The sequence below is a fragment of the Ursus americanus genome, chromosome 28 (assembly GCF_024610735.1).
Source record: "Ursus americanus isolate L20-20 chromosome 28, mUrsAme1.1.p, whole genome shotgun sequence".
Classification (NCBI taxonomy): Eukaryota; Metazoa; Chordata; class Mammalia; order Carnivora; family Ursidae; genus Ursus; species Ursus americanus.
Genome location: NC_142154.1, coordinates 3,631,853 through 3,884,096, shown reverse-complemented (window position 1 = coordinate 3,884,096; position 252,244 = coordinate 3,631,853). Strand labels below are relative to the sequence as shown.

The following is a 252,244-nucleotide window of genomic DNA, read 5'->3' as shown; positions in this document are numbered from 1 at the left end:
GCAGGGCCTCCGGGAGGGCATCCCGCCTGCTGGATCGAGAGTCGCACTCGCAGCTGAAGGGACTTTGGGGCCATCCTACGATTGCAGATGAGGGAACTGAGGACCCGGCGGGGGAAGTGAGTGGCCCAAGGTCACATTTTCAGACCCGAGCTCAGGTTCCCAGAACCTGAGATGGGCACGGTCATGCCCCTCCGTGAAGCCCACCTTCATTTCTCTGTCCATTGCTAGGCTCGATGGCTCAGGGTACCCGCCGCCATGAAATTTCGGGAAGCCAACGTGGCAGGAAGAATACTGCACCTGCAGCAGGTGTTCTGGGCTCTTCCCGGGGTAATGATGGGACTGGGCTCCCAATTAGAGCGTAATAGCTTTTAAGGAGGCTTAATTAAGCTTGGTTTTATTCTTAGAGCAAGGGAAATTGAGATGGCAAGAAGAAGAACTTAAAGAAGCGCAGTCCCTGAATCCCCTGTCCACACAGCATGTTCTGATTCCCTACCAGAGGCTGGCACTGGGACTAAGCTAACCTTCCGCCCCTGAGGGCCTCACCAGATGATCTTCTGCTGAGAACACACTGCCCACATAGACCTGCCATTTCAGGAGAGTTAAAAAAAAAAAAAAAAAAAAAAGTAAAGAAACAAGCATATGAAGTAGGGCCACCATCTCAAACCTACCCTCATCTCTTTTGGGACCACAAGTTTACCTGCTAACCACCAAGGCCTCCTCAGGGGAGGAGGGGGGAGGCACCCACCCCCTGTACTTCACACTGTGGTAATTTTCTCAATTACAAATCTGATGTCACAGTGGCTTCCTTCCCACTGTCCTTAGGATACAGACCAAGATACTAAACATGCCTCAAGACCCTGCCCCATGGTGTCTCCACTGTCCTCTCCAGCCTTTTCTCTCTTCTTCTCCTCTGCCTGCCCTTAGCCAACTGACCATCCCTCTTTCAGCCCCAGGAACTTTGCACATGCTATTCTCTCCCTCTGGGAAGATTTTCTCCTCTCCTGTCTGTGTCACCCCTAGTCAATTCCTACTCACTCTTCAGATCTCAGTTAAACTGTCACTTCCTTGTGGAAACTTTACTTAATGCCCTAGACTGTGAACTCCTATACTCCCATTCTGCACTTATTATTTGCAATAGATATTTGTGAAATTACTAGTTTAATATCTATCTCCCAGGCACATTTGCAGACTCTGTGAAGCCGTATCTTTTTGTTCATCATTGTATCTCCAGTGCCTAAAGTTGTGCCTGAACGTCCTCCATAAACACCTGTTGAATGAATGAATTAGCATCAGCCAGGCCACAGACACACAGAACTGGCCAGGGTCTGTAAGCACAAGGGAGTCTGTTCAGAGCCAGGACAGGTATCTGGTCCCGGAGGAGACGGATCTATCACCAGCTGCATTCCAAAGACCAGGGGTGGGGGTGAGGGCTGTCCTCAGCAGTGTCGAAGGCAGAAGTCAGCACAGGGAATAGTGGCAGAGGCAGTGGCTGGCAGAGGCCAGCTTGGCTGGAGTGGGGTATCAGATTCACTGTGCGGTGGGGCCAAGCAGTCTCCCAAATGCCAAACAAGAATTTCTTTTTGTTCCACTGATGGGAAGGGCACACCCACTTACCTTGGGAGGATGCAGTGAGGCAAAACAGGTGGAGCTGGTGAATCACCTGGGCTGCTTCCCAGTCAGTGGGAAGCAGGGCGATGCTGCAGGTGTGAGCCCACAGAAGGCTCGACATTCCAAGAACAAAGTGGCTGTTCCTCTGGACAAAGGCCCTCCCTACAAGGTGAGGGTAAAAAGGAAAAGCATTGACCAGACAAGATTTGGAAACAGAAACCCCTCGTTTGCAGCAACTTTGGAAGACCTATGGGGAGTGGCTTCCCACCTCTCCTTCAACCCCAACTCCAGGCCTGGATTGGGTGCTGCCTCTCGGGAGCCTTCCCAGACAAGCCAGAGCCTGGGGTGGCCCCTACCAGCAGCACTTAGTCAACATGGGATCTGCCTGAGAGTGGGGCCACTCAAGGTCCCTGTCAGTGCCTCCTGTTCCATCAAAACCAATTGTCACCGCTTTTCTGTGAAAAATCTCCCAGCGACAGGCTCTGTGTGGCCCAGTTGTCAAGAAAAAGGATGGGCCAAGTCTCTTTGTTCAACTGCTAACTGTGGTGAAGGGGAGAGAGGTTCTGTGCTGACTGGAGGCTGAGGCAGGGCCAGGAGACTTGAATATCCTTTTGAGACTTGAGTATCCTTTTAGGCTGAGCAAGAGGTGCCAGTGGGGGGCACCAGACTAAAGATGGGGGTGGGGAGAGGGAGGTCCTGCAGACAGCGGGAGAGCACAGGGTCCAGTCCTAGGCAGAGGCCTGAGCCTTGGAGGGGAGAGGAGGGTCTAGAGGAGAAACCTGACAGAGGGGGTGGGGTTACACTCTTCTCCAGGAAGCAAGGATGCCTACTGAACCTGCACGAGCAAGGGCAGGTGGAGTGAAAGACAACTTTGAAACATCAGCCTCAGGAAGGTCAAAGGGGATGTTTGGATAGACCCAGAGTTGGGAGTGGGCGGGGCAGAGACACCCCCACGAGTCTGGGAAGCCAGAACTTGACTGGCACAAACTCAGAATTCCTGCTATTCTGTGTGGGCAGCAGAGGCTTCCAGAATCGGATCTCCGGGAATGGACAGTCAGCCTGAGGAACGTTTTGCACTCTGACCAGGGCAGATCAGACGACTGTGGGGGCCCACCAGAGAGCTGCAGGTGCAGGGAGCTGAGGAACCAAGGAAACAGGGAGCAGCTTCACACGCGCCCCCTCCTCTGTACGGCCTGCGAACTCCCCGGAGCTGCCTCGGCAGAGAAGCACTGTGCGCTCTGTGCCTGAGACAGCAGCACTCCGCCACTCTGACTTCCCGCCTCCTGGAGAAATGGCCGAGTTCAGTCCAGGGCAGGGTAGGTACAAGACGAGCTAGAGCAGACTGCTGTACCAGAAAGTAAGGAAGGGCGGCGACACAAAGAGCCACTGAAAGAGCTCCCAATGGCCAAAGCGGATACTTGGAGCATGAAGAGAAATGACACTGATTAGGATTGTGATGCGAAATAAGAAACAAAGATACATCAGTCCATACTTAAATTATTAAGGGGGCGCCTGGGTGGCTCAGTCGGGTAAGCGTCTGCCTTCAGCTCAGGTCATGATCCCAGGGTCCTGGGACCGAGTCCCCATTAGGCTCCCTGCTCAGTGGGGAGTCTGCTTCTCCCTCTCCCTCTGTGCTCTCTCTCTCTTTCTCAAATAAATAAATAAAATTTTTTAAAAAGTCAACTAAGTAAGTGGAGAAGAGGCAAATCTTCCCTACAGAAGACTTCCAAAAGAGAGGTGTAGCTACTCCCCCTCCAGGAGGTAGAGTGTGAGACGCTCCACTCCCCCACTCCCTTCAGAGTAGGTCTTTGTGTCTTCGTGATTTGCCTTGAAAGCACAGTGTACGGACAGGGAAAAATGGTAACTTCACAGTGGAGGAACCCAGCAGACCATTCCTTGACCAAGTGATCAAGGTTAACATCATCAGTGATGAGCCACGTTGGTGTCCCGCCTCCTCTGATAGGGTGGGACGAGACGTGTACTTCGCCTGCATGGTGTCTTTTTTCCCCTAAACCCATAACCTCAGTCAAATCATGAGAAACACACCAGACAAATCCACATTCAGGAACATCCTACAAAATACCTGATCAGTACTCCTCCGTCGAGGTCATGAAAAAGAAGGAAAGACCAAGAAACTCTCACAGACCAGAGGAGAACCAGCAGACGTGATGACTGAATGCATCCGAGATCCTGAACTCGGTCCTGGAAGAGAAAGAAGGAAACCCGGTGAGATCCGAAGAAAGTCTGGAGTTCAGTGACTAGCAACGGGCTATGCCGGCTCCTTGTGCTACACGTCCCCGTGGTAACGTAAGACGCTGACAGTGGGGGTGCTCAGTGAGGGGTGTGCAAGAGCTCTAGGCATTATCTTTACCACTTCTCTGTAAATCGAAAATTGGTATGAAATAAAAAGTTTATAGAAAAAGAAAGTAGCCCTGGGAGTCTCCTGTATACCAAATCCTGCATGCTGTCTCGTCATTGGCCACAGCGGGAAGGTGAGCGTGCAGAGCTCTGAGCAAGTACCCCATCTGGTGATAGCGGGGGCTTGACGTGGTATGCAAGACTCCCAAAGCCAGCCGCCAGTATCCGTGCTTTTCCATGCAACTCGCAGTGAGAAGTACATCTGACCCCACAACCCAGGCCCGGCTTCAACGTTCTCCACAGATACCTATCTATATAAAATGGAAACAAAAGTTTTATATATATTTCATATATATCAAAGTTATACAGAACAATTCTTATCCTCTCAACCGCAAAGCATTCAACGTTGTCCCTTCTGTTCTATTTTTAAAAGCAGTGCTGCCCACAACCCACTCCATTGATTTCGAAACCTGTAATCTCTATATATTTTTTCTCTCAACAGCACAATTAGGCTTACCATGTACATGGATGATGTTATTATTAGTGTTCAGATTTCTGATACTGCAGATCCAGGGACTTCGAATATTTTTTCCTTCTGACCCTACAAGGTCATTTCTCGACATAGGAAACAAATGTCTCAGGAAAGCCCTTAATTAAATGGAGAACTATCAGGGGTTATCAGCTACTAGATGATATCTGTGAAGACCATATAGTAACATAGAAAAATACTTATTCTTTTGGCAAATATCGATCACCTACTGTGTGTCTGATGTGTGCTAGGCATAGAGGGATAGAGTGCTCAGCAAGAGAGACACAATCCTTCCATCACAGAATTATAAATTTGGGTGGAAAATATGAGTCATATAATCACACAATATATAAACTGTGATCTGTGTGAATAGAAGAGTTCTAATTTAGGTTGAGAAGGGTGGGCAGGAACGGCCTCTGAAGAGGCACTGGCAGGGATGGCATGGAGCCCGAGGTCCCAGGCGGAGGGGACATCAGAGGCTCTGAGCTGGGCAAGAAGCGGGAAGTTGGGAGGAACTGGAAGGTCAGGGTGGTTCGAACATGGTGAGTTTCAAGAGTCACAAGACAAGGTGGGAGAAGGATACGGGGGCCCGAGTCCTGGCTCAGGCTCTGGATTTGTCCAAGTGCACTGGCAGGCGGGGAATGCTAGGATCTCGTTTACCCTTTTCAAAGATCAGCCTGGTTGCTGGGAGGAGAGGTAAGAAGGGGGCAGGAGTAAAGACATGGAGACCGGTTAAGAGGCTCAGCAGAAGCTCAGGCAAAAAATAAGGCAGAGCTGAAGGAAGGTGGATTACAGATCAGGCACGTATTTGGGGGTTGATTCCACAGGACTTGGTGAGGAACCAGGTGTGTGTTTTGCTATGAAGTTCAGTTTGGACAGTAATCCAGGTTACCATTCTCATTGTGTCGGGACTCTGGTTAGGCAAAAACTATCAGTGCGTGTGGCCAAGGCCTGGACGTAAAGAACACGAAAAGTCTGGTTCAGGAACAGCAGACGGAGTATGGGGGGAAGCACCAACACCAGAGTCAGACAGAGCTGGGCCTCGCGCCGGCTGTGCCGCGGACCATCTCGGGACGGTGGGCAAGCTTTCCGGCCTCTGTGCACTCACCTGCAAGGCGAGGAGACCTCACTGGACTGTTAGCTTGGTCACTGGACCACCCCGTGGTCCTCCCAATCAAGTCTTCCAAAAGCTTAAATGAGATAATACACGGAAAGTGCTCAGCTCAGTCCCTGGAGCAGTACCTTCTTAATACGTTATAGGTGCCATTATCATTACTGGCTTTCATGGTGGGACCAGCGTGATATTTTCATGGTTTATTGTAACTGAATGAATAGTGTTGCTATGCTATTTATGTAGTCCACATACTACAATTTAGTAGAGTCGGCCGAGGATTCTGAGAATGTCTGAAACAGCTCACACACTTCCCACCTGGGAATGCTTTGCAAACCTATGTCCCAAACTCTCCATAGTGTCAGGATTCCTCTGCAAGGCACCCGAGGGTTCAAGAAGACGAGGGGCCAGCTCCTTAAGATGACACCAGGGTGATATGGGACCACCAGCGCCAGGCCCTTCTGTTCCCAATCTAGCCGAGGACCTGCCCTAGGAAGGTGAGCTATCACCAGTTTCCAGCAGTTTCCACAGTTTCCTATGACCCTCTACTCTCCCATCCAGGGCTCTCCTAAGTCCGTCTGTCCTAGCTGCTGCTGGCGATTCTGAAAGCATTCATTCATTCATTTTACCTTCACTGAGCACCCATTCCAAACAACCTAACATGCAAAGTGTAACTGAGGTACAAAGTTCCATGAGATACTGACCTTGCCTGGCTTAGGCTCCAAAAGTGGAACATCCCAGCTGGATCGTAAAGGATGTTTGGGGGAGAAAGCCAATTCCTGCAAACAGACCAGCACCAGGGCGTGACTCACACCCGGAACGATAGCCATGTCCACATGGTCGGCTCAATAGTGTATGCAGTGGCCAGGCAGGAGAGGTAAGGCGGGCCCGCACCGAACGATCTTGGGGACACATGACTCTCAGGGCCACAGGGAGTAAGTACAAGTTTTGAAGCATGATCAGATTAGCATCTTAGATCCTCTGGCAGCAGCAGGGAGAATGGCCTAGAGAGGCAGAAACTGTGGGCAGGATTTTGTTAGGACAGGTTTCAGCCAAGGCTGGGAAGGGAGAGGAGGTACCTTGGTTAGCCTCCAGAAAGGGGCGGGAGCCTGAAATAAGAGGGGGACTACGGAGTTCTTGTGGCACTGGAAAGCTACAGCTTCTGGGCGGAGGGGTCAGTCATCCAACAGTCCAAGAAACTTGAGGAGAGGACGGACCTCCCTGGCTGTTTCCCAGCAGAGTTCAGCTACGAGGGGCAAAACTGGAAATGAGCAGACGGGCAGCCCAGCCAACCGCAGGCACCCCAGGGCTGTCTGGGTTCTGCTGCTGCGCTGCCCTGGCTAGCACCCCATCACCTTTACTGTGCCTTTGGGATGATTTGGCGGGTGAGTCTCCCTGTAAGACAGTGATCTTTGAGGGCCGGGTCCCTCCCTTGGTCTTCCTTGCTGCGTTCTGTTCCTAGGTCGGCTCTCTTCCCAGGGCTGGTCCCGCAGTCATATGTAGCAAGAAATGAGTAAATTTCCCAATGATTCAAACTGCACTCCTAGAATTGAGCTGCACCGTGTCTGACCGGCCTGCCTGGGGCCTCGGGCCTGTCCCTGAGCCCGTCCCTGTGGCCAGGGGGATGACATGCCCCGGTGGGCTTAGTCAGGGTCAGATGCAGCCCTGAGTGAGGTGTGGAGGCAGCTTTTCACAGAGGACCGTGGACTGGGGTCAGGACTGGAGGAGACAGCCAGAGGAAAATCAAGGGTTGGGACAAAGTAAACAGATGTAGGGGACTGGCCAACAATAACAGATGCCCACCATGAACACACGATTATTTGTTTTCCAGAGCTGGACACAAAGTAGAGGGATAAACTGCTAGATAAAAGTGAAAGATATGATAGAATCATTCCAAGTTAAGCTATTCCTGGGGAAGAACTTGAAAGACCCAGTCTGGGGAGCTGGAGAATGCACAATTCTGAGACACCCTCCCCCACCCAAGACAGAAAGAGTGGAAAGACGTGCTGTAAACCTGTCATTGTCAACCTGGGCTAGAGAGTGAAATCACCCAGAGAGCATTGACGAAATGCCAACGCCAGCACCCCACCTCCAGAGAGGATGATTTAATTGGCCCGGCTGGTGCCCAGGCCTCCGTAATCTCGTAAACTCCCCAAGCAATCCCCGTGCGCAACCAGGGTTTTGAACCACTGCTCTAAGCCTCATGACGCTCAAAGAGCGCTACATGCGAGGCACGGAGCCCCAGGAGTCCAGGTGCGGGAGGGACAAAAAAGAACATATCCAAGCTCATTGGCTGGGCTTTCTTGAGACTTGGGGCTCTGGAGGGGAACTAAGAAACCCAAGGAAATTGTGGGGCCAAGGAGGTGCGGGGCCCCATCTGAGTACAGGGCAGAAGCAATTAATCCTAAAGCCTGCTCACTCTCTCTGAAGGGAGCTGGGCTCACATGGCAGTTGCCTCTGACTGGCGGCAGCCCGGAACAGAGAGGTGCCTGTCTGCACACTAGAACAGCTTGGGTGGGGCAGGCTCAGACAGGTGAGGCGAGACTCCAGAGCCATGTCTGAGGCGGACTCCACAGGACCAAGGATGAGTTAAGAAGGGTCCTAGCTGGAGACATCGTGTAGAGGGTGATGCCTCTCTGGGGTACAAGGAAGCCCAGAGGGAGAGGGGGCAGCCACAGAGCAGAGAGGAGAGATGGTCGGTGCGATTTGGGACCTCCTGAGATGCAGGATACGGAGGGACAAGCAAGAGGAGATGTTCAGTGGGTAGTCAGAGATGGCAGGAATGGAGTGTGGAAGGGGGACTCAGGGCCGTCCCCAAGGCAGGACTCCAGGCGGAGCACACCGACGCTGATGGAGCAGAGGTGGGGCTGGGAAGGCATAGGCTGAATCACCAGGGGAGGGAGGGGAGCCTGGATGATGAATGAGTGGCCCTTGGCACCCAGGGGGCCACCTCTTCTAGATGTGGCTCAACCCTCTTCAGCTTGATTTAGCTGAATCAAATATCTTAAATTTTTAAAAAAAGAAACAACTCTTTACTAGAAAACAAAATCAAACAAACAAAAAAGCAAATCCTACAAAATAGACACGAGTGGGTTCTCAATTCATTTCAGTGTAGCCAATAGTCAGCGAACACCTACTACGAGCCAGACTCGCCCAGATGGCCCAGCTGGCCTGGGGAGCGCATCAGACACACAGCCCCACTCCCCATCCCTTCCCCAGCCCCATCTGGGAGGCCACGGTGGCTCTGGTTCCTAGCATCTCCACCTCCAATAAAGCTCAGCTCACCCACCAGTTGTTCTAAGTGAGGCCCCCCCTGCAAATCTGGGGTCCTTGTGGTAAGTTACACCTTTCCTGAAAGCCTCCTGCTTCCCGTCACTGCTTGGTGGGTTTTGGCTATGTGAGTTCCACAAAGCCCTCGCCTGTGCTGGACTCCCTGCAAGAGCTGGTTTCTGCCCCAAGACCCACCTCCAGCTCTTTCCCATGCTGCTCAGCACAGACATGGGTGAGCTGGCGGTGGGTCCAAAAAGAAGTACACCTCTTCTGGCCATTTCTAACCATTTCTCCAACAGCCCGCCCCTGGGGGTGGGTCTCCAGAGTTTCCTTCCCCTAATGTCAGCGTTATAATACCAGATAGCAGAAAATCCTTTGGAATCTAGATAATACTTCTCTACTCTTTCGAGGCAAGAGGCCACCCAGCCAAGAAGATGTCCCCATCATTTCTTTTCATTCCCCAGCAAACACTTCCAGACCCAGGCTGGTGAGTAGTATGAGGGCTGCCTCTGCGCCAGAGCCTCCCCTTTAGAAATTCGCTTTCTGTTCTGTGTAAACTTTCACTTGCAACACTCCCCAGTCTTGGGATCCCTAACCTTCTTCAAAACCAACACAAAAGCTGCCTGAGTGGTTTTCTTTACTCAAGTATCCCCTTTCAATTCACCTGCTTCTTTACATTTGCTGGTTTATCACTTTCCAAAATCCTCTCCAGTTGTTTCTTGGGTATATCATCTCCTGGGCAAGTTGGTTTTTTTGTTTTTGTTTTTGTTTTTTTTTTTCTAATTGTGGCAAAATATATGTCACATAAAATTTACCATTTTAATCATTTTTAAGTGTACAGTTTCAGTGAAATTAAGCACATTCACAGTGTCATGCAACCGTCACCACTATCCATCTCCAGAACTTTTCCACTATCCCAAATCCAAACAACTTTTTCAATGCCCAGAGGGTAGGGACATGTTTAATTCAGTTTTTATTCCTTGTTCTACTCATTATATGTGCTCTATAAATACTCTTGGCTAACTAGCGCAGACAAGAAGTTTAATATAAAAGACACCAAACAGGCACCAAGAGCTCATCAAACCACATCTTCCAAAATTACTTCTTACTAAAGCAAGAGGGGCAAGACTGACCCCCACAGAGGGAGAAAACCTAGAAACTTTTCCAGATGGGGCCTGACATCAGGCTGTGTGCTGGCCCTGGCCAGAGGGGCTGGGTGTCTAAGACCCCTGAAGATGAAAATGAGGAGGACGAGGCCCTTGTCTTCTCTTCTGAGAGAACGTGAGACCCTTGTGGGGTTCCACCTCGGGCCAAAAGATGAACTGACAGCAAACAAAATCACTTGGAGGCATGGACCGTGCCCATTACTCCTGAGTAAGATCCCTTGAACAACCAGAAGACTATTTTCCCATCACACAGATCTCTCAGAACATTCATTAAACAGATCAAATCAGTACTTTCTGGGGGTGGGGTATGGGAATCTGCATATTTAATAAGTACCTGGGGTGATTCTTATGAAAGACAAATTTGGGAAAGAATGAACTAGAATGTTCCATCAGCAAGACGGGGCCAACCTGGCCGCCTGGGGCTGTGAAGATAAAGGCTCCCAGCCAGACTTACTTTATGCTCCCAAGAGCTAGTCAGACCAGTGCGCTGCTTTCCCAAGCCCTCCCGGCCTCCTGGGCCCCAAGACTCCCTTGGGCCTGCTGCCTCTGCACGCTTGGCCCTTCCTCTCCCAACATCCTGAATGCAGGGCCCATATATTGCCTCTCATTTCTTCTTCTGTGCCGAAGGCCTTGGATGATCCTAAATTCTGGCAGCCCCATCCCCTGGCTTGGTTCCCCACAGTTGAGGGATGACAATGAGATATAGTCCCAATTTAGAACAAAAGAGCCAGGTAGTCATGGCCAGGTATTAATTAGGGAATGACTACAGACAGCTGGTGACATCATACTCTACCTTTAGACCCAGCTGGGTCATTACATGGAAATAAGTCTGGAAGCTTCTATCTACCAAATCTGAGGTCAGCGTTGACAGAGGGAGACACTGGACACCAACCATATCATCACAGCTGAAATTTCACCTCAGGGCCCTTCTGATGCAAGCCAGCCGAAGGAACCCTGAAGCCCAGAGGCTGACTCACGTTCAGGCTGTTCTAGTGGGGGCCCCCAGGCCTATGAGTGCCACAGAAACACGACCCCCCTCTCCCACAACCACTCCAGGGTAGAATGGGTCAGAGCGGGTTATGGCAAAACAGGCTAGAAATTCAGAAGTGTCTTCCTTTTAATAAAGCCAGGAAAGGCTTTGTTTTCATTAAAACAAATTAGAGAAATGACAACAAAGTTTCCGAAAGAGCCCCATGTTGATCTTCACTCCAGAGAGTTTACAGAAAGCAGTGTTTCCGTGGGATATCAACAGGAAGAGTTTCCATCCTGCATAGGTTTGAACGAAACTGAAATGGATTTCTTTACTGGTCTCTCTCTCTCTTTCTCTCTCTCTTTCTAGAACCTGTACTGTGTCCGTATAGACAGGAAACTCCAAGAAGTGAATGCAATATGCTATCTTTTCTAAATTAAATGAATTTACTAACAACGAAACCTTAAATTCTCCAGAGGAGACGTTTTGGGAAATGCTGAAACAAAGGATACTCTCACCCGGAATCAACTTGACTTATAAGAAAGCAGCAGCTGCTCCTGTGTCAGCTCTTGGGTGAACAGCAACCCCCTCTGATGTGTTCTCCTCTGTAACCATAAAAATCACTTCTTAGGGTTAAGCAACAGGCACGGTAGTTAGATGAGCAGGCTGTCTGGACCCTTACCTGGGCTTCCCCCCACCCCCTTATTAGGCTCAGGCGTGTGATCTCACCTCCTTAGGCCTCAAGTTTGTCATCTGTAAAATGGGCAGTATGGGCACCCTCTCACGAAGGTGGTGGCAAGGAGGAGACAAAGCCTCGCCCTGAGCTAGTACTGTCCAGCCACAGAGGCATGGCATCCTGAAGGAGGGGGGTCCTCTCGCCCACTTTTGGGGTTGATGGCCCTGCAGATAAGCTAGTGGTCACTTTGGAAGGCACAGCACATTGGGAGGAGAGCGGAAGTGAAGGGCGAAGGAAGGGGATGAGATTTAACTAAAGACGGTCGTTGTACTAAAACTCAGAGCACCTGGGTGGTAATGTGGAGGTGCAGGCCAGGGCTATGGGCGGCGGATAAAGGGGAACAGTCACGAAAATGTGCAAAAAGAGGAACTGAATCAAGTCAACCTTGAGATGGGTCACCCAGAAATATGTGCTTACGTGGGTCCACATTATAAATACAAAAAAGGGGGGAGAAAGTAGAGGAGAAAAAGGGGAAAGAGTCAAACCTCAAAATTCCTTTAGACAGCCTCAGCTGTAACTTGCAATGGCTCAAGTGCCCGTCACCCCTCTCTGAGGCGGCTGATGACCGGCGAGGGCAGTCTGGGCAACGTGGGGAGGTGCGTGCTGCTGAGGAGTCCTCAGAGGGAGAAAGACGGTCATCCGGAGCTGCATTAAGCAAAGACGGGGAGAAGTTAAGATACAGTAGCTTCCCCCCATCTGCCCACTGTTCACTTTCTGGGGTTTCGATTACCTGCAGTCAGCCCGAGGTCTAGAAGCAGACGACCGTCCTCCTGACACAGCCCCAGGTCCCCAGCAGCCTGACGCTGCGTCACGGACACATGCCTGCATCGCCCACCTCCTGTCCTCTCCTCCCGTAGGCGCTTTATCATCTCACATCCTCAGGGGAAGAAGAAGAAATATCACAGTAAGGTATTTTGACAGAGAGGCCACATTGACATAACTTTTGTTACAATGTATTGTTATAATTGTTCTATTTTAGGTGAGTTATTGTTTTCATCTCCTGCTGTGTCTGACACATAGGTGTGCATAAGCGTAGGTACGCATGTGCAGGAAATCACCGTCTGCATGGGGTGGGTGCTCCGTGTGGTTCCAGGCATCCGCTGGGGGGCTTGGAACACGACCCCTCAGACCAGGAGGCATGGCTACTATACTAATAACCAGGAGAGAGAATGGAGACACTCTTGCTGGAGAGTTCCAGCACAAAACTGGGGTCTCTCAAATTAGGATTTCAATCATCTGTCATTTCAGGACTGACATCCATCGCCACATAGCGACGAGGGTCACAGCTGGCAAAGGGGTTCCTCAGAAACCCTCCAGAAAACATTTGAGCAGGAATGGAACTCTAAGCACATCCTGCCCAACTTCAGTCAATCTCAGATAAGAAACTTACCTTCTTTAAGATCGCATTCTGGCTGAGAATGAGCTTACCAGGTCAGTTCTGGGAAAAGCAGTTTAGTCTCTTTAAAACCACAAAGCAATGAATCAACTCTAAGAAGGATATCTGTGAGGCAATCTGGGAAATTTAAACACCTCTACAAAGCAGGGGTGCCTGGCTGGCTCAGTTGGTAGAGCTTAAGACCCTTGATCTTGAGGTCACGAGTTTGTGCCCTACGTTGGGTGTAGAGATTACTCAAAAAAAAAAAAACTACAAAGCAGGGACATCTCATTACACAAAAAGGCCATCTAATGTAAGTCTGTAAATATAATAGGCATTTTATTCATTCATTCATTTGCTCATTCAAAAATATAATTACGTATAATATGTAAAATTATATATGTATATACTTATGGCAAAAATCACATAAAATTCGCCACTTTAACCATTGTCAAGTGTGCATTATGTCAATTACACCTCAATAAAAAACTAAGTGTCCAACTCAGTGGCATTTTGTACATTCACAATGTTGTGCAACCATCACCACCATCCAGTTTCAGGACATTTCTATCACCCCAAAAGGAAGCCCAGACCCCATCAAGCAATCACTCCCCATTCCCTCTTACTCTCAGCCCCTGACTACCACTGATCTGCTTTCTGTTTCTACAGATTTACCTATTCTGCATATTTTAAGGAAATTCAACACATATTTTTTAAATTTAAATTTCATTTTTTCTTATCACTAAAACATTCAACGGGGTTTAAAATTGAAAAAGTACAAAAGGGTTTGCAGTGAAAAGCTTCCCTCTGACCTCTCTGCCCCCAGCACACAGTTCCCTGTCCAGAGGTTTCTTACACACACTCCCAGAGATTAAAACTTCCCTTCCCCCTGCTTTATGCAAATGGTACCATTCTATACACACCGCTTTGCAATTGGCCTTTCCCGTCTTAAGTTACCTTGGGGTTCGTTCTATGACAGAACAAAAAGAACTCCTCTTTTTCCCACCTGCATAGTATTCCGTGATGCCAGGCTGGATTTCACACCCTGTGCTAAGTGCTTTGGGGTTATGGAAATGAATAAAATAAGATCTTTTCCCAGGCAGCTCCGAGTCTAAAAAGTACTTTCAGAAGAGGAAAACAGAGAAAAACTAGAGGCTTCTGCTTCAAGGCCGGTCATCATCTCATTTATCTTCACAACTGGGCACTTGGAAGGGAGAAGACAGCTAATCTGGAGGGTTCTGGGGGACTCTCCAGGGATCTGCCAGGTGTTGCTGGCGAAGGTGGCAGTGAATGGCTGCCTCTCTTCCACCTTCTTCTCTACGACATCACTGATTAGGAAAGAAAGGAATTCTCCTTGGGGAAATTTAGAAGTGCATTGAGAGGCACGATGTACCCATGGTTGTTTGTAAGCACTTTCAATAGCTGCTTAAAACTGCATTGCATCGAGGGGCGCCTGGGGGGTGCAGTCGGTTAAGTGGTCGACTCTTGATTTCGGCTCAGGTCATGATCTCAGGGTCGTGGGATCGAGCCCCTTCTTGGGCATGGAGTCTGCTTGAGATTCTCCCTCTCCCTGCCCACCCCCACTTCTGCCAGCTCTCATGTGCGCGCTCTCTCTTTCTCTCAAATAATAAATGAATTAAGTCTTGTTAAAAAACTGCATTGCACTGATACACCATAACTTACTAAATTATCTCTGTATTCAATTCTGCATTTGAGAGATTCAGGAACCGAAGCCACAATAGATGTTTAAGGAGACAGAGAAACATCTAAGTTCATATACCAAATGAGACAGGTAAGACAGCTGGAACCAGATATGTATATTTGAAAATTATCTCTGTGAAAGAGAAACTATAGTAACGAATAATCTCCGGGAGGATGCAGGGGTAGGAAGAATAAAAGAGGTGCTGACAGCTAGACTTCAGAGATTCCAACAGTTACTGGATAGTAAAATAAAATGAAAAATCCTGCAAATTAAACAGGGGAGCATTTATTTCAGTAGACTAGAACCCTGTGGTACAGGTTTGGTGGGCTAGACCGAGCAGGCCAGAACGGCACCTGGGAGGACAGAAGAGCATTCGTGAAGAGCACCTGTGTCGGCGGGACCCTGGGGCTCAGCGGCAGAGGCTCCAGCATGTGGGGGTGGCGGAAGCCACAGGAACAGACACAATTCCCATGAAGAGCGTGGAGGATGAGAAGAGGTCAGGGGCAGAGCCCTGCACACACTGACGGCAGAGAGAGTAAGGGTCGCAGCAGCTGAGAGCTCTGAGCAAGACCTCCTCAGGAACCCCACCCCAGAAGCTCCTCCTGCCTGACCCAGGGGAGGGGGGAGGCGGACAGAGCTGTCAGGAAGGTTTGGGGACCTTTACGGGTGTCCAGATCAGCAGGGGATTGCAGAGGGGAGAGGAGGGCAGAAGGGGAGAACTGTTGGAGGGCCTGAAAAAGCGCTCCCTACCACCAAGGACTTCATTGCCAGGGCTCTGACAAAGGGACAGGACTCTTCCTTCCCTAACAATAGTTTTCTCCCTGAAAATGGACCTAATAATAGGCCTCACACTACTACCCAGGCTAAATTGGACTCCAGTGACTCATAAGTCTTTTTATGTCTTCAGTTCCGATCTCTGCTTCGCATACAACTCAGTAAATGACAACACTGTTGTTCTTTTACTGAAGAATCTATTTCAGGGATGGGCAGCAGACGGGCCAGAGCTGTGTGTGCTGTTATTACCTGTATCTTTCACAGCATTCATTTCAAACATAAAGGGAAAGAGAGAACACACAGTGAAGTAGACTGCTATCTTGGTAGGTAAATCCTCTGAAAGGAATTTGCTTTATAATGAAATCAGCCGTGGGCCGGGGGGTGTCAGGAAATCCAGACAAATGGCCACTTGGTAAATCTTGCCATACACTGTTTGCATGGATCCTTGTGGGTTAGCAACAGCATTTGACTCAGAAAATATGTTGAGTAAAAAACATCTCTAGCTCCTGTTTGACCAAAAATGGCAAAAGATAAACAATTCTTATCCCTGGCAAAATTTCAGCTCTGTTTGGCAAATATTTATCGAGCACCAGCTGTGTTCCAGGGATGCAGAGGTAGAAAGCCATAGTCCATGGGCCCTAGCAGCACCCAGAGGCTCGGACAGCAGGAAAGGGGCCCTCTAGGTCATCGACGGGAAGGAAGTTAGTCCATCAGAAAGAAGGTGTATTTCTCATTGTAAATTAATAAACAGGCATCTGGGTTGCTGAGACACCGGTATGCCAGCGTGGTTACACTAGCTTGGCTGGCATAAGCCAACAGCAAGCAACTCTGATCTCTAGATGTTTTCAGCAGAGGCCTGGGCTCTGCATCATGCCTCAGGTGTGGGGAATCAAAACTATCCAGGGGGTAGAGGGGCTCATGTGCCCCTTCCTGCCGCCCCGGCTCCCCGTCGTGTGCTAGCCCACAGCGCTGCTTCCTAACCCTGGTGACCCTGGTTCTCCACTCGGATCTGCACCAGGTGGGGGAACAGGTGGTGGTCAAAGGCAGGGGATGGAGGGATGGGTGGAGGCAGAGAGAGACAGACAGACAGACACACACACACACACACGCGCGCGTGCGCAGAGGGTGAGGGACAGATGCTGTTGGAGAGGCACAGCCAGTAAGGGTTTTTTTTTTTTTTCTTTGACACCCTTTTCAAATTTTAGTGATTGTGGCACTGAGAATGTCTCACCCTGACATTTCTCTTCAGAAGCAACAACTCTTATCATGGAGAATTTATTTAAAAACTCAAATGGATTTTAAAGGATTCCTGGAAGCAAGAAACCAGGGCTCTGGCTATTCATCTCTGACTCTGCTAAGGTCAGTTCACTTCTGGACCAGGAAGGAGAGAGCTGATAGGAGGGGAGGGGAGGGAACCGGCCTTTTCTGCCAGGAGCATGATTAGTATGATGATTGTACCTGGGTGGCTCAGTCAGTTAAGCATCCAACTCTTGACTTTGGCTCAGGTCATGATGTCAGGGTCCTGGGACTAAGCCCCGCGTGGGGCTCTGTGCTCAGCAGGGAGTCTGCTTGAGACTCTCTGTCTGCCCCTCCCCTGCCAGCACTCTCTCCCCATCTCTTTCTCTAAAATAAATAAATCTTTAAGAAAATATATTACAACTGTCATCTTTCCAGGGAGGCACACCAGGAGGCAGACTACTCAAGGCTGGATGTTTGACACTAAGATTCTAACGATTTGCTCCTGCTCTTAACACTTTGTAGGCCAGAATCTTCTCTTCTATGGTCTGTTCTGTTACACTGCGGTTTCACCGAAGTGCTTGCCATCTATTCAAGCAGACCCAGAGCTGTTGTTCTCAATCTCTCTCTCTCTCTCTCTCTCTCTCTCGTATAATTTACACAGCATAAAATGCACCCGTCGTTACTGACTCATGCAGCCATCACCACCACTATCTGGCTTTAGGACATTTCCGTGGCCCCTGGCCCCCAAAAGCTCCTTCACTGTCATTTGTAGTCTGTCCCTCTCTCCCACCCAAACCCCGGAAATCACCAATTAGTTCTCTGTCTCTGTCTCTGTCAGAGCCTCTTTTTGGAACACAATTTTGGGTGTAGCCACCCATAAGTTCTCGCACCTCTGCCTCAGGATGGGGCGGCCTCTGGGTAAGGGTACACGCGGCATCCTGCAGCTTCTATACAGAACGTGACTCTGTGCTTGTGCGTCCGCAGCGGGCGTGGCCAGGCCTGCCCTCGGAAGGCACCCCAGTGGACACAAGTGGAAAACAGGCCTTACAGCGTACATGCAGGGAAAGGGAGCTTCCTGGACATTCCAGGACACACAACAGGCAGTTCAAGGCCTAGGATGTGGCCATCAGGCCTGAGTGATGTGGCCTTCTGAGCAGCAGACTGCTGGCTTCGTGGAGGTCCACACTGTTACCGGGCGACAAGCAGCACACACAGTCCCATATGCTTCGGACCTGGTGGGCACCTCACTTTGCGTGGGCTCGCTAGACACACTAGAGTGTGCAAACGCCTCCCTGAGATTCAGAAGCTGAAGGCAACAGAGAGCCCCCCGGACTCCCTGCCTCATTCCTGTCCCTGGCATTGCTTATCCCCTGCTTCGGAGATAAACCAAAGTAAAAGAAACTATGAACGGAGTCTCGGCTGCCACTTGAAGCCTGACGGACTCCACGTCCTGGCGTGAGCAGTGTTTCCTATGAAAGCCAACGGTGCCTGCTTCACTGATGCCACGAACATCCGGGTTCTCATTTCTCAACCACAGAGGGCAATCTCGACTAGCCTGTCATACAGCGCCTATTTCTCAAAACTCCAGCTCGGATGAGTTGTTCTTTACGTTGTCTCGTGTCCCTTCTCTGGGGAGGAGAGAGTGGGTTCAAATCACACTTCTGCTTGCCTGTGTAAACCTGGGCAAGTTACCCCTCATCTGCAAGCCTTGTTTGTCCAAGAGAGACCTGTCCCGCAGTGGGTTATTATGAGCATAAAGAGTGTAACGTAGATCTAAACTACTGCCCGGTGCCTGCAGTGTAGTCAGCGCTCAGCAGACAGCAGCGGTAGTAGTGTTCTGACGGGACTGTTTTCACAGGGCCATTGCAAAAGGTTTGCACCAGAACCTCTCCCTGCTCAAAGCAGCCAAGTCAGAGTGTTTCGCTTTGGTTTGGACAAACGGTGAGAAAGGAGAGAGGGGACTAACCAACATTTCTTAAGTCTTATAATCATCATCCCGGCAGTGGAAAATAATCATTATCATCTCATTTTAGAAACAAGGAAACTGAGCCTCATTCTTGGCTGAAGTCACTCAGGCTGGCCTGCACAGAAAGCCAATGCTCTTTCCACCTAAAAATGCTACAGATCCCCGTAGAGCAAAAGCTCTCCACCCACCTGTGGCGGGGGGCAGGCTCTCACCTGCCAGGAGGGACAACGGAGTCAGCCTTCAACAACGTCTAACTAGAATATTCTTAAGTCAAGGAGAGACGCGCATTGCCCCACGTCAGCACAGGTCACAACTCACATTCCAAATAGGACGGGGTGACGTTCTGCAGCAGGTCTCAGGGGCCTCCGGAGAGAGAGCAGTAGAAAGCTCTGTGAGTCGGCCTGAAGCCAGGTGGAGCAGCCTTGGAGCCTTTCTCTGAAGAGTATTCCACAAAGAGTGGCTGGGGTCCATCCTCCACACCCCAAACCCAGGTCCCTCACAGGGGCTTACTTCTGGCAATCTGTACTTGGGGTCTGTGCACGCGCATGTCTGCACGTGCGCACGTGCCACCTTCCCTAAATTTCTTCTGGTTAAGTTCACTTTGCTCTGAGTTTTCCTCAGCCTCGAGTCTGTCTGTCTACACTCAGGCACCTAGCTGCAATTACCCGTCCCCGCACTCAGTGGGATTAGCTCGTGCTGTTCTATACAACACACGCTACTTCGTGAGGACCACCTGCTTGACTCTTCACTTAGATCCTAACATTTCTGTTCCACATTTTTTCACTTACGTCCATTCCCCCCAACATTTAGCTTAGAAATATGCTGGATATGGATAAATGCTTATGGAGGGGAAAAGTAAGCAATGTCACAAGCCCCAAGAAAGTCTTTGGATTACGGTTTTCTCTAGAGTTCTATCTGAACAGAAATAAAATGTACAAAAAATGAGCAAATTAAAGTGAAATACTAAAAGGAAAGAAAAAGTAATTTTTGCCACAGAGAAATAATGTGCTTTCCAGCTCATTTCTAGCTAGTGGGGTTTAGTCAGAGGGAAGTTGTCAAACACCTTTCTGAGAAGCCCTCGAGGCCCACGGATCACCAGAGGGAACATATGGAACCCACCACTGGGTGCAAAGGGCCGCCTGTGACCACGCGGAGACGTTTTGCCAATGTTCCCCTCCTGCTGGAGGATTCACCTTCGTTCTGACTCACTGTCTTAAATGTTTACCTTTGTATCTGCCAACTGTTAGAATTGGTGTTTCAACTGTTCTGACCATCTGCTGGGAGAAAACTTGCAGATTATGTCACAGTTTTCGGAACCTCGAATCATACAGTTTTGGAGTTGGAGGACTTAGAAATCAGCAAGCCTAACTCCTTCATTTTTGGCTCACAAACGATTCTTCCCTGCCTTGAGCGTTGGCCCCGGTGCTTGGGTGCCCGGGAGGCAGAGACCGCACACGGGGTCCTGGGGCTCCCTACGCTCCAGCAGGGACAATAGAGAGGTTTCACAAGGTGACATGGGTGCCCAGGTAAAGGGGTGTCCAGGGGACACATGCTGTGCACAGGAGGGGGGCAGAGTCTTCATACATGGTGGAGTGCTCACTGAGCAGAAAGTAAGTGGGAAAAGATTACTGAAATATGAAACTGGAGAGGAAGGGAGGGGCCGGGTCAGTAAACATTCCTGAGCACCAACTAGTATCAGGTCACCAGACTCTATGCTAATTGCCAAAGATGGGAAAGATACAGCCTTGCCCTCAAGGAATTTGTAATTTAGGCAGACGTGGCTATAGATGTTAAAGATACACGGGAAGGAATCATCAGCTCTCCTCGGAGGTATGGATAGAGAGGGGGTGTATCACTGCAGGCCACCTGAAGTTGACCTAATAGGCTAAGGTGTACCCAGTAGACCAGAGCGGGGAGGGACAGCATGTATTCAACACAACATGAAGTCTTTCAGGAACCTGAAATAGTTTGCGACGGCTGTACATTTAGCTCACTTAGGGAGAGGGGCAGATGAGGCTGGATGGGACAGAAAGAAATCTTCCCGGCCTGGAATGCCGCACTCAGCAGGCTCGAGTGTGTGCTAGAAGTAATTAGGAACCCCTGAAAGGTGGCTCCATCAAGGGATAGACGTCATCAGGTTTGCGGTTTAGAAAGAATCTACTCTGAGCTGGCTGGTACGCAAGAACTGGTTATATTATTACCAATTCTGTCCTGTGTGTTTCATAAGAATTAAAGAAGAACATCTACTGGCAGGGTGGAGAAGTGTCTGGAGGGGCGCTAAGCCGGGTACAGGGACCAGTTAGAGGCTGTCACCTCGTCTGCACGAGAAGGGATGAGGGTCAGAACTGTGGCAGCAGGAAAAGAGTAGGCTCTCTGTTTGAAGAGACAGTCAGGAGCTGAGGTCCACAGGACACGGGGAGGGACTGGCTGTGTAGCATAAGAGAGGGGGAGAGGTCCGGGATAAGCGCCAGCTTCTGGTGTGGGCAAGTGGGAGGACACACTGTCTGAAAACGAAGACAGAGTGCATGAACAGGTCCAGAAAGGAAGATGAACTCACCTGTGGACATGTGCTGGAGATGTCTGCCAGACCTGCAGAGAGAAATTTCTCACAGGCAGGAGTATTTATGAGTCTCGAGCTCAGATGTGAAAGCTGGCTGGAGATGCCCACCGCTGAGTCGTCAGCACAGAGCTGGGAGCTGGAGCCATAGGAGAAACTCAGAGCACACGGGTGACATTAGGAGAGTATGGATGGGGCCATGGGACACTGACATTTAGGGACGAGCAGGGGACTGAGGAGTCGGCTGAGGAGATCAAGGTAGAGAAGTGACAGTGACTTGGGGCCAAGGAGGATCATGAGAAACTTGGAACAAGGGGAGAGCAAGGTGTAAGGGAGCAAGGAGAGGACAGTGACAAATGCTGCACAGATACAAAACACACTGAAGGACTTAGACACCCCATCATTGCATTTGAACCCAGGTCGACCTCATCCAGGGGAAGTCTGCCAGAGTGGTTCTGGCGGCCTGTCTGGGGGCAGTACTGCAGGTGTGGAGGGCTCCATGCGAGGGGCTCATTGTGTGGGGAAAGCAGGTCCGAGGTGTTCAGAGGACACAGGACTGAGGGCAGGGTATCGGTTTTGTTTTGAGACTGAGAAACTTGAGCACGTTTGTGTGGTGAGGGTGGGGATGGGGGTGGGAGGAGCCGGTAAAGGTTTGGGGGGTGTTGAAAACAGAGGAGACAGAAGGAAGGACTGCAGAAGCATGGACCAGAAGAGCAGGGTATGCACTGACCCAAGACACAGCGGCTCCAAGGCCCTGGAAGGCAAATGGGGGGAAAGGGGTGGGGCGTGGGCACACTATAGGTCTGGGACTGGGAAGTCGAGGGAATTGAGGCTGAGGCCTCCACTCCACCTGTAGAACAGGGAACAAGGTGAGGAAGGTAAGGCCCAGGGACATGGTGACTTGCAGGATGACTGCTGGTTTGCAAACTGTCCCCGCCCCCCACCCCACACTGAGGGCAGGGAGAGACCAAAGAGGCAGGCCACTCCAGATCGGTGGGTGGTGGCTTTAACAAACAAGGGAACTCACATTTGAGGCTTGTCTTGGGCAGCCACAAGACACGCAGACTTCCACACTGCCTGCCAGGCTCTTCGACGTTTACTAGAGGCCTCCACTGGGTTCGGCCTCAACACCTTCCTCTCTCAAGGCTGCACCCTTGCAAACAGGTCCGGCTGTGGGAATGGTGGGCAGGACGAACACTACAAGGTTGAGGGAGAGGTGAGGAGCCTCCGATTGCTCTGGTCCAGCTCAAGGGTCAACTGGTGGTCACACCTTCTCTATGACCTCCTCCAACAGTAAGCCACAGAGAGCAAGATTTTAACTCCAGCGTCTTGAGTCCTCGCCTGGTGCTCTATTCCCTATGTTACACTCACTTATGCTGCAAAGACTTGTGTCCCACAAAGCTGCCCTGTTAAAGAGGGGGCTTTTTGTACCTTCCTTTTGAAAGATCACTAGATAAGGCTGGCTTCACACAAGGGCAGGACAGGCCACCTTGTCATCAAAGACAAGAAGCTTGCCAAGATCCTGGATTGAGACCTTCTTAAAATGGGGCAGTTAGCGGAAGCCCACCCTCAGATAAGGATCCTGACTTACTCATGCCACTTCCAGGTGCTTAGAAAATGCTTGTAACACTTCAACTGTGATGATCACCTCCGTGAAAGAGATTCTGGAAAATCACCTGGAGGACAGAATATGGTGGCATGGGGGAAGGAGTGGTTGAGAGTGAATTCTGGACAAGTCTCTTGGCCTCTCTGCACGTTTCCAAGGTCCCTTGCAAGAGTAACGGGCATATCTGAGGAAGAGGTGGATGGGAGCAAGACACTGAAGTCAGTTTCGAGAGCTGGCCACTGCAGCATGCAGCGGAAGCAGCCACGAAAAGCGAAGGAAGGGCATTAAAGACGAGAGCCATCCCAGGCCTTGCGCGGGCCCTGCCAAATGGAGCCGAATCAGGCAGATATGGCACAAATTGAATTCAAACCACCTCCACTTAGAAAACACAGTCTGTCTATTATTTACATAACAAACACTAGGAAAAGGAGAGAAAAACCCTTCTTATCACCATCATGGGTTTTAGATTGGGAAGAGACTTTAGCTGCTATCTACTAAGCCCAATTCATAGATTTTTCTTCCCCAAGATTGCTGGTCTTTCCTTCTGTGATTTCTTCAATGACACCAACTGGCTTCTACAGTAAAGAGTAAAGCTCGGGTAGCAAACGAGCTAACTAGCACTGGCTTGCTTCCTGCCCTCTCCTGGAAAAAGCCCCCTACACAAAGGACTCCTCACATGAGAGGATGACACCGAGCGGCAGAACTGGATTAGGATCTTGTAATCTCTGATTAAAACAATTCTTTGTAATTAAAAGTCATAGGAGTACAGATGTGAATCTAAACCGATGCCTCCGGGCACCTGGGGAGCTCAGCTGGTTGAGCCTCCGATTTTGGCTCAGGTCATGATCTCAGGGTCTTGAAAGATCAAGCCCGGCACTGGGCTCCCTGCTGAGCAGGGAGTCTGCTTGAGAGCCTCTCTCCCTCAGCCCCTCCCCTCAGTGGTGCATGCACACACAAGCTCGCTCTCTCTCCAAAATAAATACATAAATAAATCTTAACAAAAGAAAATTCTCTAAACCGATGCCTCATATAACGTGAAATGTTTTCATGCCACTTAAATATTTATGTAACATATAATAACTAATTACCATTAGCATCTGTATAATATCTTTCTTCACTTGAGCCTAAAGCACTTTATTATGCAATAATTCTCACAATAACCTTATGAGGCAGATGAGTAGCGAAGATGATTATTCCCATTCTGCAGAAGATAAAATCAGGGCAGGGAAACATGCTGACCTTTGCCCAGGTCAGAAAAAGTGAGTAGAAGCCTGCTGTATTTTAATTCTTGTTTAGGAACTTACTTATTGAGTTCCATCCATGCGCTTGGCTCTGTGGAAGATGGTCAGTATGTATGGATGCGGTGGGGAGGCAGGGTGGGGAACGTGGCTTAAATAACACAATATAAAGACAGAAAGACAATTTGTGAGTAAGTCCAACTCAAGCTATAGGCACAGAAGTTCAATCTTGCCGAGGGGCACAGTCCAAGAATTACAAAGTAAGCCACATCTGCCTTGTCCCAGAAAGGAGAGAGCGAGTCCTCTACTCACTATGAAGGGAACAGACATTAAATTTAACACAGTATTCCATTTTTATATTCCTGATCGGGGAAAGTGTGAGGAACTCTACCTCACAAGGAAATGGGCTGATAGGAAAACCATGAGCTCACACATTCCCTGAGGCCCCACTCCGAAGGGGCAGCACATTAGCCTCCGCGCTCTTGCCCTGCGGAATCACTCCTCACATTCACTGTTTCAACAACCCATCTTCCCTGCTGGAATGGAAGCTCCTTGAGGGCAGGGCTCTTATCCTTACTCATTGATGTTTTTGGGGCTCAGAACAGTACCTGGCACCGAACAGGTATTCAAAAGACGTGTTAAATCGTGAAGTATGGCTGACCTGCCACTGACCAATTCTGTGACCTTGGAGAAGTCATTTCATCTCCTACAGCATTAGTTTAAAAAAAAACAGTAGGGGAGCCTGGGGGACTCAGTTGATTAAGTGGCTGCGTTCGGCTCAGGTCCTGATCCTGGGGTCCTGGAATCAAGCCCCACATCGTGCTCCCTGCTCAGCAGGGAGTCTGCTTCTCCCTCGCCCCTCCCCCTGCTGATGCTCTCTCGCTCTCAAATCAATAAATAACATCTTTAAAAAATAAGAATAAATAAAAAATAAAAAAGTTTTCAACCAGATAATCTTTTGCAGTGCTTCGATATTGTGATTTTATGTATGTTAGGAACCGTAACACGAGGCAAAATGGGGTAAGTCATAAACCAGAGCACAGTGGATAACTGTCACATTTCCTGTCTGCCAGCATCTTTTGAATATCCTTCTTCTGTTTAGAGGATTACAAGTCCTGCTCCTCCCAAGAGGAAACTAAAAGCTCACTTTTGCCCAGCCTTCCTTTCAGCTGGGGATCAGCCCTCTGACTTGCGTCCTGCCTGTAAGATACACCTTCAAGAAGTTCGTTCAAAGTCGGGGAATGTGAGGCAACTGGTAGGTTGTCCTGCGGCACTTTTTGGTGGGAGGCTGCAGGGGTGGAGTTCCTGCCTTCTGGGGCTCCATACCAGCCCTGGATAGGGGGAGTCCGGGCTGTGTGGCAGCAGCAAGGCGCCTCAGTGTGGCTCAAGATGTGTGGAGTATGAAGGAGGAAACAGTGTTTCAATGTGGAAAGAGCAAGGCTTCGTGAAGTATCACTGACTTGATCCAAATCCTGCTGCCACCTACCAGCTGGGCCCTTGAAACAACTGCATAACCTCTTGAACCCCAGTTTCACCATCTTTAAAGTGGTCATTGTCGAAGGTCACTCACGGCCTCTGAAAGTAGGAGTCTTTAGCTGCCATGATTCCCCAGGGACGTCTGCTGGTGTGTTTTGCCTCCAGATCACTGGGTCGACGTGAGGCTTGAAATTATGGGTAAAATTAGGTTAATTTACAGAGTTGCTCGAAGATAAAACACTGAGAAGTAATATTAGTAACAGGGACAAAAAAGTTAACTAATATAAGGCAAACTTTTTCAGATGTATCCACAGGCCTAAGGACATTACTATCCAGCCGACTCTTGGTTTCAGCTCAGGTCATGATGTCCTGGTGGTGGGATCCCCTCAGTGGGGAGTCTGCTTGAGATTCTCTCTCTCTGCCCCTCCCTCCCCAACCCCCTCACCACCACCCCCACCTTCTCTCTGTCTCTAGGGTGGGTAAATAAATCTTTTTTTTATTTTTTTCAAGATTGTATTTATTTATTTGAGAGAGAAATAGCAAGAGAAAGCATGAGTTGGGGGTGGGTAGTGAGAGGGAGAAGCAGGCTCCCTGTTGAGCAGAGAGCCCAACATGGGGCTAGATTCCAGGACCCTGAGATCATGACCTGAGCCAAAGGCAGATGCTTAAGGACTGAGCCACCCAGGCGTTCCAATAATTTTTAAAGGAAAAGAATATTTAAAAAATGAATGGGGAAAATGTTTCATTTGAAAATTGGATTGAATACCTAAAGTTATTCACAGAAACTCTCAGAAGCCTAGAATCACCTAAGTACTTATGAAATTAAAGAGATACACTCTTTCCTGTGCAAGTCCTCATCACCTGGAAACAATGACATAATAAAGTCACAAGGAAGCCAGCAAACTGTTCTTCAACCACCCTCCTTTTTCCAACTATCCTCCCTGACTCCTGATACCAGGTGGGGAAGCATTTTTCTGAGTTTTTCAACTGTTACACTGCTACCATGTATTTATTCTAATCTCCTCTTTGAGTTTATATTTCCTATTCCTGCCTCCTAAATATGGGTATTTCCTGAGGTGTAGGCCTTGGCCTTCTGCTCTTCTCTATAAATACTTTCTCCTTTAGAAAGATCATATACACTGTTGATTTCAACTGTTGTTTCTTCACAGATGACTAACACATTTACATATTTAGGCATAACCTCTCCTCCTTCAGCCTTAGTCCTATACTCCTAACATGCCATTCTCAAATTCTACAAATCTTTTTGAGCACTGAGCTCATTTCTGCTTTAAATTAACTCACCCTAAGGGGTGCCTGGGTGGCTCAGTTAAGCCAACTCTTGGTTTCAACTCAGGTTGTGATCTCAGGGTTGTGGGACCAAGCCCTGTGTCAGGCTCTGCACTTGCATGGAGTTGGCTTGGGTTGGGATTCCCAACTTCCCAGGCTTACAGGGGTGGAATCTTCCCTGACTCCTCCTAATCCTTTTCCCCTACCGTCCAATCTGTTACCAAGGAGAGTGTTACTCAAGTTATTCTAACCTTGCTCTTTCCCCTCTCACCTCTACTATCCAACACAGGAGACTACCAGAGCTCCTCATCCATACTGTTCTATTCCCTTTTGCTGGCTCAGTGTTTCTAAAACATGGCTTGGAATGTTCACAGTTCCACATTCATTCTGCATTGAGTGCTTGCTTTGTGCAAAGCACATTACACATTCCAGGATGCAGAAATGAAAAAGGCCTGTTTACAGTCTAGTAGGGGGAAGAGTTGTACACAATTTTAGTTCAAAATTAGAAAGTGGTACTACCTGAATGAATGGTCCAGAAAGTAGGATGGACATTCGGTAGGAACAAAAATTTATTTCTAGATGGAGAGGTCACTTTATCTGGCTTTAAAGAATGGACAGAATTTCAACATACTAAGAAGATGGGGAGGGAAGGGTATTCCATGGAGAAAGAGACGGGAGCAGTCTTTAGAAAGGTAATGGGGTAATTCATACAGTCTGGTTTGCCAGGGACAAGGGAGGATGAAAGGGGAACAACAGAAAATAAAGTTAGAGTTTTGAATCTAAGTTAATAAATTTGGCCTTTAACCGACAGGCAACAGGGAGCCAGTGAAGATTTTTGATCGCAGCTGCGCTTGAAGAGGACTATAGCAGCTCCGTCAGCTGGGCGGGCAGGCGAGTGGTGCTTAAAGGAAGGTATCTAGAGAAAGGCTGTACATTCACCCTGTTCAGGGGATGGTAATGAGAATTTGGAGTAGGTGGACGCAGTGGGTAAGGAGAGTGGATGGATGCCGGAATTTCTGCAAAGGTAGAATCGACAGAAATTGTCGGGAGTCAGTAAAGGAAAAAAAAAAATGGTATCAATCCTGGACATCCAAGTTTCCAAGTGGAAACTGGCGGTTATGCTAACAAAAGGGGGTGCACCGCCTAGAAAGTCGTCCGGGAGAGCGAGGGGCGAGTTACGTTTGGGAAACCTCGCGCTGGTACAACCGCAGAACACCCGAGAAGGAACGGCCAAGGCACTTGGAGGTAGCTGGGCGCTGACGACTTCAGCGGGTGCAGAGGGGGGGTGCTTCAGCAAAAACGAGTAAGGACCAGACTACCGACACCCTCCTACCGCGGCCCGCCCGGGCAGGGGTGAGAGCTGTGGGACCGCTGAGGCCCTCCACTCGTGCCCACAGTCCACCGCAGCCCTCGCCTCGCGTCGCCGGAAGTGGCCTCCCATTCGCCTCTCCGCATATTTCCTGAACTCCCATCCCCACCCGTCACCGGCGCCCAGCCAGGGGGACACTTCACACACACAGCAACGTTGTGTCCTGCCCAGGGCGCGCGGGCGGAGAGCGCACGCAGGGAATCGCCCCTCCGACGAGCCGCCGGGGGCTGTCCGCGAGTCGCACCGTCGATGCAGCGACTGGGAAGACCCCGCACGCCGAGCCCGTGATATCGCGAGACCTGATAGCCCCGCCCCCGCGCTGGCCCGCCGGAAGCGGAAGTCAGGCGAATGTCGGCTTGTTGCCCCAGTGGCTCCGTTACCTTGGAGAGCTGAAGTAGCGGGAGATCCTTTGGCAGCGGTGTGGGCCGGAGGTGGGTGTTCCTGCGTGTGCGGCTGGGGGGTGCGGCCGGAGCGGGATGGATGCAGCCCTCGGCGAGCCGGTCGCCCGTTGTGGGGGCCGCAGGGAGCTGGGCAGGCCGAGCCAAGGGGCCGCACGGAGCGGGGATCCCTCTCGGCCTCCACAGGCCGTCGCGTCTGGGGCGCTGAGGTGCTCCGGGAGGGAGCAGACCTGTCAGAGCCTTGGTGGGCAAGCCCTGCCGGGCCCTGGTGGAGGTCTGGGTCCGTCTCCTGGGCAGCGAAGGCCCAGTGCGAGCAGTCTTGTCCGGCGTCAGTCGCCTGCAGCCAGAGTTGCCTGTGGTGTTACTTATAAAGAAACTAGTGGTAATAAGTAAATAAATACTTAAAAAAGGGGGAGGGGCGCCTGGGTGGCTCAGATGGTTAAGCATCTGCCTTCGGCTCAGGTCACGATCTCCAGGTCCTGGGATCGAGCCCCACGTCAGGCTCCCAGCTCAGCAAGGGGGTCTGCTTCTCCCTCTGCTTGTGCTCGCTGTTTCTCACTCTCAAATAAATAAATCTTAAAAAAAGAGAGAGAGAGAGAGAAAGAAAAACTAGTGGTGTTGGAGGACGGGTCTGAAGGGCTGACGCCTTCCTTTCGAGGAAGAGAAGGAAGAGAACGCAGCGTGCTCTCCTTCTTGCTCGGACTAGCCTACTGATTTAGAAGGCCCAGAGGAGCGTTTGTGACCAGCCCCTTCTCCCCTGCCCCCACCCCACACACCTTTTGAGGGTTTCTTTCGAGGGATTCAAGCGTTTTTTTTTCCCTCCCACAGATCGAAACAACATAAACATTAAACATTGCAGCTGGCTCAGATTGCTGGGGTAAGTAAAGCTCAGATCTATAAGAATTCTATTTAAGTCCCATTCTCATGAGTGCTGGTAAAAAAACTTGTTCACTTGTGGCAGGGGGGATCGTGGGAGTAGTATTTTTACCTTGCCTTATAATTTTTTACTCCCTGTCTGGTGGGATATGGGTCATCCTTCTGGAGATTTCTGTGATTCCTCTAAAAATCCGGGCACGATTTTCCTTAGCTGAACTTACTACAAATCATCCCTTGGATTTGAGAATTTGACATCAGTTTGCCAATCCCAGACACACTGAAAGTCTATGAGAGCAGTAGCCTGAAAGAGAAAACTTCTGGGTATTGCTTCTTGCATCCACACAATAGCCTGGGTTTAATTTTGTTGGGTTAAGGGCAGTAGTATCAATATTGGCATATGTCTTGAGGGATTTGGCAGAAAAACTAATGAAGAAGCTGCCTTTCACCATCACATGTCTTTGTCAAAGGCTTTCATTTTAAGTTGAAGTAATACAGGAAGAAAAAATAATTTTAGGTTGTCAGGCAAGAGGGGGAGATTCAGTTTTAAAGTTTTAGCATGATGTCACATACGTCCCAAATCATAAAACTGGCTTTAGGAGTCTTGAGGCAAAGAGTAGAAAGATGAAGTTTGGGTTAGGAAAGGCAGGGGACAGGAGTACTGACCACTGTTTGGCCAAGGAAGACTGGTAAGAGGGCTGCCTACCCAGTACTGATCGGGCTGGCTTCCAGATCTTGGATAAAGATTAAAAGAAGTGAACTTTTGGTCCCCTGGTTTCTCAAGGATGAGGCCTCTTGTAGCCTAAGCCAAATCCTTTCTCAGAGAACTGATGTCAGCTCTCTGAGAACGTGGCTGCAGAAATACTACTTGAATGAACCCATACTTGGCCTGGGGAACCCAGCCAATAAAAGATTTCACGGTTTTTTTAGCTGTTAGACAGTATCGTAGTTATTTTTCATTTTGTCATAGAATAAGAGTACATTGGATGCCTTTATAAAGTATCCTACACTTGAGTAGCTATTCATTTAAATGCTTATTTGCCTTTCCATTTTCATGTCTCTCCTGTATTTTCAGTTTCTCTTTTTTACTGGTTTTCTTTTCTTATAAACAACCTCAGGTACACTGTCCTGGGAAAAACGAGGTAATCTTCCAGTAACTGCTTTGCTACTGCCTTTTTTTCTCTTGTGTTCAGTGAAGCTTCTTGAAAGCTTAGTCTGTAATCCGTGTAGATTTCTAGTTCCTTAGCTTCCAATTACTTCTCAATAAACTGCAGTCCTGCTTCAATCCCTAGTACTCTAACATAATCGCCTCCTGATGGCTAAATCCAATTAATTTTCTCTTCTTGGTTCTATCATTATGCCATTCAGCACTGAGGACCATTCACTCTATTCTCTTGCCTTCTGTGGGAAGCTCTTCTGGTTCTTATCTGTGTGTGTGTGTGTGTGTGTGTGTGTGTGTGTGTGTGTTCTCCTCTTCTTCTTTATTTCCAACTTCCTTATAGGTCATTGTTCTCCAGGATTCTGCTCCTTGATACTCTTATTCCACAGTCTTCCTGAGAAATCTCATCCACTCTCATAGCATTAAGCACCAACAGAATTGCTGATGTCTCCCATAGTTATCATCACCCTAGTTCTCAGTTCCATATAGGTAACTGGGAGCTCACTCTCCATGTGGACGTACATACCATAATGAACTTCAAACTCTGTATCCTCACCTACCCTTTTTCCTGTAGTTACGGCATCACAGCCCATCCAGTCATTTGGCTAGAAGCCTGGAAGTTATCCTTTTACTCCCCCCTCTTCTTCCAGCATCTAGTTAGTGGTTAATTTCTCCTGGAATTCTTAAAAAACTGTGCTCAGATTTTCTGCCTCAGATCGAGCCCTCGAGTCCTGCAGTAATCTGCCTTTGGTGTGTCCCTCACTAATCTCTTCTCTCCCTTAGCAAAGTGGTCCTTCTAAATAGTTTGCCCTTGAGGCTTCCCTGCTTAAACCACTTAGGTTTAAGGCTCCCCCTTTCCTACCAGAGTAAGTGCGAAGTTGCTTGCATTGAACACAGTTTTTCAGTTTGGTCCCTGACCATTTATTTGTTCAGCTTTGTTTCTTGACATTCACTGTTCCTCCCTTTGTATTTACACTACGTCTGTCTCTTACAGTAGACTGAGAGCTCTTTGGGGGGTAGAGACCATGATATATTGTTCATCTTTGTATCCCAGGCGTCAGCACAATGCCTGTGGTACAGAAATCAAGAAATACCAGACTGAATGTCTAAAACCATCTTAAATTTAAAACTATACAAAGACTTTTACGAGTACCTTACCTAAAATTGTTCATTTCTTGGTTTTTTACACTACCTGGTGAGACAGTATTTTTTTTTTTTAATTCTCATAGAAACCTATTAAAAACTGTACAGAATTTCAGGATGACAGACACTTCTGAAGCTGTTCCCAATTTTGAAGAGATGTTTGCCAGTAGATTCACAGAAGATGACAAAGAGTACCAGGAATACCTGAAACGCCCTCCTGAGTCCCCTCCAATCGTTGAGGAATGGAATAGCAGAGCTGGTGGGAACCAGAGAAATAGAGGCAATCGGTATGTATTACTTCAGGAGACATGCAGGTGGCTGATGTGGGAGAGGACGGCTTTACTCCATGAGCCCATAAGGCCAGTGAGGGCAGGAACCAGTGTTTCTGTTCAGTACGGTGCACTTCATGCCTGGTAACTGCCTGCACACAGTGAGTGGCTGGTAAATATTTGCTTTAATATTTTGTCAGCATCATGTATTTTTTTCTTTGCCATTCAATTGTGTATGTGTTTTAGTGTTCTCTTTTAAAATGTTCTTTCTGCAGACTGACATTTTATTTTCTCTGCAAATATGCTTTACAAACCTAGAGTCTTCTACAAAACTTTGTGCTGGATTCCATAAGGAAGGCATTGTCTTTGGTTTTACTTTAGAAAGTTATACAATGGAAATTTCATCTATTTAATAATTCAAAATAGATAAAAGGAATAAATGACCTTACTGCCCTTGTACAATTGAATAGACTTCAGTTTGATTCAGAACTATCCTATTGTTGTGGGTTTTGTGTTGTGGTCTGCCTATTTCTCTGCAAAGTGTATCCAGTATAATACTGGAAGAATGACTTAAATCTTAGGAAAGTTTTGAATAACTGGTGCTCTATGTAACATTCTGCAGAGAAAAATTTTTTTACTGTCTTGTTTATGGAGTATTAGATTGAGAAATAAAATGCACTGGGATAGATTTGTCATTCGTGTTTTTTAAAAGGGAAGTATAAAAACCTTTTTGTTTTGTTGTTGTAGGTTGCAAGATAACAGACAGTTTAGAGGTAGGGATAGCAGACGGGGGTGGCCAAGTGACAATCGATCCAATCAGTGGCATGGACGATCCTGGGGTAACAATTACCCGCAGCACAGACAAGAACCTTACTACCCCCACCAGTACGGACACTATGGTTACAACCAACGGCCTCCCTATGGTTACTACTGATGGAAATGTCAGCAGCTTTTAGTAAAACCATTTCCTCTGTTAACATGACAAAAGTTTGTGTGTATCTTCTGTTGGTCATAATCTTACATCTGATTTCAGAGAGTGGATTATTAACTTTTTGGAACTTGTGACTTTTTTTTAAAAAATGAGATCTTACTAGAGATGTGATGGTTCAGTAAGCCCCTAAAAAGGTTGTGGATTATATTGCCTGACTTCTACCTCAGATTCTATTTTGTTTTATGACTTAATAGTGCTTTGAACTTGGTGTCTGTTTTCCTTGTTTGACCGCCAGGAGTTCTGTCTTTGTTTTACACAGAAATAAAAATTTTAAAGTAGAAAATGCTTGATTTGACTTTGTAAGATACGGAAGTATCCATATACTCAGATGTGCTCATTCCTAAATTTTTACAGAAGTTAGTGCAGTCAACTCATGAACGCACAACTATGCTTACTTGTACTGTACGTGACATCAGCAGTTAAAGGTAAAGCAATTGTAGATGTTTCTTTGGCTTTTGTTGTCGTGACCGTGGTACTTTGTCACTACTCCCGGTATGAGTCAGTTCCACAATCGCTTTGGTCTCTTTTTAGAGGGATGTCAAGAATAAAGCCATAAACTGGGGAAGGGACCCTTCTCACTTTCAGTGTCTTGATCTAGTGGTGGTGAGATTGGGGCACACAGTCATTTCATTACAAACTATAAGGCTTTTTGCTAAGTTAAAGCACATCAAAATTCACGTGTTATACAAAAGTTTAACTCTGTAAATGTTCCCTTTTCCTTTTCAATAGTACGTATATAATGCTGCATTCCAACTACTTTTATGATATTTAATGTGAATTGATTGTACAATGTTATATTCACTTCCAAATGTGCACCTTTGCTGCTTCCTCTTGTATAAATACAGTGATGCTGTAACTTCCTTTTAGACTGATCAGTTTATTCCAGATCATTTTAATGGCCACACAATGGTTTTATTCAAATAAAATACAAGATTAAGCAATTTCTCTCTCAAGTTTTGGCAGTTAGACTGTTCATTAACGTGATGAACCTTTTGGTTTTTTGTTGCTCTTCCCTTTGTAGCTGTTGAAAAGGCTTATTTGGCTTAAGAGTAATATTAAGAGTAGAAGTTTCATCGTAGGGAAAAGGAATATAAAGGCAACTCCCTAAATCTGCCTTCTGCTGACTTCTCTCTTAGCACTCCACTCTTGAGTGGCCCTTGAGGTTGACTTCTCCAGGCACTACTTCTCCATGCTCTGGATCCAACTCTCCCCTCCACTCCCCTTCCTGAAGAGCCATCCTTTCAGGTAACTGTTTGATTGGAAAGGATCTAATAAATCAGGTCTTCACACTCAGATGTAAATAAAATTTCAACAATAAGATAAGGGTTTTCCCTATACCCCTCTAATTACATCAGTAGGCACAGTGCTGTTCCATCTTTATCTTTATACTACAGATAAGTAGCCTAGAGAGTTAAGAATGGCTTCACTGCATGCCAAGATCCTCTCTGAAGGCAGATGGGTTGTGAAAAATATCTGTCAATTGATAAAGCACAGACACTGACTCCCTGAGATAGTAGCTGGCCACAGCTTTAGAATGGGATCCTGACAGCCCTCCGCTGTGCTGGCTGCTGGCACTAATTAAGGAGACCTGTGGATGCGTGGGGCAGGGTTGGAGTGAGGGATGGGTCTCAGGAAGCTAAAAGGAAAGTTTATTTTCAAACAGTATTTAAAGATTCACAGATGGCCTGAGTATCAGCCCTGCTTGAAAATATGATAAGTGTCCTTTAACATGAATTATTTCTGCGTTCTGCATGAGTAGCCTACGTGGTGGTGGTTTTTCACCATTAGACTCTCCCCTGTCTGCTTAAAACTGAGAGGAATAGGGGCGCCTCGGTGGCGCAGTCGTTAAGCATCTGCCTTCGGCTCAGGGTGTGATCCCGGCGTTCTGGGATCGAGCCCCACATCAGGCTCCTCCGCTGGGAGCCTGCTTCTTCCTTTCCCACTCCCCCTGCTTGTGTTCCCTCTCTCGCTGGCTGGCTCTGTCAAATAAAATCTTAAAAAAAAAAACAAAAAACTGAGAGGAATAAGTCATGGCTTCTGCTTCATGTGGGAGAGACTGAAAATAACATTAAAAAAATTTAAGGATAATTCCGAGAATTATCTGAAGAAGAAAGAATTAAAATAGTGTCACACGGAATTAATCTCAGATCGTCAGTTGTAATAGCCTATAGCATTTCTTGTAAGGAATCCTCGTGTCCAGTCCCGTCCTTACATGGAGAAAAATCAGTTAAACATGGAGCTTATGGGCTCACCTGTGAAAATGAGGATAATACCCTGCCACTCTTCACAGGGTCATTATAAAAATAAGTGACCAAATATACAAGAGCTTAAGATAGGGGCGCCTGGGTGGCTCAGTCGTTAAGCATCTGCCTTCGGCCCAGGGCGTGATCCCAGGGTCCTGAGATCGAGCCCCGCATCCGGCTCCCTGCTCTGCTCCGCTGGGAGCCTGCTTCTTCCTCTCCCACTCCCCCTGCTTGTGTTCCCTCTCTCGCTGGCTGTCTCTCTCTCTGTCAAATAAATAAATTCTTAAAAAAAAAAAAAAGAGCTTAAGATAGAAACTAGGGCATATGACCATTAAACTCCAATGGCACATAATTGGTGCTGTATAAACATTTGTTGAATCAATGGGAGGGAAGTATTTGTTAAATTGTAAAGCACAGTGTTGGTCTAAAGGATATAGAGCGACTGATAGACGATAAGGTAGAGGAGACTGATTATTCAGAGTAAAGATTTGTAATTCTTATGCGAATTAATATATGAATTAGCAAAAGAAGGAGAAATTATATCCTTCAGAATATAACAAATTTCAAATATCAAAGAAAATTTATGTAAACACTGAGCTAAAATTAGTAGCATTTGCTGTTTGAAATTGACACTGATTTTAAAATGTCAAATGCTGATTATGGAAACATACCAGATTAATATCCTTTTGAGACCAGCTTGCTGGAGACTTGAGATAGAGGGTTTTTTTTTTTCCTTTCTTGAATGCTAGAAGGATTTGAGATTATCCAGAGTATTCATAACCATGGGTCACAGCTCTGAGGATAGTTTGAACTCTTAAAACCAGATAGGAAAAAGATATCTGGTGAGATATCTAGCATAGTTTTGGTTTTCAAAGCTGCAATCCTTATAGTATAATGCTAAACAGGATGTAATTTTCCCTTTGCAACTTAATCGCCTAAAGGAAAATCTAGAACTTTATGATAAAGAGTAATGAGATATCAGTTTTAAGGTTAGAATACTAAAATGGAAGGAAGTGATCTCTTGCCCTGAAGATTACTGCTAACACTAATTCTGAACTCTAATAAAAGCACCACACCTTATTTCTAAAGACAGTTATTTTAACACGTAAAATTTTTTCTCAGACCTATTCCCTTTGATTCATTCAACCCAAACACAGATTTGGCTGTATATGGAAACCTATGCCCTTGACCTTTAACTTCTTTTATTTAGTACTATTGCTTATAGTGAAAGGCTTTTTTTTTTTTTCATTAGAAAATGTAGGAGATATATTCCCAGCTCATAGCAACTTGTAATACCATTTAATAACTTCAGTTAGCTGGAAAGATGACTTGTGAAAGTGCTTACTTTGGTAATGTTAGACAAACTGAGATATTATAAACCATTCACTGAAAAGCTTATTTGGGATTTGTTTTTCAGTATCTTGTATTTTGACCACAGAAGCATATTTGAGATATAAATGAGGATTCTGAAGTACTAAATACTTTGGCTAATTCTGTGTGAAAAACCCAATTATATAGGTCACTCAGTGTCCTTCCTCTATTTATAAATTTAGAAATCTGTGCTTTTACAATCTTCTGTGTTTTAATTTAGAATGAATTAAGGCCAACAGGAGTAAATACTCTTGAAGTTGGTAGGAGTTACAATGTTAATTTTTAGATTTCTACTTCAGAATTCAGATACACTCTTTGTCCTGTGTTCTGTGTTATCTAAAAGATTTCTCTTGGCTCCTGATAAATTATTATGGAGCCAAATCAACAACTAGATTCAAATAGATTATACCACTGGACTCAAAGGAAGCCTTGAGCAGGTATCTCCTCCTTTCCAGAAGGCTAGACCTCTGCTAGGGCCAGCTTCTGAGGAAAGTAGTGGCGGCGGCAGAGAACCCTTAACCTGTGGACATTCTGGAACAGGATGGCCTGGGTCCAGCTGGCTGCGTGGGGCTTGTCAGTAGGGCCACACGCTGTCAGGACGTGCCAGAGTTGAAGAGGAAGTAGCTGCAGCCCCTGTACCCTGCGGAGGCTGCTAGGTGCCCAAGAAACATTCTTATCTGAGGAGTTGGTTACCAGTGCTCACAGACTGGGAAAGCGGAGATAAGCTGTGGATAATGCCCCCCAGATTTTCAGATTTACAGGGCGGTATGGGAGAAGCAGGTTAAGAGGGCAGGTCTTCCATCAAAACTGCTAACGTGTAATCTGACTGCCCCCTTGTAGGATTAAGTGAAAGCATTTACAGCAAGTATGCATCATGGGGCTGGGCCCACAGTCGGTTGCAGGTCCGTGTGCATTCACAAGTAGAGTGAGATGTGGGGGACCTCTGGGCTGACCTGGGTGCAAGAAATGCAGCTCACAAGTCTTCACCAGTGTCTCTGTGGGCTGATGGGCTAATTCAGTTGGTGTTTTCATTCCGGTCCCTAAGGGACACACAGAGCACCATGTATTAATTACCAGTTAGATTTCCTCTGGGTTTCAGTGACTTCTCCTGGGACAGCTTCAGGGGATGATGTGATGATGACCTCATGGTTTTTTTCCACTGCCAGTGCCTTTAACTCCCTAAAGGATCCCCAGCCTTTGTTTGAATTACATAAATAAAGCTGCTGTAATTGCTAAAGGCCAGAGCTTTTTCATTTGAGTGTTTTCTCATTTTAAAATTTCCTTCACTATATATGTTTGGTATGTATACAAAATAATAAACGTTATAAAAAAGTGAGCCACCACCAATCGCTGTACTCATCCAGTGATATGGCCTGTTGTGTACGCTTCTTCAACCATGCCCACACACATATGTATAAACTTGATATGTTTTCCCTTTACTAAAGTGAGATTGTATGTATAAATATATACACACATGTATATTATTCTGTTTATGTAACATAATAGACATGACTTCAGTTCAGTAACTATAGATTAAAAATTAACAGCCTAATATTCTACAGTATGGATTTTCTGTTGATTATGTGATTATTCTCCTACAGGCAGACACTTAGATTGTTTCCCCTTTTATGCCAATATATTCTTCGGCATTTTTATGTGTTCTATGAGGTATTCTCCAAAGTAGGATTATTAGATTAAAACACCTGTATTTTTAGTAAGTGCCACATTTTCTAAAACACTATAGCAATTCACATTCCCATTAGCAACACATGAATGTACATATACCTGTCTCCCCCTCCCTTCCTAGGACTTCAGCTTTTTGTCTAGAGGCCACGGGCTTTTTTGTTTTTGAAATCAGAAAACTTTACTAGGGTTTATCTCCTTGTCAACCATTCTTTGTCAGTGTTTCCCCTGGGATGCTGCACCTTTTATTCCTTAAAATAATTCTTTTCAATATTTTCTTGATCATATCTTAGTTCTTGTTCTCTTCCACTTTTTGGGTTCTTTTTCAGGACCCCAGTTGTGTCTGTGTTGACTTCCCTTTGCCTGACTTCTAGATCTGTCATTTTACTTTCTTTGCTCACCTTTTCTCTATCCTGCCCTCCAAATTCTGTGCCCTATTTTCAGCCTCTTTATTGTTTCCAACATAGTCTTTATTTCCATGATGCTTTTATTTTTTAAAAAATTTGATTAGCCTCATTTCAAGTGCTCAGTAACCACATGTGCCTAGCAGCTACCATACTGACAGCATAGTTTTTGAAGAGGACTAAAGGCTTGGAGTTCTGCTGACTTGACTCACTCCCCTATTCTCCAGTTCTCCAAGCCCCAAGGTATCTCTAGGGAACGTAAGGCTCTGAAAGTTTGAAAGCCAGTGTGATAGTAAAATCATATCATGGAGGAGTTTCATATAGAAATGACCACTGAGTCTGTAAACCGTGCTGCCAAGTTTGGGGGTTCCCTGCTGCCCAGACTCTAGTTCAAGGGGACTAGATGGACCCTGTGGCACACAGCCAGAAAATGATTACAAAATGCTGACAACCTCATCAACTGACTTATAAGGATCATCAGAGGAAAGCCTATATGGGCAGAAGTAGGTGGTCTTGGAGCCTAGAAAAGGGGAGCTCCTGTGCCAGGAAGTGTCAGTGTCCAGTGTTGTCCCAGGAAAGGGGCTAAGAATATAATGGGTCTATCTCAGATGGTCAGAGCTCCCCTGCCCCATCCCCTAATTTGCTTGGTTCTGATCCCAAGCCCTCCAAGCAGTCTTCAAATGATGACTGGTTTAAAGAGATTTCCCAAAGTAACAATGTATTCACTAGAAAACCCCACCATATAGTCTGTTTGGCGGGTGTGTTCTTCACTCAAATTAAGAAACTGGCATCATGTTTAGAAATGAGTTCCTTGCCAATTTTCCAGCCCAATTCCATTTTCAAAAACACCAACTAAACTGGGATTTCTGAAAGCTGCAGAATGAAGGGAGACGCTCGGGGCCATGCTGACTCCACGGAGGTACTGAGCTGGGACTTCTGAGTACCCAGCCAAGGAAGTTAACTCCACACTCTGGCCCAAACTGAACTCAAGGAATCTGGGGATAAGCCTAAGAAATGTCTCCAAGACCAGACAAGAAGGGTCAGAGTGCGACACCGGTGGTCAGGTGCTACAAAAGACATTTCCAGTGGTACTGCTCACTTTGAAAGGAACTGTCTGCCCCTTCAAATTCTGCGTGGCTTTCTGCTCTTGCATTATGGTGCCACCTCTTGGATGTAAACTGAAAATCTAGCTTCTTAAAATTTTTAGTCTCTAGTCACATGCATTTTAAAAATGTGTAGTAGGGGTCACAGTGGGTTTTTAAATTTATATCCTGCATTACAGTTAATGAACTACTTACCCAAATCCCTTACTACAAATCCCTGGGCGGGGGCTATGCTGGTAGCCCAGAGCCCAGAGCGAAACTGCCTCCTGAAGTCTGAGTTTTTAGTTGTTTGTAACTTTAGACATTGCAAAGGTGCCACCTACATCCTCCAATTCTCTCTCCCCATCTAGACACAAAGGAGTGGGGAGAGGCTAACAGAGCTTTTAGAAAATACCAGAGCTCTTCTGAGTGGCCTCTATTCCTGCTGGAGGGGGTGATTCGTGGACAGGAAGCCTAGAGCTATTGCCTTTTTGCCTCCGTGAAAGAAGTGGGCCTAAGGACGAAGCGGGCACTACTAGCTTGAGTGAGTCAGGAATGAAAGGTGGGTCCTTTATGACATCACTGAGCGGCTCCATCAGACTCACCCCTAAGTCATCCCGACCTCTGGACTTTCCAGGCACTGGGCTAATAAATCCCTTTACTGTGTAAGCCAGATAGAGTTGAGTTGGGTTTCTGTTACTTGTCAAGGAAAGCATCCTAACAGTAATCCACATAAAAAAACTGTAAGTAAAATGCCTTTAGAGCACACACTGGAACATATGGAAAAGAGTAGGAGAAGTTCTGAAGCCAAGACCAGGTACAGTAGGAGCACTTTTGGAGGCAGTATGGCATAATGGCTTCGAGAAGAAGGCAGCTGAGCATAATTCATGTTCTGCCATCAGTACTGGCTGTGGTCTAGGGAGTCCAAGTGACGACTCTTGTCTTGGTTCCTATCAACAGAGTAAGAGTTGTATTAGATGGCTGTGTCCCAGCTCTGTCACCATAAATAGTTTGTATTATTGGTCCTTCTTGGGGATTTTGTATTTTTAAACATTTTGTCTACCAATATATTTTGTCAAGTACTTAGACAAAAGCATACAACTGCTTTGATTCTGATCAGCAAAGGTAATGAACTTGTTATTTACCTGACCAAATCACTATAATTTGTATTAGATATTTAAAAACAAAGTATTTATCATTAGCTTTTGAAGCTTTAATGTAGATATGATTTCTGATAGGCTTTTACAAATACTGAAAGTAGCTTCCAGGCCCTCTTCTTTTAAGGATCTTTGGAGATTCATAAGAATTACCAGATTTGAAGACTGCACCATCCAACGAGGACAAAAATTCAGTGACTTCCCCAAAATAATTAACAGTAAATTACAAGTCCTGATGATTATTACTTTCTCACAAAATGCTCCATAGAGTTTTCAAGAGACAGAAAAAGCATCTTTGTATTTCGATAAGCCTTTTAAAATATAAAGTAAGACCACAAAGCAGTGTGACAGGTTTTCTTCTGTCACTTGTAAACTCTTGAGAAGGCGATCCTCAGAACCCTGGAGGTGCTGTGGAAACGTCTTCATTAGTATCAGGACAAACTGCATCCAACCAGGAGTCCAGGGGTCTGGGTTCCAGGCACCCTCCTGCACGGTGTGATCCTGGATACAGAAGCCCCGTCACGGGATGAACGGGGCTGACGGAGGTCATCTTGAAGATCTTCCAGCTCTGTTATTCTGTAATGCGATGCAATCAGACTAACATGTTCCAAACTGTTTGGATGTCAGAACCTACACTGAACATACAGTACTTTTCAAATTCCTACTTCTTTTTTGAGTCCTGTTCTTAACTTTTTTTTTCATGTTCTTCAGTGCACTGAAATATATTTTCCTACTTGACAGGCTCTTCGTGAATAGCAATTAAAAAGCTTCTCAAGGATGTACTTCTCATAACTTGCTTTTATTTTTTTTCAACTTGCTGCTTTAATTTCTCCAAGATCTCTTCTGCGGTCGTAGATGCTAATAGCTTCACCACCTTTTCACGGGATTTACCACCCTGGACCAAAAGGAAAAAACGGTGTCAGGATGACTCGGCGAACATTCTAGTGCTGTTACAGACAGCAGGGCTCAGCTGCAGCCGTCGCAGCCGTGTCCTTGGGGCTGCCGCAGGTGGGCTGCGGCTTTCCCGACAGCTGAGCTGGCACCTTCTCCGCTCATGTCTGGATTTCTGGTCTAACCAATGACTGTGTCTTAGGTTCCACCTTACCGCAAATGTTTACAACTCTCCAGGGTTCTTACCTTCATACACCAATTTTTGTAATAATAACAACTGGCATTGGAATTTCAAAGTGAATCGTGTCCAGACGTAGAATGTTGTGTTTTTAAGTAACTTCTTTGCTTAAATTAAAAGTGAAAATTATTTTTTAAATTACCAAATATTGCAATTTTACATAAACTTTGTATAAAAGTAATTCCAAATACAGAACAAAGTGCTCGTTCTGTTATACATTTCTGAAAATTAAAAAAAAAAAAAAAGAAAGAAAGAAAGAAATGCTCTAATTCCACAACCAACTAAGCCAAGGGTTTCATTTTGAAGCATCCTTTAAAGAAGGTAGAGCAGGGAATATCGATCGGGGTAGAAGTGTGGGAAGTGCCTTTCAGGCCAACGTCAGAGCATGTGCACTGACAGAATCAGAAGTGATCGACCACACGTGGAGCTGTATCAAGGGACGCGGCCTGATGGGAGAGACTTTTAGATGCAGCCTATTAACCAAAGACACTGAATGCCCGCTAGAACCTGGATCTAGACAGTGTCTCACTAGAAGCATGGCAGGGTCTCATCCTGCACATTCTATTTCAGTAAGTCTTGAGTGATGCCCAAGAACGTGTTTTAGACATCATTCCCAGGTGATTTTGATACCCACCCCCAGAGCAAACCCTGGGGGGGGGGGGGTTGAAGTAAAAAATGACTTCACCTGGCCCTCTCTCTCCTTAATGAGTTTCTCCAGGGAGCCAGGATAACGTGGGGGACCAGAAACATGTTGATGGACTCACTAAAGGACCCCTTTCAGATTTGTTAGTATGGTGATGACTTGAGGAAGAGACAGACAAGATCAATCTGACAGCAGGTACAGGAATACATGTAGAAAGGAGAAAATGCTCGAAATGATGGCAACTAAGGAATACATGTACAGAGCATGGTCAGTCTGAATAAGGATCAAGGCAGTAGGAATGAAGGAGACTGCACAGAATTCACACATTTTAGTGATTAAATGGATGAGAGTTTTTTTTAAAAAACCTAGCTTTTCAATTACTTGGAAAAGAAAGAACCCTTATTTATAAAATAATGACGTGTGTAATCATCCAAGCTGTTTCCAAAGAGACCTACCTTATCCAAAACCACGTCACTCTTCCTGAGCTCCAAGACCTTGGAAAGGTACCGACAGAGCTCGGCATTAGCCTCTCCTTCCGACGGGGGGGCTGCTATGGCCACGCTCACAGCTTCCGCAGTCACGTCTGGAACGAAATCAGTGCGGACTGTATCCTTAAGGAGCGAGGATATTTTGTACAAGGGTTTGCATTTCCCTGCCAAGGGCGGGTTTTCCATCAATAACTACTGCACGAAGAAATGAGCGAGTCAACTGCTCACACTGGAGGGAACATGAACATGGTAACTATGCCTCCGCCACTTCAGGAAAGAAATCCAGAGAAAACCGACATTTCTCCCGTCCTGCAGACCAAGATGGGCAGTGTCCGGCCTCAGGCAACTGGAAACTGCCCGAGTGATACGAAGAGCCCAAGGCAGGATCCGGAGCTGGGTGTGAACGAGCCAGCTCACGGTTCTGTCACCTCACCGGGAAAATGAGAGCACCGGGCTAGATTCAGCTCATGTGAAATGCCTCTTTAAGGTTTGTAAAATGCAGCATTTAAACAAACAGCACTGTGTACACACTAATTCAATAGCACACAAACATGTTTTAGGGACTTCAAAATATTAGCTTGTTTAATCCTCATAACAGCTTTATGAAGAAGATGTTAATGCCATTATGATCTCCACTTTACAAATGAGGAAACAAATCCAGATGTGTCCAAGGGCACATGGCTATATAGCGATGTTGTAAGTCAAAGTTAAGTTTGAGTGCGTGCTTTGACATCCTGGGACAAAGAACATTGCTTTTGAAGAGTGCTCCTGCCTCCCTGACCAATACAGCCTTCATACAGTGCACTGGCCCCTAGCCCTCCACGGTTATTCCGGAGAGCGAGAAATATTTACTCAAAGGAGTTTGCAAGTGAGCTTAAGCTGGTCCCCACCTGGGGTTACGTTGGCATTTTCACACCCTCACACCTTGCTGCGTGCACGGTGTGGCCACAGAATCCACAAGGACAGAGTGGTGCAACAACCCGCCTCCTGTCCTGTCACAGATTCCAATTCTAAGGTGTGCCCTTTTCCTCATTTTAGTAGCTTTCAAATCCAGATGTCTCACAGTAGATGGCAAAGAAAGTGTTCACATGGATTTTGTCTTGCTGGTTTACAGAACACTGGGTACCTTCCAGTGGATGGCATCTCAGATTTGATGACACACAGTGTGCTGACAGGGGACTGTCCACAGCGACTACTGAGAACATGCTGGCCATGGTGGGGGCAGCCCACACACAGCCAAGTGAACACAGCCACTAGCACAAACCACGCCTAGCACCCCAATTCGGAGGTCTTGTTTTCAAGGTGTAAAAAAAAGAAAAGGAATAAAGAGTTTGGAGATGAAAAAGACCTTCACAATAATTCAGATCAATGGTTCTCAAACTTTTTTCCCCACTCAGAATACCCCCCCCCGCCCCTACACAAGTTCCCCTGGACTCCCAACATTGATAATAAATGAAACACAGCTACTCAGGAGCCCTGCCTGCTGGCCTCCCCGTGTCCACCTAAGAGATCCCTGAGGCACCGTTTGGGGGCCAGGGAATAGCCTGAAAGCCTCGTAGTCCAATATCCCATCCCACAGAGAGCAAGAACTGGGCCCAAAAAAGTTTTGTATTATTTTAACTTAAAACAAGTTCACACAGGAGCTGATGACCAGGGCTCTCAGAAACCAGGTTTTCTCTTCCTCCTCAGGCCAGTGGTCATTAAACTCAACCAAAATGTCTCTTCTTTCTTTCTCTGGCCAATGTCTCCAGTTCTGAAATAGGACAAACTAATAATTCTAGGCATCTTTCTACATGTGTCCTTTCTAATATAACATATTTTTAAGAGGGAAAATATACAATGGTTTTTCATCAAACTTGGTATGTTTTAAATATCGTATATCACTTTTGACACTGGATTTACACCTTTATATTAGAATCTAGAATTTTAAAACGGGGAAGCCTCTAATGGGAGATGTGAGAAATACACCGACTGTACAGGATCAACTTTCAGCTAACCAAGGCAAAGGGAGGATGGAGGGGGATCCCCCACCCCCGCTTCGTGACTCCCACCCCAGTGTCCACATATACCTGTTACAGCGTTTTGTTTGGACCCGGGTTTGGCATGGATGGCTATGGTGACACAACCTTTAGGATCAACCGCCACAGGCCCTAAGGGAGGAAGTGGTCTCTCTGGTTCCTTGCTCTGGCTCTTACCCTAAAACGACAACAACCACCACACTACAACTTTACAGGCTATAAGACACTTTCCCACACGTCTGAGCCTTCCACTACTCCCTTTCACCTTTAACCACGACAAGCTAGTCGCTCCCAGGAATTTCTGGCCACCCGGAAAGGTTTTCCAAGCATTCCAAATCAATTCTTGCACGAAGCCCTCCAATCAACCCAACCGAGTGTGTTTCTCCTGCGCTGGGAAGACTCTGGCTCCCACACCTTAGTGATGGTCCCTAGCCCGGGCGCAGGGACCACTTCTTACTCATCCCTGCACCTCCGGCAGCACGAGCTGACACACGCCTGTGCGCAACGAAGCTGGAAGGGTGTGTATTTGGGGGAGAGGAAGGGACGGCGGTGGTCCTGAAGACCCACTCATGTGACGGAAGCTGTTGCCCACCTCCCTGTGCAAGGAACGGGGCAGCGGGGCGGCAGGTGCGCAGAGGGTGAGCACACCGGGGCGAGGACGCACTCCACGCGCTGGGGAAGCGGGGGATCGCTGGCCCTGCGCGGACCCTGCCGCCCGGAGAGAAGGGGGCGGGAGAAGGCCGCAGGAGCCCCGGGTCTCTGGGGTGCGAGCCGCCGGCGGTGCTCCCCCGCCCGCGTGCCCCGCCTCTCTCCCGCGCGCCGCCCACCCTCCCCCTGCCACGGGGCTTGCCACTGGCCTTGTTCGTCGCACCAGCTTTCTTGGGCATCTCGGCGCCGAAGGGGAGCCGGGCAGAGGTTCGGGCCCCGCGTCCGGACACAAGCTGCCTCAGCCCGCGGCCCAGCCGCAGCATCCCCTCGGGGGAGCCGGGCGGAGGCGAAGCAGCGCCGGAAGAGCCCTCCGCGCCTGCGCCTGAGCACGCGGGCGGGAGCGGCCCCGCAGACCCGCATCTTCGCTCCGGCCCCAGGGCGACCCCTCCCGGCCGGGGGGAGCATGATCCCTCGTCCTGGAAAGTGGCCCAGTAGACCGGAATGGAGAGCTGAGCTTGAATCCTGTAGTGGCGGCCCGCCCCCCCACACCCACACCCACACCCGCACCCCTCAGGGAGGAAGGCTGCGTTACCGCTGGTCTTCTCTTCCGTCCTGGGAACAAAGGATTGCAATGGGCGGCAAGGCCGGCACAGGGCCAGGTGTCGGCGGGCTCCTGCGGCCCACCAGCAGGTGCGGACGCAGCTCCCCATGGCCCACAGGTGGACGTGGAGCCTCGTGCAGCCTCAGCCCTTGGGCACATTCCACATACTGATGGAGCGTCTGCCTTGTGCCAGGCGCTGAGGATTCCACAATGTAAAAGGAGAGGAAATAATCTTTTGTGTGGTGTGGCAAGAGATGAAACTGGAGGTGGGCAGAAGCAAGGCGCTGGTGCAGTCCCACGTGTTGAGAAAGATCACTGGCTGCAGCGTGGCCAGCAGAGTAGATAGAGGTGGGGAGACCTGCCGCTCGGATGGAAGATGGTGGCCTGAACCACAATAATGAGGGGGATCATCTCCGGGATATTCACGAGATGCAGCTTGGGAGGGAGACCTGGGTTTACATTCGGTCTCCCCGACGGACCTTTTGAAACATGAAACCCCTTCCTGTGAAGTGGGTTTTATAACAGTACGTACCTCTTACTGATGCGAGGCACGGAGGAGAAAGTGTGTCAGCTACTTAGTGCAAAGCCTGGCACGCAGCTCTCACTCTGAGCTATTACTAACACCAAACAACCCTAACAGAGGAAATAACTCTTCATTCTCCCACCTCCTGAGATCAGAACAAGGGAGAAAAACCGGAGGCCACAGAGGAAGGATCAAACAGCAGACATGGCAGTGACGACTGCTGCCGTTCAGCGAATCGCTCTAAGGCTGCAGCGAAGCGCTCGTATTGTGTGTTGCGTTACTTCCATAAATTACAAGTAAGGTTAAACCTCAATCAACTAGAACTCTTGTTCCAAAACGGTATCTTACACTCAACTTTCAGAAGAAAAAGACAGAGGACAAAAGAAATAAAAGGATAATAGATATTTATTTTTTAAAAAATTTCAGGGGATGTCCCGACTCAGTAAACAGTTCCGTTTCTTATCCCTTCTATAGCTACCTTCAGTTACAGTCATCGTTCAGAGCAACATGCTTGAAAAGCATTGGAAATGACTCAAATGTAAAAAAAACAATAACTTACTTACCTAGGGCATACCATACTTTGAAAGGTAGACGTACTTTCCAAAACGGTGACTATAGGGTGTTTGCTGGTTAATCTTTCGTTAACCAGAACCACACATTTCATAGATATTCCAGTTAACTGAGGTTTATATCCATAAGATGTTACCAGACAGAAAAATGTCCCTTCAGCAATTTTGAGACCTCTGCCACCAACACACCTCACTCCCTTCTTGAAAATATAAAATCAAGTACTATTTTAGATGAAAAATTTTTGTCCTAATTACTATTTAGAAAACCTGAATTCTTTTAAGTTGTTACTTATAAGAATTGTGATTTGAAACCATCTTCCAAAACTATCTGATGTATCTTAATTACACATAAGCATTTTTTAACAAGATAATCACTTCTGAGGGGAAAAGAATGTTATTTATATAAAAATTCTGCTTTATAAAAAAGTATACAAATGTTATTCTACCAGGTATACTTCCTACCCCCTCCTAACACAGCTGTACCTGTGAGTGAGGTCATAACTATGAAACACAGCTTACTTCTTGGGTAGAAAGTATACTTTTCAGCAGGAGTGATTCTGTTGGTTATCTTTAAAATTCAAAGTAGTTGTTAGGTCAGTATTTTATTCAGTTTCTGGTCATGTAAGATTATCGCCACAACGTTGAGCTGATCTGGTTAGCCGGGCACCCGCGGCAGCACCACCTCAATCTCGGGCACTCTCAGGAGCATCCCCCAGACAGACACACGAGCACAGCAGTGCGGTTTAGTGACAAAGAATCCAGTCTCAGACTCTGCCTTTAGATCCTCTGTTTATGTCACATTATTGTGAATCTGTACAAACTCCATTTATAGTTTAAAACTGTACTATGTAACACGACTATATACTATAATAAAATATCCTTTTGTGTAAATACATGGAGAATGTTCGTGGGCATTTATTAGGCCTACTTCTAGCAATATTCCAAATGCTAACAACCAGATACTTCAAAACTCCAAATATGAGGTCAGTTTTCTTAATTTTCTGAAATTAGTTATGTGAGTTAATAGGAATTCTGTAAGAATACTGACCCGTCTCATCTCATGTAACCTTCAGAACAGATAAGCCTGTAAGTCCAATTCATCTAACAGTTAAAACAACAACAAAACCAGCTGTCTGAAACAAGAATCTTTCTATAAAACTGTAAAGTCCATGAGTCAATTGATCTACGAAATTATACAAGATATAGCTGAAAGAGCTGCGTTGTTTTTTTTTTTTAAGTTACGCCCAGTTCTCTTTTCCTCTAAGGTTATAAGAAAATGGAACATCTGCTTTTAAACCATGCAGAGATTTAAATCAACATTCTTCATCTAAGAAACTAAAATTTTAGTTTCTTATCTTGAAATTATAAATATTCATGACACTCAAACTATGTTTTGTGGCCAGTTTTTTATGCCTTTGAGACTAGATGGTATGGTACTATTTAGCCAAGGTCTATCAGAATGCTGAATTATGTATAAAATATTATTTCAGGTATTTGTCCATCTTCTATTGAAGTGCCGTTATTATTGCCAGGGGAACTGAAAAAGAAAAAAACAGTCTTGCTAGCAGTAGGCGTCTCGTGCATGACTTTCTTCAATCCTTTTGTGCCATAGTGGGAATCGGGACCCTAAATGAGAACGAAATGTTCATTAGTAATTCTCATTTAATAAGCATTCAATTTAATGTAGTGTTTTAATTAGATTAACGATTAGATTTCATTATAGTTCTTATAGGCAACTTTATGCTAAGCCATTTCATGAAAAATGAAGTTCTTGCTACAAAGCCAGTTAATGATTAAAAATACTGAATGTAGAAGTCAGCTTTTAGACAACAGTGAAACGGTTTTAAGTAAATAATTACTTTATCTTCTGTCAAACATTCAAATTCCTACTCAAGCAAAGGGCTACTTGTTGTGAAGAACATTTCAGAGCAGAGCTGTGCTGAGAAGCACTTCTTTGTCAAAGCAGTGGAGAGTACTTTAACTCCCAGCTTCCTCCTTCCAGCTCTTCCTGAAGGCTTTATTGCCAGGGACTCTCAGCTTCTACGGAAAACCGCTCTGTTCACCAGTTCACCCTCTGGAACATTCTGGAAGACTTACTTTGAGCGTCGCGCATGCTGTGTAGCACACGTTGGGCAGGATCTCTATGGGCTCTTTGAACATGACCCTGAATGTGTTAGCAGTCCCATCACAACTGAATCCGGTATCGTTTTGTCCCAGGGTTTGTTTTTTTTCATATTCAATGATCTGTAGTTTTTTAAAGAGAAGTCACATTTCAGTTACATCAACTGATGCCAGGTTTCACAGAAAGGAATATGGAACCCTGAGGAATAGCGGCTACGTCTCTGTCGTGTAATTCTTCTGTGTTTACTTCTAACCCCCAGCGATGGCTCTGACAGGCTGTCAAGGGCGGGGAGGATGCCAGCCAACTGGGGCTCGGCAGCAGGACAGAGGGGCGTCCACAAAAGACGCACGGCTCAGGGAACTGGTTTTTAGAGGGCCTGGATTTTAGATACTGAGGAAAATGGGCCTTTACTCCTTGCTAGCCTGCCTTGCCGCTAGAAAATTCCCACAGCATTTCCTATGTCTAAATGTTATTTACTGAAATTAAAATGACCTGAAATGCAGTATTCAGGTACACAGATACTGGAAATGTGAAAATCCTGTTTTCTATTTAGTTCCATAATCTGTGCCAGGCAGGGAAGGACACAGCCTCAAGGAGCTTCCAGTCACTAGACGTGCGTACAGCGACAATTCAGTACGGCAGGTGCAGGAAGAGCTATGTGTAAGGTGGAGCGGCCAAACGGAGGAGAATTTTATTTGTCAGGAAGGGGTGAGGCTGCACAGAGGAGAGCGTTAAAGCTCCAGTCGGAGCTCACTGGGTTACAGAGGTCCGTGCGCAGGAAGAGCACGTGCAGAGGCTGAGGCTCACAGACGCGCCTTTTCGCAAATGTCAGATAAAAACAGGAACAGCCCAATAGGCCAAACCAGTCGATGCTGTGTGAGGTCAGGACAGTGGTCATCTCTGCAGGGATAGTGACTGGAAAGATCACAAGGGCGCTCGAATGTCCTGTTCCTTGATCTGGCTGCTGGCTGCGCAAGCGTGTTCAGTCTCTGAAAAGTGAGCTACATGTACCGCTTAGAAATACGTGTACTTTTCTAAACGTATATCACAGTTCCATAGAAAACTTAAAACCAGGGCACCTGGGTGGCTCAGTGGGTTAAGCATCTGCTTTTGGCTCAAGTCATGATCCCAGGGTCCTGGGATCGAGACCCACTTCGGGATCCCTGCTCAACAGGGAGTCTGCTTCTCCCTCTGCCCCTCCCCCTGCTCATGTTCTCTCTCTCAAATAAATAAAATCTAAAAAAAAAAAGTCACTTTCTAATTGGTTTGTAAGAGTAACAAATTGACTTGAGTGACATAAATTTATCAGCTGATTTTTTAAAATATAAATTTATCAACTGATTTTTTTAAGTATTTATTCATTGATTTGATCTCTACACCCAAGGAGGGGCTCAAACCCATAACCCCGAGATCAAGAGTTGCATACTCTTCTGACTGAGCCAGCCAGGGGCCCATCGGCTGAATTTTTAAAAAAATATTTTTTGGGGGCACCTGGGTGGCTCAGCTGTTAAGCGTCTGACTTCGGCTCAGGTCATGATCCCAGGGTCCTGGGACTGAGCCCCGCATCAGGCTTGCTGCTCAGCGGGAAGCCTGCTTCTCCCTCTCATACTCCCTTTGCTTGTGTTCCCTCTTTCACTGTCTCTATCAAATAAATAAATAAAATCTTTAAAAATATATATTTTTTTTATTTGAGAAAGAGAGAAAGAGCATGAGCAGGAAGGGCAGAGAGAGGGGAGAATCCCAAGCAGACTCCACACTGAGTACCGAGCCCCACAAGGGGCTCCATCTCACGACCTGAGCTAAAACCAAGAGTCGGGGCCTGACTGCACCCAGCAGTCAGCTGAATTTCAATAAAACTTTAGCAGACAAGATGAGACAATGAGCACGATGTCACGAGCAGAGCCAATAATGCAATTCTTCCATCTGAAGCAAGGTATCTTTGTGAGGTAGTGAGGAATTTTTTTCAACTGTTATCAAATCAGAGCTTTGAATTGTTCCATATTTTGAAAACTAATGATGTATTTTGAACACAAAGTACACCAAGGTTTTTACTATTAAAACTAATATATTAATAACATTTTAGAGAACGCAGTTATTTCCTACTGATAAAAGTTTTCAAACACTGTTTACTTCCTTTTCTCATTTCTATTTTTTGTGTTTTAACTTATGCAAAATATCAAAGTACAGTATTACATGTGCATAGTTTGTAAATACAAGTCCAGTGCAGGTGTGTTTCAAAAATAATTCTAACTGGGGTGTGTAATCACAACAGTGGGAGAACACTGGGTTACTGGAAGGGAATGAGAGAGGTATTTAACTTTCTTCCGGATTAAGAACTGAGATGGAGCAGATCTAAAGAATGAGGCAGGGTCTAGTCAGACAATCAGAAATCAGAAGGTGTTCTTAGTAGTTTTGAGAAATTACACAGTTTCAAGCCCTAGAGTTCAAAGGGCCATGAAAAAAGCCGATGGGTGTCTTAAGACAGCCAACACACAGCAGGAACGACTGACAGTGTTTCCTGGAGAAAGGAGGGCTCCTCCCGTGTTAACGCTTCTGTGAAGGAGCCCGGGACCCCAATTCTTGGAAACCATTCCTTTGATCGGTTGTAAAACAGAACTCTCTAGGTGCTCTCGTGCCTTTGATAATTATATTGATATATTTGATTTTATCAAAATGAGATCTTATTGTAAAATTACATTTGTTATATTTCAAGACGATAGATTGTGAGGAAGAAAGTGTACCTGTATATTCACTTGATAATCCGTGGGACCATGAATAGATCCATATAAACCAAATCCGACTATAGAGATTCTTCTATTAACTGTGAACCTGAGAATGAAGTCAAATATAAAACAACACATGAATTCAATAAGTATTCATACTCTGAAGGCTTATAAAACTTTTAAGTGTTACCTGGAATATCTAATTTTGCTCATAAAAAGGAAAACTGTCATCAATTTGATATCCTTGGAGGTGTTATCTGTTTACCAAAAAACTCTTTCTAGAGTAAATTTTAACTTAATGCAAACTTAAGTAGAATTTGTTTTCTGTACTGCACATTTCTGAGAGTCAAAGGAAATTATTTAACCTAAATACCCACTTCTGTTGTAGTGATCACTGAAATGATATATTAGTCCAAATACGTTTGCCCATCTCCTTCATGAACACATATGTGTCAGCCACTAGGCCTGAAATCCAGCAGCCCAAACTAGAACAATTTCTCAGCTCGATGAATACTTACTCAGGGCCTGTCAGACTTAGGTACTGGGCCTGGCACCAGGGAAATAATGGTCAACAAGCCAGTCAACCCACGCTGCACCTGTAGCCTAATGGAGGACGCCGGGAACAGGCAAGCAAGCAAAGGAATCAACAGTAACTCCAGGTTGTCATCAGAGCTTGGAGGAAGCAGCTGCCGTAAGAGAACACGGTGGTGCAGCGTGGGGCCAGGACCTGATCTACGCAGGTCGATCAGAATGAGATCTCCTACTACAACAATCAGCAAGTCCAGTTTGGTCACAACAGTTAAGAAACACACCCACCTTACTCCATTTTATGAATGTATAAAAGCTGACAAAAAGTACAAAGAGCACTGAAAGACTGTATGATCAGCGATCATCACGACATAAAGCAGGGACCCTCAGCCTCTTTGGCAGCAACGTCAGTGCTCACGACTCTTACTACTGTACCAGCACACTGAGCCCTTCCTGGGCCGGGTGCTGGGCTTCGAGACTTTACACCAATTATTTCCTTTAATCATCGTAACAGCTCCATAAACTCAGTAACACAGTATTGTTTTTATTCTCCTCCGTGTTTATAGTTGAAGAAACTAAGGTTTAGAGAAATTCACTTGCCTGGGTCACAAAGTGTGGCATAGCAGGGACATGACCGCAGGCCTGCCCGGGTCCAAACGCCCATGCTTATCCCCACTATGCGAACACTCTCAGTCCAGTGCGAGGACCGCCTTAAGAGTTTTAAATATATCGTTTTTAATATAGGTCTTTTCTTATTTTAAAAAAGTAATATATTCGCTGTAAAAAAACCAAAACGCTAGAAAATGCAGCTAAACAAACAAGGACAATTTTAAAGCATCTCTAAATCTATTATCCAGAGATACCCTCCATCTATCCTTTGGTGCATTCTCTTTTCAGACTTTTAGTTCTATTTTTTAACAATGGGAAAATAAGACACACAAAATAAGACTTATTTTCTATGAACACTTACCTTAAAAATCATCTAGATAGATATAATTATATATATATATATATATACACTTCTCTCATTTAAAAAGGTAAACAATTACTACTGGTCCACTATATTTAACTAGTTCCTCATTGCTGGATAATCTAGGTTACTTGCAGTTTTGCTCTTCTATGACAGTGCCATGATGAGTAATCTTGTAGGGCCTTAATTATGTCCTTAGAATAAATTCCTAGAAGTAGAACTGCTGAGGAAAATAACAGGCATGTTCTTAAGGCTTTAGATAAACATTATCCAATTGCTTCCAGGGAAAACTAGCACACTTTCCACCCCACAGGGAACAAAGATTGATTCTATCTCACACTGAGCAATCCTGAGTATTTTTATGTCTTTGTGCCGCTGAGAAGCTGATGACTGACAAATCCTATTTATATTTCTTTGATTACTAATGAGTTAAAACACTTGTTCATATGCTTACCATCTACTGGATTTTCTCTTTAATGAAATACTCATGTTCTTTTCCCATTTTTCTCTGCTGATGAAATGTCTTTTTCATGTGGATTTGAAAGGCCATGTTATATAGCCGTGCTTTGTCAGTAAATATCCATTACGGAAAGTATCCTGTTTGTCATTTATTGATTAACTTTATGGTGGCTTTGGAAGTAAAAATGTTGAATTATCTGTAGTCAAATTATGATCTCTGCCAACTTTAATGAGGCTGATCTCACCCCATCATAACATTTACCTCCACTAGCACTCTCAAGATTTCATTTTTTTAATGTTGAAATTTAACTTTATACAAATAGTGGTAGATGGGATCAGAAAGGATCTAACTTTATTTTCCCAGTGGTTAATCCTTTTTCACCTTCTAAATTTCCTCCCTTACATTCTAAATGCTCGCCTATGTTAGGTTGATTTTGGAACTCTATAGTGTGTCCCATGCAACACTTAAAGTTTATAATACTTATCACATTCGATCCATACTGCTCCTTTAAAAAGAGAAACATTTGGGCTTCCAGAGTAACTTTAGAATAATTTTGCCAAGCCACTCCTCTGCACCGAACACATGTGACTTCTGAAAGGAACTGTGTAACATACGGGGTTAGTCTGGAAAGACACTGACTCCAGTCGAAGTTCTCCAGTTCTTCATAAAGGTGCTAGTCGGTGTGCTTCTCATTGGATTTATTCCTGCTCCTTTATGTTGTCACTATGGTACATGGAGTATTTTTTATTTAATATTTTGACTGAAAAACCAAACATTTTTAAATTTTAGCCTTTTATTGTGGCAAAATATACAACAAAATGAACCATCTTAGCCATTTTCAAGTGTGTAGTTCAGTGGCACTGAGGACATCAACCCCTGCCACCGTCCATCTCTGTCACTGAATTCTGACGACACAGGAACATCAGTGGTTTTTACATATACATTTCACAAGTGGCCACTATTCTCTTCCATTGGTTCTAACAGATTTTTACTGATCCTGAGGTTATTCAGATGGATCCGTTGTTCTCAAAAGGAGTTCTTTCCTCAAGAAGGCCAAGCTCTGTTTTCACAAAGGTTTAGGGGCACTGCTGGCAGGGAGCCAGGGGCACCAGGTTAACTGCAATGATTAGGACAGTCTCCCCACAAAGAATCCCAATCAACTTTCAAGTGTCCCATCAGAATTCATGTAGGTGAAAAACTCATTTATAACTACAAGAGTTCAACCTAATTCTACTTTATTTACAAACCAAAGATTTTGTTGTTGTTGTTGTTATAATGCAAAATTATTCTGCAGAGAGGATGTGTCTTATGTCTGTACACAGGAAGGAATTAGAGGATTATATCCAACCCTCTGTTCTCCTTGCAGAGCAGGGTCCCCAAGTCCCCAGCATCACATACGTTTCAGCATAAACCAAAGCTTTTGACAACTTTAATATTCACTGACCTTTACAAGAGGTGATTATCATATAGCGGAAATATTATATAGTCAATTCTTATTTGTAGTAACCATATTCTATAAAGTTGCCACAAATACTAAACCATTGCTCCTGGGGGGAACATGTGTATACACACACACACACACACACACATACACATACACACACAGAAACATACACAGACACACTTCACATGGGTTATAATCCTAAAAACAGCTCATCCTAGTAGATTCCAATTTCTTTATTTTACAGAAGAGAAAACAAAGGTTCAGAAGTGTTAAGTGACTTGCCTGAGGCCACCCAGCAGCAGGTGCAGAGTCAGGATTCGTACTGCCCACATGGCCCCAGAGCCTGTCCTGCACTACACCGTACTGCCCTCTACTGTCTCCATTCCCAGGAGAGCAGAGATAAGAAGGCAGAGGGCATCTCCTTGTGTGACCCTCAAATAGGAACATACTTCCTGGGCAAGGAAAATCTTTCCTGTGATTTAAGAAAGCACTGCAAGCATTGATTTTGGGAGTACAAATAAATTTTAGTGAGTAAGAGGGTCGCCAATCTAGAAACTAAATAAACAGGACTAACTGTACTTTGTTTTATTTGAAACCTTTAAAAAAATGACATTATTGGCAGCAACACTGCTCCTGGTTTTTGACATGTGGTATGCTACACCTGTCCCTGCAAGCGTAGCTGTCTTGGCACGCTGGTGTGCACACGGACTGACCGCTTCCTTCTGTCTTCTAGTGTGGTCCTGCTCCAGTGCCTACACATTATTTTATTTGATCTCAGTTATATTTATTGCTCCACTGCAACTAGGTCGTTATGGTAATTAAAAACAACGTGTGCAGTATACAGTCTATGAAATTCATCAGGTTAGTAAAGAGGGAATATAAAACATTTTATTATAAAATTATAAAGAGGGAATATAAAACATTTTATTATAAAAAAGGGAGAAATGGTACTATTGTAGATAATGTCATCTGCAAATAATGAAAAAGATTTCTTCCTTCTCAGTATTCAATCTCCTAATCCTTTATGACAATCATAAATAAATCACATCACCCAGAATTGTAAGAATACTGCCGAAACACAGCAAGACCGGCCAGCGTCACTACCTTGAGGTTTTGATAGTCTATCACATGAAAGAATTTTTCTAGTCTATTAACAGACTAGAATGAAGGTGAAATTTTATAAAGTCTTTGACACCTATTGAAACAATCAAATTCCTTTTCTTCCTTGGTCTGCTACTGTGGTGAATGGATATTTAATATATTTCCTAATATTGAGCCATTTTTTCAATCTTCAAATAAACCCTGTTTGCTCGTACAGTAATGTTTTCTCAGGTATTGCCAGATTCAAGACACTGACGTCTTACGTAGAAGTTCTTCTGTATCTATGAGACTGATCTAGAAATGTTTTCGTCTCATCAGATTCCTGCATTAAGTGTTACGCTTCTTTCAATAATTAACCAAGAAGTATTTTCTTCTTTTAATGCTCAAGGAAATGACCTGTTCCTTGAAGGTTTGATAAAACTCACCTGTAAAAACCACCTTGTGAAGGGACAGTTCTTTGATAACTTTTAATTCCTTCCATTGGTAATTGGGTCTATTCAGGCTTTCTTCTTCAGTCAATTTTGATAATTTATATTTGCCTATAAAATGATCCATTCCATCAAGATGTTCAATTTATTAGCACAGAGTAAACTCAGAATTAAAATAAAAATTGCCTTAGTATATGATTATATCCCCATTATTACTTCTAAATGTACGCTTTCTTCCTTTACTGGTTTTGAGGTTTATTTATTTTGCTGATTTTTTTAAGGAACCGGCTTACGGATTTAATTCTACTGTTTTAAATTCATTCATTCCTACATTTATCTATTTCCCTTCTCTTTTCTATTTTCTTTTGCTATTCATTTTCTAAATACTTGAGTTGAATGCTTAAATCATTTATTTCTACTCTAATTTATTTATTAAAAGTAGACATTATTACTGTCCTTTTGTGTGACACTTGGCCTCATCTCATAGGTTTTCATATATAACGTTCTCATTGTGAATGATTATTAAGTAGTCCACAAATGCATTTATTTCCCCCTCAGAATTTTATTTTTTAACAAACTTATTATTAATCCCTAGTTTGATACTGAAGTGCTATTAAGTAAGTAAAGATCCAAAAGGTCTTTTTTATGAAAACTGGTACTTATTCTATTTTGATATTTAACCTAAAGAAAACACAATAAAGATAAATTCCTCAACAGGATTTTATCCATGTGTCTTTCAAGATTCTTGATTTTTTTCCCATTCAAGCGTTTGTAACTGGATACGGAGCTATCTCCCATGCGAAGAGAAAGCTCCTGTTAAACGCTGTTAGAGCAGTGTCTGATAATTATGGTAGAGAGCCCGCTGGCCAGCGATGGCAGTCCAAACAGAACCCAGGCCGCAGAAACCCTCCCCAAGCCTTTCTACCTTCACTTGTTTCCTGAGAGGTCCTCTCACTCACGGTCCAGCGAGGAGGTGCTGCACCTCCCCGACTCTTGACTGTTGTCGTTAACTCAGAAATGTATTAAACAAAGTTGAAAATAAAACACGGTCAATGATCTCCTGCAACACGAGGAGAAGAGGCCACGCTTGCGGTGAGGCAGCTACCTGATGCGGTCGCTGGTGCCGCTGTAGCCCCAGCGGCTCTCCACCTGCTGGAACCTGTTGATGCAGCACTCCTTCCCCCGCAGGCAGCAACGGGGCCGGTCGATGTATTCCACTCGGGGTTTAGGATTGACAGTAAAATGAAGAAAGAGATTGACCACTTCACGGTCGGACAAAATTCCAGACTGAGCGGGACCTGCAGAAATAAAAATATAACCTCAGGAAAAGCATCTGGATTTCAATTCCTAACTCTGCAATACTCCACATAATAATGTGAATTCAGAGGCGCCTGGGTGGCACAGTCGTTAAGCGTCTTGCCTTCGGCTCCGGGCGTGATCCCAGCGTTCTGGGATCGAGCCCCACATCAGGCTTCTCCACTAGGAGCCCGCTTCTTCCTCTCCCACTCCCCCTGCTTGTGTTCCCTCTCTTGCTGGCTCGCTCTCTCTGTCAAATAAATAAATAAAATCTTTAAAAAAAAATAATGTGAATTCAAATCCAGAAGATGTAAAATAACAGTGAGGTAGAAAAATTTTAGTATGTATTTAATTTTAAAGATTTCTAATCCGTTTGAGGTTAATCTAATAGAACATAAGTGTTAGCAGCGCTCTCTCAAATAATCTTTAAAACAACAATGAACAAACAAAATCTTCCACAAAGAAAACTCTGGATCCGGATAACCTCACTGGTGAACTTTCCTAAACATTTAAGGAAAAAACACCACCAATCCTACACCAACTCTTAAACAGTTAAAAAAGAAACATTCATTAACTTCTATATGTGACCAGCATAAACGTGCTAATTAAAATCTCCCAATTTCATTCCAAGAAAGGAAAATTACAGACTAATTTCTCTCATGAAGTAGTCATAAAAATATTTTTAAAAGTTTAGCAAACTGGATTTGGTAACATAGGATAAAGAATGACAACTAAGTCTGGCTTATATAAGGAATCCAATTAGGTTTAATTTGGAAAGTCAGTGTAGTTCACCATATTAAGAAAATACAGCAAAGAGCATCTCTCTACTTGCTAGATGGGATGCTACCCAATTCATGCATTGCTTAATAAAGTCAATTACATATTTGAAAAAATATAAAGAAAATAAAGGGGAAAACTACTGTACCACTATCTGAAAAGAAGAGAAGCAGTTGATAAAGTTAATGACAAAACTCTCATCAGACTGGGGCACCTGGGTGGCTCAGTCGTTAAGCATCTGCCTTCAGCTCAGGTCATGATCCCAGGGTCCTGGGATCGAGCCCCGAGTCAGGCTCCCTGCTCAGTGGGAAGCCTGCTTCTCCCTCTCCCATTTCCCGTGCTTATGCTCCCTCTCTCGCTGTGTCTCTCTCTGTCAAATAAATAAATAAAATCTTAAAAAACAAAACAGTAGTAATATTATAAAAACATTACAAATATTAGTGACTAGTAGTAGTATAAAAATGTCAGTTATCACCACACCAATCTACAGATTCAATGCAATTCCAATCAAAATCCCATGATTTTGGGGGGGAGGAAATTGACAAGCTGAGTAAAAAAATTCATACAAAAATGCAAAAAGACCAAAATAGCCAATATAATCTTGAAGAAGAACAAAGCTGGAGAATTTTCACTACCAGATTTCAAGATCTGGTGTAAAACTATGCAGAACTGGTGCAAGAATAAATAAATATAACAGTGGAACAGAACACACACTCCAGAAACAGGTTACTTCAAACAAAATCACCTGATTTACAACAAAGTTGGCCCTGAAATGTATGGGACAAGGATAGTTTTTTAATATGCTGCTACATGGGGAAAAAAATGAAGCTTAACTTCTACCTCATACCATATACATGTGTGAGAAAACAATACAAAAAAACAAAAATCCAAATGGTTTATAGATCTAAATGTTAAATGTAAAACATTAAAACTCCTTGAAGAGAACTTAAGAGAATATCTTAATAATCTTGAGGCTGGCAAATTTCTTAAAGTAGACACAGAAAGCCTTCACCTGACTGAAGAAAAAGGTTGATAAATTAACTTCATTACAATTAAAATTTTCTATTTATCAAAAGCCAAGGTATAGAAGCAACCCAAGTGTCCATCCATAGACAAATGGATAAAGAAGATGTGGTGTATATTACAATGGAATATTACTCAGCCGTAAAAAAAAAAAAGTATGAGATCTTGCCATTTGCAACAACACGGATGGACCCAGATGGTATTGTACTAAGTGAAATAAGTCAAAGACAAATACCATATGATTTCACTTATGTGTGGACTCTAAAAAACTAATGAACAAACAAACATAAAAGTAAAGAGGCTCTTTTTTTTTTCCCCAAAGATTTTATTTATTTATTTGAGAGAGAAAGAGAGTGAGCAAGACAGAGAGCACAAGCCATGGGGAGAGGCAGAGGGAGAAGCAGACTCCCCACTGAGTAGGGAACTCAACTTGGGGCTCGATCTCAGGACGCTGGGATCCTGACCTGAGCCAAAGGCAAATCCTTAACTGACCGAGCCACCCAGGCACCCCTAAAAAGGCTCTTAAATACAGAAAACAAACTGGTTGTTGCCAGAAGGGAGGTGGTTGGGGGGATTAGCAAAATAGGTGTAGATTAAGATGTACAAACGTCCAGTTATAAAATAAGTAAGTCAGGGCGATGAGAAGAAGAGCATAGAGAATATAGCCAGTATCGTAACACTGCATGCTGACACATGGTGACTCTACTTATCGTGATGAGCACGGAGTAAATGTACAGAATTGCTGAATCACTATGCTGTATGCCTGAACCTAATACAGCACCGTATGTCTACTACACTTCAAATAATAAATTTTTTTAAAAGACAGCATTAATAAAAAGGCAATCCACATTAGCAATACATATACCTGACAGAAGACTTGTATTCAGAACATATAAAACTCTTAAAAATCAACAAAGAAACCAAGGACCTGAATAAGCATATCCGGTTATTGGCACATTCAACATCATTAACTGTCAGAGGCACAAAATTAAAACCATAATAAAGTATGTTCTCAACCCACCAAATGACTAAACTACAAAAACGGACAAGAACCAAGTTCTGGAGAGGATGTGGGGCAACTAGAATGTGCTTGTAACTCTCTTCACTTGGCAGTTGAGCATGAACGTTACAATCACTCTGGGCAACTCTCTGGCCGGATCTACTGATGGTGAACATACCCACACTCCATGACATAACAATTCCACTTGTATAATACTCAACAGAAATGTCTACATGTGTCCCCTCAGTGACATGTACAAGAAGGTTCTTAATGGCCCCCAAAAAGAAACAACCCAGATGTTCAACAATAGTAAAATGCATAATAAATCATGGCACATTCCTACGACAGATTATATAGCAATGAAAAAGAATGAGCTACTGCCACACACAACCACAGGGATGAATCTACATAGTAAGAGAGAAAGCCATACACCAAAGAACACATATGTAAGCATCATTTCCTTTATATTAAGTTCAAAAACAGAAGACATGAACAGACATTTCTTTAAAGACAACATATAGATGCCCAACAGACACATGAAAAGATGCTCAACATCACTCTTCATCGGGGAAATGCACATCAAACCTACAATGAGATCCCACCTCATACCTGTCAGAATGGCTAAAATCAACAACACAAGAAAAAACAGGTGTTTGTGAGTATGTGGAGAAATTGTTGGTGGGAATGCAAACTGGTGCAGCCATTGTGGAAAACAGTATGGAGGTTCCTCGAAAAGGTAAAAATAGAACTACCCTATGATCCAGCAAATCACGCCACTGAGTATTTATCCAAAGAATACTAAAACACGAATTCAAAGGGACAGATGCACCCCTCTGTGTATAGGGGCATTATCTACAATAGCCAAGACGTGGAAGCAGCCCAACTGTTCATAAATTGATAAATGGATAAAGACAATGTGGGGTGTGTGTGTGTGTATCTATATCTACAATGGAATATTACTTAGCCATGAAAAAGAATGAAATCTTACCTTTTGCAGTGACCTCACTGGAGCTAGAGGAATGATGCTAAGAGAAGTTACTCAGAGAAAGACAAGTACCATATGACTTCACTCATATGTGGAATTTAAGAAACAAAACAAATGATCATAGGGGGTAAAAAAAAAGAGAGAAGCAAACCAAGAAACAGACTCTTAACTATAGAGAATGGATGGTCACCAGAGGGGAGGTGAGTAGGGGTGTGGGTGAAATAGGTGATGGGGATTAAGGAGTGCATGTGTAGTGATAAGCACCAGGTGATTCAAATAAAAACTTTTAAAAAAAGTTCAAAAACAGACACAACTGATTTATAGAGGCCAGAAAGTAGTCACCTTTGGGAGGGAGATCAGGGACTTGGAGGAGCATGATGAAGGCTTCTGGGATACTGGTCATATACCATAAACTGATACCAAGTATGATTCTATAGGTGTGTTCACTTTATTATATGGCTGTTACACCTCAATAAAAAAGTTTGCAGAGGGGCGCCTGGGTGGCTCAGTCGTTAAGCGTCTGCCTTCGGCTCAGGGCATGATCCCGGCGTTCTGGGATCGAGCCCCACATCAGGCTTCTTCGCTGGGAGCCTGCTTCTTCCTCTCCCACTCCCCCTGCTTGTGTTCCCCCTCTCTGACTGTCTCTCTCTCTGTCAAATAAATAAATAAAATCTTTAAAAAAAAAAAAAGTTTGCAGAAAGAAAAAACACTGATTCCACCAAAAACATATTGGGAGAAAATTATTTATGATAAATCTAATAAGAAAAATTTGAATATCCAACAGAAAAAACAAAAGTCATAAATATTAAGAAAAAATACAAATAGGCAGTAAATATAAATATAATTTTAAACAATAATGAGATTTCCTTTTTCCTCCAGATCAACCTGGCCATGACTTAAAAGCAGATAATACTCAGTGTCAATATGGATAAGGAGAATGGGTCATAGAAAAAAGATTCAAAACCAGGTATGTCTAATTTCATTTTTATTTTATTTATTTATTTTTTTTAAGGTTTTTATGTATTTGAGAGAGAGAGAGAACAAGCAGTGGGAGGGGCAGAGGAAGAGAGAGAGAGAGAAGCAGACTCCCTGCTGAGAAGGAAGCCCTACTCAGGGCTTGATCTCAGGACCCGGAGATCATGACCCTAGCCAAAGGCAGACACTTAACCAACCGAGCCATCTAGGTGCCCCTGGATGTCTCTGATTTTACATCGGAAGCGTCGATCAGGGGCACCTGGGTGGCTATGTTGGTTAAGTGTCTGCCTTCAGCTCAGGTCATGATCCTGGGGTCCTGGGATTGAGTCCTGAGTGGGGGCTCCCTGCTCAGTGGGGAGCCTGCTTCTCCCTGTCCCTCTGCCCTTCCTGCCCCCCACCCCTCCCCCGTTCGTGCTTGCTCGTTTTCTCTCTCTCGTGCTCTTTCTCTAATAAATACATAAAATCTTAAAAAAAAAAAGCATCAATCTTAAGAATCAGAAAGGTCTATCATTATAACCTTGAGCAAGACACTTAACACCTCTCAGGTTCAGTTCTCTAATCTATAAAAATCTGATTTTTATATACATAGTATTTTAAAAATATAACCCTATATTCAGTCATATGTGTGGAATCTAAAAAAACAAAATAAAAGCAAATGAATAAACAAAAAAAGCAGATCAGACCCATAAATACAGAGAACAAACTGGTGGTTGCCAGAGGACAGGGTGGGGAGAGGGGATGGGCAAATGCTTAAAGGGGAGTCACGGGGATGAAAGGCTCAGCACAGGGAATACAGTCAATGACGCTGTAACAGTGCCGCGTGGTGACAGACGGTGGCTACACTGGTGGGGAGCACGTAACCTTATAGAACAGAATCGCCGTGTTGTACACCGGAAACTAATGTAACCTGTGTGCACTACACTAAAAAAAAAAAAAACCAAAAAACCCTAATGCACATATCAAAATAAATCACCTATAATGTTATCCTGAAGAGCTCTCAGGAGAAGTAAATGAAATTACACACACACACTCCCATTCATATATCATGTGACTAGAATTCAGTAAGTACCAGGTTCTCCTCTCGCACAGGGAGGCTGGCTGACTGCCTGTTAATTTCACACAGATATTGGTCAAGTGATAGCCCTACCTGCTGCAAACTCCTCAATGGTCATCAGTGGGAACCGGATCAAGGACAGTGCTTTTCCTAGAACTTTCTGTTTGTTTCCAAAAGTCACAGGCAATTGTTGTCTTTGACATTCCGCTTCTGCCCATCGCACAACAGCTCCAAAAAGTCGACTTTCTCTAATACTAAGTGTGTCTCTTTCTAGAACTGCACAGAGTGTGTCTACAAGTAAAATACAAAAATCAAATTAGGGATATTTTGCTCTTTAACAAAGCAATACCAACAAACACGCTTAAGTTTTCAAATTTCAATAAAAAACAGGTTAGATACTTAAAACTATAGACTCTACACTTAAAAATATTAAAGAATGAGAGGAATTAAACAGCAATGTTTTCTTTAAAAAACTGCTATAGGGTTAACATTCAACTTATGCCTAATCATACACGGAAGCTTAGGTATAGTATCTCCTTGTATATCCACCCCATTTGCCAAGCAAACTCAAATATTCAGAGTAAGATTAACAGTAAGTCAGTCAGAGAAAATGGCTTCACATTAGTAACATACAGAAACTCATAACGTCTACAGATAACCACGGACCCACTCCCCAAGTACCCCTTATTAGGCACTCTTTATGTGTCAGGAACTGTTCTAGATGTTGAGGATACATCACTGAACAAGAAGTTAAAAACCTGCCTTCATGGAGCTTATATTCTAATGGGGGTAAACGTTATGTTAGATGCCAAGTGTAAGACAAAGAGCAGAGTAAGGGGAATCCTACGTCCAGTTTAAAACAGGATAGCTTAGGCGGCTCACCTGAGCTAAGACTTGATTGGGGGCGGGGCGGGGGGGGGGGTCAGCCAAACAGGGGCCTAACCGGAAGGACTGTTCCAGGACTGCCAGTGGGAAGGCCCTCACATCAAAGTGTGCCTGGCAAGTCTGAGGACCACCCAGGAGCCAGTGTGGCTAGACTGCAGTGAGCAAGAGGGAAAAGTGGCAGGCGATGAGGCCAGAAACAGGGGGAAATGGGGGTAATCCTATAGTACCCTGTAGATCACCTGGCTTTTACTTGGATGGGAAGGGGAACAAACCCCTGGAGGATCTGGGGCTGTGACATTTGACGCTGTAAAAGGATCACACTGGCAGCCGTGCTGAGAAGCGCCTCTAGAGGAGTACAGTGGAAATGAGATCAGTGAGCAGGTTCCGGCTCTGATCCAGGTCAGAGGTGATGATGGCCAGGACCAGAAGGAAGAGGCGAAAAACGATGAGCTTCAAGACACATTCTGAAGGATGACTCAATGCAATGTCCTCACAGAGGGAATATAGAGGGCGACCGAGGGGCATCAAGGATGATGCTCAGGTTTATAGTCTAAGCAAAGGACAGATGACAGGGCAACGACTGAGACGGGAAAGCCTATGAAGGAGGTTTTGGGGGATGGTGAAAGGTGAGATCTGAAATTTAATTTGGGACATCTGAAGTTTGAACTCCCTGACGTCCAAGTATAAATGTCATGCCTGGAACTCAGGCCCTCACTTGGAATCCTTCTCCTTTTATCAGAAGCAAAATTTTAAAAAAATCAACTTGGCTCCCCTACAGTAGACCAGAAGCAGAAGTCCAGAGAGGGGGCCTTAGAGGCCAACAGACTAGAATAAAATGATAGGTGGCACACAAGCAGGGGCAGAGAAGAGAGGAAATCTGAAAAGTAGATGTAGGTGCCTGAACAGCACTACAGTCAAGAGTCTTCTACACAAAGAGTCTTGTTTATACAAAAACAAACACACAGGGGCACCTGGGTGGCTCAGGGTGGCTCAGTCGGTTGCGTTGAGCGTCCAACCGTCAGTTTCAGCTCAGGTCATAATAGAGAGCCCTGAGTCAGGCTCCATGCTGGGGGCGGGGCGGAGCCTGCTTGAGGATTGTCTCGTCTCCCTCTGCCCCTCCCCTCTGCACTCGCCATCCTCCCCCCCACCAAAATACATAAATAAATCTTTAAAAACAAAACAAAAGCACACAAACAAAAAACGCTTCAGAGGCCTGAGGGCTTCACTATACAATAACTGATATTCGTAATAATGAGCACTAATAATCGCAAGATTCAAATAAAAATGAGAACGCCATATACAGCAGAAATCAATGAAGACATTAAATATGCTTAAATTACCCAGTATTACACATCTAAGAAAATTTTATTTTAAAAAATTGCATTCTATAACAGTCTACACATTCATACTACATCCAAATATTTGGTCAATATCAAACCACAGCTATCATTCCAGCAAAGATGTCTCAGTCCCCAAAACACAGGAGGGGCTCAATGATACATTAAAAATGAAAAGGTTATAATTTTTTTAAAAAAATCATGTTTTTCCTTCTCTTGTAGCTGAGCAGATGAATATAAACTAAGGCTCCATACAACTTTTTCACAGGTAAATGAATATAAACTAATATGTCTCAAGACTTACAGGATTAGGGATATACACCGACCATACCTGATCACTCAGTGGGAACAGACAAACTCGGATCTACAATCTCTACTCTGTGTGCTCACAAACTTCAGTAAGACAAACACAGAAACTGAAAATGCCAGTAGGAAAAAACGCACATTATACTGCCTTCAGTGTAATGTAAATTTGCTTTTTTCCTATTAGCGTGACATATTATCGACTTCCCTTAGCAAAAAGCTTAGGAGAGAAACGGTATCTCTCTACCTGGAAAACAGTAAGCCATCCCTCCGGAACATATATTCAAATCCCAGGGAGAAAATGCTTCCCCCGTATCTAAAACCATCAACTGTACGAAGACCTCCTGAAGCCTGGCCCAGCTTTCTCTCAGCAGCTAGACTTCTCTTCCAATCACAGTTTTTAACAAGTGCATTCGAGGCAAACTCGACTGTGGTGTGGAAACACACAGGTCTTCTATCGGCAGCCGAGAGCCTAACAGAGATCATAAAACATCTAAGATTATGTTTTGTAAACATAACACAGGGCTAGAATTTAATAAAAGCAGCTGTGAGTCAATTCAAATCAACAAATATTTAGAGAGTATGCACCCTGTACAAGGCACCTCCTTCAAAAATTCCAGGTTCCAATGGCACACCTGACATGGGGGCTATTTACAAAACGACTTCCAGGAGGAAGTCATCCAGATGCAAACAGTATTATTTCAGATAGAGACTGAAGTACAAATGGAGGACTAGACAACCCCTTAAGGGAAGAAAATTAGGATGAAGCAGTGTTTTCTTAGCAATGTGGGCAGGGCTTGGGGCTCTCAAACATCCAGTCAATGGCCTATTATGTATACTGGGGGGGAATCTAGCCCCTGCCCTTCAGGATAAGTAATGCAAAATGAGCATAAATCCTTCCCAAGGTACTGTGCCATAGACAGGCACACTATCAATGGGACGTTGTTATAACAGAATACACTCAATGTCATGGAAGAGGGTGGGATGTCAGCTCTCTAGAAAGGAGTCACTGCAGAAGTAGAATGTGAGGCAAGACATTAAGACTGAGTGAGAATAGCCAAGGTGGAAAGGAAAGGCAACATTCTAAAAGAGCAGTTGATGAGCAAACAGTAACTGAACAGGTACTATGTTCTACGGTCTTCAGTGCTAGAAATACAGTGGTAAACAGACAGTGATAAACAAGACAAAATCCCTCCCTTCAAAGAGTTTACAATCAGGAGCGCCTGGCTGGCTCAGTCAGTAAGCACATGACTCTTGATCTCGGGGTTGTAAGTTCAAGTCCCATGTTGGTTATAGAGATTATTGAGAAATAAAGTCTTAAACAAAAAAAAAAGTTTATGATCTAGGTGGGGCAGCTAGACAATCATCATAAACATACACAGACAAATACCTACTTAAGAATTTCAAATAGTAAAATGTATCATGAGGAAAATCAATCAGAGTAACAGCACAGGGATTGTTCAGGGGAACGTGGTATCTACTTTGACTAAGGTCTGAGGTGGTCTGTCTCAGGTCTCATTTAACTTGGTATCAGAATAATATAAAGGAGAAAGACACATACAGATTCAGGGGGGAAAGGATTCCAATCAATGGAATAGTAAATACAAAGGTTTAAAAGAGAAATAACCCTGGCTAGTGTATATGAAAGACAGGGAATGATGGGGAGATCGGCAGAAGACTAGGCCGGGGCAGACAGAGGAGGCAGTGAGTGCTTTTCTCTTCTTCCGGACCTTCCTCCGAAGTTACGTGGGATCACGAGACTGAATTCAAGACAATGAAGACTGAGAACACGGGTGCCACTTCAAGGCCAAAGCTTTCAAGATGGGGGCGTTCTCTCTGTCCATATTTTTTCCTGCCTGCCAGCAACATAGATAGTAACAGACAATCATAGATACCTAACATACATTTTGTGTTCATCACGATGAAGATAATATTTCAGGTCACAGGCCTGGGTCAGCTCTCTCTGCTCTCCTACAATGACAAAAGTCAAACTCCTTGGCCCGTCCTTAGCCAGCCCTGCGCAGCCAGACTCTAACCTGCCGTGCGCCCCGCCCTCCTCCATCCACTTCTTCCTGTGGTTCCACCTGCCTCGAATGTCCTCCCCTCTGCATTATCCAAATACTACTCATTCTTTACAGCCCAGATCAGAATCTCCCCTGTCAAAACTCTCCTAATGCTGCTCAAGTTGAGGTAATCTTTCCATGTTATTTTCTATGTATCTAGGTCAGAAGAGGCAAAATCACATCTTGCTGTATACTATCTAGAATTTTCTGTTAGTGTCTTAACTCTTAATTTTCACATTTGTTCTCTGATTCTCCAATTAGATAATAGTTTCCTTAAGAAAAATCACATCTTACTCTTTATATTTCTTCCATGACCCTACTACAATGCCACGCACATGGTGTGCATTCAATCAATTTGATTTGACATTTTTTTAAAAGGTGATAAAGTAATTACGACTTTTAGGAATACATCACCAAAATAAAGCAAAACTCTTAAGAGGTAGACTCACCGAATTTGGAAAAACCACTACTTTATAATAAGGCTGACTAGTCAGGCGTTACTGTACTTAGGCGGCACGTCTCGCACGCGGGTGGACTCACCTATATCGATGTCGGTAAAGCCCTCTGCGCTTATTGCATCCATCGTGCTTTTGTCTATCGTGTCTAGACAAAGACTAGCGAGCTGAGGCTCATCAAACAATCGAGCCTAAACATACAAAAAGATGGTTATTTTATTTTCATAGTTATTTTACTTTCAGACTGTACATATTCAAAGTTAACACTGTAAACACTTATAACTGCTAATCACGTAAAAACACCTACTTTAAATACCATTACGATGTGCATATATTCTTAAAACTTTCCATTCCGCAACCAGAAATGAAAAGCTAAAAGCACAAATGCCTTCCTTAGATAACAAACTCACATTACCACTGACAACCCTGTTATTTTTCTTTTCGTACGCTCATATAATACACTGCCTGGTTTCTTACACTTACTTTGATCCTTAACAAACACTCTAGGTTAGATGAGGCAGACATTATCATCCCATTTTCCAGATGTAGAAACAAACACGCTCAGAAAGGTGTACTGACTTGCCTAATATGATCTAACTAGTTATGTTGTAAAGCCATTACTTAAATCCATGTGTTAGGATATTTTCACTAAACTGGTATCACTAAATTCACTGAATCATTGATTTCACTAAACTGACATCAACTGTCAAGCATACCAGTAAAACAGATCTTTTTTTGTTGCCCCCATTTTCTGTCTTGACTGTGGGCAGAGAATGAAGTACAAGAATTTTAGAGCATGAAAGCTCTGGGTACCTGAGCAAAAACTAGGCCCAACAACAGAAAAGCAAATAGTCACAGGACCAAACATGATAGAGAGTGATCTACAACTACACTTAACAATATGAATGAGTCCCACAAACACAATGATAAGCAAAAGAAGCCACAGCATAAATTGAGCAAAAGTATACTGTAGGATTCCAATAAAGCTAATCTAGGGTTTAAGAAGTCAGAAGTCAAGCTTATAATATGTGGTTAATCAGGATGCATATTATAAATTAAAAAAAAAAGTTTAGGGGCACCTGGGTGGCTCAGTCAGTTAAGTGTTTGACTCTTGATTTCGGCTCAGGTCATGATCTCAGGGTTGTGAGATTGAGTCCTGCACTGGGCTCTGTGCTGAGCTTGGAGCCTGCTTAAGAGTCTCTCTCTTCCCCTCTCCCCCAGTCCCCCTCTCCTGGGTCACTCTCTCTTTAAAAAATGAGATAAAATAAAAATAAAAATAAACACAAAAAAACCACAAAAACTAAAACAAGTTTAAAAGCCAGTCGTGGAGGAAAGGGGTCGAAAATCCAAACTCAAATGAGATTTAAAAAACCATAACACTGGGGCACCTGGGTGGCTCAGTCGGTTAAGCGTCTGCCTTCGGCTCAGGTCAGGATCTCGGGGCCCTGGGATCAAGCCCCACATCAGGCTTCCTGCTCAGCAGGGAGTCTGCTTCTCCCTCTGCCCCTCACCCTGCTTGTGCTTTCTCTCTCTCTCTCATATAAATAAATCTTAAAAAAAAACAAAAAACCATAATGCTAAAAAAAGATGTGATGATAGGTATGCCAATGACTGAGCTTTCACCCTGGCCTTGGGTCATGTCTATTTACATATAACAGTATGGACAAATACAAACACACGGAAGTATTCACGCTGGGTCATGCAGAAACCTGAGAATACTGCCAATTAATTATTTAGCATGGGTGATAACTCTTCATTTATTTGTAAAATGAAATTCATTTTCAAGGGATTCAATAACTCAGATGCTATTGAACAAATAATAAACATCCCTAAACTAAACAGTTACCTTGTGTTTTATGGGGGAGAAGAGAGCAATAAACACACTGGATTAAATTTAAAATAGACATATAGAGGGGCACCCAGGTGGCTCAGTCGACGAAGAGCCTGACTCTTAATTTTAGCTCAGGTCACAATCTCAGGGTCATGAGACTGAGCCCCCACATCAGGCTCCACACTTGCTGGGGAGTCTACCTGAGATTCTCTCTCTCCATCTCCCTTTGCCACCTCCTCCTGCTCTCTTGCTTGCTCGCTCTCTCTAAATAAAATCTTTATTAAAAAAATAAAAGATATGTAATATATGATATATATTTACATATATAAAATATGTATTTTAAGTCAGTAGACTATTTCTTAAAATTATTGTATACTCAAACATGTTTGAAAATGCTCTTCTTAGATTATATATTGGCCTTATATTATTTGCTTAGTCAAATTTTTCCACAAAAAATATAAAACCTGATTTAGTAGAATAAAATTACCTCTATTCCTTGTAATCTTCTTTTAAATTTTTTAAATTTAGAAATACTTTCAAAAAAAGAAACAAAGAATTTCAAAAAAGAGCACCCATATACCCTTTACCCAGATTTACGCATCTGAATATTACTTATCTAACATTTCACCCCTGTTTTATCATTTGCACTCTCTCTATAAACACACACAGGCACACAGATACGTTTTATACAGATAGATGATAGACAGATAGATAGATATGGGAGATATATATATATAAATGGGATAATAATGTATAAGAAAATAGGCAGTGTATAGTGTCTGCCTGTGTATCTGAGGTGAACTATTCAGGAACAGATTACACACATCGTTGCCCTTAACCTTAAATACTTCAGTATGTATTTCCTAAGAATAAGAATATTCTCTTATATAACCCATAGTGATTAACTTTGGTAAATAACCATATAATATTTTTATCTAATCTACTGTATTTCAGTTTTGCCAACCGACCCAATTTTTTTTTTTTTTTTTTTTTTTAGAGAAAGCGAGCGAGCGTGTACTTGCATGGGAACAGAACAGGTGGACAGAGAGAGAGGGAGAAAGAAACTTAAGCAGATTTTGCACTGAGCGTGGAGCTGGCCCAGGGCTCAATCTCATGACCCTGAGATCATGACCTGAGCCGAAACCAGGAGTCGGTCTCTTAACCAACTGCACCACCCAGGCACCCCTGAACCTGTGTTTTTTATAACACTTTTCCTCTGGAACAGGATCCAGTCTAGGATCATAGTTCATGCATTTTTAAAATATGAAAAGTAGTATATTTTTATCAAGTGAAATTCTAATATCAGTAAGTATTTCCATGAGCCAACTCAACTATATTTTTAGTGTTTACACAAAAATGTATGTTTCAATTCTTTGTAAAGATTGTTTCTGTCAGAAAAGCAGTATTTCAGTTACTCCTCAGGTTACACAGGCAATATCAAGTTTCCCATGGAATCTATTGTTGCTGCTTAGAGTAAAATATATTTTCTCAAAATTTAGTTTGAGTCTGGCATTATCTCTGGAAAAATATCACTAGGATTGTACACCTCATAAAAAGTGTTTTTCCCCGTATAACTCATGCTGGTACAGCATACTGGCCTTCTGTGTTGGCGTGAAGCTGCTGAAGTTCCTTTCAAGTACGTGAACATGTTCAGTTCACATGACTCACTTGGCAGGAATGAGACGTTCACAAGACAATCTGTGGGCTAATTCACATGACCCCACCAATGAAAAATGTGGTATAATATTGGGTTCTCAGACCAACAAGGCACTGAAAAGTTCCTTTTTGTTCTCATACTGACATATGTTAACCCTTACTACTCAAAGTGTGGTCCAGAATCCCTGGGATCATCTGACAGCCTGTGAGAAAGGCAGACTCTCAGGTCCCACCTTGGACCTGCCGAACGAGAAACTGTACTTTGTCACAGTTTAATTTATTGGTTTCTGAATTTTTCAATAAACTTTTAAAATCAAAGTAATTAAGTGATCCTCTCCACATACCTTAAAACCCTTGGATAATAAAGAATCTTATGAATATCAATTCCCGTATTAGATTTTCATCACAAATTCCAAAGAGGAAAAAATGCAGGGAGACACTGCCTAATAGTTCTATGACCTTGGTCAAGTTATTTCACGTCTCTCTGCCTCCACCTCCTTAACTATAAAATGGGGACAGTAAGGAAACTTTCACCTAGAACGCCCACGCCTCCCCAAGCTACTGTGGAAGACCGCCACGAAGTGCTGGCACACAGGCATCACGCGGTACGTTCTGCTATTACCACGCCGTCACCACCACCACACCTTAACATCAACTGGTCAAAGGCTGGGATCTTACCTTTACCACCTGCTGTCTAATGTTAAATAAGATACTTCCCTGAGCTTTCATTTCTTCATCTTTAAGAAGGGAATAAAACAGGAAAAGCATCACAGAGTTGTAATGCAGCGTAAATGTGATGATACGGGCAAAGTGACTTTCTGTCGGGCACACTACACAGACATGGGTTCTGTGATTATGTCCATACGTCAGCATGTTCCTTCTTCCACAACTACAAATATTTGATGATAGAAGATGGAAAAAAAACCCAACAACACAAGATGCCATCAGACTTTCTCCATACAACAGAATGGAGGCAAGGCTGGAAAACCTGAGCCCAGCGCGCCGGCGCCAGCTAGCCTGTTCTGAGCCTTTGGGCAGGTAGTTAGTTCATCAGCGCAGGTTTTAGTTTTTCCATTTGTAAAATGAAAGGGTGGAGCTGGGGGGCATCCGTGACTGGGTCCAGTACTAATACTCAATAGAATTATGTATTATCAGCTTAGAATTTTCTTTTTGGTCCTCATTTGAACTTGCTTACCTCTGTAAAGACCCTATCTCCAAATAAGATCACATCCTGAGGTACTAGGAATTAGGATTTCAACACATACATTGTGGAGACATAATACAATCTTTAACACATGGCTACAGGCTAGCATAGAATTTTTAAAACAATTCATATAAGGGTATTGTAACTTTGTCTAAAAAGAAAAACAGTGATTTATTTATGTCTGAAGTACAAAGCTCAGATTACAGGCATCTAATAAATGCCAAATAATATGGTAAAGACTGGTTAATGGTTCCACAGATGTGTTCAGTTTGTAAAAATCCATCAGACTGTGTACTTACAATAATGAGTACTTTTCTGTATGTATACTGTATTTAGTGAAAACATTTAAATATCAGAGAAAGAACATTTCACATAAGCCTTAAATTCTAACTCCTCTAAGCTTTCAGTTTAAGTCCAAAGATAGTAAATCTTAGAACTTATCTAAACTTGAAACCTCAATCTTTATTCCAGATCCAACAAAAATTGAGACCAAAGATGTCCAGAAAACCTCATGCTATCATACTCTCAAATCATACCAGGAACAACAATGGATCCTAATTCCAACTCCAACCATAAAGAACTGTATCTTTGAGTCATAACAGCTTACTTATATAAGGCTTCAGTTTCTTCACCCATATGATATTGTATGAACTCTAATTTGCTTTTCTATTCTAAAAGCATATCAATCTGATAGATTTCCCTCAATGGCACTATAAAAATAATTACATATACTTTAATGATCTGGAACTAATTCTCCAGGACATATGTAATACTCATATGTAGTTATACTCAATTTTTAAAATTACGATGATACACACCTTAGCTACATTTACTTACCTGAGTAAGTAACATAAAGGCATTATCTGCCCGAAGATGTTTGGTGAGAAATTCCACACAATGTGCTTCCAGGGCTGGGACTGCATATTTCTTAGCAGTATAAAGAGTGGTCATAACTGTCTCTGGGCCAATCTGAACTTCATCTGAATACAGAAATCTGGAAAGCAATTGGGAAATTACAGAGACGGCTGTTAATAGTTTAGGTAAGCAAACCATCAGAGTGAAATCGCCGAGGAATATTTTAAAAGATAATGAGCAAACTGAAAACAACCTGAAATTGATATCAGACTTTGCAGGGCAACGGGGCATTTGCACATACATCATCTCATTTATTCTTACTCAATCCTGAGAGGCGGGTAGTGTCTCCATTTTACCGATGAAACCGAAGTTACGTGAAGATCACAAGACAGACCCCTCTCTCTTAAGCCAAATTTTCAGAGGTCTTTAAGCACCCCACCGCAGCTCAGGACAGCAGTGGTTCACTTATGTCTCCTTCATCAAAGGAAGTTCATTTAAATAAATCTACAGGTAGCTGAAGTTCATGTCTCTAGATGTCAAAACACTCACTTATTTGCTGATAATGATGTCTTGTTATTCTGGGCATCTTTTAATCTTTCATTGTTATTCCCAAACTAGCATACTGGGTCTTTGGAGGAATAAAACAATTTAGTAATAATATCTCAAATGACCCAGGTCGTTTTGTGCTTTTGGATATTTAGGTCTAATTTTCTGTCAAAGTACTGTCAGTCCAATACTGCCTCCTCCCAGTTCGCGGCTTCTAACTGCTAGACTGCTAGACAGACCAGCTTCATAGCACTGCACATAAGGCCTAAGATTCTCACGAAAAGCCTGGGCAGTTCTTACTGAACTATCCTGGAGTTTCTGCGTATCAACTTTAGGCCTCTTTTGTGGATCCTCAGAGATCGTGTGTACTGCCCAGTTCTCAACTATATACAGGAAAGCCAAGGGGGGTGGAGAAGGATGGCAAGCAGAACAAGAACTGCATTTTCGTGGGGCACCTGGGCGGCTCAGTCAGCTGAGCATCGGACTCTTGATTCCGGCTCAGGTCATAATCTGAGTCATGGGATGGAGTCCCGAATTGGGCTCTGTACTCAGCAGGGAGTCTGCTTAAGACTCTCTCTCTCTAAAATAAATAAATCTTTTTTGTTTGTTTGTTTTTAAAGATTTTATTTATTTATTTGACAGAGAGACAGACATCCAGCGAGAGAGGGAACACAAGCAGGGGGAGTGGGAGAGGAAGAAGCAGGCTTCTAGCGGAGGAGCCTGATGCAGGGCTCGCTCCCAGGACCCTGGGATCACGCCCTGAGCCAAAGGCAGCCGCTTAACGACTGAGCCACCCAGGCACCCCTAAAATAAATAAATCTTTAAAAAATTGCATTTCAGTGATATTAAAGACGTTAGAATAATTGTATGTATATTCCTAGGACCCGAGTCATAAAATAAGAAAAGCCCATTAACATCTCTCAGAACCCTCTATTACACTGAAGTGAAGGAAGAAGTGAAATTCTATTTCATGTCCCTACCCTCTACCTTCCACTTCCTCTTCTTTCCTTCCTGTGTCCATTACCACCACCCAAGATGAAACCCCGGCCCATGACATCCCCCAGCCTGTCGCCCTAACGAAATGCCTGTGCTCCTCTAATAACATCACTGCGCTTACAGCTCTCTCTAGTGCAGACTGCTCGTTCTCATTCTCCTCTACAGCTCAGCCTTCCAAGGGAGGGCTGCTGATTTTCAGGATCGCACCATTTTAAAATATTTTTTTTCCAAAACCTCTTTTTAGAGAGTCAAGTCAACAACCATCTATATTACCTTCATAATGTTTACCTTAAAGTTATGTGCCACACTTTGTGATGAGTAAAGGGAATTAAAGGCACCATCACTTATAGTCAGGGGAAGAGAGATGAACAAAAAGGAGAGAGAGAAAAATCAACATTTGTTGAGTACATACCATGTGACTGATGCCAATTCACTGAATCCTCCCACAAGGAAGGCAGGTGCTATTACCCTGCATGGAGAAGGTACAAAAAGCTGTCTACCATAGAACACACCATTTCTGGGCCTGGACCTGCTTCCAGGACTAGACTGGCAGGCCAACCAGGGGAGGGCTGTTTTCATGTGTGTGGTCTCAGGAAGAGAGGGCTTGGGATTGAGCTGTTCCATCATTGCCCGCTCTGGGACTTTAAACAAGCTATCATTGTTGTATTCCTTTCTGAAAACAGAGTAACAGCATCTCCTTCATCATGCTCTCATGAGGATCAGTATAAACTGAAATACACGAACTTTTAAATAGTGCCTGACAAGTACTTAGCCTAGGCAAATGCTGGCTGTTTATATCTTTATATTGCTTCATTTCTTTCTCTCTGCTGCTTTCCTCTATGTTTTAGAAGATATCTGTGCCACTGTCTTCTGGCCTTCTATTTTTCTCCCCAGCAACGCACGCTCACATTTCTAACAATTCTTGCTTCTTTCTTGGTCATTCCTTTTTTCCTCCACAGCATGATGTCTCAGTTTTATGGGTGCAAAAATGTTCTCAAGTCTCCAGGATGATATTAACTGAAGTTTTTAAGGTTCCTTTCTGTTCCTTGAGTTATCGACTTCCTTGAGGATCAGCTGCTCTTGGTCTTCGTCATTCACATTCTCACTCCCCCCATATGTTAAATGATCTATGGTTGTCTCCGGTTTGGTATTCTGGTAGCTGGTATAGGTTTTCTTTGCTGTTGTGTAGATGGGCCTGTTCTCCAGCTAAAACTATCCTCAAAATGGACAGGCTGGCTGAGAGCTCTGTGTCCGTGGGAGGCTTGTTGACTGGCACCTCACCTGAGCGTGAGAAACCACCCTCCAGGTCAGGGACCCCCTAATGCCATGACTTTAGAGTCCCTAAGCTCTCCCAGTCACTTTGTTCCATTTATTTAAAGAGGAGCCTGTCAGAAGGTTGTCACTAGGGATTAGTCTGCAAGAACTGATTGAGGATGCCATCTATAAGCAAGCTTTAAATTAACTCCCACGTGGGGCACCTGGGTGGCTCAGTCAGGTAAGAGTCCTGGGATAGCCCCCAGGTCGGGCTCCCTGCTCAGCGGGGAGCCTGATTTTCCCTCTGCCTCCCCCCAACGTTGTCTCTTGCTTTCTCTCCCTCAAATAAATAAAATGTTTAAAAATAAATTAATTAACTAACTCCCATGTTTTAGCTCCACCTTATCATTTCGCCCACCTCCCTACCAACCCCGGCCTAGAACCTCTGGTGTGGGGGGGGGGCATTCTGCCAGGGAAGACCGCTCCCGCCTCCACTGCAGTTCCCCGAGCTCTGGATTCTGGGCTCCTGTCATCCCCTCCCTTTTATTATCAGCACACTCTCAACTACTCTGTCCCTTTTCCACGCTGTCGGCTTCTACCCCATCTCCCTTTTCCCCTTCACTCTATCGGATTTATTTTCTTTTGTATTTTCTTACAGTCACTTTAATTGGGAGAGAGACAAGGCTTACTGCATGCTCAGTTCCCTTCTTGAATTAGAAACCTGTGACATTTTAATTTAAAGGGCAAGGTAGGAAGAATCTTTACATCTGCCTTAATTTTTTTTTTTCAGGCAAAAACTACTAGAGTTCTAAAATAAAGAGCAGAAATGTGGGGCCTTTATCACCATTTGCCTTTGTACGTGAGGAGACAAGTGCTACAGAGGTTAAGGACATGGTCCTACAAGCATCTATTTTTTTTTTTAAGATTATTTATTTATTTATTTATGTGACAGAGAGACAGCCAGTGAGCGAGGGAACACAGCAGCGGAGTGGGAGAGGAAGAAGCAGGCTTCCAGCGGAGGAGCCGGATGTGGGGTTTGATCCCAGAACGCCGGGATCACGCCCTGAGCCGAAGGCAGACAACTGCGCTACCCAGGCGCCCCCCTAAAAGCATCTATTAACAGGCGGCTTTGTCAGGGAGATCTGCAAAAACCAGCTGGAGAAATATCTACTTAAGACTAAAAGATGACAAGAAGGTGGGAAGAACACACCAGGAACAAGAAGAATTGTGTTTTTAGACTATTCTATTTGAGACACATACACCCATTCAAACCAATTTTATTAAATTACACTTTGGTAATATACCTTTGGCTTATATCAAGGAACATTTTAAAGAAATATTTACAGATGTATTAAAGACGTAGATTGAGGACACTGTTCGTTTCAATAATGCCTTCTTTATGAGGAAACCTCATCAGGAATTTTTCATTGGTTTGATTATTAGATAGAGCTATACATCCAGTAAGCAGGGGGTTTGTTTTTAATCTGACAGACACTAGGAACTGTAACTGACTAGCTAGGTTTCTCTTTCTGCATTAGCTGCTAAAATACGACTAAAATTAAATTTGTAGGGATGCCTGCCTGGGTGGCTCAGTCAGTTAGGAATCTGCCTTCGGCTCGGGTCATGATCCTGGAGTCCTAGGATCGAGCCCCACATCGGGCTCCCTGCTTGATGGGGAGCCTGCTTCTCCCTCTGCTGCTCCCTGTGCTTGTGTTTGCTCTTCCTCTCTCTCAAATAAATAAATAAAATCTTGAAAAAAAAATGTGTAGCTTACCTATAGCATGCATTTTTGTATTAGCTTCATCTTGGCTTTATTTCTTACCCTTGTGTTTTTTGTACGACATCTTAAGTTCTTTTTGGAGCAATGCAACCTATAAATAGATACTGTTCTATGAACAGTAAGAAAAGGAACACTGTGTCTTCTATATTTTTTGTGCGCATCTTTTCTACAATACCAGGCACGGTGTGGGCACATGGCTAACATTAATCAATGCATGTTAACTGACTAGACACTTCAGTACAAGTTTCTATGTAACACGTTTGAGAAACCATATTCACTTCTAATGAGAAAACAGACTACTTAAAAATCCAGAAACCATCGTGGTTCATATTTTACTTATATGTTTTCTTACATTCTGTTTGATTATTAAAATTGCTATAATAAAAAAACAAGCCAAGGTTTACAAAATATAATTAAAAATTAATCAATGGAAAAAAGAGTCTCTTCAACAAACAGTGTTGGGAAATTGGGACAGCCACAGGCAGAAGAATGAAACAACCACTTCCTTACACCATACACAAAAATAGATTCAAAATGGATGAAAGACCTAAATGTGAGACAGGAATCCATCAAAATCCTAGGGGAGAACCCAGGCAGCAACCTCTTCGACCTCAGCTGCAGCAACTTCTTTCCAGACACGTCTCCAAAGGCAAAGGAAACAAAGGCAAAAATGAACTATTGGAACGTTATCAAGATAAAAAGCTTTTGCACAGCAAAGGAAACAGTCGACAAAACCAAAAGACAAGGGACAGAATGGGAAAAGATATTTACAAATGCCATATCAGATAAAGGGCTAGTATCCAAAATCTGTAAAGAACTTTAAAGAACTTACCAAACTCAACACCCAAAGAGCTAATAATCCAATCAAGAAATGGGCAGAAGACATGAACAGACATTTCTCCAAAGAAGATACCCAAATGGCCAACAGACACATGAAAAAATGCTCAACATCACTCGGCATCAGGGAAATACAAATCCATTCCACAATGAGGTACCATCTCACACCAGTCAGAATGGCTAAAGTTAACAAGTCAGGAAACAACAGATGTTGACAAGGGTGCAAAGAAAGGGGAACCCTCCTACACTGTTGGTGGGAATGAAAGCTGGTGCAGACACTCTGGAAAACAGTATGGAGGTTCCTCAAAAAGTTGAAAATAGAGCTACCCTATGACCCAGCAATTGCACTACTGGGTATATACCCCAAAGATACAAATGTAGTGATATGAAGGGGCACCTGCACCCCAATATTTATAGCAGCAATGTTCTCAATAGTCAAACTATGGAAAGAGACCAGATGTCCATCGGCAGATGAATGGATAAAGATGTAATACACACACACACACACACACACACACACACACACGCCGGAATATAATGCAGCCATCAAAAAATGAAATCTTGCCATTTGCAATGACATGGATGGAACTAGAGGGTATTATGCTAAGCAAAATAAATCAGGGAAAAGACAATTATCATATGATCTTACTGATATGTGGAATTTAAGAAACAAGACAGAGGATCATAGGGGAAGAGAGGAAAAAATGAAACAAGATGAAACCAGAGAGGGAGACAAACCATAAGGGACTCTTGATCATAGGAAACAAACTTAGGGTTGCTGGAGGGGAAGGGGTGTAGGGATGGGGTAACTGGGTGATGGACACTGGGGAGGGTATGTGTTGTAACAGCTGATGAATCACAGACCTGTACCCCTGAAACAAATAATACATCAGATGTTAATTAATTGAATTTAAATTTTAAAAAATCAAATATAAAAAATTAATCATATTACCATAATTCTTTGTATTTTTTTTAAAAGATTTATCTATTCATTTGAGAGAGAGAGAGAAAGAGTGGTGGGGAGGGGCAGAGGGAGATGGCGAGAGAGCACTCCAAGCAGACCCCCATGGAGCACAGAGCCCAATGCCTGGGCTGATCCCAACACCCTGAGATCACAACCTGAGCTGAAATCAAGAGTCAGATGCTGAACCAACTGAGTCACCCAGGTGCCCCAATTCTTTGTGTTTAAAATGAACCTTTCAGCTCTCATTTACTACCTTTAAGGACAAAAGCACAAGAGAAATGATATGTCATTACACTATTCCTATTCCCCTCACTCCAAAGACTGATGGTTTTCCAAAAAGATAAAACTTAGGTCATATTTAAGTAAAAAATTTAAAAAGCTGTGGTGAAAATGTGATTTTGAATTAGAGAAACCACAAGATCACGCATAAGAATCTTTGTATCACTACTGACTCGTTCATTTTACTCAAAAACATGTATTCAGGGACTGACTATATATACCGGGCACTGTGACAGGTCTGAGAAGTACAAACATGGATAAGACAGCTCTGCCCATAGAAAGCTTATGGTTTGGTAACGAAATGATTAAAAAAGTCATGTCACAGTTATGACAGAATTATATGTCAGGCACAGTGTGATAAGTAATCTCTAAAGATGGCCCCAACAAATCATGCCTTCTATTATCTATGGCCTTATATAGATTGTCCCATAATAAGTCTGGGCTGGCCCTGTGTGACTCCCTTTAACCAAGAGAATGTGGCAGAAGTCAGACCATGCCAGTCTGGGCCCTCATCTTTGAGGATGCCTGGCAGCTCCTGCTTTTGTGCTCTCAGAAGCTGTGAGCTGCTATCAAAGAAGTCAAGCTACCCGGCTGGTAAGATCAACTGGAGAAGCCACACAAAGAGGGGGGAAAGGCTCGGTCACCTCGGAATCTGATTCGAACCTGCAGATGCCCCAGCCCAACTACTGACCACAACTGCAGGGGAGACCTAAAGGAAATGCCATAGAGCCACACAGCTGACCTCAGTCAGCCCACACAACTGTGGAAGGTAATAAAACTATGTTTAAGCAGCTACGTGTTGTGGTGTTTTGTTCTACAGCAGTAGATATAAAACTTGCTACGAGAGACTGGATGAGGCAGCGCACAGTTCTGCCTGCCGGTGGAATTAAGTGATGTTTTACAGAAAAGGTAAAGCCTGAGCTGTACCTGAAAAGCAGGAATTAAGGGTGGAGCTGTTCTGGCAGAAAGAAGTACAAAGGCAAGGAGGCCTTAGAAGGCAGACACTTAAAACAAGAAAAAGGCCCTGAGTGATTAGAGTTGGGGCACTGAGCAGAAAGAGAGGAACGGGAAGATACAGAGAGAGCTCCTGTGTGCCTGCTAAGGTATTCAGACTCCATCCCATAGGCAAAAAGAAGCCACTAAAAGATTCAGGGCAATCATATGATAATATATATTAGAGAGATAACTGTGCTAACAATGTGGAAAGTGAGGACAGCTAAGACTAAAGGCGCCTCTGGTTGAAGCCACGCAGGAAAACAAATTAAGATAAGGAAGTAGAACCCCTAGGAATGGTCCAAAAAGGATGTGGAACAGCCTGGAACGACACTATAGCTTGGAGCCAAGCCCACTTGAGTCAACTCCCAACGGGTACACAGAGCAAGAACAGTCATGTGCAAAAATAAATGATTGTTCTTTAAGTCCCCAAATTTTGGGGTGCTTTATAGCATTTCTGTGGCAAAAGCTGACTGATAAAGAGTGTAGTAAGAGTGGCTGCTCAGGGCGCCGGGCTGGCTCAGTCAGTGGAGCATGTGACTCTTGATGTTGGGGTTGTGAGTTTGAGCCCCACTTTGGGTATAGAGATTACTTAAAAATAAAATCTAAACAAGTAAATAAATAAGAGTGCCTGCTCAAAGACTGCAGGAATTTAAGTGCACGTAAGGCACCTAAGAACAGTTAAGTAGCAGTAAACACTTGTTAAATGTCACAATATTTTTCTTATTTACATGTTCACCTGCATGGATACTAGACTTTCATTTGTGAATGTCCAATTGGAAGTTGGGTTCTAAAACCAAGTGGCGGGGTGCCTGGGTGGCTCAGTCAGTTAAGTGACTGCCTTAGGCTCAGGTCATGATCCTTGGGTCCTGGGATCAAGTCCTGAGTGAGGTTCCCCGCTCAGTGGGGAGCCTGCTTCTCTCTCTCCCTGCCCTCCCCCACCCCACTCGTGCTTGCTCTCTCTCTCAAATAAATAAATAATCTTAAAAAAAATAAAATAAGATAAAACCAAGTGGAAGTCTGGCAATATAGCTAGGGGAGTATGTAAGGCCATGAGTTAACAGGAGAAAGGACTGAAGACAGAATCCTGAGGAATAGTTCATCATGTCTCCTTCCAGCCACCACTCCATCTCTGTTCCTTCCTGCAACACAACTGCTGCAGAGAGAACTGTTTATACTAGCTGTCTCCCTTTCCTCACCTCCTTTTTTGGCCCCAAGCTACTCCAGTCCATTTGCTAAAATCACCCTTGCCAGGGTTATCAATAGCCTCATTTTACCCAACTCTCAGCAGCATTTAACACAGCTGACAACTCCCTCTTGGCTGAAACGATTTCTTCAACTTGACTTTCAGATCCCAGGCTCCTTGCTTTCCAGTCTAATTCTACCAGCAGCTATGTCTCAGTCTCATTTTATTCTGCTCGGTGGAGCCCCAGGGCTCATCCTGGTACCTCTGTACCTCTTTTCACAATCCGCATTCCCTCCCTAGGTAATAACATTTGGTCTCATGGTTTAAAGACCATTCACTTGGGGCGCCTGGGTGGCTCAGTCATTGAGCGTCTGCCTTCAGCTCAGGGCGTGATCCCTGGGTCCTGGAATCGAGCCCCGCATCAGGCTCCACCGCTGGAAGCCTGCTTCTTCCTCTCCCACTCCCCCTGCTTGTGTTCCCTCTCTCGCTGGCTGTCTCTCTGTCAAATAAATAAACAAAATCTTAAAAAAATAAAAAAAAAAAATAAAGCCTATTCACTCTTAGTTTTCAAATTTATGTTCAGCAAGAAGCTCTTCCCTAAACTCCAGGTTCATATTTCTGGCTGTACTCTATAGCCCTCTCTGAACGTCTTAGAAATCTTCTTGGTTCTACCTTTACAAAATACAGTTGACCCTTGAACAACGCAGGAGTTAGGGGCATGGCCTCCACACCCCTTCCACCACCCTCCACACAGCTGAAAACCTGCATATAACTTTTGACTCCCCAAAAACTTTACTAATAGCCTACTGTTGACCAGAAGACATACTGATAACAGTAAGAAATTATTTTGTATGTTGTATTATTAATATACTGTATTCTTACAACTGAGTGAGCTAGAGAAAAGAAAATGTTATCAAGAAAACCATAAGGGGGGCACCTGGGTGTCTCAGTCGTTAAGCATCTGCCTTCAGCTCGGGTCATGATCCCAGGGTCCTGGGATCGAGCCCTGCATCAGGCTCCCTGCTCAGTGGGAACCCTGCTTCTCCCTCTCCCACTCCCCCTGCTTGTGTTTCCTCTCTCACGGTCTCTCTCTCTCTGTCAAATAAGTAAATAAAATCTTTAAAAAAAAAGTCATAAGGAAGAAGGAGCGCCTGGGAGGCTCAGTTGGTTAAGCATCTGCCTTTGGCTCAGGTCATGATCCCAGGGGTCCTGGGATGGAGCCCCGCATCAGGCTCCCTGCTCAGTAGGGAGTCTGCTTCTCCCTCTCCCTCTATCCCCACTTCTGCTCTTGCTCTCTCTCTCTTCTCTCGCCCTCTCTCAATTAAGTAAATAAAATCTTAAAAAGTAAAAATAAAAATAAATGCACTGGGGCGCTTGGGGGACTGAGTCAGTTCAGTGTTCCACTCTTGGTTTCGGCTCAGGTCATGATCTCAGTGGCTGTGGTATCGAGCCCCACATCGGGCTCTGTGCTCATTGTGGAGTCTGCTTCAGATTCTCTCTCCATCTCCCTCAAATAAATAAATAAAATCTTAAAAAAAAAAAAAGAAAGAAAATCATAAGGAAAATACATTTACAGTACTACACTGTATTTGTTGAAAAAAATCCGCATATATGTGCGCCCGCATAGTAGAAACTCATGCTGTTCAAAGGTGAATCATACATCCAACAGTCTGACCACTTTTTATCCCGTCTATCACTCCCACGCTGGTATATATAACCCACTATCATATCTCTTGCCTGGACTATTGTAAAGACCTCTTGATTCAACGCCCTGCTGCCCATTTTACTTCCTTCCCAGTCCAATCTCCAAACAACTTCCAGAATGAGTTTTTAAAAATGTAAATCAGATCGTATCATGTCCCCACTGAAAAGCCTCCAAATGTTTCCCACCACACACCAAAGTCCTTCCACAGGCTATCCAGCCCTGCACAACCTCGTCCAGTCTGTCCTTTTGACCTCATTTTCTACCACTTTCTTCCTTATTCATTCTGCTCAAATCACACTGGTTTACTCTTGCAGTTCCTCCAAACAGGAGAAATTTAGGATCTCAGACATGCTTTGCCTTGCTTAGAATGCTCCTTACCTCACAGCTTGATCATTTTTCTTTAAAATACTTACCAGTATTGACATTATATCTTTGTTTCTCCTTACTAGATTATAAACTATATGAGGGCAGGGAATTTTTCTTGTTCACTGCTGTATCCAACATCTACAACAGGGACTGGCACAAGGGACGCACCCAGTGTTTCTCAAAGAAACAACCGAAGAACACCACTTCAAGGTCAGGCAGATCAAAACAAGCAGTTTTTTATAATGTTAACTAATTCAGTCTGTAAACATAATAAAAATAGGCCCAGGCTAAGCTGTTTTCCCCACTCAGCAAGTACTGACTATGACACATCTGTTTGTCACACAGTAATAAGTAAGGACAGCATCTATGCTTCATGGCCAGCCAATACCTTTCAGTCCAGATATCATGTAACAATCAGTCCAGATAGCATTTCAGAATAGAACAATGACTGGAATCTGAAGAAGGACAAATACCATGACCACAATGAACATAGAAAAACTTTAAAGACTAAAATTAATTCACTTATTTTCCACTGATAGGAAAGGATTGACTGATTAACAGCTTAAGTGAAAGTATCAACTAAGCATTTTGCCCTCTACATTTTTATTCTACCAATCTCTAATTTTAAAGGAAAAAACTCGACAATATTTTAAGATCAGTGGCTCTAGATTTAGCTGGTATTAGTATTTACGGAGAATATTAAAAATGCTCTCAAGGTCCCACCTCCAAACATTGTAATATTTCAAAGAGGGAGGAAGGGATCTACAAATTTAACAAGCACTCCAGGAGATTACAATGCAGGTAGACCAACAAATCACTTTAAAATACTTGTAGCCTAGAAAATCTAAATAAGCTACAATCAATCCTCCCGTCAATCTCAAACCAAAACCAAAATGACCTAGATCCTAGCTTTTGAGCTGGTTTTTCTTCTCTCTTTATATATATAATTTAACTAAATTGCAGAAAATACGAGAAACAAAGAGAAAAGAAGGGGAAGAAAAGGCAATTACTACTCCAATACAACTCTGGTTAGCATTTTGGTATGCTTCTTTCTACCCATATCTCTGGGTACATGTTTGTTCTGTTACTTTTCATAGTTTTATTCACAGCACACACAGTTCCAAGTGCCATTTATTATACACATTTCCCATGTTAATATTGCTAGTCTTAGTATCATGCTTGGTAGCATTACACTGCATCTAATGTACCTATCATTGTTTATCTAACCATTCCCCCCAGCTGACTACTTCCTCACTACTATAAATAATCCAGCTGTAATATTTTTATACACAACATTTTTTTCTGTACTTGAATATTTCCAGGGGGGAGAGGGGGACCTATAGTGCCAAACTGTTTTACCACCACCTTTATCAGAGAGGGCTTTTACAATATTGTCTTTAAAATACTGGGAGAAAAAGTGCTTTGTTTTTAATTTCCACTTCTTTACTTAGGTTAAACATTCTTTGTTTAATTAGCTGTATTTTTTCTTTACCTAAGTTATCTATCCTGCCCTTTATCCATTTATTTATGGGATCTTGGTATTTTTTTTTCTATTTGTTTTAACTTTGTATTCAATCTCCCACTGATCTTCCTGATTGAGCTGTGAGCTTTTGTGGACTATATCTGTTCACTAACCTGGTTTTTGCCTCTGTACCAACCAAGACTCTGCTACTTTGGTAACAAACTGTCGTCAGGCAGCTAAAGCCCTCTGGATGTAATGAAGCACGCATGGTCTTCCTTAAGAGGTTGCTGTTACCTTGGCCAGTCACTTGACTTCTCTGGGCCCCAATCCCATTTGTAAAAGTGTGGAAAACAATACCTCTAGCTCCCCAACCGGACTTTTGTGAATACAAGCTAATAATGCCAAACGATTAGCTCCCTTCCATTAACTAAAATTAGTGAGAAGTCAATGCATTATCCTCAAATAAGCCAAACGCAAACTGTTAACACCGGCGGCTGGATTCGCTTTTAAGCAAATGTGACCTTGTCTGCAGAAACGCGGAGGCAGGTAAAGCCACACCTACTTGTTTTGGTACTCCCTTCCCTGGGTCCTGACAATTAAGACTTACGCTAACGAAAAAGGACTCAGAATTTAAAACACACACACACACACACGCACACAAAGGCCCTCGGTCCTACGAGACTTTCCGCTCTCCCCCTCTCCCCGGCGAAATCATAAATAAAACTCTGTAAACAGGCCCTCGAGACAAGCTGGTCCACACCGTAGTCCCACCACTGTCCAATCCCGAAGGCCGGGCGACAATCCCGGACTGGACCGGGAAAGCGCTCGCTGAGCGGACGCAGCCAAGGGACGGTGCCCCCCCCGACCGCCAGGGGCCCGAGAGGAAACTGAGGCCGGGGACGCGCGGGAGAGGCTCGCGGCAAGGTCAGCGGGGAGCCGCTCACCTCAGCAGCGCCAGGAAGGCTGCGGGCTCCACGTCGGGCAGCTCGATCTCGGCCGACGTGGTGGCCATGCCGCCGTTGAACATGGCGTCGAAGACGGCGCTGCCGGCCGCCAGCACGAAGCGGTGAGCGGGGATGCGCTGCGGGCCCCCGGCGGCCGCGGCGCCGCGGCCCTTGCCCAGCACGAAGCGCACATCGCTCAGCAGCTCCGAGTTGAAGAGGAAGGCGAAGCGCTCCTTCAGCGACGCCTTGGTGGCCTGCCAGTTGTACAGCGGCTCCCGCTGCAGGGGGAGCAGGGGCCCCAGAGAGGACGACGGCAGCGGTGGCGGCGGCGGAGGCCCCGCGGCGCCCAGTTCCGCCTCGGCCCCCGGGACATGCTCGCCCGCAGCGGCCGGCCCAAGCGAAGCCATCCTCCAGCGGCGCGGTTCCTCGGGCTAGGCAGAGAGCTCCCGCAGCCTAGCCGCCATCGCCGAGGCCGCCCCCGGAGGCCGGCGCCGCCTCGGTGCCTTCCGGGAAAGGCGCTTCCGGCGGCGGCTCTCCTCCCTGGCCCCGCCCTCGGCCCCGCCCCGCCCCGCCCGCAGCTGCCTGGCGCGCGCGCCCGCCACGCGAGGATGGCGGGGGGGGTGGGGGGGCGCCACCGTTCGAGCGGGGCTGGCGCAGCTCAGTGTCCTTCGCGGCGGGCGGGGGGTCGACTCTGGTGCCCTGTGCACCCCTCCCCGGGAGGGCCGAGGTGCAAGCCCCTGCGCCTCCTCCGACCGGCGGCCAGTCCTTGCCTCGGGCCCCTCCTCCTCTGCTGCAGCTCGTCCCACGTGTCCCAAGGGCAGGTTCCTAGGCTGTTCCTCCAGGAGCTTCCCCGCCTGGAAATGCGGGGCACCGAGGACATGGCCAAGGGAGCACATGGAAGGGGACAACAGGATTCCCTACGGCCCCTCTTCCCCAGTAATATCCAAGTCACCGCTCCAGAGAGGAGCGGAGCTTGGACCCCTCTACCTCCAGCAGCTTTGTTGTCTCTGTATCACTGTGGACTCGTGGAGTTATTTTGTAATGTCTTATAATCCATTGCTAAACATTAAAAAGATTTTAGGGCAACACTTTCGGGTCCCCTCCCTCCTCGGGAGCTTTGTACTATCACTTTGCTATGGCTCAATAAACCTTGCTTCGCTGCTCACCAAACCCCCAAAAAACAAAAAAACACAATATTTTAAATCTCAAAAAAACAAAAACAAACAAACAAAACCCACAACCGCTCAAGTGTACCAGAGCAAAAATAGTAGAGGTCGCATTATCTAGTATCCAGCAAGAATCGTAATTTAATAGGGAAAATATGAGGACACTGCATAGGAAAACTTGTGGAATGCAATCAAAGCTGAGTTCAAGCTAAAGTCTAGCCGAAAACACTCTTTAAGTGAAACTGGAAATAATAAAATTAAATGAAGTAGAGGATCCTGGGAAGGTGGCAGAGGAGGAAGCCCCAGGAATCTGTCTCCCCTCCTAGACAGCAGCTGCTGGCAGGATCTGTCTGTTGTGGCTATTTTGGAGTTCTGGAGCCTATTGAAAGCAGTAACGTCTAGGGGAAGACTTGGACTACACACTGCTGTTAATTTCTGTCAATTTCAGCTCTGTGCACGGAAGCAGCTACCCATCCCTCATCCCAGCCACATGGAAGGAAGGCAGCTGTACATAGCCTGCGGGAGCCACGGCGGGCAAAAGGAGCCTGTCCTCCAAAATATCTGGGCTCTGTGCGCTGGTTCCTGCTTCTGATCCCAAGTCCAGAGAGGCAGGCAACATGTTGTTAAACTTCCCCCTCTTGTTGTAAGCATTTCCTTCCTCCTGCTGAAGGCTTCAACCGTATTTAAAGGCCCAGCACACAATTCACCTTCCTTCATTTTCTTACAATTTCCCCTTTGGGGAGCTAGACATTAAAGACTAGTCCAATAAAATAACAACTGCATACTGGGGCAAGTTAGAAAATGAGTATTCACACCCAAGGAAAGGCTGAGAGGAGACGTAGCAAGAGTTTATACCCCAGGCGGATCCTTGGCATGGAGACAATAATCCTACAGCAATCAAAAAACAAAACAATAAAAAATAGCAAAGGACTTTGGGGGAAATCCTGGGGAATCTCCTGGGGAAGCAGGAGAATATGATTTCCAGAGTTACCACATTACTAGATTCAAATATCCCAAGTTGAACAAAAAGTCACAACACATACAAAGAAATAGGAAATTGTGGTCTGCTCAAAGGGAATAAATAAACAGAAACAGTCCTTGAAAAAGACCTAATCGCAGATATACTAAGCAATCTTTAAAATAACTGTCTTAAAGTTGTTCAGAGAACTTAAGGCAGATGTGGAGAAGACCAAGAAAACAATGTGTGAACAAAACGGAAATGTCAATAAAAGATAGAAAACCTAAAACGAAACAACAACAACAAAAAAACAATTCCGGAGTTGAAAAAGTACAATAACTAAGCGAAAATATGCACGAGGGGGCTTCAAAGGCAAATTTGAGCAGACAGAAGAAAGAATCTGCAAACTTGAAGATAAGACAATAGAAATTATAGAGGCAGCGAACAGAATGAAGAAACAGAGGAAAAGCAAACAGAGCTTAAGGGAGCTACTGGACACCATAAAACAGACCAACCTACACATTGTGGGGGTCCTGGAAGATGAGAGAGAGAAAGGGGCACAGAGAATATTTGAAGAAATAATAGTTGAAAACTTACAAAGCAAAAACTGATGGAATTGAAGGGAGAAATAGTTTTACAATAATGGTTGAAGATTTCAATCCCACACAAAATAATGGATAAAACAACCAGACAGAAAATAAATAAGGAACTAAAGGATTTACTACAACAAACCATCAAGGTCCTACAAACATAACAGCACACTCTATGCAACAACAGCGTACACATTCTTGCCAAGGGCACATGGGACATTTTCTAGGATAGACCATATGTTAGAACACAGATTAAGTCCCAGTAGATTTAAACAGGTGTTATAGAAAACATCATCTGGGGCCACAATGGGTTGAAGTTAGAAATAACAAAAAGAGAACTGGAAAACACAAAATTATGGAAATTAAACAACGTACTTTAAAACAACCAATGGGTCAAAGAAAAAATCACTAGGGAAATTAGAAAATACTTAGAAACAAATGAAAATGAAAACACAACATACCAAAACTTATGGGACACAGTGAAAGCAGTGCTCAGGGAGAAATTTATAGCCATAAATATTTATGTTAAAAAAACATGCGAGATCAACAACCTAATTTTATAATCAAGGAATTAGAAGAAGAAGAAACTAATCCTAAAGCTAGCAGAAGGAAGGAAATACTAAATGTTAGCGCACTGATAAACAAAATAGAGAATAGGAAAACAGTATGGAAAATCAGTAAAACCAAAGGTTGTTCTTTGAAAAGATCAACAAAATTGATTAACCTTTAGCTAGAGAGACTGAAAAAGAGAGAGAAGACTTAAATTACTAAAATCAGAAATGAAAGCAGGGATGTTACTACCCATGTTACAGAAGTAAAAAAGGGTTAAAGAGAGTACTGTGGACAGACCATAAGAGACTCTTCACTCTAGGAAACAGACTGAGGGTTGCTGGAAAGGAGATGGGTGGGAGGATGGGGTACCTGGGGGACGGGCATTAAGGAGGGCACGTGATGTAATGAGCACTGGGTGTTATATGCAACTGATGAATCACTGACCTCTACCTCTGAAACAAATAATACATTGTATGTTAATTAATTGAATTTAAATTTTAAAAAGTAAAAAAAAATTGTATTATATCTTTTAAAAAGAGAGAGAGTACTATGAACAATCATATGCCCCCAAAATTGGATTACCTAGATGAAATGGACAAATTCCTAGAACAAAACCCTTTTTTAAAAAACTTGTTAAATTGGTAAAATTTCATTCAAGTCTGTTGTGATAGGGGACAGTCATCAGACTCCCCTCTGAGGGCGCCAGTAACAGCTGGAGATTTGCAGCCAACCAGCAAAGTGCAGGGGGGCTGGGGGAGAGGGCAGTGGGTGGAAAATGGCCAAAGGAGACATTAAAGCAGGGGCATTCTTGGTCAACGAACTCAGGATTCTTGCTGAAGGCAAGCCAAGATGCTCAGATACCAAGGGTGGGCGATAAGGAACTTGATCGGATATGGAGAGTAGCCAGATAAAGGGTGAGGGTATTTTCACTAAACTAAATTTAGCAGGATTCTTGTTGAGACTGAGTTAGGCAGACCAAAGATAGTCCTGGAGCCAAGGTTGAGGCCCAGTTGAGAAGAACACTCAGAAGAAAGCTCTGACTAAAGTTTGGTCACGTGCAGTCTTTGTCCGCACTAAAGAATAAATAATACAGGCAAGACTTGAGGGACTAGGGTCCTTAAGGGAAGCAAGGGAAACACCTGAGATTGACTCCTGCTTTTTCTCTGAGGACATTTTCTGATTCGTCACTCATTTCTCAGTCAGAAACAACTCAGGTGACGGTACGGAACTGCCAAAGTAGCTAGGCAAAGTCCTGGAAAGAAGGGAACTACAGAGAAGTGAACCGCCAAATCTTTCTCCAAATTAGCTTCATGCTACTGGATAGCTTCTAATGAGCACATGAGCAAACAGAAACACCAGCATTAGGAGGCTAGGAGACACTTAGGGGCTTTACCCATGCTGCACATCTCTGGGGACACTGAGCTTGTAGTTCGGGTCCCACCAAGAGGGAGAAGCCTGAGAAAACACAATGGACTTTTGGTTGAGATCCCAAAGGGCCATCCCTAGAAGTAAGGGTTACACATCAGTAGTAAGAGAAAAATTAATTAGCTACAACCAATCTTTGATGGGTTCAAGGTGCTCTGCACAAGCTGCCCGAAGGAGACGAAATCATATCAATCAAGATATATCCTCCAGAGACTCAACATTTTTTTTCTACAATGTTGTCAGGGAACAAATAAAAATTATGAGGCATGCTAAAAAGGCAGGAGAGACAGTGAAAGACCAAGAAGAAGCAAGAGATCAGATCTGTGGATGGTTCAGATATTGGGTTTATCAGACAAGGACTTTAAAACAACCATGTTTGATACGATGAGGAAAATAGAAGAAAGATGGAGAATTTCACCAGAGACTCAGAATCCATGAAAAAGGGACAAATGGAGGCTCTTAACTTGAAAAAAAATACTACAAACAAATTGATACCTAAATAATTTGTGTTTAATAGCAAATTAGAGCAGAGCAGATGATTACTATAACTAGAACACAAGTCAGTAGATGTCCAAATTGAAACACAGTTAGGAAAAAGGGCAGAAAATACAGAAAAGAATATGTCTGTTAATCATATGAGGAAGGGCTAACAGATGTATAATGCAGGACTAGAAGGGGAACAGAGAATGAGGTGGAACAGCATGTGAATAAACACCAGCTGGACATTTCCCAGAGCAAGCGTCCCAAGAAAACCAGGTAGAGCTACGTAACGTTTTGGGATGTAGCCTGGAAGTCATGCAAGGTCATATCCACTGCATTCCATTAGTTACAAGTGAGTCACTAAGACCCATCCAGATTCCAAGGGAGGGGGAACTCTACCCTACCTCTTGATACAGGGGTATCAAAGAACTTGTGGACATGTTTTAAAACCATCACACTACGAAAGCTCCAGCTATTGAACTCCTGGGTATATGCCCAACAAAAACAAAGACTCTTGCCCACCCAAAGAAAGTATGGGAGTGTGCATAGCAGCTTTACTCATAATAAATGCCCAAGTGATTCTCAAGAGTAGAATGGATAAATGTGGTATATTCATACAATGAATGAAAAAGAACAAACCGTAATCATGAAACAATATGGATTGATTTCATAACCTATTGAGCCAAAGATGTCAGACACAAAAATATATCACGATTCCATTTACATGAAACTTCACAATAGGCAAAACTAAGACATGGTGCTAGAGGTCAGAATAGCAAGTACCTTTCACTGGGTGGTTTACTGGGAGGGTGAATGAGGGAAACTTCTGGGGTAACAAACTTTCTTTACCTAGAACTGGTGGTAGTTCCTGTATTACTGTGTAAGAAACCAGTCCCAAGCCCAGAAGTTTAAAACAACTACTTGTTTTGGATTTTTTTGAAGATTTATTTATTTATTTGGGAGGGGGGAGAGAGACGGAAAATGCCGGGGGGGGGGGGGGCAGAGGGAGAGAGAATCTTAAACAGGCTCCATGCCCAGCGCAGAGCCCCACATGGGGCTTGATCTCACGACCCTGAAATCATGACCTGAGCTAAAACCTAGAGTCTAATGCTCAACCAACTGAGCCACCCAGTCGCCCCCAATTACTTGTTTTTCTCATGAATCTGCAGTGTCGGCAGGGCTTGGCAGGGAATGCTTCCCCCAGAATCATCTGGGATGGCTTGACTGAGGGCTAGAAGATGCCTTTCCAAGGCTCATGCCCATGGCTGGCAAGCTGGTGCTGGCTGTTGGCTGGGAACTCAGTTGGAGTTGAGGACCCAGAACTTTGGTTTCTCTCCACATGAGCCTCTCCATGTGACTGGGCTTCCTCACAGCCTGGTGGCTCCAAGGGCACATGGTGGCCTGAGAGAGAGAGCACAAGGAAGAGGTTCTATCTCCTGTGAGCTAGCCTTGACAGTCACACAGCATATCACCTCTACAATGAGGGGGTCACAAAGCCCTGCCCAGGTTCAAAAGGAGGGGACACAGATTCTACTCTTGATGGGGGAGTGGCCAGCCACATTGTGAGAAAGCCACATGGGACTGGAGACCTTGCTAAGTCATCTTTAGCAAATACAGTGGGCTATAAGTACTCACATATGCAAGCTTATTGTAGCTTTCTACTTGGGACTTGTGTCCTTTACTATATGCAAGTTTTACCTCCATTGAAAAGTAAAATGTGAAAACCTTGTAAAGGAATATATAGAGATCAAGGTAAAGGTAGAGACTGACAATTCCTGCCTTTCCTGGGCAGCCACTCGGCAGGGGTCACGGCCACTGTCTGTTTGATATGTACACTTTTAAACTTTACCTTGTATACTTAAGAACATTGTCTGTCTAGCATCTCTCTATCTAAAACATAGACCCCTAAATACAATTTTTAAAAAATAAAAAAACAGTATCATACTATACATATTGTTTCTGAAACTTGATTTTTTTTTTCGCTTAATACATTGTGAAATCCTCCTGGGCCAAGCAGTTTGGGAGCAGAATGCCTTCAAATGTTCAAAGAATCGATGCTAAATGAACTATCGAGAGCTTAGATGATGGATTCCAAATTCACATTACGAGTTAACTCTGACACTAAAACCTAAGAGAGCTCACAGAAAGGAAACCATAGGTAGACAAATAGACATCAACCAAACACATATATGAATATAAGATGGAAATCTCAAATACAGTAACAGGAAATCACATTTGGCACTAATGAAGAGCATGAGTAACCACAACTAAGTAAAATTTATTCAAATAATTCAAAGGTAGTTCAATATAAAGAAATGGTATTGGTAATTATTACCTCCAATATGGACATCTTGACCCAAGTATCAAAAAGACGCCTCCATATATTCTTTGACACAATAGTTTCCCTCTTGGATATTTATCTGATTTCTTGGTGAAATGACTTAAGTACATGGATATCATGACAGTTTTATTTGTAATAAAGAAGATTGGAATTCCCATCTTTTTGGGTGGCTCAGTCAGTTGAGTGTCCAACTCTTCATTTCAGCTCAGGTCATGATCCCAGGGTCCTGGGATAGAGCCCCGTGTCATGCTCCCTGCTCAGCGGGGAGCCTGCTTCTCCCTCTCCCCCTGCTCCTCCCCCCGCTCATACTCTCTCTCTCAAATAAATAAAATCTTTAAAACAAATAAAGTAAAATAAAATAAAATGAGCTATACAGCTGATATAATGCAAAATTTAATAGGGCATTATAGTGTGGTAATACTCCTACATGACAATGTATTACTCAACTGTTGACCTTGACCTCTCTCTGCCCCAGTTTCCTTGTCTGTAAATTTATTATTACTTTATAATAAAAGTTCTATCATAATATCACAGACACAGGTTTTATGGGTCTGAAGTTTATACAAGAAAAATAATGCAAAATCAAATAGAAATTTGGAGTATATGGGTCTTCATTGCACCAAGTCTTTCAAATTTTTGCTTGAACTTACTAGAAAAATTAGAAGAATCTATAATGAGGAACCAATCATAACAAAGCACACATTTTAAAAAAGCTGAAAAATATCACAAATAGCACAAACCCAGAAAATAACATTATCTTTTTTTTATCAGGTAACTGCCTGAAACATTTCTATAATACTTCCCCACCCCCGCAGTTTTGGCTTCATGCTCTTTGATTGTCTCTTCACATGAAAATGATTTTGGTATGTCATTTTCTAGAGAAAAAAACAGAAGAATTATTTGTGTTTTTCCTCCAGCAGGATCCAAAAAATCCATTACAGTCTGTTAAGCAAAGTTTCTTGAGTTCCAGAACTTGTTGATGATAATATGCACGTTTTCAGGTTTATTGTGAAGTCTGGGACACCCTCTTAACCCTCTGTGATGTTTCTTTTCTGTACAAGCTGTAAACCGACCCTTAAACAGGACTGCAACAGAGTTGCACCTCACAAACGCAGGCATTCCAATAAATGTTATTTTGTGTGATTCCTGTTTCAAAGGAATATGATTATCTTTAAATGTAATCAATTAATTATCAAGACTATTCCTGACAAGAGAGGACTTCATTTTTGACCAGGTGTTCATAACCAGATTTTACACTTTGATGGACTAGAAAATAATCCACACACTAGCTTCTGTTGCCACATACTTTTAACCTTGTTTTCCTCCCCTACCCATGTACTACTAGATCTGGGTCCCAGAGGGATCCACTGATACTCTCATAGCGCTACGTCGGGTATAGAGATTACTTAAAAATAAAATCCTTAAAAAAAAAACCAGAAAAAGAGTTCTGGCCTGTAGTTTTGTTTCGTGATGCTGGGTAAGTTGTCACAACAGGCAGGAGGAGTATTCATGGACGCTATTTCTATAATGGGCATCGAGCATAAGTGACTGATAACTATACGAGGAAATCCTACTAAACCTAACGGAATGTATTCCTGACTCAAATCTCCTTAATGCCAGAGGCCACTCCAGTGCCTCCCAGAAATATAGGGGAATTGGGATGGAAGAATTGTCAGAAACAGCAGTCTTAACCAATTGTCATTGCAATATCTTACTCTGCAAATTTTAGAAAAATATAACATCGTGTGAGTATCTTGCTAGAACCCCTTTCAGGGTCTTGGAGGAGGTTTGTGCAACTGAAGGGCCCTGAGGCTTAAGCTTCATCGGTTTCATGATAAATCTGCCTCTGCATAGACTTGATGTGACAGTTAACTGAATTAATGTATGGAAAACAGTTAGAACAGCCCGGCAAGAAGGTAAGTGATCAATAAATATTATCTATTATACATTACAGATACAGAAATAAACAGACAAATACAGCAGACTAAGAAGTCCAGAAACAGGCCCAGTTATATATATATTTTTACTGGAGTTAGATTATATTTCATTTTGTACACCAAAATATATACCTGCAAGAATAAATCTATATATATAAAAGATGACAGTAAAAAGAAGAAAAAGAAAAACAAGACATAAAACAACCAAAATAAAGTGCAAGTGAAATGATCTGGTTTTGAGGTGGGGAATGCCTTTCTAAACAGAACACCAAAGACTAAATCCATTAATAAAAATACTGGCAGATCTGACTACATAAAATGTTAAAGTTCTGTTCATCTACACATAAAGCATAATATTCTTACAAGTAAAAAAACAAACCAGGAAAAATGATTGTATAATTTATGATTTTATGAAAAGGGAAGTATCCTTCACATATAAAGAGCCCTTAGAAATCAATAAGACCAAACACCACCCATCTCCTTTTTTTAACAAACAAAGGACACGAACATGGATGCACAGAAGTATAACCTTTCTTAAGGGTGATTCAGAAGGGGTGCCTGGGTGGCTCAGTTGGTTAAATGTCTGCCTTCAGCTCAAGTCATGATCTCAGGGTCCTGGAATTGAGCCCCACATCAGGCTCCCTGCTCAGTGGGGAGTCTGCTTCTCCCTCTGCCTCTCCCGCTCATGCTCTCTCTCTCCAATAAATAAATAAAATCTTTAAAAAAAAAAGTGATTCAGAAATGTTTGTCTATAGTTTAAAATCTACATATCTTTTGTTTCAGCAATTCTACCTATGGTAATATATCCTGAAGAAATAAGAGCTGGGTACAGAATTTAAAAACAACAACAAGGATATCAAACCATTATACTTTTTAAAAATGAAAACAACCTGGACAGATGATTGGTTAAGTAAATTATTGAACAATCAATCATGTAATGGGGCAATAAATGCCTATTGAAGAGTGTTTACTGATATGAGAGAATGTTCTCAACCCATAATGCTGAGTGTGCAGCCTCCCATTTTGCCCTATGGGCTCAGAGTACACATCTTGTTTAAATGTCTGAATTATGCACATAAAAGACCGGAGGTTTATAACCACTGTTATTAAAATGGTATTTTGCAGTGGCATGGGATTGTGAGTGAGTTCTCTCCTTACTTTTTTATTTGAGGGTAAGAAAGGGTCATTTTTTTTTAAGTCAAAATACTCTGAGATGTGCCTACATACAACTTTTGAGCTAGCTGAGTGGTAAGCTATGGCAAGGACAGTAGCATGCCCACGCCATAAGATGGTTTATTTCTTTGCCTTTCTTTGAGCTGCTATTAGGGATCACCTGTCATTTGACTAAATGCAACTTAATTCAGGTCAACACTCTACTTGCCCTTAGGTGCAAGGCACTACATATGAGATTGCAAAGACGACTAGAACACATTACATGCCCCAAAGAAGCTAATAATGTAGTAGGAGGGGGAAACCCACTGGGACCTACTCAACTAGAAATAAAACATCTTTTTTGGATTTAAAAAAATACAGCAGCAAAGGCAATGTGCCATGCCCGAGACTAAATTCAGCTTCCTTACGGAGCTCTTCTTTCTTTGCTTGTCATTGCTTTCTGGAGCTCAGCCTAGGAAAGTAATATATGTCACCATGTGTGCTAGTTTATAATTAGAACAAATGCGAGGACTTATAAGAAAAAGACCTATTGGCAAAAAAACATTTAGTAAAACTCTAGAAAGGCAGGCAGGAGAAAGAAGGAGGAAGAGATCTATTTTGGAAATTTATTTAATGCCAAAGACAGAGAAGACATTTAAAAAATATAAAAGGCAATTATTATGTCCTTAGGATTTTTATATTCCAGGAGAGCATGAAAATGTAGCTGCTATTGGATTACCCTCGATTTGAAAGGATGAGCATCGTAGGTATAAATAGAAGCTAAGGTCAAGAAGCTAAAGGCAGAAAAGACTCACGTGTCCCGCAGAGGCTGATAAGCATGTGAAATCATACCCTCGGCTCATAAGGCTGCAACTATGCCTGTGACCCGAGTCTGAGCTCCAGGGAAGAAGGGGAGGGTAAGAGTCAGAAGGACCCAAGGTTGCCCTTCTTGTAAATCTCAGACTAGTCCCAATCTTCAGCAAACTTCATTCTAGCACCAACACAGAGCAGAGAATTAGTTCTAAGATCTCTGAGCTGACGTAGTAATTTTCTTCTCACACTTCACTTGTTTCCAATTGAGCATCAACATATTTCAGAAAGGTATGGTTGGCCTAGGCCCTAAAAACCCAGGGGAGGTTGCCCTCCTTGTTTAGGGTCAGTGGTTTCTGAGGGTTTCCTGGAGGCTTTCTGAGAAGACTTTTCTGGAAGCATGCCCCTAGGAATTAAAGAGCAGACAGGTAGAGGGTCACCCCTAGTCCAAAGCAGCTTGCGTCTCTACCATCTTTCCACAGCCTGGCCTCTCACTATGCTGACCTCCCCTGTCCCAGATTCCCCATGGTCCGCTCTCCCCACTCAGCCAGATCAGGGCCTTCTCCTGTGTCCTTTCATCCTTCTCCTCTGTCCTATCTGCTTTCACGTCTCCTCAGACTCCAGCAGGACGTTTCCCTGAGCCCCTCCCCTCCCCTGCTGCCTGGACCGTCCCCTCTGTCTTGGGCTCCGAGTGGCGTTGGGCTACCTGGATGTTTCATGGATTGTCTCTCTCTTCTTTACGTCTGACTCCATCACTAGATGTCAGACCGTTCTTCAGGAAGAGGAGAGAGAGGCCACAGCTCTTCCTCAGACACAACTCGTCTCCGTGTAGAAAGAATGTTTTCTTCTGACTTGGCCTACGAGTCATTCTTCTGGACCTGCATGAGAATTGAATGACTGATATACACTTCTAGTCTGGGCCTCACCTGGGAGAGGGGACAGGTCTACCCACCCCAAACAGATTCCTGGCACTGAGGTATTTGGCTCCTGGCTGAGAACAGGAGATAACGTCTGCCCTTACCTGTGGACCTCTCCGATCTCGAAAGTCTTCTCAGGCAGTAACATTCCTTTGATTCAGCTTTCTGGGAGACGAATATGGGAAAGCTGTTTGTAATTTCAAATAGCCCTGGCTTCTTAACTCCAACATCTGTCATGGTGGCTGGCCCCAGAGCCCAAGGCATGGTTTATCTTTATTGCTTTCCCACCATTTTTCTTAGGAACCCCAGATCCTACAAAACTCTCATGGACCCCCTGAACCCATCATCTTATGTCAAAACTTCGCCCCCTTCCTCTGACCCCATTAGAGCATGCATTACTCTGGGCCAGTAGGACAGAGCTAAATGTTCGGTTTTTAGTTGACTAACGCACAGGGGTTGTTCAATAAAGAGGAAGGTACGGGGAAGCTTGATTTGTTAACCAAGCAGAAATCGAAGTCAGGGCACTCTGAGGGCAGCTTATGTGGATGCTGCAATAATTGTTCTAATGATAACTTCATATATCTTTTATGAACTTTCTATAGTAACTTCTTTTTTAAACCCCGGCCTATTGTTCTTAGATATATGTCTTCTTTTCCCTCTTTTCCAAATGGTGGACCTCACATGATCCCCCAAAAATCCGTTCCAGATCCCAATGTGAAAGGCCCCCTCCAAAAAAATCTTACAGCAAAAACACAGAAGAACATATTGGAACAGACAGAAATGTCACAAAAAGGAAATAAAGAACATTTCACTTACCAAAGAAAAATGAATAAGTTGGATTATATTAAAATCAAGAAGTTCTTTATCAAAAGATGCCAATAAAGAGAATAAAAAAGGTAAGTCATAAATTAGGAAAATATAATCGCAGCACGTATATTTGACAAAGGACTATCCTCCCAAGTGTATAAATTGATAAGAGAAAGGAAGCTAACTGAATACAAAATGGGCAAGAGATTTGGATAGGCACTTCATTAATGAGGTAATGCAAAAGTCAAAAGCCCATGAAAAGCTTTTCAACACCACCATCCTCAGGGGAATGTAAACTAAAACTACAGTAAGATACACTACCCCGGGGGCACAACGTCTACAAATCAATTGGTGATAACAAGTGTTGGCAGTGATGAAGAACAATCAGAATGCTCAGGCTAGCCTGATGGGCATGAGAAATCCACGCAATCATTTTGGAAAACCATTTGACATTATTTCCCAAAGACGAACACACCTATACTCTATGACCTAGAGATTCGACTCCTAGGGATAATTCCAACAGAAATATGTACACAGGTTCACCAAAAGACATGCCCAGAAATGTTCATAGGAGTACTATTTGTAATAACAACTAGAGGCTAGTGTTCCTCTTCAGTAGAACAGAAATATAAATTGTGGCATACTCATACAATGGAAATCTACACTAAATGAATCGATACATGTAACAGAATAGAGGAATTTCACAAACCTAATATTGCATAAAAAGAGCCAGACGCCAAGGAGTATGTGATGTATGATCCTGCATATGTAAAGATCAGAACCAAGAAATTAATCTTTGGCGTGAGAAGCCAAGCAATGGAAATGGCATGAGGTGGGCTTCTGGTGCTGTTGATGCTCTGTTTCTAGATCTGGCTGTCACTAATGGGGCATAGAACCCATTTTGAAAAGTCACTAAACTACACACGTAGGATTTGTGCAGGTTTCAGTGAAGGTTAGACTCCATTAGAGTTTTCCAAAAAAATGTTGGAGATTTGTTCTCCAAATGCTTGCATTTCTTCGGGATGGTTTAGTCAAGAAGTTTTCCTTAGGATCTTACCGGCTTTTACTGTCATTTTCCTTAGATGAGTTTTTGTTTGCCTGAATATTGGTGACAATGTTTTGCACATGATAAATGGTTGTGTTTTAGTTTCCTCTTACATAATGTTCCCTTGTAGCCTTCTCTCTCCAGAACGGAAGGCTTATCTTCCTGGAGCAAGAAAGGGTGAATGTTTCCCTCTTTATCAAGGTGAATGGTCTAAAATTAGGGTGGCTAGGGAGAAGATGCCATGTTCACTCCTGACCTTCTTTTAGCCCCCAGGAATGCAGGATTGAGAGCCAGCGGCCCCACCATGGATCTAAAGGGATGAGGGTAAGGTGACCCCACTGCCTGGACCTCCTGGTCAGGGGCCAGACAGATAATGTGATAGTGATTCAGTGGAGCCCATAGGTCAGTGAAAGCCAAGGTGAGGTAGGGCCAGCTGGAGAGCAACCCTCAGGCTCCAACCAAGAGAAACAAGACTGGACTATAGGTGACAGCAATCACAGGGTCAGCTGTGGACACCAGAAGCCAGGGCCCAGGCCAGTTACAGTTCAGTGGTCACTGGTCACACGTACCCAAGGGCCAGCATGAGGCGGCAAAATCTTGAGGTTACATGGGGCCCCTTCCCTGAACCCCAATTCTCCTAGAGATAAGCTGGAGAGGTGCGTGGGTGATGGATTGAGTCATTTTGCCTCTGAGGCAGTCTGACTTAGAGGGATCGGTCACATTCCTGGCTTGGACTAATTGTACTGGAATAGACTAGAATACATTTGTTTCCTTGTCATCTGATCAGTGGGACCTGGAAAGATGAGATCACTTAAAAATAAATAAAGGAGCTGTATTTCTGCAGCACTCTTGATTCTAGTGTGACTACATTTGCAGCTCTCTTCTTCTGATTTTTCTTTGACTTTTTTCAACTTGTAAACTTTCATTGCTGCTGAAAATAGTTCATTTTAGGAATTTTTCTAGGTATTTGAATAGAATTTGAGAAGAAATCTCCTGGCACTGCAACTCCCACCATCATCCCTTTATTCATTAGTAAAACAGTTTGTTTCTTTTACTTTGTCAATTTATTCATCATCCGACCATCTATCTAACCCACCCAAACAATAACCATGTGCCAGGTTTTGCTCTAGAAGATGAATGGCCATCTTGGGGAGGCTCAGTTGGTTAAGTGTCCAGCTCTTGGTTTTGGCTCCGGTCATGATCTCAGGGTCATTAGACGACTGAGCCCCACACTGGGTTTCACACTCAGCATGGAGTCTCCTTAAGACTCTCTCTCCCTCTGCCCCTCCCCTGCTAAAATAAATAAATAAATCTTAGAAGACGAATGACAGTCCTTGCCATCAAGTTTCAAATACGGAAGGTATGCAGGCAACGAACACTGTTCCACGGTCATCATTCCACCTATCCCCCCGGGCTTGTTTTCAGTTTTGGTGTCTAGGCATTTTCATTGTCAGTCATTGCTCAAAGTGCTGGGTTTCTGAATCGTAGGACACGAGGACAGTAGTCTTTGAGAACTCCCTTGCTTTGGAGGATCTGATGCAAGATGTGCATCTGCTGCCCCAGACCTGGAACCAGCCTTTTCTCTAAGGAACCTCAGTTCCCTTCAGTGGGAAATATATTTAGAAACCAGAATCTGGCCTCTAAGGAAGCTCACTTATTCTGGGTTGGTTGCTATTTCTAGTTCTCTTCAGTGGACAGAGATGAGAGAAAGAAACTCAGGAGAGCAGCAGATTTTGGAAGGTAAAGGAAAAACTAATTCTTCTCAGTGATTTTTCTATTACTGATCATTTAGGTTGTATTTGTGTTAGAATAAGAAATACATCTAAGTGCCTTAATTTGCAGCTTTTTTGCCCTTTGAATTCATTTGCTCGGGATAATTTACTTTTGTAGCTTTATTAGGACAGAGGGCAGAAACACTCAGGTGTCTTCTTAATTATTTCCTCAGAGACTGTATACAGGACCAGCTACATAATTTGTGGCCCCCTAAAAAATGAAAATGCAGAACTTGATCCAAAAAGCTGTAAAGAAGTACCACTAAGGTACTCAAATGAAAAGCTTTTTTATTTTTTCCACTGTCTCTCCCTCTTATTCTCTCTTCACTTGTCCTGGTGTTTTCTATTTGCTATTTAATTTAACGTGCCTATCCCTAGCACAGGGATACTGGCAGGCTGAGTGCCCACCTCACAGGTGCCCCCACGGCCCATCTCCCCAGCAGCAGGTAAGGACCATACCAGCTGCCAGCATCCTCCCTCCAGCCAGCCACCTGAGTGGTGCCAGGGATGTTCCCCTCCCATAGACCTGCTGCCCCAAGCCATCAGGATGGGCACCCAAGGGCACTGCAACCTTTGTGCCAGGATTTGGTGAGTGCCATGGGTGAGGGATTTACCCTGTGAATTGTCTGCTGAACGCATCACAGCATTTCCACTCCTGGGTGAGATCAGGTGCCGCCAGGCCTTCGCCTGAATCAGCACGGGGGGTGTGTGCCCAACTCAGATCCTTCCCATTCTAACCCAAGGCCCGCACCATGGATGAGGATGACAGTGGTTGCTGGGCAGGAGCAGGGAGGGGAGGCCAGGTAAGGCCCAGGGCACCAGAGGGAGTTACAGGTGCTTAAGTTGGTCCCTGGGAAGCAGGGAGGCAGCAGGAGGGGGACAGTGCATGAGCCAACTCTCTGAGCCTCAGTGCATGCCCCACTGTCCCATCAGACTTCACCTACAAAACATAAATTCAAAGACAAAATTCTTAGGAATTTAAGATGGGGACTGCAGAGCATAATATCTCAAACTTAGGGCTCTCCAAGCACAGGGTCCTGTGTGACTGCACCAGTCCTATGCCCATGATGCTGTCGCTTCCTACACAGTATTCAGCAGCAGCTTTTAAATATGATCGGGGCCCCTGGGGTTCTTGGGGTTCCAGGGGTTCTGTGAGGTCAAAACTACTTTCACAGTAACACAGACATAGTTTACCTTCTTCACACTCACTGTCGCAGGAGAGCTGGCTGAGGCTTTCCTAAAGCTGCCTGACAGTGGGGTATTTTAACAGGTTGAGTGCAGAAGAGAGAATCCGCTGTCTTCCGTGAAGCCAGGCATTCGAGAGGTTTTTAAAAATGTAAAACAACACCACTCTTTTCACTAATCTCTGTTGTGGAAAATACAGTTATTTTCCATAAAAGCATTTTGCTCTTATTTTAAAATTTTACGTATTTATTTCTATATATTCATTTTTGTTCTTATTTTAAAACAAATGACTAAAGATATTTTACATTTCCCAGGTTTGATTCCTAACACAACAAATATTGATAGATATAACCCATATAAACAAAGGCTCGTGCACACCCTCAATACTTCCTTAAATGAATACATTTTAAAAATTGAGGTTAAATTCATAATCATAAAATTAACCATTTTCAAGTGCATAATCCAGGGCGTTTACACACTCGTTCTATTGTGCGACCATTCTCTTTTTAGTTTTGACATTTCATCACCCCAGAGCGAAACTCCATGTGCATTCAGCAGTCACTCCCCATTCCTCCCTCCCCTGAGCCCCTAGTAACCGTAGGTCATCAGCATTCCGTCTCCATGGATCTGCCCGTTTGGGACGTTTCATATCAAGGAAATCGCCCACTCGGTGACTCTTCTTTCACTTAGCACAATGTTTTTGAGGTTCGTTCACACGATTAGCATGTATCAGTAATTCATTCTTTTTTCTACTCTATTGTATGATTGATAGACCATATTTTCTTTATCCTTTCATCAGTGGATGGACATTGGGGTTGTTTCCGCCCTTTGGCTACTGTGAATAGTAGCTGTGAACATTTGTGTACAAGTATTTGTTGGGATATGTGTTTTGAGTTCTTTGGAAAGTCTGAGAGGAGAAGGATTATGGGATCATATGATATGCTACATATAATTTTTGTTTGTTTGTTTAGAGAGAGACCGAGAGCGCATGCGTGCACGAGCGGAGGGAAGGGGCAAGGGAGGGGGAGAGAGAGAGACCCTTAAGCAGCCTCAGGCCCAGGGCGGAGCCGAACACGGGGCTCCATCTCAGGACCCTGAGATCTTGACCTGAGCCCGAATCAAGAGTTGGTTGCTTAACCCACTGAGCTACCCAGGCGCCCCTCTACGTTTCATTTTTGGGGAAGTGACAACGTATTTTCCAGAGTAGCTGTATCGTCTTATATTCCCACCAGCAATGTAGGACTGTTCCAATTTCTCCACATCTTCCACATTTGTGGCTTCCTATTTTTTGATTGTAGTCATCCTAGTGGGTGTGATGTGGCATCTTATTTGTGGTTTTGATTGGCATTTCCCTAATGATTAGTGATGAGCATCTTTTCATGTGCTTACCGGCCATTTGTCTATTCAAATCCTCTGCTCATTTTTAAATTGGGCTGCCTTTGTGTTATAGAGTTGTAACAGTTTTCTATATTCCAGATACCAGACCTTGATTGGATATATGATTTACAAATATTTCTTCCAAGTTTGTAGGTTGTCGTCTTACTTTCTTGGTAGTGTCTTTTGATGCCCAGAAGTTTTAATTTTGATTAAGTCCATTGGTTTTGTTTTTCTTCTGTCACTTGTGGTTTTGGTGTCATTTCTAAGAATATCTTGCCAAATGCAAACTCATGAAGATTCACCCCTATGTTTTCTTCTGAGAGTTTTCGGTTTTAGCGTTCACCTTTAGGTCTATGATTCATTTTCAGTTACTTTTTGTATATTGTGTGTGGTGGAGGTCTAACTCCATTCTTTTGATGTGGATATCCAGTTGTCACAGCACCATTTGTTAAAGAAACTTCTTTTCTCCATTGAATGGTCTTGGCACTTTTGTTGAAAACCAGTTGACCAGAGATTTTTGGACTTACTTCTGCACTCTCAATACTATTCCAATGATCTATATATCTGTTCTTATTCCAGTACCAAATTGTCTTGACTCCTGTAGCTTTGAAATTGGGAAATGTGAGTCCCCCAGCTTTGCTTTTCCTTTTCAAGATTATTTTGGCTATTCAGGGCCCCTTGTAATTCCTTATCAATTTTACAATCAACTTGTCAATCTCTGCAAAAAAAGAACATTGGGATTTTCATTGTTTTCATTGAATCTGTAGCTTACAATGGGCAGTATTGCCATCTTAACAGTATTAAGTCTTGTAATTCCTGAACCCAGAATGTCTTTTCCATGTATTTAGGTCTTTATTTTCTTTCAGCAATGTTTTGTGGTGTTCAGTGCACAAGTCTTAACACCAACTTGGCTGAACTGATTCCTGAGTATTTTATTCTTTCTGATGCTATTATAAGTGGAATTGGTTTTTAAAGAAATTTTATTTTCAGATTGTTCATTGCGAGTATATAGAAATACAACTGATTTATGTGTGTCAATCTTGTATACGATGATTTTGCTGAATCCATTAATTAGCTCTAATAGGTTTTTTGTGGGTGTCTTCTTTGGGATAGTCTATATATGATGCTATCTGTTAATAAAGATAATTTATTTTACTGGAGTGCCTGGGTGGTGCAGTCAGTTAAGCATCTGACTCTTAGTTTTGGCTCGGGTTGTGATCTCAGGGTGGTGAGATCCAGCCCTGCGTCAGGCTCCATGCTCAGCATGGAGTCTGCTTGAGATTCTCTCTTCCTTTCCCTCTGCCCCCACCCCCTCCACTCTCTCTCTCTCTCTCTCTAAAATAAATAAATCTTTAAAAAATAATCTTACTTCCTCCTTTCCTTTAATTGCATCCCCCCTTCCTCCTTTCTAATTTGGATGCCTGTATTTCTTTTTCTTGCATATTTGCTCTGCCTAGGACTTCCTGTACAGTGTTGTTGATTAGCAGTGGTGAAAGCAGGCATCCTTGTCTTGTTCCTGATTTTAGGGGTAAAGTTTTCAGTCTTTTATTGTTGAGTATACTAGCTTTGGGTTTGTTGAGTGCTTTTATCATGAAAGGCTTGCTAATCTTTAAGAATGTAAAGGGGTCCTGCGGGTATAGAGTATTAGTTAAGGACAAGGGCTTTGAAATCCAGCTGCCTGGTTTCAATCACAGCTTGGTCACTTTCTTGCTTCATGACCTTGGACAATTTGCTGAACTCTTCTGTTTCTTTCTTTGGAAAAGTTTCCTTATTTGGAAAATCAAGATGACAATAGGGACATAATCTACTTCAAAGAGTTAAGTGAAGATTAGATGAAGACACATCAGAACAGTGCCTGATACAGAGTAAATGCTCAGTAAACGTTAGCAATTATTCAGAGAACTGAACCAACTTAAGTGTTCACTGGCACTTTCTGTATTGCTCTTTTCCTAAAGTCTACCCCACACAGATTGGATCATTTGAATTTGCTTTAATTATTTAATAGAGGGTGCCTCATTTTTCAAATTGCATTTACATTCCCGTAATTACCATGGCACGTTAAACAGTCTTTGAATTTTTGTCACTGTTGTGGCTTCTCTTTCCCTTTTCAATCTATTTTAACTGTCCCGTTGTACTCTCCTTATCAGCTGTCTCATGTACTATTCTGATGCAATCAAGAATAAGATAACAAACCCAAATTAGTCCAGTGTATACCCCCATTATCAAAGCTGTTGTCATGTTCATAAAAATAGTATTAGGGCTCCAAGGACATTCAGGAGCTGGGATGATCTGCCCCACACGTTCTGAGCCTTTGAGAGAAGCCGCAGGGACTGAGCAGTTGCTGAGACTCTGCTGCAGGGATCTAAATAGGACCTTCCACGAAAAAGCGTGTCATGGCCAGAAATGCGATTCAAAACAGCAGGCTGGGTTTCAGAGTCCGCATCCCCAGGACACGCCGCCTCTCTGGTTACAGGAAAGTAAATATAGACCAGGCTGATGATGTGAAGACATTTCATTTAACTTTGCCCCTCTCTACTCATTTCCCAGCAACAGAAAGGAGATTAACCCAGTTCTAAGTAGGTCTGCTTCTTACTTGCCCATCGGCCCCTGAAACGAACCTTCTTTCTGAGGCTGATTTTTCGGCTTTTGCTCTCGAGTTCATGCCCTCGCTATCTGGCCTCACTATCTCTTTTCTTTCTGGTGACTTCAATGTCTCCATTCCTACTGGCACTTTCTCCTGGTACCCACAAATATTTACGTATGTCCCCTAACAGAAAAGATGTCCTCAACCCTCTGTCAGCCTTGAAGTGGCCCCCTTTCTTCCTCCTTCCTATCACAGAATCTTCACTGCACATCCGTATCTCTCGCCATTCCCCAGGCAACAACAGTCTGGCTTTGGCTAGTGCTCCCCGAGCACCTCAGGCCGTTGACTGGTCATCTCCCAACTGCCAAGTCCAGTGAGTCTCTCCAGCCACTTCATTTGACCTCGCTGGGTGTGATATGTGACCACCCCCTTTGCCTGGGTTTTGTGCTGCAGTTTTGTGATTTTTTTTTTTCATACCTCTCCAATCTTTCCTTTTCAGTTTCTTGCATGAGGAGCTCCTTGTCTGTCCCCAGCCAGCATTGATATTACTCAGGGCTCTATCCTTAGTTCCCCTTCCCCCCTCCAACTCACTCTCTGCACAACCTCATCTGTTCCCATGATTTCAGCCAATGTGGGCGATTCCTCCACCCCTGTCTTCATCCCTGATCATTCTTCTTAGCATAACCCTTGTTTTGGATATCCAAATGTCCTCTAGAAATGTGCCTACTGGAGTCCCACGAGCACATCAGACCGAGCCAATGACATTTCCTTCCCTCCTTCAACACCTTCTAAAGTGAATTGCTATGACCTGGTTTAAAAAAAAAAAATCCAGCTGAAATCCTGGTAATCAAGTGGAAAGAATGTCTGGCTGTTTGACTTTATCCTGTGGCCTCAATAGACCAACTGATGTCCGAATGCAACAGAATTGTGTTCTGTACGTCATAAACCGTGTTCAGAGCTGAGGGAAGCCATGCGCTCGCACCTCTGTCCTGGACTCAGCGGGGTGCTCTGGCTACAAGTGCCCGAGCCCTGCTTCCTGTCCTGGTCTGCTCCTGCTAGCAAGGTGAGTGTGGGCAAGGTTTTCACCTGGCTAAGCTGCCGCTTCATCTCTCAAACAAGGATAACAACATTGCAATTCACCTACCTGAGAGAACACAGAAAGTCGGGGTTTTTCCGTCAGACTCACACGCAATCAGAGATCTCGTGCAGGACTGGCCTTTTCTCGTAATTCCAAAGATACGGGAAACTTGGAGACTCGAGGCACGAAGAAGTCTGGGATGCCCGGTGTAGCTCCAGGTCCTTCCTCATCACGCACAGGTGCGCCCTGGCCCAGAACGAACATTAGTGCTCAGGAGTGCTGCACGTGGGACGCTGCAGACACAAAGGGGTCAGGAAACGGCTTCATTTTATACTCCGGTAATGACCCAGCTGAAGCTCGTGTTTTCCGGAGGCTAGGCCCCACGAAGTCATGCCTTCCCGGCATGTTTTCCATAAGGAACTTAAATAGACCAGTTATATCCTGGCAAGTGGCTTGCATAGATAAGGCCTTTTTGTTTTCCTTCCCATGGTACGGGCTATCAAGAGGTGTTTAGGAGGAAGCTGACTTGGGTCATTTCTTTTTGTCTCCCCACCTCCCTGCCCCGCCTGGGTCTTAAAGGCAGGAAATATGACTTAAGACCACTACCCACCTCTTATCTCGTCTTTCTGGTCTGTAAGACCCGATTCTATTGGGTAGCAACACCTAGAAGGAAGGGACCCGGCCTCAGAGAAAAACTGTAATGGGCTGAAGTCTCGCCATTTCCACTAGCAATTGGTTCTGAAATGAGCACACAACCAGCTTGGCCAATGAGACGGAAGAAGTCTGGGAGCAGCCTCTTGGGAAGCATTTTGCAGTCCAGTCAAAAATAAAAGCCAAGAGGGGCACCTGGTTGGCTCAGTCGGTGGAGCCTGTGACTCTTAATCTCAGGGTTGTGATTCGAACCCCAGGCTGGGTGTAGAGATGACTTAAAAATAAAAATTAAATCTCGGGTACCTGGGTGGCTCAATCGGTTAGGTGTCTGACTTTGGCTCAGGTCATGATCTCAGGGTCCTGGATTAAGTCCTGCATCAGGCTCCCTGCTCAGGGGGGAGCCTGCTTCTCCCTCTTCCTCTGCTGCTCCCCCACAACTCGTGCTCTCTCTCTCAAATAAATAAAACCTTTAAAAAAAATAAAAATAAAATAAGTACATCTAAAAACATAAAAAATAAAAGCCGAGAGAGGAAAGAGCTGCGTGTTGACCAGCTTAAGAGGGAAAAGCCTCTGTGCTGAGCATGGGAATTAGGAAGATGCAAAGCAGCTGGGTCCTTAGTGACATCCTTGAGCTGCTGCAGCTCACAGGGAAACTTCTTTCCCCAGGATTCTTGTTATGTCAGATTTTCAAATGTCTTCATGGCTGAAGCCCAGCATGAGTTACACATTCTATCACTTGCAACTCAAAGTGCTCCGAACAGCACTGCAAGGCCGTCCAGTTGGGTTGCTTGAGGATCAAGAGAGACACAGAATACAACGTGTCAAGCATATAATAGATCTGATATTTCTTACAACGACTGCCCAGCAGTTCTTTCTTTCCTAGTTTATAAAACTTAATTTTATTTGAGCAGTAATAAGCGCCAGGGAGGAGGACTGTCTTTGAGCCTTAGCGAAGAACCCCAACAGGTTTCACTATATCTTAGCCTCCTAGGTCCCTGTCCCTTCCTTCTCCCCAGCCAGCTGCCACTCCTAAATTCTCCTCTGGTCCCTGCCCCTCACATCCAAGTATCCACAAGCTCTGAGGATTCGAGTCCTAATTAGCCTCTCCTTTCTATTTCTATTCTAGGGAACTTCTTTCTGAGATGCTCTCTCTGCCCTGGTCCTTCAGGGATCACTTCCCCTGAAAGGACTTCTCTGACTCGCCTGCCTCCCTGGCCAAATTAATCACTCCCTCCCCTGTGTGCCTTTGAACCTTATTATTTTTGTCCTTCTCAAGTATAACTTTGTGATCATTGACTTAGTGGGCTGAGACTTAGATTGTGAATGGGTTGGTAACTTGTTCAGACTTCCCATTTTTATAACCACAGTGCCTACAACAGGGTGCAGCACACTGTATTCATTCAATAAATAAACATGTATTGAATGGATGGGTTTTACATTCGGTCCTTTGCATAGGCATTCGGCTAGCTCACCAGGGCTTGGAGCTGGTCGTAAAATGTAGAGCTTGTGTAGTCCTTACCGATCTTTCCTTCCTCCTCTCCTTTCTGTTGCCCACCTTTAGGCCAGTTTCTTCCACTCTGGGCATCAAGCAGGTGGTGAACCAATGAGCAAGCTGTGAATGTGACCATTAAGACAGTCAGTTTTCACCACTAACAGAATTCTTATGGAGTATTCGTTATTCAAGACCCCATAGTTTGAGTTTATGTAAAGTGGCAAAAGTCATCAACCCTCTACATGTTCACTAATGAACTGGTTCAGTATGAAAATGGTCCCTACTGGATTAGCCTCAAAGGCTATCTGGGCCCATTGAGTCAATGGCATTTTTTTTCTGCCTCTCCTGGATTGTTGGGTTGCAGAATTTCATAAAGTTGATGAAAGCGATGTGGGAGAAAGACTTATTCACAAATAAGAATTTGATCATAAAACCAATTAACAAATGAAGAACAAAGTGGCAAAGATGAAGATGTGATGTGTGCTTCGAAGATGGTGATTCGAACATCAAAGGATTGAGAGCTGCCTTTGAAAAACTGAGTAATCTCTTGAACACTTACACAGAGATGCCTGTCTTGGATCTTGCTGCAAAACTCAACAATGAAATGAGTATTGTGTCTTATGCTATCATACCCATTCTATTTACTCATTTATTTTTATCAGAGTTATACATGTATTGAATGAGAGTAGATTTGCAAGGCTTGGTATGAAGGCAGGAGTCCCTTGTCCTACTTTCCCACCCTTGATTTCTGCTTCCAAAGGCAACATCCTCCAATGCTTGCTTTTGCTTGCATATTTCCAAGTAACACATTGACACTGCTATGTCGTGATTTTGTTCAGGTTTCGATGTTATTTACTGACTTTCTACTATGGGGAAATGAGACGGTGTGCTTAGTTTCGACTTCCTCTCACTACTTTAGCCTCAAACTCTGTTGTTTCTCCTCTCTAAATACCTTCACACAAAACACTCGGTCACCTAACAATTCCATAATTTTCTAGAGACGGCTCTCCTGGAGTTGCCTTCCTCCTGCCCTAAGCTGAGTTGTTTGTTCTCCAGGCTACACAGCCGCTACCCCTCGTCCCGGGGACCCCTTGGCCCTATTAATGGGCTGGAGCTTCTGTTTCTGAATCTCATGTCCTCCTCTGCATTGGACACTTCCCTGTATGAGTGGAACACATTCTCCAGTAGCTTTCTGAGAAAAAGCTCAAGGGAGGTTGATTTTTTGAGAACTTGATTTCTGAAAATGCCCTTTTGGGGGGGCACCTGTTATTTGATAGCTTAATTTTTTTGAAGTCCTGAGCTATCCGGACCAAAGTGCAAACTCTCCCACTAAAAAACATGAAAATACTCACATATAATTTGTATAACAGAATCACTTAAGCACATGGCCAGACCTGCACAAACATAAGCAAAGCCCCCAGAGGCTAAGAAGAAATCAAACTCGCGGCCCTGAAGTCTGTGAGTGATAGGTCCATGCAGCTCTCGGGAGGTTGTCATTTCAAAAACCTGAAAACTTGCTTTTTATGTCTATACCAGGCTGGGAGGCCCGGCTTCGAGTTCATTGGATGCAGAAGGTTGAAACTGACATCCCTGAAGACAGCTGGAACTTCTAAGGAGGCACATACCTGTGATAAAAGGTTGAACCAGCAAAACACTTCCCATCATTTAATAGTTAAAAATGAAGCTTATGTGTCACGGCTTGAACTCAGAGTAGGGGGAGAACTCTCCCTTGTAAAACTATACCCATCCTATACCGCTGTTCGAGATCTGAATTTCTGCTCCCGGCATGTTCTGGGGAAATGGCTGACTTTCCCTTCAGGTTCCTCTGCTGATCAACTGGGCCTCTTCCCGATGTCTAATTTAGGTTCTCAGGTGTCGTCTGTCTCTAGCCATGGATTGGGACAGTGTTTCTCAGAGTGCAGACTGGAGCAACTTGCTTGTTTTCCAAGCTCCACTGTTGTTAATGCTAGATGACAGTTCTGTTTCTAGTCCTTTTGCAGGAAATCCCAAAGATTCTGGGATTTCCTGTTTATATTTGGAGTTATGAAATTTTACCAGGATGTGTCTATCTGGATTTTAACTCAATTCCACACAAATATTTACTCATGCCTACGATGGCAGGTGCCAGGCTTCACTGAACAAGGTACAAAGCAGGCAAAGATTCCTGTCCTCCTGGAGCTCACAATTTAGCAGGGAAAGACAGGTCACAGACTATATGCGTAATGGTTAAGAAAGTTGTATAGCATGATAGCAGGTGGAAAGTGCTCTGGGAAAAGGCAACGAGTAGATCAGGGTAAGGGAGGTTGGTAAAGCTTAGTGGGAAGAGTTTAGTCTTTTCTTTAATTTTGTTTAGTGGGCCTTCTCAGTCTTGAATACTCATGCATTTCTTGAGCTTAAGAAAATATTGTTGTTCCTTCTCTGGTTATTTTCTCTCCCTACTTTCTCTATTCTTTCCTAATCAGACCGATGCTGGACCTCTTGGGTTCTCCTCCATGCTCTTATACTCTCTGCCTCTTTCTTTTTCTTGCTCTACATCCTTCAAGATACCATGATTCTAGATTAACTGCTTGGCCTTTAGCTGCGTCCAAATTATTATTCAGCCCATTAATTGAATTTTTGCTATTGCAATCCCATTTTCAATTTCCAAGAACTTTCTCTTGTTCTCTGTTCCCTTCTGATGGCCATTCCTTCCCCTTCCTCAGCTGACACACCTCAAGTTTCTCTAAGGATATTAATTGCAATTTTTATAAAGTCCTCTCTTCTTTCCTAAATTGCTTCTATTTCCTCCAAGGTCAATTTTTCTATTCAACGTGAGTCTCCTCTTCCATGCTATGGATTTTCCTAATATATTTAGCACCTTGTTTTTCTGTTTATAGATGCGACTGAAAGGCTATGTAAATTAGCATGGGTAGCTTTCCTGAGTGCCTTTGCAGATTTTTTGGCCCGCATCCGGTCTCTCTCAGCTGACAGAGCTGTCTGAGGGTTCTATGCCCATGCAGGTTCAGAATGTAGAAACCTTTCTGGGTACCAGGACAAGAGGCAAGTAGTTAGGCAAGCTAGAGACTCACAGTTGTCCCAGCAGGTTCTGCTTCATTCCCAGGCCCTACAACCTGCCTCAGACATTCTCAAGGCAGACTGCCCACCTTCTCCAGAGAGCTGGCTTCCTGATTAATGCTGCGTGTGAACACCCTGCTTCCAGCTACTCCATGTTCGTGCCTGGAGACGGAGAAGGACCGGCTGACTGAGCAGTTCTCGGTGCTGCCCCTCCCTGAGTGCTGTCCAGAGCCTTCACTTTGCATCTAATTACTCTGAACTTGGACCTGCTCCTTGTCTCCGTCGGGAGGCGTTTTGGTGTTCAAGGTTTACATTTCCTCTCCTCTTCCTCCATCTCTGCTTTCTGTTTTCAGTTGTCCACTGCTGCATGACAAACCACCCCAAACTTCGGTGCCTAAAACACCAAAAATGTGTTATTTTTTTATGATTCTGTGGGTTGACCATATAGCTGTTTTGCTTCATGGGGTGTTGATGCTGGGAGGGTAAGGAGGTCTGAACCAAACTTCTTCCATGTGGGTGCTGGCTACTGGCTGAGATCTCAGCTCAGGCTGTCAGCCAGCACCCTTGGTTTTTTCCCACATCCGCCTCTCCATGTGGCTGCTTGGGCCTCCTCACTGCATGGTGGCTGGGCTCCAAGACAGTATCCCCAGAGGACACACTCTAACATGTAAGCTCTTACCAACTTCTTTTTCAATTATGCTGTCCAAGGTCCCATTGGCCAAAGCAAGCCAGCCACATGCCAAGTCCAGAGTCCAGGCGGTAGAGATCAACCATAGGGCATGAACATCGGCAAGCGTGGCTCATGGGGCCACCAAAGCAGAAGCCACCATAATCGTCTAGGTATCTTTCAGATTTCTGGTCGACCAGGAGTACCCTTTCCTGTTTCAAGCACTGGATTATTTCTTCTTTCTTGAAAAAATATAGTTATTGGGGGCACCTGGGTGGCACAGTCAGTTGAGCATGTAACTCTCAGTTTCGGCTGGGGTCCTCATATCAGGGTTGTAAGATGGAGCCCTGCATCAGGCTCTGCTTGGGATTCTCTCTTCCTCTGCCCCTCCCCACCACATGCACGTGCATGTGCTCGCTCTTTCTCTCTCTTATTTATTTATTTGAGAAAGAGAGCACAAGTTGGGGGGGAGGGGCTGAGGGACAGGGAGAAGCAGGCTCCCCGCTGAGCAGGGAGCCTGACCCAGGGCCGACCTAAACCAAAGGCAGATGCTTAACCAATGAAGCCCCTCAAGCATTCCCCTCAAATATTACACACACACACACATACACACACACACACACACACACACACACACACACACACACATTTATTGGGCAGTTAATTATGTTAATTATTCTATGTTACCTATTACGTCATCTCTTGAATCAGAGGTTCAAGAGGGACCTAGAGTGGGGAAATTAATTGTCAAGCAAGCCCCTCAACCTCCCCTCTGATCAGTTCTGTCCAGGGATGACTTTTTGTCATCCCTCAGGAGCAGTCTGAATACTGCAGCAACCTTGGGTTTGGATTTAGTCCTTGTCCAAGTGCTCAGCCCTTTCATGCAAGAATGTCAAGTTGCCCTCCATTTGCTTGTCAAACCATAATGTCTGTCCTTACTCAACAACATAGACTCTTTCTTCTTTCTTGCCAGCCCCTATAATTTCAAACTCCCTATTGCTTCAATTGATGGAAACATTATTATATGAAATGATATTCCTCGAGCATTGTCTGAAGGATATTGCTGCATACCCTTTGATCCGAGCTGGCAGATGGATTCAGGTTGGTAAGTGAGAAGAACCCTGCTGGTGTGCCCCATTGAGGAGGTCTGTGAGGTGATGCTCAGTCTCTGTGGGAGAGAGTTCAGCGATCGTGGGTGATGGCTGCCCTGGGAGGGATGGTGCGCCTGTCAGGAAGGAGATCTCCAGCTCTGCCCCCAAATACAAAACGTATCACGGCATCACGCCAAACCTTCAGAGAGTTGCTTATCTGTGTGACATTCTTTTCCTTGAGTGTACTGAGTGGGTTTTGGCGCCGTGCCAATCACCTGCACTAAGATCGGACTGAGAGACAACTGTTCAGAATTTGATTCTATATTTATTGTAGGAATGTTGCTAAGGACATGCTGTATGACACAGTGTTCCCTTTAAGAGGAGCCATGGAGGAGTTCTTCTGAACAACTGATCTGTTTTTATCCTATGGATACTGTGAATGCTATTATGTTTCCCTCCTTGCTTTGGTTGCTAGGAAACCCAGGACAGTGGTACAGACCTCATCTGGCAACTGCACTAGACCTTTTGACAAACATTTTATATCCTAATTTCATCTCTCCTTTCATTTTATTTTCTTATCACTTTCCTACAGACTTCTGTCCTTCCCCCCTCTATTGCTTCACCTCCTTTTTTTTTAACCCCACCTTCCCTTCTTCCTCTTCCCTTTTTTGTTTTCAGTTAACATTTATTTGGCATCTGCTCTATGCCTGGACAGACAGCCGTTGTCACCCCAAAATATCCATGTCGCTAACTGTAGCCCTTGTCAGGGCACTCATGGTTACCAAAGAGAAATCTAGTGTTTAGTGTGACTTAGTGTTTAGAGTAACTTAGCGTTTCTCCGAGGGACTCATCACTGTGGTGCCTTCTCTGGACAGGATCCCGGTGATCTCCCTGCAAGGCCACAGCAGTCTTACCCTGGTCACTCTCAGGGTACTTGTCCTGTCCCTGTACACCCCATAGATCAGTCTGTCTGATTACCCCTCACACATTCGTCTAGAGTGTGCAGCCTCTCATACAAACACGAACACAACCTTTACAGGAAGGATTAAAAAGGGCAAAACTGAAGCATGTGCAGAGCAAGAGCTCTGGGGCTGGGGGCAGCGCGACCTGTGGGCTGACGTCTACCTTACTCCTTTAGAAGAGTTGTTCTGTGCTACCCTCAGCTCCCGCCCGTGACATTCTTTCTTAGTTCCTACGACCAAGTTCCCTCATGTTCTGCTTTCACTTCCCCTCTGGGGCAGAAACAGGCACAGTGAGTGCTGCTTCAATTGAATTCCTGATTTGTCCAATATTTTCAACCAATGTGACAAAAACCTGTGTCTTTCTCCCCAGAGAACGGTGAGTACTTCCATGGGTCTATTTTTGCTTGCTTGCCGGAAGCTTGGAGTCAAATTTCATAGCTACGATGTTACTCTGCGTGGCTTTTGCAAGATCGATGCTCTTAAAAAGTATACACACACCCAAACCCACCACGAAATAAAAAACCAAACTACTTTCTTGTCTGCATACCTTTTAAGTCACATCCAACCCTTTTTCAAGATGGGAATTTAATACTTACTGATCGGCATGGAATAGAACTCCAGTCCTCAGCTTCCTGGGCAAGGAATCGACTGGCTGAATCTGGAATGTGTCTATCCACCACTTCTAAGGCATCCAGCGTGGTGCTTGGTTAGCCGTGGCATCATGGGTAGAGGGACTTGGATTCAGACACTGGGTATATATTCATGGGTATAGTGACTGAATTCAGGTTCACCCTCTCTCTCAGCCTTTTGACCTCGGGCAAGTCATGTCTCCTCTTAGAGCCTCAGTTTCTCCATTCATAAAGGGCTCTCTCCGTTCTTCAGAGAGCTGCTGTGAAGGTTAAAAGAGATCATATTAATGGAAATACCTTGACCCTTGAACAACACAGGTTTGGACTGCCCGGATTTACTTATACATGCATTTGTTTTTTGACAAATACAGTCCAGTTCTGTAAATGTATTTTCTCTCCCTTATGATTTTCTTAACTTTTTCTTTTCCCTAGCTTACTTTATTTTAAGAAAATAGTGTAGATACATACAACATGCAAAATATGAATTAATCAGCTGTTTCTGTTATTAGTAGGCTATTAGTATTACGTTTCTGGGGAGGGAAAAGTTATATGCAGATTTTTGACTGTGCGGGTGAGGGGCCCTAACCCCCCCTACACTGTTCAAGGATTAACTGCACTTTGGTCTACAGAGGACAGCAGTATGTGCAATGAGATGATTTTCACTGGGTTTGTGCAGGTTTCTGGGGAGGGTTCCTATCAAACCGCCTCCTCAACTACAAGTGTTCTGACCACTCATATTTTCAGCATTAAGAGAAATTGTTATCAAGCGTCTCTTGCAGACTCTGAGGGAACAGCTCCTGCGGTTGGGCTGTTGGATGCTTCTGCCTCTGCGTTCAGATGCCCTTGGGCTGCTCCGCTGGTGGCAGGGCTCGCCAACCCCTCTCTGGCAGTGTCTGTTACTATTCTCCTTGACTCTACCCCCTTCCTGGGATGGGGGAATTCATTTCCTTGATATTCAGCCACACCTCTAAGCTCATGACCCCCAGATCTGTATCTGCAGTTCGTGCCTCTCTTGGTGCCATAGGCTAGTATCCCCAGTTGCCTATGAGATAGCTCCTCCTGGGAACCCCATGGGCACTGGCAACCCAACATGCCCCAACCGAACCTGTGCTCAGTCCCTGCCTTCCGACCTTCTCCCCTTATGCTTCCTACTCGGATCTTTCTCATCTGCCCCTTTTCTTCCCTCACATTGCTTTGCTTCTGGTCCTCATCATCTCTTGCTGGGCCACTGTCCTAGCTTCCTAGTTGGCCTTCCTGCCTCCTGCCTCTTTCTAAACCGCGGTCCACACCAGCTGCCAGGCAGGGCTTTAAAGATGGTACTCTCTCCCACTCATAAATCTTAAATGCTCCCTGCACTTGAGGTCTTCCGAGATCGAGGCCCGGGTCACCTGTCCATCTTCACCTCCTGCCAGCCCCTTTGTGCATGACATCCTGGTATTTTCAACCAGAGCAAATGGCTTGAAGTTCACCAAGCGTCATGCGCCCATCCATTTCTGCCTTTCACATGTGTTGTCTCCACCGCCTGGGAAGCCCCACCCATTCCTCGTCTGCTCAGCCAGCTTCTACTTGTTCTTCAAGTCTGGGCGTAAGCCTCACCTCCTCTCTGAAGCTTTTCTTGACTCCTCCAGACAGAACTGGTGGTTCCTATAGCAATCTGTACATACATCTTTTATGCCTTTCATGGAAATTGTTTACATCACCCTTTCTCACACCAGATTGTGGTCTTCTTGGGCAAGATGTGTTCATAATTCATCTTTGCGTGACCACTTCTTAGAACAATGCTAGAAACACGGTGGACTCTCTGAGGACATTTGAATAAGCTTATCAGTGATTTAACATCACATCCATTCTTAACAGTAGCTAGCAGAGAGCACAACTGAAGCCAGGTCAGTATGAGAGGAGGGTAAGTCTAGAACCATGAGTCCAGTATAGATGCCACTTGCCACGTGTGGCTGTTGAGTGCTTGAAATGTGACTAGTCTGAAACAGAATATACTCCAAGTGTAAATTACATAAAATTTCAAAGACAGGGGTGCCTGGGTGGCGTAGTCATTAAGCGTCTGCCTTCGGCTCAGTGTGTGATCCCAGTGTTCTGGGATCGAGCCCCACATCAGGCTCCTCCGCTAGGAGCCTGCTTCTTCCTCTCCCACTCCCCCTGCTTGTGTTCCCTCTCTCGCTGGCTGTTTCTGTCAAATAAATAAATAAAAATCTTTAAAAAAAAATTTCAAAGACAATATGAAAAAAAGTAAAATATCTTAATATCTTTGACACTGATGACTTGTTGAAACAGGAGCCTTTTGGACATATGGGTTAAATAGAATATATCATGAAAATTAATTTCACCTGTGTCCTTTTACTTTTGTAATGGGGCTACTAGAAAATTTAAGATTACAGGGGCACCTGGCTGGCTTAGTTGGTAGAACGTGTGACTCTTGATCTTGGAGTCTTAAGTTCGAGCCCCACGTTGAGTGTAGAGTTTACGTAAAAAAAAATAATTAAGATTACACATGTAGCTCACATTACATTTCCATTGGGCAATGATGATCTGAATATTCATTCACTGAACAAATACTTCTCGAGGATTTCCTCTGTTAATATAAATGATAGGAATAGAACTATAAACAAGATGGGTAAGTTCCTGACCTCAAGGAGCTTACATCATAATGGAGAGAGAGACACAGAGCAGAAAGCAGACATGTAAGCAAGACAATCTTGGCTATAAGTGCTATGAAGAAGGCAAAGCTTGATGGAGAGGGTGAGGGAGGCACACGAGGGTGGTCAGGTGAGGTCTTCTAGAGTTGGTGCGATCAGAGCCAGAGAGAGGAGGGAGGGGGTAGAACATGGGAGACTGTACAGACCTAAACAGACGGTGGGGGTGCAGACTTGAGAAGTATTTGGAAAGGAACGTTTGTAGGATTACTGTAACCAGAGGAATCTGGGATTGGCCCAAACTGAGGTGGATTCCCAGGTGTCTGGCTTGGACTGTCAGGTGAGTGGTGGGGCCACCAGATGAGAGAAAGCTGGCATGGTCTCGTGGTGGACGAGGAACTCCATGTTGGCCACGTTGACTGTGAAGTGTCTGTGGGATGCCCAGGTGGCAGTGCTAAGGGGAGAGGCCAGCGCTAGGGACTGTAATTTGGGATCTCTCAGTATAAGCACGGGCATTAAAACAGAACGTGGATGAGAAAGGAGAGAAGGAAGGTGACAAACGGAGAGAAGCCTCTGGCCCAGGGAGCACATTTCTATGTTGGAACATAATCGTGCGTGTGCCTAGGTTGAGGGGAAGGACAGAGGGCAGCCAGAGGGGCTCAAGATACAAGATAGAAGGCAAAACTCATGCAGCTGGGTTTGGGTGGTGATGGAGGCGCTGGGCTGGCCTCAGGATTGGCTGGGAGGAGAGAAGGGGGCTCAGAGGAGGTGTTTGTTGTCTGGAGGAAGAGAGTGTTTAAGGACAGTGACAAAGACTAGGAGTAGTTGTGGAAGAGGGTGACATCCAGGTCAGAGGTAAGGACATCTCTTGGGAAAACTTCGGCTGTGTTACGATTTGGGCCAATGTTTTATCATTGTGTCCTCAGAGTTAGACATAAGCCTCCAGGAAGCACCCCGGTAGGGGATTAGGAGAGCTGGCTTGGGAAAAGTGGAGTGGCCCCAGAGCAGGTAGGTCACAGCCTCTTTGTGGCTCATTTTCCTCATCTCTAAAACAAGCTGAATGATGTGGTCAGCTCCCGGGCAGTTGTAGGCTTAGTATACTAAGCACATCTCACCTCTCTGGGTTGCTTGAGCTGCTCTCCATCTGAAACTCACTGTCCTTCCCTTTCCCGGACAGTAGACCAATCCAGGCTGAGCCCCAGGGAGCTTTCTGAGACCTCGCCCCCAGCACGGTCAAGCAGCCAGGGCGATGCTTGGCACCCGTCTTCTCTATAACCAGTGGGCGTCTGTCTGACGGTGGTCTGAGGGCAGAGCACTTGCCTCCCAGTCCTTATGCCCTGTGTAGGGCCTCGAGCCTCCTGTCCTGCAGTAACCTGGCCTCCAGGAACTCTACCTGGAATAGAAATGAATGGTGCTCTGGTCTCTTAAATCATAGCATTTCTCCCAGGGTCAGTCTCAATCCCCAAAAATGGGAATTGCAGGAGAAAGCAGTGTTCCGCGCAGTGCAGGGTGAGCAATTCACGCATTCCCGCTCAGTCAGTCCCACCATACACTGCCCTGCGTTATCCCCATTTGACACAGAAGGGGAAAGACCGAAGAGTTAAGTAACTTGACCAAGGTCAACAGCAAGCGAGTGAGCTCAGCCAGGGTTTGAACCGGGTTCTCTACACTGAGTTGTGCTTGCTGCCCGCTGTTAGCAGCTCGCGAAGATCCAAGGTTTCAGGATCATTTGTCCCTCCCGTCCCTGAACCTAGGGCTCCCCACGTGTATGATCTCGCGGGACCCTTACAGCTCTGACACCCCCTCCCCGTTCTGGCTCCACCCCCCCCCCCCCCGCGCCGGCCCGCAGCTCGGCTCCGAGCCTCTCCCGGTCGTCGATGATCAGCTCCCGGCTGTGCCCACCCTCAAGCCGCCGCCGCCTTCCCGCAGAGCGCGCGCCCCCAGGGACACCTGTCCCGGGCCGGGGGCTCTCGCCGCTCCTCGGCCGGGGCGCCCCCCGGGACTGCACCGCGGTGCTGCGCTCCGGGGCGGCTGCGGGCAGGCGCGCCGAGGGGGCGCTGCTGAGGGCGCGGCGCGGGACTCCCCGAAGGGCACGGCCGAGGGGCGCGGGCGCTGCCGGAAGCTGGGGCGGGGCGCCGCGCGGGATGCGCTGAAGGGCGAGCAGCGCGGCGGCGGCGATGAGTGCCTCTGCGGCCACCGGGGTCTTCGTGCTGTCCCTGTCGGCCATTCCGGTCACCTATGTCTTCAACCACCTGGCGGCCCAGCACGAGTGAGTGGGCGCGCGGGGCGGGGGCCGGCGGCGGGGGCGGCCAAGTGGCCGGGGCGCCGCGCGAGCCCCCGGCAACTTTTCTGATGGGGCTCGAGCCGCCAGCTGCAGGGCCGGGGCCGGCCGGCCTCCGAGGGCTCCCGGCGCCCGGCCGGGGGAGGGGAGGCGCGCGAGGGGCGCGCGGGCCGGGGCGGGGGGCTGGGCTCAGGCGGGCGTCCCGGCCAGTCGGTGCGGTGCTGGAGCCAAGTGTGGGGCGCGCGCACCGGTCCGTCCCCGTGCCGGGTGTCGGGGTGACGGAGGTCAACGAGGCAATGCCCCTGCCCTTGAGGAGCTCGGGGGCCCGGGTGTGGGGGCGCAGACACCAGCAACTACGAGCGTGGCCCTGTTTTCTCGGGTTGTGCCGTGTTCGTTTTGCATTTCACAGGGACGTTTCCATGTATGGACACACACATACTTCTCATTTCTTATTAATTTTAGAAACTGTTGTGAATGACTAGCAGGAATAGCCCCGGGCCAACAGGCAAAGACCTGGGTTCTAGGCGTGCCTTTGGCACTACCCGTGTGGCCTGGCCTCAGTTTTCTGGTCTGTCAAATGGCCTATATTTGTATCCTATTGTCAGGATCCAAAGAGACCGGTTCGTGGGGAGGCGCGGGGTAGGACCGCACCGGGAAGGGAGGCAGAGCAGTTCAAGGCCAAGGAAATGGATGGGGCTGACAGAGGCCGCAGATGGGTTTGGTTCAAAGCCCCGCCTCAGTGTTATGTGAGGGATCCCCGGCTAGGCCACCCTGTACCTGGCAGCTGCAGGCCTGGCCGGACCATGGGAAAGGTGCCAGGAGTCCGTGTCTGCTGGTGTGCCCTGCTGTCCGCGGGGACGAGGAAGGTAACCTGTTGGGCTCCCACAGCAGTTGGTGCTGAGGAGATTGCATCAGTCTGCATGCCGCAAACCCCCTCCAGACTCTGGGCTGCGGAGGAGTGTCTGCCTATAGGGCCGTGACTTCCTTCTCCCTTTCTCTCTCTCTCTGATGTGGCCACCACTTGCTGACAGCCTTATCCAGATGGCCCCCATCCATACAGAAGGCTCCCTAGGCACTGGCAGTGACTGCTCTTGTCTGACCCAGTCTCGGGGTGCATCTCCTGGAAGCAGCAGCTCCAGGCAGCAAATGTCACATGTCTGAGAATACAGTGACCAGGAGACCCTGAATTCCTACAGTGGCATTATGGGCAGTTCAACAAATATTTATTGAGTACATATTCTGTGCTTGACACTGTTCCAAAGGTTGGGGATATAGATATGGACAAGCCAAGAGAGGTTGGGTGGGGGAAGCGAGTGTTGAGACAGACATCAATTAAAAAAAAAAAAATGGGGCAACATGAGTGACTGGGAAGGGGACTGGTGGTCAGGGGAGGCTTCTTGGAGGAGGTGACTTGAGGCGCAGGAGGTGGCCACAGGAAGACGTGGGGACAGAGCCTTCCAGGTAGGGGAATGGGGAGCATTGGGAGGAGAGGGCGTGGTGGGGTGCAGGGGTATTCGGGAGGGAGAGCAGTGCAGCTTACTGAAGGTCTGCATGTCCTGGAGAGGGTTTGAGGATGACTCTGAGATTTTGGCCTCAGGCCCTGGCAGGATGGTGATGGCATTTACTGAGCACACACTGAATTATGAATTGCCGTGTATTATTGAGCACATTGCTAAGCCCTGCAGAGTTTTGAATAATTGGTTCCAGTCGTTCTTCCCATCCCCCTGAAGGTTAAAATCCCAGTGGCCTCTGGCTCCTCTGTCTTCTTCCTCCACTCCCCCTCCTCCCACCATCCCCTTCCACACTGGCCTCAGGGCTGGGCTGCCATATGTTTCCTTCCTGCAGTTCCCCACCCCAGCAAGGGTGCTCTCTGCCCCAGGCCCTGGCAGAGCCTCCCCCAGAAGCTTCCCAGCCCCAACCCTTAGAGGCTTCTCAACATCCTGCCTCCTTGCCCTGGCTCACGCTCTTCCCTTTGTCTGGGAGGCCTTCCTCCCTGACCTGACTGTTGAAGCCAGCCCCGACTTGATGGCCTGGGGTAAAATGCCACCTCTTCCTTTCCAGACCCTCCCTCCAAGCACCCGTGATTTCTTCATCCTCCTAGCCCCCGTGGGATCACACTTTGGCCACAAGGGTTCCTTTCCCGTGGTCAGAACTCACCTTCCCAGGCCACAGCTCACTGTGGCGTCGTCTGGCTCAGCACAGGGCCTTGTGCGGAGCTGGTGGTGTTAGGGTTGAATCAGTTGGATTAGTTGAAGCTTCCTTCCCACCAGGCCTTTTACAAAAGCCTGAAAACCAGAAAAAGCAAGGCAGGTTACGGAGTCAGGCAAGAGTTGGAATCTCTCAGTCTCATTCTCTCTCTCTCTCTCTCTCTCACACACACACACATGCTCTCTCTCTCTACTCGTGCTCACCCATACACGTCCCCTTTAAGTAGGTGTCCCTTCATGGAAGGGCATCAGTAACCACCCCCCTCCATTCCAAGACTAGCAATGTTTTCACCCTTGGGTGTGTCTGAGCCCTTACCCCACCCCCACGCCCCCAAGTCCCTGCTGGATCCACCTCTCCCTGTTCTGAGCAGGGTCTGCACTTGGTGGTCACTGGGATACACACAGGATCTGCTGCCCCAGTTTCTCTTCATTCTTTGCTCCTCCCCCAGGTGGCAAGTGTGAGAGGCAGGTGAACCGGTTTACTGCTGGTTTACACTGCTCTCGTACTCCAGAAGAGCGCCAGCTGCGTGATGGTGCCGGCTGTAAGCATAGGGCCTTGTAGGAGCAGGGATGGGGTTTCTTTCCTGGCCACCACCTGCCTCAGACTGTGATTAAAATGCTTGTCAGCTTACATAGCACATCTAACCTCTTCCCTTTTCCCGGGATGCTTCAGTCCAGTATCATGTTCCTGACCCACATCAGCTTCCTCTTTCGTCCTCTGCTCCTTTGGCTTACCCCTATAGGAGGAGCCTAGAGAGCCACTGATGTGCACCACTAGAAATTTCCTATTTCAATGTCTTACCTGGACATTGACACATCCTCACTCTTATCATTGAAGTGTGTCATCCATCCATCATCTGTCATCCATCCATCCCGCCTTCCTTCACCATCCACCATCCATCCATCCACTATATATCCATCCATTTCCACCATCCACCCTCCATCCATCATCCACCGTGCATCATCCTTCCATACACCATCCATCCATCCATTCACTATCCACCACCCATCGTTCATCCATTCATTTGCCATCTACCATCCATCATCTGTCCATTCATTCATCCGTCCATTCACCCACCACCCATCATCCATCTATCCACCATCTGTTATCCATCTATCCATCCACCATCCGTCTGTCCATCCATATATCCATCCATCCATTCACCATCTACCATCAACCATCTGTAATCCGTCATCTGTCCATTCATTCATTACCATCCATCCATCCATCCATTTCTCCTTCCTGGCTTCTTCTCCCCCTCCTTCCCTCCTTCATCCATTCATCAATTTTTATATATCCTAACAGACGTCCCTAGGCAGACTTTCTTTGTCATACTCACCAGGTATCTTGAAAAAAGTTGCATATTCCCATGCCCTACCCCAAAGTATTCTGATTTTGTAGGTCAAGGGTGGCATTTGGAAATCTGGGTGCTCCTGATGCCCAGAGCCCATTCCCTGACTCTGTGTGGGGCCTGGGGCCAGGTGCTGGGGATACAGCTCTCCTGGGGGCCCATCCACCTGCAGGTTGGATGGATCGCTTCCCAGTTCCTCACTGACTTCTTTTACATTGGGGGCAGATTTCTAACACCCATTCCAGCTGCAGGTGTGTGGAGTGAACTTCAACATGAGTCTGTCCCTCAGCTATTGGTAGGTATTGTTAGGTTGTGGAACTTGTGACTGAGAAAGGTACTTTCTAGAAGTCCCAGGGGCATATGGCAAAGGTGATCCAAAAATTCTGCTGTTGGCTGTGGTGGTGTGGAGGGGTTTCAGCTGAGGAGTGGTGCCTGTGACAGCTCTCAAGGGCTGTTAAGGAAGCTGTGGTATAGCAGGTCATTGGAGATCCTTTGTCTAGAACTGCAAGCCCTGTTTGGTGCTGGAGGTGTGAGAGAGAGAGTATTTCTGTAGGACTAGAGGTGACCTCCTGGGTGAGAGAGCTCAGAGTCCACTGAGATAGGACCCTCCATGTAGACAGGGACGTCCTCCATTCATCCAAAGGGCCTGGCACACAGGGGTGCATAATACATTTTATCCTTAATATGTTTTAAAACTAGTTAATAAACATGATGAAACGACATGACTTTGCTAAGGTCGCACAGTTAGGCAGTAGCAGAGAATGTCCTAGACGCCCGGTGTCTTGACTGCTAACTCAGCCAAGCCTCATGCCCTAGTGCTGCCCCACTGGAGAGGGGCCTTGGCCCCTGGTCTCCTTGGTACGGTGTCTTTTCCCTGTGCCCACCCTAGTCTCACCTTACCTTCTGGGCGAGGGTTGGAGATGGCTTGATGGCCCCAGGTGTGGGAGCTGGCTTCCTTCTGGCCGCAGGTCTGGCCCATCTCTTCCTTCCTTGGATTGGCTTCATCCCCTGACCCCTTTGATTATGCACATGGCCTGGGGCTCTTCTTCCTGGTCCTCCTGGAAGGTGTGTGTAGCTGTGACTCCTCTGTGCTCCCCGGAGCTCAGTCCGAAGGTTTTTGGCTGGCCCTGAGGGAGGCGGCAGATTCAGTGGTTAGACCTATCAGTCACTGGGGAACAGGATTCGGAGGAGGGGAGGGGGAAACAGTGGGGAAGTGGGCATCTTCAGGGTGGGATGGGATGGGGTGGAGGGTGCAGGTGGGCAGGATGGGAAGAGCAAGGAGCTGGTGGCTTCAGTCCCTGAAAGTCACACGGGTGGCCCACAGGGGCCAAAGCGCTGCGGACAAACCAGGCTAACCCCACAGCACTGGAACTGTAGGCAGAGGCAGAGGTGGGGGCGAATGCATTCAATAGCCAGGAAATTCCATGCATCAACATGTTTATTTCGATAAGTGACCGCCTCCCTGTTCTGGTTGTTGCAGTTCCTGGACAATTGTAGGGGTTGCTGCCCTCATCTTGCTCCTGGTAGCCCTGCTGGCTCGGGTCCTCGTCAAAAGAAAGCCACCCCGGGACCCACTGTTCTATGGTATGTCTCCATGGGAGGGAAGTGGTTGGTGCCCGCCTCGCAGCGCAGCTCTTGGGCCTTCGCCTTCATCACGTCTCCCCCACAAAGAAGAAGTCTGTCTCCAGTTCCCTGAGCCCCACTGAGGAAGTGGCAGGAAGCGGAGGAGGATTTCAGGGCAACAGAGTCCTCCCCTCCAGACTAACGCCTCCTCCGGGCCACGGACCCCACCCTTTCCCAGCGGGGATCATGGCGGAAGGTCACTGCCAGGGCCAGGCAGGAGGCCCCTCTGTTCCTCGCCCCGACCCCCAGCCGTGCTCTGACCTCTGCCCTCCACTCTTGAGCAGCTCCTTCCCCTGCTTCCTGCCTCTGCGTTGCTTCTTGCTGCCCACCCCCCAACCTGGCTTGGAACTGAGCTGTAGTGTCTCGGTCTGCACGTTGGTATGATGAGGAAAACAGCGCTCCCCATGGGGGGCTGTTACAAACATTCAATAACAGTAGTCAAATACTTAAGCAGTGCCTGAAAAATACACACGTACATACATATGTAAGAATACCCTTGATCAAGCACTTACAACGTGCCTGGTGTGGCCCCGAGCGCTGTGGCCGTGTTAGCTTAGCTAATCCTCGCAACAAATACCCTCCGCTCACGTGGGAAGAAGCTGGCTCAGAGCTGCTACGACACGTGGTCAAGGTCATAGAGTGGTCAAGGTCATATAGTGAGAACGTCATTGGCCCCAGAAACCGTGCTCTTCTTTGCGCCACGCTGCCTCTGGCAAAGCTGTCCCCGCCTTGAAGCGCTTCCCCTGCCGGGAGCGGGGCTGGACGTTCACTCGTCCAGTTTCTGCCCGGTGAGGCTGCGTATCCGACACCCCCAGACCTCCGTGTCCTGGAGCGACAGACATTTCCTATGTTTGCGCAGCTTTACTGAGATACACTTGACATCCGACACCGGGCGGGTGTAGGATCTATCCTGCGATGAGGTGATACACGTCTACACCGTGAGATGGTGACCCCAACGAGGGTGTTCACCAGAGGGAGGTCCCTCACCTCACATAATTACTTTTTGGCGTGCGGTGAGAACATGAAGTACACAGTGCGGTCTTGTTGACCACAGTCACCACGCTGACTCATAACTGGACGTCTGTTCCCTTTGACCAGCATCTCCCCGTGCCCCCCACTCGCCAGCCCCTGCAACCACGTTCCAGCGTCTGAGTTCACCTTGTTTGGAGTCCACGTCCATAGTGAGATCATAGTGAGATCATTTCTCTGCTGATTCATCTCACTTAGCGTAATGCCCTCAAAGTCCATCCAGGTGATTGGAAATGGCAGGATTTCCTTCTTTTTTATGGCTGAGCAATATTCCATTGTTTATCTTCTTTATCCATTCCTCCGTTGATGGACACTCTGGGTGTTTGAGTCTTGGCTATGAACAGTTAGTTTCTGTGCTCATAGGTCTGCAGGTTGGCTGGGACTGCTGTGCTTTAGGCTGCGGGTCACATTCAGAGTTGTCCCATGTGTCTCCTTGTTCTTGGACCAGCAGCTCCCCAAGGTGGGCCCTTCTCAAGGCAGAGGAGACTTGGAGTTGGCCATTGTCACTTCCATGTGCATTCCAGTGGCCAAAGCAAGTGGCATGGCTGAGTCCATTATCAGTGTCATGGGGAATATTCTTTGCCCACTGTGGATCTTGGCAAAGGTGGGGAGAGAAAGAAGAATTGTAAGCAACTAATTTCTCCCAACTTGTGTGTGAAGGTGTATAAAGGACCCTGAAGCTCAGGTAAATGATGTGACTTGCCTAAGGTTGAGCCAGACCTGAGTTCAAGGCCCACGTCGTTTCTTGTGCCCCACGCCATGCCACCTGCCTTTGCTCTGACCGCAGCCCACCTTTCCAGAGTGGTTTCCTGCTGCTGTCTTCCCACCCCACTCCAAGGAGTCCACGCTTAGCTGACGTGGGTCTCTCCGAACTTCCCAGGGTTGAGCACCTTGCTCCGACACCCTCGGCCCTCTGTTCTCGTCTCTGTCCTAGCTTGAGCATACCGCAGCCTTGGGGCGAGGGCTTGTCGCCTCGGACCCAGCATCAGACACTCCCGTCAGCCTCAGGGATCAGATGCTGAGCGCTTTCTTTCCTGGGGGACATACGGTGGCTGATCCCAACAGTGAGATCTGGAGCACAGGCCTGGGAGGCAAGGAGTGTGGGGCAGGGCGTGTGTGGGCCTTGCACTCCAGGGGAGGACGTGAACGCCACAGCCCCGGCGGCAGACTGGGCAAGGCTGGCTTCCCCATTTATTTTAGTATGGCTGTCCTTCTCTCCACCTTGGAATTCTTGTCTTACCCATGCCCGCCGCATGGCTTCTGATGGGTGACAGCTTGAAAATGCAGCCTTATGGATAAACTAACATGCACTAAGTCTGACCCCTTGCTGTATTAAAAGTATCATTCTGTGGCTGTGAGCTGCTGGTAGTTGTAAGCCCGTTTGGGAGACTCTCACAACCTGAGTGAGGGTCTCCGAGGTGCTGTGGTTTTTCCTCCTTTAATAGTCAATTGTGCCATCTTGTACCCATGTAAAAAATCACTGGTCTTTCTTCTTACAACGTGCACATCAGCCATTGTCCACCTTTGGGCTCTTCAGCATGGACTAGGGCCAACATCAGACGAGCTGCTGCAGGTGGGATGCAGGTGTGGCCTGGGGCAGCCACTGGTGGGTGGTGGAGGATGGATTGGGTGACCTGGTAGGATCCTGAGGGACAGAGTTAGTGGGTGTGTCCTTCTGTCCCCCCAGCAGGTGTCCCCTTGGAGAGAGCACTCGGGCAATGACACAGAAATCCATAACAAAGGCAAAGGTCCTTCTGTGCAGGAGGGACCTTCTGTTAGTCCGTCTTGACAGCACCCACAGGGTCTTCTGGAAAAGATTAAGACCAAGTCACCGTTTTTGGTGAATGCCAAGCTCTTAGTCATTGCCTCCTGAGCTGCTGCTTTTTAAACTTGCTTTCTTGGGCATCTGGCTGGCTCAGTCAGTGGAGTGTGTGACTCTTGATCTCGGGGGCTGTGGGTTCAAGCCCCACATTGGGCCTAGAGATTACTTTACAAAAATATAAACAGATAAATAACTGCTTCTTCCTTTGCTCTAGTGTATGCAGTTTTCGGATTTACCAGCGTGGTGAACCTCATCATAGGACTGGAACAGGACGGCATCATTGACGGGTTCATGACACACTACTTGAGAGAGGTATGGGCTGCTTTGCAACCGTAGACCTTGCCCTGGAGGGTCAGCACCCCAAGTCCTGTTGCTCAGAGATGAAATCCCTGCCTTGAGTGTAAGACGGTGAGATCCGTGGTATTTCTTTTACTGCCACAGACGTAGGCAGTGTGTTCATGTGGAAAGCGAAGCAGAAAGCTAGGATTAGATCATGGGAGGTACTTCTCAGCATTTCGGTCTGATACCTCCTCCCTCACCCCTGGTCCACTACCTCTCTCTTTTGCTTGTATTTAACATAAATGAGATACTCGAAAGGAATTTGGTATTTGGTGCCTTATTATTAAAACATCACTCTATCCCAAAGCCCAGGCCGGTCTTATGTGTGTTAATGAGAGAACACCGAGGCACTGAATGAAGCCTTTTGACGGTGGTGATCCTTCCCTCGCTGTCCTCCCCTTATAGTGCTGCCTGCCCTTGAGGGAGCTAGTCCTCTTTCCCTGTTTTATGGTGTGATGAATCCAGCCCCAGAGAGGCTGAGTCACTTACTCAAGGTCACACAGGAAGGTACAGTCTTCCTCTGTGTTTCAAACAATGGGGAGCTTCGTATGTTAAGCAAAGGGAGTTTGGACTTTATCTCACAATTGAGGGAAGATTTTGAGTCAGGGAACAGTACAGTCAGCTCTGGAAGGATGGGCTTGAGGGGAGTGTCCGGGCTGCAGGCAGCCACCAGCTTTGGGGGCTTTTGAGCAGAAGAGCAACGTGTCAAGAGCGAGGCCTCACGAGTATTCATTTGGCGGGTGGATCGGAAAGAGAGAAGGGAGACAGAGAGACCGTGTGGGACTGGCTCAGTGAGGGGCACTGAGGGCTTGAACGAGGCCGTGCGGAGAGGAAGGGTGGCCTGTGGTGACCTCAGAGAGACGGAATTGACCAATTGACCGGACTTGCCTGCACACACACACCTCAGAGAAGAGAATGACAAAAATGGCCCTGGGGCTTTGAGCCGGGTGGGCTGGGTGCTGTCCCCATTCATCTGGAGGCCAGGCGGGACTCGGCGGAGGGCAGAAGCTGAGGAGTGAAAGCTCAGGGGAGTTTGAAGGGCCCTCAAAGGGCCGTCCAGTTAAAGACACCCATGAAGCCACCAGGAGAGGCCAGCTCTGGCTCCGAGGGCCAGGTGTGTAGCATGAACGATGGAGCCACAACACTGGAGTGTATTGTCCAGTCGGAGCATGTCGGAGAGAAAGGACGCGGGCCAAGCATGGGCACAGAAGTCCAGCTGCCGTGTTATTTCCACCTCCTTCATCCGACGCGCGGTGGGGGGGGGAGACAGAGCAGTTCCTGCCCCGGGAGCATGAGACTTCAGCGGGAGCCCCCCCTTGCTGCTGCAGAGAGGACTGAGGGCGTCTCGGGGGGACACAAGGCCGGAAGGCATGAACGTGGGAGAGAGGAGAAGGGAGAATGAGGGGGTGTTAGAAAGACACTACAAACCCCTGCAAATTAGACCATGACTTTCTGGTAGCTGTCTGGAGGAGGGAAATGGAGTACGGCACATAATTGCACGTTCATAAAATTAAAAATTTCTCAGAAGTGTGGCTTTTCTTGATGGTATACTCCATGCTAGATGTTTGCTATGGGACCTTAGGCTGGTCCAGTGACCCCTTGGAGCTGTTTCCTCATCTGTAGAGTGGAGTCAGTTGTGTGTGTCCCGTAGGGTGCCTGGGAAGGTTGAGGGGGATGGGGTGCCTGTCTGTCTGTCCTGGGTGTGGGGAAGATGTGCCTTCCTCAGCTTCAGCCTCAGCCCAGCAAGCGTGGGGATCAGCACGCAGGTGAATGACGCAGGTGAGCCGGTGGCTGTGGCGGGCAGGGTCTCCTCCGGCCACCACCTCCTGCCAGAGCCAACGCGCCTTTGGTCGCAGATTTGACTTGGCCTCAGTGAGTTAGCTGTGCAACCACGGTTGCCGTGATGCCACCTGCTTGGTGTCACTGTCCACGTGCATGACCCGGCCTGTCAGAGGATGGCCAGGCAGGCTCTGATGGCAGTTCCAGGGTAAAGTTTGTGTGGGATTCTTGTATGGGACTCAGCCTAGGTTCATCTTAGCAGACGAACACCAGCCAGCTCTTCTGTTCCATTTGCCTTGAAATGCACATCTGGTGTTGTGTGTGCAGACGTTTGAGTCCTCTTTAAAGTAGACTCCTTTTACTCTTTCCTTAGGGTGAACCGTATCTGAACACTGCGTACGGGCACATGATCTGCTACTGGGACGGCTCTGCTCATTATCTGATGTATCTGGTGATGGTGGCGGCCATCGCGTGGGAGTAAGTCAGTCTGTCCGCTGTGTGTGTCCCTTTGCCAGCTTAGCAGCCGATACGTGCATATGTAAGGAAACCACAGACAGAGGGGCAAAGGCACAAACAGGTACACATGCACGTGAAGATACACTCCATGGACACAAGTCAGACGTAGTCAACACAAGTTCTTTTCTTGGCACTGCTGCCTTTTGAACATGTCCCTTTGTACGATCCCCTGCCATGGGGACAGCTTGGGCAGACCCCTTATGCTTCTGACTGTGTTGTCTAGTAAGGACAGTCTAGTCTGCAGCTGGCTCCTCCAGACTGTGTATTTGCACGTGGGGCTAAAGAAAGAGGGGCAGAGTCTTATGTGACGGTTTCTGGTTTCTGGGGATCGGTGCCCTCAATTATGATATACCAGGCCTACTGTATGGAGCACAGGTGTGAGCTCTTCTCGAGATCCCCCACCCCAGGAGACTGTGCATGGTACACAGGCCTGACATGAGCAGTGCTCTTGCTAACTGAATTCGTGGAACTCCCCACCCATGGTGGTACACCTGCTGCGGCTTTCTGCTGGAGTCCTTGTCACCCAGAATGCATACCCTTTGGGGCAGGATCCTTTCAAGGCCAGCTACCTTCCCAGGCCTCCCCGTGGCTCCAAGTTCGAGAAGATGATGCATTCTTGCCCCAGACGAGGTGGAAATTCAGCTTTTCCAGCTGCCTGCCCCATGCCCCTGCCCCCCTCAGTCGTGAGCTCAGGGACAGCCCCAGCTCAGCTGGGGACCCTTCCAGGTCCTAGCCTCTCTCTTCATGGATGTTCCCAAGCTTCCAGGGCACATGTCAGGTCTTTCTGAGAATGCCTGGGATCTGCTTGGAGGCAGCCAGGAGTGGGCCAGAGTTTCTTTGTCTCCATTAGAGAATCTGCTGGGGAAGAAGGTTCTTGTTCGTCCTTCTGGTGACAATCCCAGTCACTGTGAATTGGCCTCTTGGGAATCGGCAGCAATTGGCTTGGTGGGTGGGGCAGAGCAGAAACACAGCATGGTCCATCTCTGTTTCCCTTCAGAGAATCTCCCTGTGATCTATTATAGTCCCTTACGGAGGTGAGGTACCAGGGTTATCGGCTGAAAGAGCTTTCTGTGAACCTCGCCTGTGAAGACTCGGGGTCTGTGTCCAGCCGCTCCGTGAGAACACAGGCTAGGCGGCACGTATGCTCTTCATCACTAGGGCTCTGGCCACAAGTCTGACACCAGGGAAAAATCCATTTAACATCCTGTTACTCATACTTACAACACTTTAAAATATGGGTCCAATTTCCTTTCTGTTTTGAACCTTCTTTTTCCTTTCCTGCTGTGAGTTTCATAGGACACAGTGAAATGCAGGACTCCTTTGACCGTGATTGACCATGTTGTAGTTTGACAGATAACCAGGGCAGCAAGCATAATTCCTATGCAAAAGGACATGAAAGAGGGTTCTATAGTATATCACAGATAGAAATGAAATTTGACTACCAGGGCCCCTTAGGGTTGATTGATTACTATTGATTCAGTAACTTGTGATTTGTACACTTTACTAGTTAGGTTAAGGGTAATCATGTGGATCATCTTTTACTAATAGTATTCTACGATGAGTGCACTAAGCCAAGATTTTTTTGTTGCAGGGAAAGTTATAGAACCATTGGCCTCTATTGGGTTGGATCTATTATCATGAGCATTGTTGTTTTTGTGCCAGGAAACATTGTGGGTAAGAAACTTTAACATTCACATTCCTCTTCTGAAACAATGGGAGTGTTCCTAAATAGAGAAGCTGTCTTGGTTGTTATTCCAAGCTTACCAAAAAAGTGGTTATGCAGAATTCTTCCTTTTCCCCTCCCTCATCTCACCTGTTAAGAAATGCTTCTGAGCAACTTTCAGAAGTGTGCACTGAACGATCAGACAATCAGCGATTCCTGACATTTACGGTCTAGAGGGGATATTTGTATCTGTGGCCACCCGCAGTGTGAAAGTATTTCTTACAACTTTTTGTATCGTATGTAACTCTTGACACATTTGATAAATGTACTTAAGAATTAAGCTAATGTGAAAGAGGTTATCATTTATGTGTGCAAACAATCAGGGTATTATATTAAATATTCTTTAAAATATAGTAGCTCGGACATGCCTGGTAATAAGCACCTCGAAGTTTTAAATTGACCTGTTTTATTTGGTCTCATGAAGAATATTGTCTGGTCCACAGCACAGTGTTGAATGACTTGAGGTGGGTGTCCTAAATGTTACTGGTGTTTAGATATGCTTTTTGGCAAACTTTTGACTTTCTCTCTCTCTCTTTCTTTCTTTTAAATAGGGAAGTATGGAACCCGCATTTGCCCTGCTTTTTTCTTAAGCATACCATATACTTGTCTTCCGGTCTGGGCTGGTTTCAGAATCTATAATCAGCCATCAGAAAATTATAATTATCCCTCAAAGGTGATTTTATTATGTTAACTGTAACCTGTTCCCAAACTCACAGGGCTCACTCACCTCTCCCGGCTACTGGATTGAACCGTGCCTCCGTGCACTGGAGGGTTTGGGGCAGTCCGTCTGACTGCATTGATTCTGTGCACTGGTCACACCTTAGTTACAGTGGCAGAGATGGTCTGTTTCTGTCTGAGCACATCTGCTTCAATCGGCCAGGCTGTGCTTTCTGGAACTTCCTATGCCATTGGTCACATGGGCTGTTCCCACCAGATCCTGCTTTAGTGCATGGACTGCGTGGTTTGTCTGCGGTTGTTAATGGCCTGGTGTTTGAGCATCTGGACACCTCTTGCAGAGACGCCAGTGCCTTTGCTGCCCCAGAGGGAGCCTGGAGAGATCCTGCTGTTCAGGGTAGCACACACAGCCTCAGGGTCTCATTTCCCAAGGGATCCAGGCACACGGAGACTGGCCGCAGGCGTCTTCTGAGACACTTCCCTTCTATTCACAACCAAGGTGGCCAAGGTGAAGCAGGGCTAGCTGGGCAGGTACTCTGTTAAGGTCTTCATTTCTAAGCTGGTAACTTCTAAGTTTATCTTCCTTTTATAGGTAATAGATCCTTAAGCAAGATCCTTTAAGCAAAGTAATATATGGAAATATGAATAACTAGAGATCATCGGAACATGATTATTCATTTGACTAGAAGACTTACAGTAGAATTCATTAAACTACATTGTAATTTACAAACACCTCATTTGTAAACAATTAGACACCTGCTGTGTACACTCAGGTTGAGGCACTGACAGCCAAGAGTCCCTCACATCCTTTTGAGGAATGCGGTGGTTGTTAAAAAGAAAAGGCAAACAGTACCCATCGCCTTGGGCTCCACTGCTTTTAAAAAAGTCTCCGCATCGGAGTGTGAACACTGTTCAGGCTGTGAGACACAGGATACTCTTTGTTATCATTTTGTCAATGTTCAAACACAGCGATGGCCACACAGCACTGATAGGAACATAAATCCAGACTCGCTCTACAAGGTAATTTGGCGGTGTTATCAACCTTAGCAAATTTAACCCCTTAACCTAGTAACCCCACATCAAAGGCCCTGTCCTCGGAAGATCATCAGAGAGATGTGGTCAAAGATTTATGTGCAGAACTGCTCATCATCACATTAACAGTGCAAATGCCTAAATGTGCAACAGTGAGAGAACGGTTGAAATACGGTGCTTCCACATGGTATCACGCTCCAGAAGAGTTTTTAGTAACACGGGACAGTGCTTGTTATGTAGGTAAATGTTGAGTGTCAAAAGAACAAATACAAAATTGGTTATACATAAAGTTGTAACCTCGTAAAAAACAAATGTAGATCATAAAGATAGATATCTTCAGAAAAATATAGTGACTCTTAATAGTGGCTTGGGTTTATGGTTTACCTTACTTTTAAAATGAGTATATCTTACATATATAATCACAAAACTGCTATTGCAAGAAAAAAAATACAACTCCTAGAGCTCAAAAGGCCCTCCAAGATGACCCAGCCCAATCTCCCCATTTCACAGATGAGCAAAGTGGGAGCAGAGAGGAGGCGGGACATGATTTTTGTTAAGTTAGGCGGTTAGCGGTTTATCACCCATAATTCTCTCACCATCCAGCACTTAGGCATCAGTAGATCTCAGATTCTTCTTTGGCACCTGGGCCTGCTCATTGGTTACAAACTCTTATTTTAGGTTGTTCAAGAAGTCCAAGCCAAGGACCTGCTGCGAAGACCATTTGATTTAATGTTGGTCGTGTGTCTTCTCCTGGCAACTGGATTTTGTCTGTTTAGAGGCTTGGTAAGCATAACGGATCAACGTAATGTTAAAAAAAGAAAAACATTTAATCAGACTTCCTAGTGCCGTTACAAAACATTCCTCCTGTTAGAGCCTGGAGACCTGGCCCCGCTTGCTGCTGCTCTCCTGCCCGCCTCCCCACTGTGGGGGTGGCCCCCGCTGGGCTGCCAAGTGTACCTCCTTCAGCAGCTTGGATTAAGCCCACCCGGAAGTCTCTTCCTTCCCTGATGTTAGGGTGCCTGCCTGAAAAATTGGCTAGTAGAGTCTCATTCTTTTGGTTTCTTTGCTGTTTCTGATTTAAATGTGATGTCTTTGGGAAGGCTGGTAGCTGAAGATTCCAGTGACACTGTGGCACAGGGTTCTCAGGAGTAGGGATGTGGCATTGAGGAAGGGACCAGAGTAAAGAGTTACGATCCTGGCTATTTACCAGCTGTGTGGCCTTGGAAAAATGACTTAACCTCTTTGACGTCAGCTTCTTCTTATGTAAAATAGCAGTACCTATCTTACGGCCCTGGTATGACGATTAAATAAGAGAATAAACATCAAACACTTATAGAGGGCCTTATACATGGTAAGTGTTCACTACATGGGGTTATGAGTTACTATTTTTATTGACGACAATCCTTTGCAATGCCTAGTGTCATGATTTATTCTTAGTGGAAACAAATTTCCATGGTCAGAATAATATGGGTAATTACATTCAGCGTCAGTGACAATCAGTTCTCAGCCTGCTGGCCTGCACAGCAGCTGGGGAGCTGAGTGGCAAGTGTGAGCCGATGTAGCTGACTCACTGTCTTGGGGTCCTTGAACCATATTCTCTGTGCCGCTGGCTGGGTTCAGCTCAAGAAGCCGTCTTAAGGGCGGTCTCTATCAGGAGATCATCAGAAATTTCCTGGAGTCGAGTCAGCTAATAGGAGGCATGGCACAGGGAAGGGAGGTGAAGGAGAAGGCAGGGCCGTAGGCTTTGCTCAGAGCACAGAGCAGTAAAACTGTTTTTTTTTTTCCTTAAGTAAGCTCCATGCTCAACATAGGGCTTGAATCCATGACCCCGAGATCAACGGTTGCACATGCTACCGACTGAGCCAGCCCCAGGCATCCTTAAAACTGTTCTTTGGTTAGTTTGCTCTAATTCCCAAAGCTAAAAGAACAGTAGCAACAAAAATGAACCCCAGCTGTATTCTTGCATGGCCGTATCCACGCCTTTGTGCACGAGAAAGATGTGTGCATGTGGGTGGGACTTTTGCAGATGGGTTTTTAAGTTTGGGCCCATTTTTACCAGCTCTGCCACTGGCCCGTGTTCATAGATGTTATCGAGGCCGGACAACATTCATGGCCAAAGACATGAGGAGTGATGCAGGAGGGAGGTGACTCAGAGGGGACCTGGTTATGTGCCAGAGAGACTGGGTCTCTTCTGTGGCCAAGAGTCTGCTGTGACTAACTCTGCTCTGCTCCCTTTCAAAGTAGACACAGGACGAGGCTTCACACAGGAGGGCCCTGCTTTCAAATCACCCTTTACTGCCCCCAAAGGCCATGTGCTCTGTGAGGCACTGGAGAGAGGGGGTGGCTGTTTTTTAAATTCTGCAAAGCACAGTAAGATGAATTTGGTCCAGGAATGTCCTTTTCTTCCTGCAGAGAACAGCTGGCTAGTTATTTATTCCCAGGAAAAGTGAAACTGGTAATCGAGCGCGAGCTGTGTTTTGGCCGGTGGGAGTCTTTACAGGCGCCCGAGAATAGAGCATTAGTTATTCTGTTCCTCTATTAACGTCTTCATCTCCTTCGAATGGATCTGTAGAGTAGTTCTGTTCTTTCCCTTCTACTGATGAGCTTCTACAATTCACAGTTTTTGTTAAATAGCAAAACAGCTTGGGGCTGAACCTGGAACATTTAGCCCTCTCAGCAAACGCTGAGAATCAGATGTGATGGTAACTTTATAATGAGTTCGTTTTTGTTCTCAGATTGCTTTGGATTGCCCGGCGGAGCTCTGCCGACTATATACGCAATTTCAAGAGCCCTACCTAAAGGATCCCGCCGCTTATCCTAAAATCCAGGTCAAGTAGTTATGAAGCCTATGGTCTTTCTAAAGTTAATGTTCGTTCTTTAAGAATGGGGACATGTGGACTCACGTAGGAACGGGAGTTAATAGTCTCAGAGATAAAAAATGTTCATCTTTGTGCTTTTCGTCAGGCCAGGCTGACTGAGAAGTTGCTGACGATGTTATTTCTCTGTTCCATACAGATGCTGGCGTATCTGTTCTATTCTGTCCCTTACTTTGTGATTGCGCTTTACGGCTTAGTGGTTCCTGGATGCTCCTGGATGCCTGACATAACACTGATGCATGCCGGAGGTCTAGCGCAGGTACCAAACATACGCTCTGTTCAGCACGTCCGCTGGGGATCTGGCTGTCATTGTCGAGAACCTGAGAAACATATCTGCTTGGTGTTTAAGGGTGGGAAGCAGGTCCTAGACTCGTCCCCTTTTGTTCTCCAGTTCTTTGGGAGACATTCCTACGTATGCATTTTATTCAGATTTTGCAATAACTACGTGGCAGGTGTGCCGTCCAGTTGTACAGGTGAGGAAGCAGAGGTTCAGTGAGGTTAACGATCTGTCCCAGGTCACACACCCAGCAAGGGGCACCGCTAGTTTTCGGTGCTGTTTTCCAGTCTCTGAACGCCATGGCTACTGAACAATTGAGAGCCGTTATCTTTGAGATGTCTACCTCACACCGAAGGTGTCAGAATTCTGTTGTGCTACACTGCACTGAGCCAGGGAAACTGGATTTGAGAACATTCTGCTCCCAGTCACGCCATTCCTTCCCCCTGCTACTCAGTCAAGTCCCTGGCCTCGAGCAGGTGTTCAGTGAATGCTTACTTCATTGAACTGGAAATAAAATTATCTATGGAAGTGTATTATTACTCAAAGTACATTTTTACAAGGTAACAGTTAGCAAGACAAACTGATCTTATGAACAAGGAAGAAAATTATTAAGTAATTTTATCTTTCCCCCCTTCTCACTATAAATAAAAAAAACAACAAATGAATCCATCTGGTAAAATCATTCTCTTGCATCTTGCTCTTTTCGAGCAGGCCCAAGAGTGAGGCTTATCTGGAAACTGTCAGCACGTACAGTTAGTGACAGTCCTGGTACAGGAGCTGGGATGGCAGAACAGCACTCCAGCGTTCAGAGGCTGGAAAAACAGCTACAGTATTCATGGGTTAATACTTTGGGCTAAATCCTTCCAGTCTGAGGTGATTCTCAATTACGGAATTAGAATATCAATCAAAAAAGTTGGTACAGCATCCATAGGAAGGGTTCCTCCTCTTTCCTTGAAGGACTTCAGAGGGAAGAGAACTAATATCTACCCTCTTTGCAGACCTCTGAATAGCCGATTCCTTAGGCCATGGTTTTGGGTCTTTATTTCCCTATCTTTCAACACCAACTATAAGCTGACTTCCAATTTTCTATCTTTAGGCCAGGCTGTTCCCAGACTCCTAGACCTAATCCCAAACTCAACCTTTTCACTTGGCTGTCTTGGAGTTAGTGTCTAAAACAGGACTCCTGGCATTCCCTACACCTTACCCCCCATTTTCCCCATCCCTGCAAACAGCCCTTCCCCTTCCCTCACCCCTACATCTAGCCCGTCACGAGGTATAGTTAGTTCTGTCTCCAGGGCAAGCCGCAAACCCACCGCTTACAGCTCATCGCCCTACAGTGGTCCGAGCCCTCATCTCCTTACTTCATGGGAGGCAAAGCAGGCTGTGTTCTACTTACTTATCTGCGTAAGGATAGGCTGTGTGCTCTGCTGGAGTAGCAAATACTCAGTGGCTTAACACAATAAAGTCTTCTTTCTTGCTTGGACAAAGATCATGTGGGATATTTTCAAGAGCCAGGCCTGGCACCAACCCAACTGCAAGGGAAGCAGATACATGTGGTCTTCCTGTGTGCCCCGGAAGAAACAGTATGATGAACACAGCATTATCCCTGCAGTTTTTCTTTTCTTTTTTTTTTTTTTAAAGCCTCACTTAAAGAAAGCGGAGGCTCAGGGCCGCTTGTTACTTGCCTGGGGTCACAGTTACTAAGTGGCAGAATAGGGATCTGGAATCCCGTCTGACCCCAATGCCCACATTCTTCTCCACTGGTATCCCTCTTCTCATGCAGACGTTAGCTACAGTGGAATCCTATGGCGCACAGCCAGACCTTATGTGGGCGCGGAGGGGGGTGGGAGGAGGTCCTGCCAGTGGGGCCGCGTGCGCTGTGCTAGGCCACAGAAGCATTTAGGAGCTGCAGCGTGCAGCAGGTCACAGGGTAGAGTAAGCCTCGGCTTTTGTTTTACACACCTTATTCTCCTGCACTCCCCAGGACAGAGGGCCTCCCACCAGCCTCTCTTACCAGTCCCTTCCTTAGAGGATTAGCTTGCTCAGAGTTGGACACAGTCATGGTCCCTCTCCATGCCCTGTACCTGGGTCTGCCCTGTAGCGGACCCCGCTGCAGGAGCACGGACCGTCATCATTGAGGAGGCTTGGGAAGGTCACACCCTGGGGGCCAGGGGGTGCTTGAAGTGACAGCACTAAGACTAACCGGGGACTGTACCTGCTGGTGAGGGCCGGGCTTGCAGACGGGCCCTGTGGCTCCGGCCCGGCGGTTCTGGGAAGGGCAGCGGGGCCAGCAGAGCTCTTGGCAGCAGCAGTGGCGGCTTCAGCCAGACCCTAGGCCTCGTGGGCACCCTTGGCTCATCCACCACTGCCCAGCTTGACAAGGTAGCTGGAGGCTACAGACTAGACCCTGCAAATGTCAGGAGGGGGTTTCTCCCAACCAAGGAGAATGGTGTCATCTGAGAACCGTGTGCCTGACAGTCCCATGACTCTGGGCCGGGCCTTAGTACCTACATACTCAGAGTGGTTAGCGTAAGGAAAAGTTACAGATCACACTGGAACCAAAGTGCCCAAGATGAGAACGTTGGATTCCAGTTATGTGACTGGTTTTCTACCTAGCCAATACTTGCTTATGAAATGAATTCTCATCTTGGGAGGGCACCTGGCACATTCATCACAGAAAACACCCTCTACAACCCGACGCACATCCCTCGCCTGATCAAACTGCCATTCCTCATTTAGAAGCTTTATGCACAACCCCACTAACTTTATCCAAGTTTGCATTGCTTGAAAGGCCTAGTGGACTCCTAAGACTACGTGATTTAATAAGAAAAAAAAATCTTTGAAAAATTTCTATATCAATACAAGTCAGTGGAAAAACATGTTAAATCCTTACTGGGTCCCTGGTTTCAGATCATGTAGGATAAATCTGCTGTCTTCAGAAATCAAAAACATCAATCAAAAAGTAAAAAATAAAATCAAATAAAACGAGGACACATTTTACACCCAAAAGCCAGTGGGGACTTATTCATAACTCGTGTCTTTTCATATAAAATTCTTATCGGATTAAAGTTGCAAGTCTAGTTTGACAAGTATTCCAAGCTGCTTAGATCCACTTATTATTAGTACTTTCTAGCAACTGAAGAATTTTTCTCTGCTAAAATATAACTGAAAATTAGAAGAAAATCTAGTCAATATGGTGAAGAGCATGAGCTCTGGAGGGACTAGTTCCTATCTCAGCCTGTCACTGATGAGCTCGTGACCTTGGCCACCTTGGATTCCTCTTCTGTGAAAGTTAGGATAATAGAGGAGCTTTCTCATAAAGCTGCTGGGAGAGGGTTAAGTGAGGGAATATATAGAAAAGGCTTAGAACAGTGCCTGGCACACAACACACTGTGGATCTCTGCTGCTGTCCTTGTTACTGGTTTAAAATTCCCAAGAGGAGTCTAGACAGGAAGTGCCTTGTGTTGCTCAGGATTCATTCATCTGAAGCCACGTATAACAGATGTTATTACCTAAAGATCAGAGAGACTGGGAGAGAGCTTTGGGACAGACTCACAGTGGGTTTGGCAGGGAGCCTGCCGCCCATCCAGTAACACCCACAGCCCTGGAAGCAGGAACAGTCCCCCTTGGGTCAGGCAACGCCCCTTCCCACTCACTGCTTGGACTCGCCTACTCCCTGGCTACGGTGGGTGCTCTGTACTTTCTCACAAAAGGGTCTGGAAGCTTATCTGTGGGTAATTTGGTTGTAGAGTTGACTCTACTGGAGGCGAATTTTATGTTTTTTCCTTATGAAAGCTTTAGGAAGTACCTGAGAGATTTTGGAAGACCATGGATAATTGGGATACTAATGTAATCCTATTTTAATAGTTTGCTTCAAGTGTAATTCATCAGTAAACATCTTTATTTAGTATTAAGATTAGACTTTGGGTTTAACGTCTTCACATGATTATCCTTTTGTGGAGACAGACCATCTTCAAATTGTCTAAAGGTCAAGAAGGGGATCTAAAAACAAAGAGCCCACCTGTGTTCTGAACAAAAGTAGAATGCCAGATGACAACAGGTGATTCTTTTGGCTCTGTCCTAAGCACTCCACAAAGATCAACTCATTGAACCGGCACAGCAATCCCTATGAGGTAGGCTCCATTATTATCCTACTTTTATAGATGAGGAAGCCAAAAAGGTTACATACCTAACCCAAGGTCATATTGCCGGTGGAGCTGGGATCTGACACTGGCCGTCTGGTTCCAGATGCAGTGTTCTTAACGCCTGGACTGTGCTGCTCAGAGAACCCTAAAAAATGACACAGTTCTGGATTAACTACTTGTATTGGCCAAAGAGCCTGACTGTTGTCCCAACGTTCACGTTAGTTTTGGCCTATGATACTTATGTGAACACATGATACTCTTCCAGCTTTTCTTTCTGGAACCAAGATCGTGATTTTTAGTCATTCTTTCCATATTGTCTCTCAATATAAGAAAAGGGAGCTATTAAAGTTTAACTGTTCTTTGGTTTTTTTTTTTGGCCTCATTTTCCATACTAATCATCGATTTAAAAAAATCAAAGCGTATCTTTTAAATTTACTTGAGGTGAAAGCTGATTTAGAATGGCAAGGAAAGAATTAGGGGCCTCCAACGTCACATCACTGAAATTGGCAGAGATTCCTGGGCTCAAGTTGTACCTATGATCCTGGGTGATGGTCCAGCAGTACTGAGCCCAGAGCCATCAGATGCCAGCCTGGGTGCCAGGCTGAGGTCTCGGCCCTGCCCTCGGCGGGCCTCGTGTGCTGGGGGGAGCATCACGCAGGACACACTGTGCAGGCTCTTAGCAGCTATGTGCTTGGGGAGGGAACCGTTCTCAAGGGAGACAGAGGGTTTCCTGAAACTTGAGAACTCTGGAAATGGGACACAGCAGACATAGGGAGGAAGCAGTGGTTGGGTGCTTACCCAGCGGGAGGTGTGACCACGGTAAACACACCTGTCAGAGCTGCAGGCAGTGTCAGAAACAGCAGAACACTGGCCTCAGGCTTCTCTTACCCGCAGACACCTCTTTGAGCTAGAAACATAAATCTGTACCCCTCGGTAAATAATTCTAGAGAAGGAAGGCCTACCAAAATAGGTATAAAAATGAGAAATGCTTTGTAGAACCTTTTTGTATTTTGACAGTCACAAGACCATTGTTGTTTAATGTTTATTGAGCTCTAACAATGTGAGAGGCGCCACACAAAACATGAGACACAGTACCTGCCCGGTGGGCTTACAATCTAATCTAAGGACATAATCATTTTGTAGTGTTGCCATGATTTTGCTGTTTTTGAAAATGAGGTATTAACTGCACTGGGGAGTGCAGGAAAAGAGCCTACAGAATCACTGACTTTTTATGCAGGTCTCCCTATGCAAGTAGGCATGATTGCCCGTATTACTTAATCTCTCAAAGTATGGTTGCCTTTTCCCCAAACCTGGTGATTTTTGTCATGTGTACAAGTGTCTATAAAGACAGAGACATCAAACCCACATTTTTGAAGATCAAGGTTCATATCAGGCCTCTAGTCAGAAAACACTGTTATTGAAAAGGGGCCCTAGGGAAAAACAGCAACAGGGGCGAAGCTCCTGGTCAGTGTTCCTAGAACAGCCCAAGAGCGGCTCCTTGGGGCAGCCTCTCCAATGCCCGTTACTCACAAGGTCTTTTGTCTTCAGAGCCCGGAGAGGGAATGTTACCATCTGCTAGGTGCTGTCTGGGCATCTGCCTGGGGGACATGTGTTTGAGGGCAGAGCCCTCACAGAGCCTCATGGATCCCAACCGCAGAGGTGGACACAGTTTCTGTGTTGGTCCTTGGTAACACACCACACTAATTTCTCATCTCCAGAGAGTAGCGGAACTGTATGTGAGGTCCCTAGAACGTATCAGTAATTTGTAAAAATGTAGCCTGTTAAAGTACCTGTCACGGATACAAATCCGTACACACGCCACCGCCACCGATGAAAGCTTGTCCTTTTCTTCTCATGGTAAAGTCAAGTGCTAAGGAACACTTTTATCTGTTAACCATTTAACAGAATAAACTGATTTCATACGGAAGGAAGTGTAAGGTAAATTATACGTGTTTAAAGCAAATTACTTAGCTTTCATTCTTATTATTCTGTGACTTCTTTAGGTTATAAAGCTTCTCTCTTCACTTTGATCCTAATGAACTAATAATTCATCACTTGTTATATTTAGATTTCCAATCCTTTATTCACATATAGCTTAGATTTCAGTAAGATATGAAAACGCAGACTCCAGGGTTGCATTTTGTAACAATACGAGAATCCTGAGGAAATCCTCACACAGAAGCCTTTTCTAATACAGTTTTCCCCTGTGCTTATGAAAAGTATCAAAAAAGATACATTCTGAATGTACGTTATGAACAAGTATATAAGTACAAATGGCAAGCTCTAGCCTCAGGTTATGCTGACAAGCTGTACTTCTAAATAAATCAGAATTTGATTTGAAAAGGTTGCCCGCATGTACATTTACCATTTTATAAAGAGCAACCACAGTCCTACCCCTACCCGAGTTGGCAACAACCTTACTTAGAAAACAACCCTTAAAGTATTTTTAAAATTGCATAAAAAACAAATACCTGCAGAAATAAACAAAAAAATATATAATGAAGGGCTTTGAGCTCTTGTTGCAAGGAATAGGTAAAAGACTGATTAATGAAGCTGGGTCCTCGGTGCTTCTCTTTAAATATCTATATTAAAAATATTTTCACTTTCTAAACTCTGTACTTTCATTTTTATTGGAACACATTTAGTTAGCCACAAGTGAGCGCCTGTATAGATCTCCAGAATGCAAATCAGAAAACCAAACCAAACCAAACCAAACCACCACCACCTGAGATTTTATTCAATTTTTCTTTAAATTGAGCCACTGGCGTTTGGTAAGGGGCACTGGAACCGTGAATCAACAGCCGGCATGATAAAGCCATGCTAAGGAAGGTATGCTTTATTTGAACAGTTAAGACTGGCCCTAAATTCTGTGAAATTAGACTATGGGTTGTTTGAGAGGACTGGTTTGAGGGCGCAGGAAACATGGTCTGAATGAATCATCCAGAACACATTGTGAATCCAACTGAACACAGAATTCATGCTTACCTCCCCCCCCCCTTTTTTTTAAATGCAACAGGCTCAGTTTTCTCACATCGGTGCTTCTCTTCATGCTAGAACTGCTTATGTCTACAGAGTCCCCGAAGAAGCGAAAACCCTTTTTCTAGCATTAAACATAGCGTACGGAGTTCTTCCTCAGCTCTTGGCCTATCGTTGTATCTACAAACCAGAGTTCTTTATAAAAACAAAGGCAGATGAAAAAGTTGAATAAAAATACTATTCCATGTTCCTCCTCTCTAGATCACTGACTTTTGTTATCCTGCTACTGGTATTTTGTCCCATTTCACTCCCTTCCCACAGAGGAATACTTAAGAATACATAAATTCTCGCTCAACACTGTATGTGTGAGCTCTCATATGGTATTGTGTGGGTAAATTGTGGGTATATTTTATTTTTTTGAAGGAAAAGTGAAGTTGAGAAACAGTTTGCTTAAACAAATATATTCAAAATTATTTGTGAATAAACTTGACCATCTATTTCAATATTCTGTTTGCACATATTAAATGTAACTGTAAACAATTACAATTTAGCTCCTACAATAGTGAGCATGAAAATGAAACTATTCAAAAGTGAATATGGCCTATGCATATTAAAAAATTCAAAACAGCAAATACTGGAGAGATACTTGTTGCATATAAAGATACATATGCATCATTATTAACCTCAATATAAAAAGCAAATCATCACAATATTTTAAAATGTTATTTGAAAAATGTTTTCCCAAAGAAAGTATACTATTTACTGCTGTTTTAAAAACTGCTTTTAATAAAATTTTTTTGTGAGTCTAAATAGCTAAGGAGGGATTGATAACTTATCATTACCCTTAATGAATACTTGTTTTATTGGTGACTGGAAATATTTCTATTGTATTTCTGTGTATATTTTTAATAAATTTTTTTGGCCTTTTATGAAAACAAATCTTATTAAATTTGAAACATTTTGTATTTTTTTTCAGAAACAGTTTTATAGTTTTTAGGATTTTTATTTTAAAAATCTGTCAGTTACATGTTCCAATTCAAAATGTCATCTACATTCTCCTTATGGTTTAGTGTGAGCAATGAAGAGGACTTTTGGTGAATTAATTAAATTTCATTAATTTAAAATGAAATTAAAACACTCAAAATTAAAAAGTACTTTACAAGGAAAAAGAACTGGACTGGCATCCCTATTATCTTTTAATGGAACTTTTCATACTTGCAATTATGAGTATAGAGAAAAATTAATATTTAAGCGAGAGACACAAACTAAAAATCTAGCTGCCTTCTCAGTGCCCTAGAGGGGTAAGTAGACTGGTGCTTTCATACGCTCGGCTGCCATAACCATCACCATCACCATCACCACCAGCACCATCACCATCCTCAATGGCCCTACTTTTAGAACGTCTCACATTTTCTCTTCACGTTATTTATTAGCTCTTCACCAAAATAAGAAAACAAAAAAAATGGGAGTCCAAATCAATGCACGGATGATGTCAAGGGTGCGAATTTAGGGTCCACTGAGCTGGTAAATATGATCTGAGACATGCAAGCAATCGTGTAGCCATTCCTTTCCCTCCCCCATGTTTACAAAAAAACCTAAAACCCAATGTTCAAAAAAAAAAAAGAAAGAAAAAGAAAACCCTCACCTGCACTTGATTCTATTGTCAACTTGCTGTTAACAATTTTTGCTTTAATATATGAATTACATTAATACCTCACATTACATAGATGAAGCCAAATTACACTAACTTCGTTGTTTACACCTCAAATCTTACTCCCAGTACACATTCCAATAAATTTATTCTGTAAAAACAATACATTTTTTTGTTTTTGATTTTTTTTTTTACAGTAAACTTTTCAACTACAAACCTTGAATACGCGAAAGATGTTCCAAGGACAAGCATAACAGGATTGATAAAACCCAAACTGACTAAATGTGTTCTCACAATAGAAGCTGGCATAAAAATAAATAAAATTCTCTATTATCACAATAGCAACAATAATGTACACATAATAATGGTTTGTGGATGAATATCGACTATTCTAATTCTAGTTCCAAAAGAAAACAATGGTTCATTTAAAAGTCAATGCAGTGTCTGGTTTCCCATAGGGCTACTGCTGATTCCAGCTTTAAAATGTAAATTATCCACCTTGAGTGATTAGCTCAAATTGTACTGGCATTGGGGAAAAAAATAAATCATTGCCTTTATTTCGGAATAACACAAAAGACTCACTAACTTCACATATAAAAACTGAGTTTGTGTACGTAACTATGAGTTTTGAGAAGTATAAGCTGTCGACTAGCTATTTCTAATACGGAATAGATATTTTACAGTATGATTAAACTTTACACATGGCCTCAAAACTGAAGGACGATTTTAATTTCATCTTCAATATGCCAACATTATGTGTTTAGGAACTGGTTCCTGGGTTCTGTCACAGAGGAAATCCCTTAAGCATTATGTTGAGTGGTCATTTTTTAAAAATGCTACTTTATATTTAATGGAGTGTCTGGTGATAGTGGAGTAAAGGCAGGAGAATGATGAACGTAACTGCCTTGATAAAAGGATCCTAGACATGTTTAAGTTTGTGCAAAAATCTTGATAATCCTTAGTGGTTAAGGGCAACTTCATGCAACCAAATAACATGAAATTAAATCAATAACCTTAAAAAAAGGCTAAAATGTCTTTTTTTTCCCCCAAACACAACAGAGAGGAATGTGAATAATGTACATACAAACTGGGGTTCTGTCAATGACAACAAGGAATATGTGTTGGTTCATATCAAATCCAAGATTATTAGACAACCAAATGTATAACCTTCTTGTGGTTTCTCTTAATATGCAGCATTCATTATGGTAGTTAGGTCTGTAAAAAAAAGAAAGAAAACAAGCCTTTAGATGATTTAGGATATTAACAATAAAAACTATCCATACCTATAAAGTATATAATAAGTGGGATTTTCTGAGATTTTAATCTGTCCTGTAGCATTAACAATACTCAGCAAGAACAGCCCGTGAGGCTTTGCTTGATACCTATCAGTTCAAAAAGCTAAAGGAGGTGCTAGGGCATCTTTAGTGTTCCATCAAAAAAAAAGGAAACAAAACAATAAACTTTGTCTACTGTCTGGCAGGGACAGAGTGCAGTAGTGTGCACTTGTACAGCTCAGGACAATGTGTATTGCTGGGATAAAGTCAATGGAGAAATTGAGATAATCCATCTTTGGGAGGACTGTGATGTCAGAAAGAAAGGTAAGCTGCTTCAAATTTAAAAAGCACTTGCGATGTATGCAAATTATTCTGTATAATATTTATAACTTAATTACTTGGGACATATGGCTCGAAGAAATACAAGATTTAACAAAATCAAGATGTATGAAAAGAAAGGAAGTCTATATTTCTTTTAAAATTTAGATGGCATCTGTGTGACAAAATATTTCCGTTTCCGAAAAGAATTCTGTTTCAATCTGGTCCTACTTTAAATTGTATCCAGTTACATTTCCTCAGAGGGATGCTGTTTTTGTTTTCTTCATCATTAACCCAAATACATTACTCCCCCCACCCCCATGCTCTCAAGGGATGAATGAAAGAGCGAACTCAGGCCCCATTCTTTTTTCCTAAAACAGCTTTCTTCCATTCTTTCCTTTGCTAAGTGAAAGGACTTGCTTGTGAGCTCATGAGTGCTCGTGCGTGGATATGGTCTCACATACATAGTCCAAATCTGCAGCACACATTATACAGGACCTTCCAATAGGAAAAGTTACTAAACCTCAAGATGGCAGAAATACATTTCTTTTACAGCCTGCTCTGTTCCTACCAGAATGAGAAAGTCAATTAAAAAAAAATAATAAAAATCACATTTAAAATCTGTGAACCTGCAAAATGCAGTGACTAGTGACTCCTAATTATTTATTAACACATAAAAATACAAGACAGGATTATAGTCACAGACTTTGGGGGATTTTTCCTCACTTGTGAAGGAGGAAGACACCCATTTAGAGCAATGAAAAATTGTTAACCAAAGAAATTTGTTTAACGATGTCTTTTTATTAATATCAATGTGAACGGCAATAAAATCTGTGTGTACATTGGCAGAACATTCATAGTAACAACTACTCAAACTGTATCGAAGAACATTTCTGGGACAGATGGTCCCACAGCAGCCTCAGAATATAATTAATGCTCCAAACAAGGTGAAGGTGGTACCAGAACATGACCACAACTCTAAGGACATGGGGTCTTTTTTTTGGGTCTTTCAACAAGGTACTGTCAAATGGGTGCTTATAAAAAGTGAATTATAGATCACTTGTCGTACCATCATCACTCTATTTGCGTCTCTGCATCAAAAACTACCTTGCTAGTTCATAATGGTACATATCCTGGACATGGTGCTCGGAGCACGCGCTAGCCTGGAAGTCTCCTCCAAGGAAGCAGCCAGAAGTGGCGCCTTCTGCGCTGGTGGCCTGGTGGCCGTGCTCCGGGCCTGCCGCCCTCCATCAGATAATGGCGGACTCATGCAAGCACATTCCCCCCTGAGGCACAGGAAGAGGCTGTGGGTGCACGCAGAGCTGAAGGATACCCAGAACACAGCAGAAGTTATGAGACAGAAGTCACAGGATCTTTTCATGGAGCACCATTGTCACTTGACAAAATGATGACAGATAAACTATGGTTATTCAAACACTTTCTCAAAAATAAGCGAAACGAGCCTGTTACCATCAAGGAGGACAACTGGTAGCATTTGTTGTCAATGACAAAGTTTGAGCTTTTAAGTGAAACTTAGAATTCTGGAAAACTTAATCCTCCACGATCAAAACTTCCCAATAAGGACTTTTCTGACACAATATACCTGATACGTGAAAATGTGATTAAAAATACTTGATAATGAAATACCTGGAAGACCCAAATTACTCATGGAACCCATATTTTCCAAATGGGTAAAAGTTATTCAAATGGCAGACAGTCCAATGGACTCTATTAACAGAATACACAAAGTTCAGAGTTCACACTGCAACTAACCCTTTAGAAACGACCACTTACACAGAGCTAGTGTAGTATCAAAGAACATTCGCGATGATCTGAAGAAACTATTAAAATACTTGTATCTCCACTTTCCAACTACATATCTATGTGAGGCCACATTTTCTTCGCACCCCTCAACCAAACAACATATCGCCAGAAACTGAACACAGAAGCAGACAGGAGAGAACCCTGATGTCTTCTATTAAGCCAGACATTAAAGAAATTTTTTAAAATGCAAAACATTATGGGGTGCCTGGCTCACTTTCAGTAGAGTGTGTGACTCTTTGATCTCAGGGTCATGAGCTCGAGCCCCATGCTGGGTGTAGAGGTTGCTAAAAAATAAATGAAAACTTAAAAAAAAAAAAAAAAGTAAAGCAATGTCATTTTTCTCAAAACAAAGCATTTTTGGAAAAATGTAGTTATTTTGTATAAAAATGTGTTATGTAAATGAGTACTGTTTTACAACAAATTAATAAATATCTTAAAGTTAGTTTTTATTCCTAATTAAATAAATATCCACAGGTGTCACAAAAGCTCTTTGGGGCCCTCAATAAGTTATAAGAGTATTAAAGGGGTGCTGAGACCAAAAAGTTTGATGAACCACACTGGCTTAGAAGATACAAAAGTACATGGTTAGAAGTGAGGCTGGACAGATAAACTGGGATCAGAGTATGAAGGCCACTGCATGCTGAAGTAAGGAGCCTGGACTTGATCTTGAGGGCAATGGGGAGACATAAGGACGTAGCCCCATACTACAGAAAGAAAATAGGTCAGCCTCGGAAGAATAAAAGCATGGACACTGCTTAGCAGTTATAGCGAACCCAGTGGCTGTCCTCCCAGTATTTCTTCTATCCTCTGCTCCTCCCTGCTATTATCTGTGGCCTTGTGGTTTGGGGACTTGACTCCAGCTCCAGGACCACTGACTGGTCCAAGCCAGTTTTAATCTCTTTGTTATCAGTGGTTGGTTCAGGGATGGGCAACTCTCTGACGCTGTCTCCAGGGATCCCTGCCTCCTACTAGTCATAACATTGTGTAATGCCCTCCCCTTGAGTGTGGGCTGGACCTTGTGACTTGCTTCTATTGATCTGATGAGGAAAAAGTGATGGGAATGTCACTTCTGAGATTAGATTATGAAGGACTGGCTTCCGTCTTGCTAGCGCACGCGCGCGCTCCCTCTCTCTCTCTCTCTCTCTCTCTCTCGCTGAGGAAGACAGCTGCCATGGTGGAGAGGCTCACGTGTCAAGGAACCTAAGGGGCCTCTGGCCAAAGTTAGTGAGGAACTAAATCCTGCCAACAACTACTAAGGGAGCTTGGAAGAGGACCAACCCCCAGCTGAGCTTCAAAATGATTTGAGCCCCTGCTAACACCTTAATAGCAGCTTTGGAGAGAACCAGAGATGGAGGACTCCACAAGTTATGCCTGTCTGGATTCCTGATCCAAGGAAAATGCCAGATAATAAATGCTGTTTTAAGCCACTATGTCTTGAGGTAATTTGTTACATGGCAATAAACAATACAGCAGGCCCAAGCCAATCAGTGCACAGTATTCCTGTCATAAAGATTAGTAACCCCTACTTCATAGCCCCATGAATCAAGACGGGAAGCTCCAAGTGTTCTGAAGCCTGCCCTTTTCTGCCTCATGCTTTGAACTGTCAGGAATGAGGATGTTGTTAGAGAGCCTCTGGAAGTCAAGGGGGCCCCAGAACTCTGTGGGTTTCTTTCTCATAAGAACGTCTTCTCTCCTTCCCTCACCAATACTCACAACCTCAACCCATCTGCCTCAAAATTATCAAGCCTTTTATCCTTATGGCCTTATACTGACTGCAGTTACCACAGACGGGCTCCTGAGCATCTGTCACCTTCTAGATTCTCACCTCCAGTCAGCTTTGTCCATGTGAGCTTATGACTTCATCTCTTAAACTCTCCTACCCCCACCTAGATTCCTTGATCCTTCAACTAGGCCCCTAGGAAATCACAGTCAGCCACTAGCAAATCTCCCATATTCCCAACCTGCATTTCTTGGATATTCTGCCCCCTAACTTATTCTAACGGAAACCTGGTTCCCCCTGGGGATTGTGCTGCTGCTTCTCCTGCAGCCCTCACCTCACATGGTAGCTCTTCGCTCTGCCACGGCTCTTGTACTGCCAGTCCGGAGGTGGGGAAGCTGTCCTTCCTGATCGCCACCTGTTTGTAAGCTGTTCCTCCTTTCTCCTGTGCTCTCCCCTGACCACCCAATCCTCCCAGCTTTGAACCTCCAGACTGTGACCTGCCACCTCTCCTGCCTGCAGTCACCTCCAGACCCTGTGGGTTACTCCTTACTCCTTGAAGAGTTCAGCTCTGTCCCACTGTCATTCAACATCATAACCACTGGGAAGTCTGTCCATGTACACTGTCCTTCCAAAACTCTGACCTCTCCGTGCCTTGATTTTCTCTCCTCCAGAGATCTTGTCCTCCACCCCACCTCAGTCACTCATCCCCCACGGCTAGTTCTTAGGCAAGTGATTCTCAACCCCTGGGAGTACAGGAGTCCCCTACTGATCTGCGGTTTCACTGTCTTTGGTCAACTGTGATCGGGAAGCGGACGATCTTCCTTCTGACCTTTCCATCAGAAGGTCAACAGCAGCCTATGTCACAGGGGCTATGTTACTCCCCTCACTTCATCTCATCCTGTAGGCATTCTGTCATCTCCCTTCCTCAATCACAGCAAGAAGGGTGAGTACTGCGCAGTAAGGTATTTTGAGAGAGGTCACTTTCAGTTTACTTGTATTATAGAATATTGTTACAGTTGTTCTATTTTATTATGAGCTATTGTTGTTAACCTCTTACTGTGCCTAACTTATACATTAAACTTTATCATAGCTACGTACATATAGGTAAAAATAGAGTAAATATGGGGTTCGTACTGCCCACGGTTTCAGGCATCCACTGGGGGTCTGCGAATGTATCTCCTGCAGATAAGGGGGTACAACTGTATTTGCAAACATGGTTTTAAGTCACTGTTTTGGGGGGGCGAAATTATGGAAGCATTTTCGGTTGTCCTAAGAACTTGGGGGTTGTCTGGAACTGTGCCATGAACGGTACTCACCCAGTGAAATGTCCCACTCAAGTTCCAGCACCATCTGCAGGTCAGCAGCAACCACCACAACTCTTCCATAATCTGATTAAACATCGCACTCTTCCATCACCACTTGTCTCCAGCTCTCTCTCTCTTTAGCTAGGACGCCACCTCCAATAATTCTTTGATACTCAAAATCCTTTGACTCACTCCCTTCCTCATGCCTTTTTTTCCCCTTCCAAATATATTCTGGGTTCAATGATCCATCACTGTAACTGCTCCCTTCCTTGCACAAAATCCATTTTCTGCCTCTACCCCCCTTCACTCTACTCTAAGCAAACCCCAACTCCAGGTACACTCAATTCTCTGCCTTTCTGTGGTTGCACGGTTGCATACGCCTGGAGAGGATCACACACCCATCCCGACGACTGTTCTCACTTTAAATCATGACCACTAACCTCAAGTGAACCCTCACTGCTGCCTGGCAATTCCACTTCATTCCCCAAGTCTACTCACTCTTCTCTTCTTCTAAGTGACTACTTTGTCCCATTCCCTCTCTCTCGAAACTTCCAACACTTCTTCCCGTTATCACTCTCAAATGCTGACCTCGCTTCCTAAGAAAACTGAAGCAATCAGATGAGAACTTTTACAAAGTCTCACCCTAAGTACCCACTTACCTGTCTTCCCTCCCACTTCAGCGGGTGAACCAAGGTAACCCCTCCAGATGTGCCCTATATCTTATGCCTCCTTGTCTTCTGAAGAGCACTGCTTTGGCAATTCTCTCCTACATTATCATTTTGTGATCATTCCTCAAGTGAATCATTCTTACCAGGACATGGGCTGCAAATTCTCCCATCAAGAAAAAAAGCCCCTCTTGACTTTCTACCTTGGACCATGACTATTAAGTATTTTAAAAGAAGTTTAAGATTAGTCTACTAGCCCTACAAGGCATCAGGACTCATTATACAGCTATTATAACTAAGAAAAGTACGGTACTGACCAAAGGAACATAAAAGAACCCAGAGAGCGAGACATGGCTATGACACACGACACTGCAGGTCAGAGAGGAAACGAGGGACAATTTAATAAATGGTGCCAGTTCCCATGGTTATGCTGTGGGGAAAAAAGGCAACAGTCCTACCTCATATTACACCCCAAAATTAATTCCAGATGGATTAAACACTAAAATGTTCAAAACAAAACTTTACAAATGTAAAAGGAAATATAGGACCGTGTCTTTCCAATCTTGGGAAAGGGACAGGTTTCTTTTTTTTTTTTTTAAGATTTTATTTATTTATTTGACAGAGAGAGACAGCCAGCGAGAGAGGGAACACAAGCAGGGGGAGTGGGAGAGGAAGAAGAAGTCTCCCAGTGGAGGAGCCTGATGTGGGACTCAATCCCAGAATGCTGGGATCACGCCCTGAGCCGAAGGCAGACACTTGACGACTGCGCCACCCAGGTGCCCCAAGGGACAGGTTTCTTAAACAAGACAGAAGAATGCTAACCATAACAGAAATTTGAGACAGTTGATTATAGTAGAGAAAGTCTGTTCACCGAAAGGTATCATAAAAAAATCAGACAAGCTACAAATGTGGAGAAGATATGTACAATGCACACGACCAACCATACTAGTTAGAATCCAGAATATGTGAAGGAGTCCTACAAATCAGTACCCAAAAATAACCCAATAGGAGAATGGGCAAAATGCAAAATCAAGAAGATGCCCAGAAGAAAAAAGGGTAGTAGATAAACATGTGAAAAGAAGCTCAACCGCACTATAAATCAGAGAACTGCAAATTAAGACTATAATTTACCCTTGTGATTACAGGCAAAAAGTCTGACAATGACACATCAGTCACAGGAAACCCATACACTGATGGTGGGAGTGTGAACTGGCCCGATCCTTAGGGATGGACTTCGGCATTCTCTTACAAAGCTCAAAACCGTGAGCTCCTGAGCCAGCATGGCCAGTTCTCACGTATATCCCCTAAAGAACCTCTTGCGCATGTGCACGAGGAGGCAAACAGGAGGGTGTTCACAGCAATGCAGTTCGTAATTGCAAAAAGCTGGAAACAACCAACATGCCCATCAAGAGGAGACTGAATCAAGTGTGGTGTATTCATAGGGCTGAGTCTTACACAGCAGTGGAGAGTTAACAAGCTACTCTGTGCACAACCGTGTGAGGGACTCCTCGAAGCATATTAGAAAGTGAATGTCACTGTTGTTTGAAAAGCTCAAAAATGAACAAAAGTAAACAATATATTATTTAAGTATACCTGTATGTTATATGTGAGCTAAAATTTTGAAAATGAAAGGAAATAATAGAACACTAGTGATTATCTCTGGGTGGGAAAAAGATGGTACAAGGGAAGAATATGTAATTAGATGCAAGTTATTGTTCTGTTTTAGTTTTCAGGTTGAGTGGTAGGGTCACTGGTATTCATTAGAATACTATGTTTATTATATTTATATTACATATGTATCCTTCTGTATATGACAAATATATTATTATAAATGGGTTAAAAATAAAAGGATCTTGGGGCGCCTGGGTGGCTCAGTCGTTAAGCATCTGCCTTTGGCTCAGGGCGTGATCCCAGCGTTCTGGGATCGAGCCCCACATCAGGCTCCTCCGCTGGGAGCCTGCTTCTTCCTCTCCCACTCCCCCTGCTTGTGTTCCCTCTCTCGCTGGCTGTCTCTCTGTCAAATAAATAAATAAAATCTTAAAAAAAAAAAAATAAAAAAATAAAAGGCTCTGACTTTCAACAGAGTGGGTCTAGAGGGAACATAAATCAACATCATAAAGGCCATATATGAAAAACCCACAGCTAATTAATACCCAATGGCGAAAAACTGAGAGCTCTTCCTCTAAAATCAGGAATAAGACAAAGATGTCCATTCTTGCCATTTTTACTTAATGTACTGATGTCCTAGCCATAGGAATTGGACAAGAAAAGAAAAGGCATCTAAACTGGTAAGGAAAAAGTAAATCTGTCACTATCTGTAGATGACATGATACAACAGATAGAAAACCCTAAAGACCACCGAGAAACTATCTGAATAAATGAATTCAGTAAAGTTGTAAGATACAAAATTAATATACACAAATCTATTGTTTCTACATACCAATAATAAAGTAGCAGAAAGAGACATTTAGAAAACAGTCCTAATTATAATTGCACCAGAAAGAATAAAAAACCTAGGAAGAAACTTAACCAAGCTCGTGACAGACCTGTACTCTGAAAACAACAAATCACTGATGAAAGAAAGTGAAGATGACATCAATGGAAAGATATTCCATGCTCATGGATTGGAAGAACAAATATTCTCAAAATGTCCATACTACCCAGAGCAATCCACAGATGCAATGCAATCCCTATCAAAATACCAAAGCATTTTTCACAGAACTAGAACAAGTAAATACTAAAATTTGTATGGAACCACAAAAGATCCCAAAAAGCCAAAGCGATCTTGAGAAAGAAGAACAAAGCTGGAGGTATCACCCAAACTTCAAGATATACTACAAAGCTACATTAATCAAAGAGTATGGTACTGGCACAAAAAGAGATATATATTTCAATGGAACAGAACAAAAAGCCCCAAAATCAACCCATACTTACATGGTCAATTAATCTTGACAAAAGAGGCATGAATATACAATAAACGTTGCTGGGAAAACTGAACAGCTAACATGCAAAAGAATGAAAGTGGACCACATTCGTGTCTATACACAAAAATAAACGCAAAATGGATTAAAGACCTAAATGTGAGACCTGAAACCATGAAACCCCTAAAAGAAAACATAAGTAATCATCTTGGACATCAGGCTTATTTAGCAACATTTTTCTAGATGTGTCTCCCTAGGAAAAGGAAACAAAAGCAAAAACAAACTATAGACACTTCATCAAAATAAAAAGCTTTTGTACAGCAAAGGAAACCATCAATAAAATAAGAAGGCAACCTATGATATGGGAGAAGATATCTGCAAATGATATATCTGATAAGGGGTTAGTATCCAATATATATATAGAACTCATACAACTCAATACCAAAAAACCAAATACTCCTATTAAAAAACAGGCAGAAGACCTGAATAGACATTTTCCCAAAGAAGACATCCAGATGGCCAACAGACACATGAAAAGATGCTCAACATCACTCTTCATCAGGGAAATGCACATCAAAACTACCATGAGGTGGGATCTCCCACCTCACACCTATCAGAATGGCTAATATCAAAAGGACAAGAAACAACAGATGTTGGTGAAAATGTGGAGAAAAAGGAACCCTTGTGCACTGTTGGTAGGAATGTAAATTGGTGCAACCCTTGTGGAAAACAGTATGGAGGTTCCTCAAAAAATTAACAGTAGAACTCTCACATGATCCAGTAATTCCACTACTGGGCATTTACCCAAAGAAAATGAAAACACTACTTCAAAAAGATACATGGGGGCGCTTGGGTGGCTCAGTTAAATGGCGAACTCTTTTTTTTTTTTTTAAAGATTTTATTTATTTATTTGACAGAGATAGCCAGCGAGAGAGGGAACACAAGCAGGGGGAGTGGGAGAGGAAGAAGCAGGCTCATAGCGGAGGAGCCTGATGTGGGGCTCGATCCCATAACGCCGGGATCACGCCCTGAGCCGAAGGCAGGCGCTCAACCGCTGTGCCACCCAGGCGCCCCTAAATGGCGAACTCTTGATTCTGGCTCAGGTCATGATCTCAGGGTCCTGGGACTAAGCCCCATGTTAGGCTCTGCACTTAGCAGGGAGAGTCTGTTTGAGGATTCTCTCTTGTTCTCTCCTTCCGCACCCCCCACAACCCCCCACTTTCTCTAAAATAAATAAATAAATCTTAAAAAAGAAAGATATATGCACTCTTGGGTATACTGCAGCACTATTTCTAATAGCCAAGTTGTGGAAACAAACTAAGTGTCCATCAATAGATGAACAGATAAAGAAGATACGGTGTGTATATATATATATATATGCAATGGCATACTACTCAGCCATACAAGGAGTGAGATCTTGCCATTTGTGACAACATGGATGGACCTAGTGAGTATTATGCTAAGTGAATTAAGTCAGACAATGAAGACAAATACCATGATTTCACTTAAATATGGAATCTAAACAGAATCAGACCCATAAATACAGAGAACAAACTGATGATTGCCACAAGGAGGAGGGCCAGGATGGGCTGAATTGGTGAAGGGGAATGGGAGGTCTGGGCTTCCAGTTATGGGATGAGTACGTCATGGGACAAGGTACAGCAGACAGAATACAGTGAATGGTATTGTAACAGTGCTGTGTGTTGACAGGTGGTGGTTACATTTGTGGTGAGCACAGCATAAATATTGACTTGTCAAATCGCTACACTGTACATTCGAAAATGATGTAATAATGTATGTCAACCATACTTCAACTTAAATGAATGACTGAATGAATAAATGGATGGATCTCAGGCTCCTGCTTTACATTCAGGCTCTTAACTGGCTATGTGACCCTGGACGAATCTTTCCAGCCTGAGTTTCCCCAGGTACAAAATGGAGATTATACATCCTGGGATTTGTGTGGGGATTAGATAAGACAGTGCACAGACAGCATTTAACATAATATATGGCACATAGTAAAGATGTTAGCCCTCACTACTCTGAGTCTGCTGCTGTTGCTACTTCTAACAGCAACTGTTTTCTGAAGTGCTTTCAAGATATCGGAGTTGAAATTGTTTCATTAACCATTAGAAGAATGGGTCTACAATGCAGGAGATACAGAGTGGGAAGTCATCAGTAATATATAATAGTTGAAACCATGAGAGTGGGGACAACGGACACAGGGGAAGCTTGCAGAATAGTTGAACGCCAAGACGAATGGAAGGAAGGAGCTCTAGAAAGAGACTGAGAAGGAACTGGATGCAGAAGGAGAAGAGACTGGTGACCTGGAGGCAAAGTCAGGAGGGAAGGTGGCTAGTGGCATTAAATGCTGCACAGGTGAAATAAAGACTAAAGGATTTAGATAAAGACCAAACCCTGGATTTGGCAACGAGAGGATCTCCATGGACCTTTACAAGAGCATTTCCATGAAATGGTGAAGAAGCAACAAGAGTGCAAAGGAGGAAGGCATGAGTAGGTGAAGGAATGGACACTGGAGGAAAGAGAACTCTTCTAGGAAGTTTAGAGATGAAGAGAAAAGTGAAAAGAGTAGGATATATGGGGGAAGGGAGGCCTAACACCGTTTCTAGGCAGAAGGAAAAGATAAAGGTACAGGATGACAGGTGACCACCGCCTGAGTGAGGCGTTGGGAAAAAGGAGGAGGAGACGATACTCCGGACCCTGGTAGCAGAAAGGTGCAGAATAATGCTTCTCAGACTTGAATGTGCCTATGAATGACCCGGGGGGGTTAGTTAAAAAGACTCTCATTTGGAAGGCCTGGGGTGGGGCCTGGGATTCTGCACCTTTAACAAGCTTGCCAAGTGATACTGATGCTACTTGCCCACAGATCACCCTCTGAGCAGTACCGGTGCAGACCATCTCTTCCTCGGTCACAGAAATGCAGATAGAAGGAGTTCATAAAGGGAGACAGGTCGTGAGGGTTTTGCTGTATGCATATTGAAGCCACCTGGGATGAAGATGGCAGGTGGGATAAAAAGAAAATCAAACGAGTAAGGTACTCATGCCTTTGGTGACTATTAACAGGACTGTTCCCAGGAGGACTACCAGCAAAGGTAAGGAAAGAGGACTCTTTACTGGAAAGAGGTCAAGAGAAGAACGATACGCAGAGGACAGAGTAAAGCTGAGTGGCTAAGAGGGATAAGGGAACAATCAGAATCACAACTGGGGAGTAATTTTGGTTAATTGCATGGAGGAGGAGTTGAGAGGTAAACAGTACTGACAAGAATAGTCAAGCACTCAGCTGAAACCAGAATCTCACAGAAGAACAATAATAATGTATTTTGTGGATTACTATTTCAAAACGATTTGCCACTGTCCAATTAGTCTTCATAGAGAAAAGACTAATAGAAAATGACCAGGGGCAAAATGTGCCTTCACTAATACTTTTAAGTTAATAGAGGTTAACAAAAGTTAAGATCAAAGACATCCAGATGGCCAACAGACACATGAAAAAATGCTCAACACCTCTCATCATCAGGGAAATGTGTATCAAAACCACAGTGAGATATCACTTCGCACCTGTCAGAATGGCTGGACTCAAAACGTAAGAAGTAACAAGGGTTGGCGAGGATGTGGACAAATGGAAACCGTGCACTGTTAGCAGGAATATAAACTGGTACAGCCACTGTGGAAAACAGTATGGAGTTCCTTAAAAAGTTAAAAATATTGGCGACTCCGCTTCTGGGTATTTATCTGAAGAAGATGAAATCACCAATTTAAAGAGACATATGCATCCCTATGTTCACTGCAGCATTATTTACAATAGCCAAGATACGGAAGCAGCCCAAGTGTCCATCTATAGATGAATGGATAAAGATGTGGTGTATATGTACACTGGAATATTACTCAGCTGTAAAAAAAATGAGATCTCACCATTTGTGACAACATGGATGGACCTAGAGGGTATTATGCTAAGTGAAACAAGTCAAAAAGAAAGACAAATACCATATGATTTCACTCATATGTGGAATCTAAAAAACAAAACAAAACAAAACAAACAAAACAAAACATAAACAGCGCCCCAGATACAGGAGACAGACTTTGGTTACCACCAGAGGGAGGGGCTGAGGAGTGGGTGAAATGGGTGAACTAGGTCAAGGGGACCGAGAGGTACAAACTTCCAGTTATACAAAGTCAGTCACAGGGATGCAAAGTCCAGCACAGGGAACAGGGACAATAATATCATAGTAACTTTGTATGATGATGGATTGGAACCAGACCATCACCGTGAACTCTTAGTAATGGCTATGAATGTGGGCTCACTGTTGTGCATCTGAAAGTAATACAATATCGTATATCAACTACACTTTAAAATAGAGTTAACAAAATTCAAAGTGGACAAGTCTTCCCCTTCCATACTTTAAATACCAGTCTTTACATATTGTTGGAATACTTAAATATTTAAAGTCCCTGTGGGTACATTAAAGTACAAACTGCTTCTAGGAAAGAAGCCGTAGTATGAAATCCCCCATTTTGAACATGCAATCTTATGATAGAAGAAATACAACTGTAAAATTTTGAGATGGCATTTCATAATTTCAATATTTCACATCTTACTTTTTAAAAGACTCTCAAGTTGCTGCAGTTAGTTTAAAACAGAAGAGACCTGTTCATAGAGTTCTAAACTGACAGACAGGCGTACCACCCCCCGGCTCTCTTGTGTTCTCAGACCCTGAGCAGCTGATCGTTCTCCCAGGAGCTGTGTGGGCCCTCCCAGGAGGCTGCGAGCCTCTCCGTCTACTGGGACAGGGTTTACTAACGCTCGCTCTGAAGCACCATGTCTTCTAGGTTAGAAGGGGAGCGAGACCACACGCTGTCCTTACCCCTTCACTGGTTTTCTGCAAGTCTGAAGTCGTGTTCCTTGTGTCATTGCCGGCGTCTCCACCCTCAGAGCTGCTTTTGTTCTCCTCTTCTTTGCAGTCCTTGTCATCTTCATCTCCTGGAGATTTCCGGGACTGTTTAGAGGATTTCTAAACGTTTGGACAAATCAAAAATTATAAGCAAAAGTACAACTCCAATGTACAAGTGTAAGTAAGAAATGCAGAAGTGAGGGGCGCCTGGGTGGCACAGCGGTTAAGCGTCTGCCTTCAGCTCAGGGCGTGATCCCGGCGTTGTGGGATCGAGCCCCACATCAGGCTCCTCCGCTATGAGCCTGCTTCTTCCTCTCCCACTCCCCCTGCTTGTGTTCCCTCTCTCGCTGGCTGTCTCTATCTCTGTCAGATAAATAAATAAAATCTTTAAAAAAAAAAAAAAAGAAATGCAGAAGTGGCTGACCTACATCCAGTCATGTGGCTCGCTACAACATACCAGTACAACACGGTGATGTGCCGAGGCTGGGCCAGATGACCTGGGACAGACTGTGTCACCTCACTGGGCCTCAGAGTAACCAGCTGGAAAAGGAGGTACAGGTGCACTCAATGACCTGTTCGTTCTTTCCAGCAGTGCAATGTTAGGAGCAGAAAATAAAGATTCATGTCCCCAGGGCACTGCCAACGGACGAACGACAGCTGAATGGACACCATGGTACCACCTTAGGAGGCCACAGAGCCACCCAGCTTCCCCAGCATTTCACAGTAGAAACTCGGGTCCAAACAGGGAGGCGAACTATCGAAGGTAGTAAGTGAATATTCATGTTGAGACGCCTGTTGAAGCTCTTTGGTTAAGCGCAGACAACACTTATGTCACCATGTGATAGAAACTGACTTTAATCTTTTAAATTATGGATGGTTATTGAAGAGCCCGAGGGACTAGCCCTTTTTTCTTATCACCTTGCCTTTGAAACCAAGATGAACTCTAAGGAAGATGAAAATACAGTTCTAGTTTACAGCCAGAGTTGTTCTGCAGAACAGCATTAAAATGATCAAAAGCCCACCCCGCTGTGCACCTTTAAGAAAGTAAAATGTACCATATCACTAACATGTCCTCTCAGAAATTTTAAGAATCTTTAAGCACATGGCAAATAGGAGCTGAGGCAAAACTGATTTAGCCATGTCACTTTTGGTCTTCCAGAAATGAATTAGCAAATTGGAGCTTCCTCAATCAATATTTTAAATACAAGTTCCAAAGAGAAAATATCTTCTAGCTATGTGACAGAGCATGTAATTACATTGCTTCTATTTCACTTAACTGAAACCACCAACCCAGCCCAAAATGTCAGTTTAAAATGAGGTCATCTTTACTTTTTACAGGAAAGAAAAGCAGAGATTTAATAATCCAAATGTGGAGTTTCTACCGTTAAAGCTAAGATCAAGCAGGACAATACAAAAAGCAAACTACTTTTTGTTTTCCTAGTAAATACAGTATAATTATTGAAATGTAGTAACTGCTTTATGTAGTAATTCTCAAATAATAGTTCCTGTAGGCCAGGTAATAATACACAAGTCCCTGAAGTTCACAATGCTTACCAAGGATCCTAACGAGCAAGCGCACAGTGACTCTGTAAGTACTACAGTCTGGCACGTGGACCAGAATTAGGGCCGTAGTGCAACTCTGCTCCAGAGTCACAGTCAGTACTGGAAGAAATCTGGCTGCCCGGCTAGATTTGGTAACCCTGCAAAGCTCTTACTGTACTGCAAACGCACATCAAGGCAAATCTTGCAATCCTGGGGAAGGACCCTCCATCTGTTTCAGCACTGTAGTCTTCAACTGGTTGTGCGTCCACCTGTTGCTACCTTCGTTTTTTTTAACTAAGATGACTAGTGGTTTAGCATCATCACCAGTTTACTGTGTTGTGAGGCTCTCTGATTTGCCCTACTTTACACGGTAAATGATGTGTGTGCAAAATAGTTTGACCTGTAATTTTCCAGTATCTGTTGTGGCCCAGATGTGAATCATCCATATACCTACTGCTAAAGAGAGACACACATAACCTCCTTCAAATCTGCTTTCTGACTGAGATGTAGTCAAAAGTTTGTGAACCACTGGTTTTCAGTGGCAAAGGAAGATTATCTAACCTGAAGAAATAGGTGTAAACAAAGACCACCATGTTCAACAAAAACATTAGGGAAGCCAAGGAGAAAGGCGATTATGTCAGGAAAGTGCTTCCCTACATGTGGGTCTCAGATCAGCAGACTGCCTTACCTGAAAATTTGATTCTCAGACCCCACACCCAAGACCTACTCCAACAGAAATTCAGGCAGTGAGGCTTAGCAGTGTGTGTTTGAACAAGCTCTCCAGGTAATTCTGACCTGTGTTCAAATTTGAGAACCACGGTGCTAAGTTTCTCAGTCAGTATTAAAAATTAAAAACCTTTTATGTGCTTCCAAAGTTTTTGTGTTTGTGCATAATTTATCTTGACAATAAATAAAATAGTAAAGAGTCAAAGAAATTTAAAAATAGTGGTTCTTAAGTGATCATGGAAGTTGTGATCTTTGGAAGGAAAAGAAAAAAAAAGATGATCCCTTAATCTAAAATGGATAAACCTTAGTAAGTAAAGTATGTCTTGACCCCTTCACTGCTTTAAACTGCATATCCACATCGGGTCTGAGCCCCATGACTTCTGGTCTTCACTACAAGCAAGGAAATAATGACACTGAAAAGCCGCATACCCACACTGTCAAATGCCTCAGATACCTCGGGTAGCGTAGGTAATTCAGAGGGGTACAACACATCACACAGCTCAGCAGGCAATCATAAATTTAAAATATCAATTGAATTGGATATTTAAGCGAAATCCAAAATAACTAAAAAAAAAAAAAATTCAGCTTACAAAATTCCTGACAAGGAAAATTCTAATTATTTTGTTGTGATTTGCAAACTTTATCCCCATCCAAGGCAGATAAGACGTTTTTCATTAGGTGCACAAGAAGTAATATGTAATCATACAATTTCACCTGTATGCTATTTGGGTGGATTTTATAGATCGTAAAATAAAATGCTGATAATCCAATCAACTCCTGGCGCTTGGTTTTTAAGGAGTTGCCTAAGTCTATCCAGACACTAAATACCAGAGTCTAAAGGGAAGTAATTTATCCTAATATTCAATCGTGTGACAGACCAATTACAGGGAAACCCATACCGATCTCTGGTCTTCAAAGATCTATTTATCTTGCTTTCAGTTTCTAAAGGTGAACGATTTTCACAATCTCATAGTTTGTTCAACTGCATGTCTGAATTACTGTATGAAAAACCTAGACTTTCAACGTGTAAATCTAGGATCACGTCACTCCTCTGTTTAAAGCCTTCAATAAATTATCGTTACATTGGGAATAAATCCAAATTCCTTAATGCGGCACCCAAGTCTCCATCACTGAGCCTCTGCTTGCTTCTCCCTCTTGGTCACGATGCCCCAACCACGTTCATCTTCTTTCAATTCAGGACATGCCAGACCCTTCCCGCCTCACATCGTGGCTGCTCTGCCCCACCCAGCCCTCCTCGACTCTTTCTTCAGAAAAGCCTGGCCACTCCATCTGAACCACATGCTCTTCCCACTCATTGCCTTCAGAGCCCCCTCATAATTTGTATTTGTTATTCGCACAGTCTTTAAAGCAGAAAGACAGGTTAAGAGTATATCTTTCTATTTACACAGATTTGTCCTGAATGGTACTGAGTCTCCTATATTCCTAAATTCTTCAGAGCTCATTTGGAGGTTCTTAGAGGAGGCATACTGACCTACTCTTCTACTCTTGACGAAAGAACAGTCCTTCTCCAACTGAGAAGCAGTATTTTCAGTGCCAGATCAGCCCTGAAGATGCCCTCACATCTAAGGCTACCTGTCCTACTCCCCTTGGCTATCTTACTGTCTCTAGAGGCAGAGGTCCACAGAGTGAGGATGCTTCTATGTGCCCAAGGAATGAATTAAGAATAATCTAAAACCTGGGGCACCTGGGTGGCACAGCGGTTAAGCGTCTGCCTTCGGCTCAGGGCGTGATCCCGGCGTTCTGGGATCGAGCCCCACATCAGGCTCCTCCGCTATGAGCCTGCTTCTTCCTCTCCCACTCCCCCTGCTTGTGTTCCCTCTCTCGCTGGCTGTCTCTATCTCTGTCAAATAAATAAATAAAAATAAAATCTTTAAAAAAAAAAAAAAGAATAATCTAAAACCTTAATGAATATGCACATAACATTAATAATAATGGAAAAGGTTCTCAGTCACCTTCGAAGTGTAGGACTTTTTCCGTTTTGAGCCTGCTTTTTCATTCTTTCTTTTGCCTTTTCCATCTTCTTCTACTCTATCCCCTTCCTCCTCACTGCTTGCATCTGCAGTATTCCCGCCTTCTCCCTCAGTTTCTGAGGAGCTCTGCTGCTGAATTGCCTAAGAAATAGCAAGATATTGGCTAATTACATTTTTGAAAAAAATAGCAAAGAATACAGATTGTGAAAAGAATCATTCTATTTTAATCTGAAAGGATTCAGCTTACTCTTAAGATCTTCAAAATAAAGAACCATCAACTTCAGTTTTCCAGTGACCACTTGACTTGAACCCTCTTGGGTAACAGAATTATATTTACTCCAAAATGTTACTGGAGCTAAAAAGAATTCTGATTTCAAATAGATGGAGGGTAACTACTAGTACAAAGGACATATAAGAAAGACCCCAAAGACAGTTAAAAACCAAAGCAATGAGATCTAACAATGAAGCAAACCATTACCTGGTACCCAGTAAACTTCACTCCTGGGTTATTCTCTATTTCCCACAATCCTTCATTAAATCCTTTCCGTTTGTTTGACTTTCCAAACTTGTCTTTGTATTCCTTATATGGAAAAAGGTCTTTCGGACCTAAAAATGCACTGCAGAGATATATTAGAAATAGAATTGATACTTTGACCTTCAAATATAAGCTATTTTTAATATCAATATCAACTTAGGTGTCACAGAATATTTTAGTAAACAAACTAAAAGTATACATAAACCCTTTGAGTTGCGTACATATCATAAAATAGTTTACATATAAATGGGGCGGCTGGGTGGCTCAGTCGGTTAAGTGTCTGGGGTTAAGTGTCTGACTTCGGCTCAGGTCATGATCTCAGGATCCTGGGATGGAGCCCTGTGTTGTGCTCCCCACTCAGCGGGGAGCCTGCTTCTTCCTCTCCCTCTCTCCCTGGCACTCCCCCTACTTGTAATCTCAGTCTGTCTCTCTCTCTCTAATCAATAAAATCTTTATAAAATTTATACATATGCTTCTAGGCAGGAAAAATGGATAGCTGGCTGTATAAGCCAGGACCTCTAGACAGTGCTGTTTTGATTTTACTTTTAAATTACCAATTTATTTTTTGTTTTAAAGCTGACTTTTGGTTACACACATGGTTTTAAAAGATGTCCACATGTTGGCCACTTTAATCATCATCTTAAACTAAGACTTTTGTGTTAATCTTCCATAGGTAAGGGTTTTGTGAGATTTACAGTAAAAATATAAACACTGGATTAAAAAAGTGACTATTAACTCTATCTATCACATTAGTATATTTATTCACTATTATTTTTATAAACTAAAAAATCGTATTAGTGATTAATGCAGCACAAACAAGAAAAAAATCAGATGTAGCAAACAGATAGAATGTTATGCAATTTAAACTTTATCCTAATTTAATCATAACCGGAAAAAGAAAATGAGTTCGAATAAATCCTGGGACTGGCTAAGAGATCCAAGCATTCAAACTAGAGTCTTCAGCATTATCCCCTATAATACACTAATGAGATGGGAGAGGCCCACACCCTGGCTGACACCCAACAAGCTCACATTTCAAACTAAGATTCAGAGATCCTTCCGTTCGACAAATCTGACTGGGCATCTACAGTGTGTCAGGCACTGCTGAGGTGTTGTGGATTCTGCAGGGAACAAACAGACGAATATCTCTACCCTCACGGAGCACACATTCTAGGAGTGTGAGCAGGGTTTGGACAAACACAGAAAAGAACAAATATAGTCCTGTGGGCTAACATCAATAAAGCAGAGAAGGGGGATGGCGAGACGGGGGTGGATTTGGTCATCAGATATATGGATCATGGAAGGCCTCCCTGAGAGGAGTCGTCCAAGCAGCACAGGGGGTGAGGAAGGAGGCTGCGCAGTCACCTAGAGAGAGGGAGCAGACTTAGGGAAGAGCCAGCACAACAGGCCCTGAGGCGCAAGTGCCCGCTGTGCTGAAGAAACGAAGAGGCCAGCATGGCTCGAGTGAGAGGAGTGAGGGCACAGCGGGATGAGAGGAGGTCAGAGAGGGGACCGGGTGGGGTCACAGATTATGTGGGGCCTCGAAGGCCCCTATCGAGGCTCAGGGTCAGATGGGCAACATGAGAGGTTGAGAAGAGAGGTGATGATCTGTGTTTGAATAGGATCATTCTGGCTGCTGTGCTGAAAACAGCCTGAAGAAGTGGGCACTAGGGTCGAAGCAGGGAAACGAATGAGCCCACTGAAGTGATGACGGTCACTCGGCCAGGGTGTGCGCGACACAGTGCGTGAGGAACGGCTAGTTCCAAATTCACGCTCAAGAAAGAGCCAAAGTGATGTGAGAGAAAGGAAGGAGGTGAGGCTGTCTCCAAGGGGTCAGACTAAGAAATGAGAAGAACAGAGGTGGCATTTACAGAACTGAAAGATTTGTTTGAGAGAACAAGACTTGAAGGTGAAAAGCTCAGTTTGAGATGTTTAGTTTGAAACCCTGGTTTGACATCCGAGAGAGGAGGTCAAGGAGGCAGTTGGAGAGATGATTCTGGAACTCAGGGGAAAGGTCGGAGCTGGAGATATAAAAGCTCTGAGACTGTGAGTTAACAGTTTACTGTTGATTTTTATAAATTCCATTTTCTGGGCCACCCTCTCATGTCCCCTCCCTCTTCCAGAGCTTTGTACTATATCGCTTGATGCAATTGCTCAATAAACTTTGCTTTGCTGTATATATATTGATATATATATACATATATAAATTCCATTTTCTGACTGGGTCTTAGTACTGATTCCTCACTGCCTAGCTGATCAAAAACTTCAAGCTGATAAAAATACCTGCGGAAGCTTTCTGACCCCAACCACCAAAACTCCCTTGACTTTTAATTGCTTGGTCAACATGATTCTATCTCATTGAATCCAGACATCATTTATTAGGTTACTGGACATTTTAATCAAAGGCATGTCACTGTCTTGCGTGACAAGTGGAACACGAGAAAGAAATGGACTTTGGGTATGTCTGTTTTCCTTTTTGAGAAGTTTGTCACGAACTACTAGACTATAGCACTGGGCTCTGCGTTTAGGAATCAACTGGGGCCAAGCTGCCGAGGCTGCCATCCGCTGCCGCTGAGCAGAGCGTGCGCTTTCTCTACTTTCCCGACCGGGGTTAACGGTGCAAGCGGCCAGGAGCTGCTGCCAGACACGACAGCCCTGAATGACAGAAGTTCTAAAGCAACTTATGTTTGATACACAACCTTGTTTTTTCCTAGATTACAGAAAGATAATTCCACAGATCAAATTTCCTCCCAATTGGTTAACTTTCCTGCATGTTTCATAAATCTTAAAGTGTAGGCCAGAAAAGAAAATTGTTCAAAGCTCCATGCTCTAAGGATGTTATTTTTTTTTTTCTCCTGGTCAAGGCTGCCTTGAAAAAAAAGTGTGCAGACTAAAACTGCTGGGGTTGTTCTATGGAGAAGAATTTGGGGGCTCCAATGACCTGTCTGGGCATTAGAATAAATTCAAGGTGATGTTCTGAGGAAAATTCTAGTCTGCTTCGGAGTGTTCCTTTGGCTGACCTGAACACAGCTTTCTTTCTTTTTTTTTTTTTTTAAAGATTTTATTTATTTATTTGACAGAGAGAGACAGCCAGCGAGAGAGGGAACACAAGCAGGGGGAGTGGGAGAGGAAGAAGCAGGCTCCTAGCGGAGGAGCCTGATGTGGGGCTCGATCCCATAACGCCGGGATCACGCCCTGAGCCGAAGGCAGACGCCTAACCGCTGTGCCACCCAGGAGCCCCTGAACACAGCTTTCTTGTTAAGTTCCTCACCTTTCATATATTTTCCCTGCCTTTCATTTATTTTATTTTATTTTAATTTAATTTTAATTCATCCAGCAGCTATTATTTTAAACCCTTACCATTGGCCAGGCACCGTGCTAAGCACCACATCCCCAGGAGTGAGCAAGCCCCGCAGGATCTCTGCCTCCACAGAGAGGCTGAGCATAGGTACCTGCCCGGGCATACAGTCTCAGGTTCAGGGACACCCAATACCCAATAAACGCTCTGCCGAAACAAATGCATGGCAGGTTTTGTGAGGTTCATTTTCCTCCAGATGTTTCAAAATCTACCTCTGGATGATCAAACCAGAAAAAAAAACTCACATATGGACTATATTATACTGCTCCCTGGTAGAACTGCGTTTACTGAATTGAGCCTTGGAATGATGCCACTGGCTTTTATTAAGGATGTTGTAAAAAACAGCTCTGTGAAACCCTTCACACTGTTCACTGGAATGATCCTGTTACACTCACCAGCAATACAGCAGGTGGAGGCTCTTCGGTTACACAGTGCTTTAAGGAATGCCTAGAAAATGTTTACTGAATAAATAAAAGTGACCACATAAGGTTAGTAAATGGTTGATTTGTCCTATATAGTGGAAATGTGATAGTCTTATTTATTAAATCCTGTCTGGTCCCAGGAATACAATCTAATCATCTGGAAATAGGTCCTAGAGAAAAAGCACAATAATGGTATAGATGTAAACTGGAGACAGGAATCGGGCAAATAGAAAAATATGTATCATAAAGCCCTTTGCACTAATTATAAGAAAAGCATTTATCTCTAAGTTTTCTAGCAATCTCTATGGAGGAAAACATGGTAATGGTGCACATAGTATGGACACAGTGTCTATTAGATAAAAACAAAAGAAAATAAAATCAACTTTCTGAAAGAAATACAACTATTTCTCAATGAAGCCAAAAAATAAATATGTCTTAAGGGCCTTCTGTCTCCTGGCTAGCTCTCTTCCTTTCTTTATTTTTTTTAAGGTTTTATTTATTTTTGTTTAGAAAGAGAGCAAGCATGAGTTGGGGGAGGGACAGAGGGCGACAGAGAGACAGAAGCTCTAGCAGACTCTGTGGTAAGCATGGGGCCCAGTGCAGGGCTTGATCTCATGAGCCTGAGATCATGACCTGAGCTGAAATCAAGAGTCAGAGGCTCAACCAACTGAGCCACCCAGGTGCCCCATGGCTAGCCCTCTTTCCAGATAAGAATGAAGAAGATGTCAGAGTGACAGAGACCGCAAGCTAAGAAAATGTTTACGTCTGGCTCTCCTACTTCAAATGACACAAGTGATGACCCTGAATTTGAAGACTTGTAAAATTTCATGACAATTTGCAGCTTTCCCCCACATATGCAATTCCTATTCCATTTATGTCCTTGCTCTGATTGACCATACACATTTTTGTTGTGTCAAGACTGCCAACCGTCTCCTAGTTTTTACTATCTTCTTTCTTTTACTAATGGATTACTCCTTCCAATTGTTTCCCCTAAGAGTTGCCCTGCTAGAGGCTGTTTCCCAATTCCTGACAGCAATGCGTGGCCACATGACCGAGCTTCTGCCCTGCAATGAATGCAAGTGTAAGTGATACATGCAACTTCCCTGTCACTTCTGTACAAAGAAGTTACCTGTTCTTCATGTTTTCTCTTTCTTTCCCCCTTCCCTCTACCTGGAAGGCACACAGGTGCTGCTGAACGTCGTTTGTTTATTTTTAAATAAGCAGACAAGAGCAAGGGAATGGCAGGACAATGTGACGGAAGGAACCTGGGTCCCTAGAGCAGAGTAGTCCACCCACCTCGATCTACCTGCCTATCTTTGGATTGTTTCACAAGAAAGAAAGAATTTTCTAAATTATTTGAGATACCGTATTTTCAGGTTCCGTTATTCAGCATTTTAGCCAGTACACTAACAAATACAATTTAAAAACCTTATTAAGTTGGTAAGTTTGCTTCAGGGTTCAAAAAATTGAAAGAGCCTGAGACAACATAACTATGTTGTATGAAATATAAATGGATGAAATTTCTCTAGAAAGAAAACATACAAGAGCAACAAAATAAATTACTGGGAGTGGTAAGGAGACTACCCTAGGACTTAAAAGTGTCCTAAAGGAGATTCTGGGTGCTGTCCAACATTTATACAGAAATAACATTCAAAAGCAAAATGAATGAAAAATCTTCACATTAAGAAAAATACACTATTAAGCTTGGTAATTTTATAAAATTGTGATCCTTTTTTAACAACATATAAAATGTCATAGATCAGGTATAAACAATGCAGTCTAATAGAGACAAATTAGAGCTGCTGAAGCTTTATGTTGTTTTGCTGACTTACGTTTCATGGGTGCCAAAAAAGAAGATAGGATACTTGTTTGCTGGGGGCTTCACAGCTCCCTCTGGGAGTTCATCAATCTGTTAAAGATAAATTTAGTTACTAAATATTCAGTTAAATCATGTAAAATAGCATAAACATGATATAAACATTATTTTGATAATTTCAAAATAAAATTATTCTAATCAAAATCCCAGTAATTTTTCTTTTTTTGAACCTTACAAATGATTCCAAAGTTCATATTTGGCCCACCACATGGAGAGTAACACTGTAAGTTGATTATAACCATTACGATAACACATAATCAGGAGCCAAAACTACTCATTTCCTTTGACTCAACAGAATTACTGCTGGGAATCTGTCCTAGTGAAATTACTAAAAAGAGTAACAAGAACAAAAAAAACCAAAAAGATGCACTTTTTGAAGACGACAGTGAATTTTTACACACACACACACACACCCAGAAACATGTAAGATACAGAATTATTATAGAAAATTAACTCGATGGAATATTATATTGTCATTAAAAATTACCATCTCTTGCCTGGACTACTGCAAGTTTCTCTCTCCAGCCATTTAAGCTAGAATTACCTTTTTAAATTTAATTTTATTTTTTAAGTAGGCTCTACCCCAGTGTGGAGCCCAAAATGGGGCCTGAACTCATGACCCTGAGATCAAGATCTGAGCTGAGATCAAGAGTCTGACACCCAACTGAGCCACCCAGGAGCCTAGAATTACCTTTTATTTTTCATTTTAAAAAAATTTTTATTTATTTATTTATTTATTTATTTATTTATTTATTTATTTATTTATCAGAGGGAGAGATAGAGCCAGCAAGTACAAGCAGGGGGAGTATAGGCAGAAGGAGAGGGAGAAGCAGGCTCCCCGTTGAGCAAGGAACCCAATGCGAGACTAGATCCCAGGACCCTGGAATCAGGACCTGAGGCAAAGGCAGACGCTTAACCAACTGAGCCACCCAAGTGTCCCTAGAATTACCTTTTATTTATTTTTTAAGATTTTATTTATTTGGCAGAGAGAGAGAGACAGCCAGCGAGAGAGGGAACACAAGCAGAGGGAGTGGGAGAGGAAGAAGTAGGCTCCCAGTGGAGCAGGGAGCCTGATTCAGGGCTCGATCCCAGGACTCTGGGATCACGCCCTGAGCCAAAGGCAGACGCTTAACAACTGAGTCACCCAGGTGCCCCTAGAATTACCTTTTAAAACACACATTTGATTATCTCACTTTCTTGCTTCAAATCCTTCTATAGACTTCTCATTGCTTATAGCATTCTTAGCTGTGCATATGAAACCTCTGGAACTTTAAAAAAAATATATACCTCAGGGGCACCTGGGTGGCTCAGTCAGTTGAGCGTCTGCCTTCAGCTCAGGTCATGATCCCAGGGTCCTGGGATCGAGCTCCGCAGGGAGCCTACTTCTCCCTCTCCCTCTGCCTGCTGCTCCCCCTGCTTGTGCTCTCTATCAAATAAATAAAATCTTAAAAAAAAAATACACACACATATATATGTATGTATGTATGTATGTATGTATATATATATATTTCAGCCCTCCCCCAGAGACCTACCAATTCTTACGTGTAGCTGGGGTTGAGAACCTATGATAAGACAAAGTTGAAATTCCTTAGCTATTAGTTATATATTCGTAATTCTTTATAGTGTTTCAGGAAATGGTCCTTGACACACAAATCTCCACCTGCAGCCCCAGCCTTTCCTTTGAACTCCTGTAATTCTGACAGGATTATGTTGAACTGCAGGCATGAGATTGCCGATGTCTACAAACCACTTCCATTTACAGGTCCTCCAACAGCTTAAGTTGAAGAAAAGGCTACAAGAGGAGAAGGGGCACACCTGCAGTTCAGAGAGCAAGGAGAGGGCATGGTACCCCGTCTCCTGAGGAGCTGTGCAGGCCCTGTTCCCTCACACACGGCAGCAGCCTGGGGAGTAAGCCATCACACGTTCACTCGGACCAAAGAAGGCCCAGTCAGAGCAGACACTGTGTGCGCAGGAAAGATGAATTTCGAGTCTAGAACGTGTACGGCCCTGCTTCTGATTTAAACCGTGACATCAAAGGTATCACCCTCATCTCTTGGGGCCTTGACTTTCACATCTATAAAATGAGATGGGTGCGCTTGGTGACCTCTAGATTTCCTTCAAGTCCTGAAATACCATGGCTTGTGTAAAACTGAACTAATTTCCCCCAAATCTGTTTTTGTTTTCTATCTTAATTATTGGTATAGTCTGCTACTAAGAAAGAAACCTTCATCTTTTTATTATTTCCTCAAGTCCCATATTCAGTTTTTTATCTAATTCTCCCAGTTCAGCTCCAGAAATGTCTCTCAAATGGATCACCATTCCCATTAGCAAATTTAGTTCCCTGAACAAGTTCTCATGATCTTTTGACAAGGCTGCTATAGCAGTCTTTTGGAGTATCTCCTTGTCTGCAGGCTTTTTCCCGTTACCTTCGATACTACTCTACAAAAACAGCTTAAAATGAATAATTTAATTTGAATAAATTCATTAAACATTCAATAATGTGTGGTAAAAAACATGACATAAAATTTTCCATCTTAACCATTTTTAAATGTACAGTTCAGTAACAATATTCACATTGTTGTGAAACAGATCTCCAGAAAGTGAGTAACTATATTTTTAATGGACAAAAAAAAAAAAACCAAAAAAACCAAAAAAAACCACTTAAAATGGAAACGCATGTTGAGTATGTGGTGAACATACCACTTGACAAAACCCCACCATGTCATGTTTTTGTCACTCTTATAAAATAATGGAAAGTAAACAATTTAAAAAGAAATCTTTTAAAACTTTCTTTCCAACAAAAATACAACTCCCGGTTAAACTCTTCTTTTGTTATAATGTTACATAAGTAATATTTACTGCAGAGTTGCAAAGTGATGGCCCTTGGGCCATTTCTGGCCTGAAGAGAAGTCTTGTTTGCCTCATACAGTGTTTTTTGAGATTTTTTTTTTTAAACTGAATTAGTTATCAACAACTTTAAAACAGGAAGCTTCGCATTAAAAAGCAGATTAAGAGCTTCTGTGAAAGAAATACTAAATACAGGGATAAACAAGCATTCCCATAAGGTGACGATTCGCCAACATTTTCAACATTTGCCACCTTTAGACAAAGTCTGTGCCCTCCAGTATGTTACACACCCACCACTCTCTAGATAATGCTGTAAATGCAGGTGTTCCTTATTTATATTGCTTACCTGGCCCCTTGGAACATTTGAGCTTGTGTCCCTGTAATAAAAACCGTCAAAAATAGTACAACTGGCCTTACCACGGTCCCCCCCCGCCCCAAGAAAGGTGTTAAATAGTATGTTGACATGTACTCACTGCATTTTATTGAGAATCTTTGTTTTTAACTCTTTTGAAAATCAAACTTCGGCAATTTGAGAATAACAAGTTGTTCAAGTAGATACACCTTCCAGAACCAATTAAAAAATGTACCTCCCAGGCACTGTTTTTTGGCTCCTACACTGAATAGCAAGTAGCAATAGAACTTTATCTTCAGAGTTTGTTTTTCTCTATTGTTTGTTTTCCTAACTTTGTATTTTTACTTTTGTTTCTGGTTCTTGGCTATGTTTGGTTCTGATTCTGGTTTGCACAGAGCCAAATGTTATTCCCCAATACAGGATGATGGTGACCTCTTGCCTTTGGGTATGACATGGCAAAAAATCTGGTATTTTAGTGTTTTAGTTTGTAGAAGAATGTCCTGCTTCTATTAGAAAAAAGAAAATCCCTTTGGAGACCTAGATCAGTGAACGTGTATATTCTGTGTTTCCTTTAACCTATACCGGAAGTTTTAGGCCTGAAGCCATAAGCTCTCTGTGTGTTTGCACTTGACAGTACAAACCCCTCCTTTACTCCTCCTTTTGTGATTCTGAAACATTTTTCTATTTTGGGAAAGGGTCTTAACAAATTAGATATAATTTTCTTAAAATAAAAGACCTCTTTTTATTGGTTTACAGATACTAATACGACTTACAAAAATCTGATATAAAGGAAAAATATATAAAAATATACATATTTTTATATATATAAGGTTTCCTTATATTAACATATAATATAAAGGAATATAAAAATCTAATATAAACCTAAGAATCCTCAGGGAAAAAAAAGTGACTGTACAGTACTTTAAATATGGTAATCTTATTGTTCTTTGTCTGCTTTGGTCATTACAGAGACACTCAGGGGATGTCAGTTAGAGACCAAGCCTCTATCCCTTAGAGTCTACAAGGCTACAGCCCTATGGGAGGAAGGCAACCTCTTATTTCCTAGAAAACCTCAGAGTTTCATCCCTGGACCTTCATCATTGGTATTACCTGGGGACTCATTAGAAATGCTAGTTCTCAGTCCAGAACCCTGACTTGGGAGTTAAGCCCAAGAATCAGTGTTTTAAGAAGCTTCCAGCTGATTCTGAATTACATTATAAGATGTTCCATCCTCTTGCTGTGGTTCCTGTGCGTGGATTGCCTTCATTTCTTGTGATTAATACAAGTCTCACTATATCTGCAGGATTTTTGCACTTGAGATTGCAAAAATGCACCAATGCAGGATTGCTCTCCTAATGCTTTAAAATGTATAAAATGTCAACATTTCTATTTTTTATTAAAGGAGTACTGTATTATATTAAATGTGGTGACCTTCTAAGGAAAAAATCCTTCTCACAGAAACTGATAGGTCAGAGGCATCTGTATAAAAAATCCAAATTTAAGTAATCAAAGTGAACAAATCAGACTGGTGATAATTTTGGTGTAAAAACAACTTTGTCTGGATTTAATCATTGTAGAATGTAGCAAATGTTTTATTTTCTTAAGTAAAATTTGGGTTTATTTTCTCATGAAGACACTAATTACACTGGAACTTCTTAAACAGGTCTACCAATAAGCTAATATTACTTTAACGTTATATGTTAAAGATTAAGGAAAACGTAAATGAATTATATTTCTGACAAGCTTTTCTATATCAACAGTAATTATACTCTGTGGTATGTTAAACATAATTTTCAATAGTTAACTTTAGGACATTGGACTAGCATTAAATTGAATTGATTAAAGGATAATCTTTGTATCCTTGAATAATTCTTTTTTTTTTTAAAGATTTTATTTATTTATTCGACAGAGATAGAGACAGCCAGCGAGAGAGGGAGCATAAGCAGGGGGAGTGGGAGAGGAAGAAGCAGGCTCATGGCGGAGGAGCCTGATGTGGGGCTCGATACCATAACGCCAGGATCACGCCCTGAGCCGAAGGCAGACGCTTAACCGCTGTGCCACCCAGGTGCCCCTGTATCCTTGAATAATTTCTAAATAAAACAGAATACTGAAACATTGGTAATGACGTGTAGTTTTAAAATATATAGAATTTTAACTTTTATATGTTATGTAGTGACTTTTTTTGCTAGTCTAAGAAGGCAGAGAAAGAATATATGTGTTATGTTTGTCAATGAGTTTGACGGTTTGTAAAAACATATGAAAATAATTCCTCAAACATCTGACTCTCTGTGAAACAGAGGTTAGTTACTTTGGTTAAATTATAAAAAAAGGTGGTGGGGGGGGCGCCTGGGTGGCTCAGTCGGTTAAATGTCTGCCTTTGGCTCCGGTCATGATCCCAGTGTTCTGGGATCGAGCCCCATGTCGGGCTCTCTGCTCAGCAGGAACCTACTTGTCCCTCTCCCTCTGCTGCTCCCCCTGCTTATGCCTTCTTTCTCAAATAAATAAATAAAATCTTAAAAAAAATTATAAATAAGGGGACTGAGACTACACTAAGAACAACAGTGACACAGAAGTATAACCACATAGGCAAGGTAATGGGATGTGTTTTTGCTTATTAGGGGGAAAAGATTAGTTTTGTACTTGAAGTCAAGTATCTGGGTTGTTCCGGCATGTGGGGGAAGATTAAGAAGGATAAAACCCAATATTCAATGAATATTGAAAGCTGCAGGTTTGTGGAAAGGAAAGTTTACTTGCTTTGGACTATATAACCACAGTCTAAAAATATGCAATGAAATACTAAAATGTTGCCAAAGCTGGTTCAGTTTGTTTTAATTGAATTAAAACGGACATACAATATTACTTTCACGTGTACATCATATCCATTCCACATTGTTATATATTATGAAACGATGCCCACAGTAAGTCATCATCCGTCACCATACAAAGTGACCACGATATTAGCGACTCTACACCTGGTACTTTACATCCCATGACTTGTCACCAAGTTTGTACCTCTCAATCCTCTTCACCTATTTTGTCCAGCCCATCTCCAACTCCTCCCTACTCTCATAACCAACAGTTTCCTCTATCTATGAGTCTTTGTTTTGATTTTCAATTTTATAAGTTTCTGGGTTTTGTTCGTTCATTTGTTTTTAGATTTCACACACAAGTGAAATCATATGGTATTTGTCTTTCTCTGTCTGACTTATTTCACTTATAAAACCCTCTGGATCTATCCATATTGTCACAAATGGCAAGATTTCATCCTTTTTTATCAGTAATATTCCGCTCTATACACACACCACATCTTCTTTATCCAGTCACCTATCGACACACACCTGGGTTACTTCCGTATCCTGACTATTATAAATGATGCTACAATAAACAGGGATGCAAATAGCTCTACAAATTGATATTTTCGTTTTCTTTGGATAAATACCCAGCAGTGGAATTCCTGGATTGTATAGTATTCCTATTTTAAGTTTTTTGAGGAACGTCCTTACTGTTTTCCATAGTGACTGCACTAATTTACATCCCCGCAACAGGGTCTGAGTGTTCTCTTTTTTCTACATCCTTGCCAACACATGCTATTTTGTCTTTTTGATATAGCTGGCTCAGTTTTTATGACTTATTGCTAAGATTAAAAAGGGTGAGCTTATAAATCCATTAATGTCAAGTATTTATTAATACAAAATCAGAATTTGGTTTTCTCTGTTAAAATAGCAAACTGGGTCTTGGACTATCCTGTCTGTTCCTAACAAGATGTGGTAACGGTATTCCTTACTCTCAGAATAATCCACATAAATAGCAGAGATGCCCTATTTCACTAGACTAATGTCCTAGACTTTATGCTGACTGTCCTATCCTTAAATTTGTTTTTAAACAAACAAAAGTTCCTTGCTAAAGAGTTACGGTTCTTAAAAAAAAAAAACTGGGTTACTATCTTCTAGTTAATTTAAAACGTACTGTTTCTTTAAGTCATTATTCATTATTTTCAAGGGATCACATCTTCTCTGAGAACTCTTGTGGTTTTTTTTTTAAGATTTTATTTATTTATTTGACAGAGAGAGAAACCGCGAGAAAAGGAACACAAGCAGTGGGAGTGGGAGAGGGAGAAGCAGGCTCCCCATGGAACAGGGAGCCTGATGTGGGGCTTGATCCCAGGACCCCGGGATCACCACCTGAGCTGAAGGCAGACGCCTAATGACTGAGCTACTCAGACGCCTCCTCTGAGAACTCTTGTGATGCTGCTGAGATCAGAGTACTCCCTGGGAAAGAAATTATTTGGCTCAGATTATGGTGTATGACCTGAAGCTCAATAATGCCAGCCCAGCAAATTGTTCAAACAAGCCAACCACACTCCTATGTGGGAGCCCCACTCTCGATACTACAAAGCCCACCTCCCACTGCCCCTGGTTGCTCACTTGTTCCTCAGTGCAACCCCCACATGGCCCATATGGCATGTGGTGTCCTCTTCCTCTGGATGTGAGTTTATGTAATTAATAAGCTGTGGTCGATCTCATCTGTCCAGTGATGTGTGTTGAGGCATTCCTATAACCATTTGGTGGGAATCCCTCTCTCAGCAGTAGGGTGAATAGAGGGTATTCCAACATCAGGGGAGTCTAGTCAGGATACTAGGAGTAAGGGGTTCCACACTGCGGCTCAAATTTATGTGTGGTAGCTTCATGGTTTCATTCAATGTAGTCCACACAGTTGGAGGTGAGGGTGGAGTGGAGGGGGAGGAGTCCTAAGAACGAGAAGAGTAGGCAAAGATACCCAAGTTCCCTCCTTCAGCAATGCTGTTTCTCTCAGAAATGCCCTTGGCCATTCCCTTCGTTCAAATCTCTGCTCAAACAGTACCTTATCAGAGAGACTGCCTTACAACCTAATTAAAAATAGCAACTCTTTGTACACCTGGGTGACTCAGTTGGCTAAGTATCTACCTTTGAGGGTCCTGGGATCAAGTCCCGCATCGGGCTACTTGCTCTGTGGGACGCCTGCTTCTCCCTCTGCCTGCCGCTCCCCCTGCTTGTGCTCTCTGACAAATAAATAAAATCTTTAAAAAAAAACAGTACCACTTCCTCTGTCATTCTCTAGTTCCTTATTCTGCTTTATTTTTATTCTGAACATTTTCCTGACATTGAGTATTTTTTTTGCCTCTTCACATTAGAATATAATCTCTGCGCAGGGGAAACATGTTCTTCACCACAGTAGCCCGACTGCCTAAAGCAGGGCCTGGTACATGGAGGGTGCGTAATGAATGTTCCTTGAGGATCAAGGCTTCCTTACTGACTTAGGACCTGAAGAAGCCTACACTCGCACATGGAGAGAATGAGTGATCCCAATAACGATGGAGAAGAGAAAGCACATCATGAAACACTTTCAATAACAGATTATTAAGAAAAACTATGCTGAGGTTATAGTATAAAAGAGTCTCCAGGCTTAAGAAAAAAAATAAGAATGACAAGCAAACTTGTCTCTTTGAGTATGCTAATAAAGATCTGGGGGGCTAGCTGAAAATAATACTGAAAACAATACAGAGATATTTTCAGTCCAAGTGTATAAAGTGAATTAAATTAGAGGGAAAACACCTTGTGATGCTGTTATAAAAATGGCTTTAGATAAAGAGTTCTACAAATGAGTCTGCAGATTTACTGCAGGGTAAGAAGAGGAAAGCACATTACGGAAAAAGGAAATGTGCACAAGATAAAGGGGAAAGAATTCTTAAAATGTGACTAAATTTGGCTTAATAAACAGGTTATTCATCAACTTAATATTTGAAAATAACACTCTGTCAAAGAATCACAAGCATAACTACATGGAAGTAGTTTCCAAAATAACAATTCAAAAAATCTCTAGAAAACCAGTCCCTAATATCTTTAAGTACATAAAAACCATCAGTTATTAGTTGATAGGGCAATTTCATAAAAACATTTTGTTTTTTACTCCACAAAACTTTCAGAAACCTTGACAATTTTATCTTTATAAGAATTAGAAATAATTTTGAGAGGTCAAGATATACTTAGAATGCAGTGCTTTTAACTTTGTGGTAGATGCTCTGTAGGGGGCAGGCCAGATGACTTACTGCAGTCCCTTGTTAGTACTGCTGATTCTGGAGAAGGAGCATATGCTGGGTACTAACTCATCCCTCATTCTCGTGGTATACCTTAGGGAGGCCCAGTCTCTGACAACTGGAAAAACTCAGGTTGTAAAGAGTAAGGGATTTGGTTTATGATTGTCATAGAAGATCTTCATTTAAACCTCCAGGTCCTTTTTTTTTTTTTTTTTAATTTCAAAAGTCACAGTTTAAATTGAAATGTCTAAAAATCTGGCATATACCCTCAACTCTCCCTCAGTCCCCACAGTCTTCTAAGCAACAGTCCACATGGGTTTAACTTTGAAGAGGTATAAAATACACTTGTTTTTAGGGTTTATTTTCACTTTTATTGAGTAAAAACTTATATATAGTGAAATATACTGATCTTAAATGAATAAGAATGATACATCATAAACCCATATAACTGAACCTAATCAGTATATAACACTGAAGTCATCTCAGAAAGTTTCCTCATACTCCCTACCAGTTATTTCACACCCACCAAAGGCAACTACTTTTCTGCTTTCTGTCACCATAGATCAGTTCTGCCTGTTCCTGAATTTAAAAGAAAAAAAAAAAAGGAAGAAGTCTTTGATTATTGGCCTCTTTCGCCTAATGTGTGTGTGTGTGTGTGTGTGTGTGTGTGTGTGTGTGTGTGTGTGTGTTTTAAAGATTTATCTATTTATTTTAGAGAGAGAGAAGAAGAGACAGAGGGAGCACAAGCGGGAGAGGGAGAGAGAAACTCAAGTGGAGTCCACACTGAGCTTGGAGCTCTGTCCCATGACCCTGAGATCATGACCTGAGCCAGAACCAAGAGTTGGCCGCTTAACCAACTGCACCACCCACGCACCCATTCAATGTGTTTTTGAGATGATTTCACATTATGTAAGTAGTTTATCCTTTTATACTGCCAAGTAGTCTTCCACTATATCCATTCACCTATAGATGAACTGATGGACATTTGTCTTGTTTCCAGGTTTGGCTGTTGTGAATGAAACTGCTATAAACATTCTTGCACTTAAAAAATATATATATATGCTTTCAATTCTCTTGGATAAATACCCAGGAACATGATTACAGGGTAAAGCATAGGTAAATGTTTAACTTTGTAAGAAACTGCCAGACTATTTTCCAAAGTGGTTATTGAATCATATTGTTCTTTCAAACAATATACGAGAGCTCCAGTTCCTCTACATCCTAACCAATATTTGTATGGCCAGCCTTTTTAATTTCAGCCATTCTATTCGGTATAAAGTGGTATCTAGTGTGATTATCTTTTAACATACCAAACTGTCAAAATACTCTATGCACTGACCCAAAAGAAATGAAAGCATATGTCCACACAAAAATTTGTACAAGGATGTACAACAGCAACTTTATTCATAATAGCCCAAATCTGAAAACAGCCCAGGCATTCATCAGCATGAGAGTAGCTAAACAAACTGTGGTATACTCATACAAGGGAGTAATATTCAACAAAAAAGAAGTAGTGATAATCATACAATAACATGGATGAATCTTAAAAACATGCTAAATGATAGAAATCTTACATAAAAGAGTAATAGTGGAATACTGCATGATTCCATTTATATGAAGTTCTAGAAAAGGAAAAGCTACTTTATGGTGAAAAAAATCTAAACTTTTGGGGGGACTTAGGGGTGGTAAGTGATTGGGAGGAAGCATGAGAAAATTTTCTAGGGTGATGGTAATAACACATATACTGACAGGGTTTGAGTTACAAAGGTGTATAAATATGTCACAACTCATCATATGAAACATGTAAAATTTATGCATTCACTGTGTATTAACTTTCCTCAAGAATGTAAATAAATGTTAAATTCCAGTTAATTACATGCATGCTGAAGTGTATAGGATGAAATTCTATGCAAATTAATTTAAAATACATAAAAAATAAAGTGGATTGATGGGTGGATAGAGATTGTTAGAAGGACAGAAGTGTGATAAAACAAACCTAGCAAAATGTTAATTGTAGAATCCAGGTGGTGGGTATACAATGTTCGCTTTATATTTTAACTTTTCTGTATTTTCAAAGTTTTCATACTTTGGTACGAATACTTTGGTAAAACTAGGTGAGAATAGGAGGGTAGTAGAGCAAGTTGGTTATACTCTTGTCTCTTTAGACAGAAAGTCAACACTGTCTAGTCAATAAATTAAGATGAGAAAGGAGACTGTTGTACTTCATTATAAGCAAAGGTTGATTTGTAAAACTATGTACATAAAATACTTTAGCTAAAAACAATTCAAAAAGAATTTTTTTAAAACCACCAAATGTCGAGACTGTACCAATTACACTTCCACCTATAACATGTGAGATCCACATTCCTGTATCTTCACTAATAATGGGGATTAGCAATATATCTTACCTCAATTTGCTATGTGAAAAATGGTGTTTTGTTTTAATTTGCACTTTCTTAATTATCGATGATGTTGACCATCTTTTCCTATGTTGAGATATTTGTATTATGTTTTCTATAAGCTGCTTTTTCACATCCAATACTCATGTTTCTACTGTGTTGTTGGTCTTTTGTTACTGATCTGTAAAAGCCCATTTTGTGTATATCTGTATTTCAGCCCCTTTTTCTATCATTCGCTACAAGTGTTTTTTACCCATTTATCATGTCTTGATTTCATCTGCAACATTTTTTTTGGCCAGCAAAAATTCTAAATTTTTATATAGTAAAAGCTATTAATCTTTTTATTTTAAGCTTATGAGTTTATATCTTGCTTAAAAGTCCTTTCCTATTCCAAGACTACAAAAAAATTTTTCTCATATTTCCTTTGTATCACTTTTGTGGTTTTAATGAATTATCTTCTTAAGCTAGAAATGCGCTTGACTGTAAGTGTAGGGAAATCACCACCCACATAAACGATTACATAAACGAAAGATAAATTGCTACAAACATTTATGAAGTGGATAAGATTTCATATATTATAAAATTAAAAACATACATACCACATGCCTAACAATCCTACTTCTAGGAACCAATCTATTCTATAGAAGAGCATGAGCATGTAAAGATAAACAAACCAAGATGTTCACCGAAGTTCTCCTGCCAAAAGAAGAAACAACTAATGGGCCATCAGTGTAGAAATGATTAACTAAATTATGCTGCAGCCATACTAGGCATATCCATAGCCAAGATCTATTGACTTGGAAAGCTAGCAGTATTATCAAGGACAAGTGAAAAGAGCAAGTTGCAGATTAGAAAATGTTAACGGCATCAAATTATGAGTGTGTATATATCCATATCTATAAACGCTTACATAAGCATAAGAAAATGTTAGGAAGGTTATATTGCCAACTATCAATGCTGGTTACATCAGAGTAGGAGGAATGGTAGTGTTACAAAACTACATTTCTCCTGAAATTAAAAACAAACCAAAACATTATTTTTTAAAAGTGAATCAATAAAAGTATAAATGCTTAGGGCTTGCCCCAGAAAATCCAATTAAAAAAAAAAAACTTGCAGAATGGAATTTTTATTAGGTAAAGAATGGCTGGACAATTCAACTTCTCAGACTCTTCTATCTATGTCAGCTGAGGATGACTTCTTTAAACCTATGAGAACCTTATCTGATTGGATAGAAAGAGCATCTTTTCCCACTGCAAAGGGGGTCTGGCACGAGCCTCCAGTTCCAAACCTGGTTTGAATTCCTAGGAAACTATATTTGCAGAACGTTAGACTTGCCTTTCCCATTTTCCCAGCAAGGATTCTTAGCTGGTCCTCCACCAGTGAAACTTCCTTAATTATACACAAAATTTTATGTAGTACATTTTAATAGAAAGAGAATTTATTGCTTCACCCAGGTCTTCCAAACCCTGTTCCCCCATCAAAAAACTTAAAGAAAGAAAGATTATCATTATAACCAAATTTGGATACTTGTGAGTCTAATTCACAAGACTTGTGCCAATTTGGGTACATCTTTTATTTTTGTTGTCAATTTCATTGGCCTTTATATGCTGTCAATATAAATGACATGCACTGTCTGCTTTTTCCCCCCCTTAAATTCTATTTTGTCTGATATAAATTACTGTCATCTCTCTGTTTTATTCAGGTCTGATAAATAGATCTTTCCAATTTGGGAGTAATTTTTACCTCCCACTCTTTTGTGTTAGGTCAGTCTCTTACAAACACTATATTGTTGAATTTTATTTATGGGTCTAAATGGAGAACATTTATGCTTCTAGTATAATGTTTGGCTTTTTATGCCTCTTTTCTCTCTTTGTGTTTACCTTTTTTCTATGAATTAAACTCAAATATCTCAATTTTAATTCTACAAGTACCTCAAATATTTCAAGAACACTATTAAAACAATAGTAATTACACAATAACATTAAGACAATATTTACCTGTTTATTCTAATCTGAAACCAAATAAGGTATTTAGTGCTTTCTCCGATCTTCTAACCTTCCCTTTCTCATTATTAATCTTTCTCCCATCTCTTCTCTATTATGTTCCACTGTTTGATTTAATAAATTGGTAATAATTTTTCCTGTTACAATGACTGTAGGCAACCACCCAAAGCAAATGCCTTCAAAGGATTAGGAAGAAATCAAACAGCAGATGAAACAGGATGTCAATATGGAACTACTGGACTGTCAGTTTCAGCTACAGATCCAAGAATGTGGTCAAAACTCCTTGTAGGGGCACCTGGATGGTTAAGTCAGCTGAGCCTTTGGCTCAGGTCATGATCTCAAGAGTCCTGGGACTGAGCCCCGCATCAGGGCCCCTGCTCAGGAAGTATGCTTCTGTCCTACCCCGTGCTCGTGCTCTCTCACTCCCAAATAATCTGAGAAAACAAAAACGAACAAACAAAAAAAACCTTCTTGTAAACTTTAGCTCTAGCAAAAGAAAAAAAAAGTTGGAGGTAAAGACAGTTGATAAAAGGCCCTCCAAGATCACGTAGAAGAGCTTATGACATGTCTTCTAGAGCTAGAGAGTCACAGAAGACCAGTGATTGACTCAAGACTGAGAAATCTTGAGAAAGAGTACAGATTTTCTGCTAATTGCTCTGGTGGCAGACTGAAATGGGTGATGATTACACTGGGATTGGCTTGTACTCCCAAATTTTCTCATGGTAGAGGATGCAAGTTTTCCATGAACCATTAGCTAAAGATTGATAGTATGGGGGTGTGTGTCTTAAATCTTGTTCAAGAGGGCCACCTGGAGGTGAAGGGACCAAGCAGAAAGATGGCCAAGGAGATGTCCAAGGAGGAAGGAGTTATAAGTGACTACTCAGAAGAGAGATACAATTGCCCAAATCAAAAAAAGTGAAAATGAGATAATCCCAGAAATAATGGTGGTGGGTTGGTAGGCTGCTTCTAAAGTGGCTCCCAGTGATCTTTATTTCCTGGTGTTCATGGCCTGTGTATTCCTCTTTTTGAGTATGTGCCAGATCTAGTTACTTTCTTCCAATGAATGGAATATGCCAAAAGTGATGGGGTAACTTCCGAAATTGGGTTACAAAAGACTGTCAACTTCCATCTTCTTGACTCTTCCCCTCTTGCTCTAATGAAGCCTGCTGTCATACTGTGAGTTGCTCTATGGAGAAGCCTATGTGGCAAGGTACCGAGGAAAGGCTCTAGCCAATAGCTCATGAAGAAATGAGGCCATTAGGCCATTAGCGCATGAGGAATTGAATCCTGCCAACAACTACTGGAGTGAGTTTGGAAGCAAATCTACCCCTAGTCAAGCCTTAAGATGACTCTGATCTTGTGAGAGACACAAAGGTAGGGGATCTAGGTAAGACATGCCTAGATTCTTGATCCATAGCAATTGTGAGATAACCAACATGTGTTGTTTTAAGCCACTAAGTTTTGGAGAGATATGTTATGTGGCTAAAGATAATTAATACTGGGTGCCTCTGAAGAAACTACAAAAGAGTTCATAAGCAAAACTATCAGCTCTGAACAGCCGCCCAGTCCAGATAGCATCAACACCAGGTCACAACAATTACAGTCCAGTAAGAACTTTCCTGCCACCTTCTACCCCACTTCATCCCTAGAGGGTTGAAGAATGCTGGAAGAGTAGTCAGTATGTTAGGTAAAGTCAGAAAAATTAGTTGACCTTTCCTCCTTCCCACTGTAGTAGGCCAACCTACTTCAGGAGTTACAAGCTTCTTTGAAAGGGTGAAATTTGGCTTTAAATAAAGTTTGAACTTTTAAAGTATTACACAGAATTGATCATATTAACTACTGAACTTGGTTTGCTTTTGTGACTAGAACTGATTTGGGGGCTTTTCATTAGCAGAGAGTAACCAGAAGAGCTACAGGACCTTATCCAAAGAGACAGGAACAATGCTAGCATCACAAAATGGCTTTGAACACAGAGTAGAGGCAAAACAAAGCTTCAAATAAGTAAAATGAAGAAAGAAAACACAACAGTTAAATCATAGAGAGAAAGAGCAAAGGTGGGAGACCTGTCAGGATGAATACTAAGTAATGCATGAGATAAGACTTAAGAGAAAATGAGCCAGGCTAGAGCCAACATTCTGTAAATGGTAGTTTCCCAACCCAAGGTTCCCATGGTGCTCTGAGAAGTTCACATAATTAATGACAGTCATGATGTCCACATTAATTTCAATTTAAAAATCAAGAAATATACTTAACACCTGTCAGAATGGCCAGAATCCAAAAAGATAAGACATAACAAGTATTAGCAAAGATGTGAAGGAAGAGGAACTCTTGTTCACTGTTAGTGAGAATGCAAACTGGTGCAGCCACTGTTGAAAACAGTATGAAGGTTCCCCCAAAAAATTAAAAATAGAACTACCATATGATCCAGTAATTCCACTGCTGGTTATTTACCCAAAGAAAATGAGAGCACTAATTTGAAAAGATATATGCACCCCTGTGTTTACTGCAGCATAACTTACAATAGCCAAGGTATGGAAGCAACTTGAGTGTCTTCTGATAGATGAATGCATGAAGAGACAGTATACAGGCACAATGGAATATTACTCAGCCATCAGAAGAATGAGATCTTGCCACTTGTGACAACATGGATAGACTACAGGGTATTACGCTAAGTAAAGTAAGTCAGAGAAAAACAAATACTGTATGATTTCACTTATATGTGGAATCTTAAAAACAAATGAATAAACAGCAGAATCAGACTAATACAGAGGACAAACTTATGCTTGCCAGAGGGAAGGGAGTGAGGGGACGGGTAGAATGGGTGAAGGGGAGTAGGAGGTCCAGGCTTCCGGTTATGGGATGAGTAAGTCACAGGAATAAAAAGGATAGCACAGAGAATAAAGTCAGCGGCACTGTAATAGAGCTACATGGTGACAGGTGGCAGCTGCACTCGTGCTGAGCCCCACATCAGGTACAGAGTTGTCAAACTACGATGTTGTGCACCTGAAACTAATGTAACGTTACATGTCAACTATAATCAAATTTTTTTAAAAAGCATATAATATCTAATGTTAAAAAAATCAATAAATATAATTTAGATATTTTGTCTATAAAACTGAACAGTAAATGAGTCTCTTTATACCTACTGAACAAATACGTGCAGTAAATATTAGATAACTGCGTTCATGATTTAGATATTCAGTGAGGTTTTCACTCAGTTGAACACAGCTAGTTACTTGTGGGTTTGACCATTGATCTGTTCTAATTTTTTTCTTAGTTTATACCCAAAACAAACTGCTAGTTAAAGACTGAAAGCTAAGAAAACAAGAGGAAAATGAATGTTGAAATAGAAGTTAATGAAGAGCATTAAAATGGTACTAATCCTGTAAATTTATTTAAAAATTATTCTTACAAAAAAAATTAAAATTATTCTCTTGAAAATGGAATTTATCTGGTCAATATCAAGATTCTCCATTTGAACCAGCGTTGAACTGAGAAAAAAGTGGTGACAAGTACACCCCAATTTAGCATTTTATTTTAAAAAGTTAATTATACTTCAGGATTATAATTTTGGTGACTATCTTTTCACGTCTTTATATATAGGCACATGTAGTTTACATAAATGGGATATATCACAGAAGCTGTTTTATCCTGGGGATCCTTTTTCTTTTAAATAGAGATGTGTGTTTATTGAGCGAATGAATGAGTAGAGCCTTACCTCCACAACCTCCCTCAGATTTACTTATCCCCAGACAAGCATTTTGTAGAACTATGCTTTCTCCACCTTCATATATATACAAATGTTGTATACACAGGCAGAAGTTTTCTGGAAAGAGGGAGACGACTGTGTTTCACAAGTGTACACACACGGAATCATATTTTATAAAAATTGTCTGCATCGTGAAAGGTCCTTGACTTCAATCGGTTGCATAATAATCCAATGACTGGATAACCGAAAATTATTCAACTTTTCCCTGAGGGATGGGCATTTGCCCTGTTTTCAGTGTTTCTGCCCTTTGAAGAGGCAACAGTAAACACACTTAGATTTTCATGCACTGCTGCTTCTACTTCCAGGAGACAGATTTCTAGGAGTGAAACTGTTGGATCATAGATTAGAGATATTTTTCATTTTAATAGATATTGCCAGGATGCTTTCAAAAAAGGCTGTAATAACTCACATTTCCACTAAGGTATGAAAATGACCTCCCTTCCAATCTTTGACAGCATTAGGTGTTATTGCTCTTTTAAGTTTGCATTTCCCTATTTAATGATGAGGTTAAGCATCTTTTCATAGGTGTACTGGCCATTAGGACTCACCCTTCAGTGAACTGCCTATTCATATCATTTTTGCATTTCTTTACGCAAGTCTGTCTTTTTACTAATTCATTTGTGATATATTAACCGGATATCTGTAATTTCTATTGCAAATATATTTTTATATTTTTCCATTATATTATATGTCTACTGACACATTATCTTCTTTTGAGTTCGCAGACACCACGTCTCCTGGCACTTCCCCCTTCTCCTCCCATCCACTTCTCAGTAGTCTCCTTTCCTAGCTCCTCTATCTTCACTTACCCCATCAGTGGCCTCTTTGGACTCCAAGGTTTTGAATGCCATCTGTATGCTGATGAATCTCATATTTCTACCCCCTTGAACTCCAGATCTCCCTTCTAAGGGCTTCACTCTCACGTACTTGGGTGTCTCACAGGCATCTCAAATTCAAGGGGTCTAAGAACAAACTCTTAATCTTATGGCCTAACCTGCTTATACTTCAGTATTCCTCAGGTGAGTAAATGGCATTACTGTCCAACTAGCTGCTCCCAGGAGAAAGCTAGAAGTCTTTATTGATTTATTTCTCTCCCATAAGATATATTTCATCTAACACTGAGTCGTTTCACTTATACCCCCCAAATATATCATCAAACTAGCCACTTCCTTGTGTATTTGTTGCGGTCCCCTCTGGTCTACCCTACCGTCATCTAATATTTACACTTCAACAAAACCTTCCTAACTGGGCCCCCCCACCTCTGCCCCCAACAATCAGTTCTTCAGACCCTAAACATAAGTCAGATTATATCATTCTACCCCAAATTCTCTGATGACATTTCATATTTTTTAAGATCTTAAACTTATTACTAAACTGTAAGACCCTACATGATATGAATTTTGTCTACCCCCTTGAACTCCTCTCCTGCCCTCTTCCCCTAGTCCTGGCTCATTCCGTAACAGACTCATTTGCCTTCTTGGTCTTCGTTATAAATGCCAGGCTCATTCCTACTTTCCCCCCAGAATGTGGTAACACTCTCTCCCATAGGACATTCAACTCTTTTCAAATGTTACATTTTCAAAAAACCCTTCCTTAATCTGCAGAAGCATACACACACACCCCATCGAATTATATGCTGTCCTCTTATCTTGCTTTATCTTTTTCCACAGCTTTTATGAATTATATTAATTACATACTGCTTTGCTTACTTATTTATCTGTCCCCCTCTAAACTAAAATGTAAGCTTCATGAGGACAGGAAATTTGTCTACCTTCTTCACTACTAAATCCTTAGCACCCAAAATGCTGTCTGGCACATAACAGGAATTCAGTAAGTTTTTTTTTTTTTTTTTAAACCAATGAGTAAATGTTGTTTTATTATTTACTTTTTGACCCTGATCATTGTAAAACTAGCCTGACTACGCTGAAAGCAACCAATGTACGTATAGCAGTAGTTGATTTGTTTTTAATGGTGTGTAATATTTTTATGTCAATATACCACAACTTCATTTTCCTTTTTTGTCCAAAGACATTTGGGTTATTTCTAAGTTTCTTCTTGCCATTATGAATCGTGCTGGTGTGAATATTCTCGTATACATCTTCTAGTGCATATGTTTACATTTTTCCAGGGTGTATAACTAGGATTAGAAATGCTTAGTCAGTGGACCCGGGTGGCTCAGTCCATTAAAGGTCTGACTCCTGATCTCAGCTCAGGTCTTGATCTTAGGGTCATGAAATCGGGCCCTGCGTTGGGCTCCATGCTGAGCATGGAGGAAGGAAAGAAGGAAGGAGGGATGGAGGAAGGAAGGAAGGAAGGGAGGAAGGAAGGAAGGAAGGAAGGGAGAGAAAGAAAGAAATGTTGAGTCAGAAAGTATGCAAAATTCAACTCTGTAACAGTTAAATTGTTTTTCAAAGTGGCTGGACCAACTTATGTTCTTTCAGTGGTGTACAAGAGTTCCTGTTGATTCACATCCTCTCCAATACATGATACTGGCAAATCTCTTAATTTTGGTAATCTCAATGATATTAATTTGTATTTCCCTAATTACTACGAAGGTCAAGCATCTTTTCATAAATTTATAAGCCTTATGTATTTCTTCTATGAAACGGCTATTCACGCTGTTTTGCCCATTTTCCTATTGTCTTTTTCTTACCGATAAATTCTGTATATTAAAGCTTTATTGGTTCTGTGGGTAGCAAGCATCTTCTCCCAGTATGTGGCTTATATTTTCAAGTCCTTTTTTTGTTGAACACAGCACTTGATTTTAATATACTCAAATTTATTAATCTTTACTTTCATGGATAGTTCTTTCTGTGTCTTGACAGTAAATTCTTCCCTATTCTAGGGACATAATATATTCCCCATATGCCCTAAAAGCTTTTCACACCTTCATCTATGTAGAAATGATTTTTGTATACTGTATAGAACAGGGGTCTAATTTCATATGGAAACTATATCGTTAATACACACAGATATTTAACTCATGATAGTCTCTCTACATCCCCTTCCCCCATCTGCAATGCCACCTTTGTCACTTATCATGGTTCCATAAATCTGTGGACCAGTTTCTAAGTCATCTTTCTGTCCTACTGTTTTAACGCATCTCTCCCTGAGACAAACATTGTCTTAATTTACTATTAATTACCATTTGAAGAATTCTACATTTTGATATCTGGTAGGCTAAGTCCCACTGTGCTATTCCTATTTAGAAACATCTTGTCTTGGCTTTCCACCCTTCCACATACATTTTAAAGGATAGCAACAAAAAGAAAACATCATTCAGAAACATACACACATTTATAACAGCAGCAGAAAGTAAAAGACACCTAAGAATATATCTAAAAAGAGATGTGTACAGAAAATTATAAAGCAATTCAAAAACATTTAAGCCAGACCAAATAAATGGAGAAATAGACCACATTCATACACTAGACACCTCAATATTATAAGATACCAATTTTCTCATATTAACCAACGGATATAATTCAAATCCAATCAAAATCTCAACACAGTTTTTATTGTGAATCTCAACAAGCTAATATACTGTTTCCATGCCACTGCTTGATTAAAAGCACACCGAATTACAAGTTTAATGTAAGATTTAAGACTTTGACCAAAGTATGTCCTGGAATCCAAAATGTGGCAAGCCTTACGTATCTCCAATGTTAGGGTTGTGTGTTTTTTTTTTCCTGTTAAAGTCTAGAAAGTTTCATTATAATTCTGATAATCAGTTTTGATCTGTCCTGTCTTCTGCTACAGTCCATGTTGTTTGCAAGCTAACTCTCTTTGAAATGTATTTGACGCTTAATTATCATCTCTTTCATTTGTCTTTAACCACTTCTTTTGCTTTCTAGATATGTTCCGCAGAGTCTGTCTTCTATTTGGCTAATTTATGTTCTGCAACACTGATTCTGCTTGCTGTTTGGGGTGTCTATGTGCTCTCTACTCTGGCCTTTTTATTTAAGACTCACTATATACATACTGTTTTTCTTCACTGGAAAAAGCATTTGAGAAACACAAATGTAGTACACTACCAGAAAGAAGGGCTTTGGACAATCATAAGGCATTGCACGAAAGGACTCTTAAAAAGCCTGGGGAGAGGAAAGAAACAGCAGAAAGGCTGAAGGAAGAAACACGCTTTTAAATCTAGGACAGCAGCAATTAACCCTGAAAGCCTCTGGAAAGGAACGTGGGCTCTCGACTCCTGATACCAGTCAAAAGGTAAAATCATTGCATCAATGTACAAGTATGATAATTCATCAAATGCCTCAAAAACTTAACCTATAGTAGCATTATGATTGTAAGGGTTTAGAATCATCTGTTAAAAATGCATCCTACTGTAATCTATCTCTTTTTAAGGATAAAAATGTGAAGACAGTTTGTCTTTCGGCCAAAAACATCAATGTGAAAATAAAAAACAAAAGCAAAGAACAAAACAAAAAAAGAACTTTGATGGACATGTGTTCCTGACAGGGTTGCTAAACAAATATTTAGTTAATAGAAGGCAGGCCATAGGAAGAAAACGGCAATCTATGTCACAGCGAAGAGCAGACAATGGCGAGTACACTGATGAGGAAACTAACATTAACTTTTGATGTTTCAGTGTAATTGCCCATAAAATAAGAATGAAACAAAACACAATGAGCAAATTGTTATAGTTCTACAAGTAGAGGACACGACTTAGTTCCTGTCACAATAGTGTCCAGAAAATACAATACTTTTTGGATAATCTTCTCAAAGACTCCTTCCTTCAGGTTCTGCCTCAGGGATGAAATTCACCCATGAAAATTTCAATAATTCTCAGTATAAAACAAAATTAAACCATATTTAGACTTTTTAAAAAAAATTTAGTAGGCTCCACACCCAATGTAGGGCTTGAACTCACGACCCTGAGATCAAGTGTTGTGTGCTCTACCGACTGAGCCAGCCAGGTGCTCCATAAACCATATTTAGTCTTAAACTATGATCGTTTTTGACAAATAAAGGTGGTGACTTAGCTGAACCATCCTGACTACCTTATCTGTGCAAAAACTCATCAGTCACAGTTATTTTTTAAACACTATCTTGTTTCCCTTGTTCTCAATTCTATCCATCTGCCTCATCTAAGGCTAAGCCTAGACAAACAAGGTAGGTTCATTCACCTTCAGTCTTAACTTTTCATCTGTCAGTAACTTCCGCTCTTGTCCCAGTCTATGTATATGATAACACAGATCACAATGACCCTAGTACCTTATTTCTTAGCTCTTGCCTTTCCTAAACATGCTACCATAGAATCTCACTGTCTTGAAAACACCTCTTTCAGAGGTGTTCTTTGCTCATTTAAACAAATTACAATAAGCACAACAATCAACAGAATAAAGAGGCAACCCACACAATAGGAGAAAATATTTGCAAATCATGTCTCTGATAAGTAGTTAACATCCAGAGCATATAAAGAACTCCTACAACTCAAAAACAAAAAATGACCTAATTAAAAAATGGGCAAAGAACTTGAACAGATATTTCTCCAAAGATATACAAATAGCCAATAAGCACATGAAAAGATGCTCAAAACCACTAATCACTAGGGAAATGCAAATCAAAACCACAAGGACAGATGCCACCTCACACCCATTAGGATGGCTACTATTAAAAAAAAAAAAAAAAATCCAGGATGCCTGGGTGGCTCAGTTGGTTAAGTGTCTGCCTTTGGCTCAGGTCAAGATCGGGGGTCCTGGAATCGAGTTCTGCATCTAGCTCCTTGCTTCGTGGGGAGCCTGCTTCTCCCTCTGTATGCCGCTCCCCCTGCTTGTGTGCTGTATCTCTGACAAATAAATAAATAAAATCTTAATTAAAAAAATCCAGAAAGTAACAAGTGTTGGCAAAGATATGGAGAAACTGGAACTTTTGTGCACTGTTGGTGAGAATGTAAAATGATATAGTTCCTGTGAAAAAAGTCCCTATGGCATTCCCTCAAAAAATTAAAAATAGAATTATCATATAATCTAGCAGTTCCACTTCTGGACACATACCCAAAAGAATTAAAAGCAGGGTCTCAAAGACACATCTGTATGCTTATGTTTATAGCCACATTATTTATTATAGCTAAAAAGTGGAAGCAACCAGGTTTTTATCAATGGATGAATGGATAAACAAAATGTGGTATATACCTATAATGAAATATTATTTAGCCTTAAAAAGGTAGAAATTCTGACCAATGCTATAAGCATGGATGAACCACGAGGATATCATGGTAGTGAAACAAGCCAGTCACAAGAAGACAAGTACTGTATGATTCCACTTATATGAGGTACTTAGAGCACTCAAATTTATAGAGCCAGAAAGTAGAACAGTGGTTGCCAGGGGTTTGGCGGGGGGAGGGGGGCGGATAGGGTGGTGAGGAGTTACTGTCTAATGGGTACAGAGTTTCACTTTTGTGAGATGAGAGGAGTGTCAGAGGGATGGTGGTTATGGTTGCACAACAATGGGAATATACTTAATACTACTGAATTACACACTTAAAAATAGTTAAGATGGTAAATTTTATGTTATGTATATTTTGCCACAATTAAAAAGGAAAAAAAATGATAAACACACAAATAGCTCATCCCAAGTCTGGTTTTGCTCCTTTCCTTACCTGCACTTTTAACTTTTGAAATTAAATCAGGTTTCTCCCTGTCAAAATAGTGTGAATTCCATATGTCCTTTTCTTCTTCCTCCCATCCCATGAAGGTAAGTAAAGAGGGCAACAGATTTTAGAGCTCTTTCCATTAATCTGCTCTGTAATCCCAAGCAAGTCACTCGATCAAAAACATTAATGCATTTTAGTTCTCTTATCCATCCCTCCCAAATAACAACATAACAACAATGTAACAACAACACTGGAAGTCATCTTAAATCTTGTCTCAGGAGGTACTATCATTTAACTCTTCATTAAAGACTTCAATATTGTTTGCAGGGAATGAAAGAGCAATAGAACAAAATGTAAGGTAAGCTTCATTTAGGATGCAGTGTTATCTCTCTCTGATGAATAAGACTACATAGTTCTGTCATAAATAATACAGAAATAAATTTTCAAAATATAGACAAGAAACATTCCCCGAATCATTTGGGGGGGGGGGGCAATAGTCCTAATATCAAAACCAGACACAGACATCACAAGAAAACAAAACTATAGGTAATACCACTCATGATTAAGATGCAAAAATCTTCAAGAAAATACCAATTAGCAAACTGAATCCAGCAACATAAAAAGAATTATGCCCCACTTACACCAACAGACAGATCATCCACACAGAAAATCAATAAGGAAACAGTGGCTTTGAATGACCCATTAGACCTGATGGACTTAACAGATATATACAGAACATTCCATTTCAAAACAGCAGAATACACATTCTTTTCAAGTGCACACGGAACATTCTCCAGGACAGATCACATGTTAGGCCACAAAACAAGTCTCAATATATTTAAGAAGACATTGAAATCCTATCAAGCATCTTTTCTGACCACAATGGTATGAAACTAGAAGTCAATTACAAGGAGAAAAAAAAAAAAGGAAAAAAACCACGTGGAGGCTAAACAATACACTACACTAAAGAACCAGTGGGTCAATAAAGAAATCAAAGATGAAATAAAAAATACAGGGAGACAGATGAAAGTGAAAACACAACAGTCCAAAATCTTTGGGAAGCAGCAAAAGCAGTTCTAAGAGAGAAATTTATAGCAATATAAGACTACCTCAAGTAGCAAGAAAAATCTCAAACAATCTAACCATACACCTAAAGAACTAGAGAAAGAATAAACAAACCCCCTGTAGGAAATAAAGATCAGAGCAGAAATAAACAAAATAGAGACTAACAACAACAAGAGGAGAATAGAGCAATGAAACCATGAGCTGATTCTTTGAAAAAAATAGAACTGATAAATCTTTAGCCAGATTCATCAAGAAAAAAAAGAGACAGGACTCAAATAAATAAAGTCAGAAATGAAAGAGAAGCAACAACCAACATCACTGAAATACAAAGGGTTATAAGAGATTACTATGAAAATGATATGTCAACAAACTGAACAACATACAAGAAATAGACAAATTCCTAGAAACATACAATCTTCCAAAACTGAATCAGGAAGACACAATCTGAACACAGCAATTACTAGTAACTAAATTGAATTGGTAATCAAAACACTGCCAACAAACACAAGTCCAGGACCAGATGGCTTCACAGTTCAACTCTACCAAACATTTAAAGAAGAACCAATACTTTTTCTTCTCAAACTATTCCAAAAAATAGGAGAGAAAGGAAAGCTTCCAAATTCATTCCATGATACTAAAACCAGACAAAGACATTACAAAAACAAATACATACGCAACAAAAACGCCACTACAGGCCAACATCCCTGATGAACACAGACGCAAAAATCTCCAACAAAATATTAACAAACTAAATTCAACAATACTTTAAAAGGATCATTCACCACAATCAAGTGGGATTCATTCCAGGGATGCGAGAATGGTTCAATATCTGCAATGTGATATATTACACTAATAAAAGGAAGGATAAAAACCGTATGATCATCTCAATACAGAAAAACCCAACATCCATTCATGATAAAAACTGTCAACGGAGTGGCTTTAGAGGGAACATACCTCAACATAATAAAGGCCACACGTGACAACTCACAACTAATGTAATACCCAATGGTGAAAAACAGAGCTTTTCTCTAAGATCAGGAAAAAGAGAAGGATGTCCATGCTCACCACGTCTAGTCAACACAGTACCGAATGTCGTAGCAGCAATCAGATGAGATAAAGAATAAAAGGCATCCAAATTGGTAAAAAGTAAGTAAAACTGTCACTATCTGCAGATGACATATTATATATAGAAAACCCTAGAGACTCCATCAAAAAACTACTAGAATAAATGATTCAGTTAAGTTGTAGGGTTCAAAATTAATATACAGAAATATCTGTTGTGTTTCCATATACTACTAATAATATACTAATACCAGAAAGAGAGATTAACAGTCCCATTTACATTTGCACCAAAAATAAAATACCTAGAAATAAATTTAACCAAGGTGGTGAAAAGGCCTGTACTGTGAGAACTATAAAACACTGAGGAAAAAAACTGAAGACAACGCAAATTGAAAGATATACTGTATTCATGGACTGGAGGAATTAATATTGTTAAAATGTCCATAACTGCCCAAAGAAATGTACAGATTCAATGAATCTCTTTCAAAATACCAGTGGCATTTCCCACAGAACTAGAATAACTCTAAAATTTGTATGGAACCAAAAAGACCCCAAATAGCCAGAGCAATCTTGAAATAGAAGAACAAAGCTGGAGGTAACACAATCCTACATTTCAAGAAATACTATAAAGCTACAGTAATCAAAACAGTATGGCACTGGCACTAAAATAGACACACAGATCAGTTTAACAGAACAGAGAGTCCAGAAATAAACCCATGCTTATATGATCAATTAACTACGACCAAGGAAGCTAGAGTATAAAATGGGTAAAAGAGAGTCCCCTCAATAAATGATGATGGGAAAACTGGACAGCTACATGCAAAAGAATGAAACCGGACCACCTTCTTATACCATACACAAAAATAAACTCAAAATGGGTTAAAAACCTAAATGTGAGACCTGAAACCATAAAACTTCTAAAAGAAAACACAGGCAGTCATCTCTTGAACACTGGCCTTAGCAACATTTCTCTAGGTATGTCTCCTTAGGCAAGGGAAACAAAAACTAAAAATAAACTACTGAGACTACACCAAAATAAAAAGCTTTCAGAGAAGGAAACCATCAGCAAATTAAGAAGGCAATTTACTGAATAGGAGAAGATATATGGAAATGATACACGCAATAAGAGGTTAATATCCAAAATACACAAACAACTTATACGACTCAACAGCCCCCCCCAAAATCTGATTAAAAAGTCAGCAGAGGACACAAATAGACATTTTTCCAAAGAAGACATACAGATGGCCAACAGACACATGAAAAGATGCTCAACATCACTAATCATTAGGGAAATGCAAATCAAAATCACAATGAGATATCACCTCATACCTGCTAGAATGGCTATATCAAGAAGACAAGAAGTAACAAGTGTTGGCAAGGATGTCGGAAAAGGGAACCCTCATGTACTGTTGGTGGGAATGTAAATTGGTGTAATCACCATGGGAAAACAGTATGGAGGTTCCTCAAAAAATTAAAAATAGAAATACCCTATGACTCCAGTAATTATACTACTGGGTATTTAACTAAATAAAACGAAGTTCAGTAAGATACATGCACTCTTGTATTTACTGTAGCATTATTTATATTAGCCAAGTTATGCAAGCAACCTAAGTGTCCATCAGTAGACGAATGGATAAAGAAGATGTGATACACATATACAATTATTACTCAGCCATAAAAAAGGATAAAATCTTGCTATTTGCAATAACATGGATGGATCTAGAGGGTATACTTAGTATGCTAAGTGAAATAAGTCAGAGAAAGACAAATGTGGAATCCAAAAACCAAAACAAACAAAACAGAAACAATCTTAAATACAGACAGCAAACTGGTGGTTGCAAGAGGGGACAGGGTTGGGGGGATAGATGAAATAGGTGATAGATGAAATAAGTGAAGGGAATTAAGAGATATACACTTCCAGTTATAAAATAAATAAATCACAGGGACAAAAAGTGCAGCACAGGGGAATAGTCAATAATACTGTATTAACACCGTAAGGTGACAGATGGTGACTACATTTATAATGGCCAGCACAGCACAATATACAGGATTGCAGAATCACTGTCATACACCTGAAACTAATGTAACATTGTATGCTAACTATACTTCAAAAAAAAAACCAAACAAAAAACCACCAAGCACGTTATGCTGCTTATGGAAAGAATTTCAGAACATAAGCTAAAAAGTGACAGTAAGGAAAATAATCAAATTGGCTAAAACAAGAACCAGCTCCAACACAACAGAACATTACAAAACAAAGAAACTGAACCAAATCATCTTAAGAAGTGGAGGAAATAAACTCACCTGTAGGAAAAAAGACCACAATAGAAGACCAGTTTGTAAAGACATTATTCGGAATAGGGAAAGCATTTAATTCTATTGAACAGAGGAGAATGAGGTAGACACTGATTCACTGACAAGGAGAGACATCTAATAAAAAAGGACACTTTAAAGATTAATGGGTTAACACTGTTACTGGGTTTCACGTTCATGAAACAACATATAAGAAGGGTCAACTTGTATTCAATTTCATGTGTACCACCCATGTGTGCTGGCAGATTGGGAAACCTAGAATGATAGTGAAGGAAATGACTCAAACTTCTTTAATAAAACTGGTTCTGATTTTTTAAAAAATTATGTACCATAACCCAGAGACTTCATCCTAGGAATGCAAGGTTGGTTCAACATATCAAAATCAATCAATACAATATACCATATTAACAGAACCAAAGACAAAGACCACATGATAATCTCAATAGATGCAGGAAAAACATTTGAAAAGATCCAACATCCTTTCATGATAACATTTGACCAACTGGGAACAGAAGGAAATACCCTCAAGCTGATAAAGGGCATCTATAAAAAAACCTTAGCTAACATCATACTTAATGGTGAAAGAGTAAAAACTTATCCCATAAGATCAGGAACAAGAAGAGGACATTCACTCCCATCATTTCTTGTCAACACTGTACTAGAGGTTCACCCAGGGCAATTAGGCTACTGGAAACAAAGTAGTTAGCAGCACTGGAAAAGACTCCAGCAATTTTTCAAACAAAGAGTAATAATATGACCCAGCAATTCCATTTCTAGGTATATACCCAAGAGACTGAAAACACTAAGTCCACATAACAAACTGTTACATGAATGTTCACTGCAGCATTATTCATAACAGCCAAAAGTGGAAACAACCAGTTTCCAAACACCCATCAACTGATGAGTTATTTTAAGAAATGTGGACTATCAAGACGCCTGGGTGGCTCAGTTGGTTAAGTGTCTGCCTTCAGCTCAGGTCATGATCCCAGGGTCTTAGGATTGAGTCCCCCATCGGGCTCCTTGCTCAGCAGGGAACCTGCTTCTTCCTCTGCCTGCTCTGCCTGCTGCTCCCCCTGCTTGTGCTCTCTCTCTGATAAATAAATAAAAAAATCTTAAAAAAAAAAAAAAAAAAGAGAATGAAAGAAAGAAATGTGGAATATCCACACAGTGGAATGTTATTCAGCTATGAAAAGGAATGAAGTACTGATATTTGCTCTACATGGATGAAATATGAATAAACATGATGCTAAGTGAAAGAAACCAGACACAAAAGGCCACATATTCTATGATTCCATTTAAATGAAATGTCCAGAATAAGGAAATTCATAGAGATAAAGTAGATTTGTGATTGGCAGGGGTATGGGTAGATAGGGAGTGACTGCTTCATGAATACAGGGTTTCCTTTTGGAGTGATGAAATGTTCTGGAATTAGTGATAATGGTTGTACAACCTTGTGAATGTAATAAAAACCACTGAATTACATAACTTAAAAGGGTGAATTTTATGCTATCTGAATTATATCTCAACAAAAAAGGAACACGTGCTGAGTATATATATATGAGTAAGGTAAATTCCAGGTATGCAAGTACAATTTAACATTTAACATCTGTTTATATAATCAATATAAGGGCTAAAAGAGAAAGCTTTATAATTATTACAATGGATGGTAAAAAAAGGCATCTGACAAAATTTAACTTCTTTATAAGAATTTCTAGAAAAACAGGAATAAAAGAATATTTCAACATGATAAAGACTAGCTATCTGAAAACCAGACAAAATCATATGAATAATAAGACATATTCCTAAAAATCAAGGAGACAAGGATGTCAATTATCTCCAATGCTTAACAATGTTCTTAAAGTTCTAGTTAATATATTAAGAGAATTCCCACCCCACCTTCCAACAAATATTGAAGTAGAAAAGATAAAAGAATCATTATTTGCAGGCAATTTAAGAAAAAGTATATCACTAGAAAAACAGAATTAAAGTATAGCAGAATGGGGTGCCTGGGTGACTCAGGTTGGTTATGCGGCCGACTCTTGATTCCGGCTCAGGTCATGATCTCAGGGTCCTAGGATCGAGCCCTATGTCAGGCTCCACACTCAGCAGGGAGCCTGCTTTAGGATTCTCTCTCCCTCTAGCCCTCTCCCCATTTGCTCCCTACAATAAATCCTTTTTAAAAAAATAAAATACAGCAGGATGACAAATAAGTAAAAATAAAAAGCTCTGGCACGTATCACCAGAGACCAGGTTGAAAATATAAAAGGAAAAGACTGAACTTAGTCCTTCAACAAATATTTAGTTTTTTGTGAGCCAGGCACTGTTATAGGTGTTAAGGATACACCGACAAACAAGGGGCAAAATAAATAGAAAATAACTCTATTAAATAAATTATTTAGTACATAAGAATGTAAATAAAGGGCTATACAAAATTAGAGCCAAGGATGAAGATGGGGTTGTGATTTTAAACCGGATGGTAAAGTTTTCTCGTTGAAATGTGACACCGGAATAGAGACTTGGAAGAGGTCTGGGGGGGGGATGTGGAGGAAGAGCCTAAGCAAAGTCCCTGGGGCAGAAGCATGACTCGCACACTAAGGAGCAGGGAGGAGGCCCCAGGCTGGACTGGAAGAGAGGGGGCTGCATGTACACTCCGTTTTAACAGAGTAAAACGCCCACACTGCTAAGAACAGACCTTCCAAGGGCAAGAATGGAAAGGGAGACCAGCTAGAAATCGACTCAAATAATACATTTAAGAGACAACAGTGGCTTCGATAAGGGTGGTGGCTGTGGAAGTTTTGGGATTCTGCATATACTTTGAAGTTGGAATTAACAGGATTTGCCAGCACACTAGGTGTGGGAGAAAAACTACAATGTTGGGGGTGACACCAAGGTGTTTGTTCTGAGCTACTCAAATTCCACTTATAAAAGCATCAGCAACAGGAAACAACACCCAGTAATTTTTTAAAAATGTGTGGATCCTTTAGGAAGAAAACAACAAAACTCTACTTGAGATAGAAAAATAAATGGAAACATTCCATGCCTCTGGCAGGAATGTTTCAATATTGGAAAAAGGGTCATTTCTCCTATCAATTTACAATTTAATTCACTCCAAACCAAAATTCCATTGAGATTTCCCTTGAACCTCAAGGTATTTCTAAAGTCAATCTAGAAAAACAAGTAAGTGAAAATTAAGAATAATTATTAATAAAAAGATTAATGATGAGAAACTTGCTCTTCTCTGCCTAAAATGAATATCCACAGGGCTTCCTCTCTTCCTTCAGTTCTCTGTTCAAATGCCATCTTATCAGACGCTTTCCCTGAACATTCTATACAAAACCACCTGCACCACCGTTAGCACTTCCTGTCGCCTTCAACTATTTTTCGCCTTAGAGAAAAATCACTAGAAGGTAGCCTCTTTGTCATGTTCTGGACTGGAAACTGCGCGTGTGGGGAACGTGCCCGGAGTTGAATGAACGGTGAGCGAGCACGCACTACCGGAGATAGAACACAGAGGGCGCTGCCGTGGTTCAGGGGGAGGCTCTGGAGCCAGGGATCAGGTTTATCATCTGGGCAATCTTTGGAAAGATACTTAAAATCTCTCTGAACTGCAGGTTCTTCATCTGTGAGGAAGGGGCATTACCGTGAATAGCACGGGTTACATGATGACACCGATGAAGTCGCGGCATATAAGCTCTCAGTAACTAATGCTAAGACTTTCTCTTAATTGTTCCTCTCTACAATAAGCCTACTTTTAAAGCAGTTCCCTCAAAATTTCTATCCCCTAATTCCAGTTCCACCCTTTTAAAAGCTATCAAAGAAAGGAAGAAACTAGTATTTGCTTAGCTTCATCTACATGTCAGGCACTAAGTTCTCTCACCAACCCTGTGGGGGTAGATAACACCAACTCCACTTTAGAGAAAAGGAAACAGAGGCTAAGAGAGATGAGGTAATTTGCCCAAGATCACACAGCTAGTAAGCGGTAGAGCTTCATCTGAACCCAGACCTTGGCTCCAGAGTATATGCTCTTTTTGCTACTCCATACTTCCTATTTCTTTTTTCATAGGAGTCCCTTAAATATTTGAAAATCACTATCAGCACGTACATCTTTCCTTCTTTGACTAAACATTCAAATCCCTGATGATCTCCTTACATGTCTTTATCTCTAGGTCCCTCATTGTCAAGAGTTCATTCTAATTTGCTGAGGTCTCTTAAACTGTAGCATCTTAAATCACAGCTGACCCTTGAACAACATGGTTTTGAACTGCACGGGCCCATATATATGTGAAGTTTTTCTAATAAATACAGTACTGTAAATGTATTTTCTCTTCCTTATCATTTACTTAATATTTTTTCTCCAGCTTACTTTATTGTAAGAATAAACATATGTGTTAATCAACTGTTTATATTATTGGCAAGGCTTCTGGTCAACAGCAGGCTACTGTCCTTAAGTTTTGGGGAAGTCAGAAGTTATACTTGGGTTTTCGACTGTGGGGGTCAGTGCCCCTAACTCCTGCCCCGTCATTGTTCAAGGCACAATTGTAATCATTTTTAAAGGGAACAAAATCTTGTAGACCCTCAGCTGTCATAAAATTTTGTCATAACGTTCTAAAACATGCACAGACATAACAGCACTATTGTAACCATATACTATAAAACCAAAGTTAATTTATATATTAAGCAGAAAGAAAGTAACATCAATAAAATCCAAATTAATAATATTAATTTAATATCCTATTATTTTACTGAAATTATATGCTGCTTACAACATGAATATGTCTCAGGTTCTCTTGCAGTTAGCATCCTTACTTTGCCGTGGGCTGTGTGATGAACCAGATTTCACACCACTTTTCTCTATCTGAACTACCAGCAGGCCTGCGTTTGCACGGCCCATGTAGACGTCATTAGGTGACCAGTAAGATGTGGGAGATGAGGGAACAAGAGCACCTAGGATAATCTGAGGTCTTTGTTTTTTGGGGTTACTGGCTGAATAGTAATCTTTTACAGAAATAGAAATACTTAGGTGGGGAGGGGCAGCTAGCCTGGTTTGACAATGAATTTGTGGTACCTGAGAGATGGCTAGATGGAGCTGTTTAGACGGTAAATGGATGATTGGGTTTGAGGCTCACAATAGTTGAGTCTGGGCCTGAAACAGAGGTTTAGAAGATATTAAGTGGTGGCTTGAAGACAAAGAAGATCCTGCAAAGGCACAGTCAGAGAAGTGGAAGAACCTTTCAAGAAGAGAAATACAGGAAGGAAGTCAAGGGAAGAGAATTTTTTAAAAGGCAGTATTAAATTTCACAGAGGCAAAAATAAGGATTGAAATGTGTTCTTTAGATTGGGAGATCACGGTGACCTTTGGGAGAGCGGCAGAAAGACAGTAAGGTCAGTTATTTAAGAAGCTTGGTTACCAAGGAAAGCAGAGGGAGCAGTGCCTAGAAGATGGGAGAGAGGATTATTTCTGGTTAGGAGAGAAAGAGCGAGTAGAGGGGAAAAGGCTGCCGAGGTCCCTTCTCTACTCCCAGGACCTAGCAGAGCACCTGAGACACAGCAAACATTCCAAAAATATTTACTGAATGTTAAATGCAAGAAGGAAAAGGGTGGAGTCAAGCGAGAGGAGGGTCTTAATAAGGAGGACAGGGAAGAGGTGAACGGGAGGGAAACAAACATTTTTTAATCACATTAAACTCCAGGCTGTTTATGTTCAAAATCCTTGAAATGATCCTGAAAACAAGTCCTTACTGTCTCCATTTTACAGAAGAGTCCACTGAGGCCAAGATATTAGGTAATCTACCCAAGGTCATTTGTCTACTGAGGGACAGAGGCAACATGCAGACATAGCTTCATCGGCCCACTAAGCTCTTGCTCTTCCATTTCACCTTGAAAATGAACATATGGAATATGAAGGTAAAATGATTTGCTGAAAACAAGGGGAAAACATCTGAGTTGGAAGAGAGTAGTAAAGGTGTGTCGGAACACCCAAGAGGGATGGCCAAGGGCCGTTGAGGACCTAGACGAAAGCAATCCTGCAGCAGGCCCGGGCTGCCTGTCTCTGTGTCTACATCCTGCTGGTGGCAGTAGGCCACCTGCTGGAGTCGACAAGGCAGACTATAAGGATGACCCAGGAAGGGGTTTCTAGGATGAACGCATCGAAGTAAAAAAGGAGATGTGAGTGGGAACAGTTCAAATAATCACGTAGGTTAAATCTGGGTAAGAAGGAATGAAGCCCAGGGGCAGTGGACATAGCAAGAGAAAGTGGAGAGGTCTAGGGCTCACTCAGAGGTACAGTAACACTGAATGAGAAACTGCACTGGAGCAAAAGAGGTGTCCTCAATCACTGTCCTCTCCATGTCACTTCAGCAAACTGCTCAAACTGCCCACTCCCACTGAACTGCTCTACTTCTGTAATTTGCTCTTAGCACAGTATAAAAACAAGGGACACATTTGTTCTGGGTTACCTGATCCCTTGTAGCTAAATAAATCCTCGCCCCAGACAAGGAGCTTATTAAAAACAAACAGTGGAAACCATCATATTTCATAACTCTATCACAGGCTCTGTCTTTCCCCTGCCACCTGGCCTAGTACAAGGTAGGGCCAGGGACCCCAGCAGCAACAAAAGACTGAGCTGGAGAACAAGCAGAGCTCTTGAATACCTGGCAGCGCACCAAGATTAACCTAACAGTATCCTTTCAGTTCCAAGATACTTCCATTTGGTACAGCGGGAGAATTTTCTGATAGAAGTATACTAATTTTGTGTGTCAACCAGCCAGATGTGAGATCGCTAACTGTGTTTACTATACCTTTTCAGAAATGTAGCTTTTATAGAAATTGAAGAATGCCTTACTATCAGGATTAGGTTCTCTCTACTGAGGCTGCTCTATCTAATAACAGCAAGGAAGTCTCTTTCTGATTAGACAAAGTGATTTAAAAAGGAAATAGAGAACCATTAGAAACGTGTTAGTCCCATGACTTCACACCCACCTCAGAAGGTACGACACACGCCCCACATACAAGTCTTCTACATTTCACAAAAGCCCCTCATCCTCAGTCATGGATAGCCTGACAACCTCCAGTCTAGTCTCACAAACCCAAGAAAACCCCAGAGCCCCACTACTAACAGTCAGGGAGCATTATGGTAGTCAGAGTGTATGTAGCTGGGTACTTAAACGCACGGAGCTTATTATCCTTAAGGAGGCATACATATGAAATATCCTTAAGGAGGCATACGTATGAAATATCCTTAAGGAGGCATACATATGAAATATCCTTAAGGAGGCATACATATGAAATATCCTTAAGGAGGCATACATATGAAATATCCTTAAGGAGGCATACATATGAAATATCCTTAAGGAGGCATACATATGAAATATCCTTAAGGAGGCATACATATGAAATATCCTTAAGGAGGCATACATATGAAATATCCTTAAGGAGGCATACATATGAAATATCCTTAAGGAGGCATATATATGAAATATCCTTAAGGAGGCATACATATGAAACTATAATTAGCTTCGAGAGAGTTGTAGATCCATGTGCAGTTCAAAGATTAGAAGGAAGATGAGAGCAGAAATACTGATCTGCATACGAAGTCTTTAGAGATCAAGGGCAATACTGGCCTGGATGGTTAAATGACCTAAAGTAATATAACTTTCGTTATGTTTACGTGATCTTCATGTAAGACTTTGGCTACAGCAGAATAAAAAGCCCAGGACTGCTAACTCATCTCAAAAACCCTACTACTGCCGGGGCGCCTGGGGGCTCAGTCAGTGAAGTGTCTGCCTTCAGCTCAGGTCCTGATCCCTGGGTCCTCGAATTGAGCTCCCTGCTCAGCGGGGGGTCTGCTTGCTTCTTTCCCAGTGCCCCTTCCCCCGGTTTGTGCTCTCTTAGATAAATAAATAAATAAAATCTTAAAAAAAAAAAATCCAACTACTGTCATATATACACACATATATAATAACTCACATAGATTAATTTCCCTTTGGCCTAACAAACCAGACCAGTGGTTTTCAAACTGTAGGTAGTGAAACTGATTTAGTGGGTTGCAACCTGATTTTATACAAAATAAAAATACAAAAATAATTCAGAATGTATCACATACAGTATGATTTGGTGAAAACTTATTACTGGTGTATGTGCGTGTATGTGTTTATGAAATTAGTAGTTATTTCTTACTATGGGCTTTATTTCTTACTATAGTTAAAAAAAAAAAAAGTCTGAAAACCACCAGACTAGACTGCATCAGACTCCATCAGCAACAATGACTCATTTCCAAGATCTAAATATTTTCAAAATTATTGACTTAATCCTCACGTAGCAGTTCAGTGAGGGGAAATAAGAACAGTTATGCCTTGTCTGAAAGTAGTTGGTCTCATTTTGAAAGTCAAACAGAGGTCTAGAGGGAATTAATTTTCAAACTATTCAACATATGTAACTCTAAAAAAAAAATGAACCAAGGATCTGTCATACTGCTCCCTCTGAATATGTAATTCCTCCACAGTTAAAGACACCATTTGCACAAAAGTTCTACTTCGGTGACAAAGAAAAAGGAAAAACAGATCTAAAACCATGAGTTTATTTTTTGACATTTCTTCCTACATAAAAATTTTTGAATCTTCTGTGACACTCATTTGGTAACTACTTCTGAACCTAACAAACCCAGCACTTCTAACAGCTCTCATCTTAAATATATTTTGCAATAGAAACTGAGAAGTTAATTCTATGTTATCAAGAATTTCCCAGTCCCCATGGAGGCAACTTTGTTGTTAGCATGGACTCCCCTCCACTCTGACAACCAGAAAACGTCCACTTCTGGGGAGCCTTACAGACTATAATCAGATTCAGAGAGTCAACTCAGAGCTTGAGAGTCTGTGATCAAGTGGGAAGAGGAGTTTTCTCGCAGATCCTTTCTGTATGCCGACACAGTCCAGTTTAGTTTGCCCCCCAATACTTAAGCTATCTAGAACCTCCAGACATGGCCCACCACTCGCAGGAATCTGAGGGAGGGGTACCAATGAGAAGAGCCCACAATGCTCAGAGCCTAGAGCCAACTCAATATTATAAAATCACAAGGAAACTACTGAAAGACACCTGCCCAACCACAAAAGCACGGACTGAGACTTCACTAGGTTTCTACCACTGTATGATAAGGAGTTTGGTGCTCCTGGTAGGTAACTGTTAGGTACATCTTAACACGTGATTACTAGAAAGAAGGGAGAGCAAATAGAAATTTAATAAACACAATTTTAAAAAAATTTAAATTCAAGTTAGTTAACATATAGCGTAGTATGGTTTCGGGAGTTAAATACAGTGATTCATCACTTACATATAACATCCAGTGCTCATCACAATGCCCTCCTTAATGCCCATTACTCATCTAGCCCAGCCCCCCACCTCTCCTCCAACAACCATTAGTTCTCTATAGAGTCTTTTATGGTTTGCCTCCCTCTGTTTTTATCTTACTTTTCCTTCCCTCCCTAGGTTCATCTGTTTTATTTCCTAATTCCACTTATGAGTGAAATCATATGGTATTTGTCCTTCTCTGACTTATTTAACTTAGCATAACACACTCTAGTTCCATCCATATCATTGCAAATGGCAAGATTTCTTTTTTTTTTTTTAAGATTTTATTTATTTGACAGAGAGAAACAGCGAGAGAGGGAACACAAGCAGGGGGAGTGGGAGAGGGAGAAGCAGGCTTCCCGCTGAACAGGGAGCCCGATGTGGGGCTTGATCCCAGGACCCCTGGGATCGTGACCTGAGCCGAAGGCAGACGTTTAACGACTGAGCCACCCAGGAGCCCCAAGATTTTATTTTTAAAAAAGATTTGAGAGAGAGAGAGAGAACACAAGCAGGGGGAGGGGCAAAGTGAAAGGGAGAAGCAGACTCCCCACTGAGCGCAGTGCCTGGCATCGGGCTCCTTCCAGGACTCTGAGATCATGACTTTCTTTATCCATTCATAGTTGATAGGCATTTGGGCTCTTTCCATAATTTGGCTACTGCTGATAGTGTTGCTATAAACACTGGGGTGCATGTGCCCCTTCAAATCAGTGTTTTTGTATCCTTTGGATAAATACTTAGTAGTGAATTGCTGGGTTGTAGGGTAGCTCTATTTTTTAACTTTTTGAAGAACCTCTATACTGTTTTCCAGAGTGGCTGCACCAGTTTGTGTTCCCACCCACAGGGTAAAAGGGGTTCCCCTTTCTCCACCTCCTCACCAACATCTGTTTTCAGAGTTGTTAATTTTAGCCATTCTGAAAGGTATGAGGTGGTATCTCATTATGATTTTGATTTGTATTTTCCTGATGCCAAGTGATGTTGAGCATTTTTTCGTGTGTCTGTTAGCCATTTGTATGTCTTCTTTGGAGAAATGTCTGTTCATGCCTTCTGCCCATTTCTTAACTTGATTATTTATTTTTTGGGTGTTAATTTTATAGATTCTGGACACTAGCCCCTTATCGGATGTCATTTGCAGGTATCTTCTCCCATTCTGTGGGCTGCCTTTTAGTTTTGTCGATTGTTTGCTTCGCTGCGCAGAAGCTTTTTTTTTTTTTAATCTTTTTTTTTTTTATTAATAATGATTTTTTATTATATTATGTTAGTCACCATACAGTACATCCCCAGTTTTCGATGTAAGGCTCGATGATTCATTAGTTGTGTATAACACCCAGTGCACCATGCAATATGTGCTCTCCTTACTACCCATCACCGGTCTATCCCATTCCCCCACCCCCCTCCCCTCTGTAGCCCTCAGTTTGTTTCTCATAGTCCATAGTCTCTCATGTTTCATTCCCCCTTCTGATTACCCCCCCTTTCTTTATCCCTTTCTTCCCCTACTGATCATTCTAGTTCTTATGTTCCATAGATGAGAGAAATCATATGATAGTTGTCTTTCTCTGCTTGACTTATTTCACTAAGCATTATCTCCTCCAGTGCCGTCCATGTTGTAGCAAATGTTGAGAACTCATTCTTTCTGATTGCTGAGTAATATTCCATTGTATATATGGACCACAACTTCTTAATCCAGTCATCTGTTGCGCAGAAGCTTTTTATCCTGATCAAGTCCCAATAGTTCATCTTTGCTTTTGTTTCCCTTGCCTCCGGAGACATGTCTAGTAAGAAGTTGCTGCGGCCATGGTCAAAGACGTTGCTGCATGTTTTCTCCTCTAGGATTTTGATGGTTTTCTATCTTACATTTAAGTCTTTCATCCATTTTGAGTTTATTTCAGTGTTTGGTGTAAGAAAGTGGTCCAGTTTCTTTCTTCTGCATATTGCTGTCCAGTTTTTCCAACACCATCTATTGAAAAGACAGTCTTGGGGCGCCTCGGTGGCACAGCGGTTAAGCGTCTGCCTTCGGCTCAAGGCGTGATCCTGGAGTTATGGGATCGAGGCCCGCATCGGGCTCCTCCGCTATGAGCCTGCTTCTTCCTCTCCCACTCCCCCTGCTTGTGTTCCCTCTCTCGCTGGCTGTCTCTCTCTAATAAATAAATAAATCTTAAAAAAAAAAAAAAAGAAAAGAAGACGGTCTTTTTTTCTCGTGGACATTCTTTCCTGCTTTGTCAAAAATCAGTTGACCACAGAGGTGAGGGTTCATTTCTAGGTTATCTATCCTGTTCCATTGATCCATGTGTTTGTTTTCATGCCAGTACATACTGTCCTGATGACTACAGCTTTGCAATACAGCTTGAAGTCTGGGACTATGATGCCTCCTATTTTGCTTTTCTTTTTCAACATTATCTTTGCTATTTGGGGTCTTTTTTGGTTCCATACAAATTTTAGGATTGTTTGTTCTAGTTCTGTGAAAAATGTTCGTGTTTCTTTGATCGGGATTGCATTGAATGGGTAGATTGCTTTGGGTAGTATAGACATTTAAGCATATTTTCTCCTAATCCAGAAGCATGGAATGTTTCTCCATTTCTATGTGTCCTCTTCAACTTCTTTCATTAATGTCCTACAATTTTCAGTGTACAGATCTTTTAGCTCTTTGGTTAGGTATACTCCTAAGTATCTTATGGTTTTCTGTGCAATTGTAAGTGGGATCGATTCCTTGATTTCTCTTTCTGCTGCTTCATTATTGGTGTATAGAAATGCAACAAATTTCTATACGTTGACTTTATATCCCGCGACTTTGCTAAACTCATGTAGCAGTTTTAGCATTTTTTGGTGGAGGCTTTCGGGTTTTCTACACAGAGTATCATGTCGTTTGTAAAGAGTGAAAGTTTGACTTCTTCCTTGCTGATCTGGATGGATGCCTTTTATTTCTTTTTGTTGTCTGACTGCTGAGGCTAGGACTTCCAGTACTATGTTGAACAACAGTGGTGAGAGTGTACATCCCTGTTGAGTTCCTGACCTTAGGGGAAAAGCTCGCAGTTTTTCCCAAGTGAGGATAATATTAGCTGCGGATCTTTGGTATATGGCCTATATGATGTTGTGGTATTAATAAACACAAATATTTAACTGAATTAATGTCTTTGGTTACAAGTTAGGCAGACTACATATATGGTCTCTGATTCTTAATTAGCAAACTTATTTCATGTACATTTCAACATTTGATTCCAAGGAAAAAAGGTAAAGAGAATAAGAATTATCATCCTCCCTATTTTATAAAGAGGCTATAAAAAAGATGCACAAACCTGACAAACCAAGACAGTGGTGGAATGGAGTACATGTCTTTTAACTCCTAGTGTCATTGTTCTTCCCAACATCACAGGAAATCTTGCTCAGATATCTAGAGGATATCTTTCTAAAGGCTTAGACTCACCACTTACTAGATTTCTTTCTTTTTACCTCTATGTGGTTCCCTGTGACCATACGGCTATTTACCCGACTAACTGCAGCAAATTCCTGTTTAGTAAGAAAATAGAAAAATTCACTTACTAACACAGCTGAGAAGCGATTACATATATGAGCGGCAGTGAAATAACACTGGAAGATGCTGTGTGGCTAGTAGTTCTTATGATTTAGCTTCCAGGCTCTACTGAACCAGTAATTCTCATAACTGCCCCACCTGCTGTTCAAAGTATATGTATTCTCTCACACATAAACGTTTTAGAACCTACACTAAGTCAACACCATGCCATCACTCAGAATTGATTTTAACGGGTCTCTGCTTTCTCTGTATGCATAACTAATTATCTTATTTAGTTTTTACTGCCTTGTGTCAAAGGGCTTTCAAAGAGATACAGACTAGAGAAAAAAATATGATAAATGTTTGACTTGAGAGTGCCTGCCTCCCAGCAGCTTCTGAATATACCGTATATGTAAGACATATATACATATATGGTCTTCTTACACACCACCAAATGCTTCTGCAGTCCCTTCACCTACTCTGTTATCACATTTCTTATGTTCCCGTGGCATTTTTAATGGTCTGGGATTAACACACTTACTCACTGTGTAACCTTAGGTGAATTTCTTAAGTCCTGGTTTTCTTATGGGGATATATACCTTATAGTAGCATTATCAGATATTTGTCCTTTCTTGTAATCAAGACATACATGATATATGATTTGATATGTCATATATGACACTCTGCCTAACTTGTAAGCAAAGAAATTCAATTAAATATTTGTATTTATTAAACTGACAAATATTTTTAAAAATCTGAATCCTCTACTTTTAATGAATATGTGAGAAACAGGTATTCTCTTATTCTGCTACTGGGTAAGACAGTCAAAACTTCTCCGGAGGACAATGTGACAAGATAAATCCAAAGTTTTAAAACATGCACACAGTGCTTGACTGAGAAATATAATTCCCAGAGACTTGTCCTGAGACTAATGATTTAGCTAAAAGCATGTTTCTCAGGGTATTATTTTATAGTATAAAACTGGATGTCCTATAATAGGAACTGGTTATAATTTATAACAAATAGGTCTATACCATAAATGACCAGATGACTATTACAAATAATGCTATAGGAATATATTCATCGCCACTGAAAGTCATCTAAGATATAGTGTTTAAGTGGGGATAAAAGGCTGCAAAACTGTATATATTACAAAAATTATGTACTTACACATGTAGGTGCATATTCATGACGCTTATGACTAGAGAGAGGGATAGTATCTTTCTACAATGAATATTACTTATGTAATAAAAACTTTTTTAGACAGATGAGATATTTATAAAAGTCAATCCATTCTCTCTTTTAAATAAAGTTAAAGATAGTTTAAATAGTTTACAGTATGAGCAGGGGTACCTGGCTGACTCAGTCAGTGGAGAGAGTGACTCTCAATCTCGGGGTTGTGAGTTCGAGCCACATACTGGGTGTAGATATTACTTAAAATTGTTTTTTTCTTTTTAGGATAGCAAGAGAAAGTGAGCCAGAGAGTTGGGGAGAGAGGGACACAGGGAGAAGGAGAGACAGAATTTTAAGCAGGCTCCATGCCCAGGCAGAGCGCCATGAAGGGCTTGATCTCATGACCCTGAAATCATGACCTGAGCCAAAATCAAGAGTTGGATGCTTAACCAACTGAGCCATCCAGGCGCCCCCAAAATAAAATCTTTTTAAAAAGTTTATAGTATGGGCATATTGTTTTAGATACCAGGAATACTACTGACCTTTAAGGATCTTCTATAATCAGTACTCTGTGGTGAAAGACCATTTTTTAAAAATTTCTAATTTGTTACAGACTGACATTTTTATAAAATACACTGGATGAAATAGTAGAAAAATAAAATTAAAGTTATATAAAATATAAACTTCATTTTAAAAACTAAATTCACAAACATAAAGTTACTCTATCAGATTGCTTAAAAAAGTTTCTAAATTCTTACTCTCAATTTCTGCGCCTATCTGGTCCTCGACAGGTAACAGTTCACAGACCAGGCTCTCAGTAAGCAAGGCTCTAAGTGATTAAGAAGCCTTTTTGCAGTGGACTCATCACTGCATCCAGTAGACTGGATTCTGATTGAACATCTGGACAATCTTCTGCAACAGAAGATAACTTTCTCCAATAAAAAGGATCATTTGGGCTCTTCCCCTATTATGTTTACCATATTTACTAGCTTATGATGTTTTCCTTATGCTAATAGACATTTTTTATAAAGTCATATATAATTTTAAACCATCCGTCATTTTCCAAAAGAACCAAAAACAATTTCATACAGTAGAAACCTGACTTCAGAGAATTAACATTTTCCAAATCCCAGGGAAACAAGTCATTAGGGCATAGCAAAGGGGATGTGCCAGAAACACAGATTCACCTGGTTAAAAGGGAAGCAATGAAAAATGTACATATTGACAATGAGGGTGTAAGTTGCCTATCTGCTCCCAGAGTTAAGCAGGAGAAAATGAGACAATGTGCCAGTACTTGGCAACATGAATATAGTCCCTGGGGGAAAGGCTGAATGAACCCTGCCACTCTACCTGAGGAATGAACCAGTGATGGGCTTCTCTGGACTCATGCCAAAGAAATAGGAATTATAAACATCTTACTTTATGTTGAGATTAAAAAGAATTTAAGTCCCAAGTGATTCCCTGAAATTATGTAGCCTGTTCTCCAGAAATAAAGGTTCACAGTTTAGTAGTTACTGTCAAAAGCAAAAAACCTGAAAGTACTATGGATCAGAACTAAGGATTCTCAATCAGTGTTTATATTAATAAAGAGTATGGAGACACTTTAATTAAATTTTTTTAAATTGCTGCAAATTTAATCTGTTGGTAGAAAAATGAAAACCTATACCTAGCACAGTGCCTTACATAGAGTTGGTGCTCAGTAAAAGTTTAGCTAAGAGTTTAGCTCTTCGAGCTGTCCTAGAATGGCAGTAAAATGCTTTATTCTTAAGTTTTATCAGTTAAGAAGCCAGAGAGCTAGATCAAAAATGTGATGAGCAATGGTTTAGTATGAAAGGACTAGAAAGACTCTAATACAGTTAAACAAAAGACAGGCAGAAAGCAGAACTAAAAAGAAATGTAAAGAGAAGCTATGAACTAGTAAATGAAGCTTCTAAGATAGTCACAAGGGAACAGGAAGATGCAAATTGGTAGCACTGAAGCCTTAAAGAAAAAAAACATTCTCACTGAAAGCTAACAATGGTCAAATTCAATCCCTGAAGTCTGAAGTATCAGATTTTCTCCCACTTCATACAAAGTATGCATTTTCTAAACTGAGGTAAAACTTATACACAGCATGCTGTGCACTTCTTAAATGTGCAGTCTGATCGGGTTTTACGTAAGTACACACCCAGATCACAACAACGAACATTTACAGGGCTTCCTCCCAGTCTGTAACACCCCCTCCCCCCACCATGAACTGATCACCACTTAGCAATTTTGCCTGTTTTTGATGGTCATACAGAATGTACTCTTGTGTTGGCTTTTTTCACTCAAACCCAAATTTTGAAATACATCCCTATTTTTGTGGGCATCAGTAGTTTGCTCCTTTTTACTGCTAAGCAGGACTCCACCACGTGAATATGCTACAATTTGGTTTAGCCATTCTCCTGTTGATGGACATCTGGGTTGTTTTCAATCTTCTGCTGTTTTGAATAAAGCTGTCATGCAGGAGCATTCTTGTACAAGTCTTCTGGTGGACATAAACACTCATTTCTCTCGGGTATATGCCTAGAACAGACTGCTAAATTACAAGGTAGGCGTGTGTTTAACTACAGTAGATTGGGCCAGTTTTCCAAAGTGATCCTATCAATTTAGTCACCGATCAGCAATGCTGGAGAGATCTCATATTAAGTTTTTAAATTTAAAAAGAGTTCTTTGGTTGAAACACAAGAGTTTTGAAACTTTTTTGTTTTGTTTTGCTTTTTTATTTCCACCTTTCAGAGTAGGGGTAACAGACAGAGTGCTCACACCTCAGGGGATATACACGACGATTTGGGGGGAGGGTGTGAGAAGAAAACAGTACAATTTCTATTTTAGTTTCTTACTTTTTTTTATCTAAAAATTAGTTAATTTTACTAATATTTACTATATAAATTGACCCTGGTGTCCTTATTCATATGGTTATATTTATTCACTTTGGGCACACTGTGATTTACTGCCATTTCAGAGTGCCTGGTTGAGCAAAATTATGGAATATTCACTTCTAAATGAACTCTTGCCAAATGAACAAGTGGCTAAAAGGAGTCCTGCAAAGATAATACCAATAATGTAAGCACAAGCAAACAAGGAAATGGTCCAGCTGACAGTTCTATTACAGAAAATCTCTTCAGAAAAACTGTGACCACCTAGTCAGATCTCACAAGAAACAGGCAAAAAATATTCCAAAATTTAATATCTTTAAAAATATAGACTTAATCTATTACTATTAATATTTAGCTAATAAGAATTTTAAAATATAAACTATATCATCTGTCATCCGTTTTAGTTTCTTTAGTTGTTTATTTTATAATGTATGTAATAGTACAAAGTACATGTATATATAATTTGAAGTAAACTTAGACATATTAGGGATGCATGCTCAAATTTTTTTTTTACCAACAGGGTACACAATCAAAAGGGTTCAGAGACTCTTGTTTTAGCGTAAGTATTTTTAGTATCAAGCTAGTTAATCCTTACATACAAATGAACTTGTATTTTTAAGTCATATACAATATAAAATATACTCCATTAGAAACAGCTAGTTGGCTACTGAATGTTAATATAATACATCTGAACAGGAAAGAGGACAGGAATTAACCGGAAGAGCCGTGAGGAAACTTTCATGGGTACTGATACGACCCTATATCTTGCAAGGGGTTTGGATTATACCAGTGTATACATCTGTCAAACTCACAGAATGGAACATTTAAGTGTGTTTCAGTTTATATAAATTTTACCTCAAAAGGCAAAAAAAAAAAAAAAAGAAAAGAAAAGAAAAGAAAAAGGATCTATAAAAAATATTGACCTCTAGTTAATGATCATGCATGCTGAAGTGTCTAGGAGTAAATTATACTGATGACTGCAACTTACTTTAAAATGCATTACAATAAGATGGACTGCTGTAGGGATAGAGGGATGGATACATGAGTAACAGGATAAAGCAAGTCCGGTAAATGTTAATTGTAGAATTTAGTGGTAGATGTAAGGGTGCTCACTGTACAATTATTTTAACTCTTCTATACATTTGAAATGATTCATGACAATATGTTGGAAAAAATAACCTATCTAACTCAAAAGCTGAAAATTAAAAACAGTGTAGTTATACAGGGGAAAAGTTAGAAATCCAAAAAGGAAAAAAGGTAGGAACACCCAAACACCGCTGCTTGGTGCTTTTACACACATTAAATCTGTGAGGTGAGAATTATGCCTATCTCACAGGCTAGTAAATTAAAACTTAGAAAGATTACAGAATATGCCTAAGGTCACAGAGTCTGAAGCGCAGCCAAAAGCGGAATCCAACCTGACCAAATTTATTAGATGAGTGAATCCTCTTGGCTAACGTGCCTCACAAGAGGCTGCCTAGGGCCCAAAATCTTTCCTACAGCAGGGAAGTTGCTTCTCCATTCAAATATGGACCTTCCTTGACAGAAAAGTCCTTCCTACAGTCTGAACCAAAATCTGTCTCCCCCATGTTTTTCCTCCTAGGTCTGATCCCTTAGGGCCATACAGAATCTAATCCCCACAAGACCCGTCTTCATATTGAGTGACAGTATTTGAAAACTGAGTAAGTAGGATTTTTTTTCCAGTTAGGATTTTGTAACATCATCTACAAAGCTATAGCAAGGTGTAAAATGAGGATAATGCCTCAGAGAACTGGAGTGGAAATAACAGGAGAGCATACATGAAGCACACAGCACAGTAACTGAGTAGGGACTCATCTTTTTCTAACCCTTACCTTTCCTCCGAAATTATAACATGCCACTATAAAATAATACCTTCTTAATTAAAAAAAGAGAGACATGTCCTTTCCTTGAGGAGTTTATGTTAAATGGGGAAGACACATAGATTTTTTTTTCCTGTATTTATTTTATCTAACAACCTGATTTTGTTTCCTTATTTTATTTTCCATTTTGCCTTGGTTTGGAATTACAACTTCTAGGAATTTCATGTGCAATTAGATATACAACTAGGACTACTTCTGCAGCACTTTTTTGTTTCAAAATTACTACAGGTGGCCAACCTAAGTAAGCAACTTGTTAATGAAATTTTAAGTTTTGGGATTTTTTTTGGTTTGTTTTTTTGTTTTTGACTCTCCAAAGTTATTTTCACAGCCTAATGGAACCTGAACCCCACTTGAAATCTGAGGTTGTTAGTATTAGAAGGAATCCTAGAGATGATCATTTTATAGTTGCAGAAATGGATGTTCAGACAGTTGGGCTCCTAACAGAGCCCAAACCAAATACCAGGCCCCCCAATTCCCAGGCCAACTGTTCTTTTTATTTTACAATCGCGCCAAACTAAATACAAAAAAAGTGATTATGTCCATCCATTACTTCAACTTCACTAATTTCAGCCTGGCCACCCGTGATGTCACTTCCTTTTGTGAATGGGTGGGTTTTTTTTCCCCCTCTTGGTCTAGCTACCTTCACTTGACTGTAATACAACATTTTAGAGCTCACACTCTTATTTATGCCAATATTTCCCACGTCTATCTCTGTTCCCAAGGATACTAACAGAGCCTCCAAGATGCCCTGACCCTCCTTTTCACTGTATTTCTCATTTCAAACAACTAACTGCCAACTAGGATAAAAATCAAAAGTAAAAGGGATTTATTTTTAAAACACAAAGCACACACGGCAGTGTTGATCTCCTCCTCGCTCAAAGGGCCCGATTACAAAAAAAAATTTTTTAATGGTGTGTATTACACGCAGATGCTTTCTAGAGAAAGAGCCCAGCGACAACCCTGCTAAATAGGAAGAGAGAGCTATCGTGGACTGTCGCGGGAGGCCAAGGAGAAGGTCTGGGATCCGACCTAAAACAAATATGGAGGTGAAAAGGCACGAGGAGCTTCCCGGACCCACCAGCCGGTGCCATGCTGCGAGCTCCCGGCTACTCCGGGTGGGTTTGCAGGGGCGACGGGCAGCGGGGATGCACGTACCCCAGGACAATGATGGGGCCGGCGGAGCTCCCGGAACCGCGCTCAGGGAAAACTCAACAAGTCTGGATGGCGAAGCAGGCGCCGAGGGATGGATGAACGGCTGCCAAGAGGCTCCTCCTGGCCTCTGGATGACCACTAGCCCTTTCCAGGATTCTCCGCCGCGGCCCCCGCCGGCTCGCCGACAGCCATTTGCATTACGCTCCCCTACGTGCCCCGACGTTCGCCCGGGACCCGGCTTCCCACCCGCGACCCTGCCCGCAGCGATGCCTCCAGCCCAGGCCCGCTGCCCGGCGGCGCGGCTTCCCGGGTTCCGGGCGGCGGGCCTGCCCGGGCCGGAGCCGCCTTCGAGAGGGGGCGGAAGGATGGCCGCCCTCGCGGGGAGCGGGCGCGGCCCGGAACCCTCGCCTCCGGCCCGGGCACGTCCTCCGTGCGCAGCGCCGCCCGCGCCTCCAGCCCCGGCCGCGGCCGGCTCGGGGCGCCGGGCTCCGGGCTGAGGCGGATGGGGAAAGGGGGCGGGCGCGCCATCATGAAGGGGAAAATGGTGGGCGGGCGGGCCCGCCCGCGGCCGCCGTACTCACCCGGGCCGGCCAGTGCGGGTAGCCCTTCATCTTGGCGAAGACCAGGTCGCCCGCCTTGTACTCGCGGGGCCGCGGACGCGCCATCCCGGCCGCTTCCTCCCCCGGTCGTCCTTGGTCGCCGCGAAGATGCCGGGAGGCCGCCCCCCCGTGGGCCGACGGACTGCGCCGCGCTCCCCGCGGGCCTCGAGCGGGCGGGCGAGCGGCCGCTCCGACGAGGGGAAGCGGCGAGGCGGCGGCTGAGGCGAGGGGTGGGCGGGGGGCGCAGCAGGCCCGGCAAATCACGGCCCGGCAGCGGGGGAGGGGAGCCCCCGGCCGCTCGGCTCTCGCCCGCGCCGAGTCCCCGCCGCCGCCGCGCGCTGCTCACAGGCGCCGCGTCGCCTGCCTCATGCCGCCGCCGCCGCCGCCGCCGCCGCCGGCCTCCCTCCCGGGCTCCCGGGCGCGGCGCGAGCGCCGGGCCTCGCGCCTCCTCCGAATTCCTCCTCGGGCAGCGACCGCAAACACGATCTTATTATTGTTCTCGCGCGCGCTCAGCATCCCCCCCCCCCCACCCCGCTTCCCGCTCCCCTCCCCTCCCGCGCCGGCCGGTTAATTCCTAGGTACACGGCCGGCTTTCGCCCAGAAACCGAGCGCGCCAGCCCGGCTGCTCGGCGGGCGGGCGGGCGGTGGGCGCGTCCTCCCCCAGCACCGAAGCCCGCGCGGGGCGGGCGGGAGCGCCTACTCCGGAGGACGCCCGCCGCCCGCTCTCTTTTGTTCTGGGCCCGGAGCTGCCTACCGCAGCCCAGCCAATCACCACCTGGCCGCCCCCCTCCCCGCCGGCCCGCGCCACTCTAGGGGGGCACTTCCCCCCGGGCGCCCCCCAGTCCCACGCCTGCCCCCCGCGGGCCACTGTTGCGAGTGCTCTCCGGTGAGTGGGGCACAAAGGCGCTGCAGGCCTTGGGGACATTTGCGCGAGGGGACCCGCTGCCCTGAGCATCAGGCTGCCTGCAAAGAGCCCCGCTCTGGAGTCAGCGACCTTGTGGGTCCTCGCCCCAGGTCTGCCCTTGACAATGCAGTGCGACCCACCTAGGGCAAGCTCTTCAGCCGGAGTCACGGGAGATGGCTCTCATTTGCTTGGCGGCACAGGCGGGATTCGAACGCGGACCAGAGGGGCTCCAGAGTCCAAGCGCGGTCGTGCTTCTCCATGCGTGGGTCTTACAGGCCTGTAGTTTTGGAAAAGGGACTAACTCTGGCCGGTCACTTGTTTCCAATCCTGGCAACATTTCGGACAACGTGTTTTGAATCTGCCTAATGGTGAATGCTGCTTCTTTCATCATCCCGAAGCCCACCTGTAAGAAGTCACCGGAGCAGCCCGGGTGTAACCTACTTTCTGTGGCCTTCGTTTGTCACAAGGACAGTTCTTGTTCGAGTCTTTCCCCTCGTCTGAGCTTTCCTGCTCTCCCGTTTTATAGAAGCTACTTGTTTCTATCAGCATCTGCCTCCCTCACTTGCTTTGTAGAATGTGTGTGTGTGTGGAGGGGGGAATACCAACCCCTGCTCCTGTTCTTCGTGCTGGGCTTCCAATAATGGGGCTTTAAAGTCTCTAGACTTCCTGAGGCTTGTTTATGTTGTTACTAGTGCTTGACATGACCTACTAATGCGTTTCCTTACTACTTGTATCTGGGGATTCTCTGTTATAGATATCGCTCCCTTCCTCATGGGTCCTTCAGGCCCACCTGTCCTCTTTTCTCACCGGAGAAGACTAGGTCTTTTGTCTCCATTTTAATAGCCAGTGTTAGTCCCTTCAGGCGGCTATAACAAAGTATCACAGAAGGGGTGACTTATAAACAGGGGAAAGTTTATTTCTCACAGCTCTGGAGGCTGGTGGTCCAAGAACAAGGTGCTGGCGATTCTGTTGTCCGGTGAGGCCCCACTTCCTGGTTCCTAGAGGACAGTCTTTACTCTGTGTTCTTCCACAGGCAAGAGGAGGAGGGGGGCATGGCAGCTCTCTGGGGTCTCTTTTATAAGGGCATCAATCTCATTTATGAGGGCTCCACCCTCATGACCTGATCCCCTCCCAAAGGCCTCACGTCCAAATACATGGGACATTAGGATTTACCATCTGAATTTTGGGAGGACACAAACATTCAATTCCTAGCAGTCTGCTAATGTGTCTCCCACTTCTATGACCTGCCATGTGTATCTGTCATCATGCCCCACTCATGAACCTGTGAATGGTTCCCATATTCATATGTCAAACTGAAATCCCTCTGATTAGCTGCCAAAGCCCTAGTTGTTGGCTGCTTGCCCCCTATGGTCTGGCCTCCCTGTGGGCATGGCGTGGGCATAGGGGAGAGGGAAGAAATGAGAACAGACAGGTTGTCAGCTGGAAGCCACAGCAAGACTTTCAGCAGAGGAAGGACATGATCATGGTTTGGGTCCAGACGAATTACTCTGGTGGCCAGTGTGGAGGTGGATTTGAGGGTAAGAGTCTGGAGGCAGAGGCTCAGTTGGGGGCTCTCACCAGGAGACAGAAAGGCTGAGACAGGGCTTGCTGACTCACTGGGTGGTAACTGGGTAGGAAGAACAAATCAAAAACCATTCCCTGGTTTCTGGCTTAAGCAACAGGATGATTAGTTTTGGCACTCGGTTGAGGAAATCCATGAAGAAAGGGCAATTTGGGGATGAGATAATGAGTGGTTTTGTGTGTTGAAATTTCCATGGGGCATTCAGAAAGAGATGGTTAGTGAACAGCTGAATATACAGCTTAGAGAAAGAACTCAAGGCAGAATATAGAGATTTGAGTGACATCCATATACAGGTGGTGCTTGAAACCCTGCTGGAGGTTTCCAGGAAACTATCGAGTAAGAAAAGCAGTGACCAAGGACAGAGCCGAGGAACACTAACCTTTAAGGGTAAGGCAGGCAAAGAAGAGGAGAGTAGAGCTGGAGGAGCCTAGAAAATTAAAGAACTTCCAAAAGGAGGGACCTGTCCAGATAGAAGTTCAAGTGAACTAAGAAAGGAGATGTATGCACTGAATCTGGTGATTGAGACGTCTTTGGTGACCTTGGTGGGAACTGTGTCACTGAAATGGTGATGGGAAGAAATGAGGGAGCAGTGGCTTGACACGTGAGGGAGAGGCGGGAATGTGAAGGCAGGAAGTGTGGACACCTCATTCCCAGCAGTGGAGAAGGACTAGCAAGAACGCAAGAAGGGTGAGTTGTTCTGTTGTGACTGGCTGCTTTGACAAAGATTGGAGAAATGTGAGTTTAGAACAAGGAGAAGCAGTCGATGGAGAGGTTGAAGACAGAGGCCAAAGAGGGGATCCTTGATAGGATTTTTTTTTTTTTTTTTTTTTTTTTTGAGAATGTGGCGATTTCTCCCAGCTAGGCTTTGGTTTCAGGGTTTCTTTTAAACCTAGTCTCACTGCTCAGCACACGTCATCTGCCTGCCTCTCCTGCCCTGACCAAATCAGCCTTAATAACAAACGGACAGGGGATCCCCTTCGAGGCTCCTTCTGACTGGTCCTCAGGAATCTCTTCATGCGCTTGGCTAGGAGCCCATCTGTCTCCGCAGCCGGGCTGGATGCAGACCACCTTGTCAACACAGTGTTGCTGGGGCTGAAGCATTGCCCTGTGGCTTTCACTGCAGACAGGGCTCTCAGACTGGTTCCTCTGCTTTTACGCAAAGGGCTGTTCCTGTGGCTATTCCAGAACAACGCTCTATTCAAATATTTAACAGATAATAACTAACCCTTTAGAGATACCACTAAGACCATTAAGAGTCTGATGTATTTTATTTTAGTTTGGCCCCAAGAGCTGGTCTCTTTGCTATGTCAGAATAGAACACATTAATTTTACTTCTGAAACTTGGAAAGAACTCAATTCACAAATGATAATAATATCAATGTCCTTTGATCACTTTTGATTTTATTATCCTAAAATCCCTACAGGCTACTACTTTGCCCTGCCCTTGGCACATTGGTCTGCTTTTTGCCATTCCTCTTCTCACTCACACACATCCACATGGTTTGCTGACCCTATCTGGTTTTCACATTCACCTTTCATATCTTGACTCAAATTCCTAATAAAAAACTCTTAACAGTTCCTTCAGATTTGTCCCCCAGTTTCACCCACTCTATGATGCTTCAGTTGCCTAAAATCGGTTCCTCCTCCCCAGATTATGTGTGAGATGATATATATAAAGCACCTCGAACAATGCCTGGCAAATGGTACGTACTCATTAAATGTTAGTTGGTAGTGTTATCTTTGTTGTTGCTGTTAACGTGGTGCAGTGAAAAAAATTATGGAAAGGGAGTCAGGAAAGTTCGATTTTAATCACACACACACACACACACATTAGTATGCCCGAGGAAGTTCCCTGCACTGCATCAGAGTTCATTTCTACTACTTTTGCCACTAGAGGCATCTTTCAAATGTCCCAGAGGAGCTGGTCTTACATTCTTTGAAAGAGAAAGGGCTATAAGATACTGACACCTTGAGACTCAGTGAAAGGACTGTCGTGTACTACCTCGGGTGAGAGGGAGAACGCCTCCCTCAGTGAGAGCATTGGATAGTTCTGGGTTGGCAGAAGGAATCATTAAAGTCAACCTGGGCCATGATAAGACAAGATAGGGGTCAAAGGTTGGGGTCAGTCGCATTGCTGGGTATAACAGAGCAACTGTACTCAGGCCACAAAGGAGAGGAGAAGAGAGCACCCTGATAAGGATCCCAGAAGCATGTTTTGGTCTCTGAAGATACGAGTTGAGTCCCCTGGGATCTTATTTGCAGAAGGAAAGGAGGATTGTTTCAGGTGCTGGGACTTCTACCCCCAACACCCAGAGTCCAAAGGCTGTTTCCACTGCAAGTGCTCTCATTCTCATCCCCTCACTCTCCTGTCCTGGGTGAGGAGCAAATTGGAGAATGTTAGTGAGTTACTAAGCGTTTTGTGGGGGAGGGGATTCAAGATGTAAAAGACACTAAAGGCTTGAAGAATTTGCAGTTTTGGCCACCATTGTGGCTAGCATGGTTCCAATTTTAGCATAGATGCTGCTGAAGAGAGCTTTGGATCAACAGTTTGCATTCATTTCGTTGTTTATTGAAAAAAATATTTGTTGAGTAGCGCTATGCACCATTGTCCCAGGTCTAGGAGCCATGGAGAACCAGGACGATGGTGAAGGAGTGAAAACCAGTGCATGAAGTAGGGTTGCAGGAGTCTGGGGAGAGTAGAGTGTCTAAGTTCAACCATCTGACAGGCTACTGTGTGGAGTGAAGGATGTGGGAGAGATGATGCCTGGCTAGTTCTAGGTCTAGGCATTAAAAGGCATAGCAGCTTCCATTTTCACCCTCGTGGAGTTCCAACCTATCATGTAAATACTTACAAATACCCTGCTGGCATGGAAGGGGAGGGGCACATGGAGAGAGGTCCTAGAGCATGAAAGAATGCAGAGAGAGAGGACATCCAGCCAGTCCCCAACTCTTCCAGTCCCCCTCACTGAAGTGCCAGACGTGTGAGTGAAGTCATTTTGGATCCCCCAACCCCAATTAAGCTATTCTAGCCCACGTCACATGGCCCAGAGACATACCGTCCCTACTGAACCTTGCCCAGAGTGCAGAATCATGTGCAAATAAATGGTGGCAGTTGTTTTAAGCCACAACATTTTGGAGTACGTTGTTAGGTAGCCACAGATAACTGAAGAGGAGTTTAATAGCAGATTAGGTACAGCTAAAGAGAGCTAGTGATCTGGACGATAGGTCAAAGGAAAAATATGCAGACCGAAGCCCCGAGAGATAAAAAGAAAGGAAAAACACCAGAAAATAACATAGTATAGCCACATCGGCTTTCTGTTGCTTCATATTTGTAAGGTATTTTCTATCTGTGTGATACGACTGGAAAGTCTAATGTGGAGTCCCAGATGAGAAGGTAAAAAGAAAATGGGGTAGAAGCAATATTTGAAGCCACGATGCCCAGGAATTTTCTAAAACTGATGAAAGCTATTAAGCCATGGGTTAAAAAGTACTTTGAGTGCCAGTTCTGATAATACAAAGAAAACCACACCCAAGAGCATTATAGTAAAATTGCCAAAACCCATAGACATAAGGCAATCACAAAACTACATTCTCTTCAATGGTGCAGCAAAAAGACTGATACCTGATTTATCAACAGAAAGAAAATAACCACAACCCCAAATCCCAAAACCAAGTGAACTGTCTTTCAAATAAAAGAGAAAGACAATTGTTAGGCAAGCATAAACCTAGAGAATTCAGCAATCATAGATCTCCACTAAGTGAAAGACTAAAGGGAGCTAGTCAGGCAGAAAGAAAATAATCCCAGATGGAGGCAGGGAGATGCAGGAAGAAATGAAGAACAATGGAAAGCATGAATATTTGAGTAAGTCTGAATAAACATTGACTGTATAAAATTAAGAAATGATGAATTACTTTGGTTCTATTTATGGAGAAATAAAAATTCACAAAATGTGAGATTGAGGGAAATAGAATAAAAAGGTGTAAGGTCCTAATACAGAAAGTATTAAGGTAATAACGAAGAAAGTGGCAAGTACTAACATTACATTTTCATAAGGTAAAGATACATGTTGTGACCTCTCAACAACTAAAAGAAAAATAAAAGAATGCTCAACTAATGGGAAGGATAACAAAATAGTAAAATAATACAGAACCCAAGAAGGCAGGAAAGGAGAGAAAAAAGAACACAGAGTAATAACATAACAGGGATATAACAAAGAACACAAAACATGGGTTAAATATGAAATAAATAGTCATACAGCATATTTAAATCCAAACATCAGTGATCCCATTAAAGGTAAAAGGGACAAATACTCCAATAACAATTAAAAGATTGTCAGACTGGATTAAAAAAATCAGTCAACTTAATACTGCTTTTAAGAGACACATCATGAGTAGGGATATTGAAAGGTTGAAAGTAGAAGCTTTTCTATTGCAAATACCAATAGAAAATGCCATTGCTAATAATCAGACAAAATAGACTTTAAGACACAAAGCATTGCTATAGATCAGTGGCTCTCAACCAGGAGTGATTTTGCCCCCCAGTGGACATTTGGCAATGTCTAGAGATATTTTTGACTGTCACAACTGGGGGTGGGGGTGGGGGTGCCACTGGCATCTAGTGGATACAGAGCAAGGACACTGCTAAACACCCCATCCCCCCAACAAAGAACTGTCCTGCCCCAAATCTCAAAGCCACTGTTGAAAAATACTGCTATAAAGAGACATTACATAAAAATAAAAAGGTCAATTCACCAGAAAGAAAATTCTTAATTTCTATACATGAATAACACAGTCTCAAAATATATAAAGCAAAAAGTTGACAGAAATAAAAGGAGAATAGACAAATCCACAAATCTACAATTATGATGGGAGATTTCAATATAGTTGTCTTGGGGGCTGATAGAACAAGTAGACAAGAAAAAAATCAGTATAAAGATAGATAGTTAAAATAACACAAGTAACAAACATAATCTTATTGTAACACAGTACCAAATAACTACAGAATCACAGCATTTTTAAATACACATGGAACATTTACCAAGATCGACCATATGCTAGCTCATACAGTTAGCCCCAACAGCTTTCAAAGGATTAAAATTAGGCATGGTATATTCTCTGACCACAGTGGAATTAAGCTAGAAATCAACAGCAAAAAAGAAACTAGGAAATTCCCAAATGTTTGGAAATAAACAATATTTTTGTTGCCTAATTTAAAATAACCTAAGAGACAAGAAAAAAATCGCAATGGAAATAAAAACATTTTGAACTGAATAATGCCAGAAACACAATGTATCTAAACCTCTAAGATGAAGATAAAGCTGTTTAGAAAGTCTTTAATGCATATATTAAGAAAAAAAAAGGATAAAAAGCAATGGTTTTTATCTATCTGTGAAAAAAAAAAAAACCAGAAAGGTAACCCCCCACACACAAAAAAAAGAGAAGGAAGGGAATAACAAAAAGCAGAAATTAATAAGCTATAAAAATATATCATAGAGGGGATAGGGGCACCTGGGTGGTTAAGCATCCAACTCTTGATCTCAGTTCAGGTCTTGATCTCAGGGTCCTGAGTTCAAGCCCCAAGTTGGGCTTCAAGTAGGCTGGGTGTGGAGCCTACTTAAAAACACACCCACAGACACACATGCATATATCTATATTTATCTGCTAGAGGGGATTTACAGAGCCAAAGGCTGGTTTTCTAAAAAGACTAAAATGGATAAGCCTCTGTCAAGACTGATCAAAAGAAATAGGGAAAGCACAAATAACAAATATGAAGAATGAAAAAGGGACATCATTTCAAATTCTACTGATATTTAAAATAATAAAAAGCACATGGTGGAAAATTTTATGCCTATACATTTGAAAATTTAGATGAAACTGACAATGTTCTAGGAAAATATATCTTACCAAAATTGACACAAGAAGAAAGAGACATGTGATTAATCCTAAATCTGTAAGTAAAATCTTCCCCCAAAGAAAATCACAAGCCTAGATGGCTTTACTGGTATATCATGCCACACATTTTAGGAAGAAATAGTGCCAATCTCACACAAACTCAGAGAACAGAAAAAGAGAAAAGACTTCCCAACTTATCTTATGAGGCCAAAACAATCTGGTTTTTTTTAAGATCATTTTTAAGTAATCTCTATACCCAGTGTGGGGCTTGAACTTACAACCCTGAGATCAAGAGTCATACACTCTACCAACTGAGCTGGCCAGGCACCCTCCAACATAATCTTAATACCAAAACCTGACAAGTACAACACCAAAGAGGAAAAGTACATACCAATTGCTCTTATAATATAGATGAAAAAATCTCAACCAAAATATCAGCAAATCAAATCCTGGTATATACAAAAAGAATAATACATCCTGGCAAATTTGAATCTAGTCTAGAATACAGGTTGTTTAACATTTGAAAACCAATCAATGTCATTCACAACATTGAGAGATTCAAGAAGAAACATCACATGATTATTTCAAGAGATGCAGGAAAATGATAAAATTCAGCATACATTTTTAAAAAATAGCAAACTAGAAATAGATGGGAATCTTCTTAATAGGATAAAGGTATCTACAAAAAACTTACAACAAAATTCCTACTTAATGGTGAAATATTGAAAATTTTCCCTAGGATTGTGAACAAGGAAAGGATACTTGCTATTACTTCTCTTCAAGATTCTTATCCTGTGAAATAAGAAAAAAAAAAAAGAATAAAACACTGTTATTTGCAGATGATATAATTATGCATGTAGGAAGTCTAAATGAATCTATCGATAAACTAGGAGACTAAGTGAATTCAGCAATGTCATTGCACAAAGGGTCAATATAGAAAAAAATCAATTGCATTTCTGTATACCAGCAATAAACAACTAGAAAATGAAATTTTAGAAATGTTACATTTGCAATAGCATTAAAAAAATCAACTACGTAGGAGTAAATCTAATGAAAGATCTGTAGGAACTTTCACATAAAACTATAAAATATCATTTAGAGAAATTAAAGAAGACTAAATGGAAAGAGATACTATTTTCTTAGATTGGAAGAGTCAGCATTATAAATGTGTTAATCCTCCCCAAACCGATCTATGGGTCCCAAGTAAACCAAATTAAAATCCCAACAACTTCATGTGTGTGTGTGTGTGTGTGTGCGTGTGTGTGTGTGTAAAATGACAAGCTGATTCTAAAACATATGTGAAAGGCAAAGAGGCAAGAATAGCCAATACAACACTGAAGAACAAAGTTGGAGGAATTACTTTATCAGATATCAATATTTATTAAGGTGAAGTGTTTTAGACAGGAAAGTTATAGCACCAAGATAGATAAATAAACAATGAGACAAAATTGGAAGAGAAAATCCACATGTATACAGATATTTGACTTAAAGATACACTTTGGGGAAAGCCCTGCCTTTTACATAAACAGTGTGGGTCAATAAAATTTCTTAATTTTTATCTCAAAATATATGCAAAAATCAATTCCAGGCATATTGTGGTTTTCAATGTGAAAAGTAGAATATGGGGAAGGCAAAACTTTCTTAAATCGGATACCCCCATCCCAAATCCCTGAATAACTATAAAGATTTGATTAATTGAAGTACACGAAAATTAGAAATTTAGACAACATTAAGCCAGTAAAAAGACAAACTATCAAGTGTGAGAAAATATTTGCAAGACATGTAATCACCAAGGGGTTTATAAAAAAAGAACTACAAATCAATAAGGAAAAGCAACAGCCCAGGGACACCTGGGTGGCTCAGGCGGTTAAGCGTCTGACTCTTGATTTCAGCTCAGGTCATGATCTTATGGTTGTGGGATCGAGCCCTGCTTTGGGTTCCACACTCAGCATGGCGTCTGCTTGTACCTCTCTCTCAAATAAATAAATAAATAAATAAATAAATAAATAAAATATTTAAAAAAAAACAGCCCAAAAGAAAGATGGTTAAAAAACCTGAATAAGCACTTCACAGAAGGTTTTGGACATATGGCAAAGAGACAAATGAAAAGCATCTCAAATCATTAATTATCAGGAAAATGTAACTTACAGTAACAATGAAAGATCACTACACTCCTGCAAGGCTAAAATTAAAAGTACCAACAACACCAAGTGTTGCCAAGGATGTGGGGTAACTGAAGCTTCCAAATGCTGCTATCAGAAGTATAAATTGGTCCAACCTATTTGGAAAACAATTTGTCATTATTTCCTGAAGTTGAAGATATGATACACTGAAGTTTAACATGAAAAAAAAGATTCACTCTTTAGATATATAAATGTGAACATATGTGCAACAAAAGTCATGAACAAGACTTTTCTTAGAAGCATTCTTTATTATTATTATTATTATTATTTTTAAAGATTTTATTTATTTATGTGACAAAGAGACAGCCAGCGAGAGAGGGAACACAGCAGGGGAGTGGGAGAGGAAGAAGCAGGCTCCCAGTGGAGGAGCCCGATGTGGGACTCGATCCCGGAACGCCGGGATCACGCCCTGAGCCGAAGGCAGACGCTTAACGACTGCGCTACCCAGGCGCCCCAGCATTCTTTATTATTGTCAAAACCTAGGAACAATCCAGTTGGATAAGCTGTAGAATAGTCCTATAATGGAATACGTCATAGGAATGAGGACGAACAAAGGATCACGTGCAGTGACATGGATTAACCTTAGAATGTTGGACAAAGAAGCCAGACACATGAAAAAATCAATACTGTGTGATTTTACTTACAAAAAAAATCAAAATGTATCTTTGGTATTAGAATTTGGGACAGAGGGGTGCCTGGGTGGCTCAGTCGTTAAGCGTCTGCCTTCTGCTCAGGTCATGATCCCAGCGTCCTGGGCCCCGCATCCGGCTCCCTGCTCAGCGGGAAGCCTGCTTCTCCTTCTCCACTTCCCCTGCTTTTGTTCCCTCTCTCACTGCCTTTCTCTCTGTCGATTAAATAAATAAAATCTTAAAAAAAAAGAAAAGAATTCGGGACAGGAATTACCTTTAAGAAGGAAGATGCAGATAATTGTAGGAAACTTCTTGGGTGCTGGCTATGGTGCTGGTTACGTTCTTCTTCTCCATCTCGAGGAGTATTCACACAATTCTGTTCACCTTATGACAATTAATCACACTGTACACATGTTTTTTCCACATCTTTATAATTTCCATATTTGAATAAAGTTTATTTCAAAATAAACTGGCTGCCTTGGTCAGTGGAGCAGGTGACTCTTGATCTCGGGGTCGTGGGTTTGAGCCCCATGTTGGGTGTGGAGAGGACTTAAAAAAAATAAAATCTTAATGAAACAAAATGAAATGTTGGGTTTTTGGACCATGGCTAAAAATTCTGAAATCAACTCCATTTAAATACTTTTATGTCCAATGTTGCTTTCCTTGAACAAATTCCTAGAGAAATGAAAGGAATTTCTGGCTTTCAAAGTGACTTCAGGAACAGGAGGTAATTCTTAGAAGGTCTATAACTTTCCAGATCATTAAGGGCCACTTACTAATAAATTTTGCACTTCTCAAGGGGCTGAAATGGATTCCATTCACTCCTGGATGCCCAGCACCTGTTGTATGAGCTGACTCAGCTTTGGGCCAGGTGTAGCTGATAGGTTTCACTAACTGTGTCAACTCTAAACTCTTAGTAATGGCTTCCCAACTGTGTAGGCGAGTGCCTTCCAAAACTGTATCCGGGATCAATATTCTATGATTAGTCAGCCATGTCTGCCACGGGTACCAAAGCCACAATGACGATATATGCAACACATACAAGTCACCTGGGGCTTAAACATGCAACCACGGGATCTTGGCTGATGATGCAAAGTACTGAATTAAGAGCATCGTATACCCAGGAACTCATTCTAGGACCAAAAGGCTTCGAGGCTAATGATGGCCATTATGAAAGAAAAGTCCAGAAATCAATCGGGAAAACTAGTGACTGTGAAGGAAGTAATGTTTGGTGGAGAGAAGAGTAATAGTAAGGGAAGTCGGCGGTGAGAGTGACATGGAAAAGCGTCAGAAACAGTACTTCTGACCTCCAATGTCTACACATCAACCCTTCTCCAATGAATGTTCCACAGAAAACTGCCACTTAGGACATTCATAAGCAGGTTTGCTCCTAACGTTGAGAGACCCTGGGCCAGAATAGAAGGAGAAGCCACGTATCAAATGAAAATATTTAAAACTTATAAACCAAGCTAACATACCGTTAGATGAAATGTGGTCTGCCCCCCTATTTTGGCAAATGAATCTTTGAAATGATAACACTGAAAAATGAGTAAGCAGCTACGGGCTGTATGTGATTAAAGGATGAGAAAAAACAAAGACGACGAATGTAATTATTATTGTGCATGTCCGGCTGTTCTGCGGCTGTGATGTTTGGGTGAGTAATAAAATAAAGGCATACATGGTTAATCAATTGTTTTATGTTTATTCCATAACCTTTATTTCCTTGTCTTCATTTCAGCAAAATCAAGATTGGTATAACATGCATTTTATTGGTAATAATCTTGAATTAGACGTTACTAATGTCTGTGATATATCACTAGAGTTCCTGGGTGATTTTAAGAAATTATTTCATTTGGGAGAAATACTGCCCGCCTGGGGCAGTAACAACTGTAATTGCTAATAATATTCTTAAAGCAGTATCTAGATTTGGGAACAAACCCAGATTTTATGTCATGTATATCATGATAAGCAACAACAGGGTTGCATATATAAAATGGTCATTATTGCAGAATTTTTATAAAAATATTTTGATTTCATCATGTATTATTTATATCATGATTTTTATTATTTCCTAAGGGAATGTCTGGATACACATGGCATTTTTTAAGTTCTTTTATTTTTTATTTTTATTTGACAGAGAGCAAGCGAGCACAAGCAGGGGGAGCTGCAGGCAGAGGGAGAGGGAGATGCAGGCTCCCTTCTGAGCAGAGAGCCCCATGTGGGGATGTGGGGTTTGATCCCAGGATGCTGGGATCATGACCCAAGCCGAAGGTAGACTCTTAACCCCCTGAACCACCCAGGAACCCCTCAAGTTCTTTTAAAAGCTTTTTCGGGGTACCTGTGTGGCTCAATTAGTTAAATGTCTGCCTTCGGCTCAGGGCATGATCCCAGCATCCTGGGATCGAGTCCTGCATTGGGCTCCCTGCTCAATGGGGAGTCCGCTTCTCCCTCTCCCTGTTTTGTGCTCTTGCTCTCTCTCTCTTTCTCCCTCTCAAATAAATAAATAAATAAAATCTTTAAAAAAATAGAATAAAATCTTTTTCAATGTTGAGATACTCTATAGGAAACCTAAAGTACCAGTATCTTGCTTGGTTGGCTCAAATTTCTCTTTAATCGACATACTTTTATCAGAAAGTGGCCTCCATAGACACTAGTGTTAGGATCCTTTGTAAGTAAGTCTTCTTCAGAATCACGCAAACTGTTTCCATGTTCTGATATCCTAATATCTTATTGGGCTTCCCCCCGTTGTAGATTTCCTATGCAGCTTCTCTTGATGTTGAAAGACATTTTCTCTGGCTGCCTGGGGCGGTTCAGTCAGTTAAGTGTCTTACTCTTGATTTTGGCTCAGGTCAGGATCTCTGGGTCATGAGATTGAGCCCCACGTTGGGGCTCTGCGCTCAGCAGGGAGCCTGCTTGAGAGTCTTTCTCTCCCTCTGCCCCTCCTCCTGCTCATGCTCTCTCTCTAAAATAATAAATAAATCTTTAAAAAAAGAAAGATATTTTCTCTGAAATCGATACCCTTTATCCTTAAAATCCTAATCCTCTAAAAAGTGAAATAGTTTTTTAAAAATAAACTTTTGCTAACAATGTTAGTAGCTAGCCACAGTTTATGCCAAATAACTATGGATAGCGCAAATTCAAAATTATTTTTATTTTGCAGACAATACCATGACTCATTTTTCATTTGAGAATTTTCAGTTATTTTGTTGAACTCTTTTTGGACATTTCATATCTTGTCTATATGAAACCTAATCGCCCTAACAACTTTCAGTTGGATTACTAATTAGTGTCCAAGAATAGGTTTAAGGTCAAATTTGATTTATTTTCATCAAGATTTTCCTATCTTTGGGCAGATCTAGAAGACTTGTAGGGGAAGAAAGAAAACATTCCTCTACCCTTTTAAATTCTGTGATTGGAGCCTGAGAATTAAGCCAATAAAGACAGCTTAAGAGGAGAAAAGGCACACACATTTTACTCGAGGTTAATATTTTAATTTTTATGTGTATGGAGGCCTTTGTAGAAAACAAATTAAGACCTCAAAGAAGTGGTGAGACCTGGGGCTTACATACCATTTTCACAAAGCATGATGAATGTGGAGAAGCAAATAAGACAAATGAAAAGGGGGTTATGGGCTTCTAGGGGGTATAAATTGTGGGAAGATAAGTATATGGGGGAAACCGATGGAAGATAATGATCAGTAAGATTTGTTTGTGCAGACCTACCTTTCTGTCTGCAGTGCTAAGAACTGTTCTCCTGATTGGGGGGGGCAACACCTTCACTACGGGAAATTGATGTCTTGCTTTTAGGAGGATAGGGGAAGGGTAAAAATCTGGGGTTTTTGTTTGTTTATTTTGTTTGTTTTTTTTCATTTGCTGCCTTATTGCCTTCAGCTCAAGATAATCCTTATGTTAAAAAGGCATATTTTGAGATGGCACGTTCTGATGTCCTCCAATATCAGGTATAACCTTCAAACTGATTCAAACAAAGTCTCTATCAGAACAGATGAGGCCGCATCTAACATCAAATTCACACAATATGCCATACACAGCACAAAGAACGCTTCTGGATCTGGGGCCAAAATTCTGGCTTAGACACTCTCTTATTAACTGTTAGTGCCCTTGACAATTTGTTTTCCAGCTTTATTGAGATATCATTGACACAAAACATTGTGAATGTTCCGACGTGTAACAGGATGATTTGAAACACACATGTCGTGAGATGCTCACCACAGTGAGGCTAACACATCCATCGCCTCCCGCGGCCGCCATCTTCCTGCGTGCGGTAGGAACTTTACGATTTACTCTCTCGGCAACTTTCAAGTGTATAATTCAGGATTGCTAGCTACAGCTACCATGTGGTAGATCCTCAGAACTTATTCATCTTACAACTACAAGTTCCGACCCTCTGACCACCATCACCCGTTCCCCACCCCCACCCAGCTCCTGGCAACCGCCAATGTACTCTCTGTTTCTTGGAGTTCAATTTTTTTAAGATTCCACATACAAATGAGATCATATGGTATTTGCCTTTCTCTGCCTGACTTATTTCACTTAACATAATGCCTTGAAGTTTCATCCATGTTGTTGCAAATAGCAGAATTTCATTCTTTTTATGGCTGAATTATATTCTTTTGTGTGCGCACACACACATACACACACACACACCCCCTACATTTCCTTCATCCATCCATCCGTTGGTGGGCACTTAGGTAATTTCTACATCTTTTTTTTTTTTTTAAGATTTTATTTATTCAACAGAGTTAGAGACAGCCAGCGAGAGAGGGAACACAAGCAGGGGGAGTGGGAGGGGAAGAAGCAGGCTCATAGCTGAAGAGCCTGATGTGGGGCTCGATCCCATAACGCCGGGATCACGCCCTGAGCCGAAGGCAGACGCTTAACTGCTGTGTCACCCAGGCGCCCCGTAATTTCTACATCTTGGCTACTGTGAATAATGCTGCCATGAACATGGGAGTACAAATATCTCTTTGAGAGAGTGATTCGATTTCCTTCAGATAAGCACCCAGAATTACTGGATAATTACTAGGTGGAATTATTGGGTGGAATGACTAGATCATAGGGTAGTTCTATTTTTATTTTTTTCAGCAATCTCTGTACTCTTTCCACAATGGCTCTACCAGTTTACATTCCCACCAACAGTGCACGAGAGTTCCCTTTTCCCCACATCCTCGCCCATACTTGATATTTCCTGTCTTTTTGGTATTAGCCATTCTGACAGGTGGTTTGCGTTTCTCTAATGAGTAGTGATATCGAGCACCTTCTCAAGTACCCGTTTGTCCTCTGTATACATATATTTTTTTGAAAAACAGCCCTCCATAATTTTTGATACTACTTACTTATTTGTATGAAGCCAAAATGTTTTAATTTGAACTTAAATAATCTTTCTAAAATATTTTCGTGAAAATAAAACAATTTCCCCTTCCAGCATAACATGTTTATTTTATACTAAGGTAAAGAACAAACATACACACATACACACACACACACACACACACACACACACACACACACACACACACACACGTAAGATTAGTTTGACAGGGAGGCAACCATAAGAGACTCTTAACCACAGGGAACACTCTGAGGGTTGCGGGAGGGCAGAAAATGGGGGGATGGGGTAACTGGGTGATGGGCATTAAAGACGGCACTTGATGTTATGAGCACTGGGTGTTATCTGCAACTGATGAGTCACTAACTTCTACCCCTGAAACTAATAACACGCTATATGTTAACTAAATTGAATGTTTTTTAAAAAGATTCGTTTTCCTTGTTTAGTATTGCGAAATATTCTTCAGCATGCAACTGTTGGCTGATGACTTTGCTAATGCACAGCAGAACGAGGAATTGGAACACGAAGAAAGGAAAAACAGGAAGCTTAGTTCTACCTGGAAAAGATACTTTGTTATGCAAAAATGTATTGTATTCAAGCTACCAGAGGATTTGACAAGCTTATTTTTTCTCTTCTCTTACTTAAGCACTTCTCCCACTCAGATGCTCTCCACACTCCCAGCCGCTGTTTACCATACCACTGGAGCAGAGCCCTCCGCCAACCTCTGCGTTTGGACATAGTCACCTTTGGTTTTGAGGTTGCAGGGAAACTGATGGACAGAGGCTTTGCTCTGAGTCCTGAACACTCTGTGATAGGCAGGGCCCAGGGCAACGTTCTCTGTTCCCTGGGTCTGTGACAGGTACAGAAATAAGTGTAGGGCAAAAAGAATCTCAGAGTGCTCTAAGTTTGGTAAATATTAAGTTAATGCACAGTTAAGTCATCTTTACGGTGGGCCTTCTTAGAGCTTCTAATTATGCTAGAGAATCTAACAAAAGGGCCATAAATCTAACAAAATTGGGAATCTTCGAGAGTGGGACAAAGGATGTAACTCATCCCAAACAAATTCACCTGAGGGGTTCTTCAATCCTGAAACAGCTCACGGGACTGGTGTGCTCCAGGGAGCAGAGTTTGGGAAATGCTGCTATACACTAGTGTACAAAGTCTTCTCTCCACAAGGCAGGGGCAGGGGCAGGATGCCACCCTGGAGGGCAGTGCGGTGGTTGGGAAGAAGCTCTTCCCTCCACTTACTTCTTCAAAGCCAAGTCAGGGAGCCCCAGGAGAATCATTCCCAGAATCTGGGGGACTCTGTAAGGAGAGGAGACTGAGGTTTCCATCCCTGATTGTGCACTTGCTTACTCACTTCACATGCGGACCTTTCCGTGTGTTACCAGAGCAAGGGCAAAGAGTGTTAAGTGTGTAAGGGATGGTCAGACAGAGAAGGAGCCAGGATCACCTCCCCTACTTCCCAGTAGCCAGAGCAAACGAAGAGAGCTCCCACTTAAACCCACGGGCCCACAGGTGGCCCCAGAGAGCAGATGACATAAGGAGCTCAAATCTTGCAGGGACCACCTGCAAGAGGAATGAAGTGGTACAGACATCTTAGGAAGGCAGCATGGTACCACCAGCCGGGGCTCAGTCTCCCCACGTCGCCAGCGCTAGCCCCAACCATTGTCCATACTGAGCCAACAGACAACAAGCTAAGAGAGGTCTACAACAGGGAAGACCCCAGTTTTCTATCCCTCCTCCTGCCCTGGAGAGAGGAAGTCTTCAGGAAGAGACGGGCATGGGCGCATAGCTGCCTTGCTCCCTCTACTTTACGGTAGGGCTTGAGTCAGAGGGATGAGGTAGAGAGGGAGTTTGAAGTCAGATTTGCGATGGGCACATTAAAGTCAACTGGACTGAATATTAAAAAACAGGGGCGCCTGGGTGGTTCAGTCGGTGAAGCGTCAGCTTTCGGCTCGGTTCATGATCTCAGGGTCCTGAGATCGAGTCCCGCGTCAGACTTCTTGCTCAGCATGTAGCCTGCTTCTCCCTCTCCCTCTGCCTGCTGTTCCCCCTGCTTGTGCTCTCTCTCTCTCTGACAAATAAATAAGTAAAATCTTTTTAAAAATTCCCTGAATCTAGGGAATTAGTTTGAGAAACAGCCCTCTACCCAGTAGGAAAGGGGTTTCTCCAGAGAAGAAGAAATAAATAAAACTATTTCGGAGTGGTGGCTAAAAGCATAGATTTTGAAGCCAGACCACCTATACTGAAATGTTGGCCCCTCCTTTCATTAGTTGAGTGACCTTTGGCATGTTACTTAATTTCTCTAGGACTCAGTTACCGCCTCTGTAAAATGGGCTTGATAAGAGTATCTATTTCATAAGGTAATTTTGGGCACGGAAGAGTTACTATTTGTAAGCACTCAGGAATGAGTGAGGTACAGAGTAAATTTTGTTTAAGTAAAAATAAAATAAGTTGGGTTTTTTAATAAACCAGTTATACTCAAATGGCTACAGGGCGAGGCAAGAAGTGTAAGTGGTTGAAAAAATTAGGTGTAAGAAAAGGAACAGTGGGGGCTGTGGCAAACTGGGGGGGGGGTCACTGGTAAAGGGAGGCAACTATGCTTAGCTGCAGTGGATTGTGACCACACTGGAATGAGGTCCAAGTATTTCTACGGCTTCTAATGTTTTTTAAAAAAACACCACTATGTGGGACAAAGAAATATATGCATGAGCCAAATGTGGTTCATGGGCTGCTAATCTGCATGTGGCAGTCACCTGAGCTGGACAGACCCTACCCGTTCGGAGCAAAGTTCTGGCGGTCATCAATGCAAAACCAGCTGGAAATGGTTTGGGGCTACTTGAAAAGGAAAAAGGTGGTTGATGAAGACTTTCTTTTTAAAGCTATGCTAGACCTGCTGGTATCTTAGATATCAAAGCAATAAATTGGACCTGATTAAAAAGTAATCTTATCAAAAGAATATTGATTAATGGATTCCTGGCAATCTGGGGACAGGCTCTGGTGGTAGGTACCTGTCTCTATTTTTGGCCTTGTTCTGATCAGCAATTAGGCATGATTTGAACATGTGAATTAATGATCTGATGATATTTCTTTGTTTATTTATTTAAGATTTTATTTTTAAGTAATCTCTACACCCAGTGTGGGGCTCGAACTCACAGCCCTGAGATCAAGAATTGCACGCTCCACTGACTGAGCCAGCCGGGTGCCCTGTTATGTTTTTTTTTTAGATTGTATAATTGGAAAACATCATAACACCTTGGAATAGAATAAAAAATAGATTTTAAAATTTAGTTAAAGATGTTAATATCTTTGTGTTAATTTTAACACAGAGAGAAATACATAAAAGCAAAATTTCTCCCCTTAACCCCTCCCGCCAGTCCTTATCCAATTTCACTCTCTAGTTCACTGTTAACATCTATTTACAAAAATCACCAAGAGTATCCTACTAAACATATCGGTCTACAACTTGCTTGTTTTATTTGGGGATCAACTGCAGACATCTTTTGGTGTCAGGAGATAAAGATGTATCTTTACATTGTTGCCAAATTTTCACTAATATATGGTTTCCAATGTTTCACTAACAATGCTGCAGTGCAGATACTTCTCCATAATTTTGGAAGTGCTTTTGAACCAAATTCCTAAAAATAAACTCACTGGGTTACAGGTAGAGCTGACCCTTGAACGATGCAGGGGTTAAGGATCCAGTTCCCCAGCCCCGCAGCAGTCGAAAATCCACGTGTAACATTTGACTTCCCCAAAACTTAACTACTAAGAGCCTAGCATTGACTGGAAACCTTACCAATAACATAATCAGTTGATTAACACATATTTTGTATATGTATTATATACTGTATTTGTATAATAAAGTAAGTTACGGGAAAAAAGTTAAGGAAAAGCAAAAGGAAAATACATTTATAGTACTGTATTTATTGAAAAACTCCATGTGTACGTGGGCCCGCACAGTTCAAACCCCTGTTGTTCAAGGGTCAGCTGCACATGTGTTTGAATTTTGCATCAACATTACCTCCAAAAGTTTACCAGTGGACCCTCCCAATTGCAACATGCCTATTTCGCAGCACAGTCATGGACACCTGTCTTTATATCCTTTGCTAACTTTAGAGGTGATAAACCTGTTGATTTTTGTGGTAACCAGCCTCCAAGATGGCCTCTGACCATCCCAACCTCCCACCTGTGAGTTTCCGCTCACACCGAATCAGAGTTCATCTGTGTGACCGTGGCTGGCTACATAACTTGCAAGGCTCAGTGAAAAAATGAAAATGCTTGTTCAAAAAGTGGGAAAAAGTGCCAGCAAAGGGACTAGAGGTACTATAAATAAAGGTTTTCTCTTTCTTCTGCCATCTCTCTCTCCGCTTGTCACGGTGTTTTTTTATTTGCTAATTAATGTCATCTTAAGTAAAGAAAAATCGAAATGTTAAAATGTTAGCGAATTTTACCATTCATCTTTATATGTGCAATGCCAGCTTTAAATGCAAATATGAGAGCATTTAACTCATGCAGAATCACTCAAATCACACAATTCATATTTCATAGCTTGTACATGCATATGTAATTTTTTCTTACCAGAACAGTGGAAGTGATGTACAAAATTAACTTAACTCTTTTTATTTCACTTTTTTTTTTTTCTGAGAGAGAGAGAGAGAGAGAGAGAGCAAGCACGTGCAAGCCGGGAGAGGGGGGAGAGAAGAGCAAAGGGAGAGAGAGAGAATTCAAGCAGGCTGCATGTCCAATGTGGAGCCCAATGACCATGACCGAGCCACAATCAAGAGTCGGATGCTCAACTGACTGAGCCACCCAGGCACCTCTTTTTATTTTAGTTCTTAATATACGCACACTTTCCCAGCACTCTGGAAGCTGGTGGCTTCCTGAACATACTGACCTTGTCCATGCTTTGAGTCTCACTGAATTCCCACCAAAATTTTGAGCATTGCTAATACTATATGCAAAGGGGGGGCATGCACACACTGCATGCGTCCCCTCTGCTCACATGTCATCCTCATTGTTCCTGTGGACCTGCCTTACCGAAGTCCAAGGAGAAAACGATTAAGAATATCAATGTGGCAATAGTGGCGCTTTGAACCAAGTGCAGGACTCTTCTACGTGCAGATGCTGTGTGACTGAGCAGACTGGATGCCCGAGAAGCCGGCCCCAGGTAACCAGTAGAAGCGATTGCATGACTGCCAAGGCTAGGTGATAAATGTCCCTGTAGCTTCTGCTTTGCTCTCTTGGATGGCTTGCCCTAGGGAAGGCAGTCGCCACATTGTGGGAACACTCAGAGCTGCAGAAATGCCTCCTTGGGGAGGACTGGAAGCCTTTTGCCAACAGCCAGCGCAAGCTTGCTAGCCATACGAATAAGCCGCCTTGCAAATGGATCCTCTGGTTCTGTTTTTGCCTTCAGAGGAATTCAGCCCCAGGGAACATCTTGAAACCTCATGAAAGAACCCAAGACAGAATCTCCCAGCGTAGCCACTCTGAATTCTCATCTACAAAAATAGTAGAGATAATAAATATTTATCGGGGCACCTGGGTGGGTCAGTTGGTCAAGCATCTGACTCTTGGTTTCTGCTCAGATCATGATCTCAGGGTTGTGAGATGGAGCCCAAGGTTGGGATCTGTACTCAGTGGGGAGTCTGCTTGAGATTCTCTCTCTCCCTCTCCCCTTGCCTCTCACTATTCACCCTCTCTCATCCTCTTAATAAAAAAATCTATATTTATATATCTATTGTTTTTAGTTACTAAGCATTGGGTAATTTGTCACATAGCAATAGATAACTAAAACAGCACTTTAATTCACATTTGCTTTAATTTTAATAAGATTTGACATCTTTTTGCATGTTTGATGGCTACTTATTTTCTTTCATCTTTGACTTGCTCATTTAATTTATTTTTATTGGGTTCTCTTTATCTTACCAATATATAAAGAGCTACACCAAGGAAATAGCCCTTTGTTGGTCATATGCACTGCACCACGTTTTTCACAGTTCATAATTTATTTTTTTGACTATATTTTCCATTAGATTTTGATTCAAATTTCCTAAAGGTTTTTCACAGTTAACAGTTATAAAAATGTTTATCCATGCCTTGTTTTAGTACTTTGATGATTTCATTTACTTTAAAATTTTTGATTATTTAAAACAATTTTTTTTTGATGGGGGAGTGTATGTGACAGAGAGACAGAGAAAAGAGAAATCCAATTTCTCCACTTCATAATAGTTAGCTCATTATACAGTTTCATTAATTAAATAATCCTCTCCCCACTGATCTGAAATACCATCTTATTCACATCCCAGACACCTGTCTATTTTGGGGTTTATTTCTGTACTCCCAATTCTCTTACATTGATTTGTCTATTCCTGTGCTGATGTTACTCCTCTATTTCTGGATAGCCTGGATACTTTCTTGGGTTTCATTTTTCTAGAATAATTTTGGAATCATTTTTCAACTTCAAATAATTAAGTGAATCAATATCCCTTGATATTTTTATTTCATGGAATTTATGAAATCGAGTATCCCTATGAGATCAAAGTCTGCCTTTCCACTGGTTCACATCTATATTATGTGTTTTGATAGACTTTTATTTTTTTATTTATTTATTTTCTTATATTATGTTAGTCACCATACAGTACATCCCTGTTTTTTTTTTTTTTTTAAAGATTTTATTTATTTATTTGACAGAGAGAGAGACAGCCAGCGAGAGAGGGAACACAAGCAGGGGGAGTGGGAGAGGAAGAAGCAGGCTCATAGCGGAGGAGCCTGATGTGGGGCTCGATCCCGTAACACCGGGATCACGCCCTGAGCCGAAGGCAGACGCTTAACCGCTGTGCCACCCAGGCGTCCCACATCCCTGGTTTTTGATGTAAAGTTCGATGATTCATTAGTTGCGTATAACACCCAGTGCACCATGCAATACGTGCCCTCCTTACTACCCATCACCAGCCTATCCCATTCCCCCACCTCCCTCCCTTCTGAAGCCGTCAGTTTGTTTCTCAGAGTCCATAGTCTCTCATGCTTCATTCCCCCTTCTGACTACCCCCCCTTTCTTTATCCCTTTCTTCCCCTACCGATCTTCCTAGTTCTTATGTTCCATAGATGAGAGAAATCATATAATTGTTTTTCTCTGCTTGACTTATTTCACTTAGCATTATCTCCTCCAGTGCCGTCCATGTTGCAGCAAATGTTGAGAACTCGTTCTTTCTGATAGCTGAGTAATATTCCATTGTATATATGGACCACAACTTCTTAATCCAGTCATCTGTTGAAGGGCATCTCGGCTCCTTCCACAATTTAGCTATTGTGGACAGAGCTGCTATGAACATTGGGGTGCATATGGCCCTTCTCTTCACTACGTTAGTATCTTTGGGGTAAATACCCAGTAGTGCAATGGCTGGGTCATAGGGTAGCTCAATTTTTAACTTTTTTGGGGACCTTCGCACTGTTTTCCAGAGTGGCTGTACTAACTTGCATTCCCACCAACAATGTAGGAGGGATCCCCTTTCTCCACATCCTCTCCAGCAATTGTTGTTTCTTGCCTTGTCAATTTTTGCCATTCTAACTGGCGTAAGGTGGTATCTTAGTGTGGTTTTGATTAGAATTTCCCTGAGGGCTAATGATTTTGAACATTTTTTCATGTGTCTGTTAGCCATTTGTATGTCTTCATTGGAAAAGTGTCTGTTCATATCTTCTGCCCATTTTATGATTTGTTTATTTGTTTCTCGTGTATTGAGTTTGAGAAGTTCTTTGTAGATCTTGGATACCAGTCTTTTATCTGTAGTATCATTTGCAAATATATTCTCCCATTCCGTGGGCTGCCTCTTAGTTTTTTTGGCTGTTTCCTTGGCTGATAGACTTTTAAGACTTTCTTCATTTAGGACCTACATACTTATTAAGTTTATTCCTAGGATTTAAAAAATTGAAGTATAATTGATATACAGTAAACTGCACATTTTTTTTTTAAAGATTTTATTTATTTATTTGACAGAGACAGAGACAGCCAGCGAGAGAGGAAATACAAGCAGGGGGAGTGGGAGAGGAAGAAGCAGGCTCACAGCAGAGGAGCCTGATGTGGGGCTCGATCCCACAACGCCGGGATCACGCCCTGAGCCGAAGGCAGACGCTTAACCGCTGTGCCACCCAGGCGCCCCGTAAACTGCACATTTTTAAGGCACACAAACTTGGTAAGTTTCGACGAATGCGTGTAATCACGAAAGCACCAATGCAATCAAGACAATGAACATATCTGTAATTCTCAAAATTCCCCCATGTCCCTTTGTAATCATCACTTCCCCCAAGTAACTACTGCTGTGTTTTCTGTCGGTTCACATTAGTTTGCATTTCCTAGAATTCCATATAAATGGAATCGTGCAATATATCCTCTTTTATGTCTGGCTGCTTCTACTCAGCATCATTGTCTTGAGATTCACTCACATTGTCCCATGTATCCACAGTTTGTTTTCTTTATTGCTGAGTACTATTCCATTGTACAAATCTACCATAACTTGGTGACCCATTCAGTTGCTAAAGGGCATTAAGGTGGTTTCCAGTATTTGCTTATTACAAATAAAGCTGCTAAGAGTACTTGTGTATACATCTTTTTATAAACAAGTGCCTTCTTTCTTTTTTCTTTGATAAATATGGAGGAGTGAGATGTTTGGGCCACAGGATAAATGTATGTTTAATTACCAAGAAACTGTCAGGCTGTACTGCAAAGTGGCTACACCAATGACATTCCCACTAGCCATGTAGAAGAGAATTTTGGATCTTATTTTTCTTATTAATCTCTGGTTTTATTGCATTATTAAAACAGAATGGGGTCTGATTTTATTCTACTTTTTTGAATTGATGTAGGTTTCTTTATGGCATTACAAAAGATTGATTTTTATAAATGTTGTGTTGGTACTTAATCGGAGAGTGTTCACTGTGCCCGGGATATGGAATGCAACCTTATTGATTATATAATCCAGAACTTTTATAGCCCTACTTATTTTTGTGTCTATTGTATCTGTCATTTGCTCAGAGAAATGAATTACAGTCTCTTACTGCTATTATGCTTTTGCCAATTTCTCATTATTTCCTTGCAGTTTTGTATTATGGACTCTATTTATTGCAAAAAGATTCATGACTGCTGTAGCTTCGTTGTGTTGTTCCCTTTAACATTCTAAAGTCTCTTTGTTTTATAAACTACCTCTTCACCTAATTTAACCTTACTTGATTTTAAAATATTACCCTGTATATAATTTTTATTAAATCCTTAAAGCTTTTGGGGCGCCTGGGTGGCACAGCGGTTAAGCATCTGCCTTCGGCTCAGGGCGTGATCCCGGCGTTATGGGATCGAGCCCCACATCAGGCTCCTCTGCTATGAGCCTGCTTCTTCCTCTCCCACTCCCCCTGCTTGTGTTCCCTCTCTCGCTGGCTCTCTCTATCTCTGTCACATAAATAAATAAAAAAAAATCTTAAAATAAAATAAAATAAAATAAAATAAAATCCTTAAAGCTTTTGATTGTGGAAACTTTCAAACATGTGCAAAAGGATGAAGAAATTGTGAAAATGAACCCACATTGTATCTAGTATCCAGTTCCAACAATTATCAACTGAAGACCAATCTTGTCTGTATTCTGAAAACTCCCTCTATACCTGGATTATTTTGAAGCCAATCCCCAATAACATATAACTTCATCTGTGAATATCTCAATGTATATCTCCAAAAGACAAGGACTCTTTAAAATTCACCATAATAGGACTACCATTCTTTAAACAATTGATAGTCATTCTCTAATATCATTATGAAATAACATCATAGCATTCAAACTCACCTAATGGTTTCCTAATTGTATGGTCTATCCACATCGTGAGCCAGATAAAGCCCATATATTTCAATTGTGTCTTTTAGGCTATAGGTTTTCTGCTCCATCTCTTTCTTTTCCTTGTAATCTATTTGTCAGAAATACTAGATTTTTTTTTCCTCTGTATCATTTCCCAGAGCCTTGATTTTGAAGAGTTCTCCTCCATGGTATGTAATGTGTTCCTCAATTCCTTGTATTTCCTACAAACTGGTGCTTAGATCTAGAGGCTTGGTCAGATTCAGGTTCAACATTCTGGCAAGAATCCATCGCAGGTGGTGTTATGTACTTCCATCAATCAGCACATGGTGTCTTTCTCACTTTAATAATATCTCATTTTTAAAAGATCTTCTCATTCATTCTGGGTACCAAAATGGTGCAATATCATATCCTATAATTTCTTCTTCATTTGAGAACTGGATTGCTTCTCTAAGAAGAGACCTTCTAATCAACTATTTGGTTTCTCTGAGGTATAGTTCACATGAGAAAGTCAGTTCCATTTACTTAAATTTTCAGAATAATGAGTTGGTTCTCTAGCATTCACCAAAGGTAATCTATGAATCTCTCCTTTTCTTTTTTTATTTTGTAGTGTTATTTTGAACTCATAGATTTAAAAATATTTGATGTGCTGGAATTCACTGGAAATTGTCATTTTTATTGATGTTGGAGTTGTCTCATCTTTGGACTTTGGGAGCTCTTCAGTTTACATCACGAGTCCCTTTGATATGACAACCATAGAAGTCTTTGATATGTTCCTTGCTTTCTGGTATGATAAGATGTCCCAGATTTAATTTTCTTGTCCCAGATATGGACTCAGTCATTTCCCCAAGAATCACAGACTCTCTTCAGCAGTGAAGGATATTTAGAGATCATAACTTGGGTGCTAACCACTGTGTTCTTTATGTTTTCACTTTCCTGCTATGTCTATGCCCATACTTTGCCTTTCAAACTTTCAGAGATGTTTCATTTTAGATACACGAGTTAAGTTTTGTTCATTAATGTATTTTGAGATTAACAAACCAGGCTACTTCCATAATTCTGTAATGTATAATTGAAATGGACATACTTAGCAGCAGCAAGACCCCTACATTGGTTCCCCAGTCTATTGTGTGAGGACTATTATGACAGGAAGAGCCAAGTAGAAGACCTTGGCATCTTCCTCCCCTACCAGAATGTAAGCCAAAAACATATCTGGAGGAATTTCTGAGGTC

At 42.9% G+C, this 252,244-nt stretch overlaps 5 protein-coding genes and 3 long non-coding RNA genes across 20 annotated transcripts; 2 read left to right on the top strand and 6 right to left on the bottom strand.

Moving 5' to 3' along the window:
• Nucleotides 1-28,664: 28,664 nt before the first annotated feature.
• RAMAC (RNA guanine-7 methyltransferase activating subunit) lies at nt 28,665-35,712 on the top strand. 2 transcript variants are annotated; one of them, XM_045813023.2, is made up of 4 exons: nt 28,665-28,768; nt 29,564-29,612; nt 31,997-32,197; nt 32,927-35,712. In XM_045813023.2, exons 3-4 carry the CDS (start codon nt 32,028-32,030, stop codon nt 33,111-33,113), a joined length of 357 nt encoding a protein of 118 aa, XP_045668979.1. In that variant the 5' UTR covers nt 28,665-28,768; nt 29,564-29,612; nt 31,997-32,027; the 3' UTR covers nt 33,114-35,712. The 2 variants fall into 2 exon arrangements, with proteins under 2 accessions (XP_045668979.1, XP_045668981.1); XM_045813025.2 differs by having other exon boundaries at nt 28,681-28,768; nt 32,019-32,197.
• Nucleotides 35,713-40,695: 4,983 nt separating this feature from the next.
• On the bottom strand, nt 40,696-46,420 carry C28H15orf40 (chromosome 28 C15orf40 homolog). Of its 4 annotated transcripts, XR_015722077.1 has the most exons (5): nt 46,246-46,408; nt 45,440-45,566; nt 43,338-43,534; nt 41,264-42,005; nt 40,696-40,903 (listed from the first exon to the last, which is right to left on the bottom strand). XR_015722077.1 is itself a non-coding variant. In XM_087856599.1 (4 exons), the coding sequence occupies exons 1-4, from the start codon at nt 46,357-46,359 to the stop codon at nt 40,712-40,714; spliced, it is 630 nt and encodes a 209-aa protein (XP_087712725.1). In that variant the 5' UTR covers nt 46,360-46,420; the 3' UTR covers nt 40,696-40,711. The 4 variants fall into 4 exon arrangements, 3 of the variants coding, with proteins under 3 accessions (XP_087712725.1, XP_045668977.1, XP_045668978.1); XM_087856599.1 differs by lacking the exon at nt 41,264-42,005 and having other exon boundaries at nt 46,246-46,420; XM_045813021.2 differs by lacking the exon at nt 41,264-42,005 and having other exon boundaries at nt 43,338-43,465; nt 46,246-46,411.
• Nucleotides 46,421-47,547: 1,127 nt separating this feature from the next.
• BTBD1 (BTB domain containing 1) lies at nt 47,548-89,043 on the bottom strand. The gene is made up of 8 exons (XM_045813015.2): nt 88,517-89,043; nt 75,187-75,343; nt 69,744-69,849; nt 64,709-64,906; nt 58,611-58,803; nt 52,593-52,680; nt 49,827-49,973; nt 47,548-49,355 (listed from the first exon to the last, which is right to left on the bottom strand). The coding sequence occupies exons 1-8, from the start codon at nt 88,921-88,923 to the stop codon at nt 49,197-49,199; spliced, it is 1,455 nt and encodes a 484-aa protein (XP_045668971.1). The 5' UTR covers nt 88,924-89,043; the 3' UTR covers nt 47,548-49,196.
• Nucleotides 89,044-98,102: 9,059 nt separating this feature from the next.
• LOC148107541 (uncharacterized) lies at nt 98,103-111,308 on the bottom strand. The gene is made up of 3 exons (XR_015722076.1): nt 110,759-111,308; nt 100,634-100,805; nt 98,103-100,333 (listed from the first exon to the last, which is right to left on the bottom strand). It is a non-coding gene; the product is annotated as an uncharacterized LOC148107541 (long non-coding RNA).
• TM6SF1 (transmembrane 6 superfamily member 1) lies at nt 104,348-187,519 on the top strand. 9 transcript variants are annotated; one of them, XM_087856592.1, is made up of 14 exons: nt 104,348-104,436; nt 114,372-114,472; nt 116,035-116,195; nt 117,530-117,661; nt 129,207-129,310; nt 132,415-132,512; nt 134,692-134,795; nt 136,426-136,508; nt 137,109-137,230; nt 138,943-139,047; nt 141,000-141,092; nt 141,280-141,399; nt 151,670-151,787; nt 185,563-187,519. In XM_087856592.1, the coding sequence occupies exons 4-14, from the start codon at nt 117,648-117,650 to the stop codon at nt 185,667-185,669; spliced, it is 1,068 nt and encodes a 355-aa protein (XP_087712718.1). In that variant the 5' UTR covers nt 104,348-104,436; nt 114,372-114,472; nt 116,035-116,195; nt 117,530-117,647; the 3' UTR covers nt 185,670-187,519. The 9 variants fall into 9 exon arrangements, with proteins under 9 accessions (XP_087712718.1, XP_087712716.1, XP_087712717.1 ...); XM_087856590.1 differs by having other exon boundaries at nt 115,936-116,195; XM_087856591.1 differs by lacking the exon at nt 116,035-116,195.
• Nucleotides 111,614-119,494, bottom strand: LOC148107540 (uncharacterized). The gene is made up of 3 exons (XR_015722075.1): nt 119,206-119,494; nt 112,863-112,955; nt 111,614-111,810 (listed from the first exon to the last, which is right to left on the bottom strand). It is a non-coding gene; the product is annotated as an uncharacterized LOC148107540 (long non-coding RNA).
• Nucleotides 124,929-126,968, bottom strand: LOC123802467 (uncharacterized). The gene is made up of 3 exons (XR_006782548.2): nt 126,727-126,968; nt 126,325-126,452; nt 124,929-125,846 (listed from the first exon to the last, which is right to left on the bottom strand). It is a non-coding gene; the product is annotated as an uncharacterized LOC123802467 (long non-coding RNA).
• Nucleotides 150,321-225,138, bottom strand: HDGFL3 (HDGF like 3). The gene is made up of 6 exons (XM_045813195.2): nt 224,623-225,138; nt 175,532-175,608; nt 169,863-170,001; nt 169,367-169,525; nt 165,099-165,245; nt 150,321-151,404 (listed from the first exon to the last, which is right to left on the bottom strand). The coding sequence occupies exons 1-6, from the start codon at nt 224,704-224,706 to the stop codon at nt 151,399-151,401; spliced, it is 612 nt and encodes a 203-aa protein (XP_045669151.1). The 5' UTR covers nt 224,707-225,138; the 3' UTR covers nt 150,321-151,398.
• Between the last annotated feature and the right edge of the window lie 27,106 nt (nt 225,139-252,244).

What these genes read in the sequence shown, in the direction of transcription:
- RAMAC (XM_045813023.2), top strand. Translation starts at nt 32,028, where the DNA reads ATGACAGACACTTCTGAAGCTGTTCCCAATTTTGAAGAGATGTTTGCC. An exon ending in CAGAGAAATAGAGGCAATCG is followed by an intron (nt 32,198 to 32,926) that starts GTATGTATTACT and finishes TTGTTGTTGTAG; the next exon opens with GTTGCAAGATAACAGACAGT.
- HDGFL3 (XM_045813195.2), bottom strand. Translation starts at nt 224,706, where the DNA reads ATGGCGCGTCCGCGGCCCCGCGAGTACAAGGCGGGCGACCTGGTCTTC. An exon ending in TTTTTTGGCACCCATGAAAC is followed by an intron (nt 170,002 to 175,531) that starts GTAAGTCAGCAA and finishes ATATCTCTGCAG; the next exon opens with TGCATTTTTAGGTCCGAAAG. An exon ending in TGAAGTTTACTGGGTACCAG is followed by an intron (nt 169,526 to 169,862) that starts GTAATGGTTTGC and finishes GCTATTTCTTAG; the next exon opens with GCAATTCAGCAGCAGAGCTC.
- C28H15orf40 (XM_087856599.1), bottom strand. Translation starts at nt 46,359, where the DNA reads ATGCTGCGGCTGGGCCGCGGGCTGAGGCAGCTTGTGTCCGGACGCGGG. An exon ending in AAGCTGGTGCGACGAACAAG is followed by an intron (nt 45,567 to 46,245) that starts GCCAGTGGCAAG and finishes TTGTCGTTTTAG; the next exon opens with GGTAAGAGCCAGAGCAAGGA. An exon ending in GTGACGTGGTTTTGGATAAG is followed by an intron (nt 40,904 to 43,337) that starts GTAGGTCTCTTT and finishes CTCTGTTGATAG; the next exon opens with GAACCAAGACAAGAGTCGTC.
- BTBD1 (XM_045813015.2), bottom strand. Translation starts at nt 88,923, where the DNA reads ATGGCTTCGCTTGGGCCGGCCGCTGCGGGCGAGCATGTCCCGGGGGCC. An exon ending in CTTTACCGACATCGATATAG is followed by an intron (nt 64,907 to 69,743) that starts GTGAGTCCACCC and finishes TTTTACTTGTAG; the next exon opens with ACACACTCTGTGCAGTTCTA. An exon ending in CAGCATGCGCGACGCTCAAA is followed by an intron (nt 49,356 to 49,826) that starts GTAAGTCTTCCA and finishes GTTCTCATTTAG; the next exon opens with GGTCCCGATTCCCACTATGG.
- TM6SF1 (XM_087856594.1), top strand. Translation starts at nt 124,064, where the DNA reads ATGAGTGCCTCTGCGGCCACCGGGGTCTTCGTGCTGTCCCTGTCGGCC. An exon ending in CCGGGACCCACTGTTCTATG is followed by an intron (nt 129,311 to 132,414) that starts GTATGTCTCCAT and finishes CCTTTGCTCTAG; the next exon opens with TGTATGCAGTTTTCGGATTT. An exon ending in TTTGTCTGTTTAGAGGCTTG is followed by an intron (nt 139,048 to 140,999) that starts GTAAGCATAACG and finishes TTTTGTTCTCAG; the next exon opens with ATTGCTTTGGATTGCCCGGC.